This window comes from Pyrgilauda ruficollis, unplaced genomic scaffold (assembly GCF_017590135.1).
Source record: "Pyrgilauda ruficollis isolate IOZ18807 unplaced genomic scaffold, ASM1759013v1 scaffold19, whole genome shotgun sequence".
NCBI lineage: Eukaryota > Metazoa > Chordata > Aves > Passeriformes > Passeridae > Pyrgilauda > Pyrgilauda ruficollis.
Window position 1 is genome coordinate 7,129,853 of NW_024518095.1, and position 288,358 is coordinate 7,418,210.

The 288,358-nt window shown below is 38.1% G+C and overlaps 1 protein-coding gene across 1 annotated transcript; it reads left to right on the forward strand.

Moving 5' to 3' along the window:
* The first annotated feature begins 10,900 nt into the window (after nt 1-10,900).
* On the forward strand, nt 10,901-209,042 carry TRHDE (thyrotropin releasing hormone degrading enzyme). Its single transcript, XM_041465641.1, has 19 exons — nt 10,901-11,715; nt 17,155-17,428; nt 49,374-49,500; nt 89,456-89,610; nt 95,675-95,788; nt 107,081-107,218; nt 122,693-122,758; nt 138,566-138,631; nt 141,065-141,252; nt 160,900-160,988; nt 170,434-170,567; nt 170,666-170,721; nt 185,252-185,399; nt 187,501-187,598; nt 188,090-188,197; nt 199,370-199,537; nt 200,055-200,195; nt 206,527-206,608; nt 208,481-209,042. Exons 1-19 carry the CDS (start codon nt 10,901-10,903, stop codon nt 208,622-208,624), a joined length of 3,111 nt encoding a protein of 1,036 aa, XP_041321575.1. The 3' UTR covers nt 208,625-209,042.
* Nucleotides 209,043-288,358: the final 79,316 nt, after the last annotated feature.

The following is a 288,358-nucleotide window of genomic DNA, read 5'->3' on the forward strand; positions in this document are numbered from 1 at the left end:
AGTCTTGGAAAATTAAGTTTGCTGCATATTCATATAGTCTTAGAGAATTGGGACTTCCTGGGGTCTGAAGAACTTGCACTTCAAATAAAACCATGGGAGATTACTTATGTACCTAACTTTTCAAAAGAAAATTGAGAAGCTTTTTTAGGAAGGGAGCTACATGAAAATTATCTCAGGAGTGGGGTAGGCAAGAAGGCCACATCTCTGCAAAACTGTGTCTGTGTTCTGTCACTGTCTGACTCGAACCTGGCTATATGTGAGCACAGCTGCCAGTGAGAAGGTCAGAGTGCACCCAGCTGGGGCTGAAGGGCATCATGCTTGGTGTGTTTGGTAGGAGACTCATCTGGCAGAAGCATAGCTTGTGGTGCATGCCTGTTTTTTCTGATAAAGCAGAAGCTAAAAACCGCTCATAATAAATGACACTCAGTTCTATTAAGTACTTACTGAAAATTATATAAGGACTTACGATGTTGCAGTCCTGGGTATCCTATTACTTTTTCTTTAGAGTATTTGTTTTGTGCCATTACACTCACTCCCACCATTTAAACACCATGGATACTTTTTCAGAATTTCAGAATGCCAGGATTTCAAGTGTGTAAACCCCCCAAACATATATTCATATCTCATTTTTAAGCATGTGGCCATTTCTCAGTACAGTAAGTGCAACATTCCAACAGGCATGTTGCCAGTCTATGTCTCCTGGTGCTGGTAATTATGTAGAAGCACCTGGTAGCTGATCATAGTCTGGGGCTTGGGGAGGAAAAGTGGGGAAAGAGTGATAAGAATAACTGATGCATGGTGGAGTCATGCAGAGGTGGCTGTCTCTGCAGATGTATCCTCTGCAACTGCTGAAATGTGAGCACAGGGTGAAAGCTCTCACGCTTGCTGTGTGTCATTCTTTAGTCAACCTCATTGTAACTCCTTTCCTTCGTCCTGCCTTCTCAGTAGAGAAGCATTTGCCCATCAGTGTTTTGCAGTGGGTGGCTGTTCAACTCACAGAGAATTCTGGGACATGATCCGCTATTCCAGACATTGCTATTTCAGTGTTTCCATGGGGTGCAGCATCTAGGCACCACACAGTCATCAATAGCTCCTTTCCTCAAAGGTTTTTCCAGTGTTTGGAGGGGTGAAGATAGCAAAGGAGCTTTGGAAAAAGGCTGTGGCTGTACTCAGAAGTCAGCTGCTGAGTTTTCTCCAGTCTGGGCTAGTGAGCCAGCTGTTGGACCATCCTTTCTATTGCTTGACCTGAACTTACTGTGTTTGAACTTATGTAAGCCTCAGAGAAAACTGCTGGACACCTACCTACTTGTTGGTAGGGGAGTTTAGTGGGCTTTTCATGCTTGGTAAGGTTCCTTGAACTTCAATGCCTGCTGTGGCATATGCTTCTGTGAAGATCCTTAGTCTCTTTCCGTCTAGGAAATAGCTATATCTGCTAATGGGAAAACTGTATTTTCTTCTTATATTTTTTGTCACTTGTTCTGATCATGTGTTTTAATTTCAGTAAAACCCAAGATTACCATTTAAAATAACCCCTCTCCTTACCAGAAAGATTACCTGATATGTGACTGCTTGATTAAATTGAAGAGATTTTCAGGGATGAATTATTTTGCTTTATAAGCCTGTATTTAGTAAGAGAGAATGCAAAGGAGCTGGCTAGATAAAAACCAGAATCTGTAAGCTTCAAGTGCTTTTAATGCAGAACAAAATGGTGGTCTATAATGTACAAAAAATATTTTTCTTGTAGCTTCCAAAACTGTCAGCATTAAGAGAAGTAACAAAAAGGATTAATGAAAGTAACAAAAAGGGCTCTTTAAAATTAGAAACATCAGAAACATTCTCCCTGCTCCTTTCAAGAAGATAAACTGACCATAATTCCACTGTCCACAGTTGTCCAAGTAATGAATGAGGAATGTTTGAGCTGTTCTGTAAGGTGAGGGCTGAGTCATTAGTGTTGTATTAAACAATGCCTATTGTGACCATATTCCAGCCAAGTTTGAATCTGAATATCCTTTGCAGTACCTGTCCCATGACACTTTTAATTTTTATACATGCTTTTTAATTTCTGTGTTTTATCAGCAGAATGAAAAGCTGGTGTGTGCAAATCCACCCTGAATTTAAGCAAGTATGCTATGATGCTGTATCTGATCATTCATCTTCTCCAAAAATGGGATTAGTGGGAGTTTACAATTATCTAGCTTTACTTCTCCTGAAAAGGTGTTGCAAAATTAATGTCCCTAAGATACAAAATCATTTTTCTTGTGGCAAAAATCACACAAGTCAGAGCTTGCCACTTACATTTTCCAGGGCAAGTTTGATGATTATCCTTTAAATGAACATTGATTTTTTTTCTGTAGGTCCCATTATTTTCAATCCAGAGAGATTGTTCTGTCTTCTTGCATACCTATTATAAATGAATAGAAAACATTTTCACCATACATTATTGCTTTTTTCTTAAAAAAAATAGATGGCCTAAACCCTTAAACCAAACCTCTCCCCTTCCCTATGATGTTCAGAATGCCAGATCCAGACTATTCTTAGTGCAGGAGATATTTCTGTGCTTTTATAACTGGCTGACCCACAAGGTGGCACTAAAGAGAAAAGTGACAACTTGACTAATAAAAAGTGAAAACCAAAGGCAAAATACCATATGCTGAATCAATATTATTTTAATTAGGAGCATAGTTCCTTTATTGTCAGTTAAATTTTATTTCGTGAAAAGCCTTAAAGCTATATAGCAGCAAGGATGGTTCATTGCCCCCGTCCCACATCAAAAGTTAAGTTTTTAAAAGAACAAGGAAGACAGAGGCTGTCTGCTTATCACAGCTCCAGAATCTTAAGGAAAGTGATTGTTATCAAAATGTGGTTTAATTAATTTTCTTCTCTAAGGAATAAGGAATTCAAATGAACTAAAACCTGAAAACTTCTTTTCAGTCATTAGTTGTATTGGTAAGAAATATGACACCAGGAATTGTGTATTGCCTGCAATGTAAATGTAGTATCTTCTGGAATGTTTTGATTGTTTAATTTTTGTGTCTTTGTTGTTAAGTGCTCTGGTCTTACTTCATAAGCAAATTATTTGAAATATTGGGTTCTGTGATCAGGAATTTTTAACCAACACAGGTTAAATCTTGCCACTTTGATGATGAAAATGAATCCTCACCAAAAACATCTTATTAGTAAAACTCTTTTTGAGATCCAAGTTTTACGTGAGTAGTTTAACACTTTTCTAACAAGAAAGTAGCAGCCATGACTGCTGTAGACTGTTCTGGGGAATGCTGATGTGAAGCTTTCAACATAATGAAAGAATGGTATCTAAGTCAATTTTAGACCTTGAAAACCAGACTAGTTATAATATTTTTAATTTTCCTGAGATACGTGCCTATGGTATCAGCACTATTATGGGCGATAGGGGGCAGGAGTTTACTTGCAGAAACAAACTCAAAATAGTACTAATGCATCAAGAAGAAAATCCTTAAAACTATAATGAAATATTTTTCTCTGAATTGAGCAGTGTTACAGAATACCGGGTAGTGGGCTCTGGGGGCCATCGAATGATCAGATATATTGGTAACGTATTTTGATCCTTAATGGAATTGCAACTTTACAACCACCCTGGAAATCAAGAGTCACCCATGGGTGGTTTGGAACTAGAATTATTACTAAGTAGGATATTTTAAAGCATTTTAAATGTTGGTTAAATTGTCAGTGCTGCTGCTGCATTTAGAATAGTTTTATCACTACAAGTAGTTACTTGCTTTGGTTTTGGTTTCATTTTTAAAAAAAATCAATAACTGGTATTCTACATTCAAAGACCTTGTTTGATTCACTCACATTATTCATTTTGTGAGAAAATTGAATCATCTAATCCTCAGGATCCCAGTAAAATCAAACCCAGAAAAATTTTGGCTTAAAAGAGCACTGAGACAAACAATCTTGACAGGAAGGGAACTCCTCTTCCCTTTCATAATTTGTGCCCCCCATTTATGACTCCCCTTTGGTACTTGCTCCATTTTAAAGGCCCAAAGAAAGTCACGTTCTGGCAGGTACCAAAGTGCTTTCTTGAAATGAATTATAAAATCACAGCAATCATAAACACACTGACTTTTTTCCTTGCGGTCCTTATTCAGAGGAAGTTTGGGATCAATCAGCATTTAGACTGAGGGATCTCACAGTGATTCTGTTTGTAGATGCTTGTGATTGTTTTAACAGACCATTCTTGAAGGACTGGTGTGGGCTGATCTTCCTCTGCTGTAAAAGTCTGGCCACATTTCTGAAAATATTGCCTATTTCATGCTTACGCTGGACATCTGGCAAATCAAATATCTCTAAGGGACTTTGATTGAGAAGATCAGGGCAGGTGATCATTGGAGGCTGAGGTGAGTATCAGTGCACATATCCTTTCTTAGGGAGTCCATAGCAGGATACAAAAGATTACTGTAGAGCTGATAAAATACATTCATATTCTCATATAATGTCTACTAGACATAAATATGAGGCCTGAGGCAGGTGATGGTAAAGCACAAGTATTCTTGCATAAGGTGGGACTATCTGGACAAGCTGAATCAGGAGACCCACAAGGAAATATCCATGTTTTTGCCTTGTAAAATGGAAATCGGACATGGAAAGAAACAAAAGAGCACATTATGTTATGCATAATATATTATGTTTATAACATATTAATATATATTATGTTTCTAATTACTGTAATGTTACAAAACACACAAAACTCTGTATTGAAATCTAATTCCAGAAGTCTGAATATTTATTGTAGAGTTTAAAGGATGAAGAGATTATCCACAGATGTTTTTAAAAATGGGGTTTAATCTAATTGTTAATGGACGTAAACCCTTGCCTTGCCCACTACAATGTTCCTTGTACTTTTAGTGAAAAAGGTTCAGTAGATAAGACACAATCTAGACATGTAAATGTTGGTTCTTAACACAATCTGGAGTTTCCACAAATAATTCTTCTTGTCCCCCTGAGACTAACTTCTTACCACTAATTGATTCCAATTAGCCAGTTTTAAGTGTAATTATTCAGTGAAAGAAACAAACACTATTATATCTACGCTCTACATTCCACTACTAAAAACATAGCATTATTGAACTTGTGGAGTTGAAATGGTTCATGCTTAGAAAAAAGGTATCTTCAAGAAGCTGTGTTTAAAAACACTGAGAAAAAAAACCCCTTGTAAATAAGTTGGAATATGCTTTAACTAAAACTTGCTAATGGAGAATGAGAACACTTGTTTTCCTTCTTAAATTACTGCTGTAATGAAGAAAAAAGAAATGTAAGGAAGAAAAAGAAAAATCAGTTGCTGATTGGACGGGGATAAATATGAAAACAGAACATCTGGGGAAAAGAATACATCTCAGACACCCAAACTGAAAATTTAAAATATTTAGGTCTCATATGAAAGTAGATACTCCTAAAACTTGAGAAAGAAAATGCTGACTTTTGAAAAATGAAAAAGTATTATGACTTTGTAGGGTAGTACTGAGTAGTTTAAAAGGACTGGAATATAAAGGAAGTAAATTCCCCAACAAAGGGTGGTGATGGTGTGATTTCAAGGCACAAGGTGAATGGAAAGAAGCAGGTGCCCACTGGGGCCTGGTGGTGCACAGACAATGCTCTATTAATGCCTCCTCTGATGTTCCTTCCAGCTCCAGAGGTGACAGGAAAACAAGAGGTGATGATAAGAGGAAAAAGTAGGAGGGGAAGAGAAGGATCAAGTTTACTACGGAGCCCCTTTGTCCTGTGGCAAACTTCTGTCTTCTCATTCCACAGGACTTTACCCACAGCACCAAGCTCCTTCCTCAGGTATCTGTTCCTTTAAAAAATGAAACACAAAACTTGTCCAAGATAAAGCCGTACCTAGACATCTGGACATCTCTAGCTATAAACTAAACATAAATAGTGCTTACTGCCAATGAACTCAAGTAAGAAAGGTCATTTATACAGATGACATGAGGGTGAAGGAGCAGAAAACAATGGAAAGCATGTTCCTTTTCTTGGGATGTTTAAGCCAGCACAAATCACCACGTGTCAGCTTGTTTTACAATCTAGTGTTTTCACTTTTAATTAGAAAGTCTTTCCCTTAGCATTTTTCTTAGCAGCAATTTTTAAACTAAACAGAAGGTGTATTCCCCAGTGCCATATGTTAAACCTGACATGTTACTGAAAATGTCTTTTGGAAAAAACAAAGCAAAAGAAAACCAACTAAAAAACCACTAAGTATAGAACCACTGTCCCACTCCATTCTCTTTGACCTACTTGTAAGCCTCAAGAGCACACAGCTGTCCCATTAGATAGTATCAATTCTTTGAGGAATTAGTCATAACTGAAAGGCCAATGGATGATAGACTGGTAATTTCCTCTTTTGCTTCACTGGCAACCTGTGTAGCTGGAAACAGTCATCCCCCACTTGGTCTTGTAAGTAACAGCTAGATGGAAGCTGTGTCTGTGGGGAGTGAGTAGTTCATAATACTCTGAGAGGTCACCTTGTTGATGTTTTTTGACCAATATATTAGTAGGCTATGAAGTGTAGTCCATTTTATGACTTGAACAGGAGGGATTAAGACCTATGGGTATCCTTGACTTTAAAGTATGCAAAGAGAATCCAGCTATGACCAGAGAAATGCCTGACTGAGGCTAAAAGGGTCAGTGGAGCACTGACTGATGGTGGCTGATGCAGTCTTTTTTCCCCTGTAATTTTTCCCAATATAAATTGTTGATTTTGGGCTTTGTATAGAAGGACACTTTCTGAGCCTCTTTTTTTTTTTTTTTTTTTTTTTTTTTTTTTTTTGAGTAGTGTCAGTATGATAAAGTCCATCTGTAAACTTCTGCTATATACAGATGAATGAAGGATGTATCACTTGGAATAAAAAGCAGCCATAGTTAGGCAGACTCAGAAAAAATATAATGTGCCAATCTTTGGCTTGGATGAACTGTACCCAGCTGCATGATATACAATGAAGTTACTCATTTATAGTGCTTTTCTTCCAAGACTGTAAAGCACCAGTGTGAATACTGAGAGGTGTTTGCAATCCTAACGTAACATAAACTACAGCTTTATGCGGGTCCCTCATCAGCTCTTTGGAAGCCATGCTATCAGATGGTATAGAATTGGAAACTATGCTATCTGAAGTTTATCCATGTTTCTTCTGATACTTGTCTAGAGAGGGCCATCTCCATAGCAATTCAGTTAAGGTGAGCCACACTCTTTTATTTTGTATGAGTACCTGAAACCCTAGGCTGTAAGCTCATAAAATGAGATTGCATACAAGATGTTGATGGCCTAGAGGAAGTTTTGAACAACAGGAAGTTGTTATCAGGATTTTGCTGAAAAAATGATCCATGATCTGATATATTTTCAAATGCTCTTTGCAGAAAGACCAAAGGAGTTGCAAACTTCAGAGGCAAAACCCATGAAATCCAAGTCTATGTTTATAACCGTGGACAAATGGAAAAACAAGAATTTTTCCCAGATGTAGACACAATTTTTTTGGGGAGCCTTTGTATTTTCTTAAAAAAAAAGTCTACATATAATGGTACACTAAACTACTTTCAGAGAGTAGCATTTGAGAACAAATTACAAGTTAATACCTTCTTTGACCTGTATCTGGTCAAGCCATATTTTAGAAACCTGTCATTACTAATATGAAGAAGAGGTTAATCTGGTAATGTGAAGTTTCAGAATGATGGATGAGTCAAGGCTCATGAGCTATTTAACACAATACCTAGCTGCACCTCCTTATTGTAAGTCTCCAGACTGACAAGCCCAAAGAGGAGGGGTTGCAAACCTCTCAGTAGTTTGTTTCTGCAATGATGAAATCTGGAGGTGAATCTAGACAGCCTTAATTCCCACCACTCATGCCTTGTGTCAGTTTTTGGGGTGCTATTACAACTTGTCTTAAAAGGAATCAGTCTCATGGCTCCTTGTTAGCATGCAACTTAAACCTTTTACATACCCTCTCTCATACTGACCCTTCAATATATAGACTAATATTGTTGAAGCTAAATTGCATGACTGACTCCCTTGGCAGGGCTTGGAAGATTTTAGCCTGGAGAGTTATGTATTTGTTATCTGTACATCAAGACGGCCAGAATGATGCTCCTGTGCTGTCACACAGACACTTGTATCTCCCTCTTTAAAAGTGGCAGATCTGGTTAGCCCAACTGCCTGCTGCTCATCGCTTTTCTGAGAAGGCTTCAAAAAAACCGTAACCCGTGAAACTTGTAACTATCCAACTGTATTTAATTAAAATTATTAAAAGTTAGAAATGTTTATAAATGGGACATAATGTACCACTTTATTCCAGGTTACTTCTACTCTTGAATTACATCTTTGCCTGAACATCTCCCTGCACTGCTGACAGGAGCAAACATAACTGAAAGTGCAGTTCAGAGAGAGACAGAGGAAAACACTGCCTATTTTACTAATGCCTGATACTGACAGCCTGCACACAAAATCTTAAAAGCACTCAGGCACTTCCTTTTGTGCCCACTTTTAAAGGGTTTAATGAAACATACAGAAACTGACATTTTAAACCTGTAGCTTTGGATGTTACTTTGCCATGTCAGTTCCTTTTTTTTTTTTTTTTTCCCAAATCACATAGCAATAGTTTTCTACCTTTCTACATCAACTTCAGTCAACAAATAATGAAGACTGTTTTTGGATAATGTTTCTGTTCTGTGACTTGTTCTAATAGGTTGGCAGCCAAATATCACCACAGGAAATATGAGGCAATGCTAATTATTGAGGAAAATCTTAGTCCTCCTAGGATATACAAACACAATTAGCAAGTGTATCAACATACCTCTTATTAAACATTGTTAAGATTAAAAACGTTTTTTAGACTGTGCTGCAAGATAAAAATAAAGGCTCATTTCTTTCCAGAGACAGTAGACCTGAACAGAATCCTTCTACAGGACTATATAAGGAAGGTAGCAAACTCCTTATACTGAAAACTGGTAATCCTTAACTGGTTTGAGTGTCAATAAATGATCATTTGTACTCTGCAACAGCATGCAAAGTGATGTAACACTTCTTGAAGACGTCGAAGATTCAGGACAAAGAAAGATTAGGCATTTCCTCTTGAAGTAAAATGGCTAATATATCACATTTAATTAAACTCTTCAGATTTGCTTTGCTTATGAAAGAAGTGCAGGACTTGATTTTTTTGTTCTTTTCACTATGGAAAGTAAGGCCTTTATCTTGTGAATTGTTACGTATGCATTTAACCTGATGTACAGCATATATTCCCATAGATTCCACAGGACTGAATGCCAAAGATAGACACATCTGTGACTGCTTACAAGATTGGAGCTGAAGAGCTTCAAAAGAGAAAATGAACAGAGATAGTTTTTGAAGTATGCAAGCAAAATAAGGGGAACAGAGATGCTTTCAGACATTGATCTAGATCATTGCTGTATATATTAATTCTGTGTGTTTGCAGATCCTATGTACAGAAGTTTGGGTGCAGGTGGAAAAAGTAGGCTGATGAGGTTTTCCAGACGGGGGTTCACTCCTAGGTGTACTCAACGCAAGTGTTGCTGTATTATCGCAGGCAGCATTTAACACATCTTTAAATCCCTCCAGCTGAGAGGTGGGGGTTCACCACCGGCAGGAAGGTAAGAGAGAGAGTCCTGGGGCCGCGGGGTAACGGCAGGGGGATTTCTGAAAGTACCTGCCAACGCTTACGGCGCGATTTTTTTTCTGGGCATATTAATCCTATCGATTTAAGTAGGAGTATTTATCTTTTTCTGAGCTCCATCCTCACGTTAGTATGACAGCACTATTGTCGTTCAAACACATAGTCGGCGGCTCTTTATTAAGTCTCTATAAATATGACACAGTAAGGGCATTCAATATTTATGTGGAGAGCACACGCATTGGTGTGTAATCCCGGGCAGTCCTGCGGCTCGGAGGCTTTGCAGCGTCCCCACTCCCGGCGCAGCCCGGCCCTCGCCCTCCGCCCGCCCCGGCTGGGGCTCCCTCCGCCGCCTCAGCGACCTCCCCCGGAGCCGCCGCGTGTGACACACCGGAGAAAAGCCTCCCTCGTCCCCGCGTCGCCCCCGCCTCCCGCCCCCGCCCGCTCCCCCGGGGCGCCGCCGTCACCGCCGGCAGCCGGAGCAGCCGCTGAAGCCGAGGGGCGGCGGGGCTTGCCCGCCTCTCCCCCTTCCCATCCTTTCCCTTCCCTTCCCTCGCCTCTCCCCGGTGCCTATATATAGCCGCCTCTGCTCGAGCCAGCCGGGAGATTGCTCTGTACCTGCAGGAGACAGGAAAAAGAAAATAAGAGGAGCGACTCTCCGGAGCCTGACCCGCTATCAGGAGGAGGAGGAGGACGGGCCCGGCCCGCGCCGCTGTCCGGTGCCACCGCCCCCCGGTGCCGGGCGAGCCCCGCGGGGACGGGCCGACCTGCGCGGCGGCGCCCCGGGGGCGCGCATGGCTCGGGCGCTGCCGGGGCCGGGCGAGGAGCCCGACCCCGGCCCCGGCGGCTCGGGACGCGGGGGAAAGAGAGCTCCCTGCGAACGGCGGCGCTAGCGGGGGGACCGGGGCGGCAGAGCCCTCCCCCCTGGCGCCGAGGTGCGCTCGGCGGCATGTGCTGAAGTGCCCCGCAGAAGCCGCACAAGTTGCCTGCGCGCCGTGGCCCGGCAGTCGGACGGCGGGGAGCGCCCGCCGCCTCTTGCCTGACCCGACCCGACCTCGTCCCGTTCCGCTCCCCGAGGGCTGCTCCCCCGCGGGGCTCCCGGCGGCCAGGGTGATGCGGCTCGTTGGGAAGTGAGAGACCGTGCGTCCCACGCGGGCCGAGGGGCCCCCTGCCTCGGAGTCTCCCATGCTTTCGGGGCCCCCTCGGGTGGCGGCGGCCCCGCGGGAGGCGGGGGCGGCGCTGCCGTGATGGCCCTGGAGGAGAAGCGGGAGAAGCGCCCGCCCGTCACCCCCATGATGATCGAGGAGGAGGCCGCCTTGCGGAACGGCAGCCGGGGGCTGCCGCCGGGACCCTGGGCCGAGGCGGCGGGGCCAAGACCCCGCACCACGGAGCGGCACATCGCCGTGCACAAGCGCCTGGTGCTGGGCTTCGCCGTCTCCATCCTAGCGCTGCTGGCGGTGACCATGATCGCCGTGCTGCTCAGCGTCCGCTTCGAGGAGTGCGGCGCCGCCGCCGACGGTCCGCCGCGGGCCGGCGGCAACGGGAGCCTCTCGGGGGTAGCCCGGCAGCCGCCCGGTGCGGGGCAACCCCTCGGCCGGCCGGAGGAGGAGGCGCGGGGCGGGGAAGCGGCGGAGGAAGAGGAGGAGGAGGAGGAGGAGGAGTGGCAGCGGCGGCGGGAGCTGCCGCCCTGGGCCCGGCCGCGGCTGCCGCGGCACCTGCGGCCACTGCACTACAACCTGATGCTGAGCGCCTTCATGGAGAACTTCACCTTCAGCGGGGAGGTGAACGTGCAGCTGGAGGTGCGTAACGCCAGCCGCTACATCGTGCTGCACGCCCACCGCATGCACATCGAGGCGGTCCGCGTGGCCGAGGACAAGCTGGCCGGCGGTGTGCGGGTGGCCCGCACCTTCTTCTACCCCCAGACCCAGGTGTTCGTCGTGGTCCTCAACCGCAGCCTGGAGGTGCAGAGAAGTTACAACCTTAAGATCATCTACAACGCCCTCATCGAGAACGAGCTGCTGGGCTTCTTCCGCAGCTCCTACGTCCTCCACGGCGAGCGAAGGTAGCGGACGGGCCGCGTCGCCTCAAACCCAACTCGGTCCGAAGTTGGCGGCCCCCGCCAACTTCGCGTAGGGCGGCGCTAGGACCCGGCGGCCGCGGCGCCGCCAGGGGGGTGATGCCGCGGGCTCCGCGCTGCCCGGCCCCGGTGCCGATGGGTGCGGGGCTCGGCCGGCTGCCCGGGCAGGGGGCTACGGCGGGGGGAACGGCCGCCAAGGCCGGCTGGCTGGTGAGCGCAGGCCAGGCCTCGCATCCCCCCGCCACCTCTCTCTGGTCATCTCCGTAGGACTCGGCTGTCAGAGCAGAGATGCGGAGGTTCTCGGGGACGGCGAGCCCTTGCCCGTTCCAAGCTACCGGCCGGTGTCGTGAGATAGCCGTGAGAGCGGCTGGAAGGCGGCCGAGGCTGAGGGACTGCGCGGGAGCGAGGGGTGCGGGCGGAGCTGCCTCGGGCTGCGGGGCGGCGCGGGCCGGGGCCGGGGGCAGGCCGGGCCGGGGTTAGCGGGGCCGCCGGCAGGTGAGGGAGCGCTCCGCCTGCACGCCCCGCCTGCGCGGGGAGGGCTGCGGGGAGCGGCCGGCGGGTCAGGAGATGCCCCAGAGCAGCTTGGGGACGGACGGTGGCAAGGAGCAAACTTGCAAGGGTGCCACCAGTGAAGCAGACCGTCTGCTAGGTCCTTGTCAGGGCAGAGGCTCCGGGTCTGTTTCACACAAAGACTCTGTGTTCGGCAGCCGTGTGCCCTCGTATGAGCCTCGTCAGGTTACAAACAGCGGCGAGACTTCTGTTTTGCTTTTTTTTCTGTTTGGCAAAGCAAAAACCATGGTGGGATGCGTTTTCACATGAGGTGAATATGTTTACAGTACAGCTGGGTCGCGGCAGATTTACACACTGTGACCCGACAAACCTCATTCATTTGCGGGCAGAGCAAGATTCAGTCTTGTTTTGTATTTACCCATGTAGTTAAAGCCCCTTGGGTCCCTGTCTAGGCCCTTGTTGCGGTAGGCAGGGTTACTGTGCAGGGCCCAGTTTAGCCAGTTACAGAGGCTTTCTTTTTAAAGAAGGTGTTTTCTAACCCCATTGAGATTTTGTAATGGAAAAGAAAGGCAAGGGTGGACTTCTTGATAGTTCTGGCATGGTTTATAATTTTAGAATTGGATTCTTTTTAAGCTGTCCTTTCTTGAAATACCTGTGCAGTGACAGGTTTTCTTTTCCTGAATCTTACTGTTTTAGATTGTGGAAACAATTTAAGTGAAACAAAGATTTTATAGTTGGAAGAACTGGACAAAAATATTAAGACATGAAAAGCATCCTCACCAACTCAATTAAGTCAAAAGCCCTTTTATTAAAACATATTTTCATTACTATGATTACTGACAATTTTCAAGAACCTGATATTAGAACCACAAGCAGGATTGAAATTAAGTTTTTGCTATTTGTCATCAGAGTGAAATCAAAAGGAAATTTGAAAAAGCACAGTTGTAAGAAAAGACGCGGATAAAATGCCTTTTGTCACGGTTGACTGAATGGTTGGGGTAATAGGGAGTTCTTACAGACCTGTATTGAAATGGGCAAATCAGAAAACAAAATACTGTTAACAGCAGGGGGTATGATTCACTTTACAAATCTGAGACGTTATTTAAGCAGTTATTATTCTCATGTACTTTGACTTTGTGTAGGAATAACTGAACTGTCAAATAGGTGTGGCAGTGACATTTCTGCAGAGCTACTGTACTACACTTCGATACTGATGCCCGAGTTGAGATTTAGAAACCATCACCAACAAAAAAAAGGTCTATTCACTGTTTCAGTCATCAGGACAGTTTTAGACACAGGGTGGAAGGCGATGGTAAAATGTTTTTCGCAGTACTCTGTGTGTAACTTTTCAGATACAAATTACTTTGTTTTTAATACACTTAAGTATAGTTGTGGGCAAAATACATACCTTATGTAAGGTAGCATTGCTATATTGAAATCAGTGTCATGTTTTTCCTTTACGCCAGATCACTTATATTTCTTTCAGTGAAACATTTTTATAACTGTAGTCATTGCATGGTTGTAGTTTCAGGTGTTAAATAGAAAAAGTTTTTTTCCTTTTCAACTGTCACAGGCTTAATGACTCACTATAGTATAAAGTGAATTATACCCATTCTAAACCAGGGAACTTTTTTCATCAGAGAGTGCTTTTACAGTAACAATTTGCATTCTGATTAATAACCCATTTCTTAATATGATACATATAACCGTTTTTGGACCTCAAACACGGACAGCTTCTGTTATGATAGACAGACACACTTGCATGTTCTGGGAGACCTTGCTGTTCCAGCAGGGCTTTGATTTTTTGACATCTTTATATTCAGTTAAAGTACATCAGCCTCATTGGAGTAGTACTTGCTGTAAAAGGGTCCAAACCATCATTTTTCACTTTTGTTGTACATGAGGAGCAAATAACTCTGGTGTGAGGCATAACAAACGTACTAATGACTTCACTTTATGATTTTTTCCCCTAAAGTTAGTTTCTCTGGCCTTCACAGGTGAACGCTGTAAATCAGCCTGAAATGTAAAAGCTATGGTATTTATTTTCTGACTGAAATCTTTCCTACTGTACTTGAAATGTCAAATGCAAGTGATATGCTACAAATTTGCTTTGCATTATGTGCTAGAATTTACTGACCGTAATCAATGGAAATATAATACAGAGCTACTGTAGGAGTATGCAGGCATAATATAAGTGAACATCAAAGTTTGGTATAAGTGAAAAAGAAAAAAAAAATTCTTATATCACACAGACAAAACAAAGACGTATTCTTTAATCTTGTAACAACTAAGATGTCAAAACATAGGTTATTGAGGAAACACATCTTCCTTTAATACGTAAGATGTAATTAAAACACCTGCAAGTTACTGCCATGGGTATTCTGAGAAGACAGACTGTGAGCCTGTCATTCCCTCAAGTACAACCTTTTGTGGTAATATTTTTGGGAACAGGAGGTAAAAGCGTTGGTACCCAGAGAGGTGTGTAAAGGGAAGGATGAAATAGTCAAACTGCCCTTCACTTTTGGCATGCTGTAGAAGTCTGCTTGTCTCACTTGAACACAGGGTGAAATAGATAAACAATGTTTTGGGTTTAGCTTGTTTGTTTTCTTTAAATGGCTAGGGGTTTTTTAAGCAGTTTTAAGATTTTGTTTATTTTGCTTTATGGCACAACCAGCAAATTGATGTTTGATAGTAATGCACGTGTTATAGATACTACTATTATTGGTAGTTGGTGTATTTTTAGTATGAAGTATTGACTGCCCTGTGTTTGCCCAGTTATGTCTATGTGGATATATCTATCTATGAAAACACAGAAGATGAAGAGTTTACCAGGGTTTATCAGCCTGGTGAAGGGATTGTTTCAGTGGCCTAATATGTATTAAAAGATGACTGATAAGATCTCTGAGAAGTGGGGTGAAGATGTGGAGAGGGGACGAGGGAAAGCTTCCTTATTTAGAGGGTATCACAGTACGGCCAGTATGTCCTAAGTACACGTTTACATGTGTGTCGGAGCTCATTAAAATCGTTCATTGCAGAGGAAAGTTCATCATTCTTGCTTTGTTAATAACTGGCCAGTACAGTTTTCCATGCTCACTTGAAGCTTCTGTTGATGTCTGTATCTGTTTAGAGTGTGCCTAGAATACAGAATCAGGTCCACTTGAAATACTTTGCATATAAATTAAGTTGCTTTGCTTCATTTAATTGTCTGATTTGGCTTTGTTGCAGTAGTGCAAATCCACTGATATGGGAGTTTTTTGTATTAACAGGGATATCTGGTACCAACTTTTTACCTTAGATTTAGCAATCTTATCCAAAATGCTGGTTTTAATAATCTGTGTTTTGTAATGAGGCAAGAAAAATGTGAATTCCTTCAATAATTATTAGCCAAAGAAGGCTTTTTATTTTAGAAAGAAGAGCAGTGGTAACTGCTTCAGTAGTGGAAAATTTTTTCAAGTTTAAAAAAAGTTACCCTTATTGAAAATGTATATCTAGTTCTATCAGGCAATATAGCAAGAAAAAGGTGTAATGTTTCAATGAAATTATTTCTTCATTGCCACCAAAATATGTGTAAAACCCAAAAAGTTTTAAAAAAGTTAATTACATACTTTTATTTCCCTATGGGGAGCCTATATTTTTGCTCTGTTAATGTTAGAGTATCATATTGCAGGTTAATGGTTATATACTGATTAATAATAGGTGCCACCATTTTCATTATGTCAAAGCTATCCACCCATCCTTTTCCCTCAGAGGAATAACAGATGATTAGTCAGCCTCTAAAATGTTGATAAATGTTTGCCTGGTATCTAAAATTGCACAGTTATTTCCACAGATGAAACCTTGGAAGGTGAGACAGGAATCAAAAAGCCTACATACATGCTACCTTCACATTTACATGGCTGGCCCATGGTAATTTTCTCATTCTACATGCTGCCAGAAAATACTCTTACCAAACTCCATAATTTAGCCTTTTAAGTTTAGCTTCTTGTTTCTGCAAAAAGATCATGAGCTTTTTCCAAATGTATAAATACATGTTTCCATCCAGAAAGCTTCCTGTTCTGTATCTGGATCAAAATTTATTTAGTTCCAAAGAAAATAGTTACAGCTTGACAAGTTTTATTGTCAAGCTAAAGCCTTCCCATTCTTCCCATAGGTGCTTAGTAAATATCTTTACCTCCTTCAGTGATCTTTCCAAAATTTGACCCATTAACTGAGAACGTGGATTTGCTTTCTATAAAAGACACCAGAAAACAAAAGCACATGTAGAAGAATAGTGAAATACTTTGTGCTGGTTTAATAATTTGCTTGCATTTGTGATTCTGCAAAGCTCACAGAATGGTTTTTTGGAGGTGCACAGACAAAGCAGTGCTATATAGTACTGTGTCCCAGACCTACACGCAGCTGGTAGAGAAGTAATCAGCTGTGGAAAACAATGACCCTCCTGAGTGCGCTGTGTGACCGTAAGTTCTCACGCCCAAAGAAAGGTAAAGCGCCCTGTCAGTGTCTCAGGGCAGAGTGAATTCCCTGAAGGCTTTTAAATCCTGGTTTGAACTGAGCGTGCTTGTTTTACATTGTGTAACCAACAGTGGCTCCCTTTTCCCCCCACATATGGATGAACAATACTGCAAGAACCTGAAGTTTGATGCAAGGCAAGGGTTGATTTCTTTAGTGTTAGTGTGGTGTCTACAAATTTGTAGGAAATTTGTAGACCATTAATTTGTATCTATTGCATTGCAGTAGAGGTAGTAAGAAAATGATCAAGCAGTGTTCAAAATATATATATTTTGTGTATTATAGTTGTAATTATTTCCTCCTTTAAACCACAATGGTCAAGCAGTGTCTGATTTGGTATGTCTGTGAATCAAGTGCTAGGCACACTTAGTAATCAATTTTTGTTTTTGTTTTCTGCTTTTCTAGGTTTCTTGGTGTTACGCAGTTTTCTCCTACTCATGCCAGAAAAGCCTTTCCTTGCTTTGACGAGCCCATTTACAAGGCCACATTCAAAATCAGCATCAGACATCAAGCGACTTACTTATCTTTGTCCAACATGCCAGTTGAAACTTCTGTTTTTGAAGAAGATGGATGGGTTACAGATCACTTTTCACAGACCCCTCTCATGTCCACCTATTACCTGGCTTGGGCAGTGTGCAATTTTACATACCGGGAAACTGTCACCAAGAGTGGAGTAGTTGTAAGTATTTCTAATGTACCAAAAACATTTCAATACTTTGAAAACCCTCACTTTTTGTAAAGGGGTTGTACCAGCAAATACTTAAAATATTTTCTTGATTAATACTTTAAAAATTTGTTAGTCTATTTAATGGTTGTGTATATTGTTTGGGACCTTTCCTGATGGTTTGTCTAACATTTTTAGTTTGCCTTGTGCCTTTTGTAAACGGTTAGCTTAGTAGGTGTGGTTATCTGATGAAATTTTAAACTTTTAAATATGTGGTTAAACTACACTTTGTTTTTCTTGTGAAGTTTTTTCTTGTTTTTCCTGTAGCCTTTTCATTACCAATTTTCGTGAGATAATTAAAGTGGTAATACTCCAATCTCCTTCCTCTGTACTGACGTTCCTTGGTGTGCTGTATGCTAGCTTAGGTGGCTGGTATAGTAATTTCTCTCTTAGAGACAGCAGTTTGAGCTGTGAGCCTGAGCAAAGGAGTGTTCACCTTATACTTCAGCAAATGCTGTATGATTTTGTGCTGTAGCTTGGGGGCTTGAGGAAGGGCTGCAGTATTCATATCAGGAAATATCTCCTTAAGCACTTTGAGCCAGCCTGAGCATTGTGCTGCAATGGAAGGAGCTGATCCACCTTCTCTGAGCCAAAGGTGTTCTTTGCTTTCCTTGTGCCAGCCGTCAGCTCTGTACAGCCATATGATCTGGCTGAAAACTGACCTGAAAAATAACTGACAATGTGGTAAGTTTTCAGCCAAAACAGTTCATTGATCTGGCTTTTTGTGCTGCTGCCAGAGTCCTAGCATGGATTCGAGGCTGTGCTGATGGAAGGTAGACCCAGGAAGCACTGGCGTATCTCATTAAGGTTGTCCTGAAGGGATCGACAAGTAAGTCTTGGTTTTGTTATTGGAACAGTTGAGTGGGACACTGGGGGCTTTTCTTCAGCCCTTTTCTGCCATGACCAGCAGACTGTAGACTGTGATAGTACTCTCTGGCACCACACAAGGAAGGAAGTATGACTAGGAAGTGGTTCTCCTGAGGTGCTTTAACCTATAATAATATGGAAATTGCTGAGACTTATGTAATAGTCATAGAACAGTTTGGAAGGGACCAAAAGACCATAAAGACCATCTAGTTCTGAACCCCCCTGCCACAGGCAAGCACACCTTCCACTAGACGAGGTTGCTCAAAAACCACATCCAACCTGGCCTTGAGCACTTCCAGGGATGGATCATCCACAGCTTTTCTGGGCAACCTGTTCCAGTATCTCACTGCCCTCAGAGCAAAGAATTTCTTCATAACACCTGATCTAAACCTGCTGCCTTTTGTTTTGAAACTGTTACTCCTTGTCCTGTCACTGCTGTTGGCATAACCAAGTATTTGAAAGGTTGGGGATGGAGCTCAGGACCATCAATTTGAAACACACAACATACTTCCTCCTTAACTCATTTTATTGTAGTATTGTTTAGAGCTCATATCCTGTAGACTTTTGCTGCTTGAATATATTTGATGCCTTGAAAACAGAGGCACACTTATGTCTTGTAGACAAAAATTGATAGCTTTATGCTGTTCTTGTGTTTTTTTTCCAAACTGTTCTCAAGGCTTTCGATTTACCTGGAATCTGAACAGAAAATCCAAGTATTCTTTTGTTAGGAATTTTTGCTTACTAGAGCCTTATAGTTATGCTTGAGTCTATTGGTTCAGCACATGTAGGAGATATATATGTATATCCCACCAGCTTGACAGTACCACTGGACAGAACTTTGCCAACAATTATGAAAATTAGTAGGTTAATCTTTGTGAAAACTTGAAGACCAAAATCCTGTTGCAGTTCGATTTGGGCTGGGGGCACCCTGTGGATGTCACCGGAGGGCCCCCTAGGCTGTGAGTTGGCTGGCAGCAGTGGGCAGGCAAGGAGACTCCACACGGCTTCTGAGGGTGCTGATCAGATGAAGGTTTATTTGGGGTGCCATCCCTGGGAACAGCATGGTTACTGAGGGAAAAGGGGAGAAGGGGGAGGGGGAAGGATGGGGAGCCTAGGGGAGGGAAGGGGCAAGAGAGGGAAAAGGCTAAGAGAGCGGAAGGCTAAGGGAGCGACTGATTTTGCTAGCACAGCTTAAGAGGGGAATTGAAGTGGGCACGGAATCACATTGGGCCAATGGGATGACAGATACAGGATGGTTCAGGGCAGGACCACAGGCTTAGAATATACCATACATTTCAGAGGGGTGAGACAGGGCATACCATTTAAACAAAATGCAATACGACAAAATCCTACATAAATTTAGATAGTCTGTTATCCTAGAAAATTGTTTGGTTAGTCTAGAGCTAGCTCTTGTTTTTTTTATAAAGCCCTTATCACAGAGGTGTATTAATACCAAGGAATACTGAAATAGTTTGCACTGGGTTATTGGTTAAATATATCTTGCTATTTTTCAGTTCCATTTGGGATCTGATCATCTTTTATCATGATTCAGTTTTGTTGAAAGAGTGTGTTTTAAGGTATGAACTCACAGCTAGTACTTCAGAGCTGCATTCTTTCAGATGAATTGCTGAGGTAATCCATCTTTTTGAGTCTCTTGATTTGCAATGCCAGGAGTTCATGGACGCTACTGAGTGCATTTGAAATCATTGGAATCCTTGCACATGGAATTTCAAATTTCTTAGTTTCCTTCAAAGCCATTTTTTACTAATACAGTTACCCCCATATCCATGGCAGTTAAGTTAAATGTATAATAAAAGTAAGTTTGCTTCTAAAAATGAATGGATTTTCATGAAAATTACCCAAACCTTTGTCTGAAGCATCTTGATAGGCTGTTTCTTATATTGGTGAATCTTCATTTTAATGTGTATTATATTTGTTAGTAGACACTTAAAATACTCCAGCTTGCATATACTTTTGCTTTTGTTTTGGCAGTTCTATGAACCTCGTTTTGGTTCACAAAACATTTTGGGGGGAGTGGGCTGTCCTTTCAAATTTTGACAGTATACTAATGATTATAATCTCACTTCCAGCTGACCAGTATTAATAAAGTACTATGGTCAAAGGTAGATAAACTCTGAGGAATAGAGCTAGCTATGAGATGAAAAGCAGATTTTTTTTCCTCAAAATTGCTTAAATGTTAACTTTTCATTTTTTCTCGAAGAATGTGACTGACCTCAAAATTACATTCAATACAAGTCAAGTTTTTAATAGAAACTGCCTTTTGGAAAGCTTAGGTAGCCAATCAAAATACTTACGTGGCTATAGCACATGTAATTCTTGCATGAGGATATATTATTTCATACACTAAAATTAATTGGAAAAAGGGAATTAGGACAAGCAGTTATTTTTTAGGAGCATCCTATAGTGGATGTGAATCATTATCACATGCATAACTCTTTAGTCCATGTGGGTCTGTTCCAAATCCCTTCCAGATTAGGTAATTTAAAAGCAGACTTGACTTTTTATATGTATTACAGGTATATAATATGTTGTTCAGATTCAGCTGGGATTACAGAAGATCACTGCAACTGCCTTTGTCTTTAGGCAGGGACTTTATTCCTGTGTAAAGGACAGCGGTGCAGTCATCTGTGCTGCTATGGACTAGGGAGCAGTGTAATTCTACCAGGGTGATGCCTGAGGTAATGTTGTTTTGAGGGAGGAGGGGTGCCCTTGCAAGCAGGCTTAGCTGATCAGTGTATGGCTCTAGCAGTTGGACCAGCTGCAGCTGAGGAAAATCGTGGGATCTGTGTACTGTCATCTTTGCACAGTACAATAATCCAGAAAACTCCACTTACGTCCACATGCTTGCTGTCTTATTTTGCATCTCCTAATCATGCATCATATGTTCTTTGTTAAAGAATTTATTCTTAAAATAAAAGCAAAATATTGCTGGTTGGATTGTATTGTCTGTCACATCATCTCTGTGTCTCTTTCCTTCACTGGTGTCTTTATTTGTGCTTTCAATCCACCAAGCCTTTTCCAACTATTGTTGCTTTATTTTTTCCCCTGCTTGGGTTAGTGCTTCTGTTCTCCAAACCCTCTGTTTCTCATTCCTTTGTCAGGTGAACATGGAAAACTCGCTATTTCCTGCATGGCTTTTCAGTGTCTGATAAGTTAATTCATTTCTTCCCCTGTAAATTCTTTCTCTTTTTGAATTAGTGGAAGGAGGGACCACATAATTTATCAGTGGAGATGAATGTATGGCTGGAAAAGATGTTTCCAAGAGATTCAACTTCTCCTATTCTTCCTATTTGCTGTGGTTGGGATGTGGAGATAGGTATGGAAATAAAATGCCAACTGGCAACACTAAAGTGTTTCTCTTGTCAGGGGGAGTATCTGCTAAAAACAGAAAGAAATGAAGAAGGAGGAATTGTGGGTGCAGGGGTTAAAGAGACAAGTGCAGGCAGTACCAGAGCAGATGGGAATGAGCAGCTGTGAAAGAAAGTGGCTATCTAGCTGGGTGGTGGTGAGTGGGAGGAGAAATGCTGAAGGAAGGCAGTACCCAAAGAAGAATTTTGCATGGTTTCACTTTTCCTACCCCTGCCTCTATTCCAAAATGGTGGCAGCACATTTTGCAGGACTGGCAGTGTGTGCCTGACCACAGCTGGGTCAGCTGCTCAGGGTAGGACCTCCACTGTCTGACTGAACCCATGCACGTTCCCTTTTGAAGAGACCTTTATGGCCAGGTGTGTCGTGGTTTCAGCTGTATTAAATGTTATTGTAGTGCCATGAATGCTGGCAGTGTCATGATACAAAGACCTTAAGGCTAAGAAAGATCTTATGATAAGAATTATACCAGAATAAAGACAACCTTTATTGCACTGCTTTTGTTTTGATATTGCTTTGTCTAAGATGTAATTAATGTTCACAAGCTATACAGTACATTTAAGTCTTACCCTGGCCAATGAGAAGGACCTCTAATAATCTGGCTAAAGGAAATTAAGATAATTAGTGTTTCTGTAGTGCTTTCTGGCTTGCAGAGAGCCTGTATAAAGGTCCTGGCATTGAATTCTCTCAGGCATGTGCCTGGGGGGCTCACTCAGTTTGGCTTAATATAACTAAAAAAGATCTAGTGGTTTCAAAAATGGGATCTGTGCATTAATAGTTGCTTTATTCTGCACTGTGAAAAATTATTTTTGTCCAGGAAGAGCTAGTGAACAGAGTCACATAAGTAGATTTAGGTCAGGATTGGTACATGTCCAGGAGCTCATGTTCGTTTAGTTGCAGCGTGGGACCATGATTTTATTGATGTTCTTATAAGATAAGATGGCTGGATCTAGTACTGTGCTTCCAGCTGGACAGCTGTGTTGGGCATTCCCTTACCTGAAGTGTGGTGATCAGTCTGAGGAGACTAAAGAGCTGACTTTCAGTAATAGTCTAAGAAAAAGAAAAAAAACCCCATGTTAATCAGCAGAATAACTTTTTTCCCAGTGAGTTTTGTCATTTGCTAGTTGCTAGAAAAAACTGAAAAGATCAGTCTTGTTTAAAATAACTCTGCACTTACTGTGCAATTTGGCCAGTAGCTTTTATAAAATTATTTTGTGTTTGAAAAATGTATTAATATTTTTATCTAATAGCAAGAATGACCTCAAGACCAGGCAATTTCTGTCAGCTAATGACTACCTGGGTTAAAGTCCTGAGGCTCTTCCTTAGGCCCTCTCTTCAGCTGATGGTAGTAACTGCCAGCAAAGTCTCTTCATCAGTTGTTATTTATTCATCAGTATTTAAGCAATTAAACATGAGATAATTCTTTGTGGGTGAGCATATTGGTTACAGCAGAATGGTTATGCTATCAAAAGTAGAACATGTCTTCAATTAAAATTTTCTTCCTTTGCAGCCTGAATTTAAGTCCAGCTCCAGAGTTGGGCTCTACTTTTGAAGCCCTGCAAAGTAACTTTTGTTAGCCCATCACTTACCACAGGGAGGCCACACGTTTATCTGATAAACAGGTAACAGCTAACACAGGAAGCACTTCGTAATAACACAGGCGTATTTCTGAAGCCTGGTACAATGCAGGCTTCTAATATTTAATCTTTATATGTCTGTGAATCTTACAATGATGCGCATTAGTTTTTGTTTTTATTACTAATGTCCAACACTTGCCGTCTTCAGAACAGCTTTCATCAAACAGTTAAAAAATAAAATGCATTTTAGAAAGAGTGTGTTGGGAAGTGTGCAGTTATGTTGAGCTAGAAAAGCACACATGGATATAGATAGGTGTGTTTGTGCTTTCTTTTGCGAGTTTGAAATTTTCTCTGTAGTAACAATAGGCTGATTCTGCAAGTATCTTTTACTCAGTTCAGTGCTTATTAGTGTGAATTACTTCAAGTGGAAAGCTGTATTATAATACAATAGGAATACAAAGAAATTTTAGCTTTTTCAGATTCATTGTATCAATATTCGTTTACCCATTCTGTTTTAGATCTGTATATTGAAAATAACTTCTAGTTTATTAATTTTTAAATACTGTAGCTACAAAACATGCTACAAACAAACAAAAATTTATGTGATCAGCATCCATGCTAAACTGAATATGCCAGGGAATTTGTTAAAAACATAAATTGCAAACTTGCAATCCATTGTTATTGATTTCTGGTTGAATTTGCAAGTCGAATGCACTAGGAAAACACTGTACATTTATTGTCCTTACTCCTTTAAAAATTGCTTTCTGTCAGCACTTGTAGTACATGCTGTATTTAAATGTGATATTTGTTTTACTAATGTCAATGCCCAGGTGCACTCTGCAAATAATGCTATTGAATTGAAAGACTCGAGTTTGGAAGCATTGTTTTGTTTTGTTTTAGGCTAGGAAGATCACCTGTCAGTATCTGGGACAGTGGTGTACTTCGTATATAGTAGCAAGAAGGCTGTCAAAAGGCACAAATCAATTTCTTAATTTGTGGCTGTTTCATAGGTTTACGGCTTGCTTCCAATTACAGCGAGCAGGGAGAGACAGCACACAATTCCTGGCCTGATGGTTGTCACAACAGTTTCCTTATTGTAATTCTGTACATTCAAGAGCAGTTCAGCCTGTAGCACTTCATCTGGGGTCTCTGCTGGTTAATGAAAGAAAAGAAAGGTCTGAGACTTAGTATTTCCCACTCCTTCCCTGCCATTTGCCCAGAGGAGAGTAGAGTGAGGTGCCTGCAGTTCCTCCTACTTCCCACATTACAAGCAAGGAAAGGATGGAGATGTAAGAGAAGACTTCCCTTTCATGTGCTAATGAACGTATGCTTAGTAGTATGTGCTGTGACAATGCAACTCATAGTCAACACTGAACACCCAAGCTGCACTCTGCTTTCTGTGTTGTTTCATGCCTCCTTATGCTTCTTATGTTGTGCTGTCATATTTTATTTCATTAACTTGCTCGTCTGTCCTTGGCATCAACATGAATATTGCTCTCTGACATCCAAGGAAGTAGCAAGAGTCTATTAGCGTCTTTCGGTGAGAGTCATGTTCTTGCTATAAAAGCAAAAGTGATGTGCCAAATAATCTGTAGGAGGTATCTCCCTCCAGAACAACGTAAAGGTGAACACATTCCTGCACCAGCCGGAACATCTGTCAGTTATGCCAGTGCTTTCCTGTGTACCTACTGTAGTAACTGTGCTCTATGCAGTGAAAAGGGATTACAGACTTAGCTGACATCTAGTTGAGTGACAGATAGAGTATTTGTTGATGGAGGAGAGTGGTGTGTGCTTTTATTTATTTATAGACCAGTGTCTCCTCCAGGGTTTAGGTAAATTTTAATTGTATTTTCTTACAGTAATGAGAAACTTAGCCTATTTGTTCACAGTTTTTATAGTCGGTGGTGAGAAAGTAACCTCTTACTTTGGAGATTCATGCCTGTTGCCAGTCCCAGCCTCCTTTTTGAGGACAGAGAGTCAGGTGTCTGTAATGTTCACCTTTTAGGCTTGCCTTGACCTGTTGTTTTTGTGTTAGAAAACCTGCACAAATGCCACCTTATTTTTTGCCTTTGTCCCAGTATTTTTTGCTGCCTGAAGTTTTATGGTATTGAACCCCATTTTTACTAGTAGAATACCTAGTCAATTCGATCTTCTTCGAAGGTATCGTAGGGTTGACAGAAGTCTTTTGCTCTTCCGGTGGGGTGCTGTCACACTTCGGGTACTTTTTTTGAAAGCTTTTTTTAATCAGGTGCTGGAGTGGAATGAGATGCTGGAGAGCAGTGCTACAGAAAGTGACTTTGGGATCCTGGTTGATGGCAAGTTGAACATAGGTCAGCAGTGCCCTGGCAGCCAGGAGGGCCAGCCCTGTCTTGGGCATCAGGCACAGCATCACCAGCTGGGCAAGGGAGGGGATTGTTCCACTGCGCTCTGCACTGGGGCAGCCTCACCTCGAATGCTGGGGGCAGGTGTGGGAGCCACAATATAAAAAAAATATTAAACTATTAGAGAGTGTCCAAAGAAGAGACATGAGGGTGGTGAGGGGCCTTGAGGGGAAGCCTCGTAAGGAGTGGCTGAGGTCACTTTGTGTGTTCAGCCTGGAGGAGAATGAGGGGAGACCTCATTGTGCCTTCAACATTCTCATGAGGGAAAGCAGAGGCGCAGGTACTGATCTCTTCGCTCTTGTGAGCAGTGACAGGGCCTGAGGAAATGCCATGAAGCTGAGTCAGGGAGATTTAGGCTGGATATCAGGAAAAGGTTTTTCCCCTGGAGTGTGCTTGAACATAGGAACAGGCTCCCCAGGTTCAGAGCACCAAACCTGTCAAGAGTTCAAGAAGCATTTGGACAATCCTTTCAGGCACATGGAGTGATTCTTGGAGATGGTGCTGTGCAGGGCCAGGAGATGGACTCGATGATCCTGATGGATCCCTTCCAACTCAGCACATTCTGTGAATATGTAAATGTGCTTTTCCAGGGTCTAGCCTCCATGGCTTCACATATCCTTTCCTGCTATTCTCCAGGGGTGTTGTTTGCAGAGAGCAAACCGCTACAGTGGAAATAGTGAGGCTGATTGACTGCCTTGTAGGCAGTGCTCTCATCCTCCGGTTATTCCAGCTCATAGTGGTTACTGTGGCTGTCCAACTGCTTGAGCTCAGCACGTGGCCCCGTCCCCTGGCATGCCTCTCATGCGCTTGGGTGGGGACAGGTGCCAGAGAACCAGCTCTGTTGGCCTGGTTCCACTGAAAGGTACCCCTAGGAGATCCTCTGCTGCTCCTGCCTGGCAGCTTTCTGGCTGCTGCACGCTGTTGAGACCTAGCAAGAGCAGTTAGAAATGAGAACTGAGCATGTTATCTTTATATTTGGAACAGCATAATATGAAAGCAGATTATGATTCTCTTTGAAGGGTAAATGACCTAAAGTTTATTAAAAAGTTATTCCACAGTGGATTATCATGAAAAATGTTTAGCAATGCATTTTGTTTCACAGCATGCAGTGGCGCTGTGTGGCAAAGTGGGACAGAACAAGAAGACTAATATTTTATTTATTTGAAATGACGGGGTGGGGGAGAGGATAAGAAGCAAAAGGTGCTTATTAGCATTTACCTCTGGGGGTACCCACACTTTTTTCCCTCTCACCTCCCTTTTCCCAGGCGTGGTGATAGTTTGGTAGTCACAGCAGCGTGGAACCTCAATTAAGAGTTCATATCCTCAGGATGGCAGGTAGTATCTCTCTTAATAAAGGTAAAAGGGAATAAAAGGTGGAGGAAATAAAAGGTGGAGGAGGAAGAAGGGAAATGGATTCCTAAAGAATAATTTCAGAGAAAGTACACCTACTGAATCATTCGCATACCACATGTGTTTCTTGTAGCTCTTCAATCCCCTGGCTAAATAAATCACAGACCATTGTTGAACAATAAATAACATCATGCTGTGTTTTGTTTTACTGAAAAGTGTTCCTATATGCTTGAAATTTGATAATGTTGTTGTAAGTTCATTGTTGCACTTTAAATACCATGGGGAAAAGGGAAACTGATTTATACCTGATGAGAAGGTTTGATAGTTTTAGTTTTTTTGTCTGATACTTGGATGTCTGTTTTTTAGCTAGGAGCCCAAATCTGCATGTGGGAATGTCAATGAATGCTAAGATGTACTGTTTCATTCAAAGTCATATATATGAATGTATGTGCATTCATAAATAGATTTTTGGCTACTGCTGCCCAGAGATGGCATACATCACTTTCTTTTTCCTCTCACAAGACTAGATGAATAATTCTTCTCATTCTTCTTTCAATTTCTTACTGAAATTCTACTAACAGGATTTTGAGGGATGGAAAGGGAATGATGGCCATACTTGCTTTTCTTCTTATTATTAGCCTTTGCTTTTTATTCCTTAGCAATTCTGTATGTTTAAAATGTTAAATAAGCAGCTCTAAAGTAAAAGAACAGAGTGATCACAGGGAATATCTGATTTATTTCAGTCCAGAGTACTTTTACTATACAGCCTTTCTGCAATAAGCGCCAGCAGAGGTAGTAGTAGCATTCTGCCTTTCTTTGGAAGTCTCCTATCATGTCATACTCAGGTTGTATTTGATCTTTATTGTGATCTCTTGTTATAGCTGTATAGAACGTAGAGTGGTGGTTTGTACTTATGTTCTATTTAACTTCCTCTGGGGCTGTTGAATGTTTATTCTTGAGCCAAGACCATTAGGTCTGAAGTGGAAATTTAGATAGTTAATATGGGCCATTCTAAAATAGCTTTGCAGACACCTGCTGACCCTGACGATCACTTAAAAAAGTAAAACTTTAATAAGCAGAGAATTAGGAAATTAACTTTCCCACTTAAAAATATTGCATCTCTTGTGGACAGCATATCAGTGAGTATATTGAAGTTAATAGGCCCCAAGAGAGCAGAAAGATTAATCCCTTGGGAGTATGTATCTATATGTATTTTTAGTTTTTAGAAAAAGGATGGTTGAAACTTCCTTTTGCCTCTGTGTTGCTTGGCTTGTGATGATCCACAGACGACCTGTCATTCACAGTTGCTGAGGCAAGTACTGTATCCTTTGTCTGCCACGTGAGCTTATGTAACTTCTGTCCACAGGAAACATGTGAAGCATAGAGAGGAGATTGGGTGGTGGCTTAAAGTTAAGATCCTGGTGCAAACCTCTTCAAAACAGTGGTGTGTAAAGCATAAAGAGGCTTGAAAAATGAAAGGGGATGAAGAAGGCCACCCCTCAGAAAACTCGGGACTCCTTGCTATGAAACAACTTTGAAATGCTGAACTAGCTTGGAACATGAGAGCTGCTTGAGCAGCAGAAAAAGTTCAGCAAAAGCATAATTTAGGTATGGAAATGAACATCAGTAATTTGCATGGTTACAATAGGGCGTATTATAACATTTGTCTTTACTACAAAATACTTTGATGAATCACACATGACTAGGAATGATTATACTACCATGAAGTATTGTGAGGATAAAAAGGATCTCTGAATCATAGTGCAGCTGGTAGCGTAGAGTTGCCTGGCTTCACAGTTCTGTTATTCAGGGTTGATGGCTAAGAAGAAATATCCTGAGTGCTGTTTTGTATGTACATTTGTGCTTTAGCAGCATTTGAAGTATTTAAATACATTTAATTATGCATTCTGTTCCGTAACTGATCTCACCAGTACAATGACACCTTGCATTACCTACATGAGGAAGTCCGGAGAAGAACAAAACTGATTTTCCAGCAGAATCTATTTGTTCTGAAAGATGCTTCCTCTCAAATGCAGACATGATTTACTGATGCTGGGATGTTTTCATTAAGTTGAGCTGTTGTTGTAATTACAATTACAAGTTGAAGTGCTTTTCCATATTTTTAAAGTTCTGTTGCCTGAACTTGGACAAGCTCTGCTTTATCTAACATCCTCTAACCACAGATTTTAATGTCCTTTTCTTTCTTTTTTGGTGAAAAAAGCAAGAAAAGGCTTCTAGTCACTTCAGACTCACCATCTTTCAGGTCCAAAGAATTGTGTGTTTTCCATTCAGCAGACTAGGTTCAAGTAGTGCTGCTGAACCATAGTGCTGGTTTTTGGCTTTTCTCTACCTCTGTCAAGGTTGGGATTGAAGCTTGCAAGATGATATTTTGCATTCAGGCTTAGATGTTTATTTTTTCTTATATATGTTACAGTCTCACAGGCAGTGAGTTCTGCAGTTTTTCACTAATAAGGTACAAAATGGCTAACTATCTTTCGTTACAAGGTCTTTTAAGGCTAACCTATCCAATTAAGAAAGGACACCTAAATTATTTTCACTTTTAACCCAATAACTAATCACTCGAAATCTGCAATGCAGACTTTTCTGTCCAATTGCAAAATACCATGCAAACCCATGAAGAAGTTAAAGAAGAAGGACCAGCCTCCACCCTAAAACATCCATCTTGCTCTCTATATGTTACTCTATTCTAAAACCTTAAACTCTTGAGTTTTCCACCCTGTGATATTACTTCTGATCAGACTACACACCTGTAATCCCAGTGCTGTCGATCAATTTTGGAAGCCTTCTCCATGGCCGCAGGTCAAATGCTGTGCTCTCCTGGGAGTCAGAGTCTGTCAGCACAGTAAGTCTCAAATTCTCAGCATCTAGGACACCAACATCATAGATTGCATTTCATCATTGTGAGTAAAGCAGCATAGCTGAAAGCTGCTATTGAACAGACTTGTATTGTTCCTCCCTGTCCTTTGCCTGCACACTTTGCTGTGTAATTTCTGTCAAATCTGGTGATCTGTGGTTGGACAGTGAGCCTGCAATTGTCTAATGGGAAACTAAAAAAAATTTAATGACCTTTTGACTGAACCATCTCATCCAATATGTGGATAGTCTGTGAATCTAATTTGAGAGAAGGAAATGCACAACTGTCCTTTTTAGTGGTATGCTGTCATAAATGTGGAGAAAGAACAATATAAAACTGTATGAAGATATTTTGCCACTTTTGATGACTCGTGGAGGTGTCATTGAGAAATATGACTAACCATAACTCTCTAACTCTGTGAAGCTTCGCTCTAACCATGAGTATTTCCCATCCAAGCTGTTGTCATTATTGCCCAGGTGGAGAAGTTAATGTCAGTGTTTGGTATGTGTGAATTACAAACAAGCTCATTCAGAAGAGTGAGATGTTACCTTTCCTCTATCTGTACCTCACTTCCTGTTATCATTTATTTTCTGGCATCTAGCTGGGTTGGTCACTATATTGAAGGAAAATGTCCTGTTATCCACGAGGCACAGACACTGTTTAAAGGACCCACAACCAGAGCTGGTCTTTGAGTCATGTTAGTTTACACTGAGATTGTTTTCCCCCAGTAGTTATTAAAAAAAACACAACACAACTAATGTAAAAAGAGACACAGAAGAAAATATTTTGCTTTGTCCTGTATGGAGACCAATTTAGAGAAGACAGTCAGTGGAGTATTACTCCTAAACTCTAGTTTGTCAGTGACCCTGACCTGGAGTTGTACATGGGCCACTGACTTAATAGCTGCTGAAGGGCCTGCTCTCTGTGAATGTGCATTATCTGGATTGGAAGCTGTTGCACTTCACACTCTGACAATTGGTGGCAGCAAGATCTGTATTTTACTTCCATGTCTCGTTTACTTAAATGCATTTATTCCACATTTTCATTGTCTTCTCTCTCTTTTTTTTCTGTCATGATCAGTGACTGTTCTCACGTTGCTGTGTACCAGTCCTGAGTCTATAGATAGTTTAGGTGTCTTTTTTCAGAACTCAAAAGTACTTAATCTCTCTTTGCAGGGGATTCACTTCCCGTCTCTTTCTGTTCTTATCACCTTTCTCTGTGCATTTTAAGTTCTATACTGTCTGTTTAAAACACTGAACGAGAGAGAGGGGTGGTGTAACAACTGCCTACAATGCTCAAAGTTGATATGCCTGCGTTTGTTCTGTGGCATAACAATTTTTTGGGGTTTTTTTCTTTCCTTAATCAGTTGTAACTTTGTGTTTGCCTGTTGAATATCTGTTGAGTACTGCGCTGACATTTTCAGAGAGATGGTCACAGAGATTTCCAAGAATTCTTCCCTGAGCTATAGCTAATGTAGACTACTAATGTGTATGCATAGTTAGGGTTATGTTTTTCTGTTTGCATGTATTTGCACTTACTGATGTTAAATTTCTTCCACTGGTTTATCAATCAGCCACTCGCTGTCATGAGATTCACCTGCAGCATTTTGTACATATGACTGTTCTGAATAATTCTGTATGGACTGAATGCTTTTTTTCTTATTTGTCCACATCAGTTCTGGACACATTCCTTCTTGCTTATCTCTGCTGGTGTGGCAGAATTCATGACACTCAGAAGAGTTCATGACTGACAAGAAGATGGCAGTTTCCTGTTCTGTTTTGTGGCAGGGAACTTGTGTGGAAGGTGACTAAAATGTCTTGCTGGAAAAGATGCTGGTAGTGTGATAATATATATGCCTAATCAGGTGAATAGAGAATATAAAGGTGGTTGTTGTTAGAAGTCATGGGTAGTTATGGTTCAGATTACTGCTATATGAGAAATCTGATAACATTAGCAGTGGCTGTTGTTGTGCTGAGATTGACCAACATCTTCAACTCTTCTGAGTGCATTTTAGCCAGTGTATCTGTTCAGGAGTATTCTGAATCCTTCTTTAGGTTCTGTTAACTCTGTTGAACAGACTGCCATTGCCTGACAGCAGAGGTACAGATACCATCTTGTGTACAGACATGAACAGCGCAGAGACCTTTGGGATCTGGAGTGCAACTGAAGTGTCTGCTTTGTCAAGCATCAGCTGTAGAGTTTCGACTGTAATTCTGTTTGAACAAATTTTCATTCCACTTTATTTCAAGAGGGATGTATTGTCTCTCATGACGTTAAATACTTAGGTTTTGTTTTGGTGAGAAACAGAATTACAGCAGTCCTGATTCAGTACTAACAAACCAATAATGGCAAGTTCAGCTGGTGAATTGATGGTTGTCAGTTGTATGCACATCTCTGGTGAGATGTTAACATGTAAAGGATAAGTGCCATATGGCTAGGAAGATTTTTTCCTTATATTTCTATTTCTCTTGATTTTTATGGAATGCTAGTAATCTAAAAATATAACAAGTTGGATGCAAAAAAAAGTTAAAAGTCATTGCTCTGGTATGTGAACAACTGCTTTTCTTTTTTTTTTTTTCTTTTTGTTTTTTTTTATTTGTTTCATTATTTGTTTAAATATCCAAGGCTACAGTGACAGGAGTACAATTTCTGTTTTTAATGAGAAAGATATTAGAACGAGTGAAACATCATTCATTGTTTGAAAGTCTGTCTGTTCTAGAGGAGGACCACCAGTGAAGTATTTAACTGATCTTTATATATCCGGACAATGCCAAATATACAGCTTCTTTGGAAACCCCAAAATGGAAAAAGTTGGACCTTCCATACCTGAACTTTTAATCTGAAAGAGGTTGTCTGTGGCTTTGTACCATTTTCTGCTCATCAGCATTCAGCAACCCTGCAGGATAGAGGAAAAGTACAGAAGCATACGGAAAAGATAAAAGGAGACTGGGAGCAGAAAAGATAAATGACTTTGCCGTCAGTGCAGTATAATGAAAATCAAATCAGTGCTTGGTAACACACAATTGCCTGGTATGGCTAACCCCAGACAGTGTTTTAAATAAAGTACATGCCTTTTGTATTTTATTCTTGTATTTATATAAAGAAAAATTACTTTGTTATTAGTTGATTGCAGGAGAAATAGACGTCCTGATTCTGTGAAATCCTAAGAATGAGTATGACTTACATGTTTAGTGCCTCTTTAGTTATTGCTTTACCTTGGCAACAACAAAATTCCATTACTGGCAAAGCCCATTTCAGCCACTCTTATGTTGTTTTGGGAGGGTATAAAAAGGATTCTACATATAGGATACATTCGTCTTAAAAGTGTAAAGGAATTATTTGTTTGATAATGCATACAAAAGATATCCAGGAGTTAATGAGCTGCGAGGTTCTGTTTTACTGTGCTCACCACTGCTCACAGTCCTTGCTGGCCTGGCAGGCACTGGCTGGATAGGATTGTCCAGTGTGGCTCCTTTCTGTTTGGTGATTTGGTGTTGCTGAGCTGCCATCTTCCACCAGCTTGGTCAACACTGTTGATGGTAATGACTGGAGTTGATGATTCCCAGTGGGACCAGCTAACCATGCTCTATGATTTTGTACCTTTGTGTTGGTGCTTTCTTCTTGAATCCTTGACCTAATGATGGCATCTCAATAATCTTAAACTCTGTAACTTTCTGTACTGACAACAGTCTGTAACTGTTACCTCCTTCCAGACTTCCCTTCAACTCTCTTTCAGTAGTTACACAGCCAGGCAGTACCAGAGATGGACCTGGGCGTGCAGGCAGCTGAACCTCTGGGTGGTGAAAGCAGAGCTACCACTTAGGGTTATAGGCTGTAGTGGTGGCATCTACATGACCAAGTTACACTGCAATTGAAAGTAGTAGTAAAAAAAATTAATTTTTGAAAACTTACCAATTTCATTTTGTCAAAAGAAATAATAAAAGTGCATTTTCTGTTTTATTTCCAAATAAAATGTTTCAAGTTATTATGCATTAGCACAGTGCTGTACTGTTTGTGGTAAACTCACAATGGAAACAGAATTCATTTGGGAATATGCCTACACTGGAATCAAAACACAAAAAGAAATCCACAACAACTCTGAAAGACTTCTGCAAACTTGCATTTTGTTCCCGATTGGGTCTGACAATGTATTTTTAATGAAGTCTTGAACATCTGCAAACTGTTTGCAAGCTAGAATTTTCTTCTTGAATTCCACAGCTGACTGTGGAATCACAGGCTGTGTAATCATGGATGCTATGTCTCCACAGTACCTATTTGCAGTATAGTAATATAATAATCATAATAATAGCAACAATGAAATCCCTTTCCTCCCAGTTAAAATTCAACATTCTGAATAGCATTTCATATTAGTATAATGTGCTATTGGCTGTTTATGATGACTCAAAATTACTGCAAATGCCCTCTAAACACCTTGTACTGCTGAAAATACATTTGTTTTCTGGGTTGTTCTTCTCCAGCTTCTTCATTTCAGTAAATGAATCTCAAAATGCACAAGTGTACAGGAGACTTCTGAACCAGGTTTCTTTTCAGATTAGATTACAATATACAAACCTATTGGGAACTCTGGTTTTGTGTCCACAGAATGATCTTAATTTCTTGCTAACTCTTATAGGAGTTAAATGAGTCAGAAATATTCACAGGGTGTTAATATTTCATCCATTCCTTAACTTTCTAAATATTTGTGTTGATATTGATTGTTGTAAGTTTTAAATCCTTGAATATGTTCATATGAATGCAGAGCAATATGCAGCTAGGAAAGCTGCTGTCATATAAAACTAGCAGGGCTAGGTAACGTACCCACTAAGATCAGGTCTAGAAATACCACTGATTTAATTGGAGAGACTGTATAATTGTGACGATGCGGTGTAATGTGGGACTGAATGCACTGCAGATCAGCTCCTAAAACATTGCAGTGCTCAATGTAGACAAACCCTTAAATTTGTATTTGCTCTCTTATCTCATTTTTCTATTGAAGCTGCAGGACCAAAATGGCAGGAAGTGCTATCACATTTTTTCCTTTCTGTGCTTACTGGCTTTCTTATGTGAGTAACCTTGTAAATTGATCTGTTTCCATAATTCCAAAGCCTTCAGTGACCTAGGAGTTGGAGGCTGTTCCAAAATATCTGCAGTTCCCTCAGTGTGATGAAGATGCTTTGGTTTTTATGAGCTCAGAGGCCACCGCCTATTAAACTGTTTTTTTTTCTTTTTTTAACATTCATAGAGCTTTCAGGATGCCTGTTGCTGAAGAGTCTGAAAGGCCTTCAGCTATCTCAGCACAAATGGCAGTAAAAATCAACATTTGAACAAGAGTAATTTTTCAGTCTTGAGTGTGCTTTGCAGAATGTGCATCTTTGAAATTTGGGTCAGAGGAGATCATTGGCATGGCCTTGGCTGCTGCTTAAGGGTCTTTGTTACAGTGTCGAGATACAAAAAGTAATGGAGAAGAGTGTGGAGCATTGTGGCTCTTCAGTTGACTTACAGCTATTTCATAGCCCATACTTGACCCCATTCCTGTGTTGGCGTAAAATGAATGAAGCTCATCTGCTCCTTTTAGGGAGAGATGAGTAATTCTCAGTGGAGTACAGTGCAAGTACAAGCATGAGGATCCCTTAATGGGATCTAGAATGGAAAGTGGGATAACATTGTCAGCAGAGCATCATGTCCCAGGTCATTTGCTGTGGTGCAAGTCAAGACTTATTAACTCAGACACAGCTCTGCCTCTGCCGTACCCGTGTCTCTGAGTGGTGCTGGATTGTAGCGCACAGCGGTGCTGGTGTGCCTGCCAGCTCCTTTGTGCCATGTTCTGCTGTTGAGAGGAGCTCTCCTCACGAACAAGGTCAGTTGAAGTTGCTGAAGTTGCTATCATCTCTGTGTGTCTTCTCCTTCAAAAACTTACCATTTTATCAGCTTACCACCTACAGGCCTGCAGTGATTTTGTGGTTAGTTTAGGTTTCTTTTTTTTTTTTGTGAGTGAATCAGACCTTTTCATTTTATCAGGGAAAAAACAGGTGAAGTTTTCTAATAACTGTTTAACACAATCTGTCACTACTGACTTTCTTTTTTTTTTGTTTTTTTTCATGAACAAGCTGGGCAAAGGTAAAATGCAGCAAAAGTCAGGAGACCTGTATGGATTTGTAGATGTAATGCATGGAGGTGCATGGGCTGAGTAGCATTTGAGAGGCCCTGAAGTACAGCAGCTAAAGTTAGCTGTCTCATAGCCTTAATCCCTTGGGTTGGGTTAATGAGATTGACTGGTCCTTGAACCAGGGAACATTTTAAGCTTTGGCCTTCCATTTAAGAATGAGTCAGTCAGCACTGTGAGCAGGCAATCCAGCAGCAATACTTCTCCCTGGGATTTCTTTCGTACTCCCTCATCTTTTTTTTCCCCCCTTGCTCTGCCTAATAGAAAATGGCAGCTTTGAACACTCTCATGGGAAAAGTATAGTAGACATTTTAGAGGCAGTAGTCTCTGCTTGAGAGCTTTAAGCAAAACTGGCAGCAGAATATTAGTCAACGATATTTATGCAAATGTTTTTCATAGAAGCTTCTGGTAGCAGTTTCCTTCACTGATCTGAAGACTCTGAAATTTTTATAGTTTAATTTTCTCAGCCTAGCATCTCTGGTCTGCTTTTGTTCTTAGTAGTTTTTTACATGTGATGTTAGTGACTGTTTGTTTCTTATGGAAATGAAATTTTCTAGCTCAGGGATTCCAGTCCTCACTGATACTTTTTTGCATATATTAAGAGTACATGAACTGCAGGACAGGTCTTGTCTTTCATTGTCCTGCCAACAACACTCAAACACCAGAAACTTTGGGGGAAAGGGCTATTTGATGTGCTGTTCTGATATGTTAAACTTAGAGGAGCCTTCCTTACAAGGTCCCCATTTTATCCTTTCTAGTGCTTTTATCATATGGAAGCTTCCAAAAAATTTTGCATTTTTTGGTGTCTACTTGCTTAAGTGCACAAATGCTGTTGTTGCCCATGCACTGTTGATACTGCTGCAGTAATTGTTCATAATGATTGTTAATCTGCAGATCCTCTAGTTGTAGACACGGTTTATGCTGTGGGTAGAGATATGAGAGGAACAAATAAAGGCTGCCATTTTAAAGGTTTAGCTTGCACTGTGCAGTCAGGGTATGTCTCATGAGAGGAGATGCTATCTTAGACTCTAAGAAAGTGTTAAAAAGAGAGAGACTAATGAAGCTGTTATATTGATGTGGATGTCAGCTGGAAGCTAAGCAAGGGAATAGCATTCTTCATCAGCTAGAAAAAAGGGAAGGAAGAACACTGATCACTGTTCAGACAACAGTGATCTGCTCCTCTGTCAGCAAAGAAACATATTTGTGCAGTCTATTTTATTATGCTAGGAACTGGAGTAATGATGGTGGTAAAAATGTTTTTGGATCCCTATTTCCATGATTGACATGCTATTTAAGACTTAAACCTTTAGAGCAAGTTCAATTTTGTCTGAGATATGATCACTGTGCTTGATACCAGGTGTCAGAAATTTCTCTTGTTTCCATCTTCCCATAATCCATTGGATCATGTTGTTGCTTTGTGCTAGCTACCTTCCTGGGAAAGAAGTTGCCTTGACTTTTTTGTAAGGAAGGGTTTCTTCTTATAATTGATCCTGTCTTAAACACTCCATTTTAATCTAATGCTAACCAGCACATTGATATGAATGAAGAGGTAATCTCTCAGCAAATTGTTTTGTTTTAGGAAACTTCTGTGATAGTCACCCAGACCTAGTTTAACCTCAGCTGCTTAGCTGACTGGCTGGCTGTTTGGATGTAAACCAGATGTGGTGTTTGAGCTGTGACTGATGAGAAAGCATTAGCAAATTGACCTTTTCCATAGGCATGCAGAGGACATTGCTGATTAACTCACATCTTCCTGATAGGAAGTATGTCCTTAGTAGTGCAAGTTTTAAGGTGAGGAAAGTAATTTGAATGATAAAGTGTGCAAAAATATTTTTCATAATCATCTGAACATTTCATATATTGGAAGGGGTTTGATTAATAACTCTGTGGTTAAACATTTTATAGTACTTTAATGTAAACAATTCATGTTACATTAATGTGTATTTTGTAGACTAAAACCAGCATACTTCAGAGTCATCTCATTTACTTGCTTGAGTTTGTATGTGTCAGAGTACTTAAATTTTTCAGCTTCTTCTGTCTTAAGGTCCAGTTTGGTACTTATCTGTGTGTCCTGCCTAGTGGTCAGGTGGTGAACCACTTTCTTTCCTGCTTGTGGCCTTCATCTTTCTCAGGTGGGAGTCCTGACCCAGGAATAATGTTCTAATTGATTCAGCCCAATTTTTTGTTTTCTCTGTTTACAATTGTAATTTGCCTTTGAAGGTTTTTCCTTTGTTGGTTTTCATGTTTTCCACTGAGATTGTTGTTCTCAGAAGGCGGCTGAAATCCTTCCAGTTGGAGATGTTAATGACAGATAACTACCTCTCTCCTAATTTGCCCTTAGTTTTGTCATAGGCTAGGTTGAGCAAAAGTGTTTGAATATTATTAGAGCATTTAGCTTTTTTTTTTTTTTTAATATTGTTCTGTCAATTTGGAGATTTAAAAAAAAGATTTGAAACATTAATTGAGAATGAAAACCAGAGCTCTTAATGAAGCTTTTCAGTGGATTTTAGTGTGTTTTCATGCAAAAATTTTGATTTCTTGATTCCCTGTTTCATGGTTTATGGTTTTTGTTTTCACTGGCCTAATTGCTTGTCTTTTTGCTCCTTTTAGCCTGAAGGAGCTCTCACTGTTAATATGGTTGTTGCTCTTATTTGGTGTAACCTGTTTTTGGTTGTGTTATGGCTTTTGTACCAGTCAGAGTACAAAATCTTCCACGTGGATTTTTTTGTCCCTCCTAAGGGCTAGGTACAGTTTTTCACAAAATCTCCAGCTCAGTGCAGCACAGTGCGGACTTGTCTAAAAAGTACTGTGTTTCCTCAATGCCAGCAAGTTCTAAAGGATATTTTAAAATTTAGCACCTTATAGCTGTGATCAGTTTACCTTGCAAACAGTTTTTCTATTAAGTTTACATGTAGCTCACAAGATACTTTGCTGTGTTCCTCTTGCTTAGTGTTGCTGTTACAAAGCAATCATTGAGTAAATGCTCTTGAGGTCACAGGGGAGCTGTGCTTCTGCTTTGCTTTCCTTGCAATTGTATTTTGTCAGTGGTTTCCTTTATTTACCACAGCTTATTATTTTTTCCTAATATTGATCAGGATTACTGCAAACATACGATGAGTAGGGTGAAACATATATACATACCAGACCTTGTTTACACTACGGTTGTGCAGATTTTATGTGGAACATGAGAGTATTTACGTGCCCTTGCATTCATCTTTGTTTTGTCATGGACAGTCTGTCTCTATCTCCTAATGTCTTTTTTTGTTATGCTCTGGACAAGTACATCACTTTACTCAGTAGCCATTTTGTAGGGGACCACTATGTTGACATCTCTTGAAATAATTCACTTAAAAGTAAAATACTTTTAAGTGAAGAATAAAATAAGCTTTTCCTTATTATTTCCTTACAAACCTAAATAAGTCTCTGCATCGTAGCCACTTGACAAAAGGTGTTATGGGAGTGGGATGGTTACTCTTAGACATGAGTTAATGTAGGGAACTTCAGTGTTCAGAATGCTTCTAAGTTAAGCAATTTCAGGGATACAGGTCTACAGTTTGGACTGAAGTTTCGGTTTGGATTTTGAAAACCATGTTGTGACTGAGAAACCTAAAGAACAGGATTTCTTTTTTTTTTTTAAATTTATGATGGAAAAAGTGGTGTTTTTCAGAAAATGTATTTTGGGAATAGTAATTTGTTGATTTATGGTGAAAAGATACTTCATCAGTTTGAGGAAGTGATATTCAAATTCTATTTCTGGCTCTTTTTTAGACTTCCTGATATTAAGATCATCTTTCTGTAACTTTCATTTATAAAATGAAGATGATAACAGTTCATTTTCCTCATGTTTTGCTTGTTACTCTTTAGGCAGAAAGACTGACAATAACAAACATCTCTTACTTCTACTTATGTAGTTGACTAAGCACAGGGGGATTGCGCTGTCGTATTGACAGTCTCTAGGCAATGCCAAAATAGAAATAAGCAGTTACGGTTTTCATATTATCATTTCAATTGGAATTACTCTAAGGTAACATCTGTGTGCCTGTGACAAAGCAGTCTTTAGCCAGGTGAAATTGGGCATGCTATAGGGCTGCTGAACATTGTAGGCCCCTGGTTAGCACTTGGTTTAAACTTGTGTACTTCTTAAACTCTTCTTTTTTTAACCAAGAGTAAGTGAAATATTATTTATGAATGATGTGTGATATGAATGATTTGACTATAAAATAGGGAATAAGTAGTACTTGAAATAAGACAATTCAGTCCAATCCCTGGCTAACCAAAGGAAATCAAAATAGGCATTAACTCTTGGGATACATGTACTGCGAATACTTTTTTTCCGGAGGAAAAAGCCATTCTCACATCATCTTACCACTGGGGTTGTGATACAGAACTTTGTGTAATAGGTAAAAAATGTAAATCTTTATGCTTTGTTAACTTGAAGCTATGTTGATTTTTCACCAGCTGCAAAGGACTGGAAGGAGCTTTAACCATTGTTAATCTCAACAGTTTAGACACTGAATTCCCTACAACAGCACTTCAGAAGAACTTGAACCTTTTTTGTAGGTTGAAGTTCTGTAATAATAATTTGTCTGTAAGCAGTCTGTTGTGGTCCTCTCTTCTCTCCACACATGCTTTCTCATGCTGTTTCTAGCACTGAACTCGTGGTGGCCAGGTGAGTAAGCTGGGCTGCCTGGACACCCCACCTGGCATAGTTAGCTGACTCATGCTGCTGTGAGAGGAGATGAAGTCCAGTGCTGATGTAACAGAAGAGTTGAGCCCAAATGACAGAGTATGTGGTGGGGAGATTGTGGCAGTCTTCTGGCTGAAATGGCTATGAAATGGTGTCTGTAATTACATTTGTTCTACATTAGTTGTTAACATGTTCACTTCCTGTCCCTGAGCCATTTCAACAAGATGATAGAGATTTTAAGTGCTCTAAATTAATCTTAATGGCATTGTGGTCAATGACATAGCCAGTATTTTATTGTATGCCAGCTGAGCACTGGTTGGATTTATATGTGAGTGCAGCTCATTAACTTTCCAAAGTATTTTATGATCCCAAGTTAGAAATTGCAGCATGTCTGCATGACAGTTTTGCCTCCTGGTGGAATATATTGTTGCACCTTTGGCTGGAGCAGTTGCATCCTGATCATCAGATGAGGATGAGGCAACTAGATGCTTGCCCCATGAGGTCATGTTTATTTAGAAAGGGGCTGCACAAAACTATTCCCCCTCTTTTACAACTCTAAAAATACCTGGCAGTCTTTTTGCTTAATATTCCTGATTTGCCCATTGTCACGTGGGACTCCTGAAGTTTCTCTCGCTTCTTTCTCCTTCAGGTCATGCTACAAGTTTTTGTCCAGGAATATTAGTTATTTCTGTTCAAAGCCTCTTTCCTTTGCCCTGCAACAAAGTTCTGTTCCCCCCCGCCCCGCCCCCCACATGCTTGCATTTAGTTCCCTGAGACATCTCTCTACCACTGTAATTCCCTCAGTGACCATTTCTTTCATTCACACTTTATTTTTAGTAATGGCTTCTCTTATTTTAACTGGTCTGTTAACTGAGTCTGGAGTGAGGATTCTAAGATGATATTTGCTTGCTATAAAAAAGAGTTCCATTCAATCTCTAGCAAAGGTGTTTCCTAAGAAAGTATCAGGTCATTGAATGCTCATTGATTTCAGCTAACTCTTAAGACAGTTCTTCAAATCCTTAAATATGTTTTGTTTTATTTATATTCAAAAAAGGCTCAGTGCAGTGCTATGTGTGACTGCTCAGTTTGGAGCAAAATCATCCTTTAAAGGTGAGCTGTTCCCTCGGTATTCAGTAAGCACATTTCATTATCATGCAGTCTTTTTTGAGTATTGCCCATGATGAATAATGAATAGGAGATTGGAACAAGGCATTCTTCTGTAATTTCTTCCCATTATCACATCTAACTATGTTCGCTACAGCAGAATTGATACTTCAATACAGCTACCTCTCTCTCTCTCCTTTACTTACCAATGTTGTAAAATTTATTGCATTTGCACCACACAAAACTTGTGGAGGTATGTGCACGTGCATATGAAACAATTCATACACATTCTTAGCAGAACCTGGCCCGTAGCTTGTTTGTGTGTGTAGTGAACTGTTATTTATTTTGAATTTATCACATTTTAGAGATACCATGCCTTGATTGCAGAAGTGATCCAGGGAGTTCACAGCCAAGGGTGTTGGATCCAGACATACTCTGCTATATTAAATGTGTGATGTGACCATATCTTTATCTCTGTAACAATAGTAAAAACAATACCTGTGCCTAAAATAGTCAGTGAGCAAAATAATTGTAAAAGATTTCAGATTATCAAGTAAATTGAAGCATTTAAGTACAGAGACAATGCATGTGTTTTTTAGCTGAGTGTCACCGCTGAAGTTGCTGCCGATGAAATAAAGAGCAAAACACTATTAATCTGCCTTTATAAAATTTGTAAGTGCTGCTCTATTGAAATGTTGGGGCCTTCTATAACATGTAGATGTATGTTTGAAGTTAAACATGTATTTAAAATTAAACTAAGGCACAAGCCCTTTCTGAACTGAGATGTTAAAATCATTTTAAGATCGCAAATATACCAGTCCTGGACTGAGCCTGTGGGTATAGTCACACAGAGAACTGGAGCTTGTCTGGAGGGGTTTCCCAAGAGCTGTGCTTTATGTGGAGTCTGCTGGCTTTGAGGAAGGGATTAAAGAACAGACTTTATTCCCAGGATGGCTTTGCTGACACCAGCTGATGAGCAGAAACATCTGTTTGATAATGGGAAAGCACTCCAAGCTCCTTTTAAAACACCTGACAAAGTTACTTTTAATTCTGTGTGAAGTAGGTGGGAGGGATAACAATCCTTAATTGTAAAGTGGATTCCTGTGTTGATACAAGGTTACCTAATCCATGCTTGCCTGAGAAAACAAGATTTATGTTTGTCACCAGACTTAGGCTCGGTTTCCATACCCTCATTTGCTCTGTCTGTTCAGACTTAAGTAAATGTAGCAAAATGTATCGAAGACAGGAGAAAGGAGAGGGGGACACCTAGACATTAGCAAAAGAGGTATATGCCAGCCTTGGAACGTTAGCTATGCTTGCTTGGAGAGATGCTGTAATAGCGGGAAGCTAAATGAGAACAAGGCTGAAGTCTGTTTTGCTTGCACATGCCTATGTGATGTGACAGCATTCAGGGATGGGAAAAGGCTCTCCACGTGGGTACCTTGGGGAGTGGTTTTGTGTGGTGAGCTGGTTGGCAGTATCTGTGATATCAGATGGTGTCATCCAAGGGTTAGGATTATACATGCCACTTTTCCCCTTGTCAGTGTCAAAGCTGACCTTGTTGTACGTGATTCTGTGACAGAGATACAGCAGTAGTTACCCCTGTGTAAATCCTGCATCAGGCTGTTTTCAAGATTCAGAGAGCTATTTTCTTTACAGCACATGAGACAGAAGTGTGAGATCCAGTCCTGCTTCTCATGATCTGAACTATCAGTGGCCATGAGCAATGCACAGCCCTTTATTTAAAGAACTTTTTTTTTTTTTTCTTCTCTTGCTGTGCAGCTGACTAACAAGGACTGCTTGAGTGGTGATCTAAAAAAAAAGGACTGTGCACATGGCAGATGCTGTTGGTGAAGATTGCCTTGGTAGAAGTGTCCCTAGCCCAGAGGCTGGACCAGTCATGTCTCCAGAATGTCTGAAAGCCCCTCTAGTTAACAGGAGTCATTCAGTTGAAGTCAGCAGATGTTGTTTTAGACCTTCAGAGCCCAGTGATCCATCTGCTTTCACAAGCCTTTCCTTGCTAAAATAGAGGTCCACTTTATTTCCTTGGAGCAGGATTTTTCATCCAGTGAGCTGTGATTCCCCCAGGGCATAGGGGAAGACAGTGATGACAATTGGAGTGGTCTTAAGACATGGAAAAGATAGCTAAACATTTAAAGAAAAGGTGCCTTGCAGAATGAATGCAGACTATTATAGAGGATTATTATGATCAGTAAACTTTACTATAACAATAAATAAAAGAATACAAATGTCTTGATATGAAGCAAGGTGATGTTCCCCTAAAAACATAGCGCCACTGCAAGAATAAAGGTTTCAAAGGGGCTGCACACATGAGTTAGAAGGTGACATAGAAAATAATGTCTTCAAAAGCAGGCTTCAAATGTAAAAGTGTATATATAATTCTACAGGAAAAGGTGGGCTCTGGTGTATGGCATGCTTCAGGCATGCAAACTTCTTACTGTAACATGATTTCCTGCAGTTCTCTCTGCTCTTCCTTTATCTTTAGTGAATTCATGTAGGGGAGAAAGTTGGAACACAGTCTTTTTGCAATTAGACACATGTAAATAATGGATTTTTCCTTTTCATTGCTGTGATCAAAATGCTGAATTTGTTACATATTCTTCCTACGTACAGAACTGTACAAACCCTTTGGTTTGACCCAAAGTATTTCACATAGTGTGAAGAGATTACTGCAAATTTTTCCTTACCATTCGTCATCCGTTTAATTCTCCACTCTTTTCACTTAACTTGTAATGCAAAAAAGAAAAAGAGAAAGTAGTGATTTTAAAATTTCAAAATAGAACAGTCCTACTTCTTTTTATTTTGTTCCTCTGTTTTTTTACATGATACAATTATCACTAGTCTTTGGTACAATGGTAACAATTTTGGTGAACATGCTATTCTCTAGAAATTAAGTTGTGTGTTGCTGTCTAGAGTTGTACTTGTCAGAATTTTACCCGGTTTCTGTTGTAGATAGTTACTAGTTCACATTTTTTGGAAGTGCACTGAAGTAATAAGACAAGAAAAGCTCTCTTTTCTTTTCAAGTGCTAGCTTTCTTTTTGATGGATGATTTTTAACTGCTGTAGATTGGAAGATTTTCTCATGCTCTGTAGTTAATAACCTGACTTCAGTTAGATGAGATTTGTTTTAAGTATGTTGCCCATTTCTTAGCATATATCATGACTCTCCGTGGGAAACAGTTCTTATTTTACAACCACATTTATCTGCTCTGGCAGCCTGGTATTACAAATATTTTTAAATTTCTTTGACTTATTTTGTGTAGCAGATGCTGAAACACTAAGACAGACTAGAGAAAATGTTGGAATATTTGCAAATTGTTTGTAAAAGTATGCTGTTTTATAGCAAATACTTTTGACTAACTATAGAGGACGAGGCTGTTGATCACTTACAACAAATACGTGGAACTTACCATACTAGTTTCAGGAATATTTTAGTATTTTTTCTGATAATGTTGCCAAAATAATTCTAAGAACCTGAGTGAGGTCACTAATATTTTTGAAATAATACTTCATGATGATTTTTTTTGGGAAATATTATCCGAGTGTGGCTGAGTATTGAGTTTGTTTAAAGTTCTTATGAAGCTACTCTGGGCCTCTGGAAAGCAAACAAGGGCAAACAACTCGCATTTTTACCCACTTTAGAAAAGAATGAGAAAATATATGTTGCAGAGATTTAATTTAGAATGTCTAATAACTTTCAGAGTTGTTAACAAGTATCTTATAAAGAGGGGATCTGGGTTTGCAGGCACAAACCTAGTTGCTCAAACTTGTGATACAAAGGAGACAGTCAGTTTGGTTCCATTTGAGGGAGAAATGAGAGGGCTGGATTTTTCTTTTTCATAGTCAAAACTCCTGTTGAAAAATTGGTAGTGGTTGCAAATGTAGATGTAAGGGAGCTAAGAAAAACCCTCAGAATTTAGGTTAACTGTGTGAACTTTGTTATATTTGTAGGTATACAAATTGTCATTACGAATATGATTCCTCATAACATTTTTCTGATATTTTTCAATGAACTATACTGCATCAGAACTATACTGCATCAGAACACCAGCAATGTACTGTTCATATACCTGTTGTCCAAACAGAACCTACCTCATTAATTCCCAGATGTGGAAGGTGCTTGGTGCAGGTTGTTAATGGTCACAAGGATGAATGCCTGCTTTGAATTCCCTCCCTGCCTCTGCCACAGAGTTGCTGTGGGATGCCAAGTAAATCACATAAACGGACAGAATCTCATTTAGTCATTATTCATGTACTACTGATTTTGTGAATGCCCAAACTAAGGCATCTGTGGCCAAAACTTCTATAAAGTGTTCACCACTGCAGTAAGGTATAATGGAAACAGTGCTTTAAGTATGTGCAATCAAACTGTTAAACAGACTTGACAGTGAGAGGTGTCAAGATAGGCACCCAGAATTACTCTTGTTCTCTCTTTGGTCTCCACTTTCTTACATGAAAATAATAGTCTAACCTAATCTTGCAAAGATTATGAAGAAGAGCATTAATAACATTTGCGGGGTAGTAAGTGCCATTGCAGTGAGTCATGAATTATGCACTTACACTGGAAATCTGTTTGTCTTTTGTAGGAGAGAATGTACTGCTTTTAGTTACATATTTAGGCCAACCCTGCAGAAAACTTTGTTTTTTCTCTTATTTAAATTACTGTAAAATCAAATTCTTAGTACGGTGATCAAACAGCCTGTGGGAAAGTATATAATAATTGGGCATTATTTTTCAATCCAATGCAGTTTTAAAGTAACACTACCTACCTGCCTTTTGAAATGAAAGTAGTAAACAAACAAATTATTCTAAACAAATCTCATGTCTTAATCATCATTCTGTTTTACTTAAGTTCCTCTTTGGAACAGAATATAAAAACTTCATTACTTTTGACTGAGAATCTTTTTATAAACTAAGGAAATAATATAGTCCCCGTTTGATGGATTTGGAAGTAAGATATGGTCAAAATAAGCCCAAACACATTAAAAAAAACATCAGTATGTGGAAGTTAGGGGCTTCAGTTTCAAACTTACAGGTGCCAACATTTAGACTGAACTCTGGACCAAGCTCCTCACGTTGTGAATGGCACACAATGTGACCAGAATGTGTCATCCAAAGCAGCTAGCCAGGTAGGCAGAGTGTCACAGACTGTCCCCCGCGGTAGCCCTCTGCTAACCAAGAGGGAATTTCTGAGGCCAGGGTAGGTCTGTGGTGGTGTGTGCAAGGTTCTCCATACATTTTGTGCTCAGTGGTTGCTGGGTGAAAGGCAGAAGCAAGACCAGTGTTTGGAGATGGTTGACTGCTTTGACAATATCTATTGCCTCAAAGCCCCTGAGAGACCTGGGCAAAGGTGTGGGTAGTTTCTGAACTGTGTTCCAGCTTACGGGTGACCTTGGTGTGAGCCATGGAGGTCTGGCAATCCAGAGCTGTTCTGGGCAGGCGGAGGGGCACACAGGGAAACTTTATGGGCGAAATAAAACTACATTCAGCATTAGGCAGGAGACAAATGAGAGTTTGCAGCATTGCAGCTTTTGTACCTTGGCTCCATCTCAGACATCACTAAATGCCTTTTCTGTATTTGCCAGGAGACATTCATTGTAATGCAATAAGCTGAACCTTGATTTTTCTTCTATTTGCTTAATATTTTCTTCCCTTCTGTTGTCCTCTTTCTTATTATGGATAGATTTGGCCACTGTCAAATTGAATGATTTTTGGCATACTTGGTTGACTCTTTTTTTTCCCTAATTTGCTGATACAGTCAACTGTGCCAGTAAAGCAATTATGCAAAATTGTGTATAAAGGTTTAATGATACAAAACAGTGTTCATCACAAATCTAATTGTGATTCCTAACATCCTTCCATAAACTCTGTGGTTAATATGTATTTTGTTAAAACCTGTATTTAGTTCAGCAGATCAGGGAACATTTTAACATACACATTACTGTTAACTTTGAAAGGAAGCAATAAATAAAAATAGTGATTTGGAGGAGTTCAGATGATGATCTATGTGCTTTCAGGTAGTGATTATAAGAAGTCTGCTTTATTACATATCTCATCAGGTTACACCATTACCTGTTTTACATTATGAATGATTACTATGTATGGTTGATTGTGCACTGAGTCTAATACAACACAAAGATTAAATGTGTACATGGACATTGTAATGAAGCAAATAATGTGTCTCCCTACTGAAACTCAAGAGACAGTGGGTTAAAAGAGAATACAGGTACACCGTACATAGGCTTGATATCTGGTTTCCACTTGGATAGCTGAACTGTTTCAGGAAAAGAGCAGTAAAGCAATACTTGGTAATACTTTCACTGAAGCCAAAAATCCCATTGGCTTTTCTTAATCCAGAATAGAGCATTTAGGAACATTCCAAAGCTGATATTTCTCCTTCACCTTTGCATTGATACTTTCTGATTTCTGTGCTACTGCTTTCCTTGGAACCCTGGCTGGGATTTAATCCTACCACAGAAAGTACTGGCAAGTCAGATATTATTACTAGGATTGACATTTAGTAGAGTCTCATTTACACATCGAACTGTGTGGAGAGACCTTCTGCCACAGTCACTAGAGACAATGCAAAGGCTACTTCCATCAGGCAGGGTATGAGGAGAGAGAACGAAAAGTGGTTCTCCTTTCTATCCCCTTCTTAGTTAGCAGTTGTAGGCTCTGCATGAAGGAGTTGCTACAGACTGTAAGGACAGGGAAGAGTAAGAAAGTACCTGGCAGTACTTTCTGCTATCTCCCTAATCACACTTGAATGCTGAATTATGAATGTGAGTTATGTTTACTTGGTTCACTCCAGGTATTGAAATGTGTGAGCTGTGTTATACTGAACAGATCAGTCTGTGGCTTATACAAACAGCTTTAATTTACTGCTTTCTGGAAACAGAGGCCTGAAGCAGTCGTGGAGGTTTCAGGAATGTTAATTGTTTGTGTACATGAATGAGCTTAGAAATGGTCGTTTTTGCAGTCTTCCAATAGCTCACTGAGGGTAATGGTGTCACTGCCGGAGAAGAGAAAAGAGAATGATATTTTTTTTTTTCACAGTCTACTAATATTTTCAGGGCTTGATATAATGTGCCTTTAGCAAACCATGAACTTCTCTCCTACTGAGTCACTGCATCCTGCCTACATTCAGTGTAGGCAGAGAACCATTATACTAATCCACTCTTCCATCATATCTCTAACAAACATATGTATTTCCTTCGAATACTTATTTTGATACAAGAAGTGCAAGTTTTTTTATTTGGCAACACAAATAAGTAGGAGATTGTGACTTCTGAACGTCGTAACTTTAATTGTGGTAGTTCTGGTTTTCAGCTATGATATGACTTGACAAATGTATGACAATCATATTTGGCTTTAAGGGAATAATCCTGCCACCTCATAGCAACCTTAGAATAATTCATTCACCTCTTCTGGTAGGATAGATTTAAAAGGCAGATGCTGAAATTGGACTTTTGCTTTGTTTTTTAACAGGTACGGTTATATGCAAGGCCTGATGCAATCCGAAGAGGATCAGGGGACTATGCACTAAATATTACAAGGAGACTCATTGAGTTTTATGAAGATTATTTTAAAGTGCCCTATTCCCTGCCAAAATTGGGTAAGATTTCCCAAAGAATGTGAAGTTAATCCAGAAATTAGGGATTAAGTCAGCTACTCTAAAGGATTGTAATGTGTTGGATTTCAAGTTGAATGTTTGGGTTAATTTAGGAGGATCATTAAGTAAGAAATTTTTCCTTGTGGAGGAAGGGAAGCCAAACCATGCTTTCTCCAACCTGGAAATGAAAGGAGCAGGAAGCAGTCAGTATTTACATTTATTAGACAACAGGTTGAGAACCTGAGACCTTTCACTGACAAGTGAGCTGGGTTTTTCTTTGTTTTTTCAACATTGTCAGTTTTGGTTCTTACTCCTATGAGATAGCCATTGGAAGATGTTTGTTCTGTAATAATTGTACCTTGGTGCCTCAGCCTTAAATGGGGAGCAGAAGTGAAAATATTTGTGGAAACTGGCAGCCTGTAGCAGTGCAAGACTGTGGGCTTGTTTTTTTTCTTTTTTGATTTTATGGCTCATATGGCTTATTAATGATGATTCGTAGACAAGCTTATTGTCTTGTTTATTGAAAAAATTGCTATGATTTTGTGACCTTTTAAATGTAAATCCCATAAATTACTATTATTTTTAAAAAACAGTTTCTTATCCTTCCTTTCACCACAATCAGTCTCCTACTCATTTAAATACTTTCCACAGTATTATTATGCCCTCCCTCCTTTGGAGCATGTTTGATAGAGATTCAGAAAAGCCTATTGCTCAGCAGCAGGAAGAGAGCATGTATTTGATCAGAAGTACTGGAGTTGGAACCACAGGTGATCCTCCCAGGAAGTCAGGGTTTATTTCATTAAATCCCTTGCCTGCTGAGTAGGTTTATTGGACTTAGAGCTAATGGTGTAGGAGATAGATAATGTAATTGATGTTTCTAGATGAGGGTATTGCATGAATATTTTTATAAGGATAAATAAATATGTGTCTTTTAATAACAGGTTGCAGGCAGTGTTCTCCTAGAGAAATATGCAGATGGGTTAAACAAGCATATGGCCTATTTAAGTATACACAAACTTTCTATGTATACTTTCATTTATGTCTTCAAACATGTTAATAATGCTTTGTAAAGGAAGTTCTAGGCTTACAGGGGCCAAAAATTTAGAGGGAGAAAATATAATCAAGAACTTGTTGAATAGAAAAGATGAACATAGAATAGTTTCAGTTGAAAGGGATCTTAGAGATCTTCTAAACATCCAAACATCGTTACTTCAGGTAGTTTATTGAGAATGCCAGCTGGCAGTAGTGCTAGTAACTCTATCTGCTTCAGAGTATCTTTCAGAACTATAACATATGGTCTTTAAAACCAACATGCTATATCCATTGTCATTGTGCTGTGGCATATATTTTAAAAATATCTCATTGTAAGTGAATATATTTCAGTTTGGATCTTTTTGGAACAGAATGGGAAGAACAGTCATAAGTAAAGTTGTATTTTTTCATCAAATATTTGCAGTAAAATTGTTAATAGGAAATACTACGTAAAGACTAGCCATTCAGTAGTGGTACAAGAAAATAATTACTATCGAGAATAATTTTTATAATACAGTAAGGTTGAATTTATTTAATATAGATATAGGAAGAAAAATGTCTAAACTCAGTGATATAAATATTTTTGAGAATTTTATTTACATATTTATTTACAGGTATATTTGTTCCAGTTCAAGCAAACACTGATTGCTATATTTAGTCATGTGCTGGTGTCTTTAACCTGAAAGAATGCTGAATTTTTATTTTTGCTGTAAACTTGAAAAAAATTCAAAGGTTAGAAGGTTAGGGACAGTAGTCTGATGGGTGAATAGAAGAACTAAAAATGGTAATAATGTAACCTGTCTATGATAGGGATTTTTCTATAGTTTTGAAGAATTTCCCAACTGAAAAGACAAAACAGCATTAACAACAGCACTGGAGAAAGCATATGCATCAGGTAGATGTGCTGATACTAAAAATGCACCTGGGCTCTCCAAAAGCTTAGGACTCTTCTGATTTACTGCTGTCAGTACTGCAAAGGATTGAGTACTTTATTACAGTTTTAAGAAAAATGAGCATGTTTTCTTCGGGGCATTTCAGAAGTCTTTAATTTCACTTCTAAATGTGAAAGTGGGAGTGAAAAATGAAGAATGTACTTTGGAAAGCTTTTTAATGTCAACAGTTTTATAGAAAATGTTCTGTTTCAAACAGATTTAAGAAAAAAAATGTTTCACGTACTTTTTAGTTCTAACAAGAAGAAACTTAACCAAATGTAATTATTTTTGTTGAAAGCACAGTTCATGTTTACAAAATGATTTTGTTGAAACACTGACCAGTTGACCCTGGAGGTGCTGTAGTGGCTATTGAGTGAGACATTTTTAGTGTCAGTGGTGTCTGTGGGGCTGTCTGTGTGTGTTAGAGTTGGAGCTACAGGTGATTCTCCCTGGCCTAGGGACCTGCCACCTTTGGCAAAGCACTTTCTCATCTATGTGGTGATCCATTTGAGCTCTCTATATAGTAGGAGTATCTGAGGACATTTAGGCTCTTTAGATGTGTTGCTATATCAGAAGGTTCTGTGTTCATTTGTTCACTTCTGAATTATTGAGATCCATTTCCAAGGCATTTGAAACTAGTGCTCCTTACTTGAGTTTATATTACATCAGCCAGTGTTCTCTACAGGAACCAATTCCTCCTGTTGCTCTTGACTACCTGACTGGTGGTGACCAGGCTTTCTTGCTGTGCTTACATGCAATCAGATGGCTGTGGCTAAGGTTTTTTACTTCCTATATGGTATGTACTGCCTTCTGAATGCACTGGAGAAGTAGATTTGTTTTCCAGTTGATGTGAATTCTGGTAATGAATGTAAATTGGGAATTTCTCTAACTGGAATTAACAATTTCTACAGTTAAAAGTTCTACTTAGCATGTGCTTTTTTTTCCTACTCTCCACTTCATACTCTGAAATGCAAGGTGCTTGTGTAAGGTTTCAAACCAATATTTTTTATACGAATTTCATTTATGAAAAATAAATCATGTCTTTTAAACAAAACCTAGATTTTTCCAAGACTATAATACTATCATTGTAAATATCGGTTAAAGTGGTGCGTAGGTAAAAACTATGGAATTTTATTCAATCTAAAGAAGGGGTTTTAATTACATTCTTATGGCTAGCGAATACAAAATATTTCTGTATTTATACTGCATGGTTATTTTTAATCCTGTTTGCACTGCACAAAAAACTGCTTTGTATGCACAGAGCTTTTTCTTATGAGGGTCTTTGAGACTGGAAAGGTCTTGAATTTTTCCCCCTGAAGCCATGACCAGTTGCTGTTTTGGTGTGCACAGAACTTAGAAATTTAAAAAGAAAAAAAAAAACCATCAGAAAAACCACCTTAAAAGAGAGGCTTCAAAGGTCAGAGTCACACTATGGGGAATGAAAATGTAATCAAGCCCTCTTGCCATGTGGACAGCTGTGATTCTTTAGGTGTAAATGGTTTGAGGTGGAGGGGCTGACTGGCTTTTCCAACCAAGACTCCACTTCATGTGGGGTCACTTGAGAATCCCCTCCCTCACCCTGCTGGTCGCCCTGCTTTTGATACAGCCCAGATTGGCTCATGTCCAGCCTCTTCTCCACCAACACCCCTAAGTGAAACATATTTTCCGACTTCTGAAAGTTCTTTTCTGTACATTTGTTGTATGGTAAACTTTGGAGTTCCATCTGATATATTTTATGTTGTTTATTGTTTGGTGGGATTTTTTTCCTTTATGGTTGTGGTACTAATAACCTGCTTCATACAAAAATTTTATGGTTTTGTTTTCATTATGCTGCATAAAACACTGTGAAATTGTGATTGCAAGGTCTCAGAAAATTATTTTCCAAGGGATTTAGTGAACATGCTGCACAATGGAAGACAAGACTTGACCATTAACATTTGCTCGTGCAGTGTTTTTGGAGGATTCAGTTTTTAAAGTATGTCACTGAAGAATTTAAACTCTCTCGTATGAGGTAGAAAATAACTCAGGCATTAGAATGAAGAAGTTCAGCAGGGGAATGTTCGCATTCTGATTTTTAAAAGAAACTCATGTACCTGTGTTCCATTTCCTGATAGCTGACAGTGAACATTCTGGTGAGAGAGAACTGCTGCAGCCTCATGCAGTGTGAGTCATGGCAGGCCCAGAGAAAAAGCGTTGAGATGCTGTTGTTATGTTAGCCAGCTGACTTGCTGTGAGCCCTAGTGATTAACTGTTCCTTTTGATTTAAGTGCTTTACTATTAGCTTGACTCTTGGGCATGCTCCTGACCTATTCATTGCAACATTGCCTTCTGCCCTGCTTGATCTTCCATCATCTCCATCAGCACTTCTTGTGCTCCTGCTTTCTCCCCCTTCGTTTGTCCTTCCTCCTGTCTCTGCTGCTCCTTGTAGGGTGAACCTCCATGTTGCTGCCTGCATTCTTTGCTAAAGTTATGCTAAAAGTTTCATAATTCTACCCTCATGCTTTCTCTCTAGCTAGGTGAGGCTTCCTGCCACCTGTCCAGCTCTGAACTGAAATTACTGAACAACACCAAGCAAGATAGTTTGTTTTTTCTTCTGTGTCTATAAAATTAAAGTATTAATTAGTCCTTCTGGAATGGGGAAGGGTGGGAGAGCAGGCACTAAAAACTTCATTCATGTGCCTAAACAGAATTAACTGGTACTGTTAAATGCCATGGGGTATTGTGAGAACTCTTAGCTAATATCCTGCTGGCTTTCAGATGGGATTCTCTTGGGCCATGACTGGCCCATACCTGACAGTTTCACATGGATTGAGTGCTTTTTAATAGCTTTGAACACCTCAGTTGGGGCTATCACCCATGTTTAGGCAGCAGAGTTGAAGGTTTGCTGTTTTCTTTGACTAACTACTTGAAGAAAGCATAATGCTTCTGCACATGGAGGGCTATTTGTTGATACAGATCATTCCTGCACATAGAAATTGTGTCACTTCTTCCCTTTGAGGTGTGGTTTTGGCATGAGAGGGCTTTTTTTTTTTTTTTTTTTTCTTTTTTAAATTTCTAAGCTGTGAGCACTTCAAAACAGAAACTGGTCAGGACACTAGGGGGAAAAATTCCAGCTCCAGCCATAGGGAAAAGCAATGTATTTTCTCAGAACAATGCTTTGATATAGAAAAGGAACTGTGAATTATTAAACTGAAACAAACCACATAGGAAATCAATCCATAGTATGATGTTAACAAAGAAGGGAAAAAATAGTCATCACTTAGGACTTACTATATTGCTCTAAACTATTTCAAATGATAAACCAATTATTTTCATTAGTGAGTTTAATACAGCTCACAATGGGCATTCTAACAGGTTTTGGAAGTTTGTTAAGGGTACCTGATCTCTCTCTGTTGCATTAGCATGGCAAGTCTGATATTATTTGCAGGAGATGGGAAAAGTTACGTGTAGGAATGAAGTAGCCTTATATAGAATAAAGATGAATGGGCCCTGGTGGATAATTCTGTTCTGAATGGGATGTTTTCATTATGTTGTGATTTCCCTTCCCTCTTAGCTGTGACAAGAATAGAATCCATACCTCTCAGATAAGGAAAGTGTTCAGACAGGAGTATTATTGCCAGTAGCAATTCAGTCCATAGTAAAAAGAAGGTGACCAAGTCTGACAGTGTCCCCACCGGCTACTTGGCTAAATCAGCTTCGCTTTTAAATGAGTAGTAAAAAAAAAAAAAAAGAAAACAAACAAACAAACAAACAAAAAAAAAAAAAACCCAAACACCTGAGAATGATGCTGCTATGAGAGGGTAATAGGATGTGGGATTGTGGGAGATTCCCTGGAAATGTCAGGGCTGTTTTTGAGCCAGGAGAATCCTTCATCTGAATGTAAATAGATTTTTCCCAAGCTGCTCTTCAGTATATGTAATTTGAACAGTTAGTACCAGTGTAGAAGTGGGTGCACTGAATTTCAGCAGTGTCTATTCTTAGTTCTCTACCTTGTGAGAAATACGGATGCCTTCAGAAAATTCAGACTTTGGCCAGCAGCTGAGATATTTTATATCAGTAACTGTAGCTTTATTTTAAAGGAGCGTGTCTAGGAAAAACTTAGGTCTTTGGTCCACAATGAACTTCTTGTTTGTATAGGCATTATGAACGGTAGTTTTTATTATAGGACAGGGTCTATATGCCATTAGGATACTGTGACAGTTACTTTCTGTGCATGATGTGACACTATGAAAGTTACCATGCAAAGCTCAGAGCTACATGGCAGGAAAACAAATACAAAAGGGTTTGGATAAAAGATAAATTATATCACTGAGGATACTGTGGTAGATTTAGATGGTGCTCAAGAAAAGGGATGTGTCAATCCTGGGCAGTGTTCAGGAAGATTGGATTGCAGTAAAATCCATGCAGTAGATAAACCATGATTTTTTTTCTTTTGAAAATTGTACCTATAGCATTTAGTTTGAATGAAGTAGGTAATGCTGTTGATCTACATCAATTAAGAGTACCAAGGAGAAAGTAATGACCTTTTCTCTCAGAACTGAGGAAGAAACCTGATACCATCTATGTCTAAAATAGGACAGAAGTGTTACACAATCTACTCAAGTATGTTGTCCTATGGTGGAAAAGGAAATGGCTGTTGTTGACTTAATGAAACGCGTAGTCCTTATGCAGTCATATACACCGGGCATTATTTAAACAACACCTTCAAGAAAACTGTATATTTACAAACAAAGGTAATGGAATAATATGTAATGGACTAACGTGTTCATAATGACAGTATTTGAGTAAATATGAAAGTTTACTGCTGACTTGCTTATGTGTAATTTTGATTCATAGTTGTATGACAAACTTGAAATAATTTCAAGTTCAGTTCATGAAGGTTCCAGTTTTCATTTAACCTTGCAGTTTCAAATGGAAGAAGGGTGAACAAGTATACTATGGTGACTCCTGTTTTTTCTGTCTTAACATGTGAAGTAGAGGATGTACTGAAGAGTGAAACTCAGCAAAATCAAAGTGTTGTGCTGGTGAGAAAAAAAAAAAAAAAAGGCAGATTATAGGACTGTAGGACTGTCCACATCAAACACTGATACAGTTCACTCAGACTTTTTGTTTAATGTGTGCAGTTTGAGTACAGGTCAATTCTATTATTTTTTAAGAATTTTTAGTGTGAATTGATTGAGACAGGTAGTTTTACGTACTTCAGTGGCAGCAGCAGCAATAACTTCCACTAGTATTTTCTTCTTATTCAGGATTGTGGTTTTTGGCCTCCCACATTAGATTTGAAAAGTGAAGATAGCTCAGTTTCTGGCTGGATTCAAACAAGTTCAAATGAGTCTAAGAGGAACTAACAATCAATACAATGAAATCTGTTTTTCCATTCCTGTCTGAAAATATGTTCTGCATCAGTTTTAGCCCTGCCTAGTGTTTGGCTTGCTGAACCCTATAGTTGCTGTGTTGGATCTCCAGCCCTGGAAGAGGTAATGTTATGACAATGTTCAGAGTCTTATTTCAGAAATCTGTTCAGAGTCGTGTTTCAGTAGCACAATTTTATTTAGCCTGAAAGTCATACTATAGCCTATTTCCTTGGTCAAGACAGACAAGAAAACCTTAAAAGACATTTCTCCTGCATCTCTCGCTCACTGGAGGCACTTAGAGCTGTTGGGGTTTGCATAACTCCTTGCCTTCCTTCTCTTAACTGATTTAGGATGCTTAGCTCTAGTTTCAGAGCTAATCTGTACCTTTTGTCACTTATTCAAAGTCTCTGAATGGCTGGGAAGAAAACTTCCATGCAGAAAGACTACAAGGAGATTTTAACAATACTTGCATTGTGTTGTTCTTTTTGCATACATAGCAATTGTTTTCACAGCAATTTCAAAAATCCTGCCATCAGTTTCATGCTGATGATTAGGACCTTTAGAAGTGTGTGAATTTATTTATTTTTCATATGAGTATTATTGGTGAAAGGGAGTGAAAGAAGAACAATTGGGTTTTGGTTTTTTGTTTTCTTTTTTTCCCCCTGCAGCACTGAAGAAGTGTTCCTGTTAACTCTCCATGTTTTCAGTTTTAGAAGGATTGTGCTCCTTTGGCGTTGTTCGTTACACTCTCCAGATGGTACTGTGACTAAGTTTGTTTTCCATTAGATGCTGATTTGAGGGCAGCAAATATATTACACTGAGAAACAGAAGTTTTACTAGGCAAAGCTGATGATAAAGCACTTTGCCCACTGCCTCACTGAAAGTGATTTGTATTTGGCTTTGCTTATTTTCTTTGGCTTGTTTTGAAATAAGAATGTATGTATTTTAAAATGTTACCTATTCAGGCATAATGTAATGCCAACATCATGAGAACTCCATAATTGTCCCTACTAAGAACATTCTTTTTCACTATGAACCTTGTTCCATAAAGAAAATTGATGAGGGAAGTACACACACACACACACACACACACACACACACACACTCGCTCAAAATAACCTAATTAATGTTCTTCCTAGTAAATCTAAAAGGTGTGCATTACTAGTGCAGGGAGAGTTAGAAAAAAGTTACCACTTACTTGAAAATATCCTGAGTATTAGAAACAGCTAAAAATCTTTATGTAGATGTTTAAAAATGAGCTTTCACATCTTATTTCTAAACTGTAAAAAACCCTATAGATATAGATGTAAAGAAGATACATTTTCATGTATCAGCACAAAGCACACAAAGTTTCTTTCAAGAGATTATTACAGTGTCTTGGAAAGATTGTAACACATTAAAGTGGGACTTAAGTAGGCCAGAGATTTCTGTTCATACAAAAGATGTGAGAAAGTGTATAGCTACTGAGCTGAATAAACCTATTGCTGCTGGCTAGATTCTGCTGGCTTAGTTATAAACCTTCCACCTGTACTAGCTAGTTTCTGTAAGCTACTGAAATTCAAAGGGATGTATGTGCTCACCTTTTATTGCTTTTGCTAAGGATATTGTAACTGAAAAATATCCTAACACAATGAATTATGCTACGTTTGCAGTTCCATGCCTGAAGCGACTTCATTTTTACATTATGGAAACCAATGATTTTCAGTGTAACGATGAAAATATTAAGATGGCTGAACAACTTTTATTTAAACAAGTGAATCTTACCATTGTGCATTTCCCCCTCGCCCCACCTTGCTTCCTGGGTGCTAGTAAGCTTCTTAAAATGGTATATGGACATTGAAAGAATCACTTAATTAAAATTTGGTGGAGATCTCTGATAGGTGCTGCTAAACTTGCTTTCTCTGTTCTCTCTTGTTGTATGTGAATTCTCCTTTTCTTCTAATTTATTTAATTGCCATCTGCTTATGTATTTAAACCATAACATTTCCAGATGCAGGATCAGCTCTGTGAAGACTGCGATTTCTGTCGCTCTCTCTGATTCTTATCAGTAACACTTCTAACAAAGCTGTCCTCATGAAGATGAATATTTGTCATAGTGATAGCACACTTCAGGAAGTATATTAAGCTAAAACAACTCCACTGTTCAACTAAAAAATATGTTCCTTGTCATATGCTACTGCTGACTGAAATTAAACTTGGGCAACATTTTAGTCTAGAAAAATCCAGCTGCTTTTTCTTCTTGGAGTGTTTGGCACTGCTGCAAATTGTTCTGCTTTTGTAAGTGCTGGGCAGTTCAATCCTGAAGTGGGTGGGAGCAGAAGGGAAGGGACAAGTGCGCAAAAGAACTTAGAAATGAACTGTGGAGACCTTTGTCAGAAGTTTCTGCAGCTATTGCTCTGGAGGATTTAGATAAATCTTTAGAAACTGTTTCCAAATAGTGCCTGAGTTTGTCAACAGTCCTGAGCTGTGCAACAAGAGGGAACTTACCAGTGGAAGGGATCATGCCAAAAGAGGTCCTGAAAAAGGACCTCTCAAAAGAGGTTCATTCAGCAGGGACTTTGGTCTGTCACCACCATGACGCTAGGTTTTCTTTTGAAGTCATGTTGTAAAAGCACAGGTAATTTGACAGAACTTTAATTACATGTAGCTCTTTATGATGTGACTCCCAAACAGTAACAGAGGTCAGTGGTGGAATTCCTCATAAGAAATTATGTGAGATGTTTCCATGGTAGTTACAGTACCTAAGCACTTTGTAATCACTGTTTACATGTAATGTATTTGCAAATGGAGAAACATCACAGTTCTATTGTCCTATTTAGATGCTCAGCTGAAAGCTAAAGAGTGAGGACAGGCGGAAGTTTTTGCTGGTCAGATGTGTATAAAATGCTCAGTTGCCAGGTAGAATTTGAGTGTGCATTGAGACAGACAGCTGGAACTTGCATCCTTTCATGGTTAAGTATTGATGATTTATGTGAGGGACATACAAGTGACTGCAGTATTTCCTGCTTTAAAGTTGGTCTGAGAGGTGTTCCTCCTAGAGTGCTAATTCTCAGGTGTGGAAATATATAAAGCTTCACAAAACTGTCAGCCCTAACTTAGATACATAGAATAATGCATTATATGTCTTTTCACTGGTAATGTAAAAATTAATTCCTAGGCATCTTTTCTCCGTATTTGTGAAATGTTTTAAGCTTTGCTTCTTTCTCTCTTAAGGTAATCACAGGGAACTGAATTTTAAGAAGAAGCAGGCTGTTACTCAGTAACAAACAGATGCATTAGAAATGCAGTTTTATGCTTCATGCCATATCTCCAGGATTTTCTGTAGAAAGCATACAACAGTTTCCAAGTGATTAAAAGGGTCTCTGAATTGTACAAGTTACGATTGATAACACAATGATCTTATGTAGCTCTTAATAAAACCTGCCAGAGAAAGAATGTTGACAAGTGACACTGAAGGATATTTGAAATTGCTCTAAGTCATTCAGAGTAATAGTGAACAGACTGTAATGCTTATATTGTATTTGAGGACAGTTGGATGGAGGTCCAGCCCAGAAAAATTCACTGTTTTATCTTTGTCAGTCTGTTTCTTGAAAAAAAAAAAGAAAAAAGAGCTTGCTCTTTGCAATCAAAATACAATTGCTGTCTGATAGCTTTGATGTGGAGTATAAAATGGTCAAATCTAAGTATACAGCTGAAGGATAATTTAGTGTTTCAATAGTGAAGTGCAGAAAAATAACATTACAAGCAAGTAAAATGTAATTTTAAACATTAAAAACAAATCTTCCTACAAGTAGTTCTAACCTCTTGAAATTTTACATATACTTGTCTGTGAATGTTCCTTTAATATTAGTTTGTCTGTCCAACCATATATCCTGGCTGTACTTTATAATGGTGGGCCTATAAAGACTGTAAGAACCCATATCTGTAGAAAAAATTTCACTCAGCAGATGCCAGACTTTTATAGAGGCTCTCCCAAACTATAGTTCCCACCTTTCTCCTGTCATATGTAACAGGTGTAAGTCTGATCATGGAACCAAGAAGTGTGCATATGGGATAAGGAATCTGGGAACAGACAGTCTTACAAGCATGTGATGACTTTGGAAATGTGGATAATGAGGAGATCGTGTGTGCTGATATTTTGCTGGTGTAGAGTTAATTTTCTTTTGGTGGCTGGTGTGAGGCTGTGTTTTGTTTTAGTTATTGCTGGGCAGAGCTTACACAGACCCAAGGCCTTTGCTGCTTTTCATGCTGCCACACTAGTGAGGGACCTGGGGGGGTCTGGGGGGCTGGGAGGAGACACAGCCAGCACATGTCACCCAGACTGACCAAAGGGGTGTTCCAGACCCTATGACATCATGCTCAGTGTATAAAGGTGGGGGAAGAAGGAGGAAGGGGGTGACGTTTGAAATAATAGTGTTTGTCATTCCAAGTCCTGATGGAGCTCTCCTGGAGATGGCTGAACACCTGCCTGCCTATGGGCAGTGATGAGTTCATCCCTGGTTGTGCTTTGCTTGTGCACAGCTCCTGCTTTCCATATTAAACTGTCTTTATCTCAACACACAAGTTTTCAGGTTTTACTTTTCTGATTCTCTCCCTAATACCACTGGTGGGGGAGTGAGCTACTCTGTGGTGCTTGGCTGCTGCTGGGCTTGACATTGTGGCAGTTTTCAGGCTTTTATCTTGTGGGTTCCATGGAGAAGATGGGTCCTGTTCACTGGTTATGAACTAGTTGTCCCTCATTTTAGAAGTCTCCTGACCTTTTTCCCGTTGCCTCTTCCACTCACAAATCATCATTGCAGCTCTTTTTCATCAGACCCAAGAAGGATCAGGCAAGCAGGCTGTCCTATATGCAGTTTATAAGACATGGACTTCAGTGGTGTAAAGTAGTTTTCTTCCCTTTGATTTTTTGGGGGTTATTTTTTACCAGCTCTTTCCAGGGAACTGTTTTTCAGGCCGGTCCCACAGTTCAGCTGCAGTGTTGAGAAGCTGCTGCTGGCTGGGCTATCCAGAACTTCTTAAGTCAGGTCTGCTGCCAGTATGCATGAAACTATAACCCTAAAAGATTGTAGTCACAGATGGTACAGCAAAGCTAAGTGTAATTCCAAAGTAGCTTGTAACATTCTGGTGTATGTTGTGTGTGTTATCAAAATCAGGGACCTCAGCATCAGAAAACCCCTGATTGCTGTCGGCAAAATAAAGGTGGCAGAATCAACCCACCTAGAGAGAAAGTACTGTCATATACTCTACCACTAGCAGCTTATTTCCATTATTCAAGTGGTCTAGAAGTTAAAGTTGACAGACAGAGAAGCTGTAAAATTGTTTCCCTTCAATATTCATATTTAGGAGGGGGCCTCCTATAGAGAGGTAATAAGACTGGAGATAATATAAATGCCTTTCTTCGCATCAAAACTTTTGACTTGAAAGCAAGCTGTTTTATATTTTGCAAGGTAATTCCATGCAGAACTAGTCTTTTGACAGCATATTGTTTGATCTGTTAGACTGGTGAGCTTCACTGAACTCATTTTAAAACTCCCAGCTGGGAATTTGCATTCCCTGCACATCCAGGATCAAGGCATTTTGACCTAGGGATTATGAACAAGTCCAGGTGGCACAGTGTTATTCCATCTTTGTGTGAAGATGGAACATACCTGATAATGTGGCTATCGGTTCATGGTTCATGGTATTAAAATGCAGAACCAGTCAGGTATATTTAAAAGCTTTTTTGAATGTCTTTATCCATCTATCATCAGCTACAAGGGATAATGCCTTTCTTCAAGTTGCTAAAACCTCATTTGTGATGCAGAACTTTATAGAACTGGATTTAGATAAACAACCACATGTGGATGGGGTCTCTTCAGTAAGGCATCTTTCCTTTATCTTAATACTCTAGCACCTTGTTCTTCCTTAAACTGAGCATGCTGGTGAACGATGTGTTGTGGAAAGGTAGTAAATTTTCATTTGTTGGTGTTCCCTCAATACATGTTTATGATTTTTTTGTCAGTAGCTCTGTGTCTCATGCTCTAATGGAGAAATTGCATGAGTGCAATTCATCTCATATATAGTTCCTTCTTTTCCAATGACTGAAACTTTTCTAGAGGTGTGTGTGGAGTACCCCAGTAAGGGAAAGGCATCTTCATCCTCACAAGTCTGTTATAGGGGGCACATTCTCAAAAGCATAGACCATGTTGCATTTCTTTCAGCATGAATAAGTTGCATTTTTGGTATAATCCATGTTAAAAAGTTTCACCAATAAAGATGCTTTCTTTCTTGTCTTAGCAGATTTAGTGAAAAATGGAAGAGCAGATGCCCACACTGGATTTTATAATAAAGAAATGTTAGAACTTTTGGCTTACACTTTTCTTTATGCTGATCACTGAGTTTTACTTCAAAATCTAATAATGATATTTCCTCATTTTTGCTGTCTTGGGGAGGACTGACTGTATAGACTGAGTGCTGAGTATCATTATTATAGTGCTAATTGCCTTTGTTATCCTTTTCTGGTCTTTCTGTATGTGCCGTTTTTGATGGCAGTGGCCTCTGAGTCAAACTGTTTTCTCATTTGTACATTACACTTCTCTGTGGTGTACTATGTTTTCCAGACTCAAGTTAGCAAGAAGCTGAAGCTGAATCCTGTACCTGATTGTTTAAAACTGCCATCTGAGATATACTTCAGATTTAAAAATTACATGTGCTCAAACTATAATGAAATTGTGATGGGTTTTAGCAGCATAGTAAGATCTGTATTCTTTAAAAAGATTTTTTTCTGTATCAGTTAAAATAGACATGAAAAAGGATTTTTTCCCTTCTTTATTTATCTCACCTGAAGTCACGCGTTATGACATTTAGGATTATGGATTTACTTGGACTTTATCTGGAAAGTTTGGTTTGTGAGGTGGACTGGACAGTTAATCTGTGCATACTAGCTTCTCTACACCACTGTGTTAACTTCTGCATCCCTGCCAATGTGATTGTGAAGGCAGTATAGTTGTAGTACTTAACAGCATATAAATAAGCTTTTGTTTACCTTCTCTGCTCTTGACATTATTTTTATGTCCACTGGAGCTGTTCTAACATTGAACCCATCTCTCCATCTTTAAACTCTATTACAGCAATCTTTGCTTGACATCTTCCTTTCATGCTTTTATACATTGTGATGAGCACTGAGATGGGGAATCCCAGGTGCAGTTAGACTAGAAATTCAGTATATGGTTGGAGAGCTGCCAGGCGCTGGGATGAGTTGCAGATTTAAGAATCAATATGAACTGCCTGACTTTACATGTGGGCTACCAACTGGTTGTCCTTGCTACTCAATATGCATACTTAATTTATGTTCTAAATGGGATGGCACCAAAATATATACTTTAAGAAGATGATTTCAGACATAATGTTCTGTATGCTTGCTCTTAAAAGGTGATGCTTCATTTAGGCCTTGAGTTTATCATAAATCCGATTTCGAATGTTTTTAGTCAAGACATTTTATTCAATTGGATCATACTTTGTTGTCTTCCTTTATGCTTCTTTTAGATGTTGATGTAATTAACAAAAGTTGATTTCTTTTTCTTTCTTGTTTCTGTCCAAAGCAAAAATATAGTACAATTTTAGAAGATGAGATTGGGGAGCTTTTGTAGGCTGTATTTGTGTAGACAAAAAACTTTTTAAATCAGGAGTTTTGAATATACAATTAAGGTATAGTGTATGATCAGTGCATATGGGTTTGTGCTTAAATTTTCCATTACTGCCTATAAAGACTAAGTAAAACATATTGAGATCAGAGTACTTTAAATTTTTTTTTGTGCTCATCACTATTGATTGATGTACCATACTACTAATAGCACATTTGTGTATTGTGGGCTGCCTCAGCTAGGCTGTAATCCCATCAGCTATCATCAATCAAACATGGCTAGGCATGAGCAGAGTTTATATGGAGGCTGTCTCGTTGGGAATACGGTCTTTTAATTCAGTTGATGTTCTGCTTCTGACCAAGTCAATTCTTCTTTTGCAGTAGGATGAAGTAAACCCAAAGAAATCCTTCACCATGTCAATGCTTTAAAATAGTTGCCCATTTCATGAGGTATAAATATGGATAGTTACATTTGGTGAAATTTCTCCATAGTGTAAATTGTATTTCTGTGTCAGTGATTCTCCCACAACTAAAACCCCATTAAATCAAAACCACTTGAGAATAATAAGTGAAATGATTAAGTCAACATTGAAGTGCTATAAAATTTGTCATCACTCATTATTCAACCTAAATTCTATAGTGCAGATAAGATATAATTTGTAGTCTTACTTTTTCTTCAATGAAATATTGTTGTCAGATGCCCAGAATTTCTGTTTGTTGTCTCTTGGATAGATATAGCATAGAGTAGAAAACGAAAGTCTTGTGTTGTACTATAAATGTCAGAATAAATTACATGCTGTATATATTTTCATATGGTGATGGGTAAGGCTGGAAGAATATCTTTGCGGCCAGAAATATTTGACATTATAAAGTACAATGGCTGTGAGGCTGCAGGTTTTATAAAGGCTTGAAAATTAGATTTATAAAAAGATTAACAGTGTTGCTAAAGGGATTTTCTGGAATAGGCAACATTAGAGTGTAGGGTGATATCCAAACACATTAAAAACATTCCCACTGAATAATAGTTGGAAAAAAATTATTGTATTTTGTGGTTTAAAAATAATGGTAATGATTTTTGTTTTTCAAATAGCAGTAGACATTTTTGGAAGAAAGGTGGTTTTAAAATGTATCCAATGTTTTAGGCCTATTAACTGGCATGCCCTCAATGGACATAGAAAATAGCTATTTTTTTTCAGTAAGAACATAATAGAAGAAGAAGTCTTATGCACCTCTATAGATTCAAATGAATAATTTGTCAATGGAGATTTCAATCCAGGAGCTATTTTAACAAGTCATTTTTGAATTTAAGTGCATGATTATTTTTTGCTGACTCAAATCTAACACGTTTAAGCACCTCACTGCCGTGAACTTTTCAATACGTAACAGGGGGATGCTAACAGGTGATTTGTATCTGTAGTGGTATTAAATGTACAGAATGTTAGGTAGTTAACAGATATCAATATCAGTGTCCTTACAGAATAAATGTTTAAGATTCATGTAATAAAATATAAATTAAGAAAAAGCTGAACTAGCGGCAATACATATTTTTACTTGCAAGAGACTTTACTTTTGGACAAACAAGTAAGCTGACCTTTTCAGCATTGACTGTGCTGAGGTTTATAATTCATAAGAATGGAAAAAACCTCAGATGGTAAATAATGGTTTGCAATTGGCTACAATAAGCTTTCATGGCAAAAATATGGCCAATACTTAGAACACATTTTCAAACCCCTTTTTCCTGATATCTAACCCATTTTTCAAATTCCTTCAATAGGAAAGAAAAATTTTGTGGAATATTTCAGTTAATGGAAGGTGCTTTAGACAAAGTTTGCTTTCATTTGGGTTTGATGAAATTTTTGCAATGGATTTTCAGTCCTAGATTTTCTGTTTTAAGTAATCCTTTCCTCTCAAATGTGTAGCTGATTTCCTGCATTGCCTGCATGTCAAACTGCAAATTACATTAAAGTGCTTGTACAGTTCATAAAAAGGTGTTCTTCTAATTGATATATCATACTGTTAGATTTCCAGGAGTACTAATGTTCGTGCTGGCGCATGGTATAACTGTTTGGCGTCACCTTCTCACCCATCATCTGCCTGAGGAATCTCTGGCTCATTTGGGCAGCACTTCAGTGTAGTATGGCTCCATACAACACTCTGCAGCAGGATTTTCCCATCCTGGAAATACAAATATCAGTAACAAGAGTAACAGAGCAGTAAGCCTTTTCATTGCTACTTGGGTTTCCTTGAAACCTACTGCCTTAAGGACCAAACCTTAGGTTACTCAAATGTAAATTCAAATTAAAGAAAAATGAGTTTGCTTTCCAGAAGAACTCTTCACTTGTGCTTTTGAATCTGTGGTCTCTTTTTGTGTCCAGAAAACTGAGAAGTTTTCCTTGTTAGGTCCTCTCAGACTTTATTTTGGAGTGTAATTAAACCATACATTGACAGCTGCCAGAAAAGTCTGGATTATGAAGCAGCTCTGCTTGTTACACCTTGTTGGCACTTTCTCCACACATAGGCCATTAAAATGGTTATTAAATATTGCTGTCAATCAGCTTGTTGAAATGACTCAGGTGAAAATAAGCTGCTAGGAAGGATTCTCCTGGACCCTGGGATCTTTTAAAAAGATAAACTATCAGTTTTTAAAAGATACATGAAAGGAGAAGACATTTTACATTTAATAATTAATACCTACCCCTCCTATTATCTTGTAAATTAATATGAAGGAATATCTCATGAAAGAGTGCCCAGAATCACTTATTCAAAATGCATAAGCAATGGACAGAAGTCAGCATTTCTCTAAACCAGATTTATAATCATTGTGTGGTTCTTTTTCAGACCGTATTCTAAGAGTCAGATTTTTCCTGTGATTGGTTTGTTTTCTTTTCCTTTCTGCCAACAAACTGATATTTTATTAGCTTTCAAATATTTTTCTGTAGTTTTCATAAGTTGAGTAGTGAAAATTTTCTTTTTGTCTTTGCAAATGAGGCTGAATAAGAGTCACTGATTTTCAGTGTCTCTGGGATCATGTTAAAGTAGCTGGAGAGGTTTTGGGACAGATTGTTACTCTTGCTAAAAAGTTGTTAATCAGGTAAGAATTGCTCTACCTCTGTTTTTGTTTCTCTCTCTTTCTCTGAGATCTTTTGTCAAGCTCATGTTGACGAGACAGCAGTGAAAAAGGTTGTTGAGAAGAACAGGGCTGTAGTGCCTTGAAGAACTAGTATAGGGGGCCCTGTACACTGACATCTTAAGATGCTCTAAGCCAAGTAAATTATGTAAAAAGAGACAGAATCATTCGCATTGACTTTTTACTGGCTGACAAAGCAAATTGTCTTTTCTATCATGTTGTGGACAATTTACATTATTTGTTAAACGATTTCTAAAATAGAATAAAAGCATCTGGAGGAAATAATCACAGAGAAAAGCCCAAGGGATAATCTTCAGATACAGCAAAATAAGTGGAGCCTTAGCTATACATGTTGTTTGAAGCATAATTCCATGCCCAGAGGAGCCAAGGGGAGAAACGTGGAATGGTTTCCACCAGGTATCGATTCAAAGCTTTGAGCTGGCAGAAACAGCAAGCCAATTTCTTACCCCTCATTTCTTGTCCCTCTTCTCTATGTAAAGAGCTCTATGTGCTTTTATCAAGCAATTTTTATAAACTCAGGATTTCTTCACAAGCTCTAATCCATCTCTTAATTCTAGGCTTTGGACCAAAGAATCTTCCCTGACCTTTCTTGCTTTCTTTTATAGCTAGAAACAGTCTTTATTGCAAGGGAACACTACATAAATCCCTAGAAAGAAGCTGTCTCTTTATATAGATTGTTTTCTCCTTTCTCAAAAACTATGAGGCAAGATTCTCAAGACAGCAGAGTCTCTGTGCAATAGCAGAATGAATATATATCTTTTTCTGAGAGTAGATACACTCTGGTGGGATGCTCTGGTGGATGGGCTTCCTAAACCAGTGATGTTGTTGATGTGAAGGAGGTTTGTTGCACCTTTGTGTTTTAGACAGGCTTGCAGCATTGCAAAAATGAGGTGCCTGGTGGGCTACTGAGAGAGGGACTAATATTTTGCTTTAAATGTTAAAACAGAATTTGAAATGTGGGGAGACCATATGGCACATGGGAGAAAGCTTCAAATTTCACTGAATTGCTGTTCACTAAAAATCTTCTGCAGGTTTAAATTTGTAGATTGGTAGCTGTGAATTTGTATTCCCTTCTGGACTGGAGAGTTTGCAGATTTCTGCATGGCCTAAACTAAATCCCTAGAAATCTGTCTGCAGCATGGATCTTTTGCTGATCGTGTGCCCCAGTCAAGTTGTTGTGTTGCAAACAGACAAGACTCTACTCACTGCTTTAAGGCAAGTGGCTGAACTTTACACCTGGGTTTCTGTAGGAGACTGGCAGCAAGGCTTCCCTTGGTTTCAGACAGATAGGCATCACTTCATTTTCTTTCATGGCATCACGTGTGTGTTCTGGCTACAGGCTGATCTGAGGAAATGAGGACAAGAATGACACAACAGCAGCATGATTCTTGGAAGGCTTTTGTGTTTCTTGAACTGTGGAGACAAAACCAATGACGTGTACATCACTGCTGTTGTTGCTCAGTTATCCCACTCATTAGTGATTGAGTGTTTCTAGAAGGAGATTCTTTGGTATCTGGGGAAGTGCTGAGTGAGTGAGTAAGTTCTTCCTCCTAGCTAACACTACACTCAACACCAAGGAGTATGTTTCTTTCAGTGTAGTGTCCTTTTGGAAGACAGCAAAGAAAGGAATTGAAAAACAGGCAAAAGTAGTTTACTTTGGCTGTTGATATTTCACTTCTGTGGTGCTTGCATGAGCATCCCAAGCTCTCTCTCAGGGATGATATTATTTCTCCATCTTCATTGAGAGAAATGTCAAGTGATAGAAACATGTTTTAGTCATATTTCTGTCTGCTTTCCATGTGTTCTTCCATAGCATACATGTGGTATATGTATGCTGGTTGTTTTGTGGATCAGGCTCTTCAGAATCGAAGCTGTTACTTTTTGTACTGTACCTTAAAAGAAACATACAGAACTGTTCTTTTGGTCAGGTTTCTGAAAGGGCTAAAAATGTCTTCAGTTAGCTTTTGCTTGGCACACAAGTGGTAATGGCATCCTTCAAGTAAGTGACCAAGAAACAAGCATGGGCAAACAGAAATAGTTACATATCTCTGAGTGCTACTAGTTGCTTTTTTCTTTCCCCACTCTGGGATTTCTTCTAAAATTCTGTTGGAGAACAGCCCCAGAAAGATAACTTGTACACTTACTATAAATATTTTCACAGTAGTAAAAATGTCTTGTGGTGGGACCACCCTGAACAGGAGAAAATGCAGGGTTTGTTAGAGCCAGGTTAAGAGAATGCATCATGTAGCTGGGGACACAGCCTGGAGAGGGACCTCCTGAGTTGTTGCACCCAGTCCTACTTCTGTGTTTGACAACCAGCTGTATCAGCAACTCATCAAACTCCAGTTTAAATATGTCTAGAGTCTTCTGATTCCAATATTTCTACCAGAAAATGTTCTGGATTCAGAATTTCTTGAAAGAAGTGCATGTCGTGCGGTCTGAATTCTGGTTGCGGTGGCCAAATGCTTCATTTCATGCTACTTTTTGAAAGAAAATGAAAACATTGATTTTAACACCTGCCATATAGAACATGAAATATACAGTTTCTTGTTTCTTTCACAGTAAATGTATCCTGACTTGGTAAAGGAAGGAGTGAGCTGTCTTTTTACAAATAGCTGTGTCCTTCTTGGACTAGATAGATTTCATTGGTCTATAAAGAGTATGCAGTTAGGAAAATGTGCAGGTAGGAAAGACTGAATCTGGATCTTACGTGTAGTTCATTGCTTTGAAAGAAAACATTTTGACTTTTTGTCATACCTCAGGCCTGGAGCAGAAAGGAGAAACAAGTCAGAGACAAAGGGTTCATTTTAATCAAGGGAAGGTCTGACAATTTAGGCATGACATGGTACCCTGTTTCCACTTAGGACCCCTAGCTACTTCACAAAATATGAAGAATGGAAAATCTGGATGCTGTGGGTTTGGCCCTTACGATAAATGCCACTACTGAGGTCCAGAAGTAAAAGTAACTGAATCATTTATGTTGTTTCTATTTTGTGGGATACTATCACATGGCTATTATTTCTCTTTTTCAAGCTGTCACTTCTACATTTTTCCTAAATCCCTTCAGTTTCTTTCTATGCCGTGTATTGATAAGGGGCCATGTTTAACTTTACTACAGGCAGTTCTTTCCCAGAGCTAGGTCTTAAAAAATCCACACTGTTTCTGGGGAGGCAGATTAATTTGTAAAACCTGGTGTTTCCAGTTCTTATCAAGGCCAGAACCTTGCAGGTCTTGCGAAAAGGAAGAGTCAGATGAATAAAAGCATTAATTTACAGTAGATTATCTGAGACTTTTCGAGACATGTAAACACTCTTGCTCTAACACATAATACACCTGCTGATTGACAGAGATGGAAGGGTAGAAGGGAGAGAGAGGCTAACAAATGAGAAAAAGGATCAAGTTGTGCTGTAGGCTTTCTACAGCTCTTCATTCTCAGTGGTGCTACTTACTAAAGCATTTGGGTTAAGTAAGATGCAAAAGTTTCATGGTTACTGGAGGGGATGAGAGATTGTATTTTCTAATTCTGGGTGCAAAGTCAGTTTAAAATATTTTTTAGCCTGTCAATGTACCCTTCCAGACAGGATTAAGATCAGTTAATCTGACAATTATTATCATCCCAAAGAGACTTGTTAACACCATAGTAGCTCTCAGTAAAAAGACTATGTTGCCTTTTGTGTGGGTCCCACATGTGCTCTGTGTACCTCTCTATAAAATAAGAGACTTATGTGTTTCAGTCAGTGTCAGGCTATGAATATGGAATCATTTAGTCTTGAGTGGAAAGAGTCTCATGCCTTGTAGAAAATAACTTGTTGCAAGTTCACTTGTTGTTAGTCCAGGCACTGTTTTGGTGTCAACTCTCACATTAGCACTACCAAAACAGGATATATTAGTAAGATAGGTGAAGATACTAAATTTCTTCCTGCCTGGATTGAAGCATACAAATAAGAGTTTTTCTGGCAGAAGATGTGGAAAGAGACTGAAAAGTGAAGAATTAAAATTACAGATCTGGGTCACAGAAGAAAAAATGTCTTGTTATTTGGACTCATTTTTGGTCAGGGGTAGGTGAAGGAGATAAGAGTGAAAATAACAGTTCTTAGTTGTCAAAACTACTGGTTTACTAATTAAATAATACAGTGTGGTAGAAACTTCTAAAGCTGGTTGAAGTTCAAAGTTCTTCCTTCTCTTCAAATTATCATACTTTTTTTTTTTTTTTAAACTGCAAGCTACTGTTTGTGTTTAGGACATGAGTATGTTTGCTTCACTTTAACTCAATTTAGGGCTAATTTAAAAATAACTAGTTCACTTTAATGTGCTTCCTGATGCTTGTAATGCTCTTTAAAAATGGAGTATTGGAGTACTGTATTAACGATATAGTCTGCTTCCAAATTCAAGGTCATAAAAAGAAGCTACTTCTCCCCTTCTATGGCATTGAATACTTTTTAATTCATTGATTTGGAGAAGCGTCCTCCAGCGATAATGAGGGAAAGTCTTTGCCATGTGGTTGGTAATGTGTGTTAAGTGTGTGTATGCTCTGCACACCAGAGCATACAGAGTCATTCTCGGTGATTTCTGTGAGATACATGCAAGAATAAGTGTAATATAATAGAAATGTGAATGTGAAGGAGAGCGAGACAGAGAAAGACAGATCTGCAGTGCTGTAACAGAGCTGGATCTCATATTGTGGAATGCCCTAGGGACCCGATTGTATCAGTTTACATTTCCTAGGCCTGTTTTGCAGAGAAAACAACTATTTTATATTTTTTTAAACTGTAAATGGAAGTCTTTTTTCTTTGGCTTATGGATTAGCATTGTTGACAAAGTACTCATGAGTTGCCTCCAGGTTGTTGCTGTAAGTTGAAAGCCACTGGCAGTTTTGTTTGTTAGAGGATGAAACTGTTTAGGAGAAAAGAAAGAAGAAAGGAAAGGATAGAAGGAAAAAGATAGGGTTTCCTAGGGGGTTGTTTTAAAACTCTATCTCCTTGCTTTGCACCTGCTAAGAAATTAGAATTTAAGCTTGCTTGGGTTCCCTATGGCTACTTGCTGTCAGTGCCTGTTTTGGCAACCTCTGAGCAAAAAGCATGAAACAGCTTTGATTCTTTCTTCTCCCCTCCTTCCCATCTGTTGCTTCACTCTGGATCATGAGGTGTGCCAGCCTCCTTGTGCTGGGAGTGAGATCAAGCAGAGGCTCTTCTATAAATGCTGACAGTGTCTGAGACCCCTATAATTGGCATTATCTGCAGTGTCCCAGATATCAGCTGAGGATCAATGCAGACAGAGCATGGAGCAACACTTGGAGTCTTTGCACTGGTATGAGTGAGTTTCTGAAAAAAGAAGCCTGGTCTTGCAAGCAAGGCAGTAAGAGCATTAGTGTTCTTTGAGACTGATACCTCTCTGAAACCAGTTTTAGGGTTAAAGTTATCCAACCAGTGCTGTGTAATTTTTTTCCATCATATACCACTCTAGGACTAATGTCAGCTAAAGGCAAACATGTATGGAAAAGGCTGGTACATGTACATTTCAGAATGAAAGCAGAGAAAATATTTGATCTTTCATTTTTTATTAACCAACCAATTTTCCAACAAAGCTGAGGTGGAACAGGTGTGGCCAATTCAAGGATTCTGCCTTTCCTGGGAACAGTGCCAGGCATGAGTGACTTGAGAGTATGGCAGATATGACACTTCCTTTGTTAGCTGCATACTCATGATTTTGAAGTGTGATTATGAAATTCTTCCTGTAACACATGAATTTAAAGGTTTTATTTCATTCTAACTGCCATTGTTGTAGAAGTGAAGGTTCCTGTCCTGGCTGTAGGAGTATAGAAAGCTAGCTGATAGGCTACCTATTAAAACTTTATAAAGCTATGTTACATAAAGACAGCTCTCCAAATTTGGCTGTATGTTTCAGTAGTGAAGGCTGATTTTTTTCCCCCGTTATAACATTTCATCCTGAATTTTCTTTGTAAAGTGGGCAAAAACAGTAACATTTTCTAAAATTTCCTAGTTTTCAGGAGAAAAGGATGCTGACAACAAAGAAAAGTGTGTTTAACAATATTGAAATTATTTGGATGAGAATTATTCTGAGAGGTGGAATTTAAAATTAAAATTTTCTCTCTTCCTTCTTTCTAGTCTCCCCTATTTTTATCCAAAACAATTTGACTTTGAGAGTAAAAAATATGTTAAGAGGGTTTTTCACGGAGAGTTTATTAAAGAGAAGGATAAAACTGTAAATGAATTCATGCAGAACTACAGTTCTTCAAGTCCTGCAAGGGACACTACTACCTCTGATGCTCATCAGAAGTGTTAGGAGATTGGTTTGAAATAGATAGAAGAAAATACTTTTTCAGAGTCTTTAGTGAAGAGCAGGAGAGAATTTTTGATTAATATGCTCCAGTAAGGGATTGGATGGAAGTTGCTGCCTTTTTATCAGTTTCTGAAACTGATACTGTGGTTACTAAAAGTTCAGTTTTTAGTATTTTCAGGGTACACTAGCATCTTCTGTCACTGACTTTGCTGCTTCCTGGATGTTGAAATGTCACTTTTTACATACTTGTTTGTCTCTGACTGTGACTGCTGGATATACTTGTGAAATAAAAAGAAAATGAACAGCTCTTGCTGTTTCCAAAACTGTCATGCTAAAATAAATCATAAGCATAATTTGGGAAACTTGTCAGACTGTAATTAGGATTAGTTTTATTGAAGACTGTGTTGTGCTGGTTACTAAGCAAAAGATATAACATAATTAATGACAGCCACTTCAAGTCACCTTGTATTATATGCTTTTTAACTGCTGATTTATTGGTGCAAAATTACAGTGAGGTGGCAGTGTGTGCCAGTTCAGCATATTTGGGTGAGCTGTTCAATCACCTCAGACATATTTCCTATTTGGGCTGGCAGACACAGCTTTGCATCAAGTGGCAAGGGAAGATAGATGTAGTCTGGAACTGTGCAGAAGAATGCTGCTTCAGGTATGCTCTAAGTTGATGTTTTTCCTGAGCATTTTACTGCTTTACCAGCACTATCTTTGTTCATATACCTATACAGAACTTTGACATAGTCAAGAAAAATCACATTGCAGCAGATCTGCTCTTCTAGACACATTCTCTTGCAAGCAAGATCATCAGTGGTCCTGCTTCAGCCAAAGTAACAGACTCCTGCAAATTCAGTCAGTAGCATGCTGGAAACAATGTGGACCTGAAGAGAGTATGAAGTTTAGGAACTACCAGGTTATTACAATTTTATGTTGACATCAGTGTTACCTTCAGCCTCAGGTCTTGTCACAGAGATATACAGGTATGGTTTTCTGATATTCTGTGCTGGTGGGAGAGGGAGGGATAGAAAATTACCAGACCTGCAAGAAAACGATTGAAAAAAAAAAATCTATTCACTTTCAATTGCAGATGCCTACTTAATAGTCATTTAGCTCAGAAGAAGCCACAAAATACTTCCCAACTGCTTGCAGCATCCTTAAAACCTTTAGTACAAAAGTTAAAAGCCTTAAATTTGGAAAGAAAACAGGGGAGACCAGGAGGGCTAAATTTTCACTGTACTTGGAAATATGTTAAACAGAATTTCCTATATGAGCTTGGTAAGCTGATCATGTATCACTGCACAGACTAGACCAGTGTAAGTATGGACCTGTGCCACTGTGATGCAAGGGAGAGTTTCTGGCATGTCAGTGTGAGGCACTAACAGGGTCTCAAAAAGGTAGAATTTCTGATTCTGCATAAGAAAGGCTGGTGGAGAGATTATTTCTGGTCTTTGATTACATGCACCCAGAGAATTTCAAGGATTGATGACCCAACTACTTTTCTTTCTTGGGGGTCACACAAGATTCAGTTCTCTCTTCCGTTTTTCTTACTCCTTTCCAGCATCCAAACACAGAGAATTGCAAATGTACCTAAGGATGTGAAAGGCAGTAATCTAATATAGTGAGAAAGAAGATAGAGTTTTGATCAAGAGAAGGGGAGACATCATTACAGTACTAGGAGAGAAGACACGTTAACAAGTATAATGAGCCAGAAGAGGTCTGCTGAATTGACTGTGAGAGTTATGTGGAGACCAGAATGCCTGGATTTTCACCAGGCCAAGTCATTACTGGAATTCATGTGCCTGGAGACATGCTCGCTTAGCTGTGATTTCAACAGTACTTTTGTGAATCAGATTGCGTGCTGATGCAAGTCAATTCTCTGACTATGGAAAAACACTTCAAAAGCTGAAATCTTTAGGAATGACACTTTGCTAATGCCAGAAGGACTAATACTCTATAGACTAAGTAGCAGAATTCTGGGATAACTTTCCTTATCAGGGTTCCTTGTTTTTCTTTGTTAGTTGCTAGAATATATTTCTATAATTATGCATTTCTCTGTATTGCATACAATTGGATACGATTAATTTATTGTGTTTGGACATTTGTTTTCAATTGAAGCTATTTTATTACAAAAAATAATTTTTTTTTATTACAAAAATAAATAAAATAATTTAGTGTTTTATAAAAAATAGTTAATATAAAATGATGAGAGAATGTCTGTGGAAAAAACTGCGTATCTAGAATGTTAAATACCAAATGGAAGGATGTGCTCTTCTAGATCCTGAAGTGATGGTTAGGATTTTTTATCTTTTGTCTGATGCTTCTAAAGTTTTCCATTGGTTACTTCAAGTACTGAAGTTTGAAAGGTCAGGTAATAGTCATGTACCTCATCACTTTGTGAAGCATAGTACTCCATTCACTGAAATTTTCATTGTCTCTGCAACACCGAATCTTTACTTGTAAATGAAATAGCAGTTCCTTGTGCAGCATATAGCTGTGGCAAGTGACAAAAGTATTTTTTAATAAATACGTGTTTCATTTTTTCTTACTGGCAGGATAGCTGGTGTTCTTGAAGCCCCTAGTAATTTGTCTCTGTAGATGACTGTCTTTGGTCATCACTGCCACACCTTCAAGCTGACATCAAGCTGAACTCCCAGTCAGCACAGACAGCAAGGAATGTACTGAGATAATGTATGGTAATGCAAAATACAGTACCATTCCTGTTATCTTTGAAGAAGAATGCACTGTACTTACTTTAAACAGTTTTTGAAGCTTTAAAGAATAAATTTGGATTGGAATACCCATAAAAAACTAGTTACAGCTGTGGATTTTTATTCCACCTAGCCAGAGGAGGTTCAGCACCTTTGAAGGTGTTAAACAAAACCACCCTTGCTTGTTTTAGCTCTATTTGAAATGCAGACGGGGGAAAAAAACCCAATGTTTACTAAAAGAGAGAGAACAAAACTGGCTTAAGGAGTAAAAGATATTGAGAAGTAGCAAAATACTAGCACGAAAAGCAAACCAAGTTGGCCTCTTAAAGAAATACCTGTAATGTGCCTTCCATCAAGTAAAGTAATGAGATGAGGAGAGGATTCCTCCACTGATACAATTGTTACTGTTTAATTTAAACCAGTAGATTTTTAATGCTTGCACCAAGAAAGAATCCCTCAGTTCTTTGTTTTTCTTCAGCCTCGTCTGCATCTTTCATTTGCATTCTCAGATGCCAGTAGAGCGCGAGACTTTGATCTTTCACATAATAATTTGCTTTAAGCAAGTCCTTAGTCCTTTGGAATCTGTTTTACCTTTGAACTAGCATCTCATTTATATTTTTCCAGCTTTGAAAAGGGACCAGGAGCCACTTGTAAACACTGTTTCATTCAGGCTGTTTTATAGCCTGTCTTCTAGGAGGAAAAGTTCATGTCTTCAGTGTGAAGGAGAACTTGGTTCAAAGTCTTCTGTGTGAATTTTGCATAATTCCAGTGCAGATGATTTGATGACTTGGTGTCCTGGTTTACTAGGTTCACTACAGAACTGCAGTGGTCCTCTGCATAATATTACTAAGATCTTTAAGAATTCTTCTTTGGTGCACATTGAATTAGCTGTGTACTCTGTGTGGATAGGAGTCAGAACAAAAAGACTTCCTAAATTCAGGGACTATTAAATTCTCATTCCATACTAGGCATTCTTTTGTGCCTTTCATTATACTGAAGATCTAACAATTTATTCTTTCTTCTAGTAGACATTACAATACTTGTTTTGTGCAAGTTATTCTTATATTTTCCGAAAAGAAAAGCCTGTATGCTCAGTCATGGTCTACATCAAACGTCACTGATGCAGCAAAATCTTTAATTGGATTTTTTCTTTTAAGAGGAATGATCAGAAATTGTTTTTTCTGTAAATAATAATGAAGCAGGATGGTTTGGGAAAATTATTATTCTAACAGAGAAAAATCATAATAGAAACCTTTTAAAATGAGACCTGTATTATCTTCATGTAAATTATTCATCGGTTATCAAGTTTCGATGAGGTTTGTGAAACTAACTTTGTTATGATTCTTTAATAGAACTTTAATATAACTTTAATGTTTAAATCTGTGATGCAGAGAATGGAATTCTACTCAGGGAAACCATTCTGATTTCTGTATAATTGGAAAAGTTTATATATTCAATGGGCTAGTAGTACTGGGAGCAGACATCTATCTCCATGACTTCATAATATCGTGGTATAACATGGGGCATAAAGAAGATTGTACTTGGACAAATAGTGCTGTTTCAGGAGAAGAATGTGCTACATCTGTTTTGGTATCTTTCTTCTTGCCGGGGGCTGATCAGGAAGGTTCTCAGCTTCCGTACCTGACAGATGCAATTGATTGAACTGAATTTCTGTCTGCTTTATGTTCACTTCATTCAAACTTCTTTTTATGGCTTCTTTTACTTGTTCGGTTTAACTGCTGTTTTTCCTCCAACATCTTTGATACTCATATGGTCATTCAATTCTCCGTGTCACTGCATTTTGTGTGTATAGTTTGCTCTCAAATACAACTGCACCATGTAAAGCTGTATAATAGAATTGTTAAGGTCATCACCCTGCAATTCGTGAAATGCAAAATATGTGGAGAAAAAGTAGATGTACTTCTTTGTCTGCAATTCTTCTGGTTCTTGAGTACTGAAAATAGTTATTTCATTTGGCCATGACAAGTGTTCTCTGTTTAGACAGAGTAGTATTCTAAGTAAAACATGGACACTAACAGAAAAATATTTTACAGGAAATAAATGAGTAAAAGTGTACAAAATGCTGTTATTTAAGACATATTTTTAATCAGACTTTAGCATAAAATGCTCTCTTTTGAACTAAGATTGTAAATTGTAGTGGATTTGTGGAGGCCTCATTGATCTTTGTTCTATTCTGCTAATTTAAATTTGAGGTAATATTCATACTGTTTGACGAAGTCCTAAAGAATGATGGACTACTAAACTTGGAAAGATCATCTACTAAACCCTGGGGAGCACAGAGATTGTGGTGTTTCAATCCTTAGAAATACTCAAAAGCAGGGGAGTTGGACAAGATAGCCTCTGGAGGTTCCTTCCAGTCCCAACCATTGTGTGAATCTGTTAGAGGACTGCCCTGATGCCATGTTAAAGGTACTTCAAAAATTTAGTTTTATGTTTTCTGTCATCTGTTTCTGAATTGGCTGTAGGATTGCAGGGAGATCTCTTTATCTCAGTTCTCGTTGTCTTTTCAGACTTGTGTGATGCCTGTGAACAGGATTTCTCAGTTATTTTTGCAGTAATTGCTGATTAAACCCCCCCTACATCTGGCACAACTTTGTTAATATAATCCATTTTTCCAAGGAATCTCAGTATCTCTTCTGTTGACTAGACATGATGATAATGCTGTTGTTGTACTCTGCCTGCACATCTCAATGCACTAACAGCGCTCTTTACTTCCAATACAACACTTCCAATGTATGTCTGTTATGCTTTTTTTTTGTGTGTGTGTTTGGTTTTATCTTGGCCTTTTCCTAATCTTTCCAAAGTTGTTGAATGCCTCTTGCTGCTTTCTCTTCCTGTTTTTTTCCATAGGAAATGTTACTCTGTAAAACTTGACACCCTGTCTGCGCCATGATAAGATGAATGCATAACCTTTTCAAATGGCATCTGCCTGAATTTTGCACATTTATCTAACACAGGAATACCTGATATCAATGGCCTCTCAAATTACTTCCTTTTGTAGGCAGTAAAAAAAGTTCCAATTTTAAACAGATTCTTCCTTGTGCAAAAGCAAGGGAAGACGTAGCTACTTTATGTTTTCTTATTATATTCTGCAGTTGTCTTACTCTGCTGTAACTTTGAGAACAGTGAGGCTGCAGTGGGGTTCAGTTCCTGCAAGCCTACTGTTATCCCATAGTGGTTTGTTACTAGTGTGTTGGGATTATTGGTCTCAGTCAGCAATGAGCTGCGTACATTGTATTTATTTAGATCTTTGGATAACGAAGTAAGGATTGGTACAGAATGTAAACTCTGGTGGAGGTCACATTAGACACTGAAAAAAATGCAAATGAATTACTAAAGTGAGAGGAAAATGTTATCCCCCACTGAAGTAAGAAGCTGCTTACCAGCCGGTTTAGCAGGAAGATGTTTTTTAGTCTAATAAACAGATATTTGTATATCTAAGGAAGTGAACAAGCACTATTAAGAAAAATGGACAGACTGTGTCTCAAAAATGGAGGAAACAGAAGGAGTCAGGATGAAAGATCTAAATCTGTTTAGATCCCAGGAACATTTCAAAGCCTATTCTGATTTAACTGATGAAGGAGTATGAAGATCTCAGAGGGAATGGAGGAGTGCTCCTGAAAGTAATCAGTGAGACGTTCATCTATTGCAGATGAATTCTCCGACCAGAACTTGTGAATAATTTTCTGATGATAGGGAAAATGTGAAACATAAGGTGTGCACAAGGACCTGAGCTGTGATTACCTCCTTGTCAGTGCCGGCTCAATATGGGTGTAGGTACGGATCAGTGTAACTACATTAAACATAGATTTTGTCTGTTTGGTAGTAACTTCAGTAAGCATTCAGCAGTGTTGTCAGTTTTGAGAGTTATTGATAAAATATATGACTGATTTTTCCCTGAATTTGGCTTAATGCCTTGTGATTTAATGCCTTGAACAAACAAGGCATACTTAATATAAAAGTGTACCAATGCCATACGCTGGGGCATTTGTGTATCATAAAAGTAAAAAGGAAATGCTAATAGGAGTAAGTGTTACTGTCATCATCCCCTTTGTCCACTCTGTTGGTGGAATGGAGGGCTGTTATCTATCACCTTTTCAGAATTCCTTCCCCCACTCTGACGAGGACTGTTGCTTGTCCAGACTGTCACTGTGTGTGCAGCTCCACATGTTCTCTGAGCTCTGGATGGTTTTCTGTCTTGCATTTATTTCTGGTGAGATATTGGATTATCAATCTTACTGTCTGTGTCAGAGATTTGACTGATCTCTGTAAACTTTGTTCTGGACTAGATGCCTCCTGTTGTTTGCCAGGGTCTGCTTTTCTTTTTTCTGAGGAAGTCAGGAGTCTCTTCCTGAAATACTTGTCCCAGGTCTGTCCCGATCTCTTTTGTTGTCAGCTCTGGTTAGCTCTTGCAAACTTAAGTAGTACAGTTCATTTGGTATTGGTCACCAGCCTCTCTTTAGTGTGTCGCTATTCTTTTGTAACTTCAAATAGCAAATATGTCTTTCTAGAGTATTTTATTTATACAGTTTGCAGTATTCCTTTTTTGTGACAGATTTTCATGTTTTTTGTTCTACTGAGTTAATTGAAACTATTAAACACTTAGAGTATGTCTGGAACCACAACTGTCAGAAATAAGGCTACTTTCTAATTGCTGTCTTTATTGTCACTAGTATCAGTTGCTTCCAGGTGCATGACGAAGCAACATTTTCATCTCTTCCCATTGTTTTTCATGCTCAGAGAGATTTTCAGCTGTGGTGAAGGTTTCAGCTATTCTGCTTTTCCATCTTGCTAATTTCTTTGATTTCTTTTAATTACTTCCCCCCTCTCCCTCAGATAACCATGTGGGGTTAAGTCTGGGCCCAGATGCATAAGAAAAGACCCTCTTTATTTGGAGACATGTTACTGCCTGCCTCTGCATATAACAGGGTGAGTACAGGGTGGAGCCCACCACTCAGCTCTCCAGCAGCAAGAAAGTGAAGCTTCTTGGTGGTTCAGATCTTGATGCTGCATTTTACTGTGGGAAATACAGGGTAACTGTGCCGAGGCATGATTTTTTTCTGTCACAGTCTTGCATACCTCCTTTTTAATTGTGATTTCTTCACCTGTCATGAGTAGCTGCACACCACATGGTTGGCAGGCTGTGCCCGTGCTGATAGGTAACAGAATGAAGTAGTAAATTCACTTAGTTAAATCTCTCTAGGAAATCTAAACCCATCAAGAGGTTCACCTTGGACTTCCGTATTCTGATCGATTAGGGTGTAATTTGAGCCTCTTGTGAATACGGATTCTGTGACAAGACTTATTTTATATGGTTGCATCTATAGGTATGAGTGAGAAGGAGAGAGTTTGGACTTGCATGAGGACAAAGTGAGTCCTCTGTTATTTGTGTTTCTTTAAAATTCAAGATGATGGGGTTTTATTGTGATATGTCATAGAAAGAGACATAGAAAGAGATATTATTTTATTAAAATAATTTAATAAACAAACTGATGAATCTATTACTATTTTTAATGTTGAGATAGTAAAGTTTTATCCTGATCTATTATATCGAAATGATTTGCATAAGAATGTAAGATAAACTCTATTCTAGGACTTAGCATACACAGCAAGATCTAAAAACAGTATCTCAGGAGCTATCCAGCACAGTCCATTTGCATTTCTTCATCTTACTCTGGAACAGAATAAAAATAGATACAGTCCTCACAAAAACATTGCCTTCAGATGTAGTGCATATGATTAGATACATTGTAATTTTATCTCCAGGTGAAATATAAGTTACTGCTAATGCTAAATAACTGCCTGTCTTTGCAAAATTCCTATTTCTACTTTCCCTGTTAAACTGTGCCCATCACCTGTGAATGTGATCTCACTTAAAAGCAAACATAAAAGAGGTAAATCTTGGTATATAGAGTGTTGACTTATGCAGACATTCACCTCTTTATTACTGTGGTGCAAATCAGTTTAATGTGTACCAGATGAAAAAAAAAATCTCATTATTACTCTTAAGTAAAATGGAGTTCTGGAGTTTTCTGTGTACCTGCAGCTTGATTTTGCAGCAAAGAGAAGAAATATGGCTGTGGCACTTGATCATTTTCTTTGCAGCAGCATTCATACTGATAGTGCTCGGTAATCAGTGTCGTGTTGTTTTCAACCATAGAATCCTCATGCTCTATTAACTCTGGTGGTAGGAAAATGGCTGTTGGCAATTTTCCATCATGTCAGTGCTCTTAGTATTTACGTTAAAAACAGTATTTATGAAGGCAACAAAAGTATTTCTTGTTTTTTCCTCTCTCCAGATATTTCGGTGTTGAGAGTGGGAATGTATTTTCTCTGTTCATCTATTGCTTACGTACAATATAATTTCTTGTTTATATTGTTTATATGTTTATTGTACAGGATGCATGTACAGTACTGCCCCTGTTACCTGGAGTAAGAGAAACCTGAGCTCATTTCAGCCTGTGTCCTGGTTTGAGCCATACAACTCCCTGTTCGAATTCCCACATAAGGCTGAAACTGAGAAAAAAAGTTTATAAAGAAACTTTGTGAAAGATTTTTTTCCTTGTTTAATACTGAGCAGAAATTCATAATGATCTGTACTGGTATTATTTTAAAAGAAAGGCATTGCTCCTGTGCAGATCGATACAACCTAGATGATGCACAATTCATCCTCAATGGGTGATTGCATTCATTTTTCATTTTAACTTTGAATCATTTGATATACTTTGAAATAACAAAGCAATGATCTATGGACTAGGGGTATCAAAACTGAAAGAAATTTAATGATATGCATGTCAAATAAAATCAACAGATTTCTATTTTATTTTCTTAAACTATAAACTAGCTATCACCCAGTGTCAAGGCTCAGCTGCTTCAAAACATCTCAGTTTTTCTTTCTGATTTTCTGCATATTCTTTCTCCTTACCCTCCCCAGCTTTCTCTCCCACATCTTTTTTCCCTCTTGGATCCTTCAATATTCACATTACATTAAACATCTGCTCTATGTATCAAATACTCTGAGAATCCATCCATTGTTTATGTCATTTAATGTTAAGTAATACTTTATACAGCAATAAGAAGCAATAAAAAACCCCAGCAATAAACTGCTGTGTGGTAGTGATTTCTCCTCAGGGTCTGCAACAAGCCATTTGATTTGACCAGAATAACAGCGAACAGTTTTAGACCTTTGCCTTAACTCTGCAGGCCAGTGTCCGTGTGGGTTGTTAAGTGTCAAGCTTACAGAAGGGTGGTGGTGGTATAGGAGATAAAAACTGATGGGTGCCAGAATAAGTATTTGGCTGAAGAGAAACATTCATCACAGGTTTCCTGTGGGGGTGCCATCCAGGTTATTTGCGTGCGTTTGAATACTTCACATGTACTGAGATAAGACATGTACTGAGATAAGACATAACAATACTATTAAGTTTAAAGACAGCTAATTTAGTGTATTAAGGTTCTAACTGCCAGAAGTGAAGTACTGAATTGATTTAGTTTTCAAGAAACATGCACTTAGTATTTTCTGAAAATAGGGTATTTCAAAGTGTCTCAAGGTTAACATGGGCTTGAGAGAGCTTTTACCAACCCTGGGATGTTTGGGTTTTTTGGTGTGTCATCCCATTGTGTCGTTCCCCTGCCTGCCTCCTCCCTCCTCCACACATCATTTTAAGGGGATGAAAATATATAATGAAGTCACTTGGCTTTTCAGAACAAACTTCTTTGACATATACCAATGAAACAGTGCAGAAAAAAAATCATCACAGCTAATTTAGGTATTTTTTTGTAAGTGCCATTATCAGTAGTTCTTTATCAGTAGAAAATTTGAGTATTTCTTACAATAACTACTGTTTGACTTCATGTTTTTTAATGAGATCTGTCACTTTTTGTATTTGGCTTGTTCCTTAAATCTGTATCAATCATGAAATGGTATTGTGCTACAGAAAAGCATCTTCTGCTTAGTAAAACAAATTACTTTGATTAAGGAATCCGAGTGGCAGAAATATACACCCTTCTGGTAAACAGTTCTTTTTTTTTTCCCTGTTGGTACAGTAGCATTCATTTAGGAAATTGCACAAGGCCTTTAGAGAGATTTAATAAAGCTATTGATTGCATTATGCAGTACTAGAAAAGGGTGAAAAACATACTTATGGCTTGACTTAAATAAACTGATACTAGTCCATGCTTCCTCTTAACTTGTTGAATTTGTTGTCAAAAAAGTGGAAATCCTGAGAGCAAGATACCTGTGCCAATATCCTGAAGAAATGAATGAAAATAACATTGTGAGAGGCACATAGATAAATTCAAATTATTTTTGTAGTGTCATTTTTTGTAATAAAAGTAGGGATTATAAGGAAAAAAACATGGAGTTCATGGAGTGAACAGTTTATCCCTGCATGCCTTCTGGGTTTATTAAGGAAAATGTATGTGTAAAGATGCTTGACAGAAAATTCTTGTCTCTCACTCTGTTCTCATTTACAACTTGCAGTGTTTCATGGGTCTCTGATATTTATTTGGGAGACTTCTCCTGTACGCTAACAGAAAAAGTGCAGAAATAATTCATACATCTAGTTTTTTATCCCCTTATTGCTTTTTAACTTCCACCATGAGTACTAGAAATTTAATACTGTCATATGTTCTGTAATATCTAGCCCTTGGTTACATTACAATCAGCAGCTAAAACAAATAAGATTGCAGTGCATAATGTTGGTAAATGTGGATGTCTGTTGGTGTTTATTCACGCACTCATATTTATATGTATAGTGAGGATGTGTGCATGTGTGCAATATCCTTGTCCAGCTTCAAATGGAGGTGGTTAAATGTGGTGGAATCACCGTGATGAAGAAGCTGCTTTGATGTTTGCAAGAGAGTAGGATGGTAAAGGGGGGGAAAAGGCCCCATAGATTCATGGCACTCTGCATGAGAGAGCTGGATCTTTTTGCATTTAACCCTTTTCTGTTCTAACCTTGCTGTCATTTAATGTAAGAGTGATGTTCCCAGTTTGTGCTTTGGGGAATATAATGTTTTTTAACAGAACCTAGAATATACCACACTGAGTGGCAAAGATTGAAAAACAGTATCATTTGTGAAAATTGCACAGACACTAAGTTCATAGATAAAAAAACCCCATAAAATGTGTATTTTCTTTGTGGCCAGCTTAGGTGTGAAATTGCTAATTTCTGTTTTGCCGTATGATGATAATTTGCTGATAATGTCAGAGGATTATATTTTGATGTAAGCTCACCTAGTTATGATGCCTTAATTAAATGTTTGGAAATAAAACAAGCTGTTGAGCTATGTAAAATTTTTGTAACTTAATTTATTTTTCATGAAAGTCACGCAGAAATAGATTTTTAAAAATCTATTAAATCTATTAATCTAATCCAAATGCTGTCTGTTCTTCTATTAAAGTAATTGTACCAGTATAGCATGTTAGTGTGAAGCTCCAACACATTTTTGTCTCGTGATTTTATTTTAGATGTATAATTTTTACTTGTTGGTAATGAATTTAGTCTCTGTGAAGGCCAGGAGGTAGAAACCCTTTATAATTCCAGCACTACATGGGACTCTGCACTGCTGTATCAGGAAATCTCAAGTAACAGTTTTATGACGCATGAGGATATTATTCTCTGCAAGCAATAACACACATTTCTATTTCCCCAGCAATATTCACATAATCAAACATTCACAAGTGCTTTACAAAGAATTTAATTAAATAGTGTGCAGAGTGACTGGATGCAGCATCAACACAAGATGTTGGATATTCAGTAGTTCCCATTTTGCACTTAGTGTGGAACACTTTCATGCAGTAATACGTGTGAATGATACTTCCATCAAAATGTGCATTCTCACTCCTCCCTTTGTACCTTACTCCTTAAAAATGACACTAAAACCTTAACAGATGTCACCTCCAGAATCACAGGATACCTTGCTCAGGGCTCTAATGGTGTGATAAACAGGGAAATACAAATTCTCATGTTGAGACTTGAGCATCACATGTTGTTCCTCTGAAATCAAGCATTTATTACTCTCCAGAGAAAGATACAGATTATTGTGTCTTTTACCACAAAACGAGACGTGTTTGGAATTTTATTTAAAGGTAGTAGAAATTTTTGAAGCTATCAAAGACCAGCCACTGAAAAATTAACATTGAGACTTGGATATTCAGAATTTAGATGTAGACAATAAGAAGCAAAAAATTTTGTGGTGATGAGTATTTTCAGAGACCATTCTGTCAGTCAGTGGAGATTAAGAAAGTCTCTTTGGCATTAAAGTGCAGTGTATCAGTCCCTGTACGAAGAAATGGTAGTGTGCTCATATTCAGTCAACATTATTGGTGTGCTCATGTCACCTGCAGGGATTACCGTTGTGGAAACTGACAGGGTTATCTAATATGTTTTGTTTTCTCTCTTCAGAAAAGCCCTTTCAGCAGTAGCCGGTGCGTGAAAGGACTTTTCAGGCTTGCAGAGAAATGGGGCTGTGTTGGATGAAAGTGATTTAAAATATCCCTCTGTGGCTGTCTTCCTGCAAGGCAGTTATCTGTCCATCAGATTGGAAGGTTTTGTTGGTGTGTCAGTGCTGTAAAGTATCAATCCCAACCAGAAAAGCAATAACAATGACACAAATAGTGAAAGTCTGTAATTAGCCTATAAATGTGTTTAGTGTGAGACCTCACCCTTGTTTCCCGGTTCCACAAGAGTTATTCCAGTTTATTACTGGATGACACTGACAAAATCTGTCCATTTTGGCTGGAAAGAAAGACCAAAAACTACAAATGAACCCAAAGGAGAATAAAGAGATGAAAGGACCAGTGAAAAATAGGGACCTGGTTTTACTTTTGTGCTCGTTCTCTTCTGTGTTTGAAGGGAAGTGCTGGAAACTTAATTGGGGTAAATAAGAACAGTATTCATCTTCTGAAGACATCTTTGGAGGAAAGTTTAATTGGTGTAAGAGAAGTTATGGCTTTCTTTACAGAGTTGAGAAGGGGAGAGATGCCTGTTTAATGTTAATGAAAACTTGCTATTAACTTCAGTTATTCCACCTGGTAATGTTTGTGTCTTTTTTTTTTTTTTTTCCCCATTCCTATTCCTTCTTTGTGTAGCAGACAGGAGCTTTTCATTTTGCATGTAATTTATAAAAAATTGCAGTTATTCTAAAAAAATCATATAGTTCAAGCTTCAGCTGAAGAAGAAGAGGAAAGCATGTAGTTCTGAATTTACTCGCGTGCCTAATCTTGAACACCATGTTTTGGATTTTTCCTTATTTTCTTTAATGAGGCTCATGTTCTAGTGTTTGCTCTTCTATAAAATATTTATTCTTTAGCATTTGAAGTGTGTCTCTGTGATTTGGATGTTTTCTGCGTGTATTTGGAAGTAGCTGCTAGACTTGCCTTGAATTCACTAGGAGGCTGGTATTTTTATGCTTCTTGAAGCAGGCCCTTTTTAGGAATGCCAGAATATACCCAAATTCTCATTTCCCGGTATTTCAGTGGCAAGTTCCTTTGAATCTTGGAGCAGGGTTGCTGCAGTCTGTTTGTTCTCCAAGCCAATTCCAGCACACGCATCGGCAAGCCAAAACAGACAAACCTAGGAGAAGTGTCAGTGCTGTAATACAATTTATAGTATTGTTTAGAATAATTAGGTCAGAATTTCTCTTCTTCATGTTAGGAAGTCCCCCAGTGAAGGACCACCTAGACAGACTTGTGATAACTGCCAATGAGCTGTCTTTGGAAGCAGAAGTACTAGAGGCAAATGAGAGAGGAGTGTGGCAGCCAGGCTAATTAATTGAGAAGTCAGGCTAATTAGTTTGACTGGAGGGAGCACCATGCTGATGTCACATTGTAGGTTCCAAAATGCTGTCTGATTTGTACACAGGTTGTACTGGGTTTCAGATAGACGAACAAGTTGTTTTTGGGCTCTTTCAGAAGTTTTTTCCTTGAAGCAGAATTGTGTGTTGGTTCGTTTATGAACCTATATTGAACCTATGGAAATTTACTGTAATTTTAGATTTCTTTCCAGACTGGTAGTCAATTTAGTGCCTTTTCAATCTTCTGCAGTAATTTTTTTCTAAGACATGTATTGTAGTATTGAGTTGTTCAACCTTATGCCACTGGGAGAGATTCCTTGGTGCTTTTTTTTACTCGTTGAAGGACCGTCCCATCTTGTTCCTAATATTTTCTCACTTAATAAATACAAAACTGAAGTAAAGTTCCTTAAGTTGCATATGGTTCCGTTGTTCAAGCTGGCAGGGCTTAGAGGTGGCTGTCAGCAGTCTTGCTCCCAGAGGATGCATGCTAGCAACAGTGCACCCTGGAAGATGCCTTCTTCAGTAAGAACTGGGGATTCTGAACCGGTTCCCATTTTTCTTGATGTTATGAAACAATATTTCTTCAGAGCAACCCTAAATGTCAGTCATTACATACAGTTTGATGTGTAAGATGTTCATAAAGGAGCTGCTTTAATGAAAAGATAAAAAAAAACTTGTAAAGAGTATGTGTTACTGTGCTGATATGGTATAGTTAACATTTGAAGCAGTATCAAACCCAGAAGTAAAACAACAAGGTGTTGTAAATAAGCTGGATTCTGTATAGAAAGCTTCATTAGAAATACTAAGTACTGTATTACATCAATAACATTGTTATAATTTGTGAACAGGTAGTGACATAAGATAAAAATGAATATTTTATTAATGTTTCCTAAGAAATATTACTAGAGCGCTCTTCTTTTTCCCCATGTATGTTATTTAAAATGCTTTTAGTGATGGTTTATGCTCCTTCTTACAATAGCTCTTCAGCATAGTAGCTCCCACAAGGAGTTAACATATATCTTTTCTATTTCTAGATCTGTTGGCTGTGCCTAAGCATCCATATGCTGCTATGGAAAACTGGGGACTGAGTGTTTTTGTGGAGCAAAGGATACTGCTAGATCCAAGCATTTCTTCTATTTTATACCTACTGGATGTCACCATGGTCATTGTACATGAGCTATGTCATCAGGTATTAAAGGTGTTCACGTATTAGATCTCAATGTCAGAAACTATGCGCTCCTTTTCAGAACTGAAAATGAATTTGTATTGTATGTATGGATGGTTGTGATTTCTGTTGTAGCTGGAATCCATGTAACATGGTAGTCTGTAAGACACATCCCTCCACTACAGAAACTGTGAAGACTCAAAATGGGGATAGAAGAGAAAATTTATAGCAATGAACAGGTTCCCTATCTTCTGTAGCAGTATATTCTGTGTGTGTTTGTCTGTCAGTGTATTTGTTGCTGGTATGTAGAATAAACTTGTTGATAGCAGATTCATGCTAAGTTTCATGTTCGTGTCAAAAAATGTTTTGGCTGAAGTCAGTTTGGTAGTAGTCTTTGTTTTCTGTCATATGTACACATATCCATTTTCTTTTTCTTCTCAATTTTTTTCCCAGTTTGGTATTGACCCTCTCTGCTCACCAATGGTGGATAAGCAAATCTTTATGTGTACAGAAACTATTGTGTCAATAAGAAAACTTAAAATAATAAACCCATATTACAATTTATTTTACGTTTTTCCCATCTTATCTCAAGCTAAACACAGTACAAGTGTTAGTAATATTGAATTGAATGCAAATGTTATTGAAGAAATTTGCTACAGGGGCAGGAAACGCTTTCTTACACTCATAAGAGGCATAATCATAGCCTTCAGGTTAAAATGAATGGAATCCTACTGTGTAATCACCATGGCTTACATCTGTGAATTTACACAGTATTCTTTAAAGGCAATGCAAATTCTTAACACTTTCTGCAAATAAAAAGTACCATGTAAAAGGAATCCATTGAAATGGCGTTTTGGGAGATGAACCTGAAAATAATGTTTGGTATTTCACATTAAGTCGGTCGATGAAGTCCTCAACTAAAATATGAAATTTTTATTGAAAGTTACTGCTGGTTTGATCTTGATGCTATCATCTGATTTTGCTCTAAGCTCTTCACTGTGCAGTGCAATAGAATAGTACACAGTTCAGCTAGAAAAATTACAGTGCCTTAGGAATCATGTGTGGAAAACATACATTAGGTCATCAAGTCCCAGCTCCTGTGAGTATTAGATTTTTCCACGTGATGTGTTTGTAGTGCTGGGTTCTGTGCTCCTGATTACAGGGTTATATGGCTTCCCTTAAAACCTTTTGATTAAATCTGATAGTAAGTAACTTTTTCCAAGTGTTCAGCTTAAGTCTTGGTTTTTCTGAAGTCGTTTCATTACTTCCAGTTATTCTTTGCACTGCTTTGAAGCAATTTGTACTTCAGAGATGGACGAATACCACATCAGTAACTGGCCAAGTTTGTTTGTTTGATTCTTATAGACACTGAAGCCTTTTTACATTATTCTGGGAATTTTAGAGGATCATGAAGTGGGCAAAAACTATTGCTGAATTTATTTTAAGGTAGAAATATGATCATAAAGTGCATTTAAGTGACCTTAAAATTGCAGATGAGGAGGTTTACTTGATGTCCATGTTGATGTTACTTCCAGTGCTGTTTACTTAATTAAAAGTAACTTCCTCTATTCCTGTTGCTGCTGATTCTATTTCAGTACCATGTAGATTAGGTATTTGCTCAGCTACTTCACTGGATAGCTAGACAAGATATAAAAAATTGAAGTTAAAGAAGCATTTTTTCTACTTTTTGGATGCAGAATTGAATCATACAGATTACGGATTATTCACCTGCAAGTAAAGTTTAAAGGGAGAAACACTCAAAAAATATAACATAAAAACCACTGTCTAGCATCTCCATCACATTGTGTTTATTTAGCCCTTTTTTCTGTCTTTATCTTACCGTACTCAGAAGCCCCTCAAGGAGCTCTAAACAATACTATCTTAGCTGAAAATGAACTGAACCAAGACCAGGTTGGGTGCAGGATCTCTTGCCTCTTGTTTAATTGTTATTTATTCACTGCATTTTGCATTGTCTTTGGCTGTGCATATCACCCTTTAGCCTGTGTGACACATGAATATTCTTCCCCTTCACTCATTTTTACACATAGAATAACAAAAATTAACCAAATTCTCTCTGGTGCAAGCAAAACTGGAATCCGTATTTCCAGTTTTATTTTTTTATTTATTGGGGGGTTTTTTAGATTTCAGGGAAGAGGAAATGAAACTCTTCTAAAATGTGTGTGGATTTCTTTTTATTTATTTATTTTTTTTTTAAGAATTGTGTCATTGTTCAGTTTCCCTGACTTTAAAGCCATGACTTCAAGATTTATGGAACATATCTGAGCAAGTAGTAAACTGATGTGTATGAGAGCCCTGTTACTTAGAGTAACACAGCAATTTCTTTGCTAATGTTTCCAAGATTAGAGAAATCAGATTAGTATTAAAAGTCCAGATTGTTGCCTTTAGATTTGACTTTTTAAAAATTGTACTTACCAAACTTGCTCTGTATCAATGCTTGAACACAGTGCTCAGGAAAGATAGAAATGAGAGACAGTGCTGCAAAAGGAAAAATTCAGTGGTTGCTAAAATACAAGTAAAAAGTATGTAAGAATGGATTTCATGACCAATTTCTTCACAGCTGAGTTTTCATGTTTGAGGCATTTTAGTACACGTTTTGGGAGAGATGCATTAAAGTTACTTCAGTAGTTTTGGTTCAGTAATTTTGTAGGGTGCTATTTTTTGATATTTCAGTTTGAGTGTTCTTTCAGAATATTTGTTTATTTAATTAAAAAAAAAAATTGGTCATATGAGTGTTTTGGCATAAAATCTTGTCCTCTGAGCTCCAAAACATGAGTTGGTCAAAACACATGTATTTCTACCAACTTAATTTGATAGCTTGAAATAATTAACATAATTTATTAAAATAATTATTTTAAGGTAGTGATTCTTTTAAGGTGGTAATTTGCATATCATAGATCAGTTCCACCTATAGCCTTTGAAGAAAGAGTCATTTGAATTTATGCATCATGATTTTTTGTGATAGATTTCCCACAAGAGCACAAAACTTGGTGTGACAGATTGAGTTACAGAAGCATGAAAGCAGAAAGAAAATGAAAAACTTCTAAATCAACATTTTTTTCATAATCTGTAAAAAAACATATAGAAAAGAGTGTCCTTTCAATGTATCTGTAAGTAAGTACTTTCTGCTTATCAGGTTGAACATAATACCTGAGGGAGAAGAGAAATTTATGTGATCAGTACATTTCAGAATGAAGTGATGGTCTTCACTCCAGGCAGATAGAGCCTATAGTCAAATACAAATACAAAAATAATAAATAAATAAATAATTACTTAAAGAAATTAAATGCTTTAATTACAGTTTTCCTTTGAGACATATAACACCTAGGAAGATAATAGCACCTTTCTGCTGGAAAATTTGGCTTTCTTGCTTACAGCCTCTGGGTACTGCTCTGTCTCTGACAACTATAAGTCTCTCTGATACTGTTCAAAAGCAGTTAAGCACATTCCCTACATTGTCATATTGATATCCCATACTGGTTTAATGCCTTTAAAACATTTCTTCCTTTAGGTGGATAATGAAATGAATAATTTTAATTGTATCGTTAACAAATGAACCCAGAAAACTTACAAAGGAGTAGAACAAATTCTCCTTTGTAGCACCATAAATTAATGTTATTAATTCAAATTATAAGATGAGGTATTACGAACATTACAACCTTTATTTTTTAAAAATCTCTCTGGCTACTCATAGTTCAAAATGTTGTACTGCTGGTTTTGTATTTTTTCAGTAGTACTCCTGTAATTCAGGACATAAACTCTATGCTGTTATGTTTAGTCATTAGAAATCATTTAAGCAACCTACTCTAGTATGAATTTAACTTCCATACTTCTTGGTATGAAAGTTATATTCATTTTATTGTTTTAAATTCTGAAAATGCATAAGCTATATGAATATATTTCTAGCATTTCTTTGTCTTTTCAGTTAAATGTTCTTAAGATCAGGATCTCTGTTTAGTGGTCTTGTAGAAAGTTAATTTATTGTAGAGAGTTAATTTATATTATTAATTTATGCATATATAGTATATTATGCATACTGAATGTGCATTAAGTTTAGCTTCACATAGTATATGACTTCTAGCAACCTCATCTTTTCTCTCTAAATTCTTAAGGCGATCTTCAGTGACATTGATTGCCATGTTTTTCTTCACTGTTTTAATTTGAATTCTGTTTGCTGAACCTTATGTGGCTGTCTGGTAATCTTCCAGCTAGTCTGGTCGTTGCTTGCTAGTCTGTTCTTTGAAGCTCTGGTGTTCACATCACTACGTATCCCCATTGCAGCATTGATCCTTCTGTGGTGTCATTCTCACTCCACAAAGACATGCACAGAAGTGACATCTTTCATTCAGGTCCTAGACAAAGCCTTCAAACAAGCCAACTGTCATGAAATCAAACTGCTTATGGGCCATCTCTGCTTTCACTCATTCCTCACTCATTACCGTTCAGCATTGTCGGGGTCCACTGTTATGTGTCTCTGCCCCGACACGGGGAAAGGTGGTTCTGGGCGGCAGGTTCTTCTCCTTTTGATGGATTGAAATCCAACTACCAAACCCTTTTTGGCAACATTCTAGGGTTTCTGAGCCCCCCAGGGGCTCCCCTGGTGTCTCTGCACATCCACAGCGGTGTGCTGAGATCCCACACAGCATCAGTTCCTCTGCTCTGACCTGTGTCTTTCCGTCTAGAATACTTGCTGCTCCCTCTCTGTATTTTTAGAGCTTGCTTACACATGAAAGCTCCAAATTATCTCTGTTGATTATAACTAATTTTTATAAATATTAAGAGAAAACTGGAAGATAATGTTACTTAAGCAAAGTTTTGGTATTTTTTTGGCAGAAGAGATGCTACAGAGAGTATGAAATAGGTTTTCATAATACTGTCGATGTTTCTGTTCTTACCACTGGTATAACATTATTCAGGTTACACATTACAAGCATTTAAATCATTTAAATAATCATTTAAATGGGGTCATCCATCAGCGGATGAATATATGACATCTGGTTTCCTATGAATTCCAGTCCTCATCTGTCTTCCAATGATCATCCCAGCTCTGTGTAAAATCCCTCTGACACCTGCATGTCCTTACTATGAGATTTGTGTCTGTTGAGGTATACTCTGTGAGCAGAGTATGTAATGGTTGTGTTCTTGCCTTGCCCTCAGCTCAGACCCTTCTCCTCTTTTCAGATGATGATCTTTATTTACTTGTGGAGTTTATGGAGTTTAGTTGTCCTTGAGATTTCTGTCCTTGATAAATTAGATTGAAGTCAGTGGGGATGTTGAAGAATCATCTGGAGGAAATGGGAAAGGCAGGCAGCTCAAGTAGGGTTCCTTTGACTATGCACAGGTGGGCTTGTGCCGTTTCAGATACTTCTGCTTTTGGTTGCTGTTTGTGAGGGCTGCAAATGTCCTTTAGGTCATGGATGAAATTTCTTGGGCCTTTGTGGGATCTCACATACCCTAATATCTTCTCTAAATGGCATCAATTTCCTGCTTTTGAGCTTCTGAGTCCTACCCATAAAGAGCTGGCACTGTTTAAGAAACCTGCCTTCTTTAAGAAACCTGCCAAGGAGAGGAGCATCAGTAGTATTGTAGATCTTAGTGGGCAGAGAGTGGGGAGAAAGAAATGCTAAAATTTAGGTCTGGGGTGGAGAATGTGTTCCCATTCTCATATATATGTTTTTCATTATTCACACTATGCATCATGAAATTTCCATGTAATGGATCAGATTACTTGAGTTAGAAGCCTTTTTCTGTCCAGTATGTATGTTAGTCTGTTAAACCTAGGTGAGCATCACCTTCAGAGAACTAAAGTTGACACTGTGAATACTGTCCTCAATGCTTCTTTTGCTCTGCTTCTTATTTTCTAATGTTTTACTTCATTAACTTGTGCATTCTGTAATGTTGAATTAATTAGCAAAAATTAGGAAAAATACAGTTAGTGAATTTCAGTGCATGGTAAATACTACTGTTTTATTAATACAAGTGGAGAATGTGTTTGTCTAGGTGAAATGTACGCAAACATAGTTTCCTAAAGGTTGTTAAAGTTGTTGATGTGAACTTTTTGTTTTTCCAGTGGTTTGGTGACCTTGTGACTCCAGTTTGGTGGGAGGATGTGTGGTTGAAAGAAGGTTTTGCTCACTATTTTGAGTTTATTGGGACAGACTACCTCTACCCAGGGTGGAACATGGTAAGTCAGTTCTATTTGGTTAATGTGGAGACTCCACAGAAAAGTTGCTCTGCTGTTAGAATCTTGCTTCTGTTATAGACAGAGACTGCTGAAAAATACCAAATGATGCATGCAAGTATCAGATATCAAATGAAGCAAAATCACTAGGTGTAAAATAATTTGACAGCATTGCAAAAGTGTAATCTGCAATTTATTGCAAAAGAAATAATGTCATGTCTATCGTAACCCAGCATTAAAATAGCTACTGTCTCTCTGCTTAGAAATATTTTTGATTAAAGCACTTATGATTTAACATGGACTATTTTTTAAAACATTGAGAATGTTGAATTTTATCCACAAGATAAATTGGAAAGAAATGTTTGGCTGAAACATTCTATAAAACTGAGCATATTTTTTTCTTACAGTTCTCCTCTCCCTAAATATATTCTTTTTATCTTCCTTTTATTGTTTGGATATATAGAGTAAATGCTAAATTAACATGGGCTACATAATTTGAGAATTTATGTTTTGGTATGGTTTCTAGCCATACACAGTGGAACATGCTTTTTCAACCAGTGTGCAAATACTGGAACTCTCTGAGAGAACTGGGAATTCCATGCAGGGACATTATTTTGGAGTCCTTCGGTTATATCATATTGTACCTAGACAGATCCCAATTTATATGAATTGCTGTAGTCTAGCTATATTATATTTATAAGAAAAATAAGAGAGATGAGACCTCAGTACAAGAAAATCATGTATGAGACCATGTTGAAAGTGCCTATAGAGATTTTATTGTCCTTTGGAGGCATGCTTATGTTTGCTAATGGTTTGTGCTTATATATGTTAGATTATGTGGCAAAATATTTATTATAGATCATGATTGTCTGACAGAGATTTGTTGGGGCTTGGATGTTTTGCTTAAGCTCTTAAAAACTAACGTCTGAATTTTTTTTTCCATTTCTATGTGCTTTCTTGAGTATACTTATCCCATTAACTTTTGGCGCCGTAAAATGAAGATGCTATAATTATGAGTTAAAGATAATTCTAAAAAAATATTTGTATACAGGTTACTCTTGAGTTAGTTATGCTTCTTGTGAAATTTGAATTCTTTGTAGTATTTTAATTTTTTATTTCAGGTGTCAATTTTTGTTTATAATTGCATTATGAAAAGGAAAACAAACCTTTATTTGAACTGACAACTGTCTTGCATAGGTAGGCTTGTTGGGTTTCCCTGGGTTTGACTATATTAAAACTCATTCTATTCATCTTTATAAAGAATACAATCTGAATTACAATGTAATGATTCTAATTATGAATGCAATGAAATCTGGCAGGCCTTTGTGATTTTAGCATAGTGAAGTGTCATAGATGACAACATTTATACACTGAATTTTATCTTCAAATCATATTATTCAATCATTTATTCTTCACATAATCAGTCTAACAAATTCAGAATAACTACGCTTAAGAAGTCATTTGGAATATGGTATATTTGCTTCAAATTTCTGTGGAATGAATATAATGTTTACTGTTATGCAAATAGCATGCCCATCATGTGAAATATTGGAATTTTAGCAGAATACAAGCAAGAAGAGTGGATTGAGCAGGGAATGGCAGTTAAACTGGGAAATCAGAAATGTGCTGCATAAGTTAGAATTAACTACAGTAATATTGATGTGCCCGAAAAAGTATTAATCTGTCAAGTTTTTCTTAAATTAAAAAAAGAGACATATATTGTTCATAAGACTTTGGATATCTGTGGCCTTTGATATAAAAATGATCATATTGACATAATTAAATGATGACAAAATGAGGTGAAACTCATAATGGCTTAAACATACTTCATTCTTTTGCAGACTGCTAGAGTAGGAATCAATACTGTCTTGTTCCAGCATGTTGATTACATAGATTGTAGGAAGAGGAAGCAAAAGTTACAGTTACTGAAATTTGGCTCGCTGAAAATTTTGTTATTGTTAAAAAGTGCATTTGCTGTTTAAACATATTGACTGATATTTGTAAACTTGAAAAACTTAAAGTGATCATGTAGAAAAAGAGAAACTGTTCCAAGCAACTTACTGTTTTTCAGAAGAGAAGGATGAAGTACAAGTTGCAAAAACAAGAACTACAAACCTTATTTTCTGTCATGATGGCCAAACAGTGCAATATTCCTGCATTCTGTTTGGTGTTTTGTCAGTAGTAATTAATACCTGTGTGTGAATTATAATTTAATTATAAATTAAAAAAAAAAATTATGTATGTTACCACAGCTCTTTGTGTCAGGAAAATAGTGATAAACTAAAATCCTCTTTATTGCTAAAGAATTGGGAAAGTTAGATATATAACTTCTTTCCCTCATAGTTCTGAAATGAAACCTTGAAGGTTTGCTCAAGACACCCATGGATTAAAATGTCAAAATCAGCTTATTTTTAGCCTACTAAAGACTTTTTGTCACATTCTTTTTTGGATAAATGTAGAGGCAGAAGACTGGTAGTCCATTCCAGAAAAAGGACTTATGTCTGGAAATGCAACTTGGGCAATGGATACGTCTGAAAAAAATGGGATCTATCCACAGCTTCCTCTCTAAGTTTTTGATATTTATAGGCTACAGGCACATAAGCTTTCACCATTAAGGCTTATAAACCACTAAAGTTTTGATACTACTAGTCTGAAGATGCTTCTCTTTTAGCAGAGCTGAGCATTTTTCAGTGTCCATCTTATCTGGCATTCATAGCCTTGGTATGGCTGAACCTGAGACTCTTGAGAAGAGCTGTCTGTTAGGCATGTTCACACCAATATTACTTAAACCAAAAGCACCAAGTTCTGCACAAAACTGAAACACATTTCTTGGCTTTTCCTTCTTCTCTAGGTTCTTTAGCTTTCTTAAATATTTCTTCCCCCTGCCATTTTTAATTTTATCAGTTTTTCTTTAATTGTCTCATAGACTCTTTTATGGTAGGAAAGATGAATGGGTAACTGTGCCAGCTACCATGGAGCTGCAACACTTTATTGAGCATTCCAACATATCTGGAATTTCTTGTGTTGTCCAGAAGGTGTTTACTGCCATACTTCATCATGCTTGCATAATCTTAACGAGAAAGGAAATCCAGTCCTTATTAAACCCTTGCTATCCTTATGTCCTGGATCCTCTGTCTGAGGTCACGTGGTCTGTTCAGCCTGGAGGAGAGCAGAATGAGGGAGGATCTCATGGCAATCTGCAACTTCCTCATGAGGGGAAGAAGAGGGACAGGCACTGATCTGTGATGCCCAGTGACCTGAGGGAATGGCCTGAAGTTTGTCAGGGGTGGTTGAGGTTAGCTGTTAGGAAAAGGTCCTTCATACAGAGGGTGGTTGGGCACTGGAACAGGCTCCGAGGGAAGTGCTCACAGCACCAAGCCTGAGTTGAAGAAGTGTTTGGACAGTGCTCTTGGACACACAGTGTGACTCTTCGTGATGGTCCTGTCCAGAGCCAGGAGTTGGACTCAATGATCCTTGTGGGTCCCTTCCAACTCAGATTATTCTGTGATTAAAATTTTGGGTGAATAAGAGAATGAAGAGGCATTCTAATGGAGGTGTTCGTTATTCATTGCAATTAATTGCAAAATTAATTAATTGCAAAATACATCAGAACTTTCCCAAGGAAAGGAATGGAATTTTGCTGGTTTTAAAACAGGAAGATGCTCTTTATGTGCTGAGATTCTTAATGGTTATCCACTGACTGAATATCCTTTTTCAAAGCTAAGTTGCTTCAGATTAAAGCTAGAATTTCTCATTCCCTTCTTTTAGCTAAAAAAAGAAGTCCCTCCATGTTAGTTTTTTACTTTGTGAAGGAGAAGCTTGTGTTTAATTTGCAGGAAAGCTCTCTCTGCTATACAGAGATTAGACATTTGCCATGGAAGGGAATTCACCATTCTTCCCATTTCAGCCTCTTGCCTTGTCTGTTCCCCAAATCAAGAGTTTTTTGAAATTCTTATTCTGAAATGCCTCAAATTCTTACTGCTAGATCTCATTCTTAAGGGTCTGGGAAGTTTAAACAGTTGTTTCTGTATTGTCAGAATGATTTTAAAAAGAAAGGTGTCTTTGCAAAGTGTTCTTCTGAGATCAAAGAATTTTGCTTCATCATGTGTGCTCAGAATAGTCATCTGCATGTGAATTCCCTGGCTTAGAAAAAGATGAGATTTCTGTATTAGAGGTTTCCCATATGATTGTCTCTCGATGCCATCAAAAAGCAACAGCAGCTGGATGTATGTTCTTGAGCTGTGAGGTCTTATGACCAATACAAGGTAATCTCATCTCCGTGGAAGGGGCCTTTGCTGGTTTTAGAATCAGAAGAAATTACAGTGGAAAACTCCATGCTGGTAATTTCCACTTCAGAGCTCTCTCTTTTCTCCTCTACCATGCTCACCTTCCTGCTTTCAGAGGCCTGTTTGCAGCCGTATATTCCATCTTCCTCTTGGCTTGTTTCTCTCATATCCTGAATTCCTTTGCATGTGGCTTTGTAAAGGAAGGAATTCAGCTGAGGCTTGCAGATCCAGGAATTTATTGGCTGATCGTTTCCCTCCATATTTTCTGGTAGAAGGAGCCATCATGTTTGTCCTTGAATGTCTCTGGTACTGGGGTAGATTTTGACGACTATGACAGCAGGAATTACTGGCATGTAATTTGCCCTTACATCCATCAAATGAGCATCAAATACTTTAGCAGTCAGTACCTGGCTTGGTGCTGAGAAAGCATTTCACAGAGCCCAGCTGCCTTCTCCCTTTTCTTTATTATAAAAAGTTAGCTTTGCTGACAACTTCACTGGCTGAGTCAAGGTGTAGCACACCAGCAATAGCTTTGAATCCTATGTCTTCTTGATCCATTAATGCCTTGGTAGGGGATTTCCTACTTTATTATTTGCTTACTACTTTTATAATTAAGGATGGTCATATCTGCCAGAATTTTTCTTAAAAATGAATTTTTAAATTAATTTTTCTTATTAAATTGAAAACTTTGTACCTGTATAGAAGGGTATTTTTCCTCCTTCCTTAAGTGAGCCGTGCTTCCTTTATACTATTAGGTTCCACAGTCTGGACAATCCTGCTATTACTACAGACAGTTGAAAGTAATAGGTTGCATATCAACGTGTCTGTGTCATAATAAGTAGGAAATAGATAAATGATCTTAGTTGCCCATCTTTCTCATTGACTTGGTTGGAATAATGAGTGAATTCAGCCACTAGACACATGCATATCTTTAATGTGCTTTGTCTTACATGCCTCCTAACGAGTTTGCCTCCATCAGTAAAAATTTCTAAGGCATTGTTTGACTCATAGAAAACCCAAAAAATCATTACACGTTTTGAAGCAGACTTAAGATATGGACTTTTTTGATTTATTTCATTATTATTTTGGCATTTCAGACATGAGCTATAGTCTGCTTGATCCTCCTAACCCAACGTAAATATCATGCTGGCTCAGCATTAAGGGAGAGAGATTCAGCCTCTCATTTTTTAAAACTACTTTCATCTTTTCTTTTTTTGGTTAAAGGCTCCCCATGCTGGTGTAAAGTAAGCCTTTAATTAATACCACATGGAGTGTTTTTCCTCCAGTAACTACTCGGTGAAGTCAATCCTTGTATGATTTTTTTGTTTTTACTTGACTATGGGGGAAGCTTTCAGTGTAAAATTAACTAGAATCTCATGTATAATTGACTTTGGCAGGAAAAAAGAGATTGTAAAGGTAAGGTGCAAGATCTTCTTATTCCTAATTACTAGCCCTTTTTAAGTATATCAGGTAAGAAATCCTTATAATAAATTTTGCTTATAACTAAGAAAAGAACTTCCATTTCCATGTTTTCTTCCTAAAGACAGGTTTGCATTTTTTTAATGCTCTGGCAAAGTAGATTAATATAGGGAATTCTTTACTTTAAGTAGTTAACTCTTAACAGTTAGAGATCAGATGTAAGTGAATATCAACATTTAGATGAAACATTTAGTCAAGAGATTAAGTATGGGTTTGGAGAATGTCAGTTTCTCTTCTAGCTTCGTGTCATTTTCTGCTCATCTTGAGACAGCAGTTTAAATGACATTATGATGGGAGCTTTGGAGTAACATGAGTTCAAGCCTTCTGAGTTCAGGGTTTAGATGAGATGAAGCTTTAGTTTCAGAAAAAAACTTCACTCAGCTGTCTGAATTTCACATAATTTTGAATCAGTAGACTCTTCATCTTCAGTAAGGATGAGATAGAAACTTTACAGCAACTTTTGCCTCAAAGCAAGGACTCACTACAGGGTTTCCATGCTGAAACAAGAATATGCATTTCATCAGGAAGTATGGTTGATATGGGAAATTCAGTAGAAAAGTTTAGTTGTATTTTTGAGGGCATTCTTAACTGAAAGACTGCTTCTCAAATTTTCAGCAATCCTGAATGTGCTACCACTTTAATATTTTAAAGTTGTGGCAGTGTGCAGTTACTTGGAGCACAAACTGGTAAGTAATTTTTGGTGGGTCTCTAAAACATCTTTGCTTCCTTCAGGACTTGCTGAATCTCATCACTTTCGGGTTGAAGCACAGTCTAGGTGTGCAATACCTGAAAAGTATTTTCATGAATGGTAGCCTCTGACAGTAGTTGCTGGAAGTAGACTCAGTATGCCAACCACATCATAAAGCCACTTTTCATTTAAATATTATTTACTGTTTCTTGAGTTGAGGTGAGTTTCCTTTACAGATTTCCTCTATGATGTTTGAATTAGAGGATAAGCCTCATACTTTGTTGCCTAATATTTTAAAATGCTCTGAAGACAAATGCATGAGGAAAACTCTCTTTTCATCTGTTTGCTTAATGACTCTATTTCAGTGAAGGCAACTACATATATGGAGGCAAAACATGATGATCTTGGGGAATGAAATCAGCCTTGTTGTCAGTCAGTGTGAAAATTTCTCAATACGTTTTTCAAGATCTTTGACAAAAAATCCAGAAAAGAGGGTTATGAAGGTAGTTATGGAACTGTGACATGTTCACAGCTGATCAATGTAGAATGTGTTGCAGGCCTCCTTCAGCAAATTATACACATAATTGAAGCACACATCAGAGATATAAACTAAAAAAAAAAAACCAGTTTTTAAATTGCTCAAGGTATTTACAAAAGATTACTATTGGAAAGCAAGAAAGAAACATTTGCAAGTACTCAGGAGACTTCCTGTGCTATGACAACTTAGGATTTGTAAGCATGTAGACAGAAAGAACTTGATTTTGGCTCTCAGTGGATCTTATCTGTCCTTAATGTACTTTACCAAACCTTAGATTTCCTCATAGATTATATTCCTCTGGTTTTTTTAAGCTTCATGCTGTAATATATTTTCTTAGAACTCAACTGCTAGTAGTGAATATGCTGGTGTTCTTTGGTTGCTTTAAAAATTTACCCCTACTTCTTTTTCCCTAGGGTGCACTTTCCCTATAAACCCAAATACTGTGTCATGCAAATGCTTGTCTCTTAGGCATGAAGGATCACTTATCTTCTTTGTATTCTTGATAGCTACTAAATCTCTTGTGGAGATGATATTTTCAGAAAATTTGCCAGGAAAGTAATTTGCAGATTTGCACACCAATGTTAAGCTTTATTCATGTAGATTTCGCAGTCCATAAAGTGTTCAAATGTCTGTCCCAGAACAAAGGCAATGCCTTTAATATTGAGGCCTTTGATCTCTTTTGCATACTAATTATCAGTTTGGGCTTTCATTATGGTGTTTCTTTAATTCCTTTTTTTTCTTTCATTTTAGTTCCTTTCCTTGGTATTTAATATTAATTTTTAGAAATTATTTTTATGTGACTGTCTTTAAGTATTGCATTATTGTCATGCTTTTACTGTTACAGTATACCTCATTATGATATTGTAAAATCACCAGCAGCAACCTCTCTCCATTATATCATTGTTATCCTGTTATACACAATACATTTTTCTCGAAGGTAAATGCTTCTTGAAGGTACAAGAGATTTTACATGAAGCGTGTCCACTATCTCTCTTTATCCCAAGAATGAGGTGAATTTGAACGTTGGTTAGGGAAGAGTCAGCACAGAAAAAGGACAAGTCTTTCAGGAAAATCTTGTGCAAAGCAGAGAAGGTCTTACTGGTGAAGACTGAAAGAAATCATTCCTATGAAGAGGCAAATACTAGAATCTAGTGACCACAGATATTTGGGAATAATCAGAAAATGTAGATATTTTAAAGACGTGTTCATCTGATAATAGCACTTCATTCCCTGCACCTGGAAGCATTCTAAAGAATGAGAGCCACCAGATATGATTGTCATATGTTTCATTTTCAACACAGGTCTGGTGTCTCAGGCTTTGACTGTACACAGTTCAAGGAAAGCTCTGAGGAGAAGAGATGGAGAGTTGGGATTCCAAGTGTGCAGTAGGAAGACAGGGAGTAGAGGAGCTTCCTCTTTGTCCTTAAGTGAGGCACAAATTTATGTGGAAGCAGCTGTGTCCTTATTTCAGACTGACCTTGTACTGCTGCGATACCCTTCCTGCTCAGAGCCCTGGCCCTGTGTTAGCATTGCACTTGCATGTGCCTACTGACACTTTCCAAGCAAGGCTGCAAGGCTCACCTGAAGCCCTCTTTTCTTTGCAGGTGGATCACAGTCTTTGCCTTTTTTCTTGCAGTTGAACTCCCTCAGGGAAGGGCCATCTTTAACAGCATTTTGTCATTATTTCAATGTGTAGCTGCAAACCTGACACCTATCATGTTACTGGCTTGCTGGTCTCATTAAACACATTCCAAGATTGATTTCCTTTACAATTTCTGTCGTGAGTGTTTCTTTACTCCTGTAGGTGTCAGTTAAAACAGATCAATTCCACTGTATGCACAGGGTAAAATAACTAGGGAATAGAAAGCCCTTCTTCCATCCGTATAAGGAGTTTGGTCACACATATAGACCTTTTCCCCTTAATGGGATATTAGGACTTCAAGAGCTGAGGTGGTGTTTCATCAACATAATTAAGGCAGTTTTAGTTCCTTTTTGCACATCTGCTTCTTGTTGCCTCTTCAAGGTGTAGGCCCTTGTCAATCAGCAGTCTATCTGTGCCTCCCATGAGTTATCTTTGAGTCTCCTTCTCCAGTCTGCTCTCAGGGGCTTTATACTAAAGGGAAGGACTGGGAATGTTATGGAAATCCTTTCAGTTCAAGAAATTTAGCTTTTTAGGTCAAAAGCCTTCTTAATTCTGACTAAACTGTAAGTTTGCATTTTTGGAGGCATACCAGCTATTCCATTTGTATCCCAGTGTGACAGTCCGCTGTAAATTTCAAGGAATTTTTTTCAGCTATGGTAACTTGAATGAATGACCATGAATCTGAAGTTCTCCTTTTCAGTCCTTCAGAACATAACCAAAGAAACAAACAGAAAACCAAAATGTAGCCTATTCTTTTCATATGTTTCTTAGTTTTCTTCTTGCATCTTCACTTTGTTTGCCATGTGATTTTCTTGATTCTGGTTCTGTATTTAAGGTATTAATTTGTGATTATCTAAGGTCCTTTTAATGAGTTAATTTCAAACGGTAACAATCCACTCACACAACTGTTTGTCTTTTGGGATCCAAACCTGAATTTGGAGACAGGTCTGTGTGTTCACGCCTGTACGTGTTACATATCATACATTTGATTAAACTGGGGCTTTGTTACTGGCTGATGAACATGAGTGAAGTGTAACCAAAATATCTACAATTTTTACACCTCAGCAGTTTCCCCCTGAGTAGGACTGTCATTCTAATTGTTTCTCTACACTTTTTTCCCATTAAAAAAGGACAGTTACTAACTGCTTATGCCTGAGAAAATTAACAATTATATGAAAAAGACATTACCTTTTGTTTTACAAACCTTACCTCATGCAGCCAGATGAGAACACTAAGAGTGTGTAGGTAATTGGCTTTCCTGCACCCTGTGTTTTTAATTGCAGGGATATGCAGTCAGCTCAAGGTACCTTTCTTGTGCTCTAATGAATTTTAACATAAAGGTCTATTTCTAGGTAGATCAGCATTGGAAGAGCTTTTCAGCTGTCTTATAAAAATAATTTAAAGTAACACATTCATACCAAAACCTTGCCACCCAAGAAATTAAACACAGAATTTATTATGTAATTGTGTGTGTATTTTACCTAATGACATCAAGGTGGCTTTTGAAAAAAATGCAGCATTTCCCAGAGTTTCTTTATATCACGGCAGTAAGTTGACATTGATTCAGGAATTGTTATAATTTAGATAAAGTTTGAGATATGTCATTTCAGATGAAAAAGCTTATTTAATCCTTATGTAATTTTTTAATTCACTCTTTGCATTTATTTGTGACTTGAAAAAGCAAGTAAATAAACCTCTTCTTTCCTGACAGTGTTTTGGATAAAAGACATCTACATGAATGCAATATGAGGAGTTTTAAGGGCATGTCATTTCTCAGCTGAAAAAGCTCCATCTAGTTGTACTGTACAAATGACTGCAGCACAATGCACTGAGTATACATGAACATTTCATTAGTGTTGCTGCCAGAGTAAATAGGCAGCCGTTTTGAAATACCTCTGCTATCCATATTTATAGAAGATATTCAAAAAAATGCTTATGTTGGATGTTGTTTGGGTTTGTGTCTGCCTTTGATATAGCTGTGACTTTGACCATGTCATTTAACCACATGCAGCTCTTTTCCCACTTGTGAAGAGAGATGGTAATTGTTTTCTTCAGATGGAAGTTGCAAAGTCTGTAGATGGCTCAAGCTCTTGAGAATGAAGGATTTCTATGCTAGAGTTATGAAAGACAGTGCAAGCACCTGCTGCGACACTGATGTGAGCTATCTTCATCGTCCTGTCCCACACTATTCTGCTAAGTGAACTTGTCACTAAGAGCCAAGTAACTTAAACTTCACTAAATAAAAAGTACTAATTGTATTTACCCATCTTTGTCAAAAAGTTGTGTACCTGCATATGCTATTAGCTCGAGGACATCTATTTTTGTGATTGATGATTTTGCCAGTTTGCTTTTCTCCCCACCCCTTGTAAGTGTGTATGAATAGTCATAATCAGAATTCCAGTCTGCACATAGGGATGCATTTTGATTCATTTAATGCTCTTTAATTACAGTCAAGTTTCATTGCAGCAAAGGATCTGAAGTCTGAGTCTATTCCAAATACCTGTTAAGATTGTAGAAGGTCACGGTGGTTTACATTCAAAGCAGAAGGTCTGATTTTAATCAGCTGTAATAGTAGCCAATTGCATCTGGTAACTGTGCATCATTTCTGTATTTCTGTTAATATGTATTTGTCTGTGATACTACTGCATATGGTGTATTTCAGGAAAAGCAGAGATTTCTGACAGATGTCCTACATGAAGTGATGCTGCTGGATGGGCTGGCCAGTTCACATCCAGTATCCCAGGAAGTGCAGCAAGCCTCAGACATTGACAGGGTGTTTGACTGGATTGCCTATAAAAAGGTGAGAGTAACTAAGCTTATCTATATGGTACAGATATGTCAGTAGCTATAAGATCGTGTTCCATCTGTAAAAGAAATACCATTGTCAAACTATGTATGGGAACCTAATCTGTGTGGAATGCATTTGGAACATTCTACAGTGATTATAGCCAATTACATTCAACATATCAAGTGTTAGTAAATAGTACAAATAAACTTGGGAGGCTGTCAAAATTCACTAAGATGATTTAGAGCTTTTTATTACTATTTATTTTGTGGCAGGGTCTGAATTGTGTTAGATGCTTTAAAAAGCAAAAGGATTTGTAGTTTTTGTCCTATTGAAACTCTCTAGAAAACTTATCAAGGGCTAAATTTAAAGTTTTTTCTATGCATGAGACTGTTACTGTCAACTAGCGAAAACTCTGAAGTCATTGCTGAACACTGGGAGTGGAGAAACTGCCTTCTGGTGTGGTGAAGGAATATGTATTAAATTCAATAAATTTTAAATTCATTTCAATGATTCAAAAGTCTTTTGGCCGGTTTCTGGTTTCAACAGCTTCTGTGCAGGAGTGAGAGGATTTCCCTTCCTCCATAACATGACTGGGCTTGCTGTTAGCAAGCCTGAAAGCTGGTGTTTCCCACCATACCATATTGCTTATTCTCTGCTACAGATGCTATGACATTAAAAACTGTGTATCATGGCCAAATGTGTTTGCTGTGTGACACAGTGGCTGCTGCTTGCAGCCTTCCTGTACAGGAGCTCTCTGATGATGATTCAGTTGCAAGAGTCTTTTGACTGTGGCCTTTGTGTCTAGTAATCTTTTCTTCTGCATCATTTTCTGCCTAACATCAGACTGCAGCAAGGCAACATAGAACTGACTTGGTGACTGAACCTCTTGTTTATCCAGTGCTCATTCTGGGATGAAAAAGGTGTTATCCTCTCTTGTACTCATAAGCTATTCCTAGACTGCAATAACTTCACCTTGGTCCTCTTCCATGAAAGGATCATATGCCTGTAAGGATGTGCAAATGAGATGTGTATGTGTGTGTGGGGGGGTATATGTGACCATGTAATAGGTACCTATGATAGAATATAAAAACCCAAAATACTTAGGACAAGATTTTAAAATGCTGCAGTTGCTTAAGAGCCCAAGTCACATTTTCAAAAATCCCTTAGCTGTCTTGGAAAATATTGCTCTAGGTGAATTAAGCTATAACAGCCAGCAGCTTTTAGCATACTGAATATTCCCATTGTGTAAATCTTGCAATCATATGCTTTCTGGTGATAGCTAGACCTTGGTAGGTTCAGAGGCTTATCTCACATGACTATCTTCATTTTTCAATCTAATTATTTTTTCTAATTTATACAGTAATAGTACTATTTTATAGTTAACTGTTGTACACGACAATTTTATGAACACTGCAACTATCAAGTAATTTTCATTTACATTGAAATGACAAATAGGACAAGAGAACACATCTGTATACTGATAGCTATTTTATGCAGACTAATAGGATCAGTCTGTTTTTTGTAGAGATTACAGTACAAACTCTGTTTTGTATCTGTCTATGTAAATGTTCCTTTTTCAGTGCAACAGTGGCTATGCCCAGGGGATACAGCAGCATCTCTCCATTTAGCTGCTCTGATGGCCAGTTCTCCTAATAATATAAATACTGTGGTGAATAGTATGTTGGTAAAATCCAAACTGTAAAATTACACTGAAGGCTTTCACCTGGTCAGGTGTGGACTCGAATATTTCACAAAGCCCTTGACACACAATGAGCCCTGCTGGAGGGAAATTACTAGTGGTGTTTCTGGGATGACTTTTGGTTGTCTTTGGTTGGGTGACTTTTTAAATTGCTGTAAAACATTTTTTTTTCTTGACTCTACTAAAAAAAAGTAATTTTTTTCTCTTGACTCTACTAAACTTTGGGTCAGGACCATCAGTGAGGACTTTTCTACTGTCTTAAATAAAATATTTTTAAACAGTTTACCACTATGTGCAGCATCTGTTCCCTACATTTTGGATTTTTTTTTTCTTTGTCTTTTAACTTTTTTTTTTTTAATGTCCATCTTGTGCTCCCTGAGTGCTTGGATTGCCCATGTGATCTCTATTCTCTCTTCACAATTTTCTACATGATAGTGAAATGATGAAACTTTCTCCGATATAAGTTTTGTTCAGTGAAACGACAGTTATAGAATGTCCTTGTTATTTCATTATCTTTGCTGTCATCAATATGGTATAAATCAGGCACCATTAAAGTACCCATCTCTGTTAGACACTCAGCTGTCATTCTAAAGACACGCTTTTTCTACACACTTCAGAAATGGCCATTGAAAATGTGCTATTTGATTGCCTCAGAGTTGAATATATTTTTCTTTTCCACTTTCTCATCCTTGGTGATTGCATGTGTGAAGAAATCCATGACATAAACCCCATGGCATTCAGGTAATCCCACAAGCAGAGTGAAACAGACACTACAGCCTGGCAGCACACAATGTTTTTCCACTTAAACGGTTGAGGGTAAAGTTTGCCTCTTTGAAAAGCGTCATGCTAGTCATTCTTCTGATAGAAGCATGTCATCCTCCACTAGGGCCGCAAATAAGTAGAGAAAAATGAGAAGTCGTGATAGTTCATTAATAAACAGTACTGGTAGATGATTCAAGGCTCTCAAGTTGCATCAGAGAGTGCATATGTCTTCCTAGTGCAGCTGGAAGTGAGATAGTGTCCTCCCACGATGACGGGAAAAGTGGTTATATCCCAAGTGCAGTAGAAAATATAGCCTGTTGAACACAAGAGTAGAACTGAGAATTGTTAAATCAAAGCAAAAAGCGTGACAGCCTTTCCACACCAGAAATAACTGACAGCAAGAATCATGGCCCTGGAGAGCTGCAGCATCAGAGGAGGAGAGAGTGCAGCAAGGATAACATGAGGAGCAACAATCAGCATGGAGCAACTGACTCTAATAAAATGGAGAAACAAGGCAGCTGCATCTCAAAGGCAACAGCCAGACCCAGAGCAACCTGAGGGAGAGCCATCTCAGACAGAACCAAAGGAGTCATAGCCCTAGATGAGCAGCCACAGCCAGATAAGAGAAGGGATGAAAGGACATCTAGACAGCCAGATATCTAAAGTCGGTTCAGTCAGCCTGCTGCATGCTTTGAAGTGTGCTGGTTGGAGATTCTGGCAGCAATCAGTGCAGGCGAGACCATTATGATGGAGTGTAGCTATAAAAGTACCCCCAAAAGAATATGCCTTGGCAAGTGACAAACAATGATCAAAACAAGGAAGAGGATGACTGAAATAGGGAAGAATATTAATTTTTTCCATCTATGTAAGCTAAATTAACCTCAGCCGTGGGATTAGTTACTGACCCTGACTTTGTAATGCAAGCAATTCATTATTTCCTAAACCCTTCTTTGTATAACTTCCTTTTCCTTTTTAACTCTATACCACATCTTTAAAATTTCCTTTTTCTTCTTTCAGTGTCAAGTGATGGAAGAAAGATTTATTTCTGTTAGTAATAAAGGGAAGCCATGCTTCCTGCTTCTCCTCCAAAGCAGCATTCTGCATTAGGAGATCTGTTCAGCTAAAACTTTACACAAAGAAAAATGCACAGCTTCCCTGCATTCTGGCAAAGGAGAATTTAAGAAATTCAAAGCAGTGGCTCGCTCACCCTTTTGAGTGTAATTCTCTTTGAAAATTTACAATGTAGCATGTTCTGCAAGAATGTGGAAGAACAGGAGGGCTAATGCAGTTACTGGAAAGGCTCTCTAAAAACTTCATTCTTTTTACTTCTGTTTCTCAGGCACTGGGAAACACATTCACACTGAAATAACAAAATGAAACCAAAACAAAAACCCCAAACCACCACCCCATATTCTGTTCAGGAATCGTAGTTTATAAGAAAGCCAATTCATGAGTGCAATGAAATTGTGATGATGTGCTTCTGCAAAGTGACAAAAAAGAGTGAGAGTAGCTCATTAACAATGAAAGAAATGGTAGATAAATCCTTAAAAATTGTACAATAGGTTTTATTTTTGATTTTTCTTTTAGTTGAATTGATAACATAACGTGGTATCAGACCCATTCGCTTGCCATGGTATAAAGAGAGAGCTTTTTGTTTTCCCTAAATTAGCTGTGCTGTTGTCTGTGGGAGCCATTAAGTCCAAAGAGTGCACATTTCTGTGATGCTGATTTTTCTTCCATGACTTGTGAGTGCAACAGGTCAGTGCCCAGATTGCAGAAGGTGCTTCCAGGAGTCATTTATTCCTAATGCATTGTAACAGAGGAGGTATCATGTAATGAAAATAATGTCTTTCTGTTTAGATAAAAAGGCTGTAGGTTGTTACTGCTTCCTGTGTGAAAGTCGTTGAAACGCAGTCAGTGATACCAACAGGTTCAAGTTCAGAGCAGCTCCAAGAGTGTTCATCCTAAAGTATGGAGGCTTTCCCAGTTTAGCAGGTGGGTGCCAATGCCTAAAGCTAGACAGGTGCTTCAAGATACTTAAAATACTCTTAACTCATCTTCCTACCATCCTGACTCAAGCAGGAGCAAATGGACTTTAACCCTTTACACTGGTTAGTGTATGCTAGTTATTATTTCTGAAGAAGAAGCATGGAAACTACAGTGTGTGGTATATAAGCACCTACACATGGACAGTGCTTCAGGAGTGTTATGTGTTCCCCATTGCAGGGACAATTGCATATGTGTTTGACTGGAAATAATAAAGATGGAGCACAAATTTAATAAAAGCATTTTATTGTAAAGAAGAGCTCATTAGACTAGACCGCTCCATCAAAGTAAAGTTGTTGGGAAGACACGACCTGTTGTGGTACAAGCCTTTTGCCTGTTTCCCATGGAAAGGCAGTGGCAAATGGCTGTGGCAAATGGCAGCTCCCAAGGGCTGGAGGAGATGATCGAAGCAGAAATGGCAATAGTGGGTCTAGACACCATCCTTCCTTCCTTAAAAGGAAGCCATTAGAAGGAACAAAATAGTGCATCTGTGTCTCAGATATTTGCATGTCTTAAAAAATATAGTGTTCATAAAGACAGGTGTACATGGAGGTACTTGCACATGCACTTGACATGCACTTGCCTTTTCTGCCTCTCTGTTTCTGCTTTGTAATGATAGTTTTCAGCAAAGGGCAAAGCAGAAAGTTACAGTTATTTTCTTTTTTTTCCCTGAAGGAGTCAGAAAAAAAGAATGCCGGTGTACAGGCAAGGGCTGATTTTGCTGATGCACATCCTGGTTTAGATCAATAACCAGAAGAGCAACAGTTGCAAGTGTTAAAGTAACTTGGAAGAAATTGTAAGAGTTAAAAATAGAAAATAAATTTGAGTTAGTGAAATAGAACAAAAGGAACAAAAAACTTGATGTAAGGATATGGTTGATATTTTGATCAAAATATGATCCTGTAAGATTTCTATTCAAAAGGGGACTTTTTAGAAAAACCTCTGGCACACTGTTTGGTGTTGCTGTTCTTTTTAAATATATGTTTAAGTACCAGATAACTTATGAAGCTTAAAGGAGGTATTAAAAAAGAGAAATTAGAATGACAGGTTTAGTTATAGGTAGTTGCAAATCAGTCTTAGGCAAATGGATTGAGATTCTTATGTGGTATTTAGTGAACTAAAAAAGAATATAAATAATATAAATTTTTCTTGAAGATTTTCAAATAAAGGCAATTAATAAAAAAGTGTAATGTTCCTTTGTCCTTGTCACTGGTGTCAGAACATGTAAGAGGGATTTTGGTGGTGAGGCCAAGTAAAACTCCTGTTGTAAGTTGAGTCACGATAGTATTTTATCTGGGCAATGGATAATATTTTATTACTCAAGGAAAATGATGTGACAGTATCCAGCTGAAGAATATGATTAGTTATGGTCATATACCCCTGAATTTTTTTCTTTGTGTCATGTTCCTAAAATTTGCAATGGAATTTATGACTAAGACAAGTATTTTGCCAAAGCCATCTTACTGTCTGATCATTTTGGTATTATCCAGCCCTAGAACAGCTGTGTTTGTCAGAATGGAAAATGATTATGATTTCCAAGTGAAAAGCTCTCCTTGAATATAATGTTGCTTTTTCAATGATGTTTTGGCATCAGATAAATGGCCTTTCATTCTGTAAAAACAACATAAGGTGCCTTTATGCATCTTTGAGGATTTAATAAATACATTACAGGTTTGTAGGTGTATTTGCTGATTTGAAAAATACTGGTTTACCCATGCTATTAATAAAGTTTTAAAAACCATGTAAGTTTATTTTTTTTATTTAAACATTTTCTGGTTTTATTGCTGAATATTAACAGCATGTTAATTTGTGAGTGTGCAGTGCCTGATAAGCAAATATCAATTGGAAATTCTGTTGCTTTAAAAAGTGAAGAAGATTAATTAAATGCCTGATTTTTTTTTTTCCTAGTCTGTATCATTAAAATAAAGTAGCAATGGTTTTGTTTGGGCTCCTTTTAATGAATATAGTCCCTTAATGTTTAACAATTATTGCCAAGTACAGGGAAACCAGTGAGAGCCACAATCAGCCACGTACATAGAGGTTCAACTTTATGTGTGCAGGGCTGCGGAATTTATTTGGGTTGCTTGTGTGCTTAAGGTACTTCAGTGCATCACTGAATGATTGCCTGGGCGAAGACCCTCAGGATAGTCTCATATTGTGACATTTGGTACCAGTATGCTGCATGATCTGCATATACCTGTCTCCTTCCATACTTCTTCCCTTGGTTTTTATGTGGGTTATCCAGAAACAAAGCCTCTAGGAATTAATTTAAACACTTTACATTTCTGTCACAGGGAGGAAATCATAGGCACATGTTTACTCATTTAAACAAGTATGTTCTGTTACCCTAATCAAATAAGGAAGCATTTGCACTTATCAAATTCACTTGCATTAAGCTTCATTTTTTCTTGTAATATTTGGAGGTGCCATTGGAGAATACAGAAAATAGCTACACTGTTGTATTACAGTGCTCAGTTTCTGAAAATGAAAGAGGAATTTAGTGTTGGTGACTCATGATACAATCTAATTAATTCCCTGAAAAGAATTTCTCACTGAGTACTTATGCAGTTCTCAGAGATGAGATAGTTTTGATAGAGACAGCTGAAGAATTCCAGAGAAGCCTTTGCAATTATCTCTGCTGTTACAGCTTGATAGAAGTGCTTTAGCAAAGATCTCTCTGGAGCCTGCAACAGGATCTTGTTGTAACTGATGTCATGAATAGGACACTCTTGTTCCATAATTGTCAGAGTAAGGCCACATAAGATAAAAGACTGTTCCGATGATAAAGGCAGGAAAGTAAAATACATTTCAGCATAACCTTCTGAGGGGGAGCTGAGGAATGGCTGAACTTCTTCCTTTGTGGAAAAATGAAAAACAAGGAGAGCATTCAGTGAATGTGTTTGCTTAAGGAAACGAAGCTGAAGTGCAATACCTGTGCTTGGAAGTGGTTACCCAGTGTTCTGTTGTTCGTACAGGGGAATTCAGTAAATTCAGTGCAGTGCATATAGTAACACGTTACACTACTTACATCAGTTAACCAAGTTTTTAAATAATTCATTTACCTATGTATACCTCTGTCTACGTTTGAGCAAATTCCACAGATGTGACTTAGTCAAAACATACTTCTTTTCTGTTAAATATCTCCAAGATGTAGCATATTTAATTTTGCATTTTTTGAAAAATATATATTATTCTTTTTTTAATGTCACATTTTTGCTACGTGTTTGATGTATATTATTCTTTTGCTGTAATTCATGCTGTGTTTTTTCCCAATAAGCTAAATTTCATGGGGTATCCAGCTGTGGTTGCTTAGTACCAACAAAGAATGATTGTTTTGAAAAATGTGACTTGGATATTACTTATTGGCTAGTGTTCACATTACGAAGTTAAAGTGCAAATATGCATTCTTTATGGAAGTGCTTGGTAATGTGCTCTTCTAATATTTTAAATGAACTTATACTCACAGAATTACCCAAGATTTTGAGAACTAAAGAATAATATATGAATTCAAGAAATTAAGCTGAAATGAAGTGGTACTCACTCACTTAAAAGCCCATTTGATTGTGGATATCCTTTGTCTTCTGTTTACAGAGAACTGTAAATATATGTTCAACATTTAAAAGAAAAAACCAAAACCTGTATGCTGCTTTTATTACATCCACAGTTCTAAAAGAAAATCCTTCTTTGTATGTTTCATGAAGAAAAGATATGTTTCAACCTGTACTTAAAACACATTAGCCAAAAACTGGAAGTTCTGTGTTCTGAGGTGATTCTGGTGAGCTAGTGTAGGCCTGACTTGACTGTATGCAACAGGTATGGCTCTGGCTTATGTGGTGAGGGAACATATCATGGTCAAAGTGTAAAATGGGACTGAGATTTTTAAGGATCTACCAAGGGAGTGCAATGAATTTTTTGTGTTGGACATTCCTGCTGAAGAATGGGTTATTTCCCATTCTCAGTTTATTCTTTGTAACGGGTTGCAGAAACTTTCAATTTGAGGTAGGTGTGTGGGCAACAAATAGTTGCCGTGCCAGAGAATTGCTTGGGAGCTATAGACTGGTCAGTTTGTCTTCCTTCTCCAGTGAGATGGGGACTCTATAGGGTATGAAGGGTAAGATAAGTGAGCACATGGATTAATATGTTGATCTTGATTAGTGATGACTGCTGCAATGGGGAATTTGTTCTTACTATCCAGCTGGAGTTCTTGAGGGGAGAGTGAGAAGACAATGGATTTTAAAAAAGTTTAAGACAAGGCATGCCATCTATAGCTCAGGGTAAATAATTTAAGGAGAGAACCATTTAAAATGTGTGTACTGTGGATGGTTAATTGAAAACCACCCAATACTAGTATACATTAGGTATATACTAGTGACCGTGAAATTTTGTATATTGATTCTCATCTTAAATCAGAAAGTCTTTATGAAAGAATGATGCCTTTGTGTGTGCCTGTGTGGGGTCTGAGTCTTGTTTTAGTCAGTGAAAAGGAAGCTGATTATAAGAACTTACTGTTGAAAACAATAGCAAAAGTATGAATAAAATTGAGTGTAATTGAGGCAGAGGATAGAGAAATTCTCCACAGTTATAGAGAATTAGTTACAGTTATTTATAGTTATTTCTCTTAGCTAGAGGGAATGTAACCTTAATCCTGAATTGCAGGTTTGTCAGCTCACAGAAAAATAACTGTAAGTCTTCTGTTTATGTCCCACTGAATTTGGAAAACAGGTGGTGTTATTACATATTAATCAAGACTGATTTTGAATTGACTACTGCACAACAGAAGAAAGTTAATAAACCACCTGTATTTAGTGTTGTTTTTGGTTTTGTTTATATAATGAGAAGAAGAAGCAGAATGGATGGGTGGAGATCTTGTGGAAAATTGATGTACTAAATTTTTGTTTTAGAACCTCAGTTATGTAATTTTTCCTGGTAGCCCCCTCCTCAGCATCTCATCCCTCCTTACACCTTAGATACCATGGGGGTGTATTTCTTACCAGGATCCTTCCTGATTTTAGTTTTTGTGTCACAAAAGTATTTTTATGAACTAAACCAAACAGCTTTAATTCCTAAAGAAGGGTGGCAAGGTGGACATTCAGTGAAGAAGGGATACATTGACGTCTGTGTAATTACTGTGATTGATACTTGGTGTTACATGAGAGAAATTGATGAGTAAGCCTGCAAGATGCTGCATTGGCCTTCGCAAACTCAAGGAGGTGTTTTCCCATTGTTAACTTTTTCACAGTTTTTAGTGTTGTTTTGTAATTTACAGGGTAAAATATCTTCAGAGAGATTGATGTCATCTCACTTGAGATGGTCACCATGTAGACACCTGCAAATGAGCACCCCATCTCCCTGTATCATCAGTGAAGATAAACAAGCATCTTTAGGGTGAAATTCATCTGTCCTATTTTAGATGCATGTCTTTGGATGAATCAGGATGAATTGAAGTGCTTACTTCTCTCTCTCCTTACCCTTTAAAGGAGGTCTAGGCAGCTATCTCAGCTGTGTACAACTAAGAATCACTTAGCTACAATGTAGGCATTTGCTCTCAGTCAGATGAATCTCAATCCTGTGGTTAAAACAAAAACAATGAAGCGCACAAAGGCACAACTAAAAAGAAAAAGAATTTGATATTGAAGGGAAAAATGAAAAGTTATGTGGGAAGGAGGATGGAAGAGCTGTGTGTTTTCCAGGTCATCCTATTATGATCTCTTTTCCTTCCCTCACTCTAATGCATTTACAAAGCAATCAATTATTTTGCCCTTACCGAGTAAATCAGCTGTAGTTCATGGTTTCTGTTTTGTGTTGCTGACATTTTTCTCTTATGAGAACTTTTTAGAATAATGACATAATTTTTGGTTCTTCAAAGAATAATGCTGAAGGAGTTCCTAGCTTATATTTGTCTCTTCACATATGGCCTCTTGTCCCTGCCTCTTGCCTTCTGCATAACCCTTTTTGTTGGTTTGCTGATTTTTATATTGTTCCCTTCCCTGCAACTGCTTCACCAGTTCTTTATTTCAAGTGCTCTTCTTTGCTTTCTGTTCTGTATAGAGCATCTACCTTCAGATAGCAAGCACTCTGCCCTCTCTCCAGGGCCTTCTGTTGAATACCTACCCTTGCTAGTCTTGTCATGTAAAAGTATGGTGTGTAGAAGAAAGCGAGATATGATTTTTGTTATTTGACTATATATATGAAAGGATCACACTGGTTTTGTACCTCCACAATTCAGGAGTTCCCCCAGAACGGGGAATCAATCTCTGTATGGTCTTTTTGGACAGTGCAGTTGAATGAATTTCACTGCACTTTAGATGTCTGCGGCAGATGTGTACGTATGAGCTAGTCACTCAAGCCTGCTTTTGGAGTGAATTACAAGAAATGGGTGCTTTTAGACTACAATTACCCCCGATGTGAGGTTTACTTTAAGATAAAGTGCATCCAGAGGTGAATCATAAAGCCCAATGATTGTAAGGAAAGTCTAAACAACTAAAGTGATTATAGTCACAGGTGCTACAAATACCTGCATTGAATCAAGTGTATCACTTCCTGTGTGGCTCTGTCGCAGTACTGTGTTGTAGCAGTAGTCATGTTTTTGTGGGTTCATATATAAGACTTCGTTTGTTTCCTGTTAAATAAAATCCTATTTGGTACTATCTTATGTATTGAAAAATATTACAAGATGCAAGTTGCAAGTGAAACAATTAATTAAGGAATTTAAGGAATTATAATAAAATTGAGATAGTCAAGTCGTAGAATTAAATTGACTTACAGTAATTGTGATCTGTAATGATGTAAGAGGATCAAGATGTAGGAGTGGGTCTTTAAAAATTGGTTAAAACTAATATGGAATGCAAGGATGCAATCACATTATTTTATGTTGGCATGGAGAGAATTAGACTACGTGGAGAGAATTAGACTGAATACCGTCTATTCAGTCTATATAAATGCTCGGCTCTGCATTTTGTAGATTTCAAAGACATCGACAAAGAAATTCTACTCCTAAGTTTGGTTATGGATTGTCTTTACCATGTTGTGAGTGTACAAGTTTCTTCTGGGGAAGAAATCCCATAAACTTCCATCCCTTCAGGCAGTGTTGGCTAACTGTCCATGAGTGAGCCTTTTCCCAAGAGCACTTCGCAAAAAAGAGCTGTATGCACCTAACTTCCATGAAGTAGCCAACAAATTCTACTTTCTTTTCCTATAGCAGTGAAATGCTATCAATGATGAGGCTGAGAAAGCTTCAGCTGTATCATAGGTTATACGAGGAGAGTATAGGTTATACGAGGATCTGGGTGATCTTTGGCAAGTGATTTCATTAGGGTGTGCCACAGTTTCCTTTTAATTTGCAGAATATTGACATTAATCTTAGTGAGCACTTTTGAGATCTGCTAATGAGCAGTGCTTCACCAGACACAGGTAGTGCCATTAATCATTGGATGAATAACTAGTGTATTTGTCTGGGTAGACAAATTAAAATAGGGTACAATGGCTTAAGGCAAGTCAGATTTTACACTGACAGGAACTAGGTATGTTTTTCGAATAGGAAAGAATTGCTTTCCACTAGACCTCTTAAACCAATGTGCTTTACCTCTTGACAAGGTACTGAGTCATCCAGTGCCTGGAGAAAAGCACTTAAATCATCAATAAACAGTCATTCTGCCCAGTAGGAGAGGCAAGCTCACTTCTCAAGACATCCTGTGTTGTTCCTCTGTTGGACAAAGGTTGGTGAAACAGAAGTGGCTCTGAGAGTGAAGTGGGGAGCAGGCTCCTTGCATGTCAGGGTATTCAGAGAGTGATGCTGATAGGTTCCAAAGGGCATCTCCTTCAGCAGGACAGATTTGTTGGGATTTTTCTGTAGGTTTAGGTCTATGTCAAGAAGCTTTTGCAAGGTATGGCAGCAAAAGTCCTCTGGACTCCATCTAGTTTGCTGCTTACTAGGCAGATAGGCAGTGGGAATGTCAGCGCATTGGGACATTCAGATGACTCCAAAAGCTGTATATTCTGTTTTTCCTATAACTGTACATATAAAGTATGTACTATTACTGTACATACTTTCTGCACCTCCTACAACCTTCTGCTTAGGGTCATCTTCTCCTTTTAGTAAGCCACTCTTCTTTATGGCAGTTACTCTATAGCTCTTGCTTTTCATCCTTCTGCCTGGAAACCTGTTTTGCTTCCTCCCTAGTCAGAGTGACAGTGTTTGCTACCTTATCCTGCTCTGCTTTCCAGGGCTGTGAATGTGTGGAGAACTTCAGAGCTTCTTATGAATGTATCATTGTTCTCTGTTCCACCTACTCTCAAAAGTTCAGGAAAGGTGAAATGAATGGTTTCCTCCCATTTCCTTTTCCTCCACAACAAGGGCTTCATTTGCTCTTGTTTCTTCTCCCATCTCTCGAGGACACTTTTTCCTCTCTTAAGGTTCTCTTGTTTTTTTGAATCCATTCCCTTCCTGAAACACATCAAGAAAGCATTTGCTTTCCCTGGATGGGGAAGATGGCAGAACTGTGACAAGCCTATTGTTCTGCAAGCTCTAAGTAGAGTTTCTGAGTTTCCTGAAGGCAATTAGTTGGTAGAAAGTACTTCTAAAGTAGCTGTGAAAAGAGATCTATCTAGTCCTGCGTTTGTGCCTTGACTTTCCATTCAGTTTTTGCTTGCTGTTTTATTTTGTTTGCCGTATAATATAGCCAGCCATCCAACATGTGTCTAAATGTTACCTGTGAGGGAAATTCTATAATTTCTTTACATGTATATGATAATTCTTGGTCTCTGGATAGAGAAAAAGACTCTGTGGGCAAGATAATATGAACTATTAGCTTGCTTACTTTTTAAAGAAGTCAGTGGAGTTGAGTAGAGTCAAGGTGCTTATATAAATATATGTCTTTTGTTACTATGTGAAATTTAAACTGTGAGAAAGAAACCAGGGCATCCTGGAATACTAAATAGTGAGTAGGAAAAGGGATGTGTGATGAATGGAAAAATGTCTTCTTGTTGAGGATTTTGTCTGGTATGTTTTATGGATTTCTTGTTTCTGCTACAGATGTTTTGGATTGCCTTGACCAAGTTACTTACAGAATAAGTAGGATTTACCTATTTATAAGATTTAAAAAAAAAAAATCTTCTGTTTATCTGCTTAAAAAGATTTATCTGCTGTTTATCTGCTTAAATGTCTCTGAGAATTTCACTCAATCTGTTTCTCTGGTAACATAAGGGCAATAATGTTTCCTGACCTATGGTATTATCTGCTCAGCTAATAATCTGAAAGGTTTTGCATAATTTGAAAGGTGTTACTTCCTATTCTGCAATGTGTTCCAGACATAATTTGTCTTCCAGTAAGATTATATACCACCATAACAACATATCCTAGTGTTAATAATGCAAAATCATGTTTTGGTTTATTCACTATTCAATTCCTAAAAGCAGCTCGGTTACTCTGCAGCCTATATAATGTTTGGTTTTGCTGCCTATATGAAGGACTTGTATTTTCTTATAACTTACTAATAATTTACAAATATTTTTGATTTATGTCATTAATTCAAGTGTTGTTTATTACAGATCCATTCAGTACTAAAAAATAGCCACTGTATAAAAAATTCAGTGGAACATGTGTAAAATGATCTAAAAATTGGACAACAGTTAAACTTCCAAACTATCCTGAACTTTCATTTAGCAGGAAAAGACATAAAATATTGTTTTGAAAGCTGAAGCTAGATACATTCAAGTAAGTGAAACTAGGTATCTTCCAATTAGTAAACTAGGTATCTTCCAATTATTTACTCTCACTGTGAGAGTAAATATTAGTTGTGATACATTATATAGTACTCTGAAACATTATTCTGATCTTGAATTTTCGGAAATAGAAAGAGAAAGCATAGAGAAACCTATGTAATGTTCCTTTTTTTTTAAATTATTGTCTGACTGAGTGTTAACCTAATTCCTGGACCTTCATCTCTAGATGAGATGATTGAGTTCTAGCATCATGTTCTTAAAGCCTTTAATTAATGGATTTGCAATCACAATTGTCTTCCCTCTTGTATGGTGATTAGTACTAAGTATAACAAGTAAATATTGGGATTGGAAGACTGGTCGTATTGAAATTATGTTGTAAAGTGGTATATTATAGCTAAATGGTCACATCAGATTGTCAAAGTTATTTCTGCTTGAAATAGAGCACTTGTGAAAAAGGAAAATACACAGCAACTGTGTTTTTGAGAGTGTGTAAGAAAACACAAAAAGGATACTTAAAAAAAGCTGCTCTTGCACGTATCTGTCTGTTTCTTGCAGTAAGTACTGGGATTTAGAATGACTTGTCTCTTAGATCTCTATGCTTTGTCTGAAGAGGAAGAGGCTAAGAACTGCTATAAGTAGAGTGCTATACAAGTACTTACCTCTTTGCATGATAGTCTGGAAAATAACCTGACTATTAATACGTCAAATATATATATCCACATCTCATAAAATTTTAATGGAAATTACTCACTTTTGGTCACCAGATCTTGAAGTCTGTTACAAAGGGAAGTGGTATCACTGAATCCCGATGTACAATAGTGTAATGGAGATAGAAGCATTATGAATAATCACTGAGGTAGATTTTGCAGTTGGCACTATTTCTTTGCTCTCATTTAAAACCAGGCCTTTCTGTTGAGTGCGTAGAAAGGTTGGGGTCAGTCACCTGTGGAACAGACACATGCATGCTCCAGCAGTGGAGAGAGTGTGTTGTTTGACCTGCACCTTATTCAATATATGGGGCAGGTTATTAACACTTATTATCACTTATTAACACTTGTTATAACTTTGCTTTCTCACTTTTGCTAGTAAGCATTTGCATTATCTTCTCTCTCTTTTTCATTCTAGTACACATAAAGATTGTATAAGTTACAGGTTTCAGGCATGTTATTGTTGGGTGGAAATGCCTGCTTCTGAGAGTATTTATTGTATTATCTTGGAATTCAAAACCAGTAACTTTGTTTCTCTGTTATTTCCCATAGGGTGCAGCTCTGATTCGAATGTTGGCTAGCTTTATGGGTCACTCTGTGTTTCAAATGGGTTTACAAGTAAGTAAAGCCTTTTCTATCTTTGTGTAGATGTGTATTTCTAGCAGTTTCTCTTGCTCTCTCTTTTTTCTTTTGAAGCTATATTTGCATCAATTTCTGGAAATGTTTCTTTACTTTAGGACCATCTGAGGTACCACCATGTCCCTGAAGCTGAATTTGATTGAAGATGCAGTTTCACCTATATTTCTTGATGTATGAAGTGATTGTACTTCAACTGGCATACAGTTTTGTGTAGAGTGCCACATAAAAGCCACTTTATACATGTGACAACTATGAGAAGGACTAGCTGAGGAAGCAGCTACTTCTCTTCACCTGCGTTTGACTGCTGGTCTAACAAATAATAACAATATAAGCCAGCTGGAAAATAAATAGCCCTAAAATGAATAATGCTTTTCAGATAAATCCCTTGCCATCCCTTCCTCCATAGCAAAATCCTTGAGCTTTATTTTTACCTTTAATAAGCATGGAGTGCTCTCTGCCTTAACGATGTTTTGAAAACTCACTCTGTCTTTTAAAAGAAATTTAAAGAGGTAACATTTCTATACAAAGAGAAAGAAACTCAACGTGCTGATTACCAAGGATGAACTCCTTTCAGCAATAATTCAGGACAAATGAGTGTTTCGTAAACTATTTAAAAACAAACAAGCCAAAGCATAAAAAACAATGCAATTCCCTCTATTCCATTGAAATCTGCTTGAGTAAATCATGTTACAGGCAGCTGTGATTGATGAATTATGTATGATTCAGCCTGCTACTTAGAAGTGTCCTTTAAAGTAAATTGATGTTCACCTGAAATACAATTATGCTAAGTTGGAAGGAGTAATCAATCTTATCTGTTCTTAGTAAGCTTTTCATTTTGAAATTTAAATAAACTATGTCTAGGATCAGGTCATTTTTTAACAGAATAATTCTACCTTTAACCAAAATAAATTGGAAGATAAAATATAAACCAAAAATTAAATGAATACATTGGTCATGTCAGAGAGGTATTTTCCGTGCAAAGGCAATGAAAGGAAATGTGCTGAGGAAATGCAGCTTTTTGGAGAATTTACAGTGCAATCAGGGTTTGTAGCATAATTTACTCATGGGACCAGCTTGATAATTTGCTGAGTTGTAACATCAGGTGAGATCAATTAGATAAATTTCTCGTCCAGATGAGAACTCCTTAAATCAGAAGTTTCCTTCATAAAATCTTATGTATGTCAAGGGTAAAACCATCATGTCATTTAAGACAGTAAGACTTCTGTCCTTAGTCCAGCAAACTCCATATTCCAGCCAGAAACTTCTGTTTGGACAGATCAATCCATAGAGGATTTCAGTAGCACTATTTCCCAGTGGAGTATGTCACTTAGGGTTTTAGAAAGGAAAAGTTTTAGTGTGTACATCTGAAACCCTGTTTTCTGTTTTCTTCTACGTTTGCCTGAGATATAACAGTGTGCAAGTTGTCTTGAAACAGACTGAGAAAAAAAAGCTCATATCAAAGAATAGCTATGCAGGGATTAGTCATAATTACCATAAAGTTGTAATGGAGCTTTGGCTTTTGATTTGAATGGTTTCCTCTTATTTCTGCTTTTCACTGGTTTGGCTCTAAATAGAAACCATTCTGTTTGCTAATGAAAGTCTATGAAAAATCTAACTGTGAAAATCTGACTAGTACAAGTCTTGGCATCAGTTCAGTAGGAAGATGATGATTTTAACTAAAACCAGTTTGAAATCCAGATAGAGATTTTCCATGTGTATGTTTTCAAGCTGAACAAAATGAAACATAAAGTTCATAAGTTTTTCATAAGCGACAAATTATACAGTTGGAAATATCTGTCAATCATTTATTTTTTTGTATTTTGCAAATCTAACAAAATACTGTTCTTGGACTGTACATTTGATGGGCTATAGCTTTGCTAATGATAAAGGAAACGGGAGGACTAATTTACCCTTTCTGTCATGCACTGGTATAGGCGTTTTAGCTCTTCAGCTTGGTACCATCACTTGGACTTTTAAATTATGATGCCTTGAATCCTGTTTTAATGTGTAATTCTAATATTCAACTAAATGTCCTTTCTGTAGAATAGCAAAATTGAATACTGCTACTATTTATAAATCTCTTCAAATAACAAATATTCTGAAAATGCACTTGATGGTTCATTCCTCCTGTGTCATTCTAATGGCTTGCTGAGTAACTGAGTTCTAAAAGACCTCCACAGCCAGTTTTTCCAGGTGAATGCTGTGGGAAGTGGTGTCAAAGGCTTTAGTAAGTAGACAAAATCCATGGCCTTTCCCTCATCCACAAAGTAGGTCACAGAAGGGGGTCAGGTTGGTCAGACAGGACCTTCCTTACAGCATGCTGGCTGGGCCTGATGCCCTGGTTGTCTTGCATCTGCCGTGTGATGGAACTCAAGACAATCTGCTCCATGACCTTCCCTGGCACTGGGGTCAGGCTGACAGGCCTGTCATTCCTCAGATCATCCTTCCAGCCCTTCTTGTAAATGGGTGTCACACTGCTAACCTCTGGTTGTCTAGGACTTACCCAGTGAGCCAGAACTACTGATAAGTGATGGAAAGTGGTTTGGTGAGCACTGCTGCCAGCTCCCTCAGGACCCTTGGATGTATCTGTTCTTTCCAATAGACTTCTGTGTATCTAACTGGTGTAAAAGACTGCTGACCATTTTCCCTCAGATGTTTGGTGCTTCAGTTCTGCTCTCTGTTGTCCAGCTCAGGGGGCTAGGTACCCGAAGAAAAATTGGTCTTACTATGAGAGACTGAAACTAAGAAGGCATTAAGTACCTCAGCCTTTTAGTCATTCTTTGTCACCATGTTATTCCCCATATTCTGCCAAGAATGGAGATTCTCAGCCCTCCTTCTGTTGCTAATATATTATAGAAACATTTTTTAATGTGTTTTACAGCAGTGTCTAGATAAAGTTCTACTTCGGCTTTGACTCTTCAAGTTTTCTGCCTGCATAACCTCGCAATGCCCTTGTAGTCCTCCTGAGCTGCTTGCCCCTTCTTCCAAAGGTCATAAACTTGTTTTTGTTATCTGAGCTCCAGACAAAGCTCTCTGTGCAGCCAGGCCGGTGGTCTTCCCCACTGGCTTGTCTTTCAGCACGTGGGGATGGCCAGCTCCAGCATCCTTAGGATTTCTTAAAATGTTCTGCCATCCTGGACTCCTTTGCTCTTCAGGCAAAGGGGCTCTCTCAACAAGTGTCATAAACAGGCTGAGGCAGCAGTTCTGCTGACCTGACTTCTCCAAGAAAACTATAATTTCATAATGGCTGCGCCCAAGATGCCATCCAATCATCACATCACCCACCAGTCTTTGTTCACAAACAAGAGCTCCTACAGGGCAGCTTTTTTAGTTGTCTTGATCACCAACTGTGTCTAGAGGTTAACTTCCACACATTCCAAGAACCTTCTATATTGTTACCTCTCCACTCTGTTATATTTCCAGTATTATTTCAATTCTTTTTAGTGTATTAGCTATGTCCTTAAGTTTTTAACAGATGATAAAAAGAATAATTCTGAAGTCTTATTAAAGTAGCATAAACAAAAATGAATAGTTGTTTATTTGTGTTTGCATTGTTTGTGGTGTCATCCAAATCAAGGCATGATTCATCATCTTATTAAGAGCTAAAGAATTAGAGCTTTAATATAGGAGACACTGCAACAGATAAGGTGTAACTTTGGGTTAAGGAGAGGAAAAAATGAGGTTTAGAACAAGAAGCAAATAGGATTGCTACCTTATTTGTTAATTGCTTGAGATGTGACTTTTTGTAGAGCAGGTGGAGACAGATTGGGGGTGAAAAATCCCTTATTTGTCAAAGAAAACAATCAACTGTATTAAAAAGAAGAGAAAAGTTGATGGAGGAGAATGAGGTTCTTTGGTGGATATTTTTTACCAATAAATATGATCTGAAGGAAATGTACAAATGTCCATGTGATCTGTAACAGTTCAGCAAACTGTTCTGTTAAGGAGTCTGCAAGGAAGTAAAATTCTGGTAGAAGTGCTCTTTTTTACAGTGTAGATGTCTTTGTAGAGATTCATATCTGTCAAGAATAACTGGACTGTTCCTATGATGGTAAATATACTTGAAAGGGCATTTGATAATAGTGTGGCAGTTCCACAATAAAGCTGCATCCAAGAGACTAGTGAAGGTAGGATTTTTGAAAAGCCTTTCAAAGATATGATGTCTTGAATCATACAGTGTTTCAAACAGGAGATTTAGTTACATACAGAACATTCTCACTGTAGCACTCTGTAGACAAAAGCAAAAGAGAATGTATTGGCTGTCATGAATAATTGAATAATGACAGTAGTAGCCACAGCTGGTAACACTTGCATATGAGAAAGTTACAGCTATTATTTTTGTAGAAAATGTCTAATAAATTCTTCCTCCTCACAACGGCTGATTTCTGTCTTTTTGAAAGTTCTGGCATCTTTCATGATGTGCAGTTTCTTATGCTCGGGGAAAATTCAAGAAGTGCACATCACTGAATGCCAGAACTCTTCTTACAAAATGGGGTTGCTCTTCAGTCAAAAAGCTATTAATCAGGTAAGAAGGTGGTTAGAATATGAAGAGGCTTGGTCAGCACCACTTGCTCTGATTATGTTTCTGAACTGCAAAGATTGATAGAGGTTGGCCTTATCATTCAGTCATCACTCAGGGTGGTAATGTGCAATACGATACTCGGTCTGTGTGAGATTTTCTTCTGTAGGCTGTTGTTCCAACTATGTGCTTGAAGTAGATGGTTTCTTACATGTCTGGTGTCACTGGATTGCATTTTTTGGAAGATTTTACTGCGTTACAACAATGCATCTCTTCAAGTAACCAGGGCTTGGTTTTTATTTTTTTCAAATTAAATAGAGAAGTACCAGTGATTTGAATGTCTGGTAGATGTGTTTTAAAAGGCACCTCCAGTGCTGTAATGAGATATTTCTGCACTGGTTTATTTTCTTATATTTGGTTTGATTATTTTGGAGCTTCATCTCTATTACTGTACGTTTGTCAACACTGCATTTCATTTGCTGTGTGACAGCTCATTGATCACATAGATCTGTATCCTTTTGAACTTCACTTGCTGCTGTGTATGTGTTCATCACTCACTCTGATTTAGTGCATCATCAGCAGTTTGAATTAGTTACTGTAGGAATCTCTGCTTCTGTGATAAATTAACTACTTTTTAGGCTTCACATTGTACATTTGGAAGAATTTTCATACAGTGCTTTGGATAGATGCTGTGTCTTTTGGCGCTGTAGAATGGCCACTGTATTGAAACAAATTAGTCAGCCTTTCACAGGAGCTGTCTGGGGAAGTGTGGTGTTCAGGCTATTAAATACAGCAAGGTTCAGATTTCAGTCACTTCCTAGTATCACATTGCTGGCTATTTAAACTTCCTTTCATCCGCACTGCTTTTTCTTGCTTTTTAGACACCTACAATGTGCATGAAATAGTAATGCATGAAATATTTTCATCTATTTCCATGGTATTATATGATAATCTATTTTTTACATAGTGTATTAAACAGTGTACCATTTAATACCTATTTATTATATCTTTATTACCAATTCATAACAGTTAGTTGTTTGCTGTCTTTAATGAGACATCATTAGAGACTTCTTTTCAGGAGTTTTCTGTAAAAACATAAAAAATCTGCAAAGACAAACAAAAAAATCAGGCATCTTAGGATCAAAGTCAGTGAAGCAGTAAACTGTGATGCTGCCTTCAGATCAACAATGAACATGGAACTACCTGGAGTCCTCTTTTACTCAGTCAAAGGATGTAACTTTTGCCACCCAGGAGGAGCATCTTTACATCTACGGTACCTCTGGTGTTGCAGATGGTGCATTTGCTAGATGTTGAGTGAACTACATTTCAGCTGATTCTGCACCCACCTCCTCTGATTTAGAAAATCAGAGTGTATGACCTTGGTGAACATCAAAGTATCACCATGGATCTACATTCTGACAATTAACTGTCTGAGGTAGTTGCTACCAATCCCTTTATCTGAGAATTGGTAACTGGAGATCTTGAACGTGTTAAAGGGAGGACTTCAGAAATCATAGCACATCTCATAGGAGCTGACATCTCTGTTTTCTACAGTGTGTATCATATGAGATTGTTAGCATCTTTCACCTTTTTTTGCCCCCTCAGCATTTCTTTTGCTTCTAATTTACATCAGTCTGGATTTTAGTTTACATTTGTTAAAGGAATTCCGCATTATGGACTGAATTCCTATAGCTTTTTCCACTTTGACTTACATAAGTCAGTAAAAGACAGTAGGTCAGTTTCTTGCATAAGAAACTTCTATAAGTTGTCGTGTCACAATATTTTTTTCCTTTGAAAATATTAAAGACTTATAGGATAGTAAAGGCCAGACTTGGGTATCACTCCAAAAATGGAAATTCTTCCTCTAACTCCAAGAGTATTTGAGTATACTGTGTGTAGCAAAATGCTAATGCTTAAAGGTAAATTGTGTTTGAAGTTGCATAATTTAAATGTAAAGTTTTAGAGAAATGCTGAAGTTAATTTTTTTTTCTTTTTTCTGTGTGTGCACCTTTACCAGGTTTTTCAGTTATGCAAGTACCCAGTGTTTTCTACTTAGGACAATGTCTGATTCAGTTCACAAGGTGGACCATGCTAATTGAATTGTTCTTCTGTTCAATAGTTTCATATAATTTTCATTTGCTTTGTAGCCGAGTTCCTAATTGCTACATTCAATTTTCTTAAATGTCATCCAGTGTGGTATCAGAGTGCATCAGCAACAGTTAATGCAGGGGACAGAAACCTCATAGGGAAGAAAGGCATGGTGCTGGAGATCTAGGCACAGAGAAATTGAAGTTAACATTTACATAGGTGTGAAGTATGCAAAACTCCCAAGTCTTAGCACTTAGGGATCAGAAGAGTTTATGTGTTCCACTGGCATCATTGTCAGCTGTGTGGCTGCTGCTCTGCCTGTGAAGACACCAAGATGGGCCTCCAGAAAATGTTGATCATTCAAGTAGTATTTCTTTAAAATTTCTTTAAAAAGATTAATGAGGATGGAGTGCCTGTACATCTGAAGGGAAATTGGACCAATGTGAGTAAGATGAAAAAGAGCTGTGAGATTTGGATATCTGTTTTGAAACCCAAGAAGATACTCTGTTAAAATGTTTAGCATTATAAACCACTTCAGATATTCAGAACAGATGTCACATCAGGATCAGTCACCGAGGCCTGTTCTGCTACAAGTGAGACCACAGTGCTGTCCTGGTGTGCAACAAGCTGATCCACAGACAGAATGAGGGTATTTGGTTCATGTACAGTTCTACAGTTTAACTATTACCTTTTTGAAGGCAGAACATTGGGAAGGCTGAACGTAATGCACCCACAGTTTTGCAGCTGCACATCATGTGTGCTGGTGGTTTTGCCCCATATAACATCGGTGCTCTGCAAAGGGAGCTTCTTCCTGAAATGGTGCATTAGCAGAATGTTCCTGTTTGGTTACATTATCTCCTTTCCATTTTTCTGCTCTGCTTTGTGTTTCTGGAGCATTTGGATCAGACAGTTTTCTTCCCCAGTTGTTAGGGGGTGCCAGGAGAAGGGAGACGTGGGCTCTTTGCTTTCTGCTTCAGGGCCTGAGTCTCCTTCTGAGCATAAGCAGCTGTGAGCTGTTGGTGCAGGGAGAGAGAGGGTCTCTATTGCTGCTGGGATATCTAAAAGTGGTCAGTGCTAGGAAAAAGCATTTTCCTGAAACAAGATCATTTTCCTTCTGACCTTTAGAGCTGTGCTCCAGTGCATGGGGACAGCAAAGGAAAGGACATACTGATAAAAAAAAAAGTGAAATGTGATATTTTTCAGTACTTTCTGGTGTTGACTAAAATTTTGGAGAAGAATTCAATCTAAGATGGACTCTTTGAAGACAGGATTTCAGTTCACATGGTTACACTTCGCCCACATTGGAGGTTGCAGAAAGGAACATAAAATGTCGTGAGGGTAGCTGCTGCTGGACCTCAAAAGCCAGAGGTGTCCCCAGTGCCTGGGTTCAGAGCAAGGTTATGGATGGTATTGCCTTCATTAGGAGGAAGTCGTGATGTTCTTCAGCTAGCATAAAATGTTATTTTGCTCTGCTGGTAAAGCTTTTACAAAAAGAAAAACAATTAGTGTACACACTGTGTATAAACGAAGTTTGTTTTCTCGGAACAGCATTGCCCTTTATGGCAGTGTTAGAGTCAGGCATGTTACACATACTGCATAGCTATTCACTTGGCATGCCTTCAGTGAGCTTCTTTTTGTTGCATATGAAATTCAGTTATGACTGTTTTCTCCTTCATTTTTATTATAGGAATTATTAAGAGAAAGAGTGATAGGTATGAATTTCCAGATAATGTCAGCAGGCTCAGCAGCTATTTGCAAAAATGTTTTCTTTTGGAATATAATTACACTGTTTCCTGATAGCAGTTCAGTGCCAACCTTACCTCTGTTGCTACAAGGCAGCTCAGTGGATTTTACAGGGCACTGGAAGGGAAGCATTTTGTGCGTGATTTTGCTGCTCTTATGCAATCAGAATTTCCATTAGCTCTTTAGAAGTCAGTGGGGATATTTTCAAAACAAATACTGCAGGATTGAACTCCTAGTTAACACATTATGTATATTGGAAATGAAATAAATCAATCTACTTCAGTTTAGTGGAGGACATTCAGAAAAAAATATCCTGAATCCATGCTGGACAAAATACGCTGTTGTGAAAACTTTCTCCTCTCCTTTATCATCTCTTTCTTCTCCTCTGTTTTTCTCTTCCCCTTCCTCTTCCTTTTCCTTTCCCTACCTGCATTTAAAGCTAAGTTACTGTGGCTAGGTTGACACACATATTGCCAGATGTAAGGGCTAATGATTTTTAAGGTGTCTTCATTTTGGAAAAAAAAAAAGGTGCAGCTCTAGGGACTGAATTGTGTAAAAGTGTTTTGCACAATGAGAAACATTTGCTCATTGCTTCTCTATCTGTTATTCACTGTTAATGTACAAGTGTTACAGGTCCTTATAGTTTAGACATGGTGACGTGCTTGCAGTAAGTTTTCTTGATTGGTTTATGGGCACCTTTTCATAATAAGTAGCAATAACTTCTTCCCAAGTCTGGTATTTATACAGAGGAAATTGTTACAGAAAAGTACAGCAGAGATTTTTTTTGCCTGGTTAGCAATTCTTGGGCATAGTTCAAGTTAACGCAGTGGAATGAGCAGCCAACCTGTCACAATTAGCAGGTGCCATCTAAATATCTCTGGAAAACTTTCCATCTTTTTTTTTGTGTGTGCACTAAGAATATATTTTTTGAGCAATGTGTGGTTTTAGGTTAAAGTGTTTTATACAACCCGACAAGATAGAATTAAATGAATGTACAAATTCAGTCAAATATATGCAGTTCCATTTCAGAGAGTGCTTTATTTCTGTAGGATTTGTCCTTAGCTCGGTATTTTAGTACTGCTGCCAAATAATGCATCAAAACCACTTTTGTTTAAAGCCAAGCTTCATATACTAGCAGGTTTCTCACTGCAGAGCAGATACCATCAGACTCTGCCATACACTAACTTTGCAATCCTTCTAGCTGTTCCCTTTAGACTTTGATTACAAACTGCTTTGCCACCACACTGCAGCTGCTGCTGCTGTGGTTCAAAATGGAACTGCCCTCCTCTTCATATTCATAGCTAAAAGGTGAAGTTGAATTTTACAAGGGAAATAAACCTCTCAGTTTAATATTTCTGTTATTTTGACAAGGATTCTCAGCAAAGCAGGATATATTTTAAAGTATCTGGAAATTTGTCAAAATACAGATTTTTAATCAGTTTTCGATGCCCCATTTACATCAGGTTCACAGAATTGCACTGCAGAAGATTATTAATTGAAAAATTGAGTTCCTTACAGTCACTTGAAGTTTTTCTTCTTTTTTTGTGTTGGAATGAAAATGAAGGGCCATGTTGATTTTAGTTGGCCTATTTCTATCTTACAGTACTGGTTTCTTATCAACAAGCAGTGGGTAGAGCAAAGAAAGCAATCCCACTGACTTAATAATGGCTCTTGACTGCTTTGTTTTACTGGTTTCTCCTGTATCTCAGCCTGCATATAACAGGGCATAGGTCCTGTCTGGATCCTCTAAATAAATGTTATACTTCTAATACCATGGATGAGATACTCTCAACATTGCCCTAATTTTCTCCCATAAAATCAATGCTAAAATTCCCATTGCCCCTTACAATGCCAAAAATGTCAGTTCTGCTGGTCTGATTGTTGTTAGCATCAATGGGAGTATCATGAATTACAAAGGAAAAAGGACAAAGTAAAGTGCTATAATTATGTGGCCCATTCAGCATCATTGGCTCCAGAGAAAATTAAGATTTATTTCTATGTGTGGTTCCAGTTTCACTCTTTCTGATTAGCAGTTATAGCTTACTGTTTAGACATAATGATTTAATTGTAGATATTACATGTTTACTGGGTATTTTCTAGTTGCTGCTGGTTTGTCAGAATTATATCATTGTTGTACGTGAAAAAAGTCTAAATGCACCTTTTGGAATTTAAGGACTGGAATTTCAGCTGGTGTACAGTGATAGGATTCCACTGAGTTTCTTCTGTAGGATTTTATGTGTTCACTGAAATAGTAACCCAAAGAGAAGGCAAAACACAGCTGAAGTGAATTTTTGTGTGGTAGCTTTGAATTAGATTGCACACCTTTTGGGTTTTTTTAAAGCTTCTTGTTACCTACTTGTGAGTTTGAGCTAGAAGCTAGCTAAGAAGCTCCTGGTAGTCTTCCTCTCTTTATGAGAATCATCAGAGTTTTGTAGCTTGCTGGTAGTCCTTTGCCACTGGTTCTCAGTCCCTCTTGTTTGTCACTCACCTTTGTGACCATGTGCACTACTCTCTGACCTTTACCCAAGCTTTTTTGTTTGAATCTTAGACAATGTTAACATAATATGTGATAGCAGATTTGATTTTAGCAGTGTGAAGGAAGGGAGGAAAAAGGGGCATGTTAGAGTCAGCATCTGTCAGATGGTGTCTGTTAGCTTAAGATTAGGTATATAAATTTCTAGGAAAACAAACACACTGGATTTGATACCTGGAGCCTTAGAGACTGATTTCTACCTGAAGTAAATGTTTTTATTTGTAGCGTTAAATCTTCAGTGATATACAGCAGTCATGTATAAAACCACTGAACAAGAACATATTGTAGGCCAAAGGGAGGAGGATGAGCATTGAGGAGTAGAAATGAAATACAAAAAAGGGAAATAGAGGCAGGTCTGCTTTACCTGAGCCTTGAGAAAGGAGAAACATAACCACAAGAACTGGAGATGAAAATAGTTTGTTACATTTTCGTCCTTCATATAGTGGAATTTTCCAGTTATCTTTAGGAGTAAAATGAAGTTACTCAATCTCAATCTGTTTCAGATCTCAGCATCACTCATGTAAGTCTGGAGCTGTTCCTTCAACTGAGCAATCAGCTTCATACAGATTAACTGAGAAAGGAGTTTAGTCCTAGATTTGATATTTCAGTTTCTGTTTATAGTTGTAAAATCTCCTCTGAAAGTAAGACACATGTTTGGAGGCTTACTCCTCCTTTACACTTGCTTAACTTTTTCATATTAACTTTTTGGTATTTTATCAGTCACTACCTTTTGTTAGTTGTGAGCATTATCATGTTTGGATAGAGGAGTAGTTCATTTATTTTGTAACCAAGAGGCTTAGTTAATAGGAAATATTGCAAAGAAATTAAATACGTTCCCCTTTTAAATAATCTCATTTTCTTAAAAATATCTAGTATAATAAAAGCTCTGAAAGCTTAATCAGTACAGCATTACTGAAACCATCTTCCAAAATCTTTTAATGTTTTTCACTGTTCCTACTACTGTTCAAGCTATCTTCTCCAGTTTGCAAGAAATAATTTCAAAAGCATTGAGCCTTCTAATTATTTTTTGGGGGGGGGGATTAAGATTACTGTTTGATAATACATTATACTGTAGTCTAAATCTGTTGGGATTTTTAGAAGAATCTTATGTTATGGTAGTGCAATGAGTGGACTTTGTTTTCATGGTATCATGGAGTCAGGATATTTAGTTGTTTATTTATTTATTTACTTAATGTTAAGACTTGCTAAAACATGTTAGAACTGCATTGTCTGATTAAATTTTTATTGATGGAAGTGAATGGATCACATTCCATTATTCTTTTTGGCAAAGAGTGGCTTCATGTTTTAATGTGAAAATATTAGGAAGAATATTACAAGAGGATGCGTGCTGAAAATGTAAACCCAAATGATTACTTTTGGGTGTGTGTTTTTGATTGATTTTCATGTTGTGTGACAGTGCCTTAAGGTCTGCGAAGTTTTCCTGCTTTCTCCATGACAATGAAAAACTTTAGAGGCAGCATTACATTGAAGGAGAATGGAAGAGTTGTAGAAGAGCACTCCTGAGTCTTGAGCTGTTAAAGAGATTTGCATGCCATCTTTTGTGCTCACATACACTGCAGGGCTATAGCTGACAGGAAGGTGGCTAATGTATAACTTCATCTCCAGCATGCTCCAGTCAATGGAACAGCTTTTGTCAGTGATAGACTTGCAAGTTTTTGATGGGAAGCAGCCTTGCAGCCAGATGGTCTTGGGCATATGTGTTTATGAATAAGTGGCTTTAAGTCACTTTGCCTCCTTTGGAGCTGTGCTGAGCACAGCTTAGATTCAGACAGCTGTGTTTTCAGTGTCATCCTCCTTTCCTGTTCTGTGGCTTGCATCTCTGTTCTGTTTGCTTTGGTTTTTCTACTGAATGTACATGCAAAAGAATGGCTAATACTCCAGCCCTGGAGAATTACAGTGAATGAGAGCATGTGTTTTGCCCCTCTGCAAGCTGCTTAAGACTTAGATATGAGTCCCCAGGAGGAAAAATGGATTATATCCCTGCTTGTTCCATCTTTAGAATAGACAAACAGGGTATGTATAGATCTTTGACTCCTATTTTACTATTTCCTGGTATGTATTGGATGCTGATATGTCTTTTCATTTTTAGGCTGAATGCCTGTCAGTGGAAGAGGAAGTGAGGCTCATCTGGTAGTGAAAGCTCAGGCAGGGTCAGAAACTATCCAAACTACCTTTGTAGTCAGCAGCTGGGGTGGCAGTATAACTTTGCAGTGGAGCTGGGAGTGGTTAGGTCAGGCAGAGCTCTCAATATAAAAGTTGTACACATTCCATAAAGATCTGTGAAAACATGAGTGGCCTGGGGAGAGTGAAATAGGGAACAAGAATGCACTGTGTCTTCTAAAGCTAGAAGTAGGAAGCAGCAGATGAAACCAGCGGACAGGCAGGTATTTGGAACAGGTATCACACAACAGATCACTGAAGTGAGAAATGCTTTTTCATAAGGTGTTGCAAATGCTGATTTGTTCAGAAAGCAACCAGCCGAATTCACAGAGGATAACTATTAAATGCAAGGATACTAATCTGCTTAGGATTTCTGGTGCCGTGAAGTGCTGGATGATGGAAGAGCAGTTGTGGGAGGTACCACTGTATGCTTTTCTAGTTTTATACTGTTTCCAGGTGTTTGCTACTGGTTAGTGTTGAAAAGATATATGAGGATAGGAATAAGAGGATATTTGATGGGACCTGGTTCAGAAGCCTTTTGCTCTTGTGCCTCTGGAAAGCACACTCAGATTTGAGGTTGCAATGTCACTTTACTACTGAAAGCTTATGTGATACACGCTGTCACTTAGGACTGCTTTTTGTGCATGCGTTTGATAACACTCCTAGTTTTATGTTGTGTTTATGCTCTTGATGCAACTTTCATGACATAATGACAAAATTGATGATTCGGCTGTATGGCACCAGGATCGTACCAAGACATTGTGTTTCTTATTGTATATTCTTATTTCATGGTAAAAGTTAGGATTGCTTTTGTTTTTCTTTGTGAGCTAAACATGTTAGATTGGAGCATAATAAATGTTTAACAGAGTGACAAGCCACATTTAAACCTCCCAGTCTGTGTATTGGGAGGAAAAAACATGAACAAAACCAAACCCAAAAGAAAAGACAGAAAGCATTTCATCTCTTTGCAGTCTTTCGGAACACAACATGTAAAAGTCAAATATAATGTCTAGTGGTAGATTGGTAAACAGGATTATTGCCTGGATGAAGTCCTCAAGTGTTCCCCTCATTTTATTTTGCTCTGTAATGATTCTAACAGCATCTCTCAGAAGGACCAATATATGCAGCGTTTTCTAGTATTGCTTAAAATGTGGATTGTATATCTGTTGTTATTTATTTACCTTGTCCCACTTTTGTTTATTCCTATTTTAGCTTTCTAATTTGCAATTCAGCTTCTTTAGCCTTGGAAGCTATTGAATATTTCACTGTGCCTTAAATGATTCTGTATTTTTAGACAAAATGGAAGCACAGTGTGCTATAGGGGCAGCCTGTATAATATTGTCTTTTTTCTGAGTTAGTCTCATGACATTGTTAAGACTCAGCACTGCATTTAAAGAGTCAGTGTTCTCATTTAGCCTTCTTAGTCTGTGATTAAATGGGAGTTGTTGTTTGTTTCACTATAAGTTGGCTGACAAAAGCTAAATCTGTCACAGGTGCTACAATTTGTGTATCAGAAAATTTGCTTTCCAAATACTAATTATTCCCAAAGTATCTTACTTCACACAAAGCACAGATAACACAGTCAGCAAATTTGTCCTAGTTTCATCATTGTGCAGTAAATTAGGGTTTTTCTTCTACCATTGTGTAAAGTGAAGATGGTAGAAATCCAATTGTATGAGAACCAGTTGATGTACAACCTCTGATCTGTGTTTTTCACTTAATTCTCCCAATCAAATGCTTGAAATGTATGTTATTCAAATAATCACTGCTGAATTTCACTTTTGTAACTGAATGAACTGTTGTCAAGGGACATGGGATAATGGGAAACAGCAGTGTTGTCTCTCCAGAAGTCATTTTAAAAAGCAAGTATTTTATGCTTGAAAGACCTAGACCCAAGCTGGTAATATGCTTAAACTATTAATTTTGGAAGTTATTGTAATATGATGGAAGCTTTTTGGGAATTATCTTTCTGGTTATTATGGGAGAAGAATGGACCTTCAGTTATTGAAACTGGTGAAATAAGTGAAAGTATTCATTTTACAACCTCCAGTCTCCTCAGACTGAGTCACAGATGGCTTGAAAACACACATGCAGCTTCCTGTGCACAAGCATGGAGTTGATTCCTGTCACGTGTCCTCCACTGTTCCCTGTTGTGGAGAGCCTTTGTGATAACCTATTGCAACCCTAGTTGCCAGGATGATGTATTTTGACACTGAAGGGCCAGGATCTCCCTAGATAAGAGTTTGGAGTTCAGATGGACTATTGCTCAGTTAAATCTTCTGTAATGAATCCAACTGTCATCCAAGTGCACAAATTTCTGACACTAGACAAAGCAGAATGACCTGCTAAAATAGCAGCTGGATCTGTGTTTCAGCAGCTTCTTTCATTGCCAAGAATTACCTAGGAACCTTTCCCAAGATTAGACGTACAGTCTAAATATATATATATATATATATATGGTATTTAGCTTATAGAATGACTTACACAGAAAAGGAAGAGCATTTAAAGTTGTAAATGAAATTTTTAGCAACAATTTTTGCATTGCAAAGTAGCTTAAGAAACTGTTTATTTATTCCCTTAGGATGAACATATTGTGTATTTGTATATTTCTAATAAATGCAAACATAGATGTGATTTAACTCCTTATAACAGTGATGCACAGCTCTAGTTGTTTGGCCTATGTATTGTAATACTGATTTTTGTTTTTATTTTATTTCTGTAGGACTATTTAACCATTCACAAGTATGGCAATGCAGCCAGAAATGATCTTTGGAACACATTGTCAAAGGTAAAATACTTTAATCCATTGCACTGAGGGAGAAATAGGAATTTGCTATGGCGGTTTTCTCAGTGAGATCAGGAGTGAATAGTGCATATTGAGATCTTCAAACCACAGAGCAAATATCAAAACTGATGCAAAGAAATTCCATTTGAGTTAACCTAGTGGCAACATTAAAAATAGGAGTTCTGCAGCATTTCTGTACTTTGTTATGTTAGAATATATTTCCCTGCATGTGCTATGTCACTGATGTGCAGTGAAAGAATCTCTCAGTGACTTCAGTGGCAGCACACTGAGACCCATAAGCTGAAAAGCACATGAAAGTGTTGAGCTTTGGCATTCCCATCACTTGTGTTTGTGATTTTGTATGGAGTTAAAATTTTTGTGAAGGACAAAAATATTAAAGCTTCAAAGTATGATGTAAACAGAGAACTATTTACTGCAAGATTTGGCATGCTGTAGAGACTTATATATCCAGGCTTGGCTTGAGTTCTAGAACCTGGTCTAGGGCTCCACAATGGTTCATCGTTTTTAAGATGAGCAAAGTGTCCCTGAATTTCTCTCCTATGGGATTAGTCTGAGCTAGTCTGAGTCTTCCCCAGAAATAGACTGAGTGGAGGGCAATGTGGAGTACAGTCAGAGTTTTGGTACAGGTACCAGTTCAAGCCATACAAAACATGACAATCTAGTTTTAACTATTGACACCAAAGCTAGGATTTAGCTGAAGATCAAGACATCTGGACAAGCAGGTATATATATGTAAACTAAGTGTCCAAGATCCTGTTCTTCTCACTGAGTCTTCAGTTGCTGATTCACAGACTTCTAACAGCTTTTACCTTAATTTATCCTACCTGGCTTCCAGCTGCCACATGAGAAGCATGTCTGTTGTAGATACAATAATTCTGAAAGAATGTGTTGAATATTTTAGGATGTGTCATTTGACACTAGTGAACAGGAACAACTGGAGTCCCAGAAATCTAGTCAATATAGTCAGCAGAGCTTAGAGAGTAATTCAGTTGGCTAGCCACTACATGATTATTTTATAATAAGCCTGAACCACTGACTGTTGACTAGAGACTTGAGATAATTGTTCAAATGTAGGCAACTAGTGCCAGATTAGGTGCAGTGGGATGTTTTAGACATTCAGGTGTGTCTAAGCAATTTAGCATAAGATACATGGGGAAATCTCTGCTCTTCTGGAGTGGCAGATAAAGGTCAAATGTCATTATTCACCTACATGTGGGCATCTGAACCAAGTCCTATGTCTGTACTGACTGCTAATGAGAGTTGAGACAAGTAACATACAGTCAGGCTTTAAAATCTGTGTCTTAATCTGTAGCTGAATGTCACTGCAAGAAATCTTTCTTTCCGTCCTCTGTTAAAACCTCTGGGACAGTTCTGGGCGATGGGAGGTCGGAGGAATGAATGCTGTCATGAAAGAGCAACAGAATCTGCAGCTAATGAAGTGGAACAAAAATGAGACTCTATTCTGGTCCATAACCACTATAGCTGTACTGTATGCTCTATCTACTGTTGCAGCTGATAATTCTGTTTGCCTCAGTTGTAAATGCATTTGTTGCCAGCCCCTTTGTTCCTAAGGCAGTGCAACTGCAGCTTCAGTTCTGAAGACATCTTCTGCTTGTATTCATCAGAGGTTGCTCAGTCTGTGATCTTGGACTGTTCGACAGCAAGGAGCATGTCTGGCGCTGAAGAACAAATGATGCCTCTTTCTCCTCATACGCAGTCTCATCTCCCATGATGCTATAGTATCTCTTTGTGTTTCAGATGAAAATCCACTTGTAAAACAGCATTTTTATTGACATATGGAATCAAATATGAAAACATTAATCCTCCATGTGTTCTAACAGGTGCAGTTTATGAAGCAGCAGTGGATATATTGGTATACATAGCCTCATTTTGGACATAAGGGACAGTATTTTCAAATGACTAGTCATTTTGTTTTTCAGAACAGAGAAGCCCTATATTTTTAGAAATTAAGGCCTTTCAAATATGCCTTATTGTAGGTGCCTAGATCAGCTAGCACTGTGTCTTTTTTAACCTTAGCTGGTTAAGAATAGCTACCCAGTATTTCTGTGGGTCTTGTTAATATCTGGTAAAGCAGGTTATTTCTTCTGTTTCAGCAGAAGTACTTGAATAATGTGGAAAATATGACTTTCTGACTGTCACTCTCCTCTCTGTTTAGACTACTCAATATTTATTTTTAAGACACACAGAGCCTTAAGTTCAATTATGTAGTGTGTGTGTGTTGGGTGTAAGTGTGTGTGTGTATCTGTATACATGTGTGATGGTTATTTTACCCTCCAAAACCAGTTTTGATCCTGGGTGAAAAAAAAAAAAAAAAAAAGGTTTTGTGTATTGATACTGCTTCAGTGTATTGAAACTTTTCTTTTTTTTTTTTTTTTTTTTTTTTTTTTTTCCAAGGCTTTAAAAAGGGTTGGAAAATCTGTAAATATCCAAGAGGTAATGGATCAGTGGACACTACAGATGGGTTATCCTGTTATCACTATCTTGGGAAATGAAACTACAGACAACATCATAGTCATCTCCCAAGAGCGTTTTGTTTATGACAGTGATACTAAACCCAAGGATCCTGCCCGTGGGGACAGCAGGTACTTGTATTTCTCAATTACTGTCTTTCAAGATGCTGTAGTTGTTTAAGTAAGTGCTTTTTATGTGTATTTTTATGCAAATAGTTTTTTAGAAATCTGAGCTTTTCTTGGGATCAATAGCGTGTGGTGATACTTTAATTTGAACTCACATAAAGTTGAGGATAATTAAAAGAATTGGAAAAAAAACCCAAACCAATTGCATCCTGACAATTCTCTGTGTCAGTGTCTTGCATCACGCATCTGTTTCCTTCCCTTTTCTTTTGATTTTGTCACACTCCATGAAGTAATTTGGAATGTGATTGGAAGGTCTGATAGTTCTTAAGAAATTCTTTGGAGTGGACCTCTCAATGCTCATACATTGAGTAGGCAGATGTAAATTTATGTCAACTGCAGACCTTGCTTGACTTGGGAAGGAGTCAGGAGCTGAACTGGACCTCTGTAGAAGGCAGGGGGTTCCAGTTCTTTCATTTTTGGAGGCAGCTGAACGGGTCCTATAGGAGCTGTTACACTGGCTGAAATCAGCATCTCTGTCTCTACCCCTTTTCCATTTATTAGATTGTTTTGTTCCTGCTTCCAGCTGACTCTATACTCTTCCTTCATCCCAAAGACAAACTGACATTCCTGTCTGATCCTGGGGAATCCTCATTGTTTCAAGCAGTTTTGGCATTATAATTTAAGGCCAAGAATAGCTGTTGCTGGCTGATGCTAGAGGATTTCAAGATGGCTTTTGAAGTTTCTGTGTTGACCTGTTCATGCTCAGTGTGAAAGAGGGCACACTACTAACCTGGAATATTCTATGTTTGTCCAGTAGATTTAAATTGTTTAAAAGTAAAATTTAATACAAAATTTTGATTGACATATCTGGAGCTTGTAGAATATTCCTGTTGAGGAAGGCCTAAAATGATAATAACATTTACTGGAAAGTGTTTAGAAGTTCATTATCTTTTTTTAGAACATGAACAGTATGGAACTCAAACATGACACAGAGTAAATAGTTGTTTTTCTGGCTGTATTGGAACAAACTAACAGGGTATTAAGCATCTGTCTAAATTCTGGGCTGAAATTAGTTCCTGTGTGAAAAAGAGATTAAACAACTGAATGTGGACTAATGGAAGTGTTCATGACTCACAGCTCAGTACAGTAGGAGAGAAATTCTCCCTTCCTGTCTTGAAATTTTTTTTGTGCAAGTTTATATATGTGTAATGGAAAGTGAGTGGACTTTACTACTCAGAACAGCAGTTATTATTTTTTTGATTTACTAAAACAGATATGTTAAGCCTTCTAAGTATTGTTGAGACTTTTAAAAATAGATTTTCTAGGTATTCAATATAAATTAAAGTAACTGTTATTTAATGTATGAGTAAAGACTTCTGGGTATGTAAATGATACCAGGGTGATATGGTGAGTTGACCCTGGCTGGATGCCAGGTGCCCACCAAACCTGCTCTATCACTGCCTGCCTCAGCTGAGCTGGGGAGAGAAAATATGATGAAAGACTCATGAGTTGAGATAAGGACAAGGAGAGACTACTCACCAGGTACCATCATAGAAAAAACAGACTCAAGTTGGAGGGCTGGAGCGGGGGGGAAATTATTACCAGTCAAATCAGAGAAAGGTACTGCATAAATAAACAAAAATCTTAATTTCCCCATACCTCTCCCTCTTTCCAGGCTTAATTTCACTCCTGATTTTCTCTACCTTGTTCCCTCCAACAGTGCAGGGGAAGAAAAATGGAGCCTGTGGTCAGTTCATCACACGTCTCTGCCCCTCCTTCCTCCTCAGGTGGAGGGCTTTTGCTACAGCATGGGGTCCCTCCAAGAGGAGACAGTCCTCCACAAACTGCTCCATCATGAGTCTTTCCTACTGGCTGCAGTTCTTCACAGACTGCTCCAGTGTGGGTCCCTTCTTCAGGGTGCAGTCCTTCAGGAACAGGTTGCTCCACTGTGGGGTCCTGCACAGGCTGCAGGTGGATCTCTGTTCCTCTGTGGACCTCCATGGACTGGAGGGTCACATCCTGCCTCACCATGGCCTGCACCGAGGGCTGCAGGGGAATCTCTGCTCCAGTGCCTGGAGCACCTCCTGCTCCTCCTTCTGCACTGACCTTGGTGTCTGCAGGACTGTTTCTCCTTTCTCCAACTGCTCTTTCCAGCAGTTTTTTTCCCCATGTTACCTCAGAAGTGACTGATGGGGCTTGGCCAGCAGTGGGTCTCTCCTGGGGCTGGCACTGGCTTTGCTGAACATGGGATTAGCTTCTCACAGAAGCCACCCCTGTAATGCACCAAAACCTTGCCATGCAAACCCAATACAGGTGAGAATTAGACTTAGTTTTATTTTCATACATGACATGAATTTGTAATTCAAACTGTATGTTGTCATGTGTGGAATGGCCAGGGAAATACCACCAGGGCAAATTCTTCTGGGTTTCTTAGGAGATTTTGTTCACAGATTTTATTACAATTCTTGCTTCTAAACATTGGAAATAAGATTTAGTGCTAGAGAGGGCACATGTGAGCCCTGCCAGGAATTTAGTATTCTAACAGGCAGTACAATACATATATGTACAGGTCTCTTCCCCCTTTGGATTGTTTGTTTTCTATGCTTCCATTTCCTTTTAAGCACAAACAGAAAAGAAACCCCTTGCTCAAGGAAGGCTTTACAGATGGGTTATTTACTCCAGCCAGTTAGCAGACAGAGATAAATTGCCACTTCCCTGGTGAAATTATTTGAGAGTCATGTTACATAAGTATAAATACCAAAGAATACCAAAGAACAGGAACCATATATATTTACCTAAAGGGGAAACTTACCTATGCCATTCACCTTTCAAAAATTGTCCATCAACTTACATTAGTCCTATGGCTTAGTTATAAACTGGTGTCTGAGTGTTCTAACACTGACCATGCAATTCCTTCATGCACTGCCCACAGGCACATGTGGCTGGGTATGCACAATGGCCATGTGTCAGTAATACCCTTTCATGCCATCAAATTAACTAAAAAACAAGCTTCAGATACTGAGAATAAAGTTAATCTTTTAGTTAGCAGTGACCTAGATATTTTTCAGTTGTTTGGCTTTTTAATTTCTTTTTTTTTCCACTGCTGAAGTGACTATTGCTTCAGTTATTGTGGAAGCAGTAGACGGGGAAAATCACATTAGTGTGTGGTCATTTCATAATTTGAGATGCATTACTCTGCCTTGGTTTTTAATATTGAAAGAGCTGAACTTTGTATGACATGACACAGCTTTTCTGCAGATTCACCAAGGGGAGTGTCAGCTCTGTTGCACAGTGCAGTGTTTTGGCTCGTTCTGTGGGTGGCTTTGGTCAGGAAGTCGGCAAAGTTTTACTGATGTCTGCTGATGATATATATATATATATATATATATATGATCAGCATGCAGGTTTTGTGGGTGTTACACATCAGTGGCCTAATTCACATTCTAATAAAGTTGGTGCTTCCTCCCCTGCATGACCCATGAATTTAGGCGTTGGACTCATGTCTCCCTGGGGAGCCATAATGGGCACTGTAAATAACGGAGAGCAAATGCTATTTATGCCACATCTGAGGCCGTGCTCTTGCAGGGCAGGCAACATTGGCTTCCTTAGGGTAGTTTATCTATGGATTAATTGTGATGATCATTCCAAACACCATAAGAAGTAGATCTGCACAAAACACAGAAAAATGTTCCGGTCCAGGCATTTCCAGGAGTTTATCATCTAAACAGACAACACAGTACACACTGGAAGGCTCTAGGGAAGGCTCTTAAAGCATCCATCTACCCTGTAGTCTTTTGTTATCCAGAGGTGGGGCTGTAGTTTGGTATGGCACAGCAATAAATGTCAATTCTATTGCTTTGAAAATGATGAGGAGTTTAAATTTTTGGTTCAGATGCTGTCTAGGCAAGTTTAGCTTTGCCTTACTGTAGAAAGAGTCTTCAGAGTAGGTCTTTCAAACGTATCTATTGCCTAAGAAATGTAAATAAAGAGGCAACTGAATACTTTGGAACCATTCTGGTTTTATAAAATGTCTGTGCTTTGCTTTATGCTGCTTATTTATGCAGCAATTAACTGTTAAAAATGAAGTGTGAAGCTGCATATTTAATTTTTAACTCTGAAATCATGTAGAGGAACACAGAAGCAGCAAGCAGATTTTTCTAAATGATAAATGATAAAAGTGAAAATTGTTGATACCTTTGGCAGTGGTTGATGCCTAGTCCATTACTGTAAGTGTTTTTAATTCTTCTACAGAAGAGAATGATTACACATTTTCCAATCTCCCGTATATTTGTGCTCTTTGTCATTATACCTGAAGAAAAATGTGTTTCAAGAGCCATACATATACAAACTGTGATTTATTTCTGTGCATACAATCAACTGTATGGCTTGCTAAGCTCTAACATTTGGACTGAAATTATAGAAGGGACACAATTTCACTTCTTTGTAAACTGAACATAGATTTTACTTGGCACTTATGCCTTCACATGACCCATAGTTCTTATTTTATGAGAAAATAAAACTAACAATGACAGACACTGTTTCTAGAAACATCATTCCTTGGAAGGGCCAAAATCACCACCTTTGATCTGAGTGCCAAAGCCTATGGTTGGTATAATGTTCCAGTAGCAATTTCAGCTTATGCAAGCAAAACTTTAAAACTCCTATTACAACTGTATAATTCATATTCTATTCCTGTATAACAACCCTTTAGTTAAGTGTAGTTTGGTCCTGGACTCCTGTATACCCCTGTGATAATAGATTATGCCCTTAGTTTATAAGGCTCCAGGGGAGAAGGCGATATTCCATCTGACAGGGTTCAGTGGGTTTCCCTGCTTACAGAAAATGATGATTTTAAGGCAATAGTCTCATCCATCATTACAAAACAGCTCTCAGATATGACAAAAATCTTATGAAAAATAATCTGTGGTCTAGACAATAAACTAACCAGTTTTGAAGAAATCCATAAACCTTTTATATACTATATTAAAGAGCAGACCAAAGCTTTCTGGTTTTGGGTGTGTTTTGCCCTCTAAAAATATACAGAGCTTGTCTCTGTAAAAGTGGAGAATAACCTTTCCAATGTTATCAAAATAATTAAGTTAATCTTGCTGGAATAATACTCATTTATACAGCATTCTTGTCATGCATGCATTTTCCATAGCTATCTTTACTTGTTCATGATAATATCCTAAAGGGGAATGTCTTGCCAGGCACTGAATACAGCTAGGTGAGAGGAAAGAGAAAAACAGGAAGATGAACAGATTGGGATGTGGACAGGATATGCATACATGCTATAGTGTGGTAAACCTGGGTGCCTTTCTCTGTGTAGCTGAACTGGGGAAAATTCAGTTGAACAGTGCAAGCCATGGACATGACCAGCGAAACCAGAGCTGTACAGACCCATGGGTCTAACACCCTCTAGTAATTGCCACAGCTGGAAGGCTTTAGAGTGGGCTGCAGGGCTGCTCAGCAGACACTCCAAGATGAGTGATTAACTGCAGAATTTATTTCCCTTCAAGTCTCTTCTGAATTTCCTAGACAAAGCTTCTTTATTTATTCAGGCTTTGCAGAAAAAGGGCTGTGCTTGTCCCTTTACCAATAATGATTTGCATAGTAAAAGCATTTCTGTGTTGGAATATTGCCGTGTGTCTTCTTACATAGTTGTATAGCATTATTACTTGAGCAGAGAAGGGGAACTTACTCTGTCCACTTACCAGCTGAGGAGCTGGTTAAACACAAGCCAAAATCTTCCGAGCGCAAGGGAGCACAATACTGATTAGTATCTTTGCTGTGTTCTTAGAGCAATTGCAGATTAATGTAGCATATGTAGTATTAATTATGTAATAAAAAAGGACTAAAACATGGACAAATATTGTTCCATAAACTGAGAAAAGAGGGCTAACAAAATATAAATAGAAAGCAAAGTGCTCATTTACCTCCCTGTCTCTGAGAAATATCCTCTCATCTTCCATTTTCTGAGGTCCTTTGAGTGTTTTCTTGTTATGCCTTTCATCTTTACTATACCTGAAACATTTTGCCTGTATCAGTGTTTCTATGAGAAACAGCTATTGTGTTGTTACCTAGGGAGTGGAAGGGGTACCCCTAGTTCATGTGTGGAGAGACCTAAATGTCTCTGTATCTGCTGTAATAATGATGAAGGGAACAGGCTCCAGGAAAGAAAGGTACCAGTGTATCAGTGTATTAGGCACAGAGGAAATGGAATTAACGGGAATGAGATGAAAAAATCAAGAGTCCTCAGTGGATCACAAAACTGTGTGTGAGCACTGCCAGATATTGATTTAACCATTTTTTTTAGCTGTTCAAGCAGGGACTTGAAAATACTTGTTCTTGCAGAAGAGTGGGAAAGCGTGGAGTGTTCCCTCTCTTGAAATGCACAGTGGAGTAGAGGCCAGCTCTGTGACACCAATAGATCTTGTCCTTTGATGTGCATAAGGAAAGTCCTTAACCCCAGCAGCCTGAGAGAGGACAGTGCTGTGCTGAGTGCTGCTTCTCCATAGGAACAGGCACAGGGCTGCCTTTGTGAGTGACCTGGAGCAAGCCTGCCTGCCTTGGGCACATGATGGAACAGTGCCTTTGCTGTGTTTACTAGCCCAGCTCTTGTGCTGTGTGCTCCCTGTTGTAATAAGGTTTTTTCTTTTCTGTAAAAGCTACTAGCACATCCTGGTTTTTTGTCCTGCTTTTTCATTTCTAGAGGCTTTTCTGATGTTGCATTTAAAAAAAAAATCTGAATAGGAAATACTCTTAAAATCTCTTCCGGTACATGTCTGTAGTAGTGTCTCCAGCAAGATTATGCTGCTATCAAAGACAGCAGAAATGTCAATTATAATTTAACACTTACTTTCCAAAACCATTTCACAGCTTCTATTTGCAAGAAGCTCATCTTACTGGGAAACTTCCAGGATGCTCTGGTGTGCAATATATAGGCAACTTTTGGTGTTAGCATTCACAGAACGCTAAAGAAGACAAAATTAGTGTGTTGTGTCATTGTTTCCTGTGCAGTGGCAGCACTTGTATCCTGATAGAAGTTAGGCTGACAGAGAAAAGCTGCTGTTGTATTTTATTGTCACTGCAGAATGTGCCACTTTACTCATCTTATTTGCTAACATTAACTCTCAGGAATTGCTAGATACCCAATCTAGTTAATTGACTCACATTAATTAAATCAATTTCATGCTGAGGAAAGGAGCATGTACTTGAGGGCAGTGCTGTGTTTTAGTATAGAGTGAAGTCTTTGGGAGATGAAGAGGAGAATAAGGACAGCAAGTGCTTGTAGGGAGCTGCTTAACATGCAGGGGGTAGGAGAGGTAATGTGGCATGGCAGGGTGCAGGCATGAGCCAAAGTTGGAGCATTAAAGTTGTGTAGCTGGAATAGGCAAATATGGAGTAAGAAATGGAAAAGGGGTTTAGATTGAGAGCTTTAGTGAAGGAAAGACCAGAATGGGAAAGGCCCAGACAGCATTTGGCAGAGACAAGTTTTACAGGAGGGATGAGGGTGGATAAATGGCATATTTTGCTGGCTTTGGAAAAATCTGAGATTTGAGTTCCCCATTGTAGATCAGAGGATAAAACTTGTAACATGCTCAATTTTTTATTCTTCTTTCTCCTGCTTTTTAAAGTTACTGATAATGGCTTTCTTTTCTTATCCCTTTGCATGAGCTTTTACACTCAATAGTAGAATCTCGGGTTTTATGGAGGAGATACTTTGGTAGGGGACTCTTTTAGAAAGTTTACTGAGGAAAGTTTACTGAGGAAAGAGAAACCATCACAGGAATTATATTTTAATCTTGTTTAAATTGACAGTATTCAAAGGAAAAATCAGAACTGAGCACTGGTTTATGTTGAAAAATAATTGGTACTAAGTCTCTGAGAACATACTAGGGAACTGTAAACATAGCTGAAGTGCTGTCTCTTACTCCTGTGGATCCTTCTCAGTCCATAACACATCCTTGTGCTCTGCTCAGAGAAATCTCAGATCTGTGCTCTAGTCAAGGGGTTATGCTTATGGGTGAAGGAGGACACAGACATGGGATTTGCATGATCAGCATCTTGTGTGCAATTCTGCAAGGGTCTTTTGCGCTGGTTGAGCACAGAACAGAGGATGTTGGAGAGGTTAAGAGTCTTTCTTACAGGGTAAGGAGGCAGCTGTCGGGACAGACACTTAACACTGCTAAAGCTTCTTTGTATCCACCTTTGATTCAGTGCCTAAAGTTGCTTGTCACTTCTGAAAATGAAACCTTTTGTTTTTTAGTGTAAAAGGTACTGTTAGGCAGGGAGGAGACGGCGTGTGCTAACAAAGAATTTGTAGTATTGGTTCTTTGCCCACAAAATTTTTCTAAATTTGGTAAGGTACGCTGTTAGCGCTGGCACTGAAATGAGTCAGTTTTAGATGGCTTCACAATATTCATAACTGCCTCATTTATAATTTATTTTTGGATGAAATATTTATCTAATATTACACAAAAATTTATAGAAGGTTTAGTAACCAGATAATTATATTAGTTATGCCATGTTATGTTATTATCAGACCATGCTTTTTTTTTTCCCCCCTCAAATTAGGCAATTTAATTCAAATTTACTAATTTAAATTACCTTGTGTCTACCCTTAAAAAAAAAAAAAAGGATAATGAAGTTTAGACAGGATGGCTGAAGACATACAGCTATTTTCTAACAGAATATGCAGGCTGTCGTCTTAAGGCAGACGCACGGTGCAGAGCCACACAGGCTCTCTTTCATGCTAGGGCTGCTGCTGCAGCAGTGAATCTTTTTTATGTCTGGAACTTTGTATTGTTTTTACATTGGTAAGGGCATTATATTTTGCATAAAACTCCTGGAAAATGTACATTTTTCCCTTTTTTTGCTCTAGGATTTACTTATTGCCTAAAATTATTCCAAAGGCTCTTGCAAAATCTGGAAGGAATTAGGACTATGGCAGAGTAAAGGAAAAACCACAAAATCTGCATCTTTAATACATTGCTATTAAACATGTTAATCACTGTTATGACTACAGATGAATTAAAGTGTCAATTATTATTTTAAAATACATGCTTCTAAAATTCATCCCTCTAAAATACATTCCGGCAATCCTGTACTGACATTGAGCATATTTTCTCTTTATATATTTGTATTTAAGTCCATATACAGGAAAAAAACCCAAACAATCCATGATCTGTTGTATAAGTGGTTGCTCTTAGAATCAGCTGTCAGCCTCTCCTTTAGAGTATACTAATATGATTGCCTTTTTTAATATGTTTCTAAATGAAAGCATATATAATAGACAAATATACAAAATTAGCAGCTGTATTGAGGCAGACCTGCAAATAAAGAAGCTTAAAATCAGAAGCAAGTCATCCTAGATATGCTAGCTAGCCTCTTTTGAGACTAGAATATAATCTTTCTAGTCACTTTCATGCAATTTTAAATATTTCCCCAAACTATAAAGATTATTCATAGTTTCCTTCATGTGTGCAGCTAAGTATAATTTGTGTTCAAAGTTATAATAGGTTCACAATTCTGAATACCTTCCAAATCCCAGAGTTTTGCTTCCCTCTGAAATATATATTAGCTATATTCAAGTGCCCATCCAATCAAAGCCTCAGACAAAGTAGATAAATCTTAGTAGTTAAGAGGCAAGACTGCTCTGCAAATTGATTGCTGTTCATCCATGAGACATCTTCTAAGTTCACTTCTATTGAAAACTTGAAGTACTCTTCAAAACCTGACACCTCAGTTGTGAAGCCCATTCAGAGCCACCAGGTGGTGAAGCCATTATCTGCCTGGCAGCACCTGTCATGACCTGGCCCTGTCGGATTGTTCTGGATGGTAGGTTGGTCTGACTGAAAAATTTAATCACTTCCATAGCTGGGACATTAGGGAGAAAGAAGAGAAGAACTGATACAAAAAGCTCAGATAGGTTTTGACAGTGTTTGGCTTAGATGGTAACAAGAAGACCAATAATTTCTGAGTATTAATGTCTGCCTCACTTGGAATTTTGTTACCTGCTTACACAATAATGTGTCTGTATTATATTGCACCATATATTCACTATATCTGGACTCTTGACTGAAAAAATTACTGTCTATATTACAGAGATCCTTAAAGACAATGCTGGAGCACTGTCTTTAATTCAGAGTCCATCTAAGTCCACCAAAATTTTGTAAAGGAGCACGAAACTCCTGCCCAGGATAGTGTAGAATAATCTTAGAAAATGCATTTCCACACCCTTTTTCTTCCAGTCTTTTTCCAGTTGCTCATGTAGTTGGTGTTATTAATTTCTCTGCTTTGTTTTTGCCTTAGCTGATCTTTTTATTGTTGACCAGTCTGTTAGTGGTGAAGGGAGAACCCCTGTAACCCCAGAATCCTGATGTCAGCACCATTTCCTTTCCTCATTTTGCTTAAACCTAGCAAACTGTGGATCTACAATTAATGTGGTGTGTGTCACACTTACTGTGCCCTGCTGTTTTATTTCTGCACTGCATAAAGTGTTGCAGCCAGAAATTGTCTGTCTACAGGATTTGTGAAAGTCCTGTCCATTTCAGACATCAGGAGGCCTTCTCCTGTTAAACTAAAGTACTGTCCTTTCTGGTTTCAAGTTAGCTGGAACAAGTTAGCAACTTGTTCCTTGATGAAAAAGTCTGGTGTTGTCTGCTTTTTCATCCCCCTTGTAGGGGAATTCAGCTTAGTCAGTTATCTTTACCAGTGTTTCTCATGTGTTTCTCACTGTTCTTTGTATTAAACTTGTTCTCACTTTGAACTCAGGAATTAAGGTCACACTGGGCATATGCAGATGATCAGTGAATATCTCAAGCTGTGTTCAGGGGATCTCAGTTATTTCTAATTGTTCTTTGTTACGCATTTTTTCATTTCTATTTGTCTTTGGTACAAAGTTAGTGACATGTTCCCTTCCTATCTGCCATCTTCCATGCTCGCAGGGTACAAGGAAATCCCTTGACACCCTGTCTCAGTGTAGGAAGTGTAATAATTGTGAAAGAGGGAATAACATCTTCTTCTGTTGTGTTATGCCTCTGGGCACAGCCTACAATCACTTTACTGGCATGTATTAAATCTAATGAAATCTCTGGGTTTTTCAGTCTTTTGAGAATGATACTCACAACATGAATATATTGTCAGCTCCTTATCCATTAAACAGAACTAACATTCTTGTAGAATTGCACTTAATAAAAATGTGTGATTTCCTGTGATACTCACATGAGCTTCCCCTGGAACCTGAATTACTCCTTACTGAATGAGATACTATACTGTATAATAACCTGGGAAAATCTCTATGATACTTTTAAATTATCTTTCCCAACACAATCTTTCAAGAAAGTGTGGCTTACAAAATTGTATCCTACTGAGTTCTGCTTCTTGTATAATCTTTTTCTGTAGTAGGAAGCTCTGAGGCTGTTCTGCTGTTCAACAGCTTTCACTCATTTTCCACTGACCACCTTACATGTGCTTATGCTCTCAGCCTAGGATTAAACGCTTCCAGATATCACTGCAACAAGGCTCATGATTTTATAGATTAGTTGAATACACTTTAAGGTTTATCTTTGGACTTTCACTATGTTAACAGTGAAAACAAAGGCTTTCTTTCGGCTTGTGTTGTGGTTTGACCTCAGCCAGCATCTACGCCCTACACAGCCACTCTCTCACTCCCCGTGTTGGGATGGCAGAGAGAATTGGAGAAGTGAGAAAACTCATTGCTTGAGACAAAATCAGCTTAAAAGGGAAAGCAAAAGCTGTGTCCACAAGCAAAGCAAAACAAGGATTTTAGTCACTGCTTTCCATGGGCAGGGAGGTTTTCAGCAATTCCCAGGAAAGCCAGGCTGCATCATGCTTGACAGTTACTTGGGAAGACAAATGCTGTGGTGTCCCCTCTTCCTCCTTTTTCCCTCAGCTTTATATACTGAGCGTGAAGTCACATGTATGGAGCATGCCTTGGGTCACTTGGGGTTTGATGTCCTGGCTGTGCCTCCTCCCAGCTTCTTGTGCACCCCAAGCCTCCTTGCTGGTAGGGTAGGGTGAGAGGCAGGAAAGGCCTTGGTGCTGTGTAAGTACTACTCAGCAATAGCTAAAACCTCCCTTTGTTATCAAAGCTGTTTTCAGTAACAGTCAAAAAAATGGCCCCATACTAGCTACTATGAACTAGTAGCCCAACCTTGCTAATCTTGCTAATAGAAACTGTACTTGTCTTGGCAAGAAAAGTGAGAGATCTCTACTGTCTGCCTTCTGTACTGATTTAATATCCAAATATCACACAATCCTTTATTTAGTTTGTTACCAACTTTCTGTGCCTTTTAATTTGTAATAAGCATTAAGGTCATTAGCCAGAAACATCTGCAGCCATCCATCTAAATGCTTTTGCTCGCCACTATTTGTATATGTCTCTGGAGATAAGCCAGGTATTTAACTGAAGTAAAAATACAAACCTTTAAATCGTAGTTTTTGTTCTGTAAGATTTACTTGCTTTCAAAAGGTCAGATTTTCTCATTACTTTGCTTTTGTGGATTTTTTTGTGACTGAAATCCAACCACATGAGTTCATGCAGATGACTCATAGCAATATATTCCCTTGATAAGAAATGCTAATATCAGCATCCTGACCTGTTCAGGGAATCACCAGTGTTTGCAAGGGCCATACTGGGAAAGTGTTCCCTTCTCAGACTCAGTGCTGCTCAGCTGAGCATATGTGTTTATGTATGAGACTTCCGGAGTTCCATCCGGAGAGAGCTGAGAATAGGGAGCTAATGCCAAGGAGTTCTTGCTCCCTGTTGCTCATCTTCAGCCATTCTCGATGTACCACATTGTTATCTCTAACTGAAGAAACAGAGTTGGCATTTTGGGTATTAAGTTCTGGTGGTTAAAATAAGGAGATAGGTGTCTTAACCAGTCAGTTTTACTCTTAGATTTTCTTTTGCATGTTTTTTATTCTTAAACTATTTTTATGCCTCACTTTATCTCTGTGTTAAATAGCTTTAATTATATCCCTCAGTGATATGAGGTCTTAGATTGTTATGCTCTCAAAATACTTCACAAAGATTAGTAAGTGTTACCAATGAATAAGAAATGGATTCCCATCCCACAGAAATTTTCGACATATCAAAACATTTCCTTGCACTGAATCAGGGCAAAATCAAAGCAAAAATTGGGGAAAAATTGGTTTAGAACATTCATTTCAATTCTGTAATTTAACTACCTTACATTTCAGTTTCAGTCATTTCAACTTCCCCCTGCAATTTTTTGAATCGGCAAACTGAATGTTCTTATTTAAAACAGTAGTTATAAAATGTTGCAGCAGTGCCTTTTTAAAATACTGTGCTTGAAAATGTGTGCTGAAGCCTTCTTTTTCTTACAAGCAGCTTGGTTTTGAAAATTGCAAGTTTCATAGAGAAGCTCACATTTAATTATGGAATGTCTCTTCGTCAACACTGAGTGGATGGAAAGGCCCATTTAGTTGCTTGCACATGTGACTGGTGCCATTCAAGGTGCCATCAGGTATTTTACTTTGCCTTGTGCTGCCACTACACCGGCAAGAGCATCCTTATTGTCTTACAGACCATAGCAGAGGTCTCAAATACCCTGCCCTATCATTTGCTGTCACCTTGAATAACTGAATTTATCCCAGAGAAACTAAGTCATGGAAGAGTGATGGTTGGGATTTCACCAGTGCCAGCTGATGGATACATGATTGCTGTTCTTCCAGCCCAAGATAACTCAAAATTTCATTTCTCACCCTCCTGAGGTGTTTGAAAATACATACAGCTTTTGGTGTTAAGCTTTCCTGAAAGTAATTCTGTAGCAGCTTTGCAGTGGGAGAGATTAGGGAAAAAAGCAGATGGCAAATCATTTGCCTCAATTGACTTGATTGATTTTGTGTGATGCCACTGGATGTACAGCCTGTATATTCTTCTCTGATATCATGTTCTACCTACAGTGAAACTTGTTTTCCTGTGCTCTGATCACATTAGAGCAGAAGGCTTTATCTCCTAAAGTCTCTTCCCACCTAAATCATTCTATGATTCAAGTTTATGATTGCCACTACACTTTAAATTAATTATCCTTATTATATCCTGCTAAGAGGCAAATCACTTAATTTGCTTTTGCGCAAAGCTTCTTAATTTTGTCCCTCATTTTTCTGTTGTTAGATGTACTAAAAAAAAAGTAATTTTTTCCTTAAATCTGTACATTGTTCTAGTCTTCTGCCTTGTCGTAGTTCTCCTCCTTTGATTTCCTGGCTAAGTATATAATCAAAGACTATTAATAGATTGATATTCTAAATCTAAATCTAGATGTATGTAGCTTCTTGTAATTTAATTGGGTTTTTATGTGGTTTTTGAGGTCCAGCTTCCTTCTTAAATATTCCTAAAGAAATTAATCTGTGTCAGAATAAGAGAGAACTTTCTAGAAATACAAACAAAAAGTGAAAAAATAGATGGTTGGATTTCTTAGTGGAAGGTCATAGCCCATTAAATTCTTGAGAAACCTGCACTTAATTTTTTCTTATTCAACTATATAATAAAGGGTGTGGAAGAGTTAGGTGTCAAGAGTTTTCTGGTAATAGGAGCTTTGTGAGTGTAATAAAAACAAGTATTACTTACCAAGATGACAGAAGTATTCCTTAGTGCTAGTTGACATGGTAATAAAAAGACAGATGGAGCTTAATGTTGAGAATGAGGTGATACATGTGGGGAAAGCAGTTCTAACTCAGATACTCAGTGGTGGGTTCTGAAGAAACTATTTTCTCTTAGGAAAGAGGTCTTGGACCGGTGGTATGTAATGTCCTGTAAACATCAGCTCACTGTCCAGACATGGTCAAGCAAGTAAAGGATAGGACAGTAAGGATTAGTAGAAAAGGAACATTTAAAAAAGTATAAAGAGTGTGGAAGAGAAAAGAATTATGCCACTTTTAATCCCTGGTAGATACGCCTTCAAAGCGCTGAAGCAAGGCTTGGTTTTCTAACCTGAAATAATAGGCAGAAAAAAATACAGAGGTGGACAATAAGAAGGATTAAGTACAGTTTCTGTATAAAGAACCGCAGGATAGATTAGAAATCTTAAAGCCAGAGGTTTGTAAAAGCAGAATAAAAGAGGACTGTGGTTGTTCACTTTCTCTGCCATTCAAATGTAGGTAAGCTGAATTCTACAGCGGTACTTTAGTTACTTAAAGTTCTGTCACTTTATGTGAAGCAGTCACGTTGCTTGTATACTCCTTGTAATGCAGAATAATGAGCCTCTGAATATTGAGCAGATACCTTCATTGTTCTGTGAGTGATGACTAGGAATAGATCAACTTCTTTGTTTAGTTCTGAATCCACGGGAGAAATGCCCCAAGTATTCCAGTTCCACACTTGCCAGCAGTGTGTGGAGGCGTGGTACATTATGGCTACTGGGAAGATGAATCTTGAAAATGTATGGATTTGCATCCCAGCAAAAACATTTCACATTAATATGAAAAAGTAGTTGAAAAGGTGTGCAAAATCTGAAATGCTAGGAACCTTACCTTTTTGTTTTTAATTACCTGAGATCTTTATTTTGTAAGCAGAGGAAATAAAGTGCTGTCCTTTTTCTGGCTTTGCATAGCTCTTTGCCAAGAAGCCACTGAAAACCCAATGTTACTAAAATATTACTATTCATCAGAGGCAATAGTGTGAGGCATCATTATTGTTTAGTGTTTTATGGTCTCAGGATTTGCCCACAAAAGGATCTCAGTTCTTTTTTGCTGAAAATCAAGTTTTAACCAAATAATCATCACAACTATGATAATTTTCCAAGTGAGATAAAGTATACTGCCTACTGAGTCACTATGTAATGCTCAAGACAAAAAAAAATTATATAATCCACACAGAGCACAATTAGTTTGCTTCTAGTATTGCATGTACCTTGACTGATGCAAGATTCTGATACTCTGTGAAACAAGTCCTTCTGATTAATCTTTAAGCAGAATGAACATGCTTCAGTATTATGCATTGATACAGTGCTACAAAAAATCCACTATTGCATTCCCCTGTGCATTATCCTGCCAAACTAAGTTTAACTATTTCACATGAGCCGTTTCACACTTGTAGATCAGCAAAAAGAGGTTTATTTATACTACCTTTCAAAAATCTTCCCCTTTCCTTACATTTCTTGAAGATTGAACAATGTTATGTTCAGTATAGTTCATGTTAACATATCTGTTCTAGTTTTAGGTGTCTTTCCTCCTCAGCTTCAGAGATGGTTTGTTTTTTTTTAATTCCTGAAATAGCCCTTAGTTTTTCCACAATAAGAGGTTTGCCTTTAGCTCCCTGTCAAAGTGATCAGGTTTGATTGTGGAGGGACATTATGTGGGACACCTCTGTAGCTGAGAAGCATCTCAGGCAGACTGAGCACACAGTTCATTAGCACCATTTCACCCAGGGACTGAGTGTGCTATCTGTACAGGCATCTGAGTCCTGCAGACATAATCGTGACAGTAACAGGACTAAATGGGTTGTTTCAAGTCTTGCTGCCCTGGTCAGTGGGCCCTCAAGATTCTTATTGTCACTGGAGCTGGTTTGTCACAGCAGGCAGCAGATGGCCAGGTGGAATGGGATGCTTTTTTCCCAGTTAGATACATACTGAGAACATGCTGGTGGTGCTCTCAACATATAAAGAATAAATAAAGGGTCTGCACTACTCTCAGACAAAGCAGGAGGAAAGCAGGAGACTGGGCCCCCTTTTTCCTCTTCGCTCTGTAAACTAGAAGACTCCTGACAGAAGAGTGCAAGAACAGTTTGCTTCTTTCTAGTCACACCTGGAGAACACAGTCCATATTTGTATGGATATAATTCAGAGACAATGAATGGAAGACACCTTTTTGGAAGGTGAGACAGATGCGTCTCCCTCACATACACAGAAGTTAGCTATAGCTTCTTCTGCAACAGCAGCAGCAGTTTCTCTGAGAATGAAGAGTAGGAGGAGAAAACATAAAATGGAGAAAACAGCAGCAGTGCAGTAGGAAAAATTTTTTATTTCCTAGATGTCTACTAAAAAGACACCTGTGGTTCCTCTGGGAAAGCACTAACCAAGGGGGTGAGATTTGGAGGTTCTGAAAAGCACCAAGAATGTCAGGAGGTCTCTTATATTTAGTAGATAAAAGTAAAATTTGCCAGTACTAATATTCCCAACTAAATCCAATATGTTTTCTGGTGGGTAGATTTTGTGACACTTGATCTGCAGCTAGATGACCTTTCAGAGCAGGTTCTGTCTTTACTTCAATAGGATTTCCTTCAATTGGAGGCAATATAAAATATTATAAGGAAGTATAAAATTCTTCTCTGTATAGATATTACAATACACAGAATACCATTCTGTGAAGTTCCTTCTTGAAATAACAGGTGTCCATGGATATGTTCATACATGAATATTTGTGGGTGTGTAGATATGTGCTTAAAATCAGCTACATAGGCAGCTCACAGTATCTTTTATTTTGCAGTTTAGCTTTTTCAGTAGCAGCTGAGATGTCATAAAAATTCTATGCAAATGCAGTTTTATTTTTTTTTTCACATACCAATGTTCCTGTTCTTTCACATAATGTAGAAACTCCATCCTAAATTTTGCCTTATGTTTCTCAATCATAGTTTGGTAGGATCTTTTTTATTCTGGAGAGACAAGTATTTAGAACTTGGTATGTTTCTAAAGGCGATGTATTTACTAGGAGGTTTTTATGGATAGTCCCTAAAACACTGGTGTGTGTCTAGTAAGGTATAAGGTATTTAGGGCAGTAGTGAATATAATTCAGTGCATCACTTCACAGCATTTCCTGACTGCCCTCACCTGTTGAACCCAGGAGTTACTGCTGCTGTAGCTAAAGCAGCAGGATGCAGTACACACTGTGTCTCACTATCCAGTTCACAGTCCAGAATACTAGTTAAGCCAAAAATGAAGGTAACATCCCCAGACTGGAACTGGAGAAACTAATGCACCAATGGACATCCTTTTCTGCTGGCTGTTCTGTGGAGTGTGATAATATCCAGCACAAGAAGTGGGCAGACTGATAAAGCCAAGAAAATCTTCAAATGACGCAGCTTAATTCTCCAAAAAGTGTATGCCAGAGTATGTGCTTATGTGGAGCTTATCTTCAGTGCAGGAGTAGAGCTAATTATTTTCCTAGTGTGTCATGGTGCTAAAATCACATGGAAACTTTTTTCTTCTTTCATATGGCAGTAAATGCCATGTTTTATTTCTAGTATCATCATACCTCTTTCAGCTGTATGGTTGTCCAAGTATCTCCCTATCTTTGCTGAATCTCTGCTGTATGGACAAGTGTTTCCCTGCACACGATTCTGTTCTAAGCAGTGCATATTCCTGTGTGTCCTGGGGGCTCTTTGCAAATGTCTGGGGAGCTGTGAGCCAAGTGTGGTGGCAGGGCACCCTCCCCTCCCCCAGCCTCCAAGTCATGCCAGCAAGGCAACCCTTGGAAGCCAGCCCATGTTGACTGTGGCTGTGGAACTTTTGGGTGGTGTTTGTAGTTATGTGGAGCAAGCTTCTGGGTAAGTGGAAAGGAACAAACCTAATTTTTTCTTCAGTACAGTGGTCTAGTTTTGCAATGCTGTGTACTAGCAGGAGAGAACTGGCCCGCACTCATTTTTGCACCATTTTAATGCAATCAGTCTAAAATTATGTTCTTGGTATCAAAGTGGTGCTATACAGTGATATCTGAGTTGGGGCCAGTCTCTTGCTTAACTGCACACATACTACCATTGACCATCTGCCAAGGGACCATTTGTAAGGCTCCTAAGGCAAAGGGACCACCTGTACCATTACTGAGTGCTTCCCCTTTACTGATTTACAAAATGACATGGCAGTCCTATGAGGGAAATGTCTACTTTTTCACTGACTGGTGAAATGCTGCTTTTGAGAGTTAAAAAGTAGAGGTGATGATGAAGACATGAAGGAAATAATCCTTTCCATCTGTCCCTAAAAATATTCACTTTATACGGTCAATTTCTGTTTATTGAGATAAAGATATTATTTATAACATTTACTTCAAATGAAAAGCCATTCATAATACCCTATAGGGAAGATGGGGTCTGATTATACCAGTGTATGACCAAACCCACATGTAGTATGTTTTGTCCAATTTGCATATGCATAGATGGTCATAAATGGTGCCAAGAAGTGGAGATTTGTCCCATTAATTTTATTTTTTTAAACTAGCAGCAGTGAAAACCCATTGTAGCTTTTTAAGAAGTTGCTAGAAGAGTATGGTATTTTTAAACTTTGAAGTCCCTATAAATCAAAGCATGTCTTATGTGGAGGTTTTTTCTAAGTAAATGTAAAAAAGTGTTTTTCTTTTTATGAGTAATCATTATTTCTTCTTTTGTAAAGCATTTTATTAAACTAGGAAAAGTTTTGTTAAAAAGTCCTCATATGATGATAGTGTGTGAAAAAATGGGAAATACAATTTAGGTTGGGGTTTTTAAAAATACATTATTCTTCTTTGTTTTATTGCTAATGCAAATGCATTTCAAAATCAAAGTGACTTGTTAGAATCCACAGATCTTTACACTGCTACTGAGATTGTGTTTTGATTTCTTTGACATGATCCCTGATTGCTGTAAGAAGAATCAGTTCAGTATTTTTGTTCTTAGATTCCCCCTCCTTTGTCTTGCAGCTACTTGTGGCAGATTCCATTAACAATTGCAGTAGGAAATACGAGCCACATCTCATCAGAGGCAATTATATGGGTGTCTAACAAATCAGGTAAAAATAAACTTTCCTCCCAGTGGAATCTCATAAAGCATACTTGTGTTTTCCTCAAATGTATCTTTGGAATTGATCCTAGATAATTGTTTAGTTGCTCTGCACCCAGTTTTAACTGCTTCCAATGAATTGCAAAAAAAGCAGAGCTGGGAAGGGAGGGAGGAGGAATGAAAGATGAGCAACAATCTAGATTTATAATATTGCAGAATTTAGACAGTATAATGTAAAGCTTTTACAAAGAAATGTAAAGTGCTAAGTATTTTATATTTGGCAAAACATCAAACCATTGATGAATGCAATTCACTTTATTGATGGGTGAAAGTTAAATGTAATATTGTATAATGAAGCAGATATGATGAGTATGATTTAGTACATTTAGAATTCTAGCATTTTCAACTCGATCCATAGTCTCAACCAAGACTAAGAAATGGTTGCTGTCATTAAAAATGTCCTTATTGGTCTATAAAAAGTATTTGTTCTCTCTATTAGATAACCATGTGCTGGACCTCAAAAGTGCATTGTTCTGTTTACTACGTATTTTCTTCCTCCTCAGTTCCTGCATGATCATAACAATATTAGTTACTGCCTGGAGGAGAGTGTGAGTGCTAGATGCCGGTGGTTTTTTATCATCTATGAAAGGAAGCCCACCACAGAAATTTCATGAAATGTTTATCTGTTTCATGAGCACTTCATGCTACATTGTCTGAGAGTTTTGGACTAGAATTAAAGAGAGTGAGGGAGGACATGTGGGGACTTGAATGGAATTATTATATAGAAGGGAGAAGAAGGATGCATGCATGCACTTGACATATGGGCTGTAGAGGGAGAGCTGACCCTTTCTTGTATAATTAGAAAGGTATAGAGATTTCCATCTAATAGAAGCTTAATGGGAAAGAGGAGAGTCAAACCTGTGTGAGATGTTTTTTCTCTTTTCTAAGTTACTAAAATATATTAGTCACATAGAGCTTAGCCGCCAGAAGGACTGGAAATCAGTGGTGTATGGTCAGTAGAAATCTGAGTACCCCAGCCTTCTAGTGGTACAAGGTATGTGTTTCTTTATCCAGATCGTTTGCAGCCTATGAGAAAGTAACATGTTTATGCTGCTCCCATGATAGAATGATCTAGAAGTGTGCATGCAACCAGAGCAGTTTTCATACCTGGAAAACATACTCTCATCAAAGCATACGGGTTCTGTCTTACTTTCCACAAACTTACTATTTTCGCCATACTTTTTAACATTAACACTTCCAGAATACTTCAAGACCTGTTTGCACTTTCAGAGTCTGCCTTAATGACCTGTTCTACTTTTGTCCTTTAGGACCTGATTGAACTCTCATTGAAGTTGTTAGAAAGGTTCCCACTAACTTCAGAGCGAGCTGATCATCCCATCTCATTAGGTTGCACATGCATGCCTCCCTCCCTTCACTCCCTCCTTCAAAGTTCAGTGTATTACTATTATCTACATAGGTGCTTCCTCATTGCCTTTTACTTGCAGAGTGCTGTGGAGGAACAAGTCCGTAAAGTGGCTACCCACTGTTTTAAGATCTACTGCTTCTGTTGGAATGCCTTCAAGAAATCAACAAATTAATGATGGCCAGTGTGAGCAATTATTTTGGGCTGGCTACTGTATAGAAATTAAAGAAGAACCTTTCCGAATCATCAGTCTTTTGTGTAGCAAATCAGTGACACTGTGATCTATTGTCATTATCCTTGTTCTTCCTCATTACTTTCACTCACTCCTTCACTTGCTGTGCCTCATTGAAAATGAGACTGTAAAGTTATGACTACTGCAAAAATGTCCTCTTGCTTCTGCTTGTTGTGGTCTAGGCTGCTATGTACTGAGGCTGGTATACATGATTCCTGGGAGTTTTTCTGCAGCGGGTATGTTTGTTTCAGGAGGATGAGGGAGGAATTCTGAGACTCCAAAGGACAATTTCCAGGTTTGATTCTTGTGGACTGGAAGAATCTTGAAGATTTTCTGTTGTACAGATGACAGTTTCAGTATTGTCCTAGCTAGTCTTGGAAAAAGTCTGCAAGCTGGAGGCGAAAGATTTGCAGATCCGCAAATCAACTTTGGAGTAAATGCTGTTCGTGAGGATGGTTTCTGTGCCGTTTTTAGGAAAGAGTAGGCAATTCCTTCTGGTTGACTAAACTGTTGTGCTGAAGGAGCTTCCAGTGTGACTGGGAGTGTGGATAGGAGCTAATGAACAGCTCTCTGTTGTTTGTTATTGTGGTATGTTGACCCTGGCTGAGCACCAGGCACCCACCAAACTCACTCTATCACTCCCCTCTGAAACTGGACAGGGGAGAGGGAATATAACAAAGTGTTCATGGATCTTGGGTAAGGTCTGAGTTAGAGATCCCTCACCAAGTACTCTCTCAGCAAAACAGACTTGAAATGGGAGCAGGATAATGAGAAGTAAAAACAGACCATAAAATGCCTTCCCCCTCTCCCCCCTGCCTCCCTGTTTCCCAGCTCTGCCTCCTCTCCCCCAGCAGTGAAGGGAGAAGGGAATGGGGATTATGACCAGTTCATCACATGTTGTTTCTCCCACTGCTCAGGGAGAGGAGTCTTTCCCCAGCTCTGACATGGGGTCCCTCCATCAAAGTCACAGCCTCCTCTCAGGCATCCATCTGCTCTGGTGTGGGTCTCCTCCACGGGCTGCAGGTGGATCTCTGCATCCCTGTGGATCTCCATGGGCTGCAGGGACACAGCTGCATCACCATGGGCTGCACCAGGATCTGCAGAGGAATCTCATCCCTGGTGCCTGGAGCACCTCCTGCCCCTCCTTCTCCACTGGTGTGGACTGTGGTGTCTGCAGGGTTGTTCCTCTCACATGTTCTCACCCTGCTCTTCTCTGGCCAAAATCACATCTGAGCAATAACTTCTTTTTTCCTTCTTCTTCTTCTTAAATATGTTGTCACAGAGGCATCACTACCAATTCCAGTTGGCCCAGCTTTGGCCAGCAGCGTGTCTGTCTTGGACCCAGCTGGTATTGCCTCTGCTGGACACGGGAAAAGCTTCTGGCAGCTTCTTACAGAAGCCATTTCTCTAGCCTCCCCTCTGCTACCAAACCTGGCCATGCAAACCCAACATAGTCATTATTACTGATCACACACCTAATTTCAGCTGCCAATAGGGAAAAGGGTTCAAGTTGATGACTACTACTGTGATATCTTGACATATCACTTAAATCTTACAATAAAATTAACCTTGTCTGTGGGTTATCTGATAGAAATGAAACCACAGCAGTTTTGAAATAGCTACATACAGAAATACATCAAAACATGTTCCTCATTTTTTTTGGTGGTATTTCGAATAATGATATCCATCAGGAGTTTACCCCGTGCCTTGCCCTAGCTCACCAAGAATGGTTATTTGCTGATGTAAGAGGCTTTTCCTTCATGTACATCCAGAAAGATGAAAGAATTGTTGATTTTTGCATCCTTTCTGCCACTGTGTCTGTGACCTCATCAAGGTGTTGTAGGATACCAGTTGATATTTTCATGAACAAGGGATATGAGGATGCTCTCCAGCTCTGTGAGAGTGACATGAATTTAGGATGATTGAGTTGCTGCTCTGTCCTCATCTTGTCTGTCTCTGGCTACATGCCGGGGTAGTGAGCATGCAGATCACTGATTGTTCAATATGCTGAGCAGGATCAGTTCAGATAACTGGATCTCACCACAATTGCTGGCAACAGCACTAGATCTGTCCATTCTTCACAGCGCTGAAGTGAAGGAACACACTGGAAATTACTGCTACACAGTGTCTTTTTGAGTTGCAGTCCATTGTCCTTTGCATGAAGTCCTGTAGGGAGGACAGTGCCTGGTCTTGGCAACTTGTTTGACAAGGTGCATTGTCGCTGTTGAGTAAGAAACGACACAGACTTACCAGAAGGCTGGTTTGCACTGCATAGTTGTTTTACTTTGGATTCTCCTTTTTTATACATTGTTCTGATACAGATAGACTAGATTGGTCAATTAATTAATACCTTTCACTTGATTGATTAATTAACAAAACGCTTTTCTTATAAACAATCTTTGAGAAAAATAGGAAAACAGAGAGTAGGAAAACAATACCTGCAGGTTGTTTATAATAATTAGCTATCATTGTTTATCTTCAACTCCATAAAGTCTCACAATCCGATTCTGGGAAAACTTACTGTTTCTCGCTCTCTGACCAGGCTGTCACATCCACAGTGCTTAATATCCAAGATGCTTCAAATCTAATATAGCTCTTCCCACCTGTTAGCAGAAGGAATGTAGGCATAGTTTTGAAAGCTTTTCATTTTGCAAGTGCTTCTGCCAGTCTCTCTTTTCCTTACCCAGTGAACCATAGCATTTATGTAACTGTATTTCTACTCATCAGTTCACATACCAGCCATCAGATGATGGTCCTTTTACTGGGTTCAATCTGTCTGGTGTGTGAAGTGGAGCTGTCTCATTTGCTCTTAGAGTGCTGCACAAAGGTCACCAATGCCTTTTCCCTGTTCACTCCCCATGGCCATAGATGAGGATGTTCTACTTCAAGTGATTGTAAACCAGTCACAAAGGAAACATCTTGTGCTAGACCTTCCTATCCATGCTGAGGTCACAAACATCAGGCCAAGATGGCTGCAGTGCTCTTTGTGCCTCAATCTTGCAGGTCTGCTGAATGGTAAATTTTGCTGGCACTGTGGAAATCATTGGTGTTACAATCTTCTGCTCTCTCATATTTCAGGGCTTGTTTCTGTTTCTCCTAGATAAGTTGCCACTTTTGTGATTGCTGTAATGATCTGTGAACATGTATCCATAGTGTTTTGGGATCAGCGCAAAATCAGTAGTGGGTAGAAAGCCAGGAACCAGCTTTGGACCCATTCCATCCCTATGACTGCTAAGCAGGGCTTGTGGGAATGTGCTGGTGATTTCTGATCAAGTGTAATAGGTGTGGGAGCACAAGCTTAGCTGGGCATGTTTCTGCAAATCTAGAACTGACCTTAACCTGAAGTGAGGAGGTTTAGCTAGTATCCATTTCCAATAGGTGAGCAGGGCTTTGGAAAAAGGCGTACTTGCCTTCCAAATAACAACTGTGGATCTAAAGACTTGAAATGGTACTGGAACTGTATTTAGTCCATACTTTTGGCTGTACTGTCTTGCAGAAGGATGCCCTGGGAATCAGTTTTCTGGTGCTCAGCCTCCAAGTACGAAACATCTCCATGCAACTCAGCAAGTGTTGCTGAACTGGCTGACACAGCTTTAATCCTTGCCCTTTCCATCCCCACCTCTTGTTTATTAACTGAGTTTTATGTTCCAAGGAAATACTCCTTAGACAGACCTCCCTACCTCAGTTAAAGTGACTGCTGTTCAGATTGCTCCTAATATCTCCTCAGGATTGCCACGAGAAAGTTCAACAGGGCAAGTCCCTTCCAACAGCACGTCCCAATTTACTTTGCCACCTCCTACTAGATAATCTCTACTTTAAGCCACCCAACAATCAGATTCTCCCCCAGGAAGTGTTTTGTAGAAGACAGATGCTTCTGGGCTGGGGTTTGCTGGCTGCCCACTGGGGAGCAGAGCATTAGTTGCAGCTTTAGAAAAATACCCTTTCTTTTCTTTTTGGAAACTCAGCTGCTGAACTTTACCTGTGTTGCTTCCAGGCTCCATTATTTTATCTTTCAAAAGTAGGAAGAAGGGAAGCACTGTGAAACAAAAAAAAAAAGAATATATAGGTCCTGCTTTGAGCTTCAGCCAACTGTGGTGAGGACCAGGGATACAGGACTTGGAATCCTGTGTAATTTTGACGGAATGAGTCAGAATCATTCCTCTTATTCTAACAGCTCAAGATCCTAGCAGAAGACTGCTGCTTACATTGTGTATCACCTTAGTTATTAGCAGTTCCATCATATAGGTGTATTAATGGATGGAAAGGTAATTCGAAGAAAGAGTTTTGTAAGATGGAAGATGATAATATTTCCTGATGGGCTCCATTTATTGTGCCAATCTCTATACCAAAGTGTTTTCTTTCAGCATGGAGCTATGTCAACATGGCAAGTGAGATTGATAGATTTTTTTTCTTCTGGTTTGCCTTCTCCCTGTGTGAAAAAGTTCTTGCAAGAAGTTTTGCAGAATTTAGTAAAGCCAGTATAAATTATTGTGAAATACCTCATGGAACACTTTTTTGTTAGAAAAATTTCTCTTGCTGTTGTTGTCAAGAAATTGTGCTACACTTGTGCAGTTGTTTTTGCAGCAAAATGGAGTCAGTTCCCCCAGTAGGGATTCTGCTACCTTAAACCAATTTCTTAGTATGTTAGGGGTTGTATAAAGCAGAGAGTTAAAATAACAACTGTGGGTCTGAAGACTTGAAATGGTACTGGAACTGTGTTTAGTCCATGCTTGTGGCAGTACTGTCTTGCAGAAGGATGCCCTTCTCCCAGACCCATATCACATGCTGGTTTTGATGGAATTGAAGTGTTGGGAAAGCTCAAAACTTCCAGCCACATGCACCAGCTGGAGGAACTATCTCACACTTTGAGAGCAGACAAACTGGGGAGAAAAATGAGACCCTAACTGGTTTTTTTACTTCAAAACAAATGTCATAAAGTTTAAATGTTTCCTCGTAAATATTTCCTATATGTATGTGGCAAAACTAGAAGTTTTAGAGCAGTGTTATTTTCTGAGGCATCCAGACAAATCATGACCATGGAAAAACACTTTTTGATGGAAGAAGATTTAAAAAATTAAAATTCCCTTTAATCTCACATACAACGGGATATGTATTTTAGATTGACTTCTGTGAGGTAAGCTAAAACCTTCAAAGATGGATTTAATTTCAAATGAAATCTCTGTTGTTAGAAAGTCATGAATGGCTTAATGTAGGGCTTAACACTGAGTTAGTACCTTTTTGCTAGCTATAATACTTTTAACAGGAAACTAATAAATGTGTTCGTGGTAAGTGGAAACATTACCCAGGTATAGACATGTTTAGTGCCTGTAATTACCAAAAGAAAGAATTTTTTAATAGGAAAGCATGAGAACTAACAGACACAAATACCAAATTCTACTAAATTATATAGAACTGCATGAAGCACATGTATCAGGCAGTCCTGTAAAATAGCCACCTCTTTATGTAAGTTGGGAAGGTGTGAAAGATTTTTGTCCTTTATTTCAGAAGAAGGTCAGTACATGAGTGGTCTTATTGAAAAATAACAGTGGGAGGTTATGGTAGTATTTAAACTGACCAGAACAGCAATAATGTAGTTGTGATTTGGAAGGATACTCTCCTCCTTCATAGCAATACATACTGGGGGTGTTGTGCAGCTGTTAAATGTGAAATAGCTTATTCTGAACTTGTCATATTTGACTGGCAAGTATCATTCAATACTCTGTTGATGCCTAAGTAATTTCCTCACTTGGGAGGTGAAAATGTAATACAAATGCCCGAAGAAGAAAACATGTGTGTATTTTCTAATTACATGTGATTCTGAAAATTTCTATTTAATATATTCATATACCCAGATATTGTTTAATGTGTGCTGATAGCCTATTTGGTATACTTTTAGGTAGCATTGTAGAGGTGCAAAGATTAACCAGTTAGAAGTAGCTGTTTAAATGCCACCAGGACTAGTGGCATTTAAAGATTAGTTTGCAACCAAAGAGCATTGGCAGAAAGCTGTACTGTATTAAGGTCGTATAAGGCTACAAAGGAACAAGATTCAAGTCTTCACTAAACAGGATGGAGCAACAGGCTGGATCTGACTTGGACCCGATGAAAAAAGGATTTAAACAGAGGAGCAAGTCTAAGAGAGTTTGCTTAGGACTGATCGGTACAAACCCCTGTGGAAGAAAGGACACACAAGTGTTACAGCTTTGTTCCAAATCAAATTGTGTGGCAAAAGCATTTTAGGTGCTTTTGAACACCTGGGAAGTCCACAGAGTTGTAGGATTCAATTCAGATTTTCTCAGTTCTATTTCTGCAGGATATATTGGATCCTAAAGAACGTGTCTGCTTGGTGCTTTACCACAGATAAAAGAGCAACAACAATTGAATTGAACAGGCAACAACTGAATTGTTCTAGGCTTAATATTTTTAATAAGTGTATTTTTCAGAGATTTTAATGGTTTCAGAACTACCTAGGAGAAAAGAGGACTATCTATGTTAATCCTGCAGTTTTTTATCTGAATCCATGTGCATAATGCAGGTCCATTAATTTAAATATATAATTATGTGTTTTTAAGATTCAGGTCTTGCTGATCTTTGTACTTATGGCACCTCAAAGTAGTAGTTATTTTTGGGATTGCTGTTAGTCAGGGGAGAAGCACAACTTTTATCTGTACCTCTAGTTAACGATTATTTCCTCAGAAATTACTTTTTTTATAAGAAGGACTAAACCAAATCAATTTCTTTGGTAAGCCTATGTACTAGATAGTGTGAGTAAATCGTAAAGACCATACTGCTAACTTTTTTCCCATTTGTTACCTCCAGGGAGTTCAAGCACACCAAAAAATTCTCTAATGGAATTACATTTATAACAAATAACAAATTACATTTTTCTCTAATGGAATTACATTTATAACAAATTTTATGTATTTATTTAAAAAAAAAAGAATGACAAGACTACTCCTTCAACAGTGTACAGACTAATTTTATTGGTTGAAAAAAATGTTTCTGAATTTTTAGTGAGTTCTCATTCATAGTTAGTTTTGTCAAAATAATTTACTAGATTGAAGACTTCTTCCAGGGGTGTTGAAGCCTGATGCTTTGTGCTGTGATAAAAAAGAAGTGCATGTTGTAAGTTCAGGGAATTTCTGTTGTTGAAATTTTGAAATCCCTATTTCTACAAATAGTTGTGGAGTGCCTGACTGCACAAAAACAGTAATAAATTTAGACTTTCAGCCCTAAAATGGTTACTTAAAACAAGGGGAAAGATGAAGAACAGGTTAGGTGATATAAGGTTAATTGGTCTACCTCTAAAGAGGAAACTCTCATTGCATAGTAGGTAGAAGCTGTTCAACTGGAAGTACTTTAATTTAAAATCTAGTGTAAAAACTTAATCAAATACATGCAGAAACACTTAAGAATCAATTTTTTTAATCACAGTTTACTCTTCTGTCTATAACACATTCATTGAATTTTTGGAGTTACAATTGTAGAAAACTATTTAAGTATGGCCAGAATAAGGGTACCAGACTTAAAGTGGGTACCTCTCTTAAAAATAATACTTGCCAGGAAAGAAAAAGCGCACTTGAAGTCCTGTGTGAGTAAAAGGTCCCCGTGGGAATGTCAGTTGGCATCTCTCTACATCAGAATGGATGTAGGAAATTATTAATCACACACATTATTTTTGTTAGTCCTTGAATTAATTATACTGCCTTCACATATATTTAAAGAAGGAGAAAATGTAACAGATGCACCTTTAGAATGTTTAAATTTGAAACCAAGACCCCTTCCCTTCTTTGTTTGCAGAACACCACAGAATTCCTGCTTTGGAAGAGGCAAGTTGGTTGCTGGGGAACATCAACCAGACTGGCTATTTCAGAGTTAATTATGATATTAGGAATTGGAAGCTGCTAATTAATCAGCTAACAAGGAACCATGAGGTAAGATCCTCTTCCCATCCCTAAAATCTGCTTTCATAGATGAACCTTCACTGTTTCATCACCTGAAATGGTTCAATTTTTGTGCTTGCCCCTCACAGGTTATCTCTGTCAGTAATCGAGCAGGCTTGATTGATGATGCATTCAATCTGGCCAGGTATGTTTTCCTGATCATACACATTGCTGCAATAACTCATACAACCATTAACTCAGCAGTTGAGTGTGTTTCAAAGTTAAGTGTGTTTTAAACACACTTTAGTTTCCCTCCCCTGCTTTTTTTTTTTTTTTTTGTATAGCACATAAAAATGGTCTGTAGCACATTCACTACTCTTGATCAATAATTGCCGTAGGGTATTTCCGAGTCTGAAGAGATTTGATCAATTTTGCAGCAAGTTCAATTTAACACTTTGCAGATAAATAATCTCCTTCCTCTTTCTCTAATGATGGAGGGTTTTTTCTTCTGTTTCTCCCAGTTGTCCCACCTTTCCTTTCTTTTACCACTGATCCTTGTGCTGTATTTAATTTGAGATGGAAGGCACCTTCAAGCTTCAGTAATTTTTTTGCCCTAACTTGTACTGTTATATAATTTTCCAGTATCTTTCTTTTCTTATAATCTGCTAGAACAGACTCTTTTTTTCCTCTGTGGTGCTTTTCAAACATAATGGAATATAATAATATTGCTTCCATTGAGCATTTCTGGAATTTATGCAACATTTTGTGCTTTATAATGATGAGAGTTAATAATTAACACATGCAGTGCTGGTTAGGTAGTGCCTTCTTTACAAATGGAGGCAATGGATTGGTCCCCGTTTTAAAATCCATTATGTTGATAGTGAAAGTGTAAAATGAGAGGAAAATAGTGGAACATTTGTAGCTTTTTGAGAGAGAAACATAGCATTAGTATAGGGTTTTGATTGCACAATTACAGATTTAATTGCAAAATTGCAGATAATGTGATTTTACTTGCACTGTCATGGCAAAGGGAGCATGAAAAGAATTCCTGATAGTAGTGTCTTTACATTTAACTACAAACGGTCACTGGAGGTGTTTGGGCTTCAGCTCAGTGATGTTCTAGCATCACTGCAGTAAAACACAGTTTTGCGCCCTACCACTCAGTTCCTGCTACTGACATTAAGTAGTGATTAGCCCTTACTTAACGGTCCAGAGATGTAGTGGGGAAGGAGGTATCATGGGAAGAGGTGTACCCATTTGCTTTTGGCACAGCCCTTCATTCTTGTTTTGTGACATCTTCCCATTAGTAGCAGTAAAAAAATAGAAATAGGTCATTATTTGACCTATTCAGTAGGTCATGATTTGTCTTCTCTCTGACTAGAAGAATATTGCAGATTATTCTGAAATATCTAGACTATCAGAACTACCAGATGTTGAGTAAAGTTGTAATCTGTTCCAATTTTATCTGATTTTGACGCCTCAGAGAAGTAGTGTGCAGTTACACAGAGCCAGTATGTCACCTTCTTTTTCCATGCAGTGAATACAGTCAGACGTGTCTAGACTTCCCTGAAAGTCTAGATCCTGAAAAAAAGCTGTTTCTTAAGCCAGTTTTTGTAGGTGAGTGTTTTTCTTCTGAGTCAGTATTGAGCCAGTGCTCTAGGATGTCTTGTTCGTAGAGTATTAAGGTGAGGTCTTGATTAAAGACCCAACCTGAACTGTCTGACCAAGTTTCGTCTACCTAAAAACCACTCAAAAGATTAGATGAGTAATGCATTCCCCACTAATTTTGTGAAGTACTTTTATGGGGATACTTGGAAATACTAGAGCCGGCACCTTTTTCAGAGGTAACTACACTAGAACCTTTTGAAGTCTTTCACAAGATTTCACATTAAAAAAAAAAATTGACTTTGTTTTGTTAATGATGGTCTGCAGCAGACTGCTGATGCATTTGGTCTTCATGCACTGTGGAAAAAAGTAGAGGAGATATAAATGTATGTCTAGATACATGTGCATACATGGATATCACTTACGAGAAAATAGTCTTCCAATATTTGGAAGACTAGGGATGTCAAGCTAGACTCCAGTTTCTAGAGTCCTGTCAATAGTGCTTCCTTGAGTATGTGCGTTACAAGCCAGTTCGGAGGAACAATCTGTTTGCAAACAGTAGATTTATGGTCTGTAGTTCCAGAGTAGCAATAAGATATGTGGACCTGGCTAAACTTGCCATGTAGGGTATACTTGCTGATCTTTATTACATTATTAATCTGTGTCTTGGTTTGAAAAGACAGGTGTTTGCTAAAGAAGGCAGGAACCTCTCTTGAAATGGAAAATGTAAACCCCCCTCCATCCGAATTATTATAATTTTGGTATTAGGAGGCTCTCAGGCAATGATATGGGAATAGGAATAACAGTTCTTTACTAGGAAAACTAAAAAAAAATTAATATTTAGAGCTAGAGAAAAATGAAAGAAAATGCTCATATAAATTGTTTTGGAATGGCACATTTTATTTTTTCAAAGGTGTGTTTGATTTCATTTCTCTATAATGTTTATTATCCTTCTACTGACCAGCATAGTGATTTCTTGAAAATTGACAACATAAATGAATTGATGCTGCCAAGGAATATTTTAAGCTCTATAGCTTTTAATTGCATTTTTTGGTGTCCATTTTATATTGAAATACATTCCTTCATCTTCCTTCTTGCTGTATTTCGGTTTATATAACATTCATGAAGGAGAGTTGAGTGGAATAATAACAACAAAGGAAAGTTACAACTTGTTTGATTTTTAAGTGTAATTCTTGGCTGTAGTGCATGCACATACCCTTAAGATATAAAAAGCTGTAGCCTTGGCAGAACATAGCTTATGGCAATTCATATCCCATGTTCTTCAGCAAGAATAGCACCTTGACCCTCCCTCTTCCCTTCTTCTTGAAGATTCTTTACTTTTTGTTTGTATGAGGTTTCAGTAGAATTAAAAAATATGTTGATTCTAGCAAATGATGCTAGTAAACGTTGACTGAGAAAGCCCAGAAGCCGTGAGAAGACAAAAAGAACTGTGGTTCTCATCTAAGCTTAAACAGAGTGGAGGGCAGAACAGGCAGCTCCAATAAGCAGCGTCACAGTAATTAACAAAGGTCGCACTGCTTCATAATAGTGTGAGTAACGTTGTCAGCTTCTCACATCTTTCTCTTTCCTTAGGATAAGAGGTCAGTTAGTGAGTACGTGAGGTGGGATGCCTCCCAATTTGCTTTAGGCATCCTAAAGATAGACCTGTAAATCTGACATTCTCACCTCGTAGTGCGCTGACACTTAATGGAGAGAAACTTGCACCTGACCTCTCAAAACCACTTAACCACATCAGATAAATGACTCACTTGATGTTAGGAGTGTTGTGTCACCCCTGGTTCTTCCTTGATGGGCTCTAAATCTTCATAAAAGATTTCCCTCATTAAACTGGTTGACTTGATCTAGTGTTATGTGAAAGAAATAGGTCTGGTTTATGTTTAATGTTAATCAGTGTTGAATCAGATGTGACTGTGAATATCTCTTTTACTGTCATCTAAAATCGCTGTTGTTGTTTTCAGTTCTGTAAGCACTGAATGAGAAAGCATGAAGTGGTGCCATTGGTAATTGTTCTTAGGCTCCAAGGATGGACGACTGTGTTGGAGTGCTGTCCATTTCCATGCACAGATTAAGGGCAGGTTGAGCTATAGTCTCTTCAAATGAAGCTTGCCCCCTGTAGGCTTCACAAATATAGAAAGCTGTATCAGAAATGAACAACAAGAAAAAAATATACCTTCAAAATTTTCTGTGAACTAAGTGACTTCCATGCTGTTAGATGGCCTTCATAAATGTTCCTTTCTGTCAGAATTTCCTACACCAGACCAAAACCAGGATCCTGGTGCAAATAGATAAATGATGAATTATGATGATTGTTTTCCTGCTGTTAAACAATTCTTTGTGGCTTGTTTGTTTCCAAGCTGTGAGTTCTGCTGACTCTGTAAAACCCAAGTCTGAGGGCAAGGGAAAAGGCAGTACCGAACTAGTTTTCAAAATATAAAACCAAATTATCTCCCTTGACATAAAGTTTTCTTTAACAGCAGGTGCATTTGACTCCAAGATTGATTCCAGAAGTAAAATACTGAAGTAAGCTAATGGTGACTCCAGATCAATTTCTCACCAACTTTTAGAGAGAAATTAATTTAAAAAGTATGTCTTACTGAATCAAGTATAGCCTTTTGGATCTGTAAAATCATGTCTTTAGAACCCCCTATTTTATTGTTTCTTAAAAAATTGATTCCTGGCTGTGGAGTCTTGACACTGAGGAAAAAAAAAAAAAAAATCCATTGTTCTTAATTCTGGAAACTGACAGTTAACTCATAACTAAGACTAGAGTTCATATACTTCCAGATAAAATCCAGAATTATTCTAGAAATGTGTGGTGGAAATACATGCATTGCTAAACTAAACTATGGAACTGAAATGATCTTCATTGCTGTTTTCCTTCACAGAGATTAAGATTTCGTCTCTTGTAGCATTTGAAGCATCTTCCAACATATGCGGGCTAATTGGTTCCATGTTACACTTGTTTCTGTTGCTTCAGGTCCTGTTCAGTGTAATGTCAGGAGAAGTCAAGGCATTTGAGGGTCCATGTGAAATTCTGTGTCTGGATAATAAGTAGGTGACAAAGACAGAAATTCTCAGCGCAATTAATGTACTTCAAAATGCTTCAAAATTTCAACAGCCACATTCAGGGTTGTTGACTTAGTTTTGTTGGGCTATTCAGAAACAGTCATATAGGATCCATTTAAATTAGTAAACTGAAGTTCTACTCTAGCCTTCGTCTTTACTCCTGATTGCATTTTCTAATAGCTCAACTCTGAGGAAAACAAGATCTGTTGTGCAGCTCCCTTAATTAGTGCCTCTGAGTACCAGCTAAGGGAGTATTAGATCAATACTTTGCATCATGCTTGATTAATAGTGGTATAGATTTACTGTTTTAATAAATGAGGCCTCATCTGAATTATTTCAGCAGATGCCATAGTAACTTCCATTCACTGTCAGGCAAATTTTGGTGATGGTTCAGTAGCAATTGATTTAGATATGGTTTCCAACAGAAGTTGGTTGGTTTCTTTTGACATAAATACTCTCAAAGGGCCAAAGTAGATGTGCCCTTTTTAGGGAAAATAGAAAGTTTCAAAAATTTAAAGTAGCCATCATTCATTCCATATGCTGCATGTCAGTTCCTATGTTCTGTGACATCACAGCATTGATATCTGCTTTATGTGGACATGCATATTTCAGCTAACATTTGCATGTGTTCGTAACAAGAGGAATCAAAGCAATTCCTGCAGTTAAGCACACTAGAAGCCCATTCTGCTTTTGTTGTATGTGTGTCATTTGTGCATCTGATCCTATTATGTAGCTAAAGGCAGTAAAGAAAATTGTGCAGCATATTCCAGGAAAGTGGTGGTGCTGTGAGAGTGTCTTGAAAGATAGAAATACCTGCTGAGAGTCAGGGAAGAAGTTGAAGTCTCTTCGGCATGTACTAAAAACTAATCCTGTAGATCTGGCTGCGAAGTGTTTACGCAGAGGGAAGGTCTTGGTCTAGTCATATCCCAGCAAAATTTGCCTAAATTATTTCTGGTACTTCTGACTAATTATAGCAGTAATTGTTTTATCCTGTAAACTCCATTAACTCTATTCTTAGCCAAGCCCAGAATAAACTGTCAGGAAGACTTGACTCTGGTTTCAAGGGAGTGACAGAGTTATTTTTAGCTGATGTATATTAACTCATTCTCTTTTTACCACATAGTCTTAGTCTCAGAGTTCAAGCTGGTCTCTGGAGTCAGCTTGGTATGGATGTATCCTTGTAGCACAGCTGCCAGGGGCTGCTGTGTAGTGAGAGGGGAAGGGAACAGTCTCTGAAATTTGTTTTGGGAGTATTAATTGAACCAGGTCTGAATTATGCTTCAAGAAACACTGAAGTCTGAGGTTAAACAAGAACAGGAGTTAATGAGTGGAGCTTGCTGAAGGCTTCTTTGCAACTTCAAGTACTAGAAACAGAGCTAAGAGCTGCAAATATGGCTTGGCTTGAGGAATATGTGTTGGTGAGGCAGTGGTAAGTTTTTGTACAGCCTCAAAACCTGTGGCATTCTTTGGGAACCTTATCTTCTCATAGCAAGCATACATCCATTCCCTAGGACTTCATATCATTTACATAGCCCTTTTTCATCCCCACAGCTGCCTGATCAGCCCTAGTCTTTACCTCCCTCAACTGTCCTCTCAAACCAAGCAGCTTTTTTGACCCCTTACCCCAGAGCCCGATTACTTTCCTTTCTGTGGGTCTGACAGGACTAATGTGGAGGGAAAAAGATCATTCTGCTACATTGGTTAAGGTAGCAAAACCAAGGCATTCTGAGAAGCTGGAGGTGTTGATCTAAACACCTTGACTTTCCTAGCATCAGCAAAGAGTATACTAATGAAGGCATAAACCAACTTTTCTAGTTATAATAGACAAGACTGATGCCTCACTAGCATAAAGAAGGGAGTCTGCTGTCTCAGGCTAGTCACTGCTTTGCCTGCTGTTTTGACCTGACTGCACCATTGCTTCTCAGAAATGATCCTGCTTTTTGAGCTTATCTGATTGTTGTTGACCAGGATTGTTGTCTAGATGGGGTCTGGTCCTTGTCCATGTATGCTCTGCTGGAATGTTGTAACAGATTAGCTCCTTCCTATCTGTCTAGAAGTGTGTTTTCCTCTACCCAGAAATCAAGCAATAAATGACAGGAAGGACTTTCTTATGATTAAGGAAGGCACAGAGACTGAAGAAACCTGGGATGCTGTTTCTGCTGTAGTCTTCCTAGGTGATCTTAGTAAAATAACTTAAATTGTTTGTGTTTTCTTCCTTTCTGCAAAGTGGAGATAAGAGAATAGGTGAGGGTTTAAGAGAATTTCAGAGAATCTTTTATTATAAATATGTTTATTGGGAATTGCCTTTAGAAAAGGAATATCCAATTCTGTAGATATTCTGGCAAACAAAATTTGGATTGTATGTGTGTGTTCTCAAGATTGGAATTTTGTGCTGTCTGTATGAAGTTTCTAGCTTTTAAACACATCTTTCACTTGGGTGACTGATATGCAAATTATAAACATTAGACCAGGCAAACAGGGAGTGATGAAAAAGTATTGTGCATAGTAATAAACTAATTCAATTTTGATTCTGCTCAAACATGCTCTCATAGATATCATCACCTGTTGACAACTTAATGAATAGAAGAGCTGTTTCATTCTACCCTTCACAACAAAAATCACCAAGAAAGAAAATAAATGACACTTGTAATAATTGAGTCATCTGAAATTGATGTCTATTAGCCCCTGAAATACATTCAAATTTCTTTACTTAATGTAACCCTGTGAATTACATACTTCTCAAAAATCATGGTTTCATGATGATGGAAAACATGACATACCTTACTGCATAGCCTTAATATTTAGCAGTAAGATTATTCCTTTTCTTCCTGTATTCCTCCTTTTAAATTAATTTTTCTTTCCTGTGGGGGAGAAGAGGAAAGGAGAGATTGTGAACTACAGTTTGAAGGAGTTTTTTTTTACAAGCATAGAGGGATTTAGATTTGAGGTTTTCTTCTGTTTTCAACAGAGGTGAGTAATTCAAATTAATATTAGTCTTTGCTTATGTGGCAAGTCTAAAACTGTGCAAGATAATTTAAGCCACATAATAGTCCAATAATTGCATTGAATTTGAACTGTTCTTTGCAGGATGCTTCAAATGCACTTGTGTGGAGTTGAATGTCACTTGAAGAGTCCTTAAATATTTTGCATGTGAGAAAACATAATAAGAAGCAGGCTTCACTTCAAACTGTCTTACTCTCTGAATCTTTTAATGTTGGAGACATTGAGTGCTAATTAAAGGTAGTTTTTAAAATGATCTTGTAAGCCAAAACTTGCTGTTGTATTCATCAAAGAGCAGATATGCATTCCTCTGCTGTTTATGTGGTGGTCCATAGCTGGTACAGATCATAATGTCTCCATCAAGTCACTTGGGCATCTTAGAAAAATAAAGTCCTTACATGGTCCTTACATAAAGTCAGCTCAGTCCTGAGAGGGAAGGATGAGGCAGATTATTCTTTGATACTGGAGATCACAGGGCCTTTTTTACAGGTTGTCCATTAGTTTTCTATGATAAAACATTTCTTTCTGCAGCTTCTGTGGTTGAACATGGATGCCAGTCATCCTGAGTTTTTTAAATTGTTGACTTCTAGCCCTGCAGGAGTTGAAGGGGAAATCTGTGACTACAAGAGTTAATTTCCCAGTTCTATGGGTCACCTTGCCCAAAGCTTTTTTGACATGTCAAGGTTCAACATACACGTTTTTGCTCAGCTATCAAGGAATTGCTGTTAAAGTACTGTGGGAAAGAACATCCTGAATACATTGGTAGAGACACCAGTCCTTGATATGTTGTGAAAAAATGAAAAAGGCAGATACAGTTATATGTGGATGTTCATTGGTGCCAGGTTTCTCTGTGAGTTTTTCTAATCCACACACTTGACTGTTAAGGTAAAAGAATGAATCAACTGTTAAGAATCCCAGCTTACTTTAAACTGTTTGTAGGAGTTAATGGGTATAGTCTAATTATTGCACATGAACAGAAACAGAACTGATGTTTATCTGAGTTGCACATCTGTGTTCTGAAGAGCTGCATTTTACCCCTTCAAAATTACCCAGACAAAAAGCTAGTCGTGTTTTACACATTTCTAAGAAACAGACAAGGGAGGGTGAGTTTTAAACCAGCAGCAAGTAAATCACCTCATTTCCATTGTTTCTGTAATGCAGAACAGTTTGCTGCCAGCTTGGATTTTCTAATTTTGATTTAAACACATGGCTTATAATGTCTTTGTTGGGTGGTGGGACTAAAGGATTTATGGTGCCCTTGTATGTGGGACTCTCATCACTGTATGGCAACCCTGTCGTTTTTGTGACGGAGTCTGTTTGACTGCTGCTGGATTTATGATAGAAATAATTCAGAACAGAGTAATAATTTTCCCTTGGCAATTACACTACCATTTGGTACTTTGTCCCTAAGGGGAAAATGAATGTGCCGGGATCTGTCCATAAGTTCAGTGGCTCAGTGTAAAGAACAAATCAAGGTCAGAATGCAGTTGAATACACACTGATGTTTCATATTATAATCTAGGTCTTCTGCGTTTATCTGACTCATTAAATCTTTAATAATTTAAAGATTATTTTTGATTGCCATGAGGTTATTATTGGGAATTATTTGTGAGGGGTATTGCATTACCATGTTCAGTACTTTCTTTTTCTGTTCATTGCCACTTTTCTCTTTAGCAATGGCAACTGTAGCAAATTCTCCAGTGTAAGCAGGATAGTACCTTGCTAAGCATTGGTGCTTATGATATTATATGATATGATATCATAAACCACATAATACTTATATATAACTTCTGGAAAAATCTTTTCCCACCTCTGTCCTTCCATAAAAATGATAGATCACATTTTCAATGCAGTTCGTCAGCAGTCTCCTTTGGCATGAAAAACCTGCTGAACCAGGATGTTTATATAGAGGTAATTTGTCCAATAACTAAACCAGATCTTTTTGCTGGTCCACGTTCCTGTTCTCCTGTTCTCCTCATCAATTTGGTAGGCAACTGTTAAATGGGGAACACAGACAGTAAGACAAAACTCGTGTGGTGCTGTGTTTCTAACACATGCTCTTGTGTGTTGTGATGGTACAGAATGATTGACATGGTGGTAAACTGATGGGTTAGGAGAGTTAGGTAGAAATTGATAAATCAATGAAGCATCTCAAATGTTATCTTTTTGGTTAAATTTTGCTTTTTTAGTCCTGTGCTTCAAATGACTCAGTGTGGGGAAAGCTGGCTTAGAGAGGGGCTTGTAGAGGTTGTTTTAAGCCTAGGCTGCTTTCTGTAGGACCCATGATGTCAGCTCGAAACTCTCTAATCTGAAATACTATAAAGAGGGATGTCTGCTTTTCGTAGTTTATATTGAAGATATGTAAACAACAGATCATTTTTTATATAATATGAAATAGATATGTTGGCACTCTTCTATGAATATTTACAGGGAAAAGATCAGAACTGTGATATTCTTATCTTCTCTTGGCAGAGCAGTACTGAAATAGTAGTGTTCCTAGGATATCCATTGGTAGACGCCTATATAAACAAAAAGAATTCTGTCAGGAATTACATTGGTATGAATCTGCTTTGGGTAGGGAGACACTAGGTGAGTTCTTACGGCTGTTTTAATTCCAGGTACTATAGATGAAGTTTTGAAAACTTTTTAACCTTGCCCTTGAGAAATGTTTTACCTGAATATCAGTATACTTTCAGCTACTGTTTGTGTTTCAATACTGATTTAACTAATTTATCTGTTAAAATACTTGCCAAAACTATCCCAACTTCCTCTGTGTAATTTTTTAAGGAAAAGATACATGCTTGCTAAGATTCCCAGGTGGCTACTGGAGACATACCTAGAAAAAACTGCACCTGTTTTAGACTAGACATAAGATTGGACATCACAGTATTTCTGTGGCGTTTATGCTTGTCACCTGGTTTCAGTATAGCTCATAATCAGTTCTTCCCCTAATGACAGACAATATTTCAATTTTTCTCCAAGATGGCTTGGCTAGAAAAGAACCTTCTCTCTTAGCCCTGACTATTATGCATTTGGACTTTGACAGGCAGTATCTGGTAGTAATTTTGCTGGACTTAAAGACAGCAATATGATTGATGGCTAAAAAGACACAAGAAAAATAAGGTTTTCTGTCACTGACCTTCCAGTGACTTTCTTGAGAGTAATAAGTCAAGCTGCATGTGTAGAGTATGTACTAAACTTACACTCCGTAGTACCTTTGAGTGAATATTTCTAGGCAATTATATGACAAGGAAATTATTTTACAATTTTGCTTTTGATGGGAAGGTTGATAGTTTTAGTTTTCTCAGTATTGCTATAATGATTGTGAATAATTTCTGTTCAATATTTCCACAGATCCGTGTTTTTCCAACAGAGTTCACAGAAATACTCAGAACAGACTCATTCTCTGTTCTCCCTTCTTTCCTCATTTTGGTTATTGTCCTACTCCATAAATGCTTTTGCTGACCAGATCCTATATATCTTTTCCAGACTCATTGTTCCAGGCTAGTGAAGGAGAATCCTAGAATCATGCCAGCACCTTTTGTCTGGTTTGCCACTGTTCAAGTGAGCCCAGTGCATCTTGCTGAATGCTGTATTCCCTGGGAAACAGGAGTCTTGAAGTCACTCTTAGCACTGGACAGGCTTTTAGTGTAAACTAAAAGAGTGTGACTCCTCTGAAATACAGACGTTAAGAAACCAGTTATTGTGCTTTGTGAAGATGCAGAATATTAGAGCATAGCTCACCACACAGTCACACTGCTTTATCGAGGCTTCTGCTTCTGCTGACCTGGTTGTGATGGTTGTCATGGTAGTCATGCTACCTCCTGAGACTCTTCACACATGTCCTAGATCTGTGATGTGGCTTTTAGGACTTCTTATACATTTTATGGTTCATGGTTTAGGGTGAGAGTTTTTTCTCTTTTATCATTTGGTGTGAAAGTTTCTCCTTATATCCTGTTTTCTCAACTAGGCATGTAAAAATTAGCAACCTTAGTGTTTTGGCCTCATCCTTACTAAAATCTTTCCTTTTTGGTTTTTTAAATTTTTTTTCTGAATGAAAATACTCCTCAAGGTATGAAAACTGTAGTATATAGTTAATGATTTATAACATACACATTATATGCCACTTTTTATGAAAAAGGTGAAACAATAAATGCACTTACTGCCTCTTGACAGAAGCTATTTACTACCAAATAGTCTAGGAGTGCAGTGTATTTGGACTAAAAAGTTCATAAACATGGCTTAGCGACTAGGGTAAAAGAATAGGACTATCATGTTTTTCCATGGGCACCAATGAAATAAAATAGTGTAAAATATAAAGACCATTCTGCCAAGGTAATGTTCCTGAAGCACTTATGTTTTATTCAGGAAAGTTGCTGTCTTAACTGCCACTGAGAGGATTTGAGATATGTCTCTGCTAAAGTTCTCTCAGAGGTTCATCTTCTCATCTGGACTGCCCAGCATGTGCTGACAGAAGACTTTGACATTAATTGTAGCAGCCATAACCTCTTTTCCTCTAAACCATTATCTGAAATGATGAATTTGTTATCATTTATATAATAATGACAAGAATCTCCCTTCACCCCCATCCCTTCTCTTGGGATCAGTTGGTTGGTGTGTGGTTGCGGGGTGATTCTGATGACAATGGGCATAAGCTCTTCCAGGGTCATACCCAGAAAGGAAAGGAGGATCAGGAGTAAACAGGGAAAAATCTAACTTTGCCACAGTCTGTTCATGTAAGTTGCACAATACTCTTAGGGGAACAATAGGGAAGGTGAGATTCGGGGGGTGAGACATGCATAATTGAATAGTCTGATAAATTTGGAAGTTAGAAGAACTGAGTGATGAGAATAACAGCTGTTGTGAAGAGGATGAGTGAGTATCATCATCCAAGAATCATGGTTTTGAAACTCATCAGGCAGCTCTGTGCTCAGGAATGAGATCAATCTCTGAGTTCACTTATGTGTCTTTATGGAAAAGGTAAGCTTAGAAAGAAATAATCTGTTTGTTTTACAGTGTTGTTTTCCTTTCTGCACTTAGTATAGGTAGATTTAATTTCAAAATATGAACTTAAATGTCCATTAGTGCAGCTATAATAAACATTAATTTGTTTATTCCTTAAGCAGCATGTTTCCTAGAGCTATTCCTCTTGTTATTATGCCACACTTTTTCATGTCAATCAAATTATCAGTAAAAATAATCACAAATTCTGGTAGAAAATAATGATGTATATGCAACTTTAAGCTAGTTTACCTCTTTGCTAATATTACCTCCAAGATTTTTAACTGCAGTCAGTCTAGTATGCTTCTGGCTCCTTTAGTTATGTTTAGAAATCTTTACAAAGTATTAAGACATAGCACTCATCTTAATCATACTTTGCTGCTTCAGAAACAAGAGCTATAAAATGGAGTAGCCTTCTGTCTTCAGATGCATTGGACTTTGTCTGCTACCTACTGTAAATGCTTTACCATTTTCATTTCATTTCTGCTCAGTTCCTCAGTTGGCACAGTGGGCTCCCCAAGTGATCTTGTTTTTCGTGCTTGAGTATGTGCTGGAACCAGAGTTGGAAACAGAGCTGATAAAATGTGGACAAAAATGACATGAAGCAGACTGGAGGGTGGGATAGATACTTTTGGAATCTGTTACATGAACTCACTTCTTTCCTGAGAACATGAAGAGAACAGAGTGTAATCCTTCCAACAGAGAGTGTAAAAAATGAAGGCCTGCAAGATGTGGTGCACATTGCAAGGAAACAAACTATTTCAAGCAGTGAGGCAGTTTTTACATGTTACTACAGCAGAGATAAAAATTTATATTAATTAAATAAATATATATTTATGTATGCAATGGTTAATTTCTGTACTAATATGTGTAATTTTATTTATTTGCTATATGTTTGCATTTCTTCCACATTGATGGAAATTAAAGGAACATGTGCAATGAAGGAGAAAAACTAGTCTATGAAGCTATATCATACTGTAGCCTAATAAATTGAACTTTGTGGAATCTACCTTGCTGATTTTAAGTATTTAATGAAAAGAGAATTAGTATCTCCTCTCTAGGCAGATAGTTAACTCATTTTGGATTTAAACATCTGCATTAGGAGAAGAGTAGACAATTTGTTTCTGGAAAGTTCACACCCACAGGGTTGCACTTTGTTTCTGCAGTGTGGATAGTTAAGAAAAAAGTGCTGTTCTGAAAAAGAAAGTGAGAGCAAAAGCTAAAGCTGGGCATTTTCTGTATTTGCTTTTTAAATTAACTTTCAAATGCTTATGTCTGTACTGCATTTTACATATAATGCTATTATTTCAGAACCCTTCCTGTACCCCCCCCCCCCCCCCCCCCTCTTTCCCATGCAGGAGGAGGTCTTTTATGATTGCAAAAATGGAACAAAATTTTAGCTGGTTGATTTATAAACACCTGAAAAAAATCTGTAATTTGTGTGGAAAGTGCTGGAACATCCTGAATCAAAGTGGTGTCACTGGATAAGTCCTTCCAAAGTGACTTAAGGTGGATAGAAGACAAGGAAGTTCTAAAGGAGAAAGAAAAGAGTGAGGAGAATAACTGTAAAACTAAAGCTTTTTCTTCAGCACTAGTTATTTTCAATTGCTGATGATCAGTAGAAATGTGTTCTCAAGCAAAATGCCTTTGGTTGTTGATTTTATGCAGACAGCTTTTTATCTTACAAATCAACAATGTAGCACCTTCCTTTTTTTTTGGATTTTTTTTTTCCCTTAAGGGCTATTACTTCTTCATTCACGTCTTTCATAGCCGGAGGAATTTGTTCAAAGTAGGGATAGCTTGTCTGGTTTTCTTTCGAGTGTGTTCATGCCTTACTTCATCAAGTCAGTATGCTTCTCTGTGTTGGGAGAGATGGCAAGTTGCTGGTTTTTTATAAGGTTGATTTTTATGTCATTAAAGTGTGACGAGTTTATTATGTTTTTCTGCTTTTTAATTTCATTTGGGAAACAACCAAGTTGTTTGTGCCCCATCGTGAATATCTTCTGAAAACCAATTTAATACTAACTTCTTTTATTGTACAGAGCTGGTTATTTGCCTCAGAATATTCCTTTGGAGATTATGAGGTACCTTTCAGAGGAAAAAGATTTTCTGCCTTGGCATGCTGCCAGCCGAGCTCTTTATCCTCTAGATAAATTGCTGGACCGTACAGAAAACTACAACATCTTCAATGTAAGAGATACAGTCTTCCTCTCTTTCTTCCTCTAGTTCTTGCTTTCTTTCTTCCACTTACTCTCTGCATCTGTCTGTCCTTCCTGCCTTTCTTCCTTTTGCCTCTTACTCTCTCATATTATTGCCAAGATTTGAACTGTTCCCCAAGCAGATACTGTTAATGACCTAGGAATAGTAACTTTCTTCCTAATTACTCTTTATTTAAACATAGCAATGATCAAGCTTCGATTCATTTGCAACTGAACAGTGATAACTGTTGTTTGAGGCATATATGACTAGAAGAAGGAAAGGTAATTATCCCTTATGTAAAATATTATGACAAATAAAGTATTTCACTTAAAAGAGTCAAAGTATTCTATTGCCAGATTTTCCCTTTTGAGGAGCCCCATGGTGATACTTAGGTGGATGCCCAAGATCAGCAAGAACAGCAAATATAGGGACAACTGAACAGAATACATGCAACTGAAGCAAAGATTTGTAGTCATTATTTCATCCCAAAATCCGTGGTGAATTCAATGCAGTTACCTTAATTAACAAGAATTAGATCACCGTTGAGTCAAAAGCCCATTCATAATTGTGTCCAAAGGGACAGCAGTAATAGCTCGCAGTAGATAATTAAGATAGACATGGCAAATATTGTAACATTTAGCTTGTAGGTACACTGAAGCATGGTTTATGAAGTACACAGGATTTGACTGCAGCCAGTGACAATTACAAACTCTTGGGATTTTTATTCACTATGAATTTTATGTAGTCTACATATTTTCAACAGCCAGCATACGGTACCTTTATGTAATGTTGTAAAGCCTTCAAATGAAGGAGTTTTTAAAGCCTGAAATGCCTAAGGATGCTTTTTTCTTCTTTAATGTGTATTTGTTTGTGTGTATGTGACCACAGACACCATGCTAAGAGAGAAGAAAAGTTATAAGTGACTGTATTTATATATGTAGACATATTTTAATATGTAGCTATATAGATAAACACACCCACACCCCATGCATATACACAGAATTACCTGATGACATGGAAAATTATTTCTGTGGAACATATACTAAGGCCTACATGCAAACCAGAGCCATAATGTAAAATGCAGTTGAAATAGTTTGCATATTTAGTCTGCTGTTAACTGTAAAGAAAAATTCTTAGGAGTCTGCTATTGCTATTTCACTTTTAAACATGGTTGTATAAAGAAAACACAATTTTATTAAATAAAGCCAGTAAAATTCACAGCTGGGTAATGTTTTATCACTACTGATGGGAGTTTTGAAAGCCGAGGTGATAGCAGAGAAAATAAAAATCTTTTTAGTCACAGAATAACATATCTGCTGGAGAAAGCTGCAGTATGAATCTTCTTTTGTGTTGACATATATACATGCCTATGCATCTGTAATAATAAAATAGATGCTCTCCTATGCAGTTCTGTATATCTCAGTTCTCTTTTACAAATTGGTGAATTCCACTGCAAAAAGATTACACTGCATACACAGGCAGTGGTTTTCTTCAAAACTGGTCAGAATATGTAAATAATGTGGTCTGTGTAAAAAGTAGAAGCTGCTAAAGTGTATCTTGTGCTTGTTTTGTTCCTTAAGCACACCAGGAGCCTAAACTTAAAGCATAGATAGTGTCATTAAGTGTACAAAGCTTCTTTGCAACCACATTGTTATGTATTCTGAAGTCAATTGACTGTACCCACATAATGTTTTGACCATGGCTATGGATATTAAAACAGTGTTCTTTTAAAAGTGAATATGCATGGTGTAGTCAAGATTGGCCACAAAGTAGAAATTAAGCTATTGACACTCTTGTAATTTTTCAGCTGTGTATTGTGAGTTCAAAGTAGCATGTAATAAACTTTTGAAATTCATGGATTTTATGACAATAAATTGTCTTACAGTCGGCATCTAATCAAGTAGCTCATCTAGAGACTGCTTCTTACTATAGCAGTGAAGGAAGGTTATAAGTGGACAAGTAGCTTTGCTAAGTCTTTGGAACTGGACATTATTTGAGGGTACAAAGAGAGACCACAACTCACTAGTCAGCAGTATTTCAATTTCAAGTAAAATAAATGATTTTTAACATTAAATATACTTTTTCTCCTCAGGAGTATATTTTAAGACAAGTGGCATCAATGTATCTGAAGCTTGGATGGCCAACGAACAATTTAAACAAATCACTTGTTCAAGCATCATACCAACATGAGTACTGTTATATTTACCTTTTTATTGTTTATTTGTGAAATATAATTATAGAAATACACCCTCCTAAAAATTAGTAATGTTTATCATAAATCAATCATTATTCCTTAGTTCTGTCACCCTTCTATTTTTTCCATTCTGGGTTACATGGAAAGCAGAAACATGCTGTGAGATTAATTCTTCTTTCTTAAATTGAGAGAACATGATTTCCTAAGCCCTAACTTAATATCTGATTATTGTGGATTTCTAAGAACTTGTACTCATGTGTCCACAGAGGTTGGGGAGAATGCCTGAGTGTAAATGGGGGCTGGTTTTGATCAATGACCTTTCTTTAGTTGTTGCAGGCATTAAACTGACTGTGAGATTTGTAAAGCCAGATTGTCTTTGATATGTTGCCTAACTGCTGGTTGCTGTTGCTGTTACAAGAAGTAGTTTTTTGTAAACATTTAAACACATTTGTTAAAGCAGCTTTATTGCTTTCTTTAATTTGGACAGAGAGTTGCGTCGGGAAGTCATCATGTTGGCCTGCAGCTTCGGGAACAAACACTGTCACCAGCAGGCTGCAACATTAATCTCTGACTGGATTTCTAGCAATAGAAACCGGTAAGTGGAGCTGCAATGTGTATTTCACATTTCTCCTACTGAAAGGCAGTACAGCTCTTCTGTTCCTGCCTGCCCTGTCTGCTGTGCGCTCTTTTGCAAAGTGTTTTTTTTTTTCCAGGGGGAGGCAGAAGTTGCTGGCTGTCATTTAAAAAGGTCTGTGGGGTTTCAGAATGAATTATTTGACTTCACATATATGAGTGGATGGAGGGGATTCTGCCCACTCCTGGTAAATTACTATTGGATAATTCTATGCTAGAAGATGGGAAGGCAGGTTTTAAGGATGGATTTAAAGGAAGAAAGATGAGTGAACACCATGTTGTCAGACAAACATGAAACCTGTGTTGAGGTAATAGAGCAGAAGGTGCTAAGCATTTAAAGAAGTGATAGGGGTTAGAGACAGAAGGACTGAGAAGTAAGGAAGGAGATGTGTTGGAGGGAAATGTTACAAGGTATTTAAGGGTGAAGACTTGAAAATTAATGTGATTCAGGAATACATGGAAAAGCTCGTGTAAGGTTTCAGAGGGCAGATAATATTAGAGCTGATGCCTTGAACATAAGCAGCACTGTAGTGGTTTGACAGCAAATATATAAGTTAGGCTGTCAAGACACAGGTTTATTCAGCTGAAGCAAAGGAACATGGGCCATGGATTGTATATGAAGTTTATCTTTTAAAGGAAAACATCTAAGAAATATGAAATAACTGAAATTTCAAATATATAAGTAAGTAGTGATCTATGGACAGTGAGATCAGTGCAGATCTCATATACGTTAAGACCTCAACTTCTTTAGAAAGAATAGTGGATTTTCTGATTGTGTGAAATATTTACACTGTATACATTTGTACATGACATAATATTTTGGTTTAAAAGAGAATATTTTACTTTCAAATACAAAAGAAAAAGATAAGAGAAAAAGTCTCTCATTTTTAGTCAAAGTCTTGTATTAGCTTGGCAAAAGGATCAGATCTCTAGCCATACACGCAAGCCAGATTTTTCAGAGATTTCATGGATTTATCGGTGTTTGTTTGCAATTAATTTATCTCTGTCTGTCTTTGTAATCTTTAAAAATCCTTTATGGGCATACCCAGTTACATAAGTCTCCAAGTATCTTTTTAAACCAGCCATGAAAGGAAATTACTTTCCTATATGACTTTGAAATTTCTGGGAAAAAATAGCTTGAAACTGTTACTATGTACCTTTAAGTAAGATGTGTGTGAGGTAGAGGGTTTTCTTGTGTAAGGTGACACCAGATATATTTACCATGAAATATATACCCCAGGGTTTTATATGAATTCTTATCATAAGCAGCAACAATCAGTATGAAGCTATTTAAAGAGGCAGTTAAAGAGAAAGAATCATTGGAAACAGTCTGCAAAAGTAATTTACTTAGATATTCATTTGCAAAATTAGTTAATCAAACCTAGCATTACCTATTAGCATGCAGAGCAGTAGATTATTCACTCTTAAAAAAGCTGTCACCCTGCAAAGCTACCTGCCTGTGTCTTTCTAATAGGATTAAGAAAGGAGGCATCAGAAAAGAAAAACATAACAAAACACAAGCTTATTGCTTTACTAACAGTAGCGAGAGAGAAAAGGAATAAATTTAAGGAGCTGTCAGAAGATTCATCTTAGCCTTTCAATGGGGCCATTCTTGGTAGCAGAAGATTGTGGTTGCCAGCATATGATGAGTATTATGATAAAAGCACCACAGCAGGGCAGAGGAAAATAGCTACTAAGTTAAAGCAATGCGTTTCTCAAAGGAACTGCACAGTTTTGAAAATAATGTAATTACAGAATAGAGATTGACAGTCCGCTGATAAATAGGGGCACAACTGACAAAGAAGGTAGAGACACACTTTTATTTATTTTCTAAGATTGTAGGATTTGTTCTGTCCTGCACTCCAGAATTTCCCAGTTTTCTCAGAACAGTCTCACAACCTGAATGTAACTAATATATGAGCAAAACTCATCTCCTATCTACTTATATTGAAACAACATTACAAGACTACCAGTAATAGCAGCTCAGTAAACACAAAATCAGCTTGTGTTTCACTACAACAGCATTCATAGGGTATGTCAGTGTTCTCTCAGGAATGTTCAGATCCTGTTGAATCAGAGCTACCCCACAGCACCTTTACTCAGTTTAAGCTAACTCAGACTGAAACCTGAAAGTAAAGCAAGGGCTCTTTTTACTGCTTTTTTACTATGAAACCAATGATTCCACAATCAGAATTTAGTCATGGTGTTTGAGTCATGCTTCTGCCTCTTTTAGCACTTTAGAGGCAATAACTAGCTCAAGTGCAAAGGGCAAGCAGATAAGTACAAGATATATGCAGAGAGCACATGTGAGGTACCACTTTGTATTCTTTCTCATCAATCAAGTGTTTTGTTCAGTTTGATGCCCTTAACAGCTGTTTGTGTATTTGATGCAAACAGCCTCCTCAGAACCTGTAGGATTTCCTCAGAGCTTGTTTCCTCACAAAGAAGGGGAAACTCATGCTGCTCCTCTTTCTCCAGACTTCTCTGACAACTGGTGAGAAAAGTTGGTGACAGATACAGAAACTCTATGTATCCTTGCCTAGTCCATTCCTTGTCAGCAATTACTGTAAATGTTCTTGGGTTTGCCCCCTTCTGAAACAAAACCATGTAATTGACTGATGATTGCAAAAAGCCTGGTTTTGGTGGGTTTGCATAGCCAGGGCACAAAAAGAGAGTTTCACAGAGCTCAGAGATATTTTATATATAGATATAATTTTAGTGTCACTGTGACAGTAAAAATAAAGGTTAATTTGCAGCATTATCACCCATCCCCCCCCCGAAAGTTTACACTGGAAGATGACACAAATTTTTCAAAGCAGTAGAGACAATGGAATTAGGTTTGTGTATCAAGATTTTAATCAAGTGAAAATTAAGTTGGTATTAAATTAAAATATGATATTAAATACCACATAAATGCACAGTCAGTAAATCATATAAGGGAGGTTTTTGATTCCCTAGCAGTTACTGCAGTTAAAGTTGAAATAACTATAACAGAGAATGTGCTATTAATAATACTGAAGAAATGCTAGCATTCATAACTTTCTTAGCCACATTATGAATCGATGACTTTTTAGATGTTCTTTTGAAATGTTTTTTTCTGTTTTACTTGCAATATTTAGTTTTGGATAAAGTGTCAGGTAGTACAATAACATCTAACTCTGTTTTACTGGCATATGCTCACAATTGCTGTGGTTTTTAATAATTACATTTAATCTGGTAGGTCCAGAAATGAATTACCATCTACACTTCACAATAACAAAGTGAAGTAATCGTGATATCAGATACTGTTTGCATTTTGTAATTATATACTCTTTACTGTGCAAATAATTTGCCACTGTTCACCAAGTAAAATAATGGTCATTCTTGGCACAACACCAGAGGTCCTCTTGTATTTTCAGTACTGTTTGAAAAAACCCTTAGATTTCTAGCTATAGTGCTGCAGATTTTCTTCTGGAATTAGTGAAAAAACACAGTTTATATGTGATCTACAACACTAGCCTCTATGCGTGAAAGTGGAAGTCAGCTGAGAGGATGTGAAGACTTGAATTTTTAAAGTGATTTAGATATTGTATTGTTTTTGGATGCCTGGCTCATAGAGCAGGATCAGACACTCAGAGTTGCGCTTCCTACAGAGGGATTTAGGGGCCTCTGAAAATGCAGCTGGCAGCAGCCACTGTGCTGTGAAGAGCCTCTTAACATGAGATTCTGAAGTGTGAGTGGGCCCTCTTAGGATCCAGCACTACAGGTAGTAGGAAGGATACCTATATCAAATGAATACATAAATGGCAATCGTAGAGAATGGGGTCCTTGCAAAAGATGCCTTTCAATATTGTCACTAAAGCAGGAAAATGACTGCTCCTTTTCTTTTCCAGCACAGCTGATCTTCAACACATTTCAAACAGTAGTGCTGACATTCCAGCAGCTTGCTGTGCTTCGGTTTATTACCTCAGCCCTGTATCTGCCAATACAGAAAGCAAGCCTGATGACCTGTCTGTGAGGTGTTTGGGACAGTATTGAGATGCTGCAACACACTTTCCTCTTCTAGCTTCAGCTCAGCTTCTGGAATTTATTTCATTAGTAAGAGAAACGATACAGCTCTCCAGTCTAAAGATGAAAGAGCATTCATCTCAGGAAAAAGGGGCTTCAGTATCTGAAATACCAGAAATACTTAGTGTGCAAGGGACTTAAGGTGGTATTGCTCATGACCACTTTTTCAGGACAAAATGGAAAAAAAAGAAGCATAACTGAGAAAGGAATTTGTTTGTACAAGGAACAAACCAAGCACATAGCATCAGAAGCAGAAGAGATTGTAAGGAGACATCTTGTTTTGCTGGTTTAGGAATTGGTATATTTTAATCCTTGCAGTTGTTAAAAAACAATCATTCTTTCTACTGAAGATCTGAGGTTAGACTTCAAAGTAAGTCTTGCAGTATTGTAGTCAATGAATTTAAGTAATTTTACTCATTTTTTAAATGGCTGATTGCTTGAAGGGCTCTATTTACTTCTGACTTGATGGTGATAATAATTTTCAGTCTCTTAAATTTGGATATATGCTGGTCCTGTACTGGAACAAAGGAAACCCTTGAAACTTTCATGTTGATGTTCAGAAGAATACAGAAAACATATAACCATGTTGAAATTTCCCTTGTAGTTTGAGAATGTAAAGTTTCTGGGATTCAGTCAAGAGCAGAATGTTGTACAAGAGAAGCTACTCTTGGCTGAAAATAAAGATGTTTGCTTCTACCTTCATTTAACAGAGCTCATCCCTGTGGAGCTTTCATGTGTGAAGAAATACATTATTCACACTCCTTAGATATAACAGCATTGTAGTTCAGCCTAAAAAATTAGCAAAATTACCATTCAATGCCTGCCTGAGCTTAATAATCAGCCTTGTTAACCCCTTTAACCTTCACTGCATCTATTCTGAAAGAAAAACGTGTTTCTAAGAGGATTAGCATTTTCAGACTTCGTGCATTGGATAGGTTGAGTAAACATGTATTTCTGAAGTTCAGGAAAGAATGCATGGAGAGCTGCAATATATAAACTCCTGACAGGTGATAACAGGGGGTAATATTCAAATACACACCATGATGGCTCAAAGCATAACTTACCCATAGACATGAGCATGTTTTTACAAACATCTCTGTGGGTGCAGGCACAGTTATCTTCCAGCTACTCTTACCATACATCAGCTACAGGTTGCCACATATACATTTCTGCTGGCAAAGTTGACTGTGGATGTATGCTTGCTTGGGGCGAAGTTAAACAGGATGATGTAAACATGAATATGTGAGAGAGCTGCTTTGATTCGAGACAGCTGATTTTGCCTTCAGCAGAAAAAGGAGTTCTGATTCTATTAGTAGAGCTGTGGTAATGCTGTTCTGCTGACATGCAGCACTGAACAGTGGGAGATGATAGTATTGCATCAGACACAGTTATATGCACATGTTCTGTTGGAAGGCCCCAGCTAGTGATAGCCACTTTCTTTTGCTCTGATTTTAAACTTCTTTAGAAACGTAAACATTGCTATTTATTGCTGTCATTTACATGGAAACAAAGTATCTTAATTAATTGCCTTAATACTCCTAGAAAACTTAGGGTAAATGCATTTTACTAATGCTGATGTCATATCTATCACTTTGGGATGATTTTAGCTTGAATGCATTTTTTGCTATTTGTACTATTAATCTTCTGTCACAATCACTCTGATCAGTTTTGATGATGTTTGCAGTGAGGAGTGCAGGCTGTTGCACTGAATTAGGCTAAGCCAGCATCCATTCTGTAACCCATGGGTTAATGAAGTATGCACTTGTCTGTCTTTGTGAATGAGAAGTAGAGACTGATGGACCATTCCAAATGCAAATACGGATCTTTTAAAACTGTTCTGGTCTAATCATTCCAATTGTTCCAAGAAATCTTGGAGTGCTGAGGTGGGGCCATGTCACAGGACCAGTGACATGGAGCTTCAGACAAGTCTTGTTTTAACCTCAGATTTTGGCAACAGTTTCAATTAAGAAATTATTTGGCTCGCAAGTACTAAGGATGGCAGATGAGGTCTATTTTAATAAAATGAATTATTTATTAAACAGACAGGAGATAAAAGACAAAAGGTCTTAATCAGAGTTACTTACTACACAGTATAAAAATAAAAGGAACTACTAGTAGATTACAGCATGACATGAGCCAGTGGACGACATCAAGGTACCTCTATTAAAGCTAGAAAAAGGTATAGTATTGATTAGGAGTCAAATGTAACTTACCACTGAAATAATGACAATGTACACAGATTCCTTCACTCAATCTCAGTGGGACTAACTGAGAAGCAAGCTTCTCTACTCATGGGAAAAACTCCACACATTTCTATGGAATGTGTAGAGGATTTCTGCCTTGTGAGAGTTTGGTGTAGTTTTTAGTTTGTAAAGTGAGGTGTCTGTCAATGAGAAATCTAACTTACCTTCTAAATCTCACATCAAGATGTTTATTGGCAGTTGTGAATTACCGGACCTCTGTTAACTTTGTGGTGCTAAAAGAGCTACAAGACAGCTATTCCTCTTTCAGTTATGTGACTGGTTAACAAGCAACAGATAAGCTCTTGTGAGGAGCAAGGTGCTCTGCTACAGGCCAGAGATCCCTGAAAAGAGGAGATAAACTTTCCTGTTCTGTCTGTGGGTTTCATGTCAGAACACATCTGTGTGTTGTTTTCATTACAAATGAATCACTTTTGGTTATGAAGTAATGAAATCAAGATCTTACATCTCTGCACACTAATACTAAACAACCTCATCTTGTCTTTTAAAGTATAATGTAGATATGAGCTTTTTCAGTGCCTACCGTTCGCCACTTCACTTCTGTCATGCTGCTGTGATGTTTAGGAACGTTGGTTAATTCTTTATTATCTTAAGAAAGGTATAAATAATGAAATAAATGTCTTCCATCACATAATTTGAAGGACAGTGATAACCAATAAGCCAAATTTGTGCATCGTGATCCTCCACACTTGTTCATGCAGATTTTGTGCTTCCTCCACAAGGAATAAAGGATTCATATCCATCCACCTGCCTGAGCTGGCAGTGTGCTTAATTGCTTGCACCTTTAACAACTCAGTGGAAATGCCACCAGAAAAACAACTGCAGGCATGTATAGGAGTGTGTTGCATGTCTATAAACAAATAGATCTCCCCACAGATCTGAGGGAGTAGTAAATTACCAGTCATTAATTGAAGTAATTTCAATGAAGTCTGGCGAAGGTGATAGAAAATCAAAAGTTTTTCCAAACAAGCATTTTTTTCTTTCGTTTTCTTCCTCCTTTACTTCTCTATCTAATTACTTGTGGTAGATAATTTTATTTCTGTGTTTCACATGCACACAGCAGTGCTACTGTCTTGCAACAACTTAGAAATTTACTTAAGATTAACCGCCTACGTAAGTATTTGTGAGAACATGGCCAACAGGTTAATTACTTTTGTTAGTTTCTTGGAAGAGGCACTGGGTTCTTTCAAGGGATTGATGCCTAGCAGCTATTTTTGGAAATTGTTAGCAGCAAACATGAAGAAATGAGAGTTATTTTAATTTTTTTTCACACACGAGTGTCTGATAAATGTAAAAAAATTAAGTGAATCCCTTCTTCTGTGTTTGCAACCCCTAGAAGCTTTAATTACTGAAAAAAATCAGGCATAGCTATTCATGCATTTTGAAATGTTTCTGGAGCTTTGCCAGCTAATGTGAGCCAATGTTGCTGAAGTGATTTACTAATTAATAGGTTGTTACAACATTTGAGTAGAATCTTGCACTCGAGTCAATAAAACTTAAGGAGGAAAAAAACACTGTTTGAGTGCATGAGTTAATCAAGGACGTAGCACTCTGAAAGGCCTTCTGGGTCTAAATAGAGAGAGGACTTCATCTTCTAAAAGGTGAAACGGGCCGTTATGGGGCAGCTGGTTCAGGCAGTGTTTTTGTCTTCTGACTTCTGTGTGTCACCACGTTAAAGTGACCCTATATGTAGTGATTATGGATTGGCAGTAATTAATTTGAAATCCTTAAAATTTAGATAGATTAGCTTCCAATTTTCTCATTCAGGGATGATCTCTCCACAACTTTGCAAAACAATTGATCAGAAATGACCATATTTTTGTTGCAAAAACTGTCCAGAATGGACAAAGGCATATCTACTCAGGGATTGGTGCTGCAAGGAAGTGCTTAACTCATCACTCTGTTATTAAAATCAGTGTTGAAGAGCTTGACTATGCTGGTTGCATGTTCACTTGTGGGGGATCTGTAATAGGAATGGGAAGGAGCAACAGCAGAAACCATCACTTGAGGGATGATGTATTCTCTGCCTGCCTCTGCGAGACCCATGTGATACCTGAAACTTGGGAGCACAGGACAGGGACTGAGCATTGCTTTGCCCCAGACACCTTGAGTAGCCACATCCTCAGTTAATGTCCCCTGAATTCGAGGTGGGACAGGCACCTGAATGTTGAGTCCATCACAGCTCTGTACCTCAGTTTTCAAGGGGAAGTTCTGCCTTCTCTCTTTAGACTGGGTATGTGCTATGGCAGAGGATCATCCCCTCCTCTTTCTGCACAATGGTGCCAGCAGCATGACTCCTGGAGTTTGTAATAGAGAATGGGAGTATAAGATTTGGGATTGAAGTTTTAAAAAATCAGCTGTGTGGTGCTCTTCTTTATAATGGAATCTGTATTACAGATCTGCCAACAAAGTACTAATACTTCATTCTTGTTTCTTATCTAAGCCTTCTAACCTATTAAAGAAGATTATAAGTATAGTCATCAAGAAAAATAGGCTTACGTTAAATGTTAAATTGTTGCAAAAATAAGAATAATGTTCCTGATTAATTTTCTTTGTCAAATAGAACCCTAAATGGTGTTGAAACTTGTTACTTAATCAAAGAGCTGTCTAAACTGTGTGCATTTACATTTAAAAAAATTAGAACACAATTTCCCCAGAAGATAAATAATTATGGTCCAATTTTATAAGTGTATCTTCAATTGTTAGAACATACTTTAAATAGGAGCAAATATGTACCAATTAATTGTGACTTAAAACATTATTCTTAGCTCATTGTAGAGCTTTATAATTCACTCTCGAAAAAAAGAAATTCCTGTAAAGGCAGAGCACAATTTTAATTATTTTTTTCTAACTGTTTAATTTTTAACTTTTTCTCCCAAAATGTTTAATTTTTAAATGAGCTCGACTAGCTACATATTTCATTCTCACCATCATATCTCTAATGCAATAAAAATAAAGTTTAATAAATTGGATCAGTATTCAAATTAAAGCCATTTAAAGTGATGCTCTTAAACGTTTATTTTTATTCTTCTGAAGTATCCATCAATCATATTAGCTCTTTAAAAATGAGAGCAGCCTTGAATGCACAGATGAGATTTCACTAGAAACAGGATGTGTTCTGCAGTGTTACAACCCAAGCAGTACCAAAATAACGGTAATTTTATCCACTTGACTCGGTTAATACAAGGGGCAAACATCCACATGCTGATCTAGTGCCTTGGAACTGCAATTTTCCAGGAACCTATAATACTAAAAAACCTGTAGACTGGAGAGATTTCAGATATTTAGATAATGATAAAATACACACCCAAAATGACTGGACGAGAGAGAAAGCAAAAATCCCCACAAATGGACAAAATTCAATTAGAGGAGTCTCTGTAGGGGCAATAGTTAAAGAGAAATTACTTTGGGGATATTTGCATTTTCATAAGCAATTTTCATTTCCACAAGAGGAACCCTCCCTGTCTATAGTGCTGATTACAAGCCTCTCACAGGAGTAGTTTGTAGTGTTTCATAGCTGTACATTTTGTAGTTTCTGAAGGTAAGCCTTTTAAAAGCAGTATTTGTGTCCAATGTCTTGGTTTGTAAGGGCTGAGTTTTTTCACATTGTCCTAATTACTTAGCTTATAGGTACAGACCTAAAACTTCCCCTGGAGCAGTTGATTGGATGATTTTGATTAGATCTGCAGCACTGCAAGTATACTACTACTGATTTGTTGGCAGTAGAGTTTTCTTAGCAAGGAAAATGGTGAAATCTAGGCTATGATCATGGGATCAGCCCCATCCCTTAAGGTCTCCTTCCTTCCCAGAGATGCAAATAATCCTGTGCTTACTGACTACACTGCTGCTAAAATTGCTGGTGTTGGCCCTTAGAATGTAAAAAATGGCTAGCTGGGAAAGCCCATTGAATTGATATGTTTTACTGTAAATTTTGAAAGTGAGTGCCTATTCTGGGGTTAGACATCCACTTCTATGTACATCTGCTGCTGTGTCTGTACTAGCCAAACAGAGTGACAATCCTACCAGCCCACAGTTCCTACCTGAATTAATGGGACAGTGGTACAAATGTTTCAGCTTCTGTGCTTGTATAGGAAACATAAGCAAGGTAGGAAATTAAAAGCCCAGCTGAGACCTTTTTAGAAGAACACTGTACATATGCACATACTATATATATACTAGGTCTGAATTTGGTAATTTAACTGTAGTTTGAGTTGATATTGATTTAGCAGTAATTACAGTTCTCTATGGCACAGCTGGTTTTTTACTGGTATTATATGCTAAAAAAACCCCAAACAACCAGATCTTTCTGTTTTCCTCACTCCTGACAATATCATGTTTAAGTATCATTGTCACAGCACATCCTTTCTTACTTGTATGTTATTCTATGAAGATAAGCACTTTCCAGCTCAAGCAAGGAGGAGTTTCTGGCTGCTCAGGTCCTATTGTAAAACAGTGCAAAGGACAACAAGAGCAGATTTGGCACAGAGCCCAGCAACAGTGGTAAGATCCCATACTAATTTGGAGAGCTTATGCTACCTGTAGGTTATGTGGAACATTGTGAGTTGATGAACTACATGACCATGTTTTGTAGTCTTCTGACAACGTGACGGTGTTATGAAGAAAATGGCAAGCATGTGCTATCCTTTAGAAAGCCCACTAGGATGGCCTGGAAGATGTTGGTGGCAGGAAAGAGAAGCAAATGTAATTTTCAAAAAAACGCATTACTGTTGGACAATAATTTTGAAGTCTCCGAAATGGTCCTCCTTTGTATCCAATATCAGGAGGCTGCTTGTTTACCAGAATGCTAATACTGACTTCTCTTGTAGAATCCCGCTCAATGTGAGAGACATTGTCTACTGTACAGGAGTTTCACTGATGGATGAAGATGTATGGGAGTTCATTTGGATGAAATTTCATTCTACCACAGCAGTGTCTGAGAAGAAAATACTATTAGAAGCCTTAACTTGCAGTGATGACAGAAACTTGCTCAACAGGTAAAAAATATTCTATATTTGAATCTGTTACTAGTAATCGCTTCAACAGTTATGGGTCATCACTTGAGCTTTCATCTAAAGGACAGAAATTTGCTTTTCAAGTACAGGCTTACTGTCTGTTTAAACTATCTTACACTTTTGCATTAATGCATATGAAAATTGACACATATTATGTTTTCAGTTCCAGATTTTCCTTTGTTCATTGGAAATGTTTAAAATCTTGTAATAATTGTCAGTATTTTTTGGTACCATGTCCTTTATTTACCATGTCGTGACCATTCTGATCTTACAAATTTTATAAAAGTGCACATGTAAAGTTGCACTCAGCTTTTACTGAAATCTTTTTACCTCTGATTTTTCTGATTCCTAAATATGTCCAGTCTTTGGAATCATAGAAATAAACCACTGAACTCACTTGGAGACTTAATTCAGCAGATATCTTTTTTTTCCAAGAGTTTTCTGATGGACTGATGTTAGACAATGTGTTTGTGAAACTAAACGTTGTTTCTCCCACTAGACTTTTGAATTTGTCTCTCAACTCCGAAGTTGTTCTGGATCAGGATGCAATTGATGTGATAATCCACGTAGCTCGAAATCCACACGGAAGGGATCTTGCTTGGAAGTTTTTCAGAGAAAAATGGAAAATACTGAATGCTAGGTAAAGATAATAATTCTTAATTTATTTTCATTTTCTTATCTTGATATAATTTGTGTAAGTATTGTAGAGGTGTGTATTTATGTAAGTTCCTGAATCTAGTCCATTCTCTTTTAATCCATAAATAGAGATGTCTCTAAATATGAAATAGCTACATATGAGTCATAAATGCATTTATTCATGGATTATCACACACACGCATAGAGACATTTGTCTCTTAGCAATCATCTGTATATATATTAGTGTATTGTGTCTGTGCTTATGATAATGAATTTTATCTATATGTCAAGTGCTGCAGTTGTATTTTTACACAGAGAAAAAATGGCAGTTTCCAGAGGAATTTTTCTGGTTTAAAGTTGGATAGAAAAAATACTCTTTTCAAAAATATTATTTCAGCCATGGAAAAAATGCACATTTTGAAACATTTCAATTTTCAAAAGGATGTTAATGTAGTGTCATCCCCTTTCTTTCCATTCTGTATTTTAGGTGAGTTTCAAGTAATAGAGGAGCAGCATTTTGAATTAAAAACAGATGGACAGAAAGTAGACAAGGTTGCTCCTTACAACTGCTTCTCTTTCTCTTTGAACAAATGCTACATGCTCCTACTCTGAAGCCCAGTCAACATTTTAAAATCCTCTTTTGATGAAGATTTTGATATTAATTCAATGAATCACAAATTTCTGTAGTTCTTCAGGGACAGCCTGAGGGCCTGAAAGATTGCACAGCAGCTCATCTGATACTGACAGATTAAAAAGGACCACAACTTGGATGAGATTCAGATTCTCAAAGGCAGATGTCCAAGATTTTGAGGCATCCCTTGCCAGGTCACACCTTTGGTGTTGGCAGGAGAGGCATTACAGATCTGTTCCATTCTGGACGTGCGAGGAGCCAACTGTTGTACCACAGAATATTTGAAATGGTATATTTAAGGTGCTGTATTTAAGCAACTAAATCCCAGTGCCTCATGAATACGGGTACAAACTTCCTAGAGGTTTCACAGCATCAAAGTAAGAGTCAAAGAAACTCAGACACTGAGTTTAGTTTTTCTAAAAATTCAGAAAATTGTTCATGCTGTTTTGGATAATACTTAGTAGTATAGTGAGATTTTAGAAGAAGTTCATCTGGGAAAATAGGTTTGAGTTGGATTTGGTTTTGGAAATTTTTATTGCAGGAGCATACTTCTTGAAAGCCATTTCCAAAAAACCTCCAAGAGTACTGAAGAGTTTAAAAATTAAGAATTCTCTGCTTTTGGTGTTATTATTCCAGAAACTGGACTTTTAGACAGAAACTGGATGGCAGATGTATTACTGTTGCACAAGCCAGTTCAAATAGCAAATAATTTTTCAGGTCCTCCAGGGATTTATCCAGAGTTTAGGCATAAAGCCATCACAGTCTGTATTGCTACAAACACATATGCTGTAGCTGTGTCCTGCCTTAGTAAATATATTTGTCTGACAACCTGGCTAACACCTGTGATTTTAGATGTGGACAGTGTTAAGCAGTGTAGACAAATAGAAAATATTTAACAAACTGTGCCACATGCCAAATCTTTTGGGTTATAATTTAAAATAGCTTAACTTCACCTAGAATTTGAATTGTACTTATTTCACTTGCTAGGGGTGCATCACTGTGTAATCTGAATTCATAACAATCAGTAATACCTCATCAAAGACCTGTTATTGTCCTTTTTTAAATGAAAATAACAGAGAGTTTGTCTTTTTGCTTGACACTCTCTTTGTGTTACCTTCATTCAGTTTGATCTCCAAACACAAGTCAGAGCCACCAAAAATATTGTAGCAGTTGCTTTTTCTAAACGTGACATCCAGTTGAGTTTCTTTTGATCACCAAAAGATTCAGTGCGGTGAAATGAAATAGTTAATGCAAGCTGTACATACATGTTATATAATAAAAGTAATGTTGTTTTGTAATCATAGATTAGAACCTTTTAGATGAGACTTTGATAGAGTAGACTCAGACGAATTAATACCTTTCCCCTTAACTGTTCAGTGAAACAGTGACACAATAGCATGCAAGGTCCTACACCTCGGTCACGGCAATCCCAGGCTCAGCCACACCCAGACTGGGCAGAGAAGTGATCCAAGAGCAGCCCTGAAGAGAAGGACTTGGAGTGATGGTTGATGAAAAACCTCAACATGACTCGGCCATGTCCATTCACAACCCAGAAAGCCAACCCTGGGCTGCATCCAAAGCAGAGTGGTCAGCAGGGCAGGGCAGGGGATTCCACCTGCAGCGCTGTGTGCTGTTCAAGTGTCCCCAGAGTAGGAAGGGCATGGAACTGCTGCAAGGAAGGCCATGAAGTTGGTGAGAGAACTGGAGCACCTCTCCTACAAAGACAGGCTGAGAAACCTGGGGCTGTTCAGTCCAGAGAAGAGAAGGTTGTATGGAGACCTAAAAGCAACTTTCCAGTATCTGAAGGGGCCTACTATGAAGGCAGAGGGGGAGTCTTCATCAGGAACTGTAGTGATAGGACAGGGAGGAATGGTGAGACACTGGAACTGGTTGTTCAGGGAGATTGGGAATACCCTATCCCTTGGCAGGGTTCAAAGCCAGGCTGGATAAGGCCTTGAGCAACCTGGTCTAGCAGGAGGTGTCCCTGCGCATGGAGGGGTGGGGGTTGGGTCTGGATGATCTTTAAGGTTCATTCTAATCCCTTAATGTTCTGTGATTCTATGATTAGGTTTCTGACTTGAGCTTACCACACTACTGCACTTTAAAAATACAAGCTTTATTGTGGAATTATGGTTCAAGAAGAGCATGCACTTCTTGGAGCGAGTGCCAAGGACAGGCACAAAGGTGATATGATGCCTGGAGTATCTGATCTATGAAGACAGGTTGAAAGAGTTGGGAATGTACAGCCTGGGGAAGAGAAGGCTCTGGGGAGACATTATAGCACCTTCCAGTACCTAAAGGGTCCTTACAGGAAAGCTGAAAAGGGACTTTTTACAAGGGCATGCGGTGATAAGGCAAGGGGAAATAGCTACAAACTGAAGGAGTGCAGGTTCAGATTAGATAGTAGGAAGAATTCCTTTACTGTGGGGGTGGTGAGGTGTTGTTGGATAGGACTTTGGGCTACCTGGTCTGGTGAAAGGTGTCCCTGTCCGTAGGAGGAGGATTGGTACTGGATGTTACTTCCAACCCCAACCATTCTAGGATCCTATGATTCATGTAGACTTTGTTCCAAGGCATCCTTTTTTTACAATTATAATTTATTATTTAATTTGATTCAAATTTAAAATACTTTGTATGAAACATTAATTTAATAAGGTGATATCTCAGTGGTATTTTCCATTTAATTTAGTATAAAAAGTGTTGATGTTTCAGATAGTAAAGTGAAATAGCTGAGGGGGATTAAATTACAACTCTATTTCCTCTTACTTTTAAACATAGCATGTCAGGGAGTTAGGATTGCCACAAAATATTGTTAATCCTTCATATTTTATGGTATGCTTGTATTCACATTGTCCAGAACATTGATGATGTATAACGTCTTCAAAGTCACTCATATAATTTACACAGGTGACTTAAAAATTGAGGTGCCTAACAAGTCTTTAGTAAGAAATCTGTGGGACTAATCTGTGCTACAATTCTTAAGAAGAGAATTGAAAATACTACACTTGACTTCATGTTACCTGAGCATGCACTACCTTGTCTCCTAAAGCATTTTCATCCTGTGAGCACGTGTCAGTGTGTGAAAATTTAATACATCAGATGCCTATAAGAATTCCTTCATTCTCAAGTGCTGAATCATTTGTCAGCATTTGGGAACTTGACAGTATTTAGGAAGGCATTTATATCTGTCCAAAGTAAATGGACTATGTGGCCTCTAGAGATTGCACAAGTGCAAAGCCTGTACAAACGTGGGGCACTGGAGGGTTTACTTCTGGAAAGGTGCAACAGAGAGTCTGTGTCTCCAGAATGTTTCCCTGAAGTTCAGGCATGTAAGGCCCTGATTCTCTTCTGCCATTGTCTTTCTTATGGAGGGTGAGAAGACTGACACTTGTGAGACCAAACACTTTTCCTATTTATTCTTAGGATTCACACACCTGTAAAACACTGTTTTGAAAGGTGCCTTTTCTGGCTTTTTTTATCAGCAGAGCTTCTATAGAAATTGCTATAAATGACTGACTTCTTACCAAGTATACATAATGGGCAGTAATCAGCACAGGTGTGCATGAAGGTATCATTTTTAGTGGAAGGAATTCTGTTACTTCTTGTTTGCAAGAAGGTGGCTACAGTAGACTGTGGTGGCTACAGTAGATTGCAAGAAAAATAAAATCCCTGCAGTTGTTTTTATAAAGCTGCTTGTCTAAATTGGATTGGTAACCTTGTCAAAATACCCCATCAAGAGGAACTTCCAGTTTTCCAAACAGTCAATTATGTCTGAGACTGTAATAATAAAGGGCTTTGTTAGAAAGTCTAAATGTACTTAAAGTACCATGAAATCCCTACTTCCCATAGTTTGCCTCTGGATGTCTGTATATGCCAGTGTGACTGAAATTTTGGGAAAAGATATCTACTTGCTGAAATAGCCATCAATAATTCATTTATTAGTGGTCAGGGAGTAGGATTTTTGATAACTCTAACAGAGTTTCTCCTCACAAGAGCTGAAGATAACAAGCTATATAGCGTAAACATTCCCTAAAACAGAATCTTCTCAAAGAGATCCTAGTTCTCTTTCCTCCTCATCTTTTTATACCTATTGCTTTGGCTCTCCTTCTCTTTCTTTCTTGCCTTTGAAAGAATTGTGGCTTAGAGTACCTAAGCATTTGAGGGTAATCAGTTTGGGATTAACAGAAGCAGAACAGAAAGCTGTGACTGTGCTGGTTCGTTTCACTTTGAATTTTGAACTCTTTCTATAAATCAGTCTGTAAAAGTGGACAATGAATTGAATTGTTCCCCCAAATGAACATAATTTCAGTAAAGTCTATTAGTAATACTTGCACATGTCTGACAGGAGATCTGGATTCCCTATCTTAAAACCAGTCTTGTTTAGATTAGCTAGACACTGGTTTGGACATAGGTGCAGATAAGGGTAATTATTTGTCAAGTGCCTTTTACTATGCTGAATGACATCTAACTAGACTTACTTCTGCTTTCCAGTGGAATTATACTCTTCATGCTGGAGACTGAAAAATCTCCAAGCCCCAAAATAACAAGCCCCACAAACTATTCCAACATGAAATGTAAAACTTAAGGAGTGATCTGGTCAATAGTGATATAGTGCTTCATTTGGAGGATTGAAAAAAACTTGTGGAAAAACAAGTGAACGGCAGGATTTGAACAGCCAGTTTCAAAGCAACCGCCTGCCAAATGTCAGTCCTGATTGCTTCTGCATATCCTTTAAATGTTCCTTGCCCAGGCTTTCAAATTTTCATTCCAGGTTGGTTCTTTGAAATGCTGCGTTGTGGCCCAGAGGATTATTTTAGTAGTATTATTCCTATCAGCATTATTTATTTTAATTATCAGGTACTGGAACAAGAAAATTTGATGCAGTTCAGTTTTTGAGAGGCTATTTGTAATGTAGATGAGAGGGATGAATACAAAATGCAGAGAAGGCTGCAGCACATCAAAAAGTCTGATTTAATGGTACAGCTTGAAGGGTTCCTCAGAATAATTCTCCATAGTTGCTGCTCTGCTCCTTCATTGGCACCTGTATTTTGAGCTTTATTTCACAGAATCACAGAATAAGCTGAGTTGGAAGGGATCCACAAGGATCATTGAGTCCAGCCCCTGACCCTGCACTGGGCCATTCCCACCATATGCCCAAGAGCATTGTCCAAACACTGCTTCAACTCAGACAGTTTTGATACTGTGAGCACTTCCAGGGGGAGCCTCTTCTGCTGCCCAACCACATTCTGGGTGAAGAACCTTTTCCTGACATCCAGCCTAAACCTCCCCTGACACAACTTCAGGCCATTCCCTTGGGTCCTGTCACTGAGCAGCACAGAGAAGAGATCAGTGCTTGTCCCTCCTCTTCCCCTCATGAGGAAGTTGCAGACTGCCATGAAGTCCTCCCTCTGTTCCATTTAGTGGGAGGTGGTTTGGTCCTCTCCTCCTCTGGAGCACTCATCTGTGCCTGTAGTTATACCCATTCTGCTTAATAGCATCTGACTTAATAATTAGAAACATTTCAGCCTAGAAGAAGGTCTCAGTCTAGATTTTCAGCTTGAATTACCAGTACCCAGTGCTATTCTCTTGATCACCCAAAATCAATCCTATGCCTTCTCCCTTGATTACAGAAAATTACTTCCTAGTTTTCAGTTGATGTGGCTCTTGCAGTAACTCTCTGTACATCTTCTTTTTGCCTTTGCAGGTATGGAGAAGCATTATTTATGAATTCAAAGCTTGTCAGTGGGGTCACAGAATTCCTCAATACTGAAGGAGAACTAAGAGAGGTAATTTTTAAATTACTTTTGTCATGTGAGGCTGTGTTCATTGCAAGCAGAGAGCAGGGCAGGAACAATAATACTGTTGTCCAGAAACTCCATTCTGTCTGCTGCACTTGAAGGCCCAACTGCCTGTGTAGCACCAATCTGTGGGGCAGCACAAGGGTGAGGAGCAGATCACAAAAGCACACAAGTGTGTAGGGGTGGTGTCAGGAGGGGGACTGTGCATGCAGTTCTTTGTGCTTGGCTGGATATGAAGGTTTGTCTTTTTCTCTTGACTGTTGGTTGAGAAACTGAAGATGAGACGTTTCTATCTTCATTATCTTATGCTGTAGAGGGCAGTCCTTGGAAACATCAATGTTGAAAGTAGAAGCTGCCAATGTGTTCTCTGTTTTTCTCTTTCTCACAGTATTTTTCATGTGAGAAAATCTGCTAACTGAATATGCTGGCCAAATGACGCCACAATAATTTGTACTTCTTATTTAGATGGGAAAGATTTCTCATTTTAACTTAACACCTGTTCTGACTGAGGTAGTTTTGCAGTTGTGCTACACCCTGTTTAGCAGCAATCAATGCTGCTCCAAATGGATACAGTGATTCTTACACAGCACAACCACCATTACTTGAGCTCAGATTGGGCTCTGAGGTTTTGCATCCAGCCATTTTTTCTGCACTCAAGTCTAGTGGCCTCAGTAGCTTAGGGAGAGGCCACAGGTGGTTTCCTCCCCCCAGGTGGGAATGACACTGTTGTTCAGATTTGAGTTACAGCCCTGCACAAGGAAGCGTTCTGTACTCTTAGTTTCCATCTTCATGGTAGGATTGGTAAGCTGCCTGGTTATAGTTCCCTAAAAGAAACTGGTAATGTAAACATTTTGGTATAAAAAGTACAGAGATCCAGTAAAGTCTGATTTTGATAGTTTCCAGGTCTCTTCCATGCTTTTAACTGTGACGGGAACGAGACAGTTGCAGAATCAACCTTTTCAGTTTTGAGCAGAGGCACAGAGATGTTGCTGGAAGTCAGAGCTTAGAAACTGAGATGAATTTGATGTCACCAGGGAAAAAAATAACTAGTTATTCATAAGTGTTGTTAAAACCATCTAATTTTGTACAAGTCAACATAACCTGCAAACTATTGTGTAGATCAGCCTTGCAGTTCTCACTTGAAAAGAACAACAATAATTGAAAACCTGCCAGCACTGTTGGTTGTAATAATCCAAGTGCTGGTGCTATACTTTGAGTATACACAAGAAGAGAGCAAGAGCCTTTTCAGTCTGCAGAAGAAAATATCTAAGTTTTTGTATAAGGGAAGGAGTATGTTTCAGGCATTCAAAGACTATCAAATGCATGCCCACTTATTATTTTGCCATTCTCTTCTCACTGTAACTAACCCTACCTTTTTTCAGCAACTGACCTGTATTATATAACCAAAAGGGATCTGCACATCAAAATAAAATTAATGTGTTTTGAAGCTTGATAAAACCAGAGGGCATCAGTACTGCCTTCTACTGATATTTGCACATAAACCTTAATTAGAAGCAATTCCAGTGCTTCCAGTTTGGTTTCTTAGGTACAAATGAAAGTTTAGAGTAGCCATCTATGCAGTGCAGCAGTTGAGCTGCAGGATGGAAGGAGGTAATTATATTAATGTGATCCAGCACTGACATATCAGTATCTTCCAGTGCAAAGTGAAGCAATTGCATCACATCTAATTGACAGTTTGCTGTCTTAATATATTTCCTGTTAAATCATTCTACCTGATACTGCATTTACTTCTACATTGATTGTGGAAGTTTATCCTAAACGGCTGCCTTTTTTGTATGCACTGGAAATACTTGCTTTCTTTAGTTGCTGCAAATTTAACTTGTTAACTTCTATTTCCAGCTAAAGAACTTTATAAAGAGTTACGAAGGGGGAGCTGCTGTCTCTTTCTCTCGCGCTGTGGAAACAGTGGAAGCCAATGTACGGTGGCAAAGGCTTTATAAGGAAGAACTGTTCCAGTGGCTAAGAAAATCCTTGACACAGTAATCTGTCTTTTTAGCCAATCATTTAACATGACTCACTGCAAGAGGAAGAGGAGACATTTTAAAAGTGTTCAACGTGAAAATCATGAAGACAAGATCAGATTGCAGGGATAAGGTTTTTTGATTTATTATTTTTTTCATTGTGGATTTTTCTTTTTACACTGAAATCTTGCAAAATTGTCAAGAAGATTTTCAGAAGAGAAGATCATGAATGCTTGCAAAACCCAGTCCTCAGTGTACACAACCAAACATGATATTAAGTGGTGCATGTAAATGTCGGGAAAAAACCAAACAAAAATCCTTTAAAGACTATTTTGTGCATGCTTGTACTGTCTCTGCCTGTATTTTAGCATGCTTATGTATAACAGCCACATTTTGTATGTGAGTTCTGGTTACATCAAAGTTGGGCATTATACAAAGCACAAAGACTCTATGACAATCACTATTTCAATGGACAAAAGGAAAAGGAAAAGGAAATGCAGAAGGCTTCCAGCTTGGGATGGTATGAGATGTAAAATCAACTTTCCCACTTGCTGCCAGTTTGTCTACCACTCAGATTTTCTCTTAATGATTGCAAAGATGCCAGCTCAGTTTTTGAGTTACCAGTTGTATCTGCAGTTTCCATATTCCTTTATTTAAATAAGCAGAATGGTGAGAGAGGAGAAAGAGAAAAGGGCAAGCAGCAGGGTTAGAGAGAGAAAATGAGAAGGACATCATCATTACATTCTAATAATATACATTTGTTCACTGCTGATCAGTGAAACAGTGTAGTTTCAACTGTGAAAGTGTGCTGGGGCAGGAGCTTTGCATTGATATCACAGAATCCATGAACCACCTCTTCTCAGCTGCTTTACAAGGCACTGAAACTCACAATGGATCACCCAGGTTACCCAGCCTGTGCAGTAGTAAGTTTTTTAGCTCATAGTGCACAAGTATTATAAATAAACATAAGATTCATGTGAAAATTAGGAAAAAGGGAGAATATCTTGCATGTAAAGACTTAAAATTACTCAAGAGGGCTGTCTTTCATGTGGTAGACCAGTCTCTGTAGTGATTTATTATGGTAGACAGGTCAGATTCTCTATATGGGCAATACTTCTGCAAATATGGAATGTACTATTTATGCCATCATTGAAAAGTGAAATATGGAGAAAGTGAGGGGGGTGTACATGTGTTTATTTGTACTGATTAATACTTAGAACGTGGTTTTCTTTCTGTTCCCTTGTACTTCACATATACTATTGTTCATGAATGACATTTTTCTTAATCATGTTTGTTTCTTCTCAATCCTTAGTCTGAAAGATCAGTGACACAGTGGAGTTGTACAATGACTTATCTGCACTCTGAAGCTAAATGCTGAGGATAAAACTGCTGGGGGCCAAATACTCTCTCATGTCTACACTGTGGAAGAAAAAACCACAAGAATACAGTTTTCAAGAGTCAGATTGCAGTGGCTTCAGAGGTAGAATGTAGATGTGGGGCAGTGTTTCTTTGTCCCATCCCAGCCTATCCCAGCCATCTGACCACATAGTGGCCGTGTACATTGGGAACACATGGCCCACCAAAGCAGAGAGCAGCCATTCTATCTGGTTGTTGCCCTCTCAAGGGATGGAAATTAACCAGCATGCTTTACACTTGCAGTTTTTTATCCCCAGTAAGTTGTGAATTGAAACATTAGTGTGAAAAGAACTAAACCCAACCATCTTCAGATATTTTCAGAGTTATGTGGAGACAGTGGTGTTTTCTGGACTCTCATTCCCAAGGTATTCTGCTCCTCAAAAACTAGCAGACCCACCCCATAACAGAGCTGTTGTACCGATCTTGCCCCTGTCATTGTGTGCCCTTTACTTTCGGAGGCTGTTGTTTGTGGGTTGGGTGCATGAAAAATCCTTGTGTGGGCATTTGTTCAGCTGTTCGGTGCTGTGTAGCACATTAGCTTGACTCACGTATAACCAAAAGAAGAGGGAATCCTGTGCTCTTGTACTGTTAACTCTTTGCCTTATAGTAAGCCCTAAACCTTTGTGCTATGTTGCAGTGCTAGTGAACCTGCTGCCCAGAGACATTATCATGTCAGAGCTGAGCTGAGTGAAATCCTCCTCCTCCTTTGTATTTTACCTACCTCACAGGGGTGTTGTGAGGCTTGACTAATGTTAGCAAAGCACTTGAATATCTTCTTATGAAAGGCATTTAAAAGTTAAAAGTATTATTTTATGCGGTTGACCAAACTCAACTTTAATGCCAGTATGTAGCGTCACATTTTTAATTTCTACTGAGAAAAATCACATGCAGACTTTTTTTTTTTTATAATAAAAATGCAAGCCAAATACTATTCAATATAACCTCTACCCTGTAATGAAGGCCAAAATTGTGATATCCAAAGAGTGTACAGAAAGCCAAGCCCTCAAATACTAATTGCTTGGAGGATTTCAGAGAACAGAAGAGTGTGAAATGGTCTGTACCTTTACAATTTTATTCAGTATTGTCTTTCATGACTTTTCCAGAGCCGCAGATTGAACCACATACCTTGCAAGTTGCACATAAAAGTTTCTGGTCTTCCCACTGATAACAATATGTTCATTATAAGTTCATTACAGCCTGTGTGTTCTACACAGTGCACAGAAATTCCCACTCTTGCTCATTTGGATTGAATTTCTTGCACATTTAGCTGGTGTTGGATGTAAATTGATATTTTAGTGGCCTTGAGCAACTGGTCTACCACAGATATCAAGTCCTAAGTGTATACAGTATACATACCTGTTGATGTGTTGCTTATAATTGCTGTATTCTAATAATACTAGTATTATTGCTCTAAGGTTGAACTGGCCTTTCCATTATAATTCTCTATTATTTTATTTTCTATGTTTTGTATTTTGCTGTTTCACACTGAATCAGGATTAAATTTAAATGGATGAAATCTAAAAAATCCCATAACTGTTTTCTGCAATATTCAAACATTCTCCATTTTATTAAACGTCTTTATAAACCTTTTTTAAAGAAGTTTCACACAGCTCTGTGTTAAAGAATAGTTGATTCCTCATGGAAAGTTCTAATACAACTTGCTTAGAAAAATCTATTTATCATATTGATTTTCTTTCTCTTTTATCAGTCTTTTTCTTCCCTTGACCATGTCTAAAGGTGGTCCTCATTTTTATGATTTGGATTGTGATTAGGAAGCCAAATACTCTATACTTTTCAGCATCTTCTAATCCATTGTTTGACTTTGTCCTTTCTATTGAGAGGAGATTGTGCAAAATGTGAATGCTGTGTGGACATGGACATGGGTGTCATTTTATAGAGATTTGATGAGGGTAGAATCTCTAATCAGCCTTTGTATAACTCAGGATCCTTTGTAGTTATTAATTGATATGGTTTCCTAAATCATATAGCAAGACATATGAATAGATATGATTTTATGCAGGCAAAACAAAATAGTTACTGTATTTTTATAAAATTGTCCACTACAAGTATCTGGCCTATTACTTTGTAGCTGGTAGAATTATTCATGTGTCCACTGCTAATAGCTGTTAAAATGCTAGTAGCTGCTGATTGTGACAAGGGCAGAACACTGTGAAAGCATTCTTCTGAAATGATATGTCACTTCTGCTATTACTGGGAGTACTTGGACATTAATTATGATAAAAAAACTTCATGGGTTCTCAAGTGCATCTAAATTTGTGACCTTTGATTATCTTTTCAGTGAATATAACAAGAATTCTGATATTACATTGGAAAGTGAAGGTGAATTTTGTGTCGTTTTTGGTCTGTTGTAGATATTCCACTGATCTTTAGAGTGCCAAAGGAAATATGCCCTGATGCAGAAGGGTGCTTTCACAGCAAAGATCCTGAAGCATACAATTAAGTCTTTAGTAGTGAAGACTTCATTAAAAAATGAAAAGTGCATGTGAGTATATGTGTGTGTGTGTGTGAGTGAGTGAGTGAGTGTGTAAAATCCTCCATAGAGATACTTTTCCCATAAAAATTAATTTGGATAGAATAAAACAAAGCCAGTATTTGCAGGGGAGGGTGCCTTTATTTAAATACTTGTATAATAAGGTTTTGGTTTTCCACATGATCATAAATGATAGTGAAAATAGACTTTGAGAAAAATGTGCAACTTTTTCTTCGAGGAAAATGGATGTGGTTTTGAAAACTGCTAATGTATATAATCAGCTTATACTCTTGCTATGAGTACTCACCATATCAGGCTGCCTGCCCTAAGCAGGATATATAGCCACAGTATATATCAGTCAGTATGGGCATGAAGGAGTAAAAGAACCATCCAGCTGTGGAGCAGCCTGAAGAGAGAAGTCTCTTTGCCCAGCTGTGGATGGAGCAGTCAGAAAACTGCTGGCTGTATCACATGCCACTGCTGCCAGACCACCTGGGCTAGGAAAGCAAGTGGGAACCACTGAAATACAGAAAGGCTCCGTCCAACTTTTTTTCAGCTGTATGGAACAGGCAGAGGGTCCTTTGGCTGAGTATGGGTTGTGGGTGATCTTCAGAGATGGATGTCATTGCCTTGTGCTGCAGAAAGCAAAGGTCCAGCTAATGAACCTGCACTGCTCAGAAAAATCATAAGCCCTGAGCTCTGGCCATCCCAGCTGAAAAGTGCTGACCAAAATGTTTGTAAAGGTCTAGAATATTACAGTGTCCCTTCTTCAGAAGTATTTCGAACAGTCAAATATTTAATTATCTCGTATGAATAGGAACACAGACACTCTTTTTCTTTATGATGTTTTTGTTAATATTTGAAAGTGTAACAGGAATTTCCTGGGCTTTTTTCTAACAGGTGGGTTGGAAGGATGTACTAAAAATTATTTGTGGTAATAATTCTAGTAATAGTGGTAACTGTACTCATACCATAAAAAACCCTCAAAAACCAAAGAACAAACAAAAAACCGAAAAACCACCAATCAGATGCCTGCGTAAACCTGTATGGCACCAGTGACGGTGCAGCATCCCTTTTGCATACAATAATCTAAAAAATTGGCCACTTTGTTTCTCATATGATTCTGCAAGGTTCTGCCAGTCTTAATACCAGTTCTGAAACTCAGTGAAACCACTCTGACTTGAGCAAGTAGTCTGTGATGACATGAGTAATTTTGTTTTCAGTGGGCAAGAAGGGAAGAAAGGATTTTTCACCAAAGTAAGGCCATATGCCCTCATTAGGCAGGATTTTGAAATCAAGTATATTTTGAAGAATGTGGTTAAACTTAGCTCTGTATGGTGTCCTTGCTGACAGTGGAGGGGCATTCTTGATCTCAGAATATGGTAACACAGTTGAGACTGGAATTTAAAAGACATACGGAGGCAGTTTCATTGAGATGCGTTTAAAGAGAATCACCCACATGAGAAGTGCTGTGAGTCAGACCAAATGTAATTTCTCAGAAGAAAAGGCATTTATATTTGACTGATTCTTAACTAGTGAAGTAAATGTGACCTTGCCAAACAGAATTGCAAAATGCTTTGCTTATTTCATGTGTATCATTTCCTGCGAGCATCAAAGCAGTGCTGGTAGAGAACACAGATGAGCAGCTTTGCGAGTGCAGAGGGGCCGTACTGCAGCAGGCAGTCACGAGCCAGGAGGCTCTTGCCAGTGTCCCAGTATTTTCTGGACAGTGTCACTTGGATTTGTTTGATCAGGATAGCCGTGGTACAATGGACCAGCCCAGCAGCCAAGATGCAGTATCAGTTCTTTGTGATATGTTTCACTCCACTTAATATGTTGGTTTCTGTAATTTCAAAATAATCTGCAGCCAGACTGGTGGAGCATGTGTGGCTGCAGAGCCTCTGTTGGTGCCCAGTGAGGTAGATCCATTGAAGTGACTGATGTGAATTCCAGCTGAGGATCTTCCCCATTGCTCCCAAAACAGCCCTGGAGGTGGCACCTCGGTTGCTGTACAGGATGTTTCACATATTTGTATCTAGGTTTCAGTAGCTCATATTGGATGACAAATGTTTTTCGTTTTCCTTTAGCTTTTCATTAGAATAACACTTTGTGATTGGTTCCAATATGATAAAGCTTTACAATAGTTTTGGAAAACTGTAGAATACTGTGCTGTGAAGAGTGTGGCTACTACTCTGTCTTTTTCCTGCAAACAGTAGATTTCAGCAGAGATGGACTTTCCTGGACTTAGACACTCAGTGAAGAAAAAACAAACTCTGACCATTTCTAATGGAAAAATCATTGTAATTACTGTATAACTACCCTGTATAAAGACAGCTTTATTATCTGTGTAAATGTAATTTTGCTATGTTGCTGTTATGTTTGAGAGACAGTAGGCTTTGGTGTGGATGAAACGTACAGCCTTATAAAAACAGAGATTGTATCTCCCTGTCTGATGTTTTACTGAAAGGTGTTCTGTTGCTGTATTTATGCAGAAGATAAATATAAACTAGTTCTCTGAAAACTAACTACACACACATCAATGACATAAATGAATCATATTATTGAAAAGAAAGGATTGATGATAAATTTCAATATTTTTCCAAGACTCCACATGTAAGATGTTTTGACACCTTAAGAGGAAAGAAGTCATCCTGCAGCTGTTAATGCTAGTTAAAATGGATGAGTCCCTCTGTTAATTCTATCTCAACCTTAGATTAATTCTGAATACTGTAATTAGAAGAACATATTTTTCCATCTATTTTTCTCAGATCTGTACTCTTTGGAATTCAGGTTTTTGTCATGTAAGAGGTGTCATGTAAACTAAGTCTGTTTAGGAACAGTTCACCAGTGTTTTCACATAAATGTCTGTTTGCCAGATCAGAATGCCATTTTCGTATAGAGAAATTACAGATGATTGCATAGTACTACATTTCTCTTTCTGTGTACCACGTGTACAGGCCTGTATGGCTTTTCATTCTGGACATTTTGCTCTGAAAAATTATTCATTGGTTATTTGTATTTATAGATCTTACCCAAACAGTTCCAACTCAGCAAAACAGTTGGATGTAAGGCAGGATGTGAGGCTGTGTTGACCAAGAGTCCACCGTATATATACAAATCTGTAGGCAGTTCCACTGATGTCTGTGGGATTAATCATGCACTTCAAATTAATGTATATTCACTGTAAGCTCCTGCATATGACTGAACAAGTATTTCTGGAATGTGATTTAGGTTGAAACCTGTTTCTGCACAGGTGCAGTATATGGTGATATGTTTTTGCTGAATTTAAAATTACAGCTTTATATAGAGCCAACTACTCTCTCTTGTTTTTCTTTTTTCCACAGAAAAGTATATATTTTGCATATAGAAGGGAGATGTTTACTGATTCTCAGTATATCTAAAATGCCACACTGAACAAAGTTTTTCATTTATTGGAACCTTCTAGGCTTTTTGAATAAAAGCAGAATTATTCTTACAGTGCTAATTAGTGAATATAGAATTAATCAGAAATTGAAACCATTAGCCAAATAAAATACATGAATTTCTGAGAACAGTGTTTTTTGTTACATGCCTTTAACAATGATTACATAAATATGGGACCGCTGTGTGAATTTTTATTCCTCTCTAGGACTGAGTAAATGGAATTTCTTTTTAATAGAAACTTGATCTTCTGTATTTTAAGCAAAACAAATTTGAATTTTGTCTCTGATAATAAAATTTTGTATAGTAATGTGTAATTCATCACTGTCTTAATTTTCTGACATGGAGACATGGCTATGATAAATAATGCCCAACCTTTTGATTGTGTTCCCATTTCATTGAGATAACAGTTTAATAACTGAATAGATACACTGATGTTTTACAATGAAAACCATGCAAGAGAAGGTATTTTTTGACATGAGGAATTTCTCAAAACATATTAAAATTCTGGGACTAGTAGAAAGCAGAGAATCAAAGAAAAATACAAAAACTGGGCTTGGAGGTACTCTTAGGCACTTCAAGACTGACAGGATTAAGAGTGGAGAAAAGAGCAAAGTCTCTTGTGCTTTTCTAATTATGTAAATTTTGAATAAACAAAAAGATCTTTTCATTGGTAAAAGTGATTTCAACTAGAATGCAGTTCAAATGACTTTTTAATAGAGTCCTTGAATCCAGGCTATTATTTTCCTTTTTTGAAGAACAGTTTTCAGTAACAATGAGATGTGAAATATGTGCAATTATTTACCCATTGGATACAATCATGTTCCCACTGAAGTCAATTGGAGCTTTGACATTGACATCACTGGGAGTAAAAGCCAGCCCTGTATTTTTCAAAATACAGTTTTCAATGCCAGAATGCCTTTTTTCTTTAACAATAAAGATGTTTTTTTCTGCATTGCACATCTTAGTCTGCTGAAAAGCTGAAGGGAATTTTTAAGGTTCTGAATTCACAAAGCACAATAGGCAGCTTTGATGCTTGGAACTGAAGTAAGCAGAGCTGAGGCCTAAATTAGTATGTTTATAGTACCCCACCTTTAAACACTTCACTGTACTATACTGGGGCTAGAATGTCAAACATCCAATATGCATTATGTCAGCAGAGTATGTAAACGTAACTTTCATACCGCCTTTTTTTCCCTATGTTAAGGTCTGGATCAGGAGTTCAGCAGGCCTAAGGAGTTGGCTTAGGGGCCAACAGAGAGCTTTCACATTAAGAGGAGATAGTGGAATGTAAGATTAAGTATGAGAGGCCAGGATGTACTGCCTGAAGAAAGGTCCTTGCCCCTCCCTTTTCTGCTACATGTCTCTCTCTGTGACTGTTGAATAAGCTGAGAAAAACGGCATGACCACCTTGGAAGCATCCCTGGAAGGATGTGAGGAGAGTGAAATGGCACTTCCCTCTGAAATCCCACTGGCAGCACATCTCCTAATCCAACATCAGAGAGAACATATTTGTTTCTCCCCAGTGTGGCCACTGCAATCAGCAGCACTTCAGTCTGGCTGAGATGCTTTCAAGTTGAACATTTTCATACAAGGCCAAATGAAGAGCTGTTTATTTGCTCTCAGCTCAGTGTCTTCAGTAAAAGCAGAACTTTAAAGGGACTCATTTTCTTTGAAAGCTCCTCAGCTGAGCTGCAGGGTGTAGGAGGAAAAGAAGCCCAGGGCCTTTGGCTTGTAAATTGACTTAGGAGTATTTGCTATCTTAATAACAGAAAATCAGCTTTTGCTGGCTAATTTGCTACTTCCTTCTATTTGTAGCAAAAATACATCTAGTTCCTTTAAGCAGCACCTTCAGCATGGAAGCCACCACTCAGAGTCGCAGTGCTACCAGAGGTACTCTGCTGCATATCGCTAGGAAAGTGGAAAGAAGCAATTCAGTGAGCTTATGACAGTCCCATCTTTTCTGAGAATTGAGCGCATAAACCTCATGTTAGGGAAACAGTATTGAGAGTGACATGACTGAGGCTGTCTTACAGATGGGATGGGAAAATGAGCACAAAGATATTTGTAAGAAAACTGTATTGAAGGTAAGTTACGTGAAGTAATGAGGGTGTGCTTGGAAAATTAAAGCTTCATTATGCTGAAACGTAGTCTTTGAGTTAGCATCCACATTTACTGTGGCCAAAATTGAATTAAATGAAAATTTCCTGAAAGGTTAAAAGGAGACGTGCTGCACCATACCAGTGGCTGTTTGCTTTGTGGGGCTGATGCCAAACTATACAAACTCCTCTCTATTTTTTGAAGCAGCAAATTAGCCCATACTCTCCTCTCTGTGTCGATTTGTCCAAAGCTAACCCATTGGAATCTGGACTAATGGTGCTAGGCTCATGAAAACTGCATCAGCAGGGTCATGGTGAGACTGGATCCTCATGGCACGCATTCCATATGTCACCTCCCACCCCATCTGACATGGTCCTGTTGCTCTGCTTCTCAGGCCACAGCAACTTGTAGGAACAGCAGGGAGAGCCCGGGTGAGTTTTATAAGGCTTTGCCTTTGTATTTTTGTAATAAGAAGGCTGCAGTGAGGAGACCAGGGCAGAAGAATCTAAGGGGCCTTGGTCTTCCGTGGTGTTAGCCTTCATTCCCTGATCCACCGAAGTGCCTCAATCCCTGCTGCGCTGCTCGGGCTGAGCAGCAGCATTAGGGCTCAAGCCCTAGTGTACCATTTTCATTATGTAGCATATTGGACCTAGAGTTAATTACTCATTGTACTGCTAGAGCATTATTTTTAGCAGGCATCATTTTGCTTACAGAACTTTTTCAGGAGTCATTTTGGCTGTTCTACTTACCGTCATTTTTGACCTGCTCATTGCAGAAGGTGAGGAGAAAGAGGGAGAGGATAATAAGATGCTATTACATGACATGTCTATTACAGTAATTCATTTCATGTGGCACGGAGCTGTTGCCAATGATAAATGCATGTTCCTGGTACAATTATGAGATGTACCTTGAATTTTTCAACAATAAAACTGTCAAAAGGTTGCAATAGGCACAAGTACAAATGTGAATCTGGCCCTTAAAAAGATGAAATAGTGTTTTTAAGAAATGTTACCATTTTTAGAGATGCGCTTTTAGATCCATTAACTCTTTACAGTTAATACCAACAGTGTAGATTGTTTCTGTTGTACAGTCATGGTTGTAACACATCTTTTTCTTATCCCACTCATCTGCTTGGCTTATTGGTATGTTTCAAGCACATTTTTATAGAGGTTACAGTAATGATGGAATAATAGAAGGCTTAGAACAAAATCAGCTTATATTTCCCTATATGTATATAAGTGGAAATCAGAGCAGTTCTATTTAAAATGCCTATAATGTTTTAGGTGGTTGATATCAAAAGTAGATTAAACCTAGTAGGTAAGCAACCCCAAAGACACATGCGTTCCTCCAGAGGAAACCATGTCAGTGTGGAGACCAGAGGCAGTTTGAGGAGGGGTTCTTTCTTGATTGTTTTCTGAAGATCTGTGCAGCTATAAAGGACAAGCAGAGGAAGATCCCGACTGAAAATTGGGACAAAAAAAAAGCAAGTGAGGAAAAACAAAAAGCCAAGACAAAAAAGCAAGAATGGGGACTGTGACTCTGGGGAAAGCTTACAGAGAAGGCACTTAAAAGTAAATTCTGAATGAAAAGACTAAAAGTTATGTACAGAGGGTTATTTCACATCAACAGGTCCAGTTAATGATAATCTCCAGTGGAACCACCATGATAGGAGAGAGCTGAATATTTTCACTGGACAAGATTAATGAAACATGCACTTTAAAATATTACTCCTGCAGTTACCGTCAGCTGTAAGATGTTATTTCTGCTTAAGAGAAATGCTGGTGGACAGTTACAGCTACATGTGAATGGTTTGAGAAGCAGTAAAAGGTCAAGACTTCCATAGTGCCTTGTTATGCCTGGTTTAGGCTGGTGAGCCCAGAAGCCTTGGTTAGGATTTCACCCAGTGTACTCTGCAGCTGCAGATTTTTCCCTTTAGTTTTAAACCCAATTAAGCCATAAACTGTACCATGTATCCAGAGTGCTTGTACCATATTAAAATACATGAACTGCTCAGAGGGAGCTCTTGCTTGAACTAAGTTTAGTTCACAAAATTCAGTAGGAGATAAATGGTTGACTCAGGAATTTTTTGTTCTTTTTCAATCTCCATATTGTAGACCGTATTTTTCAGGAACTCCTAGTTCAACCTGGGAAAAATAAATGAATAAAAAACTAATGACAAAATACCAGGATCATGGTTCATAAAAGCTCTCTCTGCATCTGTCTGTACATAATTCATTCTTCCATGACCTTGTCTACTATAAAAACTTCAAAGGCATGGATGGGGTTTGCATTTTGCTATTTTTGTGTGCACAGTAAATTAACATGGGTAAATATTTAGTTGATATAGCTGCATGGAATTTCTATGGAGGCTAAGTAATCAAAATTACACACATAGTAAATGGGAAAATGAAAGTCATATTTTTAAAATTACATGTGCAAATGCAATTGCATTTAAAAGCATTTCACTTATGTTCAGCAATTGTACTTTGTAATTGGGTGTAAAATGGTGCTAAATATTTTAAGTATCTAAATAATTTGTCTAGGCTTATAAAAGGATAGAATTCTGCAACTTCCCCTCTACATGTATTAAACTTACATCTTCTGATACAGAAGCTACTTTTCAGAAATTGGTGTAAACAACGAGATTTGCTAAAACGAAGGGATTAAAGGAAATGCATCATGTTAATTTGCTCTACAAACTTGAGCAAACTAAGTGTAGTTATGTACAGACAAGGGGATAAGCTCAAAACAGAGCTCACTCACTTTCAGTTGGGCAAGATTGAGTTTGTCTTCCTAATAAGTCAGTATATTCACTTCTGCATCACGCTAGCAACTTCTGATTTGTATCAGAGTTGGTGGCAGAAGACTTGTATCCAGTGGTCTGAAAGCACAGCACAGCAGGGACTTCCATGTGTCCTCGAAGTAATGATTCAATTAATGTACCATCCAGTCCTATGCTGGCAGAGCTAGAGAGATTTGAACAGCTGAGACAATGCAGTGCAATCTACTACTTCCAAAGAGCCTGGTTCCTACAGTGTGTGTCAGACTTGCTAAGTTTAGTTGTCTACTAGATAGATCAGCCTGCATCTGAGCTGGTTGTTGAGGATCCCTTAGTCAACATGGTGAAAAAAACAACCAATCTCATCATGAAATATGCAACTAATGTAGTAAGGTGGATAGAAATGCTGAATAAAATAAATTTTGTTAGTAGGATAATGTACATAGGAAATGTTAAGGCATAACCTGAAGTGAAAGATGAGCTTGTGGGAAAAACTTAATGACATTTACTGTTAATTAAATTAATAATTGAAGCCCAACTCAGGGGTTTGGACAGAACATGAATGTAGAAAAGCAAACCGTCAAGCTACAGGAGCCTCAGCAGGACTTTTGGATTTTTTTTCATAGAGATCTGTCACTTGTGTTAGATATGAAGCAATAAATCCCAATCAAAATATGTTTGAAGATAGACACTGTCTGTTCTGACAGATGACAATCCTCTGGAGTGGGTAATTGCTGCGGAGTAGAATAATTGATTCTTTGTTTTAATCTGATTTAAAATCAGATTTTTTTTAACCCTTTTTATTATGTGAGATACTGGCTTTTGTTCACTTTATTAGTATGTATTTAGGATTTGCCTGTTTATTGATGATATTACTCAAGAGCAGACTAGTGTAACTCCAGGACTGCTCCAAGGGCAGAGAGCAGATGCAGTCACTGAGCAAGGCTCTGGTTTGCTTCATTCATGAATAATATATTTTTTTCATGTGTCTTTGATCTCATGGTAGGGAAGATGTTGTTTGATACAGAAAATCCTTTATATTATGTTGTCTTTTCCGTTTGTAATGTCTTGTGTCATAAAAAGAGAAGTAGGTAGTATTTAAGCACTATGTAGTGGCAAACAATGATTTCTTTGTAGTGCAGCCACATGGCAATAAGTTATGAACAAGGTAGCTATAGAAAAAAGAAAGAAAAAAAGAAAGAAAAAAAGAAAAGATTGTAGGAATATAAAACAAATAAAACGAATACTCATGATTGTGAATAAAGGCATTGGATTTAAATGGATTAGCATGCAACTTTGATATGGGAAAAGGGCAGCAGACAGCTGGCTACTTAGTGAAGAAAGATACTGAGAGAGAAGTATGGAAGTGGAACAGTGCAGTGTCAATAATGTGGAGATTGTGTATAGAGATAAATTATTGCCTTTGACCAAGAAAAAAGCAGCTTTAGGCTGCACAGCCTCTACACATATTTCAAACCATTGAAATATGGTAGACAAGTGAAAGAATAGAAATGGAACAATTATTACCTACTACTGGGCTTCAGAAAATCGGGGGTGGCAATATGCAACAATTATGTATACTTAGGCAGCCAGAGTGTTGCCCTTTAATAACTCTTAATATTGATCATTAGGTTGTTAAATCAAAAGTGTTAGGGAAAAAAAGCATTTCTGGAGTTGGGGAGGATAATGAAAGCAAGAGCATTAAGTAGCATGAATTTACCAAGTACAGATGTTGCATGATAAACTGAATGATTGTTGTTTTTTTTTTATCTTTGCAAGATTATTGGATTATATCTTTGCAAGATTATTGCTAATTCAGACCAGTAGCTATCAGTTATTTAGATTTTCATAAAGCATTCGACAGCAGCTTTCAAAAGTAATTCAAATTGACCAGGAAACAAAGTTGTTCACATAAAGTGAAGTTGTCTGAAAAACTGTTAACAAAAGATAAGGAGGAGTGGCAATCTGTAAGACTTGGGTGACGTATCTAGAGGATATCTCGATTTCCTCAGATTTCAATATCTTGTTAATGATTTCTCAGAAAGGAAGGAAAAAGCTGCCTCTTAATGAAATGTACAGTGTGAGGGACTTGTTAACAACTGTGAGAATGGGGAAAATTTATGGGACCCTAAGTAAAGAATTTTATAATAGACAGGAAATAGGATTCAGCTCTAATTTTAGGCTAATTCTCCTGGGAAAAGTAATTCACAACCTCAGTTACTTAGTTATTCAGGAAAATGGAGAAACCTAAATTGTATCAGAGCAACGTAGTCTAGAGGAGCTGTCAGAGCAAAGCAAGTTCGTAATGAGTTGTAGTAGCAAAATGAGCAGGTACCATTATGGGATCTCACTGTAAAGCATAACTTGACTAAGCAAGGAATCTCTGTCTACCAATTTTAGTTTGACTACAATTGGATATAGCTTTTCATTCTCAGAAAGAATTTAAAAAATAGGAATGAATTCAGGGTGAGAAATAAGATTTAAAGAGATGGTAATTGATTCCTCCAATTACATGTCTCAGCTTGTTAATGAAATTCAGCCCTTGGCAAAGAGATCATGAAAATAAAATGTGTGTATGTATTTATCTGTAGGTATAAGAAAATTTAGAAAATTTAGAACATTTTAAATGAAAGACCAATCACTAAAACAACCTATGAGTGCAGTAAAGTGGAGGAAGTTTCTATGATTATATCTGAAGACAAGAAGAATCCTAATCCCTATAAGAAGAATATTTGCAGTGTTATCTTGAAGTCCATTGATCATTTATGTTTAGTATTTGGATCCTTACATCTGCTATGATAACATGGGCCTTTAGAAAAATAAAAAGGGCAAGGGAGAAGTGCCCATAGCTTAGCTGTCACAAATTTCATAGAATGAATGGGGTACATCTTCCAGGAAGAATAATGGGACGAAGGTAAAAAAAGGAATGCCAGACCCAGGTGAGTGGTCTACCTGCTATTGCCTCTCCAGTCTAAAAAACATTACAAAAGGCGAATCAAAATCAATAGTGGGTCAGATTTACTGCCCAGTCACATCTTTAAATTTCCCAATCTGCTGTCAGTTTGTGTCTCTAAAAGATGTTTGAAAAACATCAACCACCTTCACTTGCTAGCTAAAAGGTGTGTAGATTGACATCTGCTATTGGAAATGGATTGTAGCTAGCACTGTGAGCATCTTAAAAATGAGATAGTGATGCATAGATAAATCTGGTGACACACTACAATATTGCCCTCTGAAAGTGTGCAAGATATTCCTGGCTTGCTGCATATTATATAACATAGCCATTAAATGCAGATTATCTTTCAAAGGAGAGGCAGAGATTAATGAGTCAAACAAAAATGATTAATTAAATGAGCCTGATCAGACACACTTGCAAAATTAGCTAGCAAAGAGTTTTATAGAAACAAGAAATATTAGAGCTAGGTTGCTCAAACACAATTTTAAGAAGAGTGGCAATGCATATAAATATACATTATCACATTATAGTATTCTTATTATATTCTTTTTATTTTCCTGTCAAATGAATAATACAAAGACATTGCATGCTTTACTCTGCAAACAGAACTTTGGGCATGGATAAAGGTGACCACTTCCTCCTAAACTGAGTACTGAGACTCTGCTGGATTCTGATCCTGCACTGGTTCTTTCTCCAGTGGGGCTGGAGTCTTCAGTGAGACTCTATGCAAATCCAGAAAAGTCTTCCCTTGCAGTCAGGCCAGAGCAGAGCTATAAATCACAGCCACTGATTTGCTCTTTGTCTTTAGGCAAATCATTTATCCCTAGCAGAATGCAAGTCATTTAGCCTTTGCATAACAGTACTTTACCCCCAAGGGATATTGGGAGATCTGAGTGTTGAAAGGTGGAAAAAAGTTCAGAGAGTCGTTGGTAGGAGCTGGTTTTCGAATTCAAAATTTTCTTGTTTTAACATGCTGTGATGGGCAGGATGATTTGCTATGTACCACTCTTAATAAGCATTTCCTGCTCATATCTGATGAGATTTCCTTGTGTCTTGGCAAAGCTGTCACTGATGCAGTTGTTATCCAGCTGTCACTGATACTGACCTTGAAACAGAAGGTTAACACCTCCCCAACCTCTTTATGGCCATGCAAAGTGTTCTCCAAAAGGGTGCACTCGGTGCAACAGGGACATGGCTGGTCCTTGAAGCATTTCATGGGATACCCAGATTTCCGAGGCACATTTGTCAACACAGTGCAGTACTGTGGTTCCTCCAATCCAGCTCACAGCCTGGCTCTGCCTGTTTTGGTTTTTTTACCACTCCTCTGTAGTCGGTTTGTCAGCTTAAGGACAACACTGTTCAAAGGGACTGAGTGGCTTGTACTGCTTTCTCTCCCACTGGTACAAACTGCTCTATTGTCCCAGTCTTACTGATTGGCACAGTTAAGCAGCAATTTAAACTTACCTCTAATTGTTCTGTTTCAAAACTAAAGAAGGGATTTTGTGTCAGAAATCTTAGGTACTTTCTCCAAATCCATCAGTAGGCTGAATAAAAATAAAAGTCTACCAGCTCTATACAGCCTTTTTGTGGACATTCCTGGCTGCAGTAACAGGAGCTCTGCAAAAATTTACAAACTCTACTCATTAAAGACTGCCAAGATGCATTGCTGACACTACTTCAATTGCCATATCATCTGATAAATGGCTGCATAGTTCAGTGAGATTCTTTTGGTGAGGGAAATCAAGATATTGGCTCCACCAGACTGGATACAACCTCTTTATTTAATTTATGTAAATGTCTGAGATCAGTCAAATTCCCAGTGTAAGTTTCTGGAACTCCATCCATCACCATCACAATGTCTTTATCAGTTGATGCTAATGCTGCTGTTTCTAACTTGAAAGCTAAGAGAAGGTGTGAAAATTGATGGATAGATTAATAGCTGCTACCCTGGAGATTTCTTACTCATGATGGAGTTGGGGCTGACAGGTGTGTGGTGAGTGAGCTCAATAACATCCTGACTTGTGTTTGTAATTGTATTGCCTATTTTTCTTTTTTTTGTAATAGTTCAGCATTTAGCGTTAATGTTTCAAAATATTGTTGTAAAAGATCTGTGATCTTCTGCACTTTATCCAGAAGAACCAAAGGTAATATATTTTTTGAGAATGGGCAATAGAAATCACTGGAGAAAATGAAAATAATTCAGATGCTTGATCACTGGCAGAGACATTAGCCTTGAAGAATGTAACTCTAGCAATAAGAGGAACATACAAGATCTATGTGTGTCTGTGATGACTGCGGCACAGCTTAATTGACTTGGATGGTTGACCTTCCCAGATACCTTCTAATGCGAGGGATTTTCATTGTGCCTTACAAGGAAGATGGGAAGGACACTGAGGAATGTCTCTGGAAGAGTCAAAGCAGGGGAGAAGTGCTGCCACTGCAGTTTCCATCTGCTGGCAGAGACCTGAAAAAAGAAGTTTTAGCTGCAGGTGGCCTGCAATGGGGGGAGCTCCTGCCCGCTACCCTCAGAGAGGCACAGGGCGCCATCAAGGCTTGGGAGAAGATGGAATTAAAAAGCAGCTGCTTTAGTACTGTCCTTCTCAAGGCTCTTCTTCCTCTCTCCTGCCAGCAGTACCTGCCATCAGTTCCTGCTGGTGACTGGTGAGAATTGGCTGCGTGTGCAGACAGACGAGCTGTCTTTCATTGACACAGGATGCTGTGGGGAGTTGGGCTTGCTGCTGGCTCTGTCTGCACACTGGCTTCCCAGCCTTAGGGCTGGACACCCCTACAATTTGCCAAATAACTCAATAAAAAAGATGGCAGAGGTATATTTCTGCAGTGGAAATAGCAGTTAACCTTTTTTTCTGGTTCACCTTAGCTAATGGTATTCTTTTGATAGTTTCATCTGTTACTCACACAATTTTTGTCACAGGTGATTCCCAGGAGTTAATTGGTCCCTACAGCAGAAGAGAAACCAGTACAATTTTGGGAGATACCTATAAAATCTGTGTACATTTTCCCTTGGGAAAGATGGAGACAAAGAAATCCAATGGCAGAGCACCTCTTCCAGAGTTGTGGTTCTCTTTTTCAAGCCAGAGTGTCTTGACAAAGCAGCAGTAATTTCTGTGGTTAGTGATCTCATGGGAAGAGCAGTGCCGCCTCATCAGAGAAACACTTCAAAGCACTATCAAAATTATGATAATTCCCTCATTTAAAAACTCTTTCTGGCTTCCTATCAAAGTGTATGCTTACACTGTAGCTACACAAGTGTTATTATAGATAGCTTTAAGCTAACTATGTCACTTTCATAGCAGAACAAATAAGTGGATACTTTTCTGCCTGCTGCCTCGGAACCAAGGTTCTTCAGACTGCTCACAGGCAGTTCTCACATGAAGTTTGCAATCTTTAGTTCATATTTCTAGAATAATCTAGTCTAGCTTCATACTATAGTAGTTTTCATGTTCTTAATTGAATCCTTCTTGTTCCAGAACCTCTGGGGAAGACTCATGGCTAGAAATTACTCTCCTCAAGGACTCACATGCAAATATTATAATTTCAATTAATGCCATTTCTGCTTCAGGGTAAATTCAAAGATATGTTTTTGGGGCTAGTCTTCAAGGAAGTTCATTCACGTTTTGTGAAGTGCAGAAAAGCCCTAGGCCACATTTTCTTTTTGAAAGACCAAGAGAGCCCATTGGATATTTATAGCCTACAGGAACAAACACCTGGTGAAGGCCATGTGTTGCAGTCCAAACTTCCCAAAGGATGGTAGGTGTCTTTGTAGCTGATGACTTATTGCCTCTTCAGGTAAGATGATATTATGTCTGCAGTCATTAAAGTGTTCCCAATGATTGGCATTATCAGGCAAAACCAATTCACCAAAAGAACGTTATCTGCCTCCAGGAGTAATATTTTAGAATATTTAATCACAAGCAACACAGACAGCAATTGTCTTTTAAGCCAAGATGGCGAAGTAAAAGTTAATATAGTAATTTTTCTCACATCGTAAGCAGGCACATTTAGCAAAGGAAGACTGTAATTTTCTATCAAATAACTTTGATCAAGAATAATGGCTTTCCTTCCATTTCCCATGTTTCTTCAGGTCTCCATACTTTCTGTAAAAACTAAGGTTTTAATTATATTCTTCTTCCCTAGAGAAGGACTTTTATGAAAAGAAATCTTGAGCCTTGCAGCACTTCAGCATTATACTCTTACTTCCTATTATTAGTGTAATTAAACAAGTCAATTTCACAGAGCCTATGGACACATTTTTATTATATATTGCAGGGACTCCAGGAGCAGATCCTAGAGAGTTCTTTCCACAGGATTCTTTATGTATTCTCTCTTCCTTCTTTGTCCATATAACGGGACTCTAATAGAGCAGTTTTCCAAGGGAGTGCTCTACTTGGCTTTTGTTGGGCAAAACCATCATGACATTCAAAGGAAGTTTTTAGGCTTGTCCTACTTCTTTCCCAACAAAATTAATTGTAAATTTCTCTTTATTCTCTGGAAGCAGAGTTATACAAAACGACTACCATCTAACTTGTGAATTCTGAGCAGCTTGCTCAATCAATATTTATGAAATGTTCAGTCCTAACAGTGAATTATAGTCAAAATAAGTGGTAGGCCTAAAATGTAATATTTTTGAATAGTAGACATTTAATCAATCAGAGAAAACAATGAGGCAAAATAATGAGTGATTGAAGTACTGTACATGAATCCTTTTAGTAGTCTAATTAAGCTAAAAGTAATAACACAGTCTTTGTCAAGCTTGTCAGCAACAAAATGCTAAACCTCAAGAATCAAATTTCACATTCTCCATCACATGGTGCAGAAGAAATCAAATGAGATAAATTACAACCTGATGTGCTAAAGGAAGGCACCTGTGGGATAAACATACCTCCATATTGTCACAATACAGCACTGCACATTTTTTCCATCACATTAAAAATGCATAACATAGAAAAAAGGATGTCAGCTGGCAGAATTAGATTTCAGGGATCAACTTCTTTAAGGAAAGACAATTTGTGCTGCAGTGTGCCACATTTTGAGTGATCTGAGTCCTGACAGGAGAGAATAAAAATGCAGTCAGCAGCAGTGGCAATATATTCCACTACTGGTAGGATAACAGAGCAAGAAGAAGCAAAGTGTTTCAGAAGTTCAGGTAGAAGTGTGAATGCATTGCAAATATTTATCACCATGTTACAAAATGAGTTATTTTGGCATACAAGTCAGAAAAAATACTTAAACCAAAAGAAAATGAAGGCTGAAATCTGGCTTCTTGGCTCATAAAAGGATTGCTATAATTTTATTTTGTCCATTCTACATTATAGAAAATTACATATGGTAAAACAAAACTGAAGTACTGTCTTGTCAGGTTGAAATGCCAAAGAGTTGTTCATCACAGAGACATGTACAAGGGAGAACAATGATTTGGTTCAGAATTACATCACGTGAAGTATAGAGTGTTAAAATGTGACACAGTGAGTCACTGGCTAAGGCTGACAAGTTGTGTGGGGGTGTGTGTGGCTGTGTGTTAGGGGCAGCAGCTCTATATGGAGAGACTGGACCTATGCAGCAGGAAATTTATTTCTGAGTAGCTCAGGTCTGCTGCCATGGAATAAATGCCTGTTAGCTGCTGAAGTGCATCTTCTGGCTCAGTTTCCAACAAAAGGAATCCAGGGAAAGCTTTCCCATATGAAACCCTCATATGAATCAAAGAGCAATAAAGTTTAGGCAAATGATGGGAAATTCTCTTGAAAGGGCTCTCATCATAGGCTGCTTGCATATGCAACTGCTTTGAAAAATTAAAACCATAAAAGGCACAACATATTAGCAGAATAATTAGAGCACAAAACCATTCTGTCACTGATCTTATTCATAGTTACCAAAACAAGAATAACACAAATTAAAAATTAGTTTTAAATTTAAGGATCTAAATCTATACAGAATAAGTAATCACATAATCCCCCCTAAAACTGATAATAAAAAAAACTCTTAAAACTTATTTTGATTTTATATAGAGAGGAAGTTTAATGTCAAACTTTGATTTTTTGTTGTGGCTGTGTGTTGTGAAGTTGCTTAGCACACTTAGAGTTTAATGCTATGCAAACATGGACAATAAAAAAAAATTGAATTGATCATCCAGCCTTTTCATCGTTAAATGAGAAAAATTCAATGCTGTTCATCTGATTGTAACGTGAATATCTAAATTAGGTCAGGTGCTCATATATGTTTATATGTTTCACCCATGTGACAAGACTAGATAATCAGAAAGGTACAGAACGGATGAGTACAGGTATATAAGGGGAGATGAATATCAATTACAATATCCTAAGTGTTCAGAATATTATTGGATCTTACCTTGATGGTTCATAAATATGTTTTACGTAGGCATTGCTTGGTGTAAATGTAATGGACCTTATGATTTTTATGTCTGTCACCATTTATTTATACAACATCTTTTGATATCAGATGGTATTAAACCAGGATGAAAATATTATAGAGGGCAGAAAAAATTCATTTATGTTCAAACTACTGCAATATTGTTTTATTGTTCACAGTTTTCAAATTAAACTCTAAGACCCATTTTCCCTCAGTTAAGCACATGAAATGAGAGGTGCAAAAATGTAAACGAGTATTTTTTTAGCTGCTGATCCTCTCAAGTAGTAACAAAAGTAGTGTTTGTCTTTATTTTTATATGATTAGGAATGAGATTGTTCTGAATCTTCAAGTAATGTACACACACACTCAGGAATTACCTCCACAATTCACTCTGGATTTGCTCCTTCACTCTCTCTGGGTCAGAAGGTGCTTTCATTCACCACCAGCTACAATCTCCATGACTGATACCTCCCTTGATGAGGGCACAGAGGAAATGAGGTCCTGAGCCCTTTTGGAGCTTTCTCATAAAGGATTCAGGAGGAAATAAATTATGTCAAGGTCAAAAGTGACTTTTCCATGACTGCTCTTAATTTTTCTAAAGATTTTTCCTCTGAGGATGACGACTCAGTTTCTGAAGTTGCTGGTGTTTGAGGGCCTTGCAGAAAATCCACACAGTTCTTCAAATGTGCCATCTTCTGTTGTTGTTTTAAAATGCCTCTGTGGGAGATAACTCAGTCAACAGTTCAACCTGGTTTCCAAGAAACCTTCACATCTTGGATGATGGAGTATAGCCATCTTCTGTGTCTAGGCTGTGCTCACACTGGTAAAAGCATTTGCACCAGGGAATGGTAACTAGCTTCCAGGCAAAATCCCACCTACTTTTATATTCATTCTCATTTTTCTATAGACTGGGTTCATGTCTCCTGTGGGCTCTGGGTAGCATGCTTATGGCTCCAGGAAATAACTGCTTGTTTGCTTTGTTCATTTTGTTTTGTTCAAGGAAAACATCTGGAGTAATGTGAGGATTTTGTTCCAGCCTGCCAGACTGCTCTCATTTTCCTTTCTGTCAGGCCCCCATTAGTGTACTATGGGTCCTAGGGCAAGGCAGGGAGATGCAGGAGGAGTTTGAGGGAGTGCAAGGTGTTTTGAGCTGGTTTTTGAGGGTTGAGGTAGCCAAAGCTGGCTGATCGTGCTGATGAACTGCAGGCTATATCCCAATCTGGCTCCTGCTCTGGAGTCACTTCACTTCGAAGAAAGAGTGACCTAAGGCACAGAGATACAGTTTGTGCAAGATCAGGGGGCCTGGGAAGGAGCTGGGGAGGTAAATTATCTGACAGGTCTGTAACTTTTGGCAAGGAGAAAAATGCACAAAAAGGCTGATAATTATGATAACAATTGAAGTGGATGCTTCAGAAGGGCAACAGAGTTACAGCTGTAATGACAAATTATATCATCAAAGTAAGGTACACGGGATGAATTTCTGCTTTGATTTTAAGCAGGAGGGCACAGCAAGAAGTTATGGTCTTTTATACGTCATTATAATTATGCAAAATCATGTTATAAAGTCTCCATGCATTTACACTGCAAAAGGCTGACATAATATAGAAAAAATGCTGCTGGTTTTGGAAAGATGTTCTTTCTAGGTTTTCGGTGGTTTTGGTTTGAGTTTTTTTTTAGGTTTTTGTTTGAATTTTTTTGTTATTTGTGGGCATTGGGTTTGTTTATTTGTTTGTTATGTTTTGTTTTGGATTTTTAAATACAATATTATAATTTTATGCATTCTAGGAGTATGGGATGCAATTACACCATTAAACATGAAAAAGCCCAGTGATGTATTTGCTTAGTTATAGCACACATATTGCCAAGGGATGGGGGATAACTCTATTGTTTTTCTTCTGTATGATGCAATTAAATTTTCTTTTCTGTACAGTGCAAGCCCCAACGGTTTGCCAGTCCTCACTGGACACTTTGGGAAATTACTAGAATGTCAATATTTACCTCTTTTCTACCAATATGTAGCAAAGCCAAGATGTCCTTGTGTATAAGCGTGTGCATGTGTGTACGTCAAACAATACTCTGCAGTGTATAAGGGCTAATCAGCTACAGAGCTTAAATTGAATATTATTTCCTAAGAGAGCAAACACTGTAAATAAAGTGTTTGTGCAGAAGATGAACTCAATCTCATCTTAAATAGAAAAAAAAACCAAACCCAAGGATATAAAAATATATAGAATAAGACAGTGACTTTCCCAAAGGAGATGTGAAAGGGAAAGACAATAATACAGATTAGCCGGTGTTTGTAATTGTATTAGTGTGAGTAAGTATTTCTCTGCATGTTAATGAGAGGCTAAGAAGAATGCCCTTTGCGATGTGATCCTATTTCCTCTGTAGAATGAGAAATTACAACCACAGCTCTTTAATTTGATACCCTAAGGAGGTTTGAATTCGAGTCCTCTCAGAAAGATCAGAAAATCTTAGCATGAGTGTTACACTGGTAGGAGCAAAGAGGAGGAGATAAAGCAGGGAGAGGAGGGCTATGTGCTTAATTTTAATGAAATGATGCATGTTGCATTAGACAAGGTAGACATGACGGGAAAGTCCAATGTAATCTTTAAAAGCTTTCCAAATGTATTTGACATAGCCTTTAATTTTTAATGAAAATATTATGCATACTACAGTTTTCTATTTTATGGATTCAGTAGAGCTTTAGATAAGTAGCACTCTTGAATAAAAGTTGTCACCTTAAAAGGAATCTAGATACCCTGTTCCTTTCTATTATTTGCTTTTTTAGTCTTAATTGTGTCATCAAATATACAGATTTTGCATCTTTTCACTGCCTTGTCTAGAAACAGTATGAGGGATATCTTAAGCAATTTCTTTGGAAATATACCTTTAAAGAGTCTTTGTACTTATTGTCACTTCCAGACCTCACTGAAGTAATTGCCAAAAGTCCCACTGATTTTGCTGGACTTTAGATTAGATCCTGTATGATCTTGGAAAGGTGCTGTAGTATGAAAGCCTTAAGACATATACTGTACAGCTTATCTAACCTGCAGGTATACAGCAGGATCACACAGACATACCATGGCAATTGAGGAGCAGTAGATTGGAGCAGAATAACAAATAAATCAAAGTGAAATTATCAGCTGAACTGTACACATTGTCCTGAATGCACAGAAACTTTAAATGGACGGGTTTAAAAAGTGAATTTTTAAAAATGCTATAGACTCTGTGTATATATATATATATATATATATATATATGCATGAGTCTAATAATATGTGATTTGTACTTACGTAACTCCCATGCTTCCACAAATCCTCTGCATGTCAGATTGAATGGTCCCTATAATTTTAGACAATTTTTTTTTCTGATAAAATATATTTTACTAAAACAACACATTTTGAAATAGTGTCTGACTGCTTTGATGTGGAAGCTATGAAGCACAGATTAGTGACCCAAGCAGGGAGAGAGTAATATTACATAGTCATGCCTCTTAAAATTATGAAAGACTTCTAAAAGAAGAAGTTCGGGCCCTAAAATGGTAATGGGTCTGATAATCACTATGGCTTTGGGCATAGAAGTGCTGCACAGTACAGCCATGGCACAGCAGCTCCTTCAGTAGGTGCTCAGGAACTCCCCTGTCGATCCATACGATGATGTTTGCCCTCTTCTATATTCCCCTTTGGCTAACAAAATCCATGAAAGAAATTTTCACCAGTAACCAGTGTGTTCTGAGTTAACACGTTTCCTGTCCCCAGTTCTGTGCAGCTTTATTGGCCTTTATTTATTGTAGTGTATCTACAAGGATGAGAGCTGTCTGAAGGGGTTTAGGAAGCTGGGGCTATTCCTACCCTTGCCGTTCCAGCTCTTCTTCCAACCACAGTAGCCTTGCAACTTTGTTAGGCATGCCTGCACCCTCCTCCCCCTGGGCTAGCTCAATTGCCCTACCCTTTCAACCACATAAGTGGCAGCACAAGCTCTGGTTGGCAGAAGCCAGGGAGGCAGGGAGCCATGAGTGCTGTTTTACCCTTCCTTAGCCAAGTGGAAAGCCAGGAGTCCTGAACGGCTCTGTGCTTGATGAGAGCACAGCTGACGGTGGTGCAGTCCCTTTGCCAAGTTGCTCTTGCCTGAAGCACCAGCTGACTTGCCAAACCTCATCTGGATTTTTTTCTGCATCCTACCTTTCCTCTGCAGCAAGCTTTTTGATAGGGGTGGCAACATGATTCAGAAATTGTAGCCCCCAGGGAAAAGTAATAATACAGAGGGGAGAGAAGCGGAGACAAAGAATATGTCTGTAGATTACAGACAGCTCAGCTATTCCCATCTTCAGATTGGATATCACTTATGTCTCATACTTGAGCATTTTTCCAGACTGATCTGACCAGGGAATGAGGTCTGAGGAATAAGCATGGGGCCAGGCAGCACAAGCAAGATGTGTCCTGGATTTGGGTCTGGCAACACTTTGGCAAAATGATTGTAAACACAGCTTTTCAGTGGTCACTGCAATATATAAATTGGGAAAAAGTAGAAAAGAGAGAGAATTAATTCATCGTACAGTGGAGCAGAAAACTCACATCTGTCCTTTATACAAGCCAGTACACCCCATTTATTAATGCTGTTCTCCGCACTGACGGGTCTAGGCAATTAACTTCCCTTGACTGGCTTCCCCAGTGTGAGGAAGGAGACAGTATGTTTATCTTGGGAACATATTGATTTCTTTTTTAAAATTCTCAAGTAAATTGTGTAATTTTCAATATGTTAGAGGCTGGAAGATAAATGCCTGGTCACTTGCAATAATTAAGGGATGAACTTAATCCTCTAAATTCTGGGCTGAAACCCCTTAAAATGGAAACAAGTGAAAGGCTATACCGGGTAAATTGAATTTTGTTTTTTTGAGTCTGCAAATTAAGGTCTAGCTTCCAAACTCTAGGCAGTTCTGTACCCCAGAAAAATGTATAAAAATTAGCCCTTCACATGTGCAAGCATTAAGAGCATCAGAATTTTTGAGACAAGGCAGCCCATAGGCAGCACTCATCCGAGATTAAAATCCACTAGCCCTAAGGCACCTATTTGTAAAAAAAATATTTAGGTTATTTCAGTGCCCATTCTTTGTGTTTTGATGTGGAAAAATATGTAACACTAGCTTTTATGTAAAGCTCATGCCTTCAACTTGTTAACTCTCCTTTCTCCCTCCTCATGTCTCTCAGTCTAACTCATGTCTGCTGCAGTCTAAGCTCAAAGGGAAGAAAGGGTTCAAAAATTAAGGACTATCTAAAACTTCAAAGCAAATGGCTGTGCTTGATACAAGAAAACTGGATGACTAAGATGCATTCTTACCTCCAACATTTGGTCTGTTTACTATGGGCCTCCTTATCCAAATTTTATTTACCCTGACGTTTTTCACTTTGAACAGATGGTGAGTCAACCTTGCGGGCCTAAGTCTGGCTGGGCTTTTTGAAAAAGATTTAAAATAATAAATAAAAGGATGTGCATCCTCATAAAGAGGCTGTACGAGCAAATACAAAACACAGAGCACAGCAAGGATTAAATGTGGGGAAGTGGAAGCTGCATCTGTCAGGAGCATGGAGACAGCCAAGGTGAAAATGGCACGTTCTCGAGTACAGCACGCCCAGCTCTGCCAACCATCCTGACGCTGGTGGTGCCTTGCCCTGTGGTTTGCTGCTGGAAGTGGGGTCAGAGGCTCGCCAGCAGCATGAAAATGGCATGGCACTTCTGCCAAGCTGGGGGAGACAGGCTGGTCCATGCAGGAATAGACAACTTGTAGCATGCTTGTCCAATCCCTTTGGCTTTAATCAAACTTGGGTGGCCTTTCTTTTCTCAAGAACTACTCTGGGGCTTGCCATATCAAGCTCAGGAAATCTGAATTCCAAATGGCATTTAAAGGAGCTTCACATGAAAGAGGTAATTTAGGATGAAAATCAAGAGGAAGTGTTGTTCTAGAGGCTGAGATCAGCAGCAGAAAGAGTAAGGTCAGGCTGATGGAAAAGGCAATAACAGTAAAAAAGTGGAGGCAATAGAAAAGAAATCATAAATCAAGTGGAGACTCTTAAAACAAATATTAGGCCAACATATGAGAATTCCTGAATATAAAACATCAGGGACAAATGACCTCTGAAGAAAATGTCCTGAAGGAGTGAAATAAGACATAGGAAAATTAGCAAGAGGTAAGGACTGGCTAAACCAAAGGCAGAACAGAAGCAGAAAACTCAGGCATGGAAATACCTTACCATATATTGAAAAAGAGAAAAATGCAGTTAGTGGGTGGCAGCTAAAACTAGGTTTAAATTTAAAAAGCTCATTATTGATGAGGGGATGCCCTGGCAGCTCGTGGGAACAGAGAGCCCTTGCATGGTGCCACTCTATGGTGCAGCCAGTCATGACCCTTGCTGAACCCAGGGGCTGTGCTGGCCTCAGATCCTGTGCATCATCCAGGCAACTCCTGCTGGCCAGGCTCCGTGGAATCTGGCTGGAGTTTAAAGCCAAAGTGCTGTTAGCAATCCACTGGAGTGGATGTTTCCACTGGCAGAGAACCACTAGCAATGAATCAAGCAGTCAGTGAATGAAAAATAAGTACAGCCAGGCATTTGATAACAAAAATATTGTCAGAGAGAATCTCCAGCTCATTTAGAGCTGTCTGTTGTTGTGCTTAAGGTGTCTCTGTTTTGGGAGCTGGGCAGAAAGCAGAAAACAAGACACATTACTTCGCCAAAGTGTAAATACACCATGGATTTTGATCTATTTCAACAAACTGCCTTTTTTTTTTTTTTTTGGAAAATTTTCAATAATCCCCAGGAAGTTCTAGTGAAAACCAGAACTGGATATTGTCAAACACAGGACACTTCCCTGAGCAAGGCAAGGGGTAAATATCTGTTCTGTTTAACTCTGGAGGTGATACATAGATTGTATTGACCTTCTCAGGTCGGTACCATTACTATTGGGTCAAAAATTAATACTCAGTGAGAAAATTTCTGGTGGATCCAGCTCTGGTAGTTCAGAAAGCTGCTGTCCACAGCTGCCTGTTCTGTCTCTCTGTGAAAGGCTGCTGGTATTAAGACATCAAGCTGTGAACTCCAGTGGCCAAGGTATGGGTTCAGTTTAATCAAGCTTGATTTGTAATCTCCAGTGAAATGTTGAGTTAAGCAGTGATTAAGGTGATCTTAAACTGCCTCAGCTATTAGCTTCATTGCAAGTGGGACAGCGCTTTCACTTTCACATGGTTCTTGACCTAGTGCATATTTTAAATAATTTAAATCCATATAAAATGGAATAACACCAACAGAAGATATTGAATAATCTTTGCAAATAGTTATCCTGAAAGAGATTCATATAAGTATCTCATAGTAAGTGAACTATATTCATAGGGCACTCACATAAATATATGACAGCCTTGTACAAATCTCTGCACAAAGTCACTAAAACCAAGAAGCCAAATGCTAAATTTCCACACCTGCATTGTAACTGGTTATTGACTATACCAGTATTATTAGCAATTTGAAGAAATAATTAAAATAAAAGAAGATTTCTTAGTTTCTTTCTGATTTGTGGCAGAAAAAATTGTTTAAAGGGACAGAAAAATCCCCTGGACATAAATGCAAGCATGACTGTTTCAGGACTCGGCTAGTATCCTACTAGTAGATAGACATCCTACTGATATTCAAGCTGGTTTTGTAGTGCATCTGGTTTGCTTTTCATTCTTACAGACACATATTGCAGAAAACCTTTTCTTCTTCTGGTTGTTACATTCCCTCCTTTGTTTTTTGTGCTTTGCTTCTATTTATTTCACATTTTCCTTCTTTTCCCCATCAGTTGTTTTCTTCTCTTCACTCATTTTTCTTCCTTCTGTTCTCCTTTCAGAAACATTTCTTTCTTCTTTGCAGTGATTCCCTTTTCATCACAAGAGAAATCTGGAAGAAAAATGGTCGAGGAGTATTTCCTCTGCCTCACCAGAGGAGACTTACTGACACAGGAAGCCATGTCTCAAAGGGACAGAATTGGGCTCCTGAGATGCACACACTGACTATGTCAGCTCTGCTTTTCTTTTGCTATTATATGCTGTTACATTACAGCTTTTTTTCCTGGGCAGCCTTGGTGTTAAGATTTGGTTTTCCCTTTCCTGCTAATCTTCCATAACACCTTCTTAATCACTTTAAAATGTCTGTCCTTCATTTTGTCCCTCTGCATCACTCTCTGGATCATCTTCCATGTGGGGTGTGAGGGCCTCCTCCAGCCAGGAGCTATCCCCTCTAGTCTTGTATCTGGTGGTGTAGATGTCCAGAAAAGACAGCTGATAGGATAACTGCCCAGTTCAAGCATGGATGAATCCACAGATGTACTATTTTTTCTGAGTGCGTGTTCTTTAAATAAACAAAAAAAATAAACTAAAAAATTGTTACATTAGAGCAAACCCAAACAAAAATACGGAAGATTCAGAACATGGAACTGGGGTGCAAAAGGAAGAAAAATGCCTTCACTAGTGAATAAAATGGCAAATGGCCTTCTTGCACATATCTAGAGGAATAAGTCGTTGTAAAGGCATAAAATTGATTGAAAAATTGCAGAATGCTGTTTTTGAGATTGCTTGAGTCAAATGACTTTTAAGGGATCAGTTTATGTTGTCCTTTTTTGTGTAAATTTTAAAATTTTTCGTAATAGCAACTGGAGGGAAGAAGAAAATATTGTCATAGCAAATGTACAGGAGCTCGAATCAGTTCAAGGGCAACTAGTTTTTATTTCTTTTTCTGGCTTTAAATATTTCAGCAATAATGCAATGTATATGCAGTACTGTAGCTGCCTGTCACAACTACGTGTTCTTGCAAACACAGGACCGTGAAATGCAGATCAATATCACAGAGGGGCTACAATCAACATGCAGATTAATGGACAGAATTGTATGCACCAGGGAACAGTAGAAGAAAGACTAGCTGCGCAATTTAATTGCTGAGTTGTTACTAAATCTCTGCTTTCTATCAATTGCTCTTCATTATAGCTATTGATGCATAGCAGACATAGTTATTCAGAGCTGCTGGGGTTGAAGGGAATTGCAGACCTTAATGAAAAAAGGTTGGGATTATTTTCTACCTCGGAGTCTGTGACAAGATCCAACAGATTATTCCCATTTTTCTCCTTGAGTAGGATCTTTTGGTAATCCTTTTGCTCAGTAAAACCAGTAAAGCAAATTAATAGTTAAGCAGAAGCTTCCTGGAACAATTTTAAGTCTATCTGTTTCAATGTGCTTTTGAATGGAAGTTCCAACTTTTCATTAGTTCAATTAAGTGAAGTGCTATAGAAAATTAGTAGAGTGTAGTGGTGGAAATGACCTCTAGTTATGTATTATTTAGCTTAGCTACCTGTAATGAAAGCTTGTTAGCTCCATCAAACTGTCTTTTTAATGCTTTCTTTGGAGCCTTTTACAGACATATGGTTCAGCTGCTCCTGAAGAGACTGTTTTTCACTTTCACAGGCTCTACTTGGGGGACACTTTCTCACAATGCTTATCCTTAAGTTTCCTGCTGCTTCATATAACTTCTGCTCTTCCCCATTTTTATTCACATCCCTGAGTTTTTACAATTTTGTTCTTATACCCTTTCATGTAGATACCTTATTAAAAACTGTTCCCTTCAGTTTTCCTTTTCTTATTTTTTTTTAATAAAACAGAGTATCTTGTTTTCTCTTATTGGCATTACAGCACTATTAGTTAATTCGTTTCCATCCTTGTACCCTTTTTTTCTCTTCAGCTAATCCCTGTAGAAACATGATTTTTAATTACACCTCTCTAAATTCTCTCATAGCCCCCAGAGAAAAACTAAAGCCCCAGGATGTGATCCTTTAGCTTATTCAACAGAAAATTGCATGGAATTTTTGATGGCCTTTATTGCTTATTACAAACTCATCTCCAGTTGTATGTTTACATAGCAATTTCTCAGCTCTCACATAGTTTGGGTTTTTTTAACTCATTGTTTTCCAGTTCTCTTCTGTGTTGGCTCTCAGAATTTTTATTAGTCTTTACCAGACTAAAAAAAAATATATTTAACATCATTCCCCAAGTTCTCTATGACCCAACAGTAGAAATCCAAATGTGGAATCTTGTCTGAATCATTGTCTGCTCTTTTCTTTCAAATTCATAGACAGCCAATCAAACACACAGAGATTTTGCTCATTGTTTGTTTTACCATGTTGTAAGCATCTCCATCTCATTTTTATAAAATTTATACTGAAAGTACAGGTCAATATAAAAGTTTTATTGAATCTTTAAACAAAGTCATTTGCCATCTTTCCTTCTTTATTATTTGGTGTCTTAAGTCCTGGTTAAAGATGTTGCAAGAAGGTACTTCTCTCTCTTCCCACAGGGTTTCTGACTGGCTTTCTTCCTGGCACTATTTCTGCATTAATAAATGGAGTCTTATCAATATGTCTATTCCTTTGCAAGCAGGCTGAAGATTAACCTAGAGATGATTGCCTGAGAAGATCCAGCTTTTATTTTCCCATTCAAGGTCACTTGGGTCATCTGAGAGTCTCTCTTGCCTCTCTGGAGTCACAGGCTCTTGTACGAGTGGAAATTCCCCAGCGCTCTTCAGACCAATCTTTGACCTTTCTGTCACAACTCCTGTCCCGGCACCCGCAAGGCATCAGGCCATCCTGCTCTCTCTAACTGGGTCACAGATGGCCCAAGCCACACTCTTCCCTTACTCACTGAAGGAACATCCATGAGATAAATTAGAACAGATGTACTGCAACTTCTTCTTTTGGCATTTACACCACTCTCTGGTCTAATTAATGCTGACATTGTGACCATCATAATATGAACTGCATCGAAGGAATCAAATAGCAGATTGTCCTCTCGATGGAAAATATGCTTATTTTCCCTGCCAGTGAGACATGATTTTGTGTTCCTTTTTCTGTGAGACAAGTGCTTATTTTCTCCTGCTATCTCTAAACTTATAAAAATGAGACAAAACACCGTGAAGCCCTTACACTGATGTTTGTTTCATTTCCCATGAATGGAAAGCAGATGCATTTAAGAATAAAACCTGTCTACTTTCACTCATCTCTTCTGATGCAGTATTTCATACCAGAATTCTCATTTGTTTTTCTGGTAATAAGGTAGTATGCTAACAATTTTGGTAGCTGTTAATAATATATGTGGCAGTAATACATATTTTATACTAAAGGCTGTCTTAAAAGCTACATCCTTATAGGTAATAACCTGCTTATAAAAACACCTTACTGAATTATTTATACTTATTTGGAACAACAAAATCAACTATCTTTTTATAAGGTCAGGCAAACAAGAACCATTAATAATGTAGTAACATATCTTGGGACTAAGGCAGCTTAATACTTATTTTTTAATCACATAGGTAAGACAGTTTGCTGCAATATAACTAACCAAGCAAGACTTGTCTATAAAGCATTCTAATGTGACTACATAGGTTAATAGAAAATTACTAAAAGGATAATGTCTGAGAATGTTTTCACATACAGGGATAATGGAAATTTTTTTTGCAAAAACCCATCTCTTTGTGTGAAAACTTTAAAAATAAGTAGCACTAACAGAAATGTTAGTTTGAAAAATTTATAAAACTCTACTAAAATTATACGTCAATGGTGATAATGAATGTCATCACACAAAAAATAAAAGCAGAAACCTATCACAAACCAAGCCCTATACATTATCATAAGTCTTGCCTAAATGGACATTACCAAATGTAATAACCCTGATTGTTCATTGTCTTAGACACTTTTCCATTGCCTGTAAAGATAGTGTAAATTTCTATCATGAAATTATGGGATTTTCACATAGTGCCAGCCAAGCATTCTTTATTGCTGTTTGTATAATCCCAGAAGAAGAGGGGGTCAGTCTGGAGCTGTTCTATTTGACCAGCCTGGTCTCCAAAAACTTTTGGGCCACTTGCAGAATCAAAGTCTCCAAGGTCTTTGCTTTTAGCCGTGTCTGGAACGGACAGTACAATAAATTACATCACTGGAAAAGTTCCATGGAAACCAGGGGGTAGCAGCTTTGTATGAATTCAGACCTGTCCTTTCTCTACCTGCTTTGGCTCTGCATTTTGAAGAACTCTGAAAAGGAACAGCCAGAAAGATAGCTGGCAATTTCTGTGTGAAAGAGAGAAGATGCTTTTAAGGGAACACTGACATTTAGCACCTTTTGCCAATAATAGTTTTACCTTATTATTGCACACCAAGCATGGGAAATAGCAGGGAGATCTTTCTGTTACCTCACTGAGTGATTCCCAAATCCAAAAATAGATTTCAATATCAATTCATAAATGCCTCCTGAGAAAATGCTCCCATGAAAACATATAAAAAGAAATTCTCCATTGGCTTCTAATTCAGTGTTAAAGTCATGTGCCTTCTGGTATAAATTTAGTCTTACTTCATTTACGTCACTTGAGATAATATACAAGGAGAAAGAATTAAGGAAGTGATTTTAGAGAATGTATTTATATTCAGAAAATAAGACTCACAGTATCTTAATTCCCCTACCTGAGTGTTTTCTTTCTCCTTTTCATTTTCTTTAATTGTGCCTTACATTTAAGCTTTGGAAAGCTGTAAGCCTCAGAAAGCTGTAAGGCCTGATGCACATTGCCATATATTAGGACTCTCATTTCTTTGAAAATCTTGCAACCAAAGCTTCTGCTGTGAGCATTTGTGTGCATTGCTTTGAGAGGGTCATAAACATCTGTGAACCCAGTGTTCAAGAGAATGGGGACAAGAAGAATATTGAGTGAATTTCTGAGCATGCTTTTCTTCACGTTACTACCCATCTGTGCACATGAGATACTGTCAGTTCTCAAGCAGTTATGTTAGCATTTGTGCACTGTGATTTTTCAGGACACGAGTAACCATACTAGGCTGACTGCATGCTTGGATAGCTAATACTACATTTCTTCCATTACCACTTGGTTTGTATTAGGGCAAACTGATAGCAAGAAAAAAATGTCTTCTGCTGTTCTCTTTCATTGTTAATGTAAAAAAAAAAAAAAAGTAATAATAATAAAATATATAGAGAGGAATATTCATGTGGATGGATCTTCAGTGTTATTCCCTTTTCTGTTTGATTTTATTCTTGGCTGGGGTGGGTACAATCTTTTAACCAGAGACAGGTATTAATGGAGCTACTGTTGCAGAGAAATCAGCAATCTGTGAAGAAAACTGCTGCCTCCCAATCAGATAAGGAAGCAAGCCCCAAATGCTCTGGTATTTTGGCTGCAACCTTGCCAGAAATCTGTGTGGAAATAGATTGTTGCTGTCATTCATATAAGAGCTGCGACAAAAGTTTGATATAGGACTTTGATTACACTGTAAGGGCAAACTGGACCTGATCTAACCCTTACTAATGCTCATCAGATGCTTCTAACCAACCCCTGCTGAGTCCTGCACAATGGTTTCTGATCTCTTTTCAGTCAATAATTTAAAGCTTTGCCAAGTATCTTCTGGCTGTTTTTAATGACTGGAAATCCCAGCAGTAGTTTTTGTTGGACATTCTTAAGAACAGAGTCCTCTCTGTGCTGACATTTTGAAATCAGCTAAGCCTTTTGAAAAATTCATTGCAGTGGACCAAGTGGGTTAATTTGGGCTGACATCTGGGAAAAGGTGACACTTGGGGAAAAAAAAAGCAACTAACTAGAACTTTTAATTTTCTTTCTTCTCTGTACAGTTTTACAATTTACAATTGTAATGGCAATCTCTATCATTCAATAATCACTATTGTTAAAATAGCTTAACCAGCTAACTGAGAACCCTATATCATGTGTTCCAGCAACTCTGTCATTGGGTGGAATCTGTTTTGTTTGAAGGCACTATCAGTGTCCTGGACCAGCAATGTACAAGAATTCACATTTGTAGCCTTTGTGTTTCGTTGGTTTTTCTCTGCTGTGCTCCCTTTCAAGCCCTGTGATGCATAAAATGAATATTCTGTTTGTTCTCTTTCCTTCACGTATATCAGAGTGTGTGGAAAACTTAGAAGTAGTATTTGGTAGTCCACTGGTTTTGTGAGAGAAGCTTGTTAACATAGGACTTTGGCAAAGACAAATGACCAGACATTAATGCTAGATAGTCTATAATTCAAATCAGGAAATACTTCAGGCTTTAAAAAGTCCATTTTTTTTCCATAACAACTCAGGCTTTTTACTACTAATATTGTACAGTTCTCCAAAAGTAATGTTTCCTTGTTATTTGACAGTGAGTGACCCATGAAACTGTAAGCGAACCACACTGAAAGATAAAGTGGGCTGTAAAGAAAATATTGGTCTTCCAGAGTGTTTGTAATGAAGTCTATTGGCTACTTTAGATATTTGAGATCAATTCACTTCACACTTCATCCTAAAAACAATGCATAAGGGACCTCTATAAAATCTAGAACTACGATGATGCTGAAGAACTGAGGGTAGTACCTGGGGCATAGCTGAGCCACAGTCTTGGGGTGTGCATGGCTAACCTCTCACTGATTTGGGCAATAGTCTGTTGTCCTGGGTTTTTCCCCAACCCCTTTCAGAGCACAACTAGTGCCTTTTCTAATGTTATAATGACTCTTCAGTTGTGATGCCTTTTTTTCTCCCCCATTCCTCTATCCTTTGATATTCCACTCGGTGTAGGTGTGAGACTGTCCAGGAGAAAAGCTCTTACCATGTGTGCATAAAAACCCTACAGGAAATAGCAACAAATAAAGGGGGTGTATTTCTCCCCTTCTTATTTTTCTCTAGAGTTTAACCCTCCTAATTTTTGGCTGGTTTAGCTCTGCAAGTAGTAGAAGAATCTCGTGTTCCTGTGGATTTATATCTCTAATTCAGATTCTTGGGTGTTTAGTAGCATATTAGCTGTAATGGAAAATTTTCTTTAAATTTAGGGCATGGATAGCAGCTCTTTCAGTGGAGATTCATTGAAGTCTGATGGGAACTGAGTGCATGTCCTTCTCATCTTGGAGAGAATCCACACAGTTATCCTGTTCTAGTTGCTTATTTCCCTGCATCTTGCAGAGACTTAGTAATATTTAAGGCAGTATTTCTGATATAATGAATCTTCTTATGTTCCAAATGTGGTGGCAATTTACCAAGAGACTCAAGCACAAACAGGTAGAGAGAGAGACAGACAGACAAGACACACACAATACAATTCCCTTATTTTGGAAGGCAAATGAAAAAATACATGTTGGATTTTTAGATGTTAATTTGTTTACCTTCAGTCCCAAATTCTGTTTCTTGATGTACTTTTTCTGCAGATTATAAAGGTGTTTGTACTTATTTTCTTCCTGTCAAAGCAGTTCCATGCTATAATCAAATTCCAGCTCCCATTTCCTTTGACAGACTCAACAAATTGTATGGTCTAAATCTGTCAGTGCAAGGTATTTTTATTCCAGACTTGAGATCAACCCTGCAGTCCTAAGCATTTTTTCACGTATTTTTCCACATCTTTTAGTATGTTTCACCAAAAGCACTTACCAGACACAGATACACTATTCTAATGTCAGCCTTCCTTGTTTTGTAAGTTTATATTCTGCTTTGATAATGAATAAAATTTCTTAAGAAAAAAAAAAAAAAAAGAAAAAAGGATCTGAATATTTAGTAGATTTTGCAAGATTTTTCAAATTTCTATAGCTATAGCTCTGATACATTTGTTACAATTGCTGGTTTTACCAGCCACTGGAGGTTTAAATTGTCTGATGCCTCATAGAGCACTGTTTGTTGTGAATTTTTTAAAGTGAACAAAATGTAATAACTTAATGGGCAGTAAAAAAAATTTGTATTTAGAAGAATGTAATAAGTGCTCTGCTCCGTCCTTTACAAGACAACAACCGAACCCTCCTTATATCTTAAATGAGATTACAAACCTGAGCTTTAGAGGTGCATCAACACATTCCCAGCTCGTTATGTGACTGTGGTGTGCCAGTACCTGCCTATCAGCTGCTGAATGATGACCCTGTTGTTTACTACTTTTTTCTGCACAAAGACCCTTTTAAGTCTTAGAAATACTGCACTGCATCTTTGGATGTGTCTTTCATTATGCTTCAGAAGAATGTCTTCATTAAAATATAGTTCATTTCTTGTTAATATGTGTATTTTATAGCTGTTTATAATCTCTTTATTTGCCTCTGAGGACTAACTGTAGTTTTCTTCACCAGTTCTTCTCTTTGTAGGGTTTTTTTAATTGTAAGACACTATATTTGAAATTTATTTTGTCTTTTCTCCTCTTATTGAGTGACTACTACAAGACATAAGCCTAATCAAAGCTGGCCCTTTGAGCAACTGTCAACACCAGCTGACCTCCCAATGTCCATTCAAATCTGTGATTATTTTTAGAAGAAAACAAAACCCGTCCTGAAACACCCCAGAAAACAATTTATTACAAAATGTATTATAAGCTTTTCTGTCAACTGTAAAATTTCTGGCAGAAGAACAAGGGGTAGCAGAAGGTTACTTCTTTTGTGATTTCAGATCTCAGTTGTATTTTGGTATTTATGTGACCTTCTTCAGAAAGAACAGATGTAGTTTCATGAGGTAAAGAAGCAAGGAATCTCCCTGTTCTAAAAAATGCAGTGCACGAAGATATATCAGTGTAAGCTCGTGGTCATCTCTGTTGAGGCTTTCAAGTACAACAGCTTAGGGTGGAGGGACAGAATTATGAAGACCAGCATTCTCAGCCTTCTTGGAGACAAGCTCTGGCTTTCTTTCAAAGTAGGAAGAAAAAAAAAAACTTTTAAAGAGAAAATGTTAATTTCTTGCATAAGCAGCTACTGCTTTAATTTAAAACACTGAATATATCAACATTTTGTTACTCTGTTTTTTCTTTAGAAAACAAAAATATTTCATTATCAATCGATATAGATTTGTGTTGTTCTTGTTGCTGCAGCAGCAGCTGTTCTTGTTGCTTTTGATTTATACCTGGGCAGTCTGACAAACTGAGGAGACCACTCTTCCTTTCCTCTGAAAAATATGCTTATGTAGCTGTGAATCATGACTTTTTATGGATGGAAATGATGCACTCTAATAACTATAAAAACTCTGATACCAGAGCTGGACTTTTGTGTAGTGTCATGTGTCTCCTCACAGCTATTTCTACTGACATTGACTTTTATGGTTCAGATTTACTGCAGCACTTTCATTAACAATTATTAAATTTGATTCTTGGCTAGAACTTACGTAATTAAAAAAAGTGACTACATTACTTATAGAGAAGATTTATTTTCCGACATCTAATTTATTTATTAATACAGAATTATTATGCATTTATTGTATTTATCATTTCCTTATTTTGAATGGCTCACACATGGGACTTGGAAAGACACTTTCTCACACTGTATAGTACAAAAGAGTGCAGTGGTCTTCTAAGTTCCATTCACAGTTACCTTTTCTAGTTTTTGGGTTTTTATTTCCACCTCCTTTCTTACTGAAAGACTCCAAAGGCCGAGTCATGTGCAAGGGCCAGCAATGCAATAGCAGGTATAGACAGTAACAAAAATGATGCATTTCTTCTTGACTCTTCACTTTGTTCACCTGTTCTTGACTTTATATGCTAGGTTTTTTTGGTAACAATTACTGCTTTTTTTTTCAACATATTTTGCCTGTAGTGGTGATGCCATGTATATTACTTCCTAGCTACTGAATTGCAATGAAATTAGGAATGTATTTGAGGTTGAGGACATGAAGGCCACCTTTGCACCAGAAATGGCTTTCAGAGTGATTTTGTCTGTCTCAGGCATTTTATATATTACAGCGGGTTTGTTGATGTAGCTCAGCTGATGCAGTTCTAGTAGCAAATGCTTTTTCTGTGTAGACAGCCTGTGCCAGGAAAGGGAGGTGTAGTGCTGTAATTTATATATTTTTTCCCAATAAAATAAACTATACTGGCAATAACATTTTTTTTTCCTTTCAAACACAACTATATAAAGCACTGGCTCAGTACTTTAATAATCCTCTGCAAGTTATTGTACCAGAACAGAATGATTATAGGCGCACTAGAGCTGACTGAGGATCAAATACAGTGCCCATAGAAACCTAAGCTCCCAGAAGCATGGATGGACACTTTAGTTAAAAAAAAAAAAATTTTCTGTGGCTGAGACTTTCATGGTAAGCAACCCATCCCCTCACCACCCCCCCCTCCTTTTTTTTTTTGCATGGGCTGATGGCAACAGCTTCAACTGTGATTCATGAAGGCAGGGTTTATATTCTTATTCTGGACAGTATAACCCTGTGTCTCAGCTTAGACTTCTTCCCTAAATGAATGTGCTGTTTCAGATGTTCTGAGGTTCATAAATCTCATTGTTTTGTGACAATGGACATGTAAATTATGATATAAAGCCAAAAACTACTGAAATAAAGAAAAAAAAATCTCTGCTCTGTGAAAGTACACTTTCCAATCAATTCTACTGATTGCTGATATTTCTTCTGTATACTTCTCTCTGTATAAATGGTGTGAAAAAGGAACAAGAGAGCATTTCACTATCTCCAACAGCCTATCTCTTAAAGCTTTGAGGTAGACATCTCCTTTTATCTCTCATGGTCATGCAGCTCCTACAGACCTGAGTTTGGGAATGCTTATGTCCCATGGTGCAGCAGAAGATGAACAAAAGGTTCTTGAAATCTTTTCTCTTTGGACTGAAGGAATTGATTTTGTGCACTTTTGGTCACTGCAATATAAGAAAGACAAGCTTTTAGAGAGCACCCAAAGGAGAGCAACAAAGATGGTGAAGGGTCTTCAGGGGAAGCCGTATGAGGAAAGGCTGAAGTCATTTGGTCTGTTCAGCCTGGAAAAGAGGAGACTGAGGGGAGGCCGCACTTCCATCTGCAATTTCCTCATGAGGGGAAAAGGAGAGGCAGGCACTGATCTCTTCTCTGTGGTGACCAGTGGCAGGGACTGAGGGAATGGCCTGAAGCTGTGTCAGGGGAGGGTTAGGTTGGAAAATGTTCTACACCCAGCGGGTGGTTGGGCACTGGAACAGGCTTCCCAGGGCAGTGTCACAGCACCAAGCCTGAGAGAGATGACAGCACCAAGCCTGAGAGAGATGAAGAAGTGTTTGGACAATGCTCTTGGGCCCATGGTGTGATTCTTGGGAATGGTGCTGTGCAGGGCCAGGTGTTGGATTTGTGGGATCCTACCAACTCAGCTTATTCTGTGAAATATTGTCATGCAGTGAAATCTAGAAGAGAAAAAGGAAGTAGTGATGCTGTGCAAAAAAAGTTTATTGCTATTGTGTAAGCTGTTGCAACTATGGTTGCAACAATATTAAAGCTCATACATTTCCCTGAAGAAATTTTTGTAAGTGAAACATAAAGAAAATATATTTTTATTCATTGGTATGAGCAGCCTACATCACCTTTGGAAAAAAATAGTATTCTTTGCCTGACTGATTCACTGTGTTGCATATTCAGGACACATATTCAGCCCATCAGTTCTTCCCAGGTAATTATTGGTTACCAGATGTCTATGTTACAGTGGTCCTAGGAGTGAAAATGGGTTTCCCTTTACACCATTTCCCTTTATTATGTGACTTTCATACCACTCTGTTTTTTGTTCTTTTTATGATCTTTTTGACAGAAGAGATTTTGTCTTATGCGAAATGTTTAGTGTGAGCTAGCTTGAACCAAGATGAAAAAGCCTGGTATATTTTCTACACTGTTTGCTCAGCTCTAGTTTCTGCTCCTTGCTACAATTCTAGTCAGAGTAGAAAATCCCACTATTTTAAACTTTATTTTCCATGCTGTTAACCTGCAACTCTTCTTTTTACTTTGTCAGCCACCTTTGTGAAACAGATCAGATTCTGTGTGAAGGAACCAAGTATTTGCAGCTCCATATTGCACAGAACCATATCAAGCACATCTGTACTCTATTTATTCAAACAGAAGTTGCCTGTACTTGTTTTGTTGTACTTTGTACTAGTGATGCTCTCTATAGGACCAACACACTAAGAGAATGAGTGCAATTCTTTCTTCAGACATGGTGAAGACCAGAATCATGCCAAGTTACCACAGGTATCTGGTAACTTGGAGTGGTGTTTTGGGGAATTAGGTAATGGTAACAAGGTCAGAGTAAAACATCCATACATATTCAGGAGGGGAAGTTATCACAGTGGTATAGGAATGTATCAATTCAGATATTTATGCAATGCACTATTTATATATAACATGCTATATAATAATCAGAAATAATAATGTCCCTTCCATAATCAAATTATAATTAATTTCTTCTATTATCCATCCTGTTCCCTTTTTCCTCTACTTTACCTTTTTCTCTTGTTTTCATTTTGTCAATTTGTACTGTAGGAATAATTTAAATGTCTCATAAGTACTTCTCTCCTGAAGTTGTTTCTGCAGATAGAGAAGCTTTGAAGTTCAGATTTAAATTATTCATATACCCAACTAATATTTCTTGAGACACATCACTCTGAAAACTTTCAAGTTGCAAACACCAAAGTTTTCATACAAACCTTGACAGATCATTTCCAACAGTTGCTGGAACTTAGTAGCCTGGACAATTTTTATTTTTGTATGGCAATTGCTGATGAACTTCAGAAGAGTCTCCTATTTTCTTCCTTGGGTTATGTTCTTTTGAGAACTGGCAAGTGAGAAAGAATGGTGGACTTTGTTCCTGGGTAAGCACCACAGCGACTTGAAGGAGACTTCAGCCAGAGAAATGCATCCTTGAGGTTTGAAAACTGTCAGAATTGGTCAGGAGTTTTTACTTGATCCTTCAGAAATCCAGATGGGTCAGAAGTGAGTGTAAGAAACCACAGAAAAGCTGTCTCAAACTAAATGGACAGGCTGTCAGACATCAGGAGACTTAGCAATGGTGGGATTTATCCGGTGTTTGAGACTACATGAGATGCAAGAGGCTGTGGTGGCCTATGTCTCTGAGATTTCAAGGTTTCCACTCATACAAAAGTAGAATCCCTAGATGATTTTTTAAAATATATTAACTTCATAGAGAGAAGTTTCCCAGGTTTTGCCTCTTCTTTGTATAGCTCAGTTTAAGTCAATGATTTCATCAAATATAAAGGGAGATGTCCTCAGGGGAAAGAAACTGAAATACAACCATAGCAGAGATCCAATCCATCTTCACACATAGACCTATGCTCAGACCACTATTTAAAGGTCTTCTACGCTAGAGACACTGTTGTTAGATTAAACAGATCAATACTTGTCCTGTCTATCCCTGGCAGCATGGAGATCACCATGGATCATCATGGAACACCATGGCAATGGGATCATTGCCTCTGTACTTTCACTGTGTGTTCCACAGGTTTTAGATTCTATTCACCTACCAAACAATTGCCTCTAGATTTCTGCTAGGATTTGATCCTAATCCAGATCTTGCTTAAGCAGGCCTTTGCTGCTGTCTGGAGAGTGCAGTGTACAGTTATTTAGTGATCTTTGATTTGCAAAGCTGTTTTGTATCAATCTTTTGCACTGCAGCTGGATATGCAGGTAACACCACCTTTCAGATGCTTGTTTTGAGCAGCATTGCTAAATTACAGTGCTTCACAAACAGATGCTTTGTCCAAATCAAACAGTTCATTTTGGTACATCTACTGAAATGCATTCTGGTTACTGGTGACATCTGTGAAGTGATGAGATGAAAAATATAACCTCAGTCTGAACTTCTATAAGTTACTCTTTTTCTTCCATTTTAACTAGATTTTTATAGCATTCTACAGTTTTGCTATGATAATATGTGTATCTGAAATTATTCAAAGCTATTAAATATAAATATGTATAAATATTATTTATGCTATTTTGTCTGCGGTATTAATTATTAATAAGACTTTTTGAAGATCATAGCTGAAAATACAAGACAAGTTGATAGAGGTAATTGTTAATTTTAATAATATTTGATGGTGATATGTTTGATTTAAAATATCAAGTGACAAAGAAGTCCTGAGCTATGGCATCGTACCAGGATGAGTGGGACTTTTCCAAACAGAGCTTGTCCCCGGGAAGGGCAGTTCCACCCAGAACAGATTTGAGGCAGATTAGTCCAGGGGGTGAGAGGGATGTGTCTGTGAAAAGATGCACAGACATGGTCCATGGGACATCCTTTCCACAGACAGGGAGAATGAGAGCAGGGGAGAGCAGCAGGTGCTGCTGAGTCTTTTAAAACAAAGTTTTCCAAGCTGTTTCTAGGACAATGCCTAAAAGAGGGCAGGAAAAGAGGTCCAAAAACAACCCACAGGAGTCACAGAATCACAGAATGGATGATGTTCAAAGCAACCACAGTGGGACATCTGGTCCAACCTCTTTACTTAAGCAGGGTCAACCTGGATCACATTGGACAAGAATGACTCCAGACCGTTCTTGAGTATTTCCAGCGAGGGAGACTCCACAACCCCCCTGGGCAATCTGTTCCAGTGCTCAGCCACTCACACAGTAAAGAAGTTCTTCCTCATATTCAGGTGGAACTTCCTGTACTTCAGTTTCTGCCCATTGCCTCTTCTCCTGTTGCTGGGCAAGACTGAGAAGAGCCTGGATTCACACTCTTTACACCCTGCCTTCAGATACTGATAGACATTGATGAGGTCTCCTCTCAGCCGTCTCTTCTCGAGCCTGATCTGACCCAGTGCTGTAAAATGGATGAAGTTTTTGCGACATATCTAAAATTTTCTTCCTGTGTGCCTCTGACTGAATAAATCTTTTTCTTCACCATACCAAAAGGATCATCTTTGGTGGTTCCTCACCCAGAATAACAGATATTCTATCAATTATGAAATCTTTTGAGGGGATAGATTTTTCTCCCTTTAGGCTATGAAGGGACCTTAGCCCAGATTCCTCTGTATTGCAGTAGATGATCTAAATACTCTTTCTTGGTGCCAGAATACATCAATATGTCATCTGTTAATTGCTGTTTTCCTTATAAAAATTATTTTGATTATTAGTAGCTTGAAAGATACCTTTTAATAAATATTGGTAGAGATGAATACTTAGTGCTAGAAACATGAGGTGAATACAGTGCAGTTTCTAACAAGGTGAAAAACCCTTTAGCAGCATAAAACTTCTTTTTGAGTTGTGTCCTTCCCTGTGTTACAAAATGTACTCTTCTGTTAAGCATAGAAATCAGAAATTTTTACTGTGTAGAATGTTGCAGTTGTGTAGGCAAATATATGTGGGCAGAAGCACCCCAATCGAAGGGATCCAAAGATTCTGACTTTTTTTTCAAAAGTGGTGTTCTTCTCAGACAGGGAAAGGCTGTGTAGTTACAGCCTCTCAAGCCTGAGTTTCTAGGGACCATTTCTTAATTTCACAGTCTTAAACATTTTTAGGTATATATAATCACATATGCTACATATTTGAGGTGTATATAATCACATATATTAGGTATATATAGTCACATATTTCTATATTCTGGAATATAGAAATGTGTGACTATAAAATAAATGGTGGTTTAAGAATCAGAGTAATGTACTTTCTCTGTGCGGAGAATAATTAATTTTCATCACAAAACCACTTGATTATTACTGTACCACTCAAAGAAGCATTTAGCATTCACTAGGATTTCAATATTTTCTCAAAGAGATGAATCTAATAGTAGCATCTCTTTACATCTAAAGATGGTGTTACCAAATTTTGCTGTTGGCTATAGGATGCTGTATGTAGCAGACAAAGGAAAGAGAGTGTGATCTTTTAATGACAGCTAAATTTCTTTTTGACATTCTTCTGATTTAATAGCATTTATTAGCTATTCATTATTCACTGTCGGAATACATTACTCTGTATTTGTAATATTCATTTCCAGGGGACACATATTTTAATTATCAAAGTGCTTTAAAGTCAAGCACAGTAGCAAAATCTTGGTGAAATTTAGGTACAGGCTGACAAGTTAATATTTGCCTAAGCATGGGAAAAAGTTTAAAAAGTCATTTGTGACTGGAGAATAAAAGGCCATGAAAAAAATGTAAGGCAAACCAACTTGAAACATTGCTGCCCTACTCAGACTGCTAAATTCTAAACTAGAGAAGAATACAGTGGTAAAGAGAGGTGCATAGAAACTGTGACACATTTAATGTTTGCCATTATAATTTTTTTGTCTGTAAGAGAATGATCACTAGCTGTAAATACCAATTACAAGGCAGAATGGATACATTCACAAGGCATTGATATTTTATTTTCCATTAAGTTCATGACCAATAGACTATTTCATATGGAAAATCTATCACAAAAAGCCGTACAGCAGAAATATACAATCTATGTGTGACTAAAGGTGTGTAAAGGCATAATTGAAATTCCTAATAAATAAGTCCTGTCTGATTTATAACAGTAAGAAAATAGCAACTTTGTAATTTAATGTATATAGGCACAGGTAATTGCATGTAATTGCAAAATCATACTTTCTTTCAACCCTTTTACTACAGTATCTGTATTTTCATCAAACTTCACTCTTTATCTTTTCTCATTTCCTTTTCATTTGATTTTTGTATAATAGTTTCTTTCATATTTGAATCAGTCTATTGGCCATGAACAGCAACAGAAGAAATCAGTGCTTTATCTAATCTTTTCTGTGCATGATTTTTGGAACTGTTTCCTGGATTTCTGTTGCCAAAAACACCCCCAAGCCAACTATAGAATAGTTTGTGGAAGTCATGTGACCCAATGAGATATTTCTGTCTGCCATAACAAAAAAGAAATGAAACAAAATAAATCTAAGTCAGAGCCTCAATTCATGCATCTTTCTTGTACATGGAGAAGGAAGGAAGTGGTGTATTTGAGAAGCTGATGCTCAGATGACATGAGAGTCTTGCCCGAAAATGTGAATGTCATATGAGTTACAACATAGTTTTTTCACCTATTATTTTAATATTTTATTAAGAAGTAAAATGAATCCATGCACAATCTCGACATGTACAGAAAAAGATTTTCCTGTATTAACTACGTTTTTCTCCAGTGGGTAACAACACTCTTATTTATATTTATATCTACAGCTGTTTTGCTTTTAAAAAGTCCTGTAGAGAACTTTAATTCTGATTCAGGGAATGCAAGTTCCAGTCACAGGATTAGCACAATAATTTGTGAGAGGTTTCCAAAAATAAGTAAAGGGCTTCTGGTGGGATCTCCATGATTAGCTCTCTCAGTGCTATAGCATCCACTGCCAAGACTCCAAGAGGGACAATTTTATGAAGTATTTCTATCCTGGTTTGAAGAATCAGTCTGATTTACTTCCTGGTGGAAGGTGAGAACAACTTCCAGTTTTTAAAGGGAATTTAACCACTTTCAAATCTTGATGAAGAGGGAAACCGTGTCAAAATATGCAGGTATCACTGCTTTGTAAACAAGATTCATGTAGACTATATTTTTGGGTTTGGTAATATAAATTCATAAATTAATTTGTAATATAGTTCCTACTGTGCTTTTACATGAGTGCAGCACTTGTGATGTACACGCTGTGAACTAGCAAATGCTGGCAAGTGACACACTGATTGTCATTTCCTAAACTTATTCATTTTTTTCTTCTCTATGACTACTGCTATTTTATACAGCTTTTGGAATGACTGGCTACTTCCTTGGGAGGTGCTTGATCACAGTTGGTGATAAGTGAATTTATAAAATCAGACACTATTTTTAGTGCTCAGTGTTTTGGATATACTCAGTCCTGTTTAATGGCCTCTCTTGATTAGAATTTCTATTGCCAGTGTGTCTCTTTATTGAGATATTCTTCAGTAAAATACTCTAACAAATCTTCTGTAGCTTGTGGAAAGTTGATAATTTCTACCATGGTGACACACTTATTTTCTGGTTAGCAAGTGCATTATTTTCATCAACATTTAAGATTTACTGCAAAATCTTCTGATAGCTATTTTAAATTCTGTAGCATGTAAAGATGTGGCAAGATTTGAAGAGAATGAATAGAAATTTGTGAGGAATATCATGTGAAAATTGTGAAATCAGTGTCATCACTGGCTTATTGGACTGTATATGTACGTACATAAAACTTTCCATTTCCATTTGGTTTATATAGCTTAGTCATTTTTCAGTAACACTGAAAGTACAAAATCCCTGACCCTAGCCTGTTTTGTGATAATCTCAGTATTTAAAGCTGGACATTCTCCTGATCACAGCGTTTTTGACTTGTGAAGTACTAAATGGCCAAGGACTTGACCTCCAACTTCATAGCTTGAGCAATAAAAATATTCAAAGTAAGAGTTTGTGGTCTCAAAGTGGAAGGGATGGAAGCTCAGGTACCCAAAGTGTATTCCTGAACTTCATTCTGGCACAGGCAAAAGTCTTTGCAGCATTCATTGTGATTCTTCTGTCTCTCCAAACATGCCAGGGAGGGTGATGAACTCCTTGAGTTTTGGTTGGTGTGACATATTTTTAAAAATAATTGTAATTTTAAAAATTTTGCTCAAGTAGCAGCACTCTTTAAGGTGCATCTGAAACATTTTTCCTTAAATGTTTATCTGCCCTTTTCAAGTATGACCAAAGTGGAGCTATCACAGATCAATGGGATCTCAAGGTTTTTGAAATAATACTGACCTATGTTTTTTGGAAGGAGTTTCAAAAGAAGCTTCCTTCTGTCTTTATGAAAATTTCTGTGACTAGCTATACACTCAAACTTTTGCTTCCAAACTTCCTCTCTGTAATGAATTAATTAACTTTCAGAAACGCAAAATGCTTTGCCCCAAACCCACAAAAAACTACCAGCCTGAGATATTTCATATCCCCGATGATCTACTGCAGTACTAATATTCAGTACTAAAAACCTTTTTTTTGACAGAGGAAATATATCTGCAAAGAGGAATAGAGTATTGCTAAATCTTTTTCCTGATTTGTATACATATCATTGCTTGGTTTTGGTGATGGGACACTCTGTAGGAATGCTGATTAATGCCTTTCTGTGGAACTACCTTCAGTAAAATGAATGCCTCTCTGCTATGAATACGGACATCACATTTCTGCTGGGTTGGAAATGGATCACTTTTCTGTGAGCATGAGGCAGCTGATGCAGAGATAAAAGAGAATGTGGTCTAGCTCATGTTTGCTGGGTGTATGGCTCTTGAACAATATTTCCTGTTACTAGGACTATCCATTTTTTTTTAGATCTCATCTTTAAATATATTTTTATGGCAACAACACCAACATCTAAGATCTGGAAAACTAACCACACTGTCTCCTGGGAATTACTGGGGCAGTGGCTCAGCCCACGACCCCCTTGGGCTGGGCTCTGCCCTCTGTTCCCCACTAGCATCACAGTCTTTTCCTGGTGAACTGCATTCAGTCTGATGGGAACTGTGTGGCTTATGGAGAAATGGGACACACAGGGATGTATGAGAGAGCTTTTCTGCTTTTAGAATTTTTTTTGTTAAAAGTAGTGCATTTCTGTGGAAACAAAGCCATTTGATGAAAATCAATTAGTCAAAATACTGTTTATAATGAATACAGTTTTGATGGAAATGTTTTTTACACAGTTGTAATTAACTATGAAGTAATGCAGTATCTTTTGGAGAAGGTTAAAATTTCCAATGACTTTCATAATTTCTTTTCTTATAACTGGGCAAATATATCAGGGTACTGATATCAGGAATCTTGTTAAATCTTGATCTTGCTATCACTTCAGTGGGAGAAAGACTGGACCTCGGGTAAACTTCTAAGATTACTGTTACCTAGCTTAAATTAATTAACTATCTTCTACCTTCCAGCAGTAGCTGCTGTGTCGTTAGCAATTTCATTTCATTTAATTTCATTTTCTGAATTGAAATCACAGTGATGGTAAAGCATTTAGTTTTTTCTCTTTTATATTACAGTATTTTTGCATCTAATAGGAATATTCTTCTGGCATTTACTATTCTTCCTTTATTACAAGTCTGTCTGCCTTTCATTACATTTTCATTTTTCTTATGGTAACTATTTTTCATATTTATCACAGTGGTTAAATTGTATCTGTCACAATCAGTAATCATATAAATTACTGAAATGTTTATTGATCTGTAAGCAACAGGTACAATAAATTTAAAAAATGTTGTTTCTTAAAGGACAGGAATTAATTCAGGTATCTTGGACATAGGCAAAATACTTTTACAGTGGTAAGGATGTTAATTTATCATGCAGTAAATCCTTTGCTTAACTGGTCAATATTAATTATGTGCAATGGCTATGAATGCAGTTGTAGGCAGTGGTACAACAGAAAAAAAAAAGGCCTTTTTTGAAGAACAGTTTTTAGTGTTATTGTAAAGCAACAGTGTTAAATTACAATATCCTTATTACTAATGGGTTCCAATAAGAAAAAGGTTAAGAGTATAAATCCATAAACTATCTTATTTACTAAAAATGAAACCTATTTCTTTCTTTCAATCGTTCAGATTGTTTCCTGTTTCAGATTTTAATTTTTCATCTTCTGTGTTTGAGATTTGTAAGAGAAGAAGTACAGCTTTTTACTCACTCCAAAATCAGCGTTGACAAATATTCATAGTCAACACAAATAGACTTGGTTTCACTTTGAAACTGTACTGAAAATTCATTTCCACAAAAAATCCAAGGTCAATTCTTCTTGGCAAATGTTCCATTAAGAGTCATGCAATTATCCTGCTGCCTTGCTTTCTTAGGAAATCCTAATTATCCAAGGTCTGTAGAGCACACATAACCAGCCTATTAAGGCATATTTCAGTTTCCTGTAAACTCTATCCCTATAAACCACTGCTATTTTAACTAAAGAGCTGTACAGACATCCAGACCTTGTGTGTTTGTGAGGAAGCAGGGGGCTGAAGCTGTGGCTGACCTAGTGTGACTTTGTTCATCTTCATTGACTCGGTGTCTCCCATTTCACCACCAAGTCTTCCTTGTCTCAATAGCTGAGATTCCTGACAAAGGTGAGGTCAATATTAATTATTAATTAATGCTTGGCAAGGGATGCTCACTGCTCCAGATCATCATTCCCGTACCCCTAAAAGGGTGGGAAGTTCATTGCTCTGTAACTGTTGAATCAGAGGTAAGGTTGAGGAGAAAGTACACAGCTCAGTGCTGAGGGTGCTATTTCAGGACTTCAGAGACCTAGGGCAAATCTCTGGGCATACACCAGCATATACAGTTGGGTGACAGTCTTGGAAATACCTTTTACATCTCTCTGTTCCCCTGGCTGATGACAAAATTGCTTGTGACAGTTCTCCACTGCTCACAAAACAACAGTGAAACAAGTTTCTGTCCTGAAGTGTTCAAGGAGAGGAGCAAACAACTCACTTCACCTGTGCAGAAGCAGCTGAGGGGGCGGCAGGGCAAAAATTAACAATTCCAAAGGAATCCATAGAGAAGAGAGACATTTTCTGCTTATACTGCATATGGCCAAAGTGGCTGCAGCAGCAGCATACAAGTGAGGTGTCACCCACTGATGGTGCTGCTTGATGAGGACATGGTCTTGATATTTTCATTCAAAGGGATAGCATGAAACAATTCCTGGGTATGGGGTCACCTATGGTGACCTATAGGGCTGCACCATTGCTCCACGCTTTCCGATTTTTGTAAAGTAGAGGAATGCATTGCTATGCTGTTGGAGTATTTAAAATAAATGATATTCACTATTTAAATAGACATTTAAAAATGTCTATTTTACATAAATAGTATAAAACACTGATTATTTTACCATGTGAAATGAAGTTTCCATGTTGTCACCATTCCTTATTTTTGAAAAAATGTCATCAGAGAGAAGGTGTCCTGGGGGGAGAGAGACTGTGAAAGCTGTTTGGAACTCCCTTATCTCATTGTTCAATGTCAACAGCTTCTATTTTTTACTCAGGCTTTTCAGGCAGTGACAGAGAAAATTGGTCCAGGACATTCTCCTGTGTTCTGAGAGCAAGTGACATAACCAATACCATGCTGATAACTCATTTTTCCTAAAGCAGGAGGATCTCATCCAAACTGCTTACTGGGAAGAGTTTGGGGATACTAATGTCTTGTCTGGGAAAGCACTGGTTTCAGGAAAGACTTGTCAAAGCTGTGTCCAGAGGCGTCTTTAATAGAAAAATTATACTAGCATCATCAGGACAATAACTGGGGCTGTGTCCTGGCCAGCTGGCTCTCTAGAAGCACAGAAACATCACCGAATACTCTGAGCTGGAAGGGATCCACATGGAGCATCAAGTCCAGCTCTCAAGCAAATGGCCCATATGGGAATCAAACCCAAAACCTTGGCATTATTAGCACCATGCTGCGACCAACTGAGATAGAACAGATCTTGATGTGGCCAAAATGGGTGAAAAGCAATTAGGGGGATGAAGGAGCACAGCAATAAACCTATGAAATACACATTACTATTTGGAGGTAGGGAATAGGTAAATTTTTTTGTATTCTGCATTGGAAGTAAACTACTTAGGACCTTTAGCTTAGACAACTAACCCTCTTGGAGTCTTACAAATCACAGCATTTCTGAAAATAATGTAAACTATAATGTAAATTTTCAAGTACTTAGAAAACCAGTTGTCAAACAATCAGGTAGTACAACTGCACTCCTGCACTCCTACAATCTGTCTTTGCAACATAAAAAAACCCCTTAATTTCTTCCTAGGGCCTTTTCTCCATACATCAATGAGTTTCTACCATAGTTTTTACTTTTGCTCCTGAATGGGGTGTAACTCCAACACAAAAATTATAGTCTTGTTACATTTTTGAACTGTCCTGGTTCTTGAACATTTATTCAAATAATAACCATTGTCCTTTTGTTTCCTCTTTTTCTACAAACTCTACTAAACCAGGCCTTGGTTAGGCTGGATAGCTGACAGGATTTTCTCATACGGCCATGAAAATAAAAGATCACAGGAAAGAAACAGCAACAGGAAGTGTAGGTGGCTGAAGGAAGGAAAAATCTGTGACAAAAATAATTACAAAAAGTAAAATTATCCATCTGTCATTGTTGTGATATTGTTACCCTGTAAACATACCTAAAATTTCATCTTTGATCTTGTCATATAAATACAATTATTTTAGGTACTGACCCCTACATAAGAATTTTTCTTGAAGAAAACTATTTTTTTCTAAGAGATTAATCATTCTGATGTGTCACTTTTTATTTTAATCTAGGTAGCAAAATACAGAGTTTTACAATGCCAGTACAAGAAGTGGACACAAACTATTTCTTTGCAGAAGTGAGGCAATAGCATCTGAAATATTTCTGTTACATTATTTAATGAAAAATTGCTATCTTTTTCCCCAAAAGTTTAAATCAGATATGGATGCTTACAGCAGCCAGAAAAACCTATGATATAATGAAAAGATACATCATCAGAGTAACTAAGTAGTGTTAAGATGTAAGAGTAAGTAGAGATGCCCAGATCCATAGTGGTAGTTTGTGAAAAACCTCCCCATTTGATGTTTGCATCTCAAGTCAAGTTTTTATTTCAAAGCCCATAGTCACATGGGACTTGAGGTAATCAGGGCTAACTAAGACTGAAATTTTTACTTTAGTGTGCTCATATTAATGGCTGAGGAGTAGCTCCTGGTGTTGTTTTGTTTTCAGCAGATGATCTCCATTTATCTGTGACCGTGGAGACGCTTTATTTACTTTCATTTTACTCCCAGAGGCTCTTTAAAGTACAGCAATGAGTTGTGTGTCGTAGAACCATACCATAGAATCTTAGAATGGTTTGGGTTGGAAGGGACCATAAAGATCATCTAGTTTGCATCCTGTCCTGAGCATTTAAGATACCTTCCACTAGACCAGATTGTTCAGTGTCTCATCCAACCTGTCCTTGAACACTGACAGGGATGGAGCACCCACAACTTCTCTGGGCAGCCTGTTCCAGTGTCTCACTTCCTTCACAGGAAAGAATTTTTTCCTATACCCAACCCTAATCTTTCAGTTTAAAGCCATTCCCCCTTGTCCTATCACTACATGTCATTGCAAAAAAGTCCCTCTCCAGCTCTCCTGTAGGTTCCCTGTAGGCACTGAAAGGCTGAGGTCTCCCTAGAAGGCTCTTGTCTGAAGGTCTCATAAATCATTTCTTGCTCTATAGGAACAAAATAGGTGTTAGTGAGGTTTTCTTTATTTTGAAAAGTTATGTGAAAGGTTCATTTTTTTCCCATTTTGGGAATGACAGCACATTTCATTCTGAGATGCAAAAAACAACTTTATAAAAATATATCTATTTAGTTTTTTGGAGCATGTTAAGTGCTATTTATATCAAAGCAAAATACTTTCCACTGGGTTTTAAAGTAAGACATCTGAAACGCACTGTCAGGTACATGTGTATATAATTTAATGAATTTGCTTGGATTTTTTGAACAGAGCAGAAGCGAGTTAACTGTTCCTTTGATGCTGCAAATGATGACAGTGAAGAAATCAGAGGCTGGGTATAGCTGTGAACGTGGGCCATAAAAGGCTGCAGCCACTGCCAGGAGCTTACTTCAGGTACTAATTCCTTTTCATTTGCAAATTACAGAATCAAAAGAGATTAAAAATGAGATGACCAGATAATGTCTCATTTTACACAGCTAATTGAGAGCTCAAACACTCATAACAAATACTTTGGCAGAATGCAATAAAGATGAAAGGTAAATTCTGAAAATATTTAGAACATATAGAAGAAATTTTATTTTTTCCTTGGGTGTGTAAACACCCCATATAAATCAGTAGTCTCCACTGGGTTTCACAGAACCTGTATTTCTCTAGTACCAACTTTCCTGTCAACTTTCCAGTTTTCTTTGAAATAACCTTGTAATAAGACACTGTCAAAAAATGTCAAATGTTAACTGGTGTGTCCATGGAAACAGTAGGAGCTGATGGAGCCATGTGTACAGTAAGACTGTTGTCTTTAACCCTCCTACAGGCAAGGCCTTTTCTTTAAACCTTCAAAAATATAGAGCCTTATAAAGAACATACAAAATAATGTTTCAAGAATTTCAAAAAGGTACAGGATCAACAGCTGGACTGGAGAGTCTTTGGGCTCTGCCACAGACTTCCTTACTTCTGTGGGCATGGATAAGTCTCTCCAACATCTGTTTATCCCTTATCTTTTTTTTTTTTTGTGATGCTACCTAGACTGGTATTCGAGAATAGGACAGTCCCCTGTGGTGTATTTGTTACAATGCAGAGCACTTTGGGTTTCTGACCTTTAATATCATCAGGTGTTACTGCAGTGCTAAATCTAAATAATAAATATTATACAAGTACCAACCCACATGTATTTTAAATAGCTTTGGAAAGATTGAAAGTTGTTTTGCTCCTGCTTTAGTAAGGTACAGCCAAGGATACTTACTAAGGCCCTACCCAGCTGAGCAGCGGTAATGATTCACTGCTTCCCTAATCTTTTCCTTCATTAGACATTTTTAGAACTAAAATACCAAATTGATGAAGGGCTGAGGGGTGAATAGCAATATGAACTATTGCTATATCATTTTTCTAATAGATTACTGAATTTCAGTAACATCATTCATCTACCACAATAAGCCCACAGACCTCGCTGTCATTTTCTGCTGAGGCCATAAATCCATGACAGAGCACATTAGTTTGAGCAGAGAACTCTGCTAAACGGGTGTTCAGCATTTAGGATAGACCTGACTTAAACTCACCCTGGTTAGTGTGAGTTTAGAACAACTTTAGCTGCAGGTGAGCAAACTAAACAGGTAATCAGGCTAAGAATGGGCTTTCTCTCAGGAATCCATCCCTTTTTGTATCACCTCTGTTGCTTTCTGGCTTTAGAAGCAGTACCTGGGAGTAGACCTCTCAGATATAAAATATAATGCGCAAAATGCTTTTCAGAAGACAATGCAGTTTGCACTGAAATGCTTGGTAGTTTGAAGTGGTTTCCATTTAAATGCAAAATCAGCCTTTCTGAAAAAAGTCAAAACACTCCACCTGTTCTAAAACCCAAGCAAACAACAATGCCCCCCTTAATCTATACAAAGCAAATTTTGGAAGTCATGATATGATCCAGACTACAAGTTCTCATTTATTTCCTTGATGAAATTGAGTTACATTTTATTATTGCTCCATGTGCTACTAGTATAAATTCAATATACAATACAATTTCTAATTAGCAGGAAATGAAATACAGTGGCATTAGCAAACAAAACTCTAAAAGCAGATCTAAAAATCCGTAGCATATTTTTGTCCTCAGAAGAAAGCTGGATCAAGCATGTTTTATTTCCTGTAAGTCTACTGCTTTATTTGGTGACACTTTCTAAGAAAAAAAAGTCTTCTCCTGCATTTTATGCACTTATTTCTCATTTAATTTACCCTGTTTTAAAATAATGTGCTTTAATTACTGATTTATACCTCTGAGTTGCAGAATTACGTCTCTCAATCTCCTTACCTTTTATTTCAATGCAGGAAAGCAAATATGATCTATTAGAAATATCTTTAAAAAGCCCCAAACAAACAAACAAACCACCCCCTGAGGTTTTAAAAACACTACTATTATTGAAAATAGTGGTTGTAAAAGGAAAGAAGTAGGAAAGAGAATGTTTAATAAATGAGACAAAGTTTAGACTGAAGGAACGGAAAAAAAAAGCCTTCCGTATTGCACTTGAGGTGTCTGTTTCAAGGGAAGAAGGAAGGTGATTATCAGGACTGTTCTTGCAGTCTGTAGTGTAATAGTTGCTGTTTTAAGAAAAAAACCTGAGACCATCAGATGTGTTAAATTGTAGTAAGTGATGAGAGTGCTAACAAAACCCACAAACAGCATGTGTCTCTCTTCTGACTGTATTCATGGCTCGTGTTTCATTTATTTCACAGATTCAGGAGTGCTAGGAAAAATAAAAAGATACTGGGTATTAATTGTTAGCATTTCAGAGGAAATACCACAAAACATTAGGCAGAGCGATTGCCGCAAGCCAAGAAAATTCCATTCACTGTTCTCTGCCAGATCCAAGACCCCTGTGGATGTTACCCAGCCAAATGCAAATGTGTGATTTTTGCACAGCCTATTCAGATCCTCTCTACTTTTATTTCAAGATCATGAAATTGAATATGAGGTCAATTTTAATTCAGCTTTTACAAATTTGGGGTCTCATCTTGCATGGAGAGAGCCCCAAGAAAGACCTGAGTCCCTCTGGCTGCCTTGAGTAAGAGCTGCTCACCTGGACCTGCTTCCTCCTGTGCATCCCAAATGGTGCAACACTGGGGAACCAGCTGAGGATGCCCGAAAACAAGAATGTTCTTTAAATGTTCTGCCCAATGAGCAGATGCACATCCATGTAGCACCAATTCGACATCTAGTTTTGGGGATAGTTTGTGAGAGTGACAGGAAATAAGTGATAATGCCAGGCTCCTCTGTGATCCTCCTCATCTGGAGGACCAATCTGTACCATCCTAGCAAAGGAAGCCAGCATCAAAATGAGTCTGGGTCCATCCATCCTGGATAGGAGGCAGTTGGATTATTTTATAATGTCAAGTAATGGGTGAATGGGTAAAACACTGATTTTAAAAATACTTCTCTCTCTCTTTTTTTTTTTCAACTATTTATTTCCTTATTTTCACTTATTTCAATTATTCCCTTTTCTCTATTATTAAAATTCATTCAGCCATACATATGTAAAAAATTTCCAATTGACCTGGAGTGTACTATTTCAAATCTCATCTGATTAAAGCTTTTGTCTTAACCTGCTCTTTGTCTTTACATGCTATGTATTTCTCATGAAAATCTACACATTTCTCCTACAGCACTGCAATATTTAATTTCTTTTGTTTGTTTGTTTTTTTTTTTTTGTTCAAACACAAACAGTAAAAGAGAAGGAAGGGATGTAATTGTCCTCCATATTTCAGAGATAATTATTTTACTTAGGAAATCTAAAGTTTTGACAGGGAAATTTAGCCTTACACTTCCAAATAAAACCTTTGCAGGAGACTAATCTCTACAATTTAAGCAATATGATTAACTAATCCACTCTTTGAGTCTGTGTTGGGTATTTTAGCCTAACAATTTGTGATGTAATCTATCATGATAATCAGTAAAATGTGTGTAGTTTGCATAATACTTTAATAAGTGTGTTTGCACACAAAATAAATCTTTAATTGCTGATTTGAGAAGGTCAATTTTAGCAGTTCTCTGACAGCCTTATTTTGATGAATCAAAGTAATTTATACATGTAGGTTACTTCTGTGTCTGAATTTATCTTGCATTTTCACTGGCTTTTATTTAAGGGAATCACAAGACAGTTTTCTGAGACTGGAGTCTCAGTATCTGCTAGGCACAAGTTGTTGAACAGCTGCAACCTTCTTCCAGGTGGGAATGGGGCAGAAGGGCAGATGGCAAGCACAGAGCCACAACTTTGTGTGGTGGGTCAGAACATTAAAAAAAAATTACTCTCCAGGAGTTTTTTCTTGAGAATTTCGGGGAGGGTGTGGTGTTGTGTCTTATTGAGGACAACAATGGAAACACCATTTCATTTCCCTGTGTAAGAATCTTTTGTGATCAGGACTTGTCCAGGCAAAGAGAGGTATGCTGAACCTTTCTGCTCTGCTTTAGAGAATTCAAAGTGCTAACCATAAATGTGGGTCCAATCTGCAAAGCTCTGACACACACTCCTGTATACTCTTCTACAGAAAAAGTTGTTCCTGGAATGGTCCCACTAAAGCTACTTGGGACCACTCTGTGAGTAAGCAATGTGTAAGTATCTGTGGCATCTCTATAATGGCTGGTGAAGCACAATATAGAACTGAGAACTGATTAAAAATGTAAATTTTCTTTGGTAGTGAATAATTCTCCTGAAAAGAGAGAGAGAGTTGACTTAATACACCTACCTGTACCTTTTTTTCAGGAGTTGTTCTGCATTCTGTTATATCCAAGAACAATTTTCCTCTGTACTGCCTAAAACCAGAACAATTAATTTATAGTGGTTTCATTTACCATTTCCGTGCTGACTAGATTTAAAACACATTATCAGGTCAGTATATACACTAGGGAAATGGCTATTTTCTTTGAGTCTCTGTAATATTCAGACAGCTGGTGCAGGTTCATTAGGGAAATTTGAAAGAAAAAGACCCCTCAAACAGAAAACAAAAGGGCAAACTGAAACTACAAAATATTTATCTTGGTTTTGGGTGATAGCTACCATTCATTTTCAAGTCTACTAAGTCTTTCAATTCTGTTGCAGTGCAATTCAATGCATTTTGTAAGTTTTAACAATAACTGTGAAGTATTGTAGGATAAAATCACTAGGAGAGACTGGAGCTATATAACCTGTAGCAGTTTCTCCAGTATGTAGACACCAGGTCAGAAAACCTGCAGCTGCTCACCTCAAATTATAATGCTATTCTGATGAGATGATAAGGATCTTCTTGAAATAAAATAAACGGAATAATTCCCTTACTTTATCATGTGTCCCCGAAGAGGTAAAAATCCCTGAAAGAACATTTGCAGGGAGATTCAGAGTTCCCACACTGAGGAAATGGATGGCTTTCTGGCGACAGATCAGGCACAGCTTATAGTGAGGACAAAATAGAGACCCTGCTTGGCTGCGGAGGGTGCCGACCGAAGCAGAAACTTTGAAGAAGTTTGGGGCATTAAAGCACCTTGAAGATATCTGGGGGAGACAGCACCGTTCATTTTAAGAAGACAATGAGATAATCTCAGTTTTGTCATGTCCCAGGGGACAAGTTCAGTGTGTGGATTTGGATACAGTGACCCAACAGGACTCTTCACAGGAAACGTACGGAGGAATTGTAAACATCTTGTCTTTCATTTTGGCCTTTTCATACAGCTTTAGGCCTGGGCTGTATATGGCTACAAACATATGGGCACTGTGAGGCCCTTGCAATTATGAGCTTCATTAGCTGAAATCCAAGGAGCTAAGATCCATAGGTGCACCACAGTGAACATCAGGAGCTCTACTTATGGCTGTATAAACAAGAATTAAGTTGTTATGGCAGAGCTGATCCTAAGACTGATAATACTTCTACAAAGGCTCCAATATAGCAAAGTCAAACATGACTATTCTTTTTTGTTTGCAAGAATGCCTTTGGCATTAAGGTGCTAAAGTTCAGTAGAATTTACAAAGTAATGAGTTTAAAGCAGGGTCATTTTGAAAAATGATTTAAATCATTCTGTAGCAAACCTTGCAGTTTCCCATCTCTTTTCTTGTAATGGAAAAACCACCATCCACCTTTAACATTCCCATCATTTACAAAGTTTCATAACATGGCTGTAGACATTGGCTCTGAGGCTGAATTTATGCCAGATAACTTCTGAGCCTAGCAACAATTTGGCCTTTGACATGTGAAATAGAGATACCCCAGGGACTTTAATCTTAGTCTGAAAAAAGCTTTTTAAAGTTTTCTGAAATGTCATGTAGGAAACCCATGTATGTAGGGACCAGATTATGACCCAATTATCACCTGTGCAAATCCAGAGTGATTACACTGAGTTCAGTGGAGATGCTCAGAATTAGAAATGACACCAGCTACGATCAGAATTTAGCTTGTTGTCTCCTGTGCTAACTTCAGATCTAAATATTCCACCAGAAGCATTGAAAGTTTAATTATATGGCCTTTTTTTCCCACTTAAACTCAGGTGTTAGGAAAGTAAATCTTCCTTTTTTATGCATTGCTATTTCACAGTGGATTTTTTTCTAACAGAAGTGATAGTGTGGAATATAATTTTCTGTTGGCAATTTGTTTTTAATAAGGTCTTTAACATTCCAGCTATTCAAAGCTCCATGAAGCAAAGTTACTGCTGGTTGCACTTTACTCTAAAAGGTAATGATGATTATCAGCTAGGCAGAGTGCTGTAAGATAATTCAGGTAAACTGAAATAGCTAATGTAGATTACAATGAATTAATTATTTGGAGAGGTTCAGCAAAGAATTGCTAAAACTGTACTGTAAGCCCTCTGGGCCAGGCTTTTATTCTATGTTCACATCCCAGGACAACAGTACCCCATGAGTGTGACACAGGCACACATAGTGCAAATTATGAAAATATAACATCCCCAAGCAAATCAATAATGGGTGAATCTGATCTCAGAGTGGTGAAACTGTGCTGTCTTAACAGTGTTATACCCTATTTACTGCAGTGTAACTGTGCCCCACTGTAGGCATTCCCCTACCCAGCACTTGAGTTTTATTACAGCAATAATGACTATAGCATAGGGCATTTTCAGTGGATCTTTATTCTACTCTGTCACAGTTTCAGGGCTGCTGTGGGAGATGCAGTAGCATTTTTTTATAGTACCAGACCCAACTCTCTTTTGTCTGACACAGAGCGAAGCATCTGATAATGTGTCACCCTACCCTTGGACGCATTATGCTAAATAGCATTCAAGTGGTTAAATGGTCAAATGTTTTTAATAGCCTCTGGCTTCACCTCAGGCCATCCGTTTCATTCCAGCTGGCCATTAATCCTCAGGAAATGCCCTACAGATAGATCGTTATTACTTACATAAACAATTAGGGATTTACAGAACACTGCTGTCTGCTGGAAAGTAACGGGGAAGGAGGTAAGAGTTAAAATCTAAGTTAGCTTTACCAGTGACTTGGCTTCCCATGTGCGATGGGATGTGACTCTCTGCCCAGTCTTAGTGAACACGCTGCAGCAGCCTTCTACAAGCTCCATTCACTTTCTGCTTTTTTCCCCCCTTTGCTGCACACATAAGCTTTCCTGTCACTTTCCAGATGTCGTTTGCCTTTCTCCCCGGGACTCAGTGAGTTCTCTGAGCACTGGACAAGATGTACCCTCAAGCTGCCATTGCTGATACTGGCCCAGAGTCACGGCGCAGCCGCAGGTGGAGCTGCATTGCCAGCACCTCCACACCAGCTGCGCTCTTTGGTGCTAGGATGTCTCTTTCACAGAGTTTTTTGCTTTACATGGGAATAATAATTTCCCTCCACGAAAGCTTTGGCCCTATGTTTTTCCACCTGCAAATTGAAAATTAAGACCTCTAATGCAGACTGGCTTCTCTGTCTCTTGAGACACTGTCTTGCACAGAAATTTGCTCTGATGCCACAGAACCAAGTGGTATGAACAAGTGATAAAGGACAGAAGGGAGCTATGGGCAGAGCAAATTCTAACTGTGTGATGGGGATTGGCATAGTAGGAGCAGCTTCTGACTGTTCTCACCCAAACTCCATAATATTTTCCCCTAAACAAAGCTTGTGGTTTGGACTCTTACACTGGGTCTTTTAATCACCTGGTGAAAAAAAGGTGCTGAGTCCCAAGGTTGCATAAAGTGTCATAACAAACATTTAAACAATACTGCTTTGGCATTTGACCAAAACTGAGTTATATTTACTGGGAAGATCAAAAACATCTCAGATTTCTCACAGTTAATAAGAGATGAAAGAGATAAGATTTTTTTTTTTCCCAGTTAAATGTATTTAAAAGTCAGAAGGGGAGAACACCTAGATTATTGTCACATACTGCAGGACCTACCAATCTCAAGTGAGTGAATACAACTAAGTTGTGACTCAAATTCTCAATGAAAAGACTGAATATGGACAGAATAATTTATAGCACTTGTCTGTAATGTATATTTTTTCTCTGAGAGCAAGGACACACAGATCTGTTTGAACAACTATATAGAAAATTTGGATAACTCTAAAACTAAAATCCAAATTCTTCTGCTTGAATGTTGCTTTATGAAGACACTTTGGTGCTTTAATTTTTAACATGAAAGTTCGAATGGACTTTTACCTGTATCTGGCAGGACATTAAGGTCTCCTGTGTAGACCACACAGAGGACTCTCTTTATGTTCCAAAAGCACCCCATGGATTTAGAGTTTACATGAAATGCACCTTTCAAAACAAGGCTTTTTTATACAGAACAGTTGTATTTTTACAATATTAAATGGGTTTCTTGACATCAAAGAGGGAAGAGATAGGGCCAGTCCTTCCCCTCCTAATGGGCCATAGCTTTCTCCAGGGAGGGGCTAACCTGTATCTTGGATGCTATTGACTGTTTAGAGATGCCCACATTTTTTCTAGTCTGTTCAGTTTTCAGGAGTTAGGGGTTGTCTAGGTCACTGAATCAGAAGATGAAACTTCTTACCCTAAGGAATGGGACTGTTATATGTGAGCTGGGAGACCTAACCTCTGTCCCTAGCCCAAGAACAGTATACACAGTTTAAAACAAATTATTCTTAGATAAAGTTGAGGCTCAAATCCTCCCAAAGGATGCTGCTTAACACATCTGAAACAGTGAATCTCTGAGGTCAGCACAAGGTGCGAGTGCTGCTGGGGAATTCAAATGAGCAGGAAGCGCTGGAATGGTGTTGGCACAGTGCTTAAGATGTTCTCCTTGGAGATTTTGAAATTCTTCAGGCAGTAAAGTGAGCAACCAAGCACAAGGCTGTTATGTTCTGAGTGAGGGCACTGTCAACTGCTTAACACAAAGTGAGATTTGCCTCCTTCTGCACTGTGTTTTTCACAATCTTCATTTTTTTGAAAGGAAGAGCTTTATCTTTCAGTCTCAAGAGGTCAGAAGAGTGTGTATTAGCTCTGTAATTTGCCCCTGGGTGTACCTGAGAAAAGTGTATGTCCTTAATGGACTGGAGGAATGTTTTGTGTTTTAGGGATTTGGTAGCTCCCAGAATGCTCTTCAGCCTGCTATCTTCATGGACACAGTTCTCAGGTGACTCTGCACATTCAGGAAGCTGGATGTAGGAGGTCTTATTCAGAGAAAGTCTAAATTGTGGATCATATGTGCAAAAATTGAGGAATAGCCATATACACAGTGGTTGTATCCATTTGAGAATGTGAGAAATAAAAAATTCAGTCTATTCTGCTGGAATTAAGCTTCATTGGATGAACAGTTTTGCATACTGGTAAATAGATTTGTGTTGTGCTAACAAAAGTATTAGCAATAATTAACATTTATGTTTCTTTAGAGATGGAATATATCCAAAAACTGAACAAAACAAAATTGACTTTTCCCATTAAATAAGATTGCAAAAAGCTTTGGCTTCACACAATATGTTTCAGAAATGTTGAAGCAGTTTCATTCAGAAACTAAATAATGAAGTACTTATGTATTTTTAATGTTATTTTATATAAAACCAGTTTGATTTCCCAAAAGTAATTTTGAAGCAAAAGGTGAAACACTACATTTAACAAATACAGACATTATTGAAAGGTTTTACTTTGATTTTTCTTTAAACAAAAAATGTTTTCAGAGTTGATATTTTCTTAAAATGTGAATTTCAGGAAAGGTTATGTAGTTTTTTTCCCACTGAAAATCTGTATTGACACTGGAGTTCAAATAGAACTTAGTGCTCAGAATTTTATATGAAAATCTGTATCTTTTTCAAAACAAATTTGGATGCATAAGAAATAATTTTTTATGAATTGTTTTGTATGCTTCTGCTGAAATTGCACGACTCCAGTAACATTCACACAAAGAAAATTTGGACCAAAGAAGTCTTGAAAGCACCAGAAACAAAAAAGATGTAATGTTGCCAATCTAAAGTTGCTGTAGAATAATGGTTATTTTCTTAGAACACTTTTCAGAGAAGTCTCCTTTTTTAACCTTCTGCTCCAAAACACGAGTGAACGGCTTTGCAGCTACTGTCCCAGCTGAGACATCTGTAGGGTTAAGCAACCAATGCAGTGCACAAAGTAGGGTCCACATGGGGCCCTAAAGGGATAAGCTCTACCTAAACCTCCCTGTGGGGTGAGCTTGGCCATAGATTTGAATGCTTGCTCTTAAACCCCATGAGTAGATAACTGCCACATCATTTTCTACTGTTATTAAACTCTTAGTGTGTGATTCTCTGTGATCATGTCTGAGTTATTTTTGGTATGCTGAGCTGCACCAAACATTTGTATGTGACAGGGCATTAAATCATCGAGAGACCACAAATCTTGTGTAGGCAGGAGTTGTCCTATACTTGAGATTTCTGCTGAAAAATTGAAACACAAGACCTAAATGAGAGTCTCTCACTGTGCATTCAAGCTAGTTGTTCTGACAGTAGTGGCTGAGATCTCCAGAGGTTCTACTGTGATGTATTTAGTTATCAAGAATTGATGTTTTAAAGGTTTCCTAAGAATAATTCAAATATACAGAGTGCAGACGTAGAGGTCAATAGATATGTTTGAACCAGTTCATAAGCATGTAAGATCTATTAGAGTTTAAAGGATCAATAATTCTCTTCAGAGCCCATACATATGCATTGACAAGACAGCGAGGGTGATTATTATAGTCTCTCAAATCAATAGCCCACATTTAAGAACTGTATGAAAGGTAGTTTTAAATGTGTATCAGATAAGCTGTTATCCTGTTAGAGATCCAGGTATCAAGAAGTGGGCTGTAGCCAAATCCAAGGTGAGAAAAATCCAGGAAAGGCCTCATGTCTGATCTTATGGGCTCCTCCAAACATTTTTGGACAAAATGTTCAATGATATGACTAGCTTTATTGCAGCTGCACTGATATTTTTTGACAGTCCCAGGTGGGATCTGAGCACTAGCATTTCCTCATTCACATCAGCCCTACACGTTTTCTCAGCTCTCAAATACCAGGCAATATCTAATATCCAATTAAGAAGTTAGTTTAGAGCTGTCAACTTTTTCTTGTCAACAAGGTATATCTTACCTTTGAAACAAACAGACAATGCAAAAAAAATCCTTCCACCAAAGGTGCAGACAAATGAAATATTACTAGAACCAGATTGCTGTATCTGAGAAATGTGCTGAATTATCCTGATTCCAATGGATTTCAGCTACAGAACTGTGAATGTCAGATAGAGGTCCAGCCCTGCTATATTTAATTATAAATATTTTCACCTGAGAAATCTGATTATTCTAGGCAATGCTCTCCAAGAAAGTTATTATCTTGATTTGATCTATTTAAGAAAGGATTTAATCTGTTTAAGAAAGAAGTTATGATGAGGCAAGTAGAGGAGGGTTTTGCTGCTTTTGTTGAAGCCTGATGTGTTTCTAATTAATTTGCAGAATACCAGGTACTGTGGACATGCACATAATAGTGCAATTACTGAAAATTCAATCATAATGGTGCCAGCTGACACTCCCACCAGGGCTCCTCTCTGGAGAGTGAGCCCAGGGGAAGGAAAATTCCATTTTCCTCCTGTTCAGTTTAACATTAACAGAACACACGATTACAGGGGTTGAAATGGCTTTGCAATGGCTTAAAATTGCAGGAGACTGAAGAATGTATGTTTTCCAAGGAGCAGTCAGCTGGGAAGTAGGAAAAAGAGCAGGAAAAGGTAGAGAGAAATCTGTGACTTGGTAATGACTGACCCAGAAATAATCCTGGTCCAGTTCCTGCTTTTCAGGCAGTCATAGACATCACAAGTTCACATCTTCCCAAGATGATGGTGTCTAACCTGTGTCCCCAGGTGCCAGACATGTGCTCTTGTATTTAAAATATTTCATGGCAGTACATCATGTCCTCAGAAAGATAGTCAATGTATAAGCTACACTACCTGTATTGGCAAGTTTACTGTGTTGGCCACAGTAAACCTGCTTGACTTTTGAACCTGGTCATCTAGAATGAGAGCCATGAACTCCATCCTGCTCAAGAGCATGTTCCACTTTCATGGAAAAACTGCTTAGTTTTTTACTCTGCTGATAAATACTTCACCTATAAACATTCAGGTCCATCCTCATCCCAGAAATTAAGTCCTAAGGTTCTGGATATCTCTCTTGTAATGCCGTAATGCTGACTGATTTCTTCTGCATAGGTCTTCAGTTTAAGTGTGATCAGAGTCAAGTTTTGAATTACTCATTACTGGGAGCTAGCTGTCAGCTCTAAAATACAAAGAAAATTAGAACAGAACCTGAATTTTGAAAGCAGTGGTACATCCCAAAATAAGACAAAAAATACTAAAATAAAACAGATTAAAAGGAAATTCCGTATCTTAAAATTCAAGCATGCTCCTGATGATAAAAATGAATAGATTAAGTATAAAACAATAAGAATTTTTCTAAAACCTTTTCCTCTCTTCCCTTTCTGAGTCTCCTTCTATTGCATTTAAAACCTATATTTACACAGTGTATTCTGACATATAAAATAACAGTGGAAAAAAAAGAGTTCAATATTTCGGTCTTACATGGAATTTTATTTACCTAAAATAAACAGCAATCTTCATTTCTCAATGGCAATTTACCAGAAAAAGTATGTAAAACCTTGCCACTGAGAAACTGAACAAATAACAAAAGAATAATAATATAATAAAGCTTTAAAAAGCACAGATGAGGGGCTAATATGAGGGGTGGGATTTGCTAGTTGAAAGGTAGGGGCAGAACATAATGAGTGTGGTCTACTTTCATTCTTATTAAGTTACTGGTAAAAATGCAAAGATAATTTTCATAAAGGAGATGTTGGCTACAGTCAACCTTTTTTGTCTCAGAGGTGAAATATTAAACAGTCAAATGAGCATGAGAATAATATGGCCCCTATTAAAGTGATTTTAAATTTAAGCATAATTTTTGCTAATACCACTGAGCAATGGGAATAATTAGAATGGTTTCAGTAATGCTAAAAATTTTAATAATTAAAGATGCAAGATTAATTTGAGAAGAGGCATCATTAACCTAAATCAAATATTAGATTTGTTGTAAAGGAGAGGGGGTTTAGCCATAACCACATATTTCAGAATGGGAATCTCATTAAATACCATGGTTTGCCTTTTACTCTGCACCCACAGGATTACTTGCATGAATATTAAGTCTCTGTGTATTGAATAAAAGCATTTAAATCCCATGCTATGGACCAACATTTTTGTACTATGTAAAGTGTTAATTGAATAATCTTGTTTTTACTTTGGATGACAATAGCTAGTTACCTAAAGGTTACCACATTTTTTTTCCTGGAAAAAATTGTACAAAGTTTAAGCCTGATGTGGTTGAAACCGTTTTTCTGCCTGAAAATAAATCTCTCTAGGCTCCCTTTATTAATGTCACAGTTTCTTTTTTTGGATAAACTAAGAAGTATTTTCATGAAAACCAAAGCAAATAGGAAATACAGGAGAGAATGTATATGTGATGCACTGTAAACTGCAGATATCTCACAAGGAAGTGAATTCCTCAGAGAAATAATGAATAATGTCCTTTTGTTTCTTGGTTGTTAACAAACATTGTGCATTTGTATTGATTAAAATGCAGAAGTTGGTAATTAAACAAAGAACACGTTAAAAAAGCAAAGTTTTTCTCCATTTATAGGAAAACAGTCCTTCATAAATATTGATTTGGGTTTTTTTCCCCCCAGTGTGGTGGTTTTCTATAAATATCAGTAACTGATAATGAGCACTTCCACCACTCATTATTTCTCTACTTGCAGAATTTAATGAATAGAAATGCGTTCATTATATGGAAATCTATCTACCTGTTATGCCTTTGATGAAGCCAGCCCCTAAGTTGAAATTTTGGGCACCATTAATGATATGCAAAGAACTCTGTCTTATCTTTAATGATATGCCTGAAGAATTTATCAATGGAATTTATTAGATGTTACTTCATCTTCCATGAATTACTTAGGCAGTGGATCTCACTCCTCTATCACTTTTTGGAATATTGTTCCTCTGCTGTTTTTGTTCCTTTGCCCTTCACAAAGATGATGGAAACATAACCTATTTATAAATCAGGTTTGAGTTCATTGACTCATAAAAACATGTTCCTTGTCTTGAAAGCTCCTGGGAAATATTGGCTGATTGTGATGAATTTCCCAAGCCTGTGGGACAACCAGCTCGAATTTTGACTCAATCAGAATTTTTGATTGAATTTGTTTATTCAGGGTTGCATTAGAAAATCAGCTTATTCCACCTTCACTGCCACAAAGTGAACCAGGCTGGCCTGAACAAATGGTCACTCTGTACCGAGGCAGCACATAGTGCTACATGCCACGTTGGGCACTTTTGATTCCTGAGCACCTCTGTCTTCACTGGGGCTGTTTTGGTGGCTGCAGTCCTTCTACCTCTGTACTCTGCAGTCTGAACACCAATTTCTCAGTGAAGCTGGAGGTCTGTGTCACTGCTAATTGACTTGTGGTGAACAAAATGCCTACAGTATTTTTGCCTGACTGCAAACTAGTCTTTGCAGTTCTCTACACAGCCCTGTTGGACTTGGTAAAATGGCCCTGCTCCTCTCATACCTGGAGGATGAGCCTTCAACAGGTTCAACAGGCAGAAAGAGCACAAGATGATTGTCTGCTTAGATACTATACATGTTCTACCTGATTATATATTCCTAGTGCTTTCTTTCTGCTTTTCTCAAGTACAGCTACATGCAAGCTGTTCTGCCTGGACTTTCCTTGTCACTAGCCTGTCAAGTCATGTCAGAAGGGAAGCTTATTACAAGCATGAAAAGGACTACTCTGAAGAAAAACAAAAGAATCCATTTAGTTTAGATCTGGTATAAAAAATTTCCTGTTCATGTGTGGCTGGATGAAAAATACTGGCCTTAAACTGTAGCTAAGACATTCAGATTAGATATTAGTAATGGTCTGATCTGTTCCACGAGTAGTGAAATATCAAAGTGTGCAGGTAAAAAACGTCTCCATCTATAAAATTTTTCAAAAGAACATAAATGTCTGTTGGTAATAGATTCTGCCATAGGAAATGAGCCCCTGGCTTGTTTTCTGTTGAGCAGGAGGGCAACTAGGGTGTTGTATTTATTTCTTGATAAGGCAGCTAACATCTAGCACCTCTCATCTGGAAATGCCTCTTCAGATTTTGTCCTTTTCCATATTGTCTGCCTGCATGGGTACCTCCATCCGTAGAGTCACCTTGGGAGAACACAGTACCTTTTCCTTCTCCTCTAAGAAAGTGAAAGTTCCATCTTGCTGAGGAAGGGAAATAGCAAGTTTGTGGTCCTGTAGCACATTCCAGTGCTTTAGCTGGTGAGGAACTGTGTCCACAGCTGTGTCTCCACCTTTCCTCCCTTGCTCCTCAACCCCTATTTTCTCTTCTATCATGATCCTGACCCCTGAAGCAAATACATGCTTTGCGCCCAAAACAAAGGTTGAACTGTTTTTTGACAGACTCTGACTGGACATTTTGACTCACCCTGTGCAGCTCTCAATCTCATTCACTTGCAGTATGAGTGTTTGGATCAATTAGCACTGATATTATCTTCCCTGGAATGACAGGCAAAACAAGTACTTAGCATGTTCCCAAGAGCATTTTTATTTTTAGCTCTTCCTCAGTCACCTTCACTATTACCAGCAACCACAAACTAAGCACCTGAAACAGTCTCAGTAGCAACTTTTTGGAAGAGAATGCAAGAGATAAGGCTAGAAAGCATCTTCCCTCCCTGTGGTTTGTTGTCCCTGTCAAAGACTGAAGAGCAGGCTGATCGCATGCTGTAGCTCTCTTTTCTCTGAGGTATCTTTTCTTTTCTTTTCTTTTCTTTTCTTTTCTTTTCTTTTCTTTTCTTTTCTTTTCTTTTCTTTTCTTTTCTTTTCTTTTAATGTGTGGAAGCTGACATCATAGTTTCAGAGACTGTTTCTTCTAAAATTATTCAGGACAGCTCTCAGCTTCGAATCAGATCTGTCAAGTGAATCCCTCTGTTAAAATCCCTATATGTATGATAGGTTTAGTTTGCTTGGCTGACATGCACATGGTTTGGCTTGCTCCTCATACAACTATAAGTTTTGTGAAAAATCATAGAATCACAGAATCATTACAGTTGGAAAAGGCCTTTAAGATCATCCAAAGGCCTTTAAATCCAACCATAAACCTAAAACTGCCAAGTCCAAACCTAAGCCATGTCACTAATGACATTGCAGTGAATTTTGGAAAGGTTACATTTCTAGAATCAAAAGCAAATTATTGTGAATCAGCATTGCACCATTGAAATGAAAACTGAAGGAAGATCAGGGCTAAATTTTTGACTTAAAGGACTCACTTTCCCAAAGACTTCATAATAGCTCCAAATTTGTTGGGAGGTGCTTTTATTTCAGGCCTACCATTCCTTCTCCAAGGATCCAAAAGTTACATTTTCCTGAAAGGGATCACACAATTTTCCAGTTAATTCCTCAAGCTGGTAATTTTTTAGGGTACCTACATAAATTATAGTGGCTTAGTCCTGGACCCTGAAGACTTTAGCTGTAAATCAGAGCAGAGCTTCAGCACTGCTTTTGTAGGTGTCACTTGCACATGTGTGTGGAAAAGTTCACCATGGAGTGCCAGGTGTTCTGTGGGCATTCGAGCTGGCAGGTCAGTGATGACTGAGCTGGTGGCAGTGAGCCTTAGGGCAGCTGCTCTGGCTCTGTCAGCTGACTACAATCAACATGAGTTCCTGCACAGTCTCTCTGCACTGTGCACCCCATGCCAGCTGGGAGAGCTCAGCACCATGCTGTGACAGGGGCTGGATGTCTCCTACAGCCTCCCTTGCAAGCTCAAGAAGCCAGGAAACTCTAGAGAGTGGAAAATTTGGAGCAGAAAATCTCCATCAACATCTTTTACTCAAGATCACTGTTTTGGTATAACCTGTGAAATCAGCTGCAAGCAGGGAAATTGTGATGTTGCTCATTGCGTGGAAATTTGCTTTCTCGTCAGAACTCAACCAGCTTTTCCTGCCCAAGGACAGCAGACATTTGAGAAATCACAATGATTTCTGCTGTGGAATGAAGTGTGTTTCAGGGATTAGTATCACCAGCCCTCTTACAGAGCTCTCTGATTAGGTTCTCAGGTATACATGTCATTTAGGGTCCAGCTTCTAAATATGCATTGGGACCCAAACACATAAGTGTCTGCTCTTCCCTACTCTGTTAACCAAATGCTTCAGGAAGAATTTTCAAAAGTATGTTGATGAGGAGATAAGGTCTAGCACTACAAGTTATTTAGACCTCCAGCTCCTACCAGGTTTAAATTAGGCTTGTAATTATCTCTGTGGGGCTAAGAGCACATCTTTTGAGTAATCTATTTGAGCACTTCATTAAATTCTGTGGCACCTTTATATGTGTTTATGCTTTTACATACATTTCTATTAGGGTTTATGTTGGAAAGATAATATAATATTTCACTCTATCAAAGAGACAGACAGCCTCTTAAACCAGGACTCTACTAGCGGACTAAAAATTTCACTGTGACTATGTATTCTCTGTGCCCAGCCTGGTTTTGGCCTATGTTTGCTAACTAATTCCCAAACACTTCCTGAGAGCTCTTGAAGCCATTCCTGACTGTGTGACTATTACATATTGGCACCTTGATATAAATCTGAGTAAACCTGTAGATACAGACACAGCCTATTCTATGCAGGTTGGCCACAAAGGCCAAAGGGAAAATTTTATTTGCTGGTGGAAAACTATAGCCCTATTTCCCAGTCGTTGCCATTTCAGAAAAGCCTGACACCAACATGTTGTGCATATGTGTCACAAACTTCTGGCAGTATTCAGGCATAAATGGTATGCATTTTTTCCCAACATCTAATAAAAATGCCATGAAATTTCACAGTCCCATTGAGACTTAAGTTTTCATGTCCAGTAAAACTTAGTACCATTAAACATGATGAGACCATCAGATTTCCTTGTCCTCAGTTGTTCTGGGTCAGTAATACAGCAAAGTAAGTACCTTCATACATTAAGAGAATGCTTTGCACAGAAAGAGAACTAATTTTTCAGTAAGTTCATTCAGATGGCTATGTTTGCCACCAAATCAAAGCTCCAGAGATCAGTTCAAAGGAACTGCACTTTCAAGATGCTTTTATTTCTCTTCCCTACCCACCGCAACAGGCAAACTTGGCCTAAAAAACTGGCCAAACTCAAAAGAGTTTAGCAACATCCAAACAATAATTATTACTAACCTCAACAACAGTAATATTTTGATAATACTTCAAATAATTGTCTGAGCAAGACATATGCCTTAATTACAAAACCACTGCTGATGTATAGAAAAAAAACCCCATTTCATAGAAAATAGCACTTTGGAGATGACATTTCCTCTTTTTCAATCTATTTTACAGCATTTTGGTGACTTTGTTGCTATTTTGTTTGCTCATCTTCCCATTTGCCAGATGTTGAAGGAAAATTGGCTGAAAGCTGTGTCTGTATCTCTGTTAGTAAGTAATATCGACCTACAGACTGGATCTTTATGGCAAAGCAGTTTGATGCTGAGGACATGACACCTATATTACACATGTTTTGAAGAAGTAAGAAGGAAGGAGTGGGGTAAATTTGGATTAGCTGTACTTTGGGCCCTTGAAGTGGAAGGCTATTAACTGGCAGAACCTCCTGGAGTGTATCTTCCAGTTCTGCAGGCTTCATGCTCTGGTACTGTTCAGCCATTCAGAACTTGACAGAGAAAGGGGAGATAGTCAGGAACATTTCTATACAAATCTCTTCCTTTTCTGGTTTAAAGTACTAAGGTAAATGCACCCTGTTTTCTTGCTGCTGTAAGATTAACACAAATTAAGCACTTCCCAAATGCTAGATATTATTGTGTAGATAAAAAAATGCAAGAAAACATTTCAGGTGCAAATTCTGTTCATACTTCCTTATATCACTGTTGCTTTCAAAGCTACTTTTGGTTGCTGGTAGTACACACACACAAAAAATAAATAAATAAAACAATTCAAATAACCTTATTAGGAATTAATTTGGAAATGTCCAAGTTGAGTGACTCACTTGGTAGTGAACTGAGTGCTAATATTATAATTTTAGATTAATTTTTCCGCTTGCTAACAGCTGAAGTTTAGCAAAAAATGGAGGAGAAGTGTCTTTGTGCAAATCAGCTAAGATGATCTGCCCTTTTAGTGGAGGAATGACCTTTTGAGTGTACCACCTTCTCAGGCTATGAATTTGTTGTTCTAAAATGAGTGAATCTCCATGAGTTAAGAGCACAGGTCCCTTTTCAGTGGGCAGATCATTATGTACAATTAGATGCTAGGTGCTGGCTGGAGATGTGCACAGCAGTAAACAGAGTGCCCAGATGGCTTATTAGATCAGGTTAGCTGGTGTAATAGAAAAAACGACTTGGGGTTACAAGCAGTTTTCCTGGGGCTGGGATTTTGTCCCAGTGTTAGTAAATCTGCCCAAATGCTGACATTTTCCTCATGTAGGCCGGTAGACTGTGGGCTTTACAGGTGTCATGACTGTAAGCTCAATGATATCTCTGCCTGCTGTGTTTTCTGGCAAATCAGTACTATCGAAAAAGAGAAAACAGAGTAAGTTGCTGAGAGAAAAAAGTCAGGTTTGACGCAAATCAATCCCTAAAATATTACTTCCATTTGCTGTATTTTTAACTGCCACAGAATCAAAGATTCATTAAAGTTGGAAAAGATGTCTGAGGTCATTGACTCCAACCATTGACCAATAACCCCAAGGTTTCTAGTCATTCTTCCCCAGATGTCTGTAGAGCTGCATGGGAGTGTCATGACCCAAGTGCAGCCCCTGAATCTGTGCCTTGTTGAATCCCATATAACTGGATAATAGCCCACTGACCCTGCAGATCCCCCTCTTACTTCTCCAAGACTCAAACCCACTGCCATCTGATGACCTGCTACCATCTCATCACCCACCAGAGCTTCTCTGTGTGCAAAAGCAGGTCCATCTGGAGGGAAGCCTGAGCCTTCCTTGGCTGGCTCACTCCATCCTTCAGGCAGATAGACAATGACACCCACCTTGGTGTCATCTGCCAGCTGGTGAAAGGTGCACTTGATCCCCTCACCTAGATTGCTGATAAAGATATTAGGCAGAAGTGGTCTCAATTCTGTGCCCTGGAGAATATCACTTGTGACTGACCACCAGCTGGCTGTAGCTCTGTTCAGCTGTGTGCTGAAAGACGAGCTGTTAGAGAGAGGACTGGTCTAGCTGAACAAATGTCCGGTAAGTATCATGAGTGGAAGTTCTGAGAAAACTATGAAATAGCTCCCCAGAATCTGAAGCTGTCCAGTGACACTGATCCTTGTCAAATTGGAGACTGCTAGCAGACATCTTTTCTCTATAGTCAATCCTCTTGAAGAAGAAATTAGGTCCTTGGGGAAGGTTTATATCAGAAATAGGAGCTCCTGCAGACCTTTAGGAGCCTCTAGAAAGCAGCAATGTGAAGGTTTTCAGATAAGAATTTTGACAGTAGGTGCTCAAATCAAATAGACATCTCACTAACACCTGTCTCCTGGTGAAGAAAAGACAGCATAAGAGATTTTTATTTTTAATGAAGAAAATATTCCTGATCTTTGTGAACAAAAATATCGTATCCAGACACTGAAAGATTTAGAACATACATATCATTCTCTGGATTGGAGCCACATCTTGTTCCTTCCAAAAAATTCTACTTAAAATCACAATCTGGACTATGGCACATAAGGAAAACAGTAAGTCATTGTAAAACCTAGTATTTCAAAAAGGCAAAGAGCAAAAATATTTCCAGAATTGAGATCTACCAGGTGTTATGTCTGACACTGTGTAGCCTGGTTGTCAACCAAAGTAGAGACGTAGCTGTTTTCTCAGTGATGCTGTTTCTGATTTAAGGTTTGACATCGAGAGATGAAGTGGCTGACAAAATCCTGTCAAAGCCAGAACTTCAGATGGTGTGAACTGGCATCATTTCATTGCCAGCTGCAGAGGTGCTACCTCAGACAAGTGCAGAGAATCTTTTCCAATCTGCAGACAAAATCAGAGATTTTCCCTGGTTTAATGGCTTCCAATGCTCATGTTGGGGTCTGCTCTGAACAATTATTTGAGTAATCTTTGGCTGCCTGTACAAACCTGAGAAAGTAGCCAGAACTGAAAAATTACACAGCATGAATTTTCTATCAGCTGTAAGTGGTGTCACTTTGATTCATGTTCTGAGGGCAATCTTGGCCAGGGAGACATAAAAAGGAACTCGCTGGACATGTAGCAAAGCAGAGCAATCTCTGCTTGCTCAAAAGACCTGCTCAGCAAGGGACACAGGATCAGAAGATTTAAGCATCTTCAGCCTCCAATTCAGAGGAAGGTGAGATAGCAGGTGTGAAAAATATTTTAAAGTACTACAAAGGTTTGCCAGTTCTGCTTAGAATACTTTACATATAAATTTTTTTTCCCCCTTGGGTGACAAGCATTTTTAGGATAAACAGTTTATAGTTTTCCTTACAGAATAAACCTGACTGTGTTCCATGTTTGTATTATCTCTGATTTAAAGACAATTTTCCAGTATACATACATTTGCACTGATTCATAACACAGCATTTAAAGAATCCTACCAGTGTCTGATGCACCTACTGCTCTAATTTAACAAACTTACTCTCACTAAATTGCATTTCTTTATAGAGGAGGTGAATGGAGTGTGTAGTAATTTAAAAAAGGTTCTTGCTATGAAGTCAGGGACTGTTGCCTTGGTGAAATCACGTATTTTAAAACCTGAAACATTGGAAAATTGTTTTAGCAAGAAAGGTAATTGACTCAACTGGTAGTGAATATGGCTGGAACCTGATGGTACTACGAGTATAATTCAAATAAAATACTGAAGGCAAGGTAAGATTGACTATAAGACGTATGATGTTCTTTAAAGCAGCTGTTCCTTGCTTTCGTCTGATGGCAATGTTATTGACATTTTCATATATTTTATCAAATCTGATATCTCTTCAAACTGAAAAATCCTAGTGTTTTCCAAAAAAACACTCTTACCGTGAAATCATTCATGACTCAGACAATTTACAGAAAGTGGTGGGAGGAAACTGCTGCAGGCAGTGAATGCCAAAGGATGGGGCAAAGACTCAACACTGAAAAGAAAGTTAAAAGGATCTTCACAAAATGGTGATTTCTTACCTCCCAAACATTCTTTTCATGTCTACTAACTCATGCATTTTCAAAAATCAATTTTTCTTTTTCCAAAGGTAAACTTGAAAAAAAAATTGAACAAGCAAACAAAAGCAATAGTCAAACAAATGAAACAACCAAACCTGTCCTCAAAAAACCAACAAAACAAGGAATTAAAAAGAAGCAAGCGGTGTTCCACAGCTGGGAGACCCTTTCAGGACCCACAGATTTCCAGCAGCATCCAAGTCATGTTTAGGCAGGTCTTAGCAGTGAGCTGGAGCTGTGTTAGTGAGCTCTTTTTGGGCTGGCTGCACTCCATCACCACTGAAACAAGCGGGACTCCTGCCACCCGCCTCTTTCTGCCCTTAGACTGGAGAGGACACAGTGTGGACGGTTTCCCCACCTCCATTTTCTTCTATAAAAAAACAGAGGATTTTTCTTCTCTTTCTTCTTTTCAGAGCAAAGAGAGGTTGCAGACAATAGGAAACAATAACTACTGAAAACTAAGCAATAACCAGAGGATATCTGGTGTGTTAAATATAACTGCCACGACTTCCACTTTTGGCAGGAGGATTACGATGTCTGCATCCCGCACACTGTGGGTAAGCAGGTTAAGCTTTGTTGTCTGTTTTCACAATTCTGTAGTTTTATGTTCTTCTGGTCATGCATCACCCACTTAAAGATAAGCTCACTTGATACCACCGGTGAATTCCTGTCAACATTTTCAGGCCTGTAAATACAGCCTGTAAAAATTGTATCATGCACTCTCATACCTACTGTACTGCAATAAATTTCCATCCTACGAGACCACAGGAAAAGTGAAGAAACCAAAGCGTTTGGGTGTTAAGAGACTGAGTGGGGGTGAGAGGGTTGCTTCCATCATCCTTGTAGAAGTTTTGCTGCAATACTCCAGAAGGCAATGATGCCAGAGTAAATTAACTGCCAGTGCAAATTATCATAAAGTCCATAAAACTTACTTATTTACTTCTTGACACGTGAATAATAAAGCCTGAAGAAATGCCAGTCAGTCAAATGGCATTTGAAGATAAGTACATCTCTGTTGGTTCTTTTTTTTTCTTTTTTGCTTGAAAACTAGTAATATTCTACAAGGTAGGCAGTTTTAACTGACTGGTTTTTGTCTGTCCTTTGAAATATTCATCCTAAAAGGCAATCACTCTTGATAAGTTGTTCAATTAGGGAAGCTGATACACCAGTGTCATTGTTTGAGAAATTTAAAAATCAACAGAAGTAACAATACTCATCAAGTAATATTGTGACAGAGTGTGTAGAAGACAAATATAAGTTGCATCAGCTTTTCAGTGAATAACAGGGTTTATAGTCTTCTGAAGTACATAGCTCCTGTGGTTTTGAGGTAATTTATTCTGTCAAGTCTTTTAGGCAAATAAAGTTTTTTAATTTTTAAAATTAATTTAATAATCTGTTTTTCATATACATTGATATCTTAGTATAGGAATTTAGAGTAATTTTTCTAGTAAAATTCTGCATATTTCCAAAATGACAACCCCATTTTTATTTTTTAAAGTATTTAAATGAGTGGAGCCTAAGTAATAGCAACAATTATTTCAAGGTTTACTGGTGAAGAAAAACGATAGGCTCTATGTTGTAACACAACAGGAGCTGTATTTCATAGCTCTTAATGAAAGTAACTCCACTTTGCATACCTATGCACATGTTAAAATAATGTCATTCATCTGTATATGCTTCTTTCTGGATATACTTCCAGAAAGTATATCCAGCCATATTCTTGCCCTGCTCTCAGCTCTTATATAGGAAAGAACATCTCTAACTTTTAAACAAGTTTAAAAAAAAAAAAAAACAACAAAAAATACCCAAACAAATGAATCAACTTATACTAAGGTTTCTTTGTGGTACACTTGAAAAATAAACCATTTCCCCTTGGAAAAATCCCTCATTGTTCTGATATAAGGATTCATTAGAGCCTTGGTTTTTTATCATAGGAAAAGGAAGAGGAAAGCAGAAAATAAAAGAGTAGAATTAATTGTGTTTCTTACAACGTAGGATTTTTTTCCAGATTAACTGATGATTAAGATCCCATGTTATTATAATTCTCAAATTCAAAATCAGAATGGAATAGGAAATGGAGGAAAAAGGGGTTGTTGCAGATGGGGAGGAAATACTTAGAGAAGATTGTATATGGAATTCTCTTAAACTAGTCCAAAATAATTTACTGTAGTCCAGCTGTTCATTTCCTTATTTTTCTTTCAAATTTGGCATGAAAATGAGTTTATTATTTTTGCAGAGGGTTTCTCTTTTTCCTCTTTTGTTGCTGTTGAGATGAGAATTATCAGATGCAGCTGGGGGATTGCTGTGCTTGGGAAGCTGAGAGCAGCAAACTTGGGAAAGAAGGAAACAGGATATGGTATGCCAAGAAAAGTACATTTCTGTGGCACTAATATGTAGATTTTCAACACATTTTGTTCACTGTAGAAAAGAAAGAAAAGCAAATCAAAGTGCTAAGCAAAGACAGATGTTAAATTCTGTATCAGAAAACTACTTTTTACTTCAAATTGCCTCTAAGAATTTCATCCAAGTATGAAGTTATGAACCTTCAACCATGAACTGTCAGATAATGGTGCTGTATATGGCTGAAAAACTGTCTTGTCCATTAGACAAGCGGTTTATTTTCAATGAAATGCAAAATGCTCTTCATGGCTTGGTCTTTTTACTGCTTAACTGTTAAGGCCAGGGTTCAGGAAACCGTTCCTCTCCAGGAAAACCTGCACATAGTTATTGCCAAACATTTCTAGACAGCAAGATACAGGAGTAATGATGCAGTAGTTATGCATCTCCTGCAAAAATTTTCTGTTTGAACATAGTTACCCGTTTAAAATTGTTGAAGATAAGATATGAAAGGGTTTTCTTTGGTACTGAAAAAACATCAGGATTCAAATGAATATGTACTCATCTCACTGCTCTTTACTTATATCTCCAAAGCAGATTCTAAAATCTGAACTAAAATTCTTGTCCCTCCTTATGATAACTGAAATAAAATGGACTGAGGTGATCTGTCTGGTTTAGATATCCATCTTAGGATTAGATGAGCCTCGCTAGGCTAAAAGCAAAGAATGATTGTGATATATGTCCAAAATTATGAATAAGATAAAGATGACAACCCACATCTTGGTGTATAAAATAAAGATAATAGCCGTGGGAATTACAAAGAGAAAAGCTTTTTGACAAATATGTTGTGAACCTCCTTAACATTTCACAGTTCTGGTGAAGTACAAGGCAGGACTAAATTGTTTGTATTACAGATTAACTTTCTGATGCCAGTCCCTTCTGGATTGTTGCAGCTGGAAGGATTTAATTTCATTTCTCCCCTCTTGGTGTCTGTCTCCAAATCTTTGCCTTTCCTGACTGCCTTGCTTATCTCCGCTACCCACTTGAATAGCTCAATTGCAGGGAATGATGCAAGCATTCTTCTAATACTTGCAAGAGAAGTCATTAACATGGTATTTTGAACATAAGTTTTATACTTTCATTAACTGTAAACTTAAATCTCTGTTAGCTAGATGTCTAGGCAATTAATTATAACCATGGTCAACAGCCATTTCTTGGCCACTGTCTTCTTCATGGGACATGATAATAACATGAGAATGTGC

Excerpts from the sequence above, each read along its gene's own strand:
- TRHDE (XM_041465641.1), top strand. The coding sequence starts at position 10,901 with ATGGCCCTGGAGGAGAAGCGGGAGAAGCGCCCGCCCGTCACCCCCATG. Across the intron at positions 95,789-107,080 it reads TCTACCCAGGGTGGAACATG|GAAAAGCAGAGATTTCTGAC; the intron begins GTAAGTCAGTTC and ends GGTGTATTTCAG. Across the intron at positions 122,759-138,565 it reads TGTTTCAAATGGGTTTACAA|GACTATTTAACCATTCACAA; the intron begins GTAAGTAAAGCC and ends TTATTTCTGTAG.